The sequence below is a fragment of the Ochotona princeps genome, chromosome 4 (assembly GCF_030435755.1).
Source record: "Ochotona princeps isolate mOchPri1 chromosome 4, mOchPri1.hap1, whole genome shotgun sequence".
Classification (NCBI taxonomy): domain Eukaryota; kingdom Metazoa; phylum Chordata; class Mammalia; order Lagomorpha; family Ochotonidae; genus Ochotona; species Ochotona princeps.
In genome coordinates, this window is record NC_080835.1 from 55,765,315 (window position 1) to 56,052,167 (window position 286,853).

At 47.0% G+C, this 286,853-nt stretch overlaps 5 protein-coding genes across 9 annotated transcripts in view; all 5 read left to right on the top strand.

Moving 5' to 3' along the window:
- Nucleotides 1-19,887: 19,887 nt before the first annotated feature.
- ACER3 (alkaline ceramidase 3) lies at nt 19,888-159,973 on the top strand. Its single transcript, XM_004589864.3, has 11 exons — nt 19,888-20,114; nt 61,708-61,818; nt 89,266-89,318; nt 109,833-109,885; nt 124,385-124,466; nt 128,090-128,125; nt 134,166-134,224; nt 154,392-154,493; nt 155,878-155,982; nt 159,241-159,286; nt 159,792-159,973. The coding sequence occupies exons 1-11, from the start codon at nt 20,012-20,014 to the stop codon at nt 159,843-159,845; spliced, it is 804 nt and encodes a 267-aa protein (XP_004589921.1). The 5' UTR covers nt 19,888-20,011; the 3' UTR covers nt 159,846-159,973.
- Nucleotides 159,974-172,407: 12,434 nt separating this feature from the next.
- Nucleotides 172,408-178,645, top strand: B3GNT6 (UDP-GlcNAc:betaGal beta-1,3-N-acetylglucosaminyltransferase 6). Its single transcript, XM_058663639.1, has 2 exons — nt 172,408-172,926; nt 176,816-178,645. The coding sequence occupies exon 2, from the start codon at nt 176,816-176,818 to the stop codon at nt 177,941-177,943; it is 1,128 nt and encodes a 375-aa protein (XP_058519622.1). The 5' UTR covers nt 172,408-172,926; the 3' UTR covers nt 177,944-178,645.
- Nucleotides 178,646-189,191: 10,546 nt separating this feature from the next.
- Nucleotides 189,192-243,017, top strand: CAPN5 (calpain 5). 4 transcript variants are annotated; one of them, XM_058663630.1, is made up of 13 exons: nt 189,192-189,350; nt 212,213-212,412; nt 219,635-219,766; nt 232,889-233,097; nt 235,057-235,249; nt 235,864-236,057; nt 236,485-236,562; nt 236,708-236,903; nt 237,443-237,565; nt 237,944-238,140; nt 239,464-239,579; nt 240,049-240,185; nt 241,327-243,017. In XM_058663630.1, the coding sequence occupies exons 2-13, from the start codon at nt 212,248-212,250 to the stop codon at nt 241,507-241,509; spliced, it is 1,923 nt and encodes a 640-aa protein (XP_058519613.1). In that variant the 5' UTR covers nt 189,192-189,350; nt 212,213-212,247; the 3' UTR covers nt 241,510-243,017. The 4 variants fall into 4 exon arrangements, with proteins under 4 accessions (XP_058519613.1, XP_058519615.1, XP_058519616.1 ...); XM_058663632.1 differs by lacking the exon at nt 189,192-189,350 and adding an exon at nt 211,530-211,684; XM_058663633.1 differs by lacking the exon at nt 189,192-189,350 and adding an exon at nt 211,771-211,872.
- Nucleotides 222,756-223,731, top strand: OMP (olfactory marker protein). The gene has a single exon (XM_004589862.2). The coding sequence runs from the start codon at nt 223,211-223,213 to the stop codon at nt 223,700-223,702; it is 492 nt and encodes a 163-aa protein (XP_004589919.2). The 5' UTR covers nt 222,756-223,210; the 3' UTR covers nt 223,703-223,731.
- A 5,270-nt stretch (nt 243,018-248,287) lies between the features above and the next one.
- Nucleotides 248,288-286,853, top strand: part of MYO7A (myosin VIIA) — a 60,938-nt gene continuing 22,372 nt past the window's right edge. For both annotated transcript variants that reach the window (XM_058663641.1, XM_058663642.1), the window contains exons 1-20: nt 248,288-248,406; nt 257,508-257,621; nt 261,511-261,663; nt 267,635-267,819; nt 268,217-268,338; nt 268,424-268,566; nt 268,861-268,974; nt 269,944-270,097; nt 270,991-271,067; nt 271,540-271,659; nt 272,016-272,158; nt 272,871-273,081; nt 273,731-273,866; nt 276,067-276,173; nt 281,395-281,532; nt 282,922-283,080; nt 283,421-283,513; nt 285,237-285,331; nt 286,238-286,322; nt 286,851-286,853. The exon at nt 286,851-286,853 is cut by the window's right edge and continues 216 nt beyond it. In XM_058663641.1, the coding sequence (XP_058519624.1) occupies nt 248,389-248,406; nt 257,508-257,621; nt 261,511-261,663; nt 267,635-267,819; nt 268,217-268,338; nt 268,424-268,566; nt 268,861-268,974; nt 269,944-270,097; nt 270,991-271,067; nt 271,540-271,659; nt 272,016-272,158; nt 272,871-273,081; nt 273,731-273,866; nt 276,067-276,173; nt 281,395-281,532; nt 282,922-283,080; nt 283,421-283,513; nt 285,237-285,331; nt 286,238-286,322; nt 286,851-286,853 (2,370 nt within the window). In that variant the 5' untranslated portion in view covers nt 248,288-248,388. The remainder of the gene's footprint in view (nt 248,407-257,507; nt 257,622-261,510; nt 261,664-267,634; nt 267,820-268,216; nt 268,339-268,423; nt 268,567-268,860; nt 268,975-269,943; nt 270,098-270,990; nt 271,068-271,539; nt 271,660-272,015; nt 272,159-272,870; nt 273,082-273,730; nt 273,867-276,066; nt 276,174-281,394; nt 281,533-282,921; nt 283,081-283,420; nt 283,514-285,236; nt 285,332-286,237; nt 286,323-286,850) is intronic.

Below are 286,853 nucleotides of genomic sequence, written 5' to 3' on the forward strand. Positions count from 1 at the left end.
GGCACGCATTGGAACAGCCAAAAGATGGCCATAGCGGCCCCGTTGGAGAGGGGTGGATATACTTATGCAGCTCCGCCTGTGTTTCCGGGTGCTGAGAATTTATTTCAGAGAGCGTTTACCCTTGTGAATGACTTGGTAAGCCTGGGTGTAAACACTTGCTATAAACTTGTAAAGCATTTCGACTAGATCGCCTAGTCCTGGCTTAGGCTTCTTCACAGCCTCAAAGCCTCCTTGAGCCTTGGAGGGCTGCACAGACCCACAGTGCTGTGTGTGAGCAAGGAACAAAACGGAAGCCACAGAATAAGGACAGATACAAACCAGTGGGCTCCTTCAGTCCAGCTCACTCCCTCTCACATGCTGTGTGACCAGAAAAAGTACTTTGCCTCTCTGGGCTACTTCCCCATCCATTGGATGAACAGATATTCTGGACTCCCTATGTGTGTCCCTTTGAAATTCCTGTGTTGAACTCCTAAGCCCTCAAGATGATGGAGCTAAGAGGTGGGGTCTTTGGGAGAGGGGACAGGCCGTGGGATTGGGGCCTTCCTGAATGGGATGAGTGAGTACCCTTATCAAAGCTGCACCTGGGGGCTCTCTTTCTGTCTTTCCTCCTGGAGAGGATGCAGAAGAAGGCAATCAGTGAGGAGGAGGAGGCCCTGAGCAAACCCCCTGGTCTCTGACCCCCAGCCTCTAGGGGGGTCTTGGTAACTGTCTCTGGTGTATAAGCACCAGGCCCAAGGCAACTGATGAAGGCACACACAGCACACAGGTCTTCAAGACCTGTCCTGGTGCCATGGAGGAAAAGCGGAAAGACAAGCTGTCCTCAGGAGGTTACAGCCTGACTAGCAGTAGGACAGGCTCACAGCCCCACAGCCCTCGGAGGGAGGGAGGGTGACTTTCCTTTTCTTGAGTACCAGCTGTGTCCAGGCTCTTACTAGCCAAGATCTACATTAATACCTCCTCTAAGGGAGGTCCCATTACTCCTGTTTTATGACTGTGAATCTGGGCTCAAGAGAATCAGGGGTTTATGTACAGCCACGGAGCTAGCAAGCTGCAGAGCTGCAGTGGAGTCTTTCTGGTCCTAGGGATCAAGAGGCTCATGTTCAATCGGAGGCATCTCTAACTGCAAAAAAATTTTTTAAACGATTAATTCAGAATTAATAATAATTTCTTAGAGCTGATTTTTAAAATCCTTTTAAGTTAACCTTTTCTGACTCAGGAGGTGGGTAATGTTTTAGACTGTGTATTATAAAAAGCCAAAAGATGACTCATTCATTCATTCAACAAATACTGGGGGTGTCAACTGTGCACTGAACATGCACTATTATAGGTACTGGATATATCATAATGAACCAAAGGCAGGCAAGGCCTCTGCATTCACGGAATTCATATTGAATGAGAAGACAAAACAAACGTTTGATCAACTGAGTTAGACAATTTCAGTGTTTACAACAAGTTCTGAGAGAAATGCAACCTGGGAGAAGTGACACAGTATGGTAGCTGGTATCATGGTGCAGCTGGCTAGGCCACAAGCGGTGATGGTCAAATCTTGGATACTCTACCTCCAACCCAGCTCCCTGCTAATATGTCTGGTAAGGCAGTAGAAGACAGCCCAAATACATGCATCCATGTACTCACCTGGGAGTTCCTGGCTCTGGCCTGGCCCAGCCAGTGTGGTCATTTGGGGAATGAACCGGATGCAGTTGGTAGATCTCTTTCTCTATCTCTGCTCTTTCTGTCACTCTGCCTTTCAAGTAAATAAAATGATTGATTTTTAAATGGGCTCCTTGGGGAGATAAGGGCTTGAGCTGAAATCAGAAAGTTGAGATCCAGGACTTAGTCACCGCATAATCTAGAGTGAATGCTTCTTAAACAATAGCAACAGGGGATACCAAGGCCCTATGGTACAAACCAGTTTGACTATTTGAGGTATAGAAAGGAGGCCAGTGTGACTGGTGTATATTAAAGGTAGGATAAGAGCCAGAAAATGCTGTGGAAGAGCTTAGAAATCAGGAGTCATGTGGACACAGTAGTGATATGCAGCCTGATAGAAGACAGAACTCTCACTTCGGTCCAGCAATACAGACCTGTCCAGAAACTCACAAAGCCAGTGAGTTGGAAACATTGGAACCTCCTAGCTTTCCAGGGTGTTAAAACAGAACTGTCAGCAGAACCAGTAACACCTGGCAGTGCTGTGACTACCTGGCTCCATGTCTTTCTCTAGACCAATTGCACCGTCCTTCACTGGTCTGTCTCCCACTCCTTCCTACCATTGCTGTCATCAGTTGACTGTCCCCACCAAGGCCCATGTTGAAATTTGCTCCTCACTCATATTAAGAAATGGAATCAAGTGGAGCCTTTACGGGTGACCAGGACATTGAGGCTAATGGGCTGACAGCTGAGTCTGCTACCAAGGCCAGCATAAGTCTGCTGTTTCCATATGCCCTTCTTACCTGTGATGCCCTTGGCTGCCCCAGGGAAGCTGAAGAACACGCCCACCAGTGAGAAGGCCTCATCAGATGCAGCCCTCTAACCCTGCACTTCCCAACTTCCAGAGCTGTGTGCAGAATGAACAGATTCTTTATTAATTATTCAGACTGCTCTATCTAACAACTGACCATGGACTAAGACACCTTCCCCAGGTTAGCTGACTACACAACAGGTAGAATGATCATGTTAAAATCCAAACTGGATCATGTCTCTCCACCAAGTTCCTATTTCCTGGCTCTGACCTGAGAGCAGATCCCTGCCCTAAATATCCTTGGATCCTCTATGTACTGAATATAGAATTGGACACCTAAAACAAGCTCAGTGACTACTCAGATGAACAGATAGATGTGGCTAGAAAATCCTGCAAAAAACCATTTACATCTAAGTGACAGATTCCTTATTATTTGTGGAAAGGGCACTGGTTAAGAGCATGGGCTAGAGTCGGACTGCCACAGTGGCGGGCCCCGCCTCTCCACCTACAGAGGTTTGCCTTCAGGTAGGACACTGAGCCTCTGCATCTCAGTTCCTCATCTACCCGATGGGGAGAACAGTAGTAGCTAAAACACAGCTTTGTTGTAAACATTAGACTAGGCAGCATACGTGGAGTACCTGGAACAATCAATATCTCTCAGCTATTGGTCATAGATATTATTAATCAACTCTACATACTTAGTGAGGACAATGAAAACCAGGATGATCAGAATGGTTTTCAGGGACTCCTGGTATGTAAGACAAAACTATGTCTTGAGGCGGCAGGGGGTGGTGGTGGCGAGTTTAGCCAACTAGTGTGACCTTGGATCTTCTCATAGTCTGTTTCCCTGTATGATGAATGAGATAACCCTACCTCATCCACTGTAACTTTGAGAAGAAAATCAGATCATGCATGCCATTTCTGGGCCTTAATCCAAAGGGGCTTAATCCAAATGGGTGCTTTCTTCCTCCATTTGCCAGCTGTGCCCAAATCTACCCACACTCTCAGCATGCAGCACAAAGCTCGCGAACAATGAATGCCTGTAGACATCTTTCTCGGAGCTCCTCCCATTGCATTCTTTCTACCACAACATCATCATCTTTCACTGCAGTGGTGCCAACAGCCACCTACTGGTGTCCTGGATCAGGGAAGACCATGTCTCCTCGAGCAGCACTGAACAGAACATGACCATGCCTGCACCTCCTGTGCCTGACTCCGAAGCTTCTGTGATGCTGCTTGACTGATTCATACCACCCCTGCACCATGGCTGCCGTTTAAGCCTCAGCACTCTCTGCCCTTGGCATTTCTAGTCATGTCTTTCTCTGTCCCCTGTAGCCCTCTGCCCTTCCACTGACACACAACTGCTTGGGCTTGACATCACTGCACCTGTTCCCCTGCCTCAGATGGTCCCCCCAGAGCATCCCACACCTCATGTTCCCAGGTTCTTCCTGTTTCTTGGTGCCCACAGTGTCCCCCTTCCTGTAGTGCTCCATGCACTGCTGCCACTTGCAGCCTTGCCCTGTATTGATCTGTGGACACAGGCCAAGTGCACACCAGGTCACCAGGGAGGAAGGGGCATGCTGGTCACTCCGCATGAGTCTGTCTCTGCACCACTCCCCTCCTGTGTACCTGTATGTTTTTGTCTATACATACTTAATACATGAATCACCTGTACTGATCAATACAACTGGTTTGAATTAGCCTCCTGTTCCCCAGTCTGCTGCCAGCACTGCTCCAAGCCAGATCACGTCACCTCATCCTTGCTCTGTGACAACAGCCTCGCCTCCTCTGTCTGAGCCCCACTCAGCAACCAAAGGAATCTTTCTGAACTGAACCTCTGACCCAACCTTTCCTCTGCTGAAAACTTTCACAAGCTCCCCATTGGCACATAGTCAAGCCTGCCTGCCCTCCTCCTGCGCCTGCTCATTTCCTATCTCCAGCCCACGCCTCCTTGCACAGATCCTGAGCCACTTACAGGGCCAGGCAGCCCTGCACTGTTGCAGACATCTGTGGTTTGGCACATACTGTGCCCTCTTTTCTGAGTGACATTCGTCCCACCTCAACTTCCTGCCCCAACTCTGCTGTCTGATAAACCTTACAACCCACTTTTGAGGAAAGCGTGGGAGCAGATGGCTGGCCTCAAGAACACTCCCCATTACACACCCCCACCCCACCTACATTCACCTTGCAGATGGTACTGGGCCTCCCTGAGGTGCCAAGCATTTTGTCTAGGCAGTGATATATAGCTGGGTTCCTATGCCTGGGGCAATCAGCCTGTGTGGATGTGGGCAATGGTCAGCTTCCATCTTCTGCTCGCCTGAGTCCAGCACATGCTCGCGATACACTGAGCCAGGAAGGGAATGAGGTCAAACCGGGTCTGGAGACAATGAGGATGAGGACCCCAGCGCAGGCTGACTCCTGCATCTTATTTAGCATCCTGCTGACAGATAGCAAAAGATGCCTCTGCATCAGCTGCCCCAGGTCTCCTGTTCAGACTTCCACTGAGTGGTTCTCAGTGGCAAAGTCCTGTGGAAATTTCCCACAACCCCTAAAATGCTGGATTGAGCAACAGGTTACCCAGGAACAGTGCTTTGTGGCATGAAACTAGTACATTCTGGCCCTGGCTTCAACTGTTCAAATCCTCAATGTGGCCATTCTTGTCTTGAGTGAAGTTTTGCCAGCACCTTTGTGCATGGCCCTGGGACCAAAGAGATAAACTGGAATCTGTGCCTACCCTGGGCAAGGGCCCCCATCTAGGGAAGCAGGCCATTGCTGGAGATACCTCCCTGAGTGGATAAACCACCCCATAGCTAAGCCCCAAAGGGTATGCTTTTCTTTTGGCAATATAAATGTACAGACATTTTCTTTGGGGGAGGGGGATGGATTGAAGAGTTTTTAGAGATCGCTATATTTGTTTTAGTGACCAGTTTCTATGGCAGTCTGAGGGTCTCCAAAAATTTCCTGGAGGTGGATATTACGGGGAAAAAAAAACCAACTATTCATGGGTTTTGAAACCTCTTGCCCAACACAAACTCATCTTTTACTTCTGTTTTCCATGAACTTTTGGAAATACTCTTGTATTTTCAAGGAACGTTCACTTTGTGGCCTCTCTCCCCACTGCGTTGGGGAGCTTACTGAGCACAGTCTTCTTTAGGGATATCCTAAAATTTCAGCTCCCCAGAAGCCAACAGCAGTTACAATACTCGGTGAAATGTATGCAGCACTTTCAGACCCATGTGATCCGTCCAAGTACTCAGTGCTGTGGGTATCAATAAGTCCCACCTAGCAGGGAAAAAATAAAACAAAACAAAATAAAACAAACAAAAAAATGCACTCTGGTCCACAAAGAAAGTTTTCAAATCACCTGCTCTAATTACAAGAGCCCATGTTTTCCTCTGACAGTAGCCACATTTTCCAGTAGGATTTGGCACTATGGCATGGTGTAGCAGGAAAAGGTGCCAGCCTGGGCAAATTAGCCTCTGAGTTTTAGCTCCTTCACTCAGTCACCGCATGCCTTTCATCAAGTCACTAATTTCTCTATTCTTGAGAGCATCATCTGTCCATGGGACAATCATACCTACTTCAAAAGATGATGCAGAGTCAACCAAAAAGAGACGCCTATTCACAGTCTGACCTATTGTCAGGCTCTGTAAATGCCAATCTTGTACCTGGTGCCACCATGCCTCTCCCGGTCCCCAGTGCCTAGGATACTGATGCAGAAGTTTCAGATCCTGCACCCTAAAGCCAAGTATCAGTCTCTCGCGCCAGGAGCTGCTCTCCTGGAGGAGACAGGTACACAGACTGGGGTGAGAGGAAGGAAAGTATTTTAACTTCCTAACTCCTGGATCCAGCTCTTGATCTTTCCTGGGGTTGGGTGGTGGCTTGGTTCTTCTGAGACCTTTGAGCACATATCTACTTGTTTGTCCACAGCCTATGTGGCCCGTTTCAGCCATACAGCTTCATTTCAGTTCTTTTTCCATCCTGGACACTTCACCTCAACCACAGCTTATTAAGCTATAAAGAAATTTGTGATTCCTTGAAGCCCATATACCTTTCCAGAGAATTTCTGCATACTTAGCTTTTCATCTCAGAAAGTGCCTCCTGCTAAAATAAATGGAAGATCAAATGGTCTAACGAACGTTTCTGAAGATGACGTGTCAGTTGATGTGTCACACACCAGTAAGAATTACTATAACGATTGCAGCTGGCGTTTATAAGTGCACAACTGCACTAAGTGCTTCATACACATTAATTATCTCCACAATAAAATGTGGGGAAGGGATTATTGCCTCCACTTAAATTTCTTTAAAAAAATTTATTTGAAAGGGAGAAAAAGAGAGAGATCTTCCCATCTATTGATTCATTCTCCCCAAATGTCTGCAAGAGTGAGGCTCAAGTGAACTTAAGCCAGATGGGCACCGGTTCTAATCCCGGCAGCCCCGCTTCCCATCCAGTTCCCTGCTTGTGGCCTGGGAAAGCAGTCAAGGATGGCCCAAAGCCTTGGGACCCTGCACCGGCTTGGGAGACCTGGAAAAAAGTTCCTGGCTCCTGGCTTTGGACTGGTGCAACACTGGCCATCGTGTTCACTTGGGGAGTGAATCATCGGATGGAAGACCCTCCTCTCTGTCTCTCCTCCTCTCTGTACATCTGACTTTTCAATAAAATAAATAAATCTTTAAAAAAAAAGAAATGCTGAGATGAGTTATTTTTCTGCTGCAATTTATGGGGTCTGTGCAACCTCTGGTATTTTCTAGCGTGCCCACAGTCCCACAAAGCTTTATAATAGAGAGGTGGAGGTTGCAGCAGCTCCCTGCATGGCATGCAGGTCATGATTGGAGCTGGGCAGGGCAACTGGACCAATTTTTCTGGCCTGGTCTGGCTCTAGGAGAGAGGATCGTTGGACTAACCAGGAGCTCAGTAGCCTGGACCAGCAGGCACCCCCGCTGGGGGAAAGTTGCAGACTTGGTCACCCATGTGCCGAGGGCTTGCTAGACTCAGACTGGAGTTGTCTATTGACACAAGTGCTGCAAAAAGGAGGTCCCCAGATGCCAGGAGATTTCAGGTGTCAAGGATGGCTGTGAAATGGCCCATGGGGACTTAGACTATTTCTGAAGCCAAAGTCCCTCTTCAATAAATTCTTAGTGAAGTCTTTAAAAGTATTAACTAGACAGTATATGCATAAAAATAGAACATAGAATTAATCTATGCATCCCTTATCCAACTTTGTCATTTCTTAGGATTCTCCTATACAGTTAGAGTATCCCTAATCTGAAAACCCCAATTCCGAACTTTCTGAGCCCTGACATAGTGCCTCGAGTGGGAAATTCCATATCTGATGTCATAACGCAGGTGTCCTACAAATATTATAAAACCTGCCTTCAGGCTAGGTGTACGTGAAACATAATTTCATGTTTAGACTTGGGTCTTATCCCCAAGATAGCTTATTATACATGTGAAAAATTCCAAAATCCAAACTGTGAAACACTTCTGGTTTTAACCATTAAGAAAAATTCAGCCTGTGTTAGCTTCAGTTCTTTTGTACTTTAGAAAATACAGATGACTGTATTCCTGATTCCTCTCACTTCTCTCCTTATTGGCTACCGTCATCTTGAGTCCAGAGTTTATAGAATTTATGTGTGTTTTTATATGTACATATGTATGTATCCACAAAAAATGTATCCACAAAAAATGAATGGCTTGTTGGAGGGAGCAAGGGAGGGAGAAGGGGAATATCATTATATCCTTAGAATTGTATCTAGGACCTACAAAACTGTATCATGGAAAATAATACAAAAATTATATCTAGGAACTAAATTGGATTTGTTAAAAATAATTAGGATTAGAAAAATTTAAATCTTTAAAACGCAAAACATAAAAAAAATGTATCTTGTCAGATTAAAAAGCTTCTGAATCACCTTTGGAAGACAACGGGTTATATTGTATAAGAAAATGCCAACAGGCAACTAAAAAGAATAAGACTAAGCAAAAGGGAACAGGCATTTGGCCACTTGTATAAGATGCTGGCTAGTTTCTCATCCAGCACCTGCTGATGTGCACTCTGGAGACAGCAGGTGATGTCTCCAGTCCTTGAATCCCTGCCTTTTACACAGGAGACTTGGATGGAGTTCCAGGCTCCTGACTTCATCCTGACCCAGCCCTGGCTGGAGAATTTGGGGAATGGGCCAGTAGATGGAATCTCTCTCACTCTCTTTCTCACTATCTCTCTTCCTTTTGCTCTGCCGTTCAATTAAACCATTAATTATGTTTTTAAAATGCTTTCACAGTGGAAGGCTTAGTGATGCTAGCAGGTGTTATTTTTATCATTTTAAAAATTATTTATTTTTTCTTTGGAAAGTCAGATTTACAGAGTGAAGGAAAGATAGAAAAATCTACCACTCACAGTTCACTCCCCAAGTGACCACAACAGCCAGAGTTGAGCCAATCCGAAGCTAGGAGCTTTTTGTGTCTCTCATGTGGGTGCAGGGTCCTAAGGCTTTAGGCCATCTACTGCTGATTTCCCAGGTCATATCATGGAGCTGATGAGAAGTGGAGCAGCCAGGACACAAACAAGTGCCCATAGGGGAATGCCTGTGCTTGGAGGTAGAGGATTAGCCAGTTGAGCCAAAGCGCCAGATCCAGATAAAAAAAAAATGAAAAGATGACTTGCTTTGTATGTTCCAAGTTTATATATATATATATATATATATATATATATATATATATATATATATATATATATCACTCTACTATGACAACTGTGTAATTTCCTTTCCCTCAGTAAACTATATACTGTTTTCTTAGGTGATTATATCCCAGGTCATCTCAATATCCTTCTGCTACATACCCATACAGTGAAATTTTGGTATGCTTTTCCTCATACTGAGGTATGAGAATTTTCTAGGCTAAATCCTTAAGAGCATGCTTGTTATACCATGGAGTATGCACATCTCCATCTTTGTTAGACCTGGCTCTCCAAAGTGATTGCACATCCCTTTACCTTTCCACCAGCAGTGTATGAAAGTTCATATTTTTTTACCTGTTGCCAAACTTGATTTATATTTAACAAAGCCATAAAATATTTTAAAATTAAGTTCAAACTTTCTCCCTTCCAGCATTCTCTTTGATTTACCTTAAATGGATTACTTTCCTCATCTGAGCTTTGGTTTCTTGTTTACAAAGTGAAGGTAGTGATATTTGTCTTGCTAGGTGACTAGAAGAAGTATATGAAATGTTTGTAAGAGCATTTACTCAAATGTCTAGCTGAGAAAACCAATGTTTAGCCCAGCAGTTAACATACCTGTGTCCCACATCACAGAGCCTGGGTTTGATTTCTGTGCTCTGACCCCCGGACTCCAGCTTCTTCCTGATACAGACCTTGGGAGGCAGCAGTGATGGCTCAAGTAACTGAGTTCCCACCAGCTAGGTGTAAGAGCTGAATCACACTCTGGTCACTGTCTCTAGCTCTAGCCCAGCTGTGGCTGTTGCAGATGAACCAGCAGATGAGAATCTCCCTCCTCTCTCTCTCTCACATAATTAAAACATCTTTTAAACGCCTAGCTGGAATTTAACAGGCCCTCCATAAGTGGTAGCAGTAGGCAATGGAGCAGATGCAGTAGTAATGAATGACAAATGTGTGTACTGTGTTTTTGTTGTTGCAGGTGTTGTCCAAAGTATTTTCGGCACTCATTGTCTCATTCCTCTTCCTAGCAGCCTTACGAGGTTAACAGTATTAAGCCTAATTTTTTCATTTGAGGGAGTCAAGGTGTATAAAATTCAGGCAAACTGCTCAAAGTCTTAGATAAAGGATACTGCTGGATTAAAATCCCAGGTCTATCAGAGAAATTGGACTTGACACTGTGGCCAATGGAGAATCATCCAAAGAGATGAATTGATTTACCTGCTATCAAAGTCTGTATCACCCCATACTTCATATTCATGACTATATATGGATGAGGCAATGCAGAGGAGAGGAAGGGAAATGGCCTGGAAGTTAGGACAGGTGGCCCATTTTATGCCTGGGCTTGTGGTGTTAGGAACAAAGCACAGACCAAGACTTTCCTTGCCCTGGGGTTGCCCGAAGGCTAATTCAGTGTTTCTCAAAATGAGATTCCAGGACTATCTTATCTGCTGTAAGGTTACCCAAGCTGCTTGCTCAACCTGCAGACTGCTAACTCTGGGAGATTCTGATCCTTTAGATTTTGGTAGAAACTTAGCAAGCAGTGATTCTGAGGTCCTCTCAGGTTTGGGAGTCACTTCTCGCTCTGAGGGGGAAAAGGAAGAGATTATATGGTACTGGCAGGTGGTAAGATTTACAGTGAAAGATAGCGCAGACCTAAAATAACTGAAATAGTGAACTACCTACCAGGCAGAAAGGGAAAGGGAGATTCACACTGAAGGGCAAATGTTCACAAGAGCTCAGGAGTGAGACAGGCGGCTCTTTTCGGAATGGGAAGTATTCTAGGATTGAAGCAACAAGGTCTAAGAGGTGGGCAGGGACCAGGTCACACGCACCTTGTTATTCATGTTAGGAAGTTTGAATTTTATCCTACAGATAGTGCAAAATGACTGAAAGTTGTTACTGTGAGGATGTTGATGGTTTGAAGTTTAAAGAGTCCTTAGACATGTGGCCTAGTGGTTAAGGTGCCGATTACTGCACCAAAACCCACCCGCATGAGGGTATCAGGGTTCAGTTCCTGGCTCTGGCTCCTGACTGCTGACGGTTTCCTGCTATGCACACCCTGGAGAGTTAGCAGGTATTGACTTAAGTACTTGAATCCCTCTCATCCACACTTCCACACTGGAGAGTTGGACTGAATTCTCAGCTCCTGGCTTCAGCCCAGCCCAGTTCTGACCCTTGCAGGTATTCGGGCAGTAAACCATGGATGGGAGTTTGTTCTCTCTCTCTCTCTCTCTCTCTCTCTCTCTCTCTCTCTCTCTCTCTGCTCTCCTTCCCTCCATCAAAAACACATAAATTAAAAGAAAGGAAGGCATGTATTGTAGTATATGAAGTTAAGTCATTGCTTGAGACGTACCTGAGTTGGAGTCCTGGTTCTGTTTCCCATCCTGCTAATGTTCCTGTGCCTGACTTTTGTCTGGTCCAGCCTCAAGGGATATGGTCATTTGTGACTTATAAGCCAGTGCTTATAAGAGCTCTCTCTCTCTCTCTGTCTCTCTCTCTCTCTCTCTCTCTGTCATTCTGCTTTTCAAATAAATACACACATGAATAAACAAATAACTATGAAAGGAGGAAAGGAAGGGAGGAAGGGAGGAAAGAAGGAAGGAAGGATGGATGGAAGGCAGGAGCAAACTCTTCGGCAGCCACACATAAAAAAAATTGCTCATGAGCTTGAAACAGGGCAATGTCTTCTTCGCCTTCCTCAAGGCTATCAGCTAGGGCACAAGCACTGCTGATCTGGACTGAAACAATGGCCATGGGGAAGCGAGGAAGGTGTGTAGAAAGATGAACCCGTAAGGTCTGGTAGCTGACGGGACAGGACTCAGGAGACTAGGGAAGAGCGAAGGCCTTCTTTCTTTAGCAAACTGGGTCAATGGTTGTGAATTTCATTGTAGTAAAGACACTTCTGGAAGAGGAGCAGTGAGGAGTGGACATGAGAAGATGGCTTTAGAACACACTGAACTTGACATCTTTATGAAATATCCAAGTAGAGCTGTCTGGAAGAGAGGCAGGTCTTGGGGAGATCCTGTCAACTGCTCACTCAGTAAGTATCCTTCCCCCTTACTTCTTGCCTAACAGAAACCAATTTCATTTGGGACAATGATGTGCCCAGCTAAAATATCCACTCTCTCAGACTTTTTGCTCGTTCCTAGACGCTCTATGGCTTGTCATGAGACTCTCCACATTCTTCACCCCTAATCCCCTGTTCTGACTAAAGAGCTCTAAGATATCACAGGGTGTAGGTTCTGAAAAGACTGTTTTCCTGATACCAATGGACAGACTTAGCTGACTTATTCTGCCTTTTACCCTTGACTTTCTACTTATACAGAGTAGGGATGCTTGGATGAGCAATAGTCACCTTTGCACTACGAGGATGAAAGTTATCTGCTAAGTGAGGCAGGGAAGAAAGACAGAAGAAGGATTTTGGCATTATAGAGCTGTAGTAGGCCCTGGGCTATCCACCACATGAGAAAAATTAAATCTTTATCTGGTTCAAACACTAGAACTAATTTTCTGTCAACCAGGCAAGACATAATCTTAATTCATTCAAGGTCCAAGGCTCTAGAGGCAGATCTGGGTGAGACAGAGATTCCGGTCAGCACCCAGATAGTAACTAATATTGTTAGAGTGGATGCAAGAAAACCAGACACCTGAATATACACAGATGTAAATGACTCTTATGTGTTAGAAGACCTCTGAGAGCTTGGTTTACAACCAATGTTGAAAGAAGGAATTCCTATCCACAGGTTAAATGTCTTTAGGTTATTTTTTGATTATTGATAGTTTCAATTAAGCCAAGCTATCAACTTAGGACTATGCAATTTTTTGAAGACTTATATATTTGAAGGTAGAGAGAATAAAAGAAGAAGAAGAAGAAGAGAGAAAGATCTTTGGTTTACTTCCCAAATGATCCCAATCTCCAGGGCTGGGCCAGGCTGAAACAGGGAACCAGGAACTCTATCTGGATCTCTTATATGGTGGCAGGGATTCACATGCTGCCTTCCCACGCACAAGAACAGAGAGCTGGATCAGAAATGGAATAGCTGGGACTTGAACAGGCACTCTGATGTGAAATATTGGTGTTGCAAAATAGTGGCTTATTCTGCTGCCCCACAAAACCAGCCCAATTCAACTGATTCTCTAACAACTTACAAGGTCCATACCTACAATGTCAGGATACACTTAAATAACAGAATGACGGACTTATGAATGTTTTTTGAAGGATGATGCTATTGTAATAATATAGGGGAAATCAGGGGGTGGGCGATGGAGGAGAGATTTGGGGAGGGGTGGAGGGGAAATCCCAGAGCCTATGGAATTGTATCCTAAAATAAAAACAAATAAATACAAAGAAAAGAGAAAGGAAGGAAGGAAAGGAGAAAGAAAGAAAGAAAGAAAGAAAGAAAGAAAGAAAGAAAGAAAGAAAGAAAGAAAGGAAGGAAGGAAAAGGAGAGAAAGGGCTGGGGGCTCTGGTTCTATGAGTGGTAATTTCTTTCCCTGGGCTCAGGAACTGACTTGGTAGACCTAAGCTTTGCGTTTTTCATGAAGCAATGGGCCCTGGAATGTCCTCTGGGAAGACCAGTGCCAGGACTGCCTAGGACTTGTGCTAGAATTCAACCTGACCGTTTTATTTTTTGCAGATGGTATTAGTCCTAGCTCCTGGTTGGTTTTTCCCCACTCCTCACTTCTCCCCACTGGACCCCACTTATAAAACAATCTGAAAACCTACTGCCTTTCTCCCTCCATCCCTAACACACATTCCTGCCCCAGTTCCTGAGGGCCCTCCCCTCCCCCGGCCCTGCTCTCCACTTGGCGTTCAGTCTGTTGGCTTTGCTCTTGCCCTGTCAAGCCCTTGCAGGCTGTTTGCTTGCCCACAAATGCTTTCTCCGCCTCCTGCTCTGACCTATTGCCTCCAGCCACCCATTGCTATCACAATGATTCTCTGGTCTCCCCAGCAGCTACGAATGCTTAGAACCACACCTCCTCTTCTTCTGGTCTCTCCCCTTAACCTTTGTCCAAAAACTGTTGATGCTACCTGCAAGACATCTGTAAATTCACCCCTACCATCTCAGCTTCTACAGTGCCACAGTGTCTTTGGGAGTTTCCACGTCTTCTGTCTTTTGCGATTCAGCTAATCTGATGTCCTTTCTTCCAATTCACCCTCTGCTGTGTCTTGCTTCAAACCCTTAGACTGCAGATGGTACTTCACTGCAGATCTCCCAAACCTCATTCCTACATTCCCAGTGTAGGGAAAGCCATCACAGTTCTGCCCTTAAGCGACCCACAGTTCTCTGTCCAGTACAGACCCTTCTTCTGGGCTGCTGCCTGGCCAGTTTGACACAACAGATAAGAACGCAGCCTCTGGCACTAGGCTGCTTGGATTCCAGCCTCATGTTGGCTGCTGACTATCTGAGTGTCCTTGGGTGAAATATCTAACCTCAGGATGACAGTGGCATCATCTGTAGATGAGGGTTCAGTGGAGTACTCAAAGAATGGTTGGATTTAATAAGATAATCCTGAAGAGTACCCAGAAGAGGATGATGCAAGGGCTGGTGATTGTAATTATCCTTAACACCCATTATAGTCCCTGGGATATTTGCCCTTCCCTGTTGCTTAAAGTTGTGGTTGATGCGTAGGAGGGGTTCATTAAATATTTATTGGGAAATGAATTTACTAACTTGGTTGCTTAGTGTGTTATGTCATTCCACCAGTTAAATTACTGCCAGATTCAGAAAACAGGAGCTACACTATTCTTCTCCGTGCTCCCAACACAGAAGCTAAGTCTGAGTTTATCCTAGATGTGCAATTCATTTTTGCTGTTTCCAAGTCGAGACACAAAGTTTCACGCTGCAGTTAGGAGAATAAATGTGGGGATGGAAGACCTCTCTCTCTGTAAATATTCTTAAATACACACAAGCAAATCATTAAAAAGAAAGGAAATAGGTTTTATGAGAAAAACCCAACTATTCTCAATTTTCCCTTTGCTTGTTGGCAGCATATCCTCTACTCCCCTGAGGAAGCTTTCTTCTTCTTCAAAGTAATGAAGTCATTGAATTCATCTTATTCTGTGTCCACAGTAGTGTATTTTGCATCTCTCTTTCTCACTGTTTTTGCTTGTTTTGTTTTGCAATTAATTCAGAGCTGGCACAGGGTTCAATGGGTTAACCTGCCACCTGTAAGTGCCAGGATCCCTTATGGGTGCTGTTTCATGCCCTGACTGCTTCACTTTTGATTCTGCTCCCTGCTTGTGGCCTGGGAAAGCAGCAGAGGATGGCCCAGGTCCTTATGACCCTGCCTCCATGTCAGAGATCTGGAATAAGCTCCTGGCATCTGGCTTTGGCTCAATTTAGCCATGGTCACTGGAACCATTTGGGGAGTGAACCACCGGATGGAAGATCTTTCTGTCTCTCTTTATCTCTGTAAATCTGTTTTTCCAATAAAAACAAAAAAAATCTTTAAAAAGTTAATTCAAACATGAAGACACTGAAGCTTAGCAGGGTTAACAGGCCAAAGTGACAGCTTATTAAGAGGTGAGATTGGAAAACAAAATAATGTTTGTCCCTTTCTAGAACTGATAACACTTAGCCATGTTGCCTGATTGCTTCATTAAAAAGGCTTGGTTACTTAATCTGAGAAACATTTACAGATTTGTTTACATGCCAGGCTAATGCTGGGCAGCAGGAACATAGAGACTTGTGGGTGACCCTTTCTCTAATAGCTTAAGCTGCATTGTGTGTAGAAAATAGTCACTGGGCAGTGTGGCAAGTACAGAGTGTTAGGGGGCAAGGGGCAGAGCTGCAGCATCCATCAGCCAGTATGTGGACTGGGTCTTGGTCCAAGCCAGGCTGGACTAGGCTGCCACATCTGCTGGCAAGTTCCAGCATTGGGTGCGAGTCATGCCAGACTAGACTGCAGTAGCTTCTGGCAGGTACAAGATCTGGGGCTGGGAACAGTCCTGGTAGGGGAACTGTGGACACCCCCTGCTGTGCTGCAGCTCCTGCTGGTGAGCAAGAGAGCCAGAGCTGGGAGTGGGCTGGGCTGAACAAAGTGATGCACCCACTGGCATACTTGTGAGCAAGTTATGCCGAGCTAAGCTACAGCACCCATGGGTGTGCACAAAAGCACCAAAGTCATTTTGTCTTTTAATTCCACCTACCCACAATTTTTTTCCACAATTTTTAAGGTATTCACATAAGCACTATATTAGTCTATTCATGTAACATTCAAAAATATGCAAAGTGTATGTTCAGTTACACATTCAAGTGATAAAAGTGTATGGAAGAGTAAAGAAATGATAAAAACAAAATTCAAGCAAGTGTTTGATCGGGCGTAATAAGATTAGAGAAGTATCCCCAGAGTTCAAGGAGTCAGCTAAGTTCTGTTTCTTACTGAGTGATGGCTATGTCAAGATTTATCTCATTCTGGATATTACACATGTGTTGTACACATTATATTTACATATTTCTTAATAAAATATTTTTATCTGTTCTTTTAATTTTTTCATAACAATCAAGCATTATTTGCTTTATTAAACAGGAGGATGTGAATAATAAATGAATGTCATTTTTAGCATTCTCATTCTTTGATACTTTTCCTGGCCCTTGCCTTTGTATATCAGTCACCACAGCATATTTGTTGAGGACTTAGTCTGAACCAAGTTTTCTTGGGGAGACATTGGTGAGATATGGTCAGGACTGGGCTAGGACAAAGTCAAGAGCCAGGGCCTTGTGCTGAATCTCACACTGGAGTGACAAGGACCTAACTGCCTGAGCCATCACCTGCTACCCCTCAAGGTGCCCATCCTTGAACAGGAAACTGGAACCAGGAGAGGAGCTAGGACTTGAACCTGGGTCTTTGGATATGAGATGCAAGCATCCCAAATGACATCTTAACTTCTAAACCAAACTCCTGCCTCATGTTGGTGGCAATAGGAGTGATTTCCTTTTTAGAAGCTTTCAAACTAAGAATGTATGTTTTAAAAACCAGCTTCATTAAGATATAATTTACATATCTCATGGTTTAACCATAGGGGAAATCCCAGAGTCTATGAAATAGCACCATAAAAGTAAAATAGAAGAGAAAAAAAGTGTATAACTCAATGGGACAGTTTTGCATATTCAAAGAGTTATACAGTCATCAACACAGTCTAATTTTAGAGTATTTTCCTCTTTGTCAAAAGGGATCTTGTACCCATAAGCAGTTATATTGTGTTCCTGTTCTGTCTCTCAACCCTATGCAGCAGCTAGTTTAGGTTCTGTCTCTACAGATTTGCATATTCTGGATGTTTCATACAGATGGAATACAGTGTGCGCTCTTTTGTGTCTGGATTCTTTGCTATAGCATACAATATTTTCAATATCCATCTATGTCATAGTATGTATCACTATTTCATTCCTTTTTATTATCAAATAGTATTTTATCATACAGACATACCATGTTTTTCTTTTTCAATATTTTATTTTTTATTTTTCTTTGAAAGGCAGAGTTATAGAAGGAAACAGAGGAAGACAGAGAGAGAGAGAGAGAGAGAGAGAGAGAGAGATGTTTCATCTGCTGGTTCACTTCTCAAATGGCCTCAATGGCCGGAACTGAGCTAATCTGAAGCTAGGAGCCAGGAGTTTCCTCTGGGTCTCCTACATGGGTGCAGGATCCCAAGGACTTGGGCCATCCTCTGCTGCTTTCCCAGGCCATAAGTAGGGAGCTGGATGGGAAGTGGAATAGCTGGGACTCTACCAGTGCCCATATGGTACGCCAGCACCCACAGTCAGAGGCTTAGTCTACTATGCCATGTCACAGCCCCCTTACCATATTTTATTAATCTGTTCATCAACTGATGGACATTTGTTTTTTCCACTTTCTGGCTGTTTAGATAATGCTGCTAAAAACATCATTGAAAACTTTTTTTTCTGTGTTTGACATATTTTCAATTCTCCTGGTATATACCTGGGAGTAGGATTGCTACGTCATATGATAACTCTGTCTAGCATTTTGAGGAAGTGCCAAATGTTTTCCTCACTGATGTACCATTTGAAATATCGACAATATATGAAGGCTCCAATTCCTTTACATCCTTTCCAACACTTGTTATTATTGGTTTATTATTATTATTATTATTATTATTACAGTCACCACAGAATATGTGAGGTAGCATTTCCCCATACCTCAACTCTCCCCACCATTATATACACTCTTCTCAATTATGTAAACATCATTGAAAATAAAACAAATTTATAAATAAGGAAAAATTTTAGATAGCTTACTATTTCTAGAAAACTCTCTGCCTTTGTTTCTGGAAAACCCTACAGGAAAAGTTTCTGCATCTGTCATCTTCTAGGATCACTTTGCTAAGAAGTTGTAGGTGCCTTGTTTCTCCTTGTCTTTTTTATCTTGACTACACCTCATTTGACTTATTGCTTTGAAAACCAGCAGTAGTATCATCCTTAATCTATATTCTTCCATTTTTACTGTGTGGTTTGACAGAGTCCTGGATGCTAAGATTAGGAATGGAGAGGCTGATATTGTGGCACACTGGCTTAGATTAGGCTGTCACCTGTGAAGCCAGCATTCCAAGCAGGCACAGATATTTCACTTCTGCTTCTCCTTGTTCTACTTCCAATCCAGCTCCCAGCCAATGCGCCTGGGAAAAGCAGTGGAAGTTGGCCTGACCCCTTGGGCCCAGGCCACCCACGTGAGAGAATTGACTGGAGGTCCAGGCCGCTGGCTTTGGCCTGGCTGTTGCCATCTTTTGGAGAATGAACCCACAGTTGGAAGTTCATTCTCCTGTCACGCTCACCCCATATCTCTCTGCCTTTGGAATCAGTCAATCAATGGATCAATCAATTCGTATTTTTTTAAAGGTAAGAAAAAGCAAGATGCAAAATTACTATAGTATCACAGTAGGATGTGAGCAGTGGTCAAAGGAACTCTTAGGTGTGAAAGAGGGGGTTTTAAAGGATTTTAAAGGACAAAGTGAAGAGTTAGCCAGGCAAAGAGAAGCAGGCCAGCCCAGCCGAACTTGGACAGTAAAAGCAGACACAGACGCAGTGACCCAGCGCACTCCTAGCTAGCCCAACACAAGGCCAGGGAGGCTGCATCGTGTTTTTGCAGGATCACTCTGGCAGCTGGATGGGGTGTTAGATTGAACATGCCACAGGGGGCGGCTCTAGGTGGCCCGGAGGGCAGGGCGCAGCCAGAGGGCAGAAAGCCCTGGATTTGGCTTCAGTGCTCTGTCAAGCTGCACTCTCTCTTTTTTTTTCTTTCGTCCGGGCTTGCAACCCTTTCCCTTTGACCGCAAAACACACACCTTTATCAGCTTATTTCCTGGGAATCGCGAGAGTTGATTGTGGGGTGATTGTGGTGTGATCCCGGGCTCCTTTTGAGGCCTGGGGACAATGGAAGACATTGAGGCGCATCGCTGCACAAGTTTAATCAAGTAGGGGTTGGAAAGAAGCCTTCCTCCACCCCCGTCCCAATTAAATCCGCGCGCGCGCGCGCACACACACACACACACACACACACACACACACACGGAGGCTGAGACTCATGCTGACAGAAGAGAGCCCCGAGGACACGAGGATCCCCCGACCTCCTGCCAAGGGCGTGTCTAGGCGGGCCCGCCCAGGTCCCCACTCCTTCCTGGATCACGCCCCTGTCCCGCCTACGGAGGGAGGGAGCCTGCGGCCACTCCGCGCCCTGCGGACCAGCCCGGGCGCTCGGCGGCGCCAGTGGGCGTGGCCTCCCCGCCCGCCGCCTCAGTGACGGCGCGGGCCACGCCCCTCGGGCGTGAGGAGAGCTGGGCCCGAGCCGGCCTGGGATCCCGCCGAGCCGAGCGCAGCGAGCGGAGCGCCTGGGTGGCGGCGGCGGCGGCGGGCGGCGCGATGGCTCCGGCGGTGGACCGCGAGGGCTACTGGGGCTCCACGACCTCTACGCTGGACTGGTGCGAGGAGAATTACGCCGTGACCTGGTACATCGCCGAGTTCTGTGAGTGTGACCCGAGGCGGGGAGGGAGGACGCGGGTCTGAGGGGAGCCGCCGTGTGAAGGAGGCAAAGGGCGAACCTGGCCGAGGGGAGGCAGGCCTGGCCGGCGGGCGGTGGTACGGAGCCCTAGGCTGCGGGCAGCCGAGGGAAGGCGACGCGGAGGGGAGTCCTGTGTGTCGGGTGGGGTGAGGTGGGGAGGAGGGCGAAGAGAAGTGGGGAGCCCTCAGCTGGACCTCAGAGGAGAAAAAGCCTGAGGAGCAGGACTGGGAATTCTCCAGGGGCAGTTGTGGGGACAGGCTGGCGGACGCAGCCCAAGATGAGGTTGGGAGAGGCGAGGACTCAGCTCATTGGATGAGGGCCCAGGACACCTGCTCCGCTGTTGCTACCACCACCTTAGCTCGAAGGGCACGGGCAAGGGGACAGTTCCTAGTTTCTGCAACGAAATATGAAACAACTCTGAAGTCTTTCCCTTCCTCTTTTTTTTTTTTTTTTTTTCTGTTCTTATCAGACCTCTTCATTCATCTCCAGGGGACAGTTTTAACAGTCAGACTCCCTCCCCCTCCACCGCGCACACACGCACAGGCACACACTCCCACCCAGCGCATCTTCGCGTTACAGCCCCCCGAGTATGGGATTCTTCCACTGTCGTGGGGCACTAGAAGTCGCAGGCAGAGCACCTCATCTAGGTGCTGCTGGGCCAGGCTCCCCTGAGTGCAGGGGACCTAGTCCCTGCTCTGCGCTGCCTCCTGTTGGACTTCCTGGGGTTAGGGCTCCTCTGAGGACAGGACTTTATTGTCTGCACCTACTGAGAATTTGAGGAATCCTTTCACTGGTGCCCTGATAGGCACCGCTGGCTGGATTGGTGGTGGTGATGGTGGTTGTTTTCCTCGATGATTATTCCTGGCAGGCTAGGAGAAATCTGCCACTTCTTTTCAACTTTTGGGCGCACGATGTTTGATCTTTCTTTCAGGTACCTGCTTCAGGCAAGGTGCAAAGAATATTCTTCAGCTAACCATTACTGCTTTCTTTACATTGGGTCCAAGTATCTTAGGGATATGAAGCGAAATTGCTTCTTAACTAACCTTCCCATTGTTGAGTCCTTCTGCCTGACATTTGTGTTTGGCTTTGTAGCAAAGAGGAGGATTTTGTGCCAGATGCCTCTGTTCCAGTAATTGGCTAAGTTAAAACAAAACAAAACAAACAAACAAACAAACAAACAAAAAAGAAGAAGGAAAATAGAGCTATTTTCCATTTTCAGAACTTAAATTTTTCATTCCCTGAAGACCATGGTTTATGCTGAGAGTCACTTCCACCGTTTAAAGGAGTAACTTTTAGATAATAGTGGCGCTGTATGAGCAAAGGGGTCACTTGTAATTATTTCACAACCGAAATGCTGACAAAGGAAGCAGTTTACCAATTTATTGTTCAATTACTTTGCAAGCTCATGCTTGGTTCAGAGAACTGTGACTATGAGGGGAAGGACTTGAAAACCATGCTTTGTGAACTGGAAATGTGTAATATGGAAAAAAGAAATCAAGGCTTTTTAAATATTGAGCGAGCTTTCACTAACAACAATTAACTTTAGGCATTTCTCCAGAATATGGAATTAAGGAAGATGAGTCGAAAACAACTGTACAGGAGTTTTGTTTTGGCTAAAGAAAATATTTCTAACCAGATGTATAGTCATAGAGTAGTTTGGTGGAGGGTAGAGGGCATTCTGTCACTGAAAGTGTTAAAACAGTCATTGCTGGACCAACTCTTGTGAATATTTTAGGAGGAATGAATTCTTTAGTAGCGAAAAGGAGCTGGCCTTAGGTGGCTTTAGATCCCTTGCAGTCTTACGGGTCCACAGATAGTAATGACTTAGTTTAGGACCAAGATTTTTGGATTCGAATCAAAAGAGAAAACTGGCAGTTAAGTCATGTGGACCATGAGAGAGCAAGATACTAATGTTCTGGCAGATAGCTCTGAGAAATGGGAAATGGCAAATGGCTTTAGTTCTCAAGGTCCTCAAAAGAGACTCTGAGCTTAAATGAAGTTTTGACTTGGGAATTAGAGGGGTTACAAGAAGAGGATGAGTGAGAACAGTTGGCATCTTTTGTGTGTTTGCCTTGAGTGAAAATTATCTGAAGGCAGTTGAGGTCAAGTCTTCTGACCGTAGCAAGTGGTGAATGTCTCATATCTTGGAGTAAGAAAATTTATTTTTGGGACCGGTGAAATGACTTAGCAAGCTAATCCTCCACCTGCAGCATTGGCATCTAACATGGCTGTTGATTCATGTCCTAGCTACTCCACTTTAATCTAACTCCCTGCATATAGCCTTGGAAAGCAGTGGAAGATGACCCAGTTTCTCGGGACCTTATACCCATGTGGGAGACCTGGAGCAAGCTCTGGGATCCTGGTTTTGGATCGGCTCAGCTTCAACTGTTGCAGCGATTTGGGAAGTGGACCTGCAGATGGAAGATCTTTCGCTCCTTCTTTCTCTGACCTTCTATCTGTAACTCTTCCTTTGAAATAAAAATAAACAATCCTGGACCCGGCACAGTGCCCCAGCAGCTAAAAGTCCTTACCTTGAATGTGCCAGGATCCCATATGGGTACCAGTTCTAATCCTGGCAGCCCTTCTTCCCATCCAACTCCTTGCTTGTGACCTGGAAAAGCAGTGGAGGACAACCCAAAGCCTTGGGACCCTGCACCTGTGTGGGAGACCCAGAAGAGCTCCTGGCTCCTGGCTTTGGATTGGTGCAGCTCTGGCCATTGTGGTCACTTGGGGAGTGAATCATTGGATGGAAGATCTTTCTCTCTGTCTCTCCTCCTCTCTCTATATATCTGACTTTCCAATAAAAATAAATAAAAAATTTTTAAAAAACAAACAGTCCTTTTTTTAAAAAAAAGAAAATTGAGCTTTAAAAAATATGCTGACTAGCAATATGCTTAAAATAATAAATGTGCAAAGCAAATGTCTTATGATATTTTTATCACTGGTAAGTAATATGATGAGTTTGAAGAATTGCATATTTAGATATGGCATGTTTAGATTGGTTTTTAGCCATTATCAGTACCTGAAAATTTTTTTTCTACAACATCACTCCAAAGCAGCTTAAGTCCTTTTTCTTTGAGCAGGTTATAAGTATTAGGGGAAATGTTACACGCTCTTTCTTTAGTTATGAATAATAAGCTTCTTGATGTGTCTGAAATTGTAGATATACAAAAAAATTCTCATTTTACATAATAGTGTAGGACTATACAAATGACCATGCCAGTTAAAACCAAGCAAAGCAAAATCAATTATCACTGGGAAACATTACCTTTGGTCTGTGACCTTTAAAAGTTTTTCTCCAGGGGCCAGCATTAAGGTGCAGTGGGTTCAATGTCAGAGAGCTAGTTCAAGTCTTGCCTACTCTGCTTTTGATCCAGCTCCCTGTTATTGCCCTTGGGAAGGCAGCAGTAATGGTTGGTACTTGGATCCTTGCCCTCATGTGGGCACAGGGTTGGAGTTTCTGGCTTCTGGCTTTGACCTACTCTAGCCCTCACTGTTACAGCCATTTGGACAGCAGGTGGAAGATCTCTATGTCTCTTTGCCTTTCGATGAATAAATAAATCTGAAGGAAAGTTTTTTAGTTAAGCATTATAAACATTCTTAGTGTTGTTTGCAAATATATAGGGAAATAAAAAAAGTAAAATTAAATTTTATTTTGTTCACTGTAACTTGAAACATCAATTTTAAACAAAGCCATTGTGAGTTAAAGTGTTTCGTTTCTTTGTAAAATAACAAGAGAAGTTTCAACAGTGTTTGCCTTCTCATCAACTTTCATGGAATCTTTTTTGTGCCTTGGTTGATCCTTTCTAAGTTTGTATCAGCTTTTAATAGTTTATCATTTGCACTTTCACTATTGTGAAAAATCTCTGAGAGTTCCTATAATGCAACTTTTTTTTTTTTGCAGTTTCACTCCTTGGACATTTATCTTTTTTACCACAACTTCTTTGTTCATTTGTCTTGATAAGCTTGCATTTGCTAAGTTTCCCAAGCAGCATACTGTAGAGTCTCTTAAATTATAGCAGTGTCAACAATTTCACAGTCATCCATTTCATCTATAATGCTGTTTATGTTTAATTAGATCTCACTTTTGGCTATATAACTTTTTGTTTCTCTGCTGTCCTTTCATCATTATTAGCCAGAATCCTCTTACTCATTTTTGTAAATTTTACAGAGATTTGTTCTTAGAGATGAGGAGGCAACTTCAGGAGCTACATGCTTGGCCATCTGTACATGAAATGAATAACTGAGATGAATAGTTTGATGACCAACAACTTTCAAAAAAACTGACTTGGTTGGTGATCATGATGTTCCTCTATTTATGAAACAATTTATGTACTAAAAAATTAGCAACAAAGTTTGTTCTGTACTCGGTTAAGATCCGGTGATAACTGAACTTTGAACTTTTAAAAAAAAATTGAAAATATCTCATTCTGCTTTTTGGGGGGCTCTCATCAGTCTTAGGAGAGGCAACCTGGTTGGTAAAACTTTCATGGATGGGGAGAATGAATAGTAATTTATTGACTATCTAGTCATCTCCCTTTTATTCTTGGGCTAGGATGACTCAAGCTAAATATGGTTCTTTTGCATGGGATACTGTTCTTCTATTCAGGAAAACTGAGCAGAAGGAAAGCAGGACGACCTTTAATCTTTATATATTTATTCCTTTGAGTTTCACTTTTGTGAGGAAAAAGGTTTTCCTTTCTTTGCCTCAGCAGCACAAAACAACAGCAGCTTAACCAGCTGCCTCTGGCATACTCATAGACCACAAAAGGCATTGGGCTGCTGGTAGCTCTTTGCTGTCTTTCTTCTTTCCTTTTTCAAGCCCCTTCCTTGTGTTTTCCCCAAATAGTAAGAGACTCTACTAGTGGACCACAAATCAGACTTCTTTTGGTCTTGAGATACCGTGTGCTGGCAGAGGTGATACTCCTGCTACATTAAGGAATGTCATTCTTTCTCTGAGGGTCACTAACAGTCTAGCAATGCTGCCTAAGTCAATTAAAGAACAGAGGCCAAATGAAAGACCAATACTGTGTTCAAAGGATTTAGATTTCATGTATATAAAATCAAAGACCTGCTAGTAAAGTTGTTTTAGGTGTAGTTACAGACATAAAAAATACGCAGATCATTTGAATAAAAGGAAAGGGAACATGCATTCTAAATAGGTTCATAAAAGCTTTAAAGTATTAATGCTGTAGGAGTCACTGAACTAGGTATTTATTTGTTGTGGAAAAACATAAAATGGTTCATATTAACCTTTTGGAAATGTAATTACCATTCAGTAGTGTTAAGTACATACACATTGTTGTGCAATCTACAGAACTCTTCCTTTTGCAAAACTGAAACTATGCCCATGAACCCCCTTCTCTCCTCCACCCAGCTCTATCAACCATCTTCTACTTTATGTCTCTCTGAATTGGACCTTAGGTACCTTATATAAGTGAAGTCATACAGTACATGTATTTTTGAGGCTGTCTTATGTCCTCAAGGCTCATCCATGTTATAACATGTTATCAGAATTTCTTTTCTTTTTAGTTTATGTGCTGCTGAGTGGAGTACAAAATTGCCTTCCTTTTTTTTTTTTTTTTAAAGATTTATTTTTATTACAAAGTCAGATATACAGAGAGAGGAGGAGAGACAGAGAGGAAGATCTTCCGTCCGATGATTCACTCCCCAAGTGAGCCGCAACGGGCCGATGCACGCCGATCCGATGCCAGGAACCAGGAACCTCTTCCAGGTCTCCCACGCAGGTACAGTGTCCCAAAGCATTGGGCCGTCCTCGACTGCTTTCCCATGCCACAAGCAGGGAGCTGGATGGGAAGTGGAGCTGCCGGGATTAGAACTGGCGCCCATATGGGATCCCCGGGGCGTTCGAGGCGAGGACTTTAGCCGCTAGGCCACGCCGCCGGGCCCGAAATTGCCTTCCTTTTAAAAACTACACTGTTCTGTTGCGCACACATACACCCCCCCCCCCACATTTTCTTGTCCATGCACACATGAGTTGCTTCCAGCTCTTTCTTATTGTAAATAGTGCTGCTATGACTGTGGATAGCCACATAACTCTTTAAATTCCAGAAGTCGAGGACCTGGATCAAATGGTAACACAGCAGCTATTTTACCTTGTCATCAAAAGGAAGCCTTTTATTATTTTTTCCTGTGTCCCATGAATTTATTACTCCTACATAAATTGTAATTGTTAATGAAGTTATCCTTGTTTTAATTAATCAAAAGCACATGTAATTATCAAATGATCTATGGTCACTGTTATACTTTATTGATCCATGAGATTATTTGCTTTAATGATATAATTCTAATCCAAAGAAAAAGCATAATGTTGTGACTATAATCTTCTTGTGAATAAATCTAGTTTTTTAAATAATTAAAAATAGTGGATTAAAGTAAAAATAGTTAACATCAAAGGGATTTACTGTACAAAATTTGTCTATATATTATCTGATAGGAATGTTTACTTTAATTCTTACAACTTCCTAAAGTGACTTTTTAAGTTTTAGTATCACTTTATAAATCTGATAATTTAGGGCAGAGAGGGGTTAAATCATTTATCTGAAGTTTCCAGTTTGCAGACGGCAAAATGAGGATTTGAACTCATATAGGCTAACTTCAGAGTACGTTATTTCTCTTTCTTGTTCTTTTAAAATGAAATTTTTTGAGGTAAGGTATAATCTGCTTTCAAAGTGTATAGCTTGAAAAATTTCAACAGGTATGTATACCTGTGTGACCACCAATTCAATCACGATGTAATCTGCTTGTATTGTCTTGAAAAAGTTACCTAGTAAAACATTCATTTTTAACCATACTCTTTTACTGCTTAATCTTCAGCGCAGGTATTATTATAATACTAATTTTACAGTTGAAGATATTGAAGTTTAGGTAGGTTGAGTAACTTGGCCAAGATCACACACTATTAAGTGCCAGAGCTGTACTGACTCCAATGTAGTTAGCCATTAAACTGCCGGTTTTTTTCTCTCACTGTCTTTTTAGGCTCCATTGATTTCAGGGACCTCAAGTTGGAACATAATGATCTATCCTCATTTTAAAAATTAGGAAAAAGATTTGAGAAGTGAAGTCATCTTCCCAAAGTTAGGTTGCAGATCAGCAATGAAGCCTAGACCAGAATCTATGTTCATTACTATCTCAGCCTGTGAAATGGTGAGCTGAGGGAGATGATGTCAGTGTTGTTGATGTCATACTGTTAATGAGTTAGCAGATCACAAGACTATCTGGGAACAAAAAGAGCCTCTAATGAATTATTATGGCAAAGATGGCTGACATCCACCAAGTACTTTATACCAGTGCTCCTCGGACTTTAATGTGCCTGGGAATCAGTGGATGAGCTTGTTAAAGCACATATTCTGGTTTAGTAGGTCTGGAATGTGCCCACAGAATCTGAGTTTCTTACAAGGTATGAGACTATGCCGATGCTGCTGACCTAGGCACTGCACTTGGAAAGCAAGGCTTTATGGGTCACAAAGCACTTTCATGTATTTTTTTTTTCCTTGTGAGATGGAGGTGTTATTCCTGTTTGTGTGTAAGAAAACCAAATTCTGATGGATAAGCAACTTGTGCAGAGGGCTTGGTACTAGAAGCTAAAATTCTGACTGTAAAAATCAAGCTGGGTATTAATATCTTTGCACACTAACAGCAGACTGAAAGCATTGTATTTGAAAAAAATTTTAAAAATGGTCTTCCCTAGCTAATTAGCTAAGTTGAACTTCCTCTTTTTTGACCAATTTTCATTTTTATTGCCAAGTTCATACATACCAAGCCACCTTTTAAATTTAAGTTTGTAACATTTAGAGCTGTCTAAATACTTGAAATCTATGTCTGTTTTGAGCTATACGTTTTTCCTTAATATATACCCATACTTGTCATTTGATAGTACATGTTGGAAGAAATTATTACTTATTTTACTTTTTTTTTTTTAATTTTAGAAGAAATGGGAGGGAGGCAGGGGGAGAGAGAAGAAAGTGCTCCTTCACCTGCGGTCCATGTGTTTCTTCTCTAACGTCCACAACAGCTGGGCTAGACCTGGCTGAAGCTGGAAGCCAGGAATTCAGTCCAGGTCCCCTATGTACTTGGCAGAACCCTAAGTATCTGAACCTTTGCCTGCTGCCTCCTATGGTGTATATTAGTGGGAAAAATGGATATGAAAGCAGGGCTAGGGCTGAAACCTGGTGCTTGGATATGGGCTGCTAGCATCCCAAGAGCATGTTAGCCACCAGGACAAACCCCTGCTTAAATTGCATACTTTTCAAATTGACTTTTGCTAATACCATCCATGTTCCTAAGAATTGTTTATGCTGATATATGCTGTAGGTTTGAACATCTCCTCTAAAACCCATGGTGAAATTTAATTGGCATTGCAAAATTATTAAGAGGTGGGACCTTTAAGAAGTGGTTAAGTCAAGAGGATTCTGCCTTCAGCAGTGGGTTTATGTCATGATTTTGGTACTGAGTTCCTAATAAAAGGAATGAATTCAGCCTGATTTTTTTTTTTTAATGTTGCATGCTTGCTCACTCTTCCGCCTTTGGTGGGCTTAGCACAGCATAAAAGCCTTCATCCAGTTGCTGGCAGTATGCCTTTGGATTTCCCAGCTTCCAGAACTGAACCATAGTAATCTCTGTTCTTTATAAATCACTTAGTTTCAGGTGTTCAGAAAATAGACTGAGACAGTGAGTGGACATATAATTCATTTTTAAAAAATCATTGTTTAACATTCCACTGTAGTAATGTACTTGATGTATTCATGCTTCAAATTTTGCAGATTTTGTTGTTTTTAGGTTTTTTGCTATTACTAATAATGCTGTTGTGAGCATGCCTATATAGCTTCTTGGATATGCAAATAGATGATTTTCTCTTTGTACTTGGGAGTATAATTTTTACAATGTAGGAAATGTATGTATTCAACCTTAACAAGATCAGAAGATCTCAAACATCTTTGTCTTATGACCCCTTTCTACTTTCAAACATAATTGAGGAGCTCTGTTAGTTGAATGTTAGTATTTACTATGTTAAAGTTAAAATTGAAAGGAAGTTAAATCTTTATTAATCCATTTAAGATTCATGCTAGTGGTCCCAGCGTGGTAGCCAAGCAGCTAAAAGTCCTCGCTTTGCACGTGCTGGGATCCCATATGGGCGCCATTTCTAGTCCTGGTGGCTCTGCTTCCCATCCAGCTCCCTGCTTGTGGCCTTGGAAAGCAGTTGAGGCCGGCTCAAAACTTTGGGCCCCTGCACCTGCATGGTAGACCAGGAGGAAGCTCCTGGTTTCGGATGGATGCAGTTCCAGCCATTGCAGTTGCTTGGGGAGTGAATCAGCAGACAGAGGATCTTCCTCTGTGTTTGCTCCTCTCTGTATATCTGCCTTTCTAGTAAAAAACAAGTAAATCTTAAAAAAAAAAAAAATTCATGCTGGTGAGAAATGAAATTTATCTGTGTTGTTTCTGTGGTATAGTCCGTTTTATTGCTGAGTATTCTGTTGTGTGAATATACCATAAATTGTTTATTCATTCTCCTCTTTTTTTTTTTTTTTTTTTTAAAGATTTATTCATTTTATTACAGCCAGATATACACAGAGGAGGAGAGACAGAGAGGAAGATCTTCCGTCCGATGATTCACTCCCCAAGTGAGCCGCAACGGGCCGATGCGCGCCGATCCGATGCCGGGAACCTGGAACCTCTTCCGGGTCTCCCACGCGGGTGCAGTGTCCCAAAGCATTGGGCCGTCCTCAACTGCTTTCCCAGGCCACAAGCAGGGAGCTGGATGGGAAGTGGAGCTGCCGGGATTAGAACCGGCGCCCATATGGGATCCCGGGGCTTTCAAGGCGAGGACTTTAGCCGCTAGACCACGCCGCCGGGCCCTCATTCTCCTCTTGATACTGTACTTGAGCTGTTTTCAGTTTTTGGCAATTATGAATAAAGCTGCTGTGTATATTCTTATCCAAGTCTATTTGTACACATATACTTTCATTTTTCTTGGCTAAACACTTAGGCATGGACTTGCTAGGTTGCATAATTTACTTATGCTTAGCTCTATAATAGGCTATAGACATTTTCCCCCCAAAATGTGCGTAACATTTTCATTCTTGTCATTTCATGTCTTGAAATTGTGGATGTTCCACATTCTTAACAACATTTGGTGTTTACATTCTTAATTTTATCGATTCTGGAGTTTGTATAGTAGTTTTACATTTTAGTTTTAATTAGCATACCTGATAATAATGTTGAGTACATATTCATGTAGTTTTTTTTGCCATTCTTGTATCTTCTTTTACAAAACGATTTTTGCCATTATTATTGAATTATAGAGCTCCCTTACGTATTTTGGATATAAGTATTTTTGTCAGGTAGATATTTTATGATTGTTTCCTCCCTGTCTGTAGATTAGCCTGTTTAGCTGCGTAAAGCTTTTTTTTTTTTTGAAAAAAATATTCTTTATTTTTATTGGAAAGTCAGATATATAGCGGAAACGAGACAGAGAGGAAGATCTTCTGTCCACTGACCCACCCCGCAAGTGGCCGTAATGGCCAGAGCTGAGACGATCTGAAGCCAGGAGCCAGGAGCCTCTTCCAGGTCTCCCATGCAGGTGCAGGGTCCCAGGGCTTGGGACTGGCCTCGATTGCTTTCCCAGGCCACAAGGCAGGAAGCTAGATGGGAAGTGGGACCATTTGGACAAGAACCGGCACCCTACTGGGATCCTGACGTGTGCAAGGTGAGGGCTCAAGCTACTAGGCTACCACACCGGGGCCCTAAAACTGACTTTTGATGAGTTTTTTTTGACTTTTTGTTTTAATTTTTAAAGTGGCATTCTGCTTCTTTCGAATTGCCTCTTTAAAAGTTTAATTTTTTAAAATTGATACATAATTGCACATATTTATGGGCTGATACTTCTATATACTGTGCAATGATCAAATCAGGACAATTAGTGTAGCCAAAAAAGTCTTAAATTTTAATGGAGTGTAAGTCATATCTATTTTTAAAATATGATTGTTGCTTCTTATATCTTACCTGAAGCGTTTATCTGCACTTAGATTGTGAAGATGTTCTCCCATGTTCTCTTCTAGAAGCTTTGTCATTAATAGTTGTATATTTAACCGTGTATATGTGTGGAAGAAAACAGTTTCTCCTGAAATTTTACATCACTGAATGTGTTGTGAACTAAATGTGTGAGGTCCCTCTGCCGTACACACACGCCAAACAAGTGATCACTTCTGTGGCATATACTGGCTGAGTGTCCTGAAATTCAGTTCAGTTCTCCGTTCAGATAGTATAAGATCCCATAGGTTGAGGGCTGAGTTAAGAGACTACCCCAACCCATTACTAATCACCCCAGACTCTTTCACCTGTGTTTCTGACCAACTGGCTGCAATTTGGTGTTCGCATGACTCCCCTCCTCAGGTTCTATTAATTTACTATAGTAGCTCACAGAACTCAAGAAAGCATTTTAATTACATTCACTGGCTTGTTATAAAGGATACACATCTGAATAGCAGTATAGTTCAAGGCATTTGGGAAGGGGCACAAAGATAAACTTTGTTCCAAGCACCTCCACGTATTCAGCTCTGGAAAATCCCCTAGCCCAGCGCTTTTGGTTTTTTTGTGGAAGCTTCATACAATAGCTGTGATTGATCAAATCATTTGGCACAGGTGATAATTTGGTCTTTAGCTGTCCTCCTCTCTCTGACGACTGGGGAGTGGACTGACTGCCCCAACCATGACCTTCCAGCCCCTATCCTGAAGCCATGAAGGATGACTAGCTATCACTCAACTTATTGGCAAACAGAAAGGCACATCACTTTGAAATTCCAAGTATTTTTAGGTGCTATATGCTGGGAAATGAAGAGGAGGAGCAAGTATATATTTCACAATATTGCAACCCATCTCAAATTGAGTGTCACATACATATGAGGCAGTGGTTGAAATTGCTTTTTTCATATGCATATTGAATTACTGCAGCATCATTCAATGCAAAAATTTTCTTGGGGTTACTTTTTTAAAACCTTTGTCAATAATTAATGAATTGTACATGTGGGTTTATTTCTAGGCTATTTTTTTTTTTTTTTGCCTATGCTTTGCCATTACCACAGTCTTAATAGATATTAGTAAGCCTTGAAGCCAACTACTGTGTCTTTCAACTTGATTTTTTCTAAAGATTGATTTGGATAGGCTAGGACTTAAACATTTTTATATAAATTTTAGATCCACTTTTCATTTGCTGTTGCTTTAAAAGATGTGCACAAATCCTTTGCTATTTCTCTGTTCAAAAGGTGGAAATTACTTTTTCTGTTCTTGAATATGGACCAAAGGTAGTGACTTTCTTCTAGTGAAATTAAATAGACATTATAGATTGAGAACCTGGATACAGAATTATAAAAAGCATCGTTGCTTTCTTCTTGGCCTGTTTCTTGGATCATTCACTGTCAGGGAAAGCCAGCTCTCCTGTCAGGAAAAGAGGCCGAGGTGGCAAAAGAACAGAGGCCTCAGAAAAACAGGTGTGTGAACTGCAAATTAGCTGTCTTGGAAGCAGATCCTGCTGCTCCTCACAGACCTTTAGGTGATTGCAGACTTGGCCAACATTTGGACTGTGTACTGATGAGAGATCTTGAGTCAAAACTGCTTCCCTATTCCTGACACATAGAATATATGTGAGATAACAAATACTTGATGTTTTAACCCAAGTTTTTTTTTTTTTTTAATTACAAAGTCAGATATACTGAGAAGAGGAGAGATAGAGAGGAAGTGGAGCTGCCAGGATTAGAACCAGCAGCCATATGGGATCAAGGCGAGGACCTTAGCCACTAGGCCACACTGCCGAGCCCTAAGTTTTTTTTTTTTTTTTTTTTTTTAAGATTTATTTATTTTATTGGAAGGGCACATGTACAGAGAGGAGGAGACAGAAAGGAAGATCTTCTGTGTGATGATTCACTCCCCAAGTGGCCACAACAGCCAGTGCTGTGCTGAAGCCAGGAGCCAGGAACCTCTTTCCGGGTCTCCCATACGGGTGCAGGGTCCCAAAGCTTTGGGCCGTCCTCGACTGCTTTCCCAGGGCACAAGCAGGGAGCTGGATGGGAAGTGGAGCTGCCAGGATTAGAACCGGCACCCATATGGGATCCCGGGTGCATTCAAGGTGAGGACCTTAACCATTACACTGTTGCACTGGGCCCACAAATGTTTGATGTTTTAAACTCCTAAGTTGTAATGTAGTTTATGCATTAACAAATTACATTCAAATGAATGCATCCATTTTTATCACAGTAGCCTCTAGGGATTAATATTGGGATTGTGTTATATCAATTCATCAGTTTGAGGGGAACAGATATCTTTAAACTGTGAGTCTTGTAGCCGGCCATGGTGCATTTCCACATTTATTTAGGTCTCCTTTAATTTTTCTCAGCAGTTTTACAATTTTCAGTGTAGAGATAAAAAAATCACTAAATTTATTTGAAGGCATTTAATATTCTTGGATTCTCTTACAAGTTATATTTTTAAATTTCATTTTCAAGCTATATGTTAATCACATACAACTAAATTCACTTGCTAGATATTTTTGGTTAAAACAGGTTGTCTCCAAATAGAAATCTCTATTTATTCTTTTCAGTTTTTGTGCATTTTACTTTGTTTTCTTGCAACTGTATTGTCTAATACCCATGCTGCAGTATTGAATGGAGCTGGTATGAGTGGACATCCTTGACTTTTCTTGGCATAAGAAAAAAAGTACCCAGTATTTCATTTTAGACTTAATGTTAGTTACTCCTTTTGTAGATATGATTGAGGAAGTTCTTTTTTTTTTTTTTGAAGAAACATTACTAGCATACCAAGAAGTGAAGATACATTGCAATATGCATCTCTATACCCAAATTAAAGAAAGACTCCCATTAAAGCTGTTAAATGTATCTTGACAGTAAGATGCTGAACTTTTCTACCATTGTCATACCCACAATGTCATGATACTCTTAAACAGCAGGATAATGGGCTTGTGATTGGTGCTGAAGGATTATACTATTATAATAATATGGGAGGGGGAAAAAGAAGAGGGTGGGAAGGGAATTGGGGAGGGTGGTAGAAGGGGAAATCCCTGAGCCTATGGAACTGTATCATGAAAAATTAAAATTGTAAAAAAAAAAAAAAAAGAAACATTTTTTGGTCTGGGCACGGTGGCTTAACGGCTAAAGTCCTCACCTTGAATGCTCCAGGCTCCCCACTTCCCATCCAGCTCCCTGCTTGTGACCTGGGAAAGCAATCGAGACCAGCCCAAAGCCTTGGGACCCTGCACCCACGTGGGAAACCTGGAAGAGGTTCCTGGTTCCTGGCTTCAGATCGGCGCAGCTCTGGCCATTACGCCTACTTGGGGAGTGAATCATTGGATGGAAAAATCTTCCTCTCTGTCTCACCTCCTTTCTAAATATCTGACTTTTCAATAAAAATAAATAAATCTTTAAAAAAAGAAACATTATTGATTTATTAGAGATACATAGACATTTTGAAAGAAAGAAGAAGAGAAAATAATGCCCCAATATCTGCAGCAGCCAGTGCCTGAAAACAGGAGCTGGAAATGCACTTTCAGTCTCCCATATGGGTCTCAGGAACCCAATTCCTTGAGCCGTTGCTGGCTACTTCCCAGGGTCTGCGTGACAGGGAGCAGCTAGACCTGGAAATCAAGCTTAGATCTCCAATATGGGTTGGGAGTGTCTTAACTACTTGGAAAAACACCCACTCAGGGTGTTCTTTTCTGACCTTGCTTACAGGTGTTGAATTCTGTCAAATATTATTCTGTATCTACTGAAATAATCATGTAATTTTTATCCCTTCTGTTAATTAACTTGAATGATTTTTTAAAAATACACCAGCTTTCATGTTTTCCCTTAGATTCTTAAAAATAATTGTAATAACTGATGTAAAATACTCACCATTTTCATCATCACTGTTATTTCTTCATTGCTTCTTTTGATAGAGTTTTCTTTTTTTCTTTTTGGATTGTTCAGTAATTTTTGTTTGGATTCCAGACATTGTAGCATTAGATTGCTGAATGATTCAATCTTGCTTTTTTTTTTTTTAAGTTTTAAACTTTATTTTGGCTAGCCATTAAATTTCTGGTCAACTGCTTCTTTCAAGACTTGTTTTAAAGCGTATATTGGGGGGTAAATTTGTGTTTACTTTTTTGCTAAGTTTACTTCATTACTAAAACATGACCTTTCTGCAACTGCTGCTGAATCTTGTAATTGTTCAGCATGATTTTCATTCTGTCTGTTCACAACTTGAAGTTCTCTGTGCTAATGTGCTACAATATTTGCTCAATTTACAGCTCTCTGTGGTAGTTATATTTTTCTCCAGTAATTCTTTTCTCAGTCCAATGTAATCTCTATTCCTGTGCAATCCAGCTTTCAGCAATAGACTCAGAGAATTCCTTTTAAATGTTTGAAGTTCATTCTCTACATAGCTTCATCCTTTGATATTCTGTTCTGTAAATCTTAACTGTCTTGGTCTATAATCTCTGCGACTAACTGAAACTGCTATTGTGCACTCACATTCCTTCTGCACACCAAGATCTGGAAAGTGCTTCCTATGGAAAACTGAGGTAATCGTAGGATTTATTTTTTTCCCTTTCCTCAGGGATTGTAGTTTCTGTATTTCCTAGTTGTTTAATGTCTGAAAAGAGTTTTCTCATAAATATTGTTCTCTTTTGTACTTGTTAATAAGCAGGACAAGCAAAGTCCAATCCCAGTTATTATGTCATGGTTGTTAGAAGTAGAAGCTCTTAAAATCACTGTAGTGTTGTGATGTCTATTAGTTCTGATATCTGTGGATTGTGATGTTAGTCTTCTGTAAACTTAATGATGTAGGATGCGAGGAGAGCTTGGAAAAGTTGCTTTATAATAGGGGATTGGCCTCTCTCCCTCTCTCCCTCCCTCCCTCTCTCCTTCCCTCCTTCCTTGCTTTCTTCCCTCCTTACCTTCCTCCCTCTCTCCCTTCCCTTCCTTCCTTCCTTCTTTCCTTTCTTTTTGAAAGAGGGAGAAGTAGAACTTCTATCTGCCGGTTCGCTCCCTAAATAGCCATTAATAGCCATAATGGCTTGGGCTGAGTCAGGATGAGGCCAAGCCAGGAGCTTCTTTCAGGAGTCCCACATGGGTACAGGGGCCCAAGGATGTGGGCTGTCTTCTACTGCTTTCACATGCACATTAGCAAGAAGCTGTATTGAAAGTGCGGCAATAGGAACTCAAACTCAGATCCATATGGGAAGACAGCATTGCAGGCAGTGGTTTAGGCTGTTGAACCACATTAGTAGCCTGGCCTTGAGGATGGCATTTTAGGTGAAAATCCAGTAGAGTAGGCCTTCATGGCTCGGGTACCATAATCTTTTAAATGTGAGACCTTGCCAGGGCCAGTGTTTGTTATAGTATTTTGGATGCTCCTTGGGACACACTCATATTGGAGTGGTTTTGTTTGAGTTCTGGCTCTGATCCTGATTCTAGATTTCTGCTGATACATACACTGGGAAGCAATAATGATCAGGTCCCTAACACCCATGTAGAAGAACTAGATTGAGTTTTTAACCCCTGGATTTTGCTTGCTCCTGCACCCTTTGTAGTGAGAATCTGAGGAGCAAAAGACAGATGAGAAATTAACCCCTTTGTTTCTCTACCTTTAAAATCAATAGAATAACTAGTTTTTTAAAAGAATTTGTCATCAAAAACAATATATAGGTAAAATTTTAATGTTAAGAATGGCAAAAGTGAGTGAAAATAAGAAAGGACATATGAAATAGTTACAAAGAACAGAGCAGAGTTTTGTGCTCAGTGTTTTGAGAAAGTATTTTAAATAAGAAGTTGGAGATTAAGGCTGTATTGGTTTTAAGGAGTAAAGGGGTAGGCATTCTGGTTGGTACAGCAAGTCAAGCCATCACCTACAAGGCTAGCTTCCCATCTAATGGAGTCCAGAGAGTTGGCTGCCCCCCTTCAGATCCAGCACTCTGCCAATATGCCTTGGAGAACAGTGGAAGATGGTTCCTGCCACCCTTGTGAGAGACCCAGATGGAGTTCCTGGGTCCTGGCTTTGGTTTGGTCTGGCTCCAACTTTGGCGAATGAACCAGTGGATGGAAGATCTCTTTCCCTGTCTATCTGCCCCTTTCCCTTTGTCTCCCTATCACTGTGCCTTTCAAATAGATAAAATGAATCTAAAACAAAAAAAGGGAGTGAAGGTTATGAGTGGGTAATGAGAAAATAAAGGAAAACTCAAAGTGATTGCTTAATGTAGATTTAGACGCCTTGGATTAGGTAAAGAGAATCATCTTCACAAAGTCAAATTGGTAGCTAGAATATTACAACTTTAAATATTTTGCAAGCAAATTGTCAATGTGTGCTCTTGTCAGTTTCTTAGAATTAAATTTTACCTCAATAAAGGGAACAAAAATAATTTTTTAAGGATATTAATGGCTACAAATGCTTTAGATTAAGTCTTTTAAAAAGAATATGTATGCAGTATCTTAAAGTTGAAAACAACAATAAGTAATGATATAGTAATAAGTACAGAATAAGTATTACTCATGTGAAATGTTTTCTTTCTGTCCTGTCACAGCAGATTTTCAAGGACTCAAGCACTTTGATTAATTTCACATCTTAAAAATAGAATTATTAGTGGGCTTTAAAGTTGCTTGTTAAGCAATCTAAAACTTGTTATTCGTCAAAAAATTTTCATGAAGAAAAGAGAGAGGCACTAAAGTAGAAGCGAGGGAGCTTCTGTGATCTGAAATCACTTCTCTTGAGTTTTTCTATTAAGTGCATTTTTTAAAGTTGAAAAAGACCTTATATTTGCAGTTGACACAGTTCTCTACTTAGGAGAACCAAAAGACTCAGTCAGGAGACTATTGGAACTCATAAGGGATTTTGGCAAGGTAGCAGGATACAAAATTAATGAACACAAATCGATGACACTAGTGTACACAAATATTTCCATGGCTGAGAAAGAAATTGTAAGTACAGTCCCCTTTAAAATAGTGAAGAGGAATCTTAAATATATAGGGACTAAACTAGCTAAATATGTGGAAGACCTCTAAGATAAAAACTATAAAACATTAAAAAGAAAATAGAAGAAGACATTGAAAAATGAAGAAATTTACCATGTTCCTGAATTTGCAGAATCAGTATCATTAAAATGTTCATATTACCAAAAGCAATATACAGATTCAATGCAATCCCAATCAAAATCCCAAAAACATTCTTCTCAAAAATAGAAGATACAAAAGTTCATTTGGAATACAAGAGACCACAAATATCTAAAACTATCCTGAAAAATAAAAATCAAACTGGAGGAATCACATTTCCAGACCTCAATACATACTATAGGGCAATGGTCATCAAAACAGTCTTTTTTAAAAATTTTTTTTATTATTTATTATTTTTAATTCATTAATTACATTGTATTATGTGACACAGTTTCATAGGTACTTGGGTTCTCCCCACCCCTCCCCAAACCCTCCCACCATGGTGGATTCCTCCACCTTGTTGCATAACCACAGCTCAAGCATCAAAACAGTCTTATACTGGTACAGAAGCAGAGATCAATGGAACAGAATAGAAACACCAGAAGGGAGCCCACACATGTATAGTCAACTAATCTTTGACAAGAGAACTGAAAACAGTCCAGGCAAAAATCCTGGTCTATTCAACAAATGCTATTGGGACAATTGGATAGCAGCTTGCAGAATTAAGAAGCAAGACCTGCACCTGTCACATTATATAAAAAATCAGCTGTAAATGAATCGTGGACCTAAATCTATACCCAGAAACCATCAAACTATTAAAAACCATAGGAAGTACTCTCCAAAATATAGGAAGGGGGAAAGACTTCTTGGAAAATACACAAAAAGCACAGGCAGTCAAAGCCAAAATAAATAAATGGGAGTACATCAAACTAAAAAGCTTCTGTACAGCAAAGGAAACAAAATGAAAAAGCAACCAACAGAATGGGAGAAAATCTTTGCAAACTACACAACTGATAGGCGACTAATATCCAGAATTTACAAAGAGCTTCAGAAATTCAGGGACAGCAAAAAACAAACCAGCAAACCAACCAAAAACCCTGTGAAGAAATGGGCGAAGGAAATGAACAGACGTTTTTCGAAAGACATGGAAACAACCCAGATGCCCATCCAAAGAGTAGTGGCTGAAGAAACTGTGGTACATCTACTCGATTAAATGTTATTCAGCCACTAAAAAGAATGAAATTATACAATTTGCAACTAGATGGTCCCAGCTAGAGATCATTATGCTCAGTGAAATAAGTCAATCCTGAAAGCACAAATGCCACATGTTCTGATATATAAGGTAGCCCTGATGCAAATTATAAGATCAGTAACCCTTTCCATACTGTTTTTGCTGTATCCCATGTGTTTTGATGTTTTTATTTCCATTTCTTTGAAATAGTTTTTTTCTCTTGTGAAATTCATCATTGGCTCATGGATCAAACAGTGGCATCATTTTACCCAAGAATCTTTTGCATTTTCTTCTTCATTTCTTCACCCATGCATTGGTTATTCAGTGGTGCATTTTTCGACTTCATGGTGCTATAAATTTTTTGCTTCAACTTCATACCTGTTGTTGACTTGTTTTGTGGCTTCTCATTTAAGGGAATATATAGTGATGGCATAATAGAGACTATCATATCCAGATGTGAAGATGCAAAGTAGTATGCATCTCTACTTCCAAATCAAAGATGGACTCCCAATGAAATTGTTGGACATATCTAGACAATAGGATGCTGGCCTGTTTGGCATTGACTGTACCAACAATGTCAGGGCAAATTAAATAACAGACTGATGGACTTATGACTGCTTATGCTTATGAAGGACTATACTATTGTAATAATATGGGGAAAATCAGTTGGGAGTGGGAGCTTGGGGAGGGAGTAATGAAATCCCAGGTCATGTGGAATTGTACCATAAAATTCAAAATAATAATAATAAAAATCCTTAAGAAAAAAAACCAAGACACTATAGAGGTCAGTGTTGTGGAATAGTAAGTAAAGCTGCCACCTGAGATGCTCTCATCCCATAAAGGTGCCATTTTGTATTCCAGCTGCTCCACTTCCAGTCTAGCTCTGTTATGGTCTTGGAAAAGCAGTAGGAGATGAGCCAAGTGCTTGGGACCCTACCCCCCATGTGGGAGACCTGAAAGAATCTGGTTCTTGGGCCTGGCCCCACCCTGGCAATTGTGACCATCTGTGGAGTGAATGGAAGATCTCTGTCTCTCTTCTTTCTCTGCAATTCTTTCAAAATAAAATTTTAAAATCTTAAAAAGAAGTTGTTATAAATAAAATATCTGCCCTATCTGTGCCTGTGTAGCATAATTGTAAAGGGCTAATGAGAAGAGAAATACCTTATTTTTGTGATTCTCATACATGTGCATGTTTTAGTTGCAGGGTGACTCCTCTTGCATGTCAAGCATTACCATCACTAGTTGAAGTTACTTTGGGCCCTGTGACTGTTAATTAGTATAAGAAATATTTTAAAGTGTTTAAAAAAATTACAAATAGAAAGTAGTGACAAATTTCAGTAAAAATAAACCATTGACTTCTCTTGAAAATGAAAAAAATACTTCATGTATGTCATATGTCATTATCAGTTGATTGGGAAAGTATATATTAGCTTTAATATAAATATGTTTTCTATATTAAACATTAATGTAGGGATTCTTACTGTATTTTTACAGTAAAAATGTTACTGGTATTGCATCCTAAAATGTATCTGCAACCATTTGAAACTTTCAGGATCTTTGGAGTTTATCTGTGAGGGAGCTGTGGTACATGCAGGTAAAGCAGTTTCCTCCGGTCACATGGTGGGGACCCGTTCCAAGTCACAGGATACTCTGTACCAAGGACAGTGCTGTGCTCTGGTGGCGTAAGGAAGTTGGAGAGAGTCTACTGTCAGAAAGCTGAAGTCTGACAGGAAAACACAAACAGGCATTATTCATAAAGCATTGTGACTCAGTGAATGATAGTGTGAACAAAATCACCAGAAAGTAGAAAAAGAGAAATTTATTTTTAGCATTATGGAAATCTTCATTGAGAATGTGTGACTATTGAGCTGAGCTTGACAATCAGTTGAATTTTCTAAGAGAGCACAGGTATTGTATAAAGGGTCTTCAAAGAGTTCTCAGAAAATGTGTATAATGAAAGAACTCTGCGTGTATTTCAAAATTTGGACTGAAACAAGCTTTTTAAAAATATTCATTTTGCTTGGTAAAGCAGAATTACAGACAAAAGGAGATTCAGAGAGAGAGAGCGATTATAAGCCAGAAACTTTTTCTGGGTCTCCTACACAGGTGCAGGGTCTCAAGGCTTTGAACCATCCTCTGTTGCGTTCTCAAGCCTCAAGCAAGGAGCTGGATGGGAAATGGAGTGGTCAGGACGTGAACCAGCAACCATATGGGATGCCAGCACATACAAGACGAAGGTCCAGCCACTGGGCCATCGCGCCGGACCCATAAAATTATTTTTAATTTCATTTTTCATGTATTTTTAAAAATTTATTCATTATTTAAAAGGCAAAATTGCAGACACACACACAAAGAAATGCAGAGAGAGAGAGAGCTTTCACTCACTGATTTACTCCCCAAGTGACTGCTATAGCCAGAGCTGGCCCAAGCCAAGGACAGGAGCCAGGAGTTTCATCCAGATCCCCTATATGACTGACAGGGGTTCAAGTACTTAGGCCTCTTCCACTGTTTTCCTAGGTGCATTCAGATAAAACTGCTATGCCAAAACACTGTCCATCTCTAAGCTTTTGCTTTTAAAGATTTATTTATAGGAAAGGCAAATTTACAGAGAGAAGGCGAGACAAAGATCTTCCATCTGCTGGTTCAGTCTTCAAATGACCACAGTGGGCAGAGCTGAGCTGATCCAAAGCCAGGAGCCAGGAGCTTCTTTTCAGTCTCCCATGCTGGTGCAGGGTCCTAAGGCTTTGGGATTTCCCACAAGCAGGGAGCTGCTTTCCCATGCCAGAAGCAGGGAGCTGAATGGGAATTGGAGCAGCTGGGGCATGAACCGGCTTCCATATGGGATCCTGGCACTTGCAGGTGGCAGGTTAGCCAGTTGGGCCATTGTATTGGGCCCACCATAAACTTTTGAAAGTATCTTGGTATACATTAAGAACAAAGACAAAACTCATTGAAAATAGAAGTTGAATGAATTAATCTTTTAAAATTTATTTCTATCATCTGCTAGTTCACTTTCCAGGTGAGCGCAGTGGCTTTAGTTAGGCCTATCTGAAGTGGGAATCAGGAACTGCTTTTGGATCTCCTATGTGGGTACAGGGGACCCAAGGATTTAGGCCAGCTTCTGCTAATTTCCCAGGCCTTTCCTGGGGAGCTGGATGGGAAGCAGGGCTGCCGGGACTTGAACTGGCACCAAGATGGGGAGCTAGCACACACAGGCAGAAGCTTGGCTTGCTGTTGCCACTGTGCTGGCCCTGAGTGAATTCATCTTAAATAGCAGAATCTGATTGCCTAGTCTTTTTCAGAACCTAATTCTGCTATCAGTCTAGTCAGTCTGATTATGAATATGCTGCATAGGGTTCTCTTTAGTTTCAAAGGTTAACTGAAGAGGCTGTTCTTTAGTAAGACTCACAAGTGGTTTTATGTGGTTACTTTCACACATCCCACTCCCTTCCCCACATACACACACATTGGTTCAGTTACTCATGTTCTACCGTAACTGTCTAGAGACCCGGATTAAATATTGCTTGCTCCTGGAAACTTCCCCCAGTTCTTCCAGGTGGACTTGCTCTTTCCTCTGGGATCTCTCAGTTCTTCATATATATTGTTACATGTTCTTCAGTTCTTATTTTTTTATATCCACGTTTTACCTCTAGGCTAAGTTTTTCAAAGCCCTAATGATCTTTGTATCATCTTGTATCAGCAGTACTTCACACACAGCAGAAAATCAATAAATACTCACTAGATGATTAGATTATATTTGTGCATGTATTAAATATTATTTAGGTACAGTAAATATTAAATAGGTACAGTAATACCTATTTAAAGTATATAGGTTTGGGCCCGGCACGATAGTGTAGTAAGGTCCTCGCCTTGCATGCGCCAGGATCCCATATGGGCACCAGTTCTAATCCCAGTGGCCCCACTTCCCATCCAGCTCCCTGCTTGTGGCTTGGAGAAGCAGTCGAGGACAACCCAAAGCTTTGGGACCGTGCACCAGTGTGGGAGACCCAGAAGATCTCCTGGGTCCTGGCTTCGGATCGGCTCAGCTCCAGTCGTTGTGCCGCTTGGGGAGTGAACCATCGGACGGAACTTCCTCTCTGTCTCTCCTCCTCTATATCTGCCTTTCCAATAAAAAATAAATATTTAAAAAATGAAATAAAGTATGTAGGCTTGGAGGCCAGAATCATGTAGTGGATTAAGATCACTGACTGGGCCGACAAGTTTTTGCTTTTAGATTCTGGAATATGTGGCTCCATTTTCTTCTGGCCTGTAGAGATTCCTGTGCGAGATCTCCTGTGAGTTTAATTGGCATTCCTTTATATGTCAATTGATTTTTTTACATGTGCATGGTTAAGGATCTTTTCCTTATATTCAATTGAAGAGAGCTTGATAATCATGTGTTGTGGTGAAGATCGCTTTTGATCAAGCCTGTTGGGAGTTCTGTGCCCCTCCAGGATGTTGTTTCTCAATTTGTTCTCCAGATTAAGGAAGTTTTCCCATATTATTTCATTACATACATCTGTAAACCTAACTTCTCTTTCTGTACCTTCTGGGACTCCCATAACTCTTATATTTGGCCTCTTAATAGTGTCTTTCAATTCTTGAATACTTTTTTTTTTTTTTTTTTTTTTTTTTGGCCTGATCCAGCTCTGCTTCCAGCTTTTTGTTTCCCTCTGGTAACAGCAAATATTTTCCAATTCTGAGATTCTTTCTAATGTCTCCTTCATCCTATTTTGGAGACTCTCCACTGAACTTTTAATTTGCTCCACCATATTCTTCATTTCTGATATATCAGCTTTCATTTGACTCATTTCCAATGTGACATATTCCTTAAATTCCTTGAACTCCGATATTGTCTGCTTCTCGTTGTTGATAAGAAGTTTTATAATAAGTGTTTTTTTTTTTAAGATTTATTCATTTTATTACAGCCAGATATACACAGAGGAGGAGAGACAGAGAGGAAGATCTTCCATCCGATGATTCACTCCCCAAGTGAGCAGCAACGGGCCGATGCACGCCGATCCAAAGCCAGGAACCTGGAACCTCTTCCGGGTCTCCCACGTGGGTGCAGTGTCCCAATGCATTGGGCCGTCCTCAACTGCCTTCCCAGGCCACAAGCAGGGAGCTGGATGGGAAGTGGAGCTGCCAGGATTAGAACCGGCGCCCATATGGGATCCCGGGGCGTTCAAGGCGAGGACTTTAGCTGCTAGGCCACGCCGCCGGGCCCTATAATAAGTGTTTTCTGAATTCTGTGTCCCCTGTTTTCTCAATGTCTTCCTCAGTTAATTCTGAAGTTGGCAGAGAGTTTTGCTCCTTTGCAGGGAAGTTTTCAGTAATATTCATTGTGCTTTTGTCTCTTCTTTTGCTCTTGGTCATTGTACTTCTGGTTAGCATAGTCTTCTCCTTGGGGTAGGTTTCCAAGCTGTGTCACCCACAGGTCTACAGTTCAATTTTACTGATTGCAGTTGGCACCCTGGTCTTTGTTTGCAGTTACTGTGCCACTCCCTCCAGCAAGTTTCCAGTCTGGGTTCTTATGTTAGTTTTCCACGATGGTCTCCATAGCCCCAGCTCCTGGCTCACCAGTCTCCACCTCCTGTGATACTGTGCTGAGGCTGCACAGTTGTCTGTACAACCTTTCTCCCACTTTGTTTGAGCAGGTCCCAGGATTAGGGAGATACCAGCTGTCCTATATAGCAAGGTTGTTGTTGATGGTGATCTTGTCGAAACCTGCTGGACGTTAGGTCTGGGTGCCACACGGACCTATTTTTACCTGTATGATGCCACAGTTGATATTATTTTCCTGTGGGACCAGTGCAATGCAATGAGCTCAGTGAGTTTTCACCAAGCTCAACACATGCGCAGTTCACTGCTGTCCCCTGCAGTCTTAAAGCTTTTGCCACAGTGTACTGAATGTCACCTAATGTGCCACTACTAGAGTTCTTGATCTGCTGGCCGTCAGGTCTGAGGGCTACCTGGACCTATCTTGGGTAGAACCTATAGGATGCGATGTTGTTGCAGTTCACTGAGGTAGAAATGAATTCACTCCTGGCTCAGTGTGCTTGCAGTACTGTCCCATAGCCTTTGCCTTCCTATACAAAATGACGCCCAAATCGACTATAGGGGGTAAACTGGCTGTGAAATCCACCGTGTTCTCATACCGCCTGTCTGGGATCTGCTACTCTGTCTCTGCTCCTGGTCAAATGAAACAGACCAGCAGGATGGGAAGTTCTTTGTCTAGGTTCACCTCCTGAGCTCCTCGTGAATGCTCCTTCCCACCTGGATGCTGGTGTAGTTTTGGCTGCCAGTGCAGATCGGATCACCACTCACTGAATGCCGCTGGGGTATCAGTCATTGCAATACCACACCGTTGTGTCCGCTGCTTTCCTGTGTCTGTCAGACTCCAGGTACCCCTCTGCTGTCATTCTGGTTTTTTCCTATTTTCTGGAATGTGCCCTCTCTGCTTCGTACTGGTTAATGTTTCCCCATCTGTTTAAACGTGTTCTTACCCTAATCTGCCATCTTGAGTTTTTTTAAAGATTTCTATTTTTTTGAAATACAGATTTACAGAGAGAAAGATCTTCTATCCACTAGTTTACTCCCCAAGTGGCTTCAATGGCTGTAGCTGAGCTGGAACTGAGCCACTGTAAAGCCACGAGCCAAGAGCTCTTTCAGGACTTCCACATGCTGATTTGAATCCCAGCTACTCTACTTCCAATCTAGCTCCTTGTTCATATGCCTGGGAAAGCAGCAGCGGATGGCTCATGTGGTTAGCAGCAAAATACAGGTCTGACCTACACAGGGGAGGGAGTTATACAAGGGTGTGGATTCCAGAAGTGAGCATTGTAAGGACCATAGCCAAATGTGTTACCTACCCTGTTGTTACATTCCCAAGTGAGGTGATTGTTGTTTTCATTGTTTTATTTATTTATATTACCAGCTCAATATAGACAGGCTTACTTATTTTTCTGTGCTTCTAAGTAGACAGCCTCACAGCACCTCAGCTCTATGCAGGTGATGTCACATCTCACAGATTCTCTTTGTGTAGGAGCCAGTGCCCATCCCGTGGGAATGTTGGAACAGCCTCCTGTGGTACTGACAGTTCGTCACTGCCTTCCGTCTTGCTCTCTGTAGGGTACTCACAACCCAGTTACTGTATTAGTGTTCCATCTCCTCTTATTTTCTCTGAGGAAGACAGTTTTTGAAGGTCAGCTATACATTTTAAATTATAGTTATTAAAGTTTCTAGTTTATCCAGGTATTTGTGATGAAAGAATTGGAAAGTTATCTGCTGTATTGCTCAATAGTTATTTTTCACTTTTTCTTACCCAAGGATTTATGTACTTGAAACTCGAAATGCTGTTTACTATGTGTATTCACAGACATATAAGATAAAAGCTTCAGATAATCAAGACAGCATGCATGGAGGATAGAGTTGAGTGCTGTACCATATGAAGACTTTCTAATCTCTTGCCTTCTAAGCACCTGCACTTCATATGGTGCTGCATTTATTTTCCCAAGTACAGAATACAGCGTCACGGTTTCTTGCATGCATATCCTTTTAGTCTGAAGTGCCTTGCTATGACCCTCCCATCACTCTTCATTTGGTTAATCCAGTCCTGCTTTTTAAATTCTAAATTTACTTTTTCTCTATAATATTTTAATGTTATTCATTTTCAGAAGTTCTTTTTTTAAACAAGTCTAATTTTTTGAATGACACTTTTTACTAAATATATAATTCTAAGTTGACTTTTTTCCCCCTTTAAGTATTTTATGTATATTTTAAAATGTTTACTTATTTTTATTTGAAATGTGAAAAGGAGAGACAGAGGGAAGGTCTTCCATCTGCTGGTTCACTTTCCAAGTGACTGAAACAGTCAGAGCAGAGCTGATCAGAAACCAGGGCCAGGAGCTTAATCCAGATCTCCCATATAAGTTCAGGGGCATAAGGACTTGGGCCATCCTCCACTGCTTTCTCAGGCTATAAGCAGAGAGCTGGATCAGAAGTAGGGCAGTCAGGACATGAATCAGTGCCGATAGGGGATGCCAGCACTACAGGGAAGAGGATTAGCCTATTGTGCCATCACATGTGGGGAGGCATTTCTAGAAATTCTGTTTGCTTCTTTTTCTTTTAAAAAAGATATATTTTATCTATTTGAAAGGCAGAGCTACACAGAGAAAGGGGCAGAAAAAGAGAGTAATTTTCTGTCTTCTGGTTCAGTCCACAAATACTAATGGCTGGGGCTGGGCCAGGCTGAAGCTGGGAACCAAGAGCTTCTTCTGTGTTTCCCAAGTGGATGCAGAGGTCCAGGGCCATTCTCTGCTGCTTTCTCAGGCACATTAGCAGGGAGCTGGATTGGAAGTGGAGCAGATGGGACTCAAACCCGTGCCCATACGGAATGCTGACACTGCAGGTGACAACTTAACATCCACCATGCTACAGCTCCGTCCTCTATTTGCTTTTTATTCAAGTGTGTTTTGATAGTTTTTATTCCTTCATTTTTTGTTGTTATCTTTTATTTCTTTAACCATTTCAGAAATACTTTTGAAATATTTTATATCAGTTATTTTAGTTATCTAATTTTAGTTATCTTCCATTTCTGCTTCTCTAATTAATTCCATTGCTTATCATTTTGTTGATTCTTTAATATTTTTTAATGGAAAGGCAAATTTGCAGAGAGAAGGAGATACAGAGAAAGAAATCTTCGATTCGCTGGTTCACTCCACAAGTGGCTGTGGTAACTGGAGTTGAGCTTACCCAAACCCAGGAGCCAGGAGATTCTTCCAGGTCTCCCACATGGGTGCAGGGTCCCAAAGCTTTGGGCCATCCTCGACTGCTTTCCCAGGGCACAAGCAGGGAGCTGGATGGGAAGTGGAACAGTCAGGGTATGAACCAGCTCTCACATAGGATCCCGGTGCATGCAAGGAGAGGATTTAGCCACTGAACCTTCATGCCAAGCCCTTGCTGATTCTTGTGGTCACTTATTTCCTCATGTGATATGATATTGTTTTGACCTGGAATACATTTTTTGTTGTTGTTCATTTGGAGATTTAGGAAATCTTTGAGACTGTTTTGACTTTAATGTGAGAGTAGCGGGCTTTTGTCTTGTTCATTGCTGTATCCCAATACTTGTTTCAGTGTTTAGTATAAACATTTATTGAGTGAATGCTATACCTCTACTTTTCATAAACTATTGTAATTATACCCATGTATATTTTCTCCACATGTTGATAGCACATGAAATTAAAGAATTTTTAAGCTTTGGCTTTGTACCTCCAGTATTTAGTACTTCCAGTATTGCAGCTTGGTGGGAAAGACTGTGGAAATGTCTGATTATATGTGTGGGGGTGCTTAACAACACTGCTGTTGTGGTTGGATTATAGAGACCCTCTGTTTGGTGCTGTGGCTCTTTTGTCTTGGTTGACCTTTCCCATTTTCTCTGTTTTTTTTTTTTTTTAAGCAGTTTCTGGTCCCCTGCCCCCCATCTCCTTCCATGCCACATCCAAACTTGTAAGAGCTCACAGTCAGTAAATACCCTGGAAAAACGTGTTTTTCCTTTGGCCCAAAGGATTCTTGTAGAACTAGTATAATTGATTTGAGATTTGTGAATTTAAAGCAAATTTAAAACTTGGGTTTCATAATTTATTTTGTCATTACTAGTTAGGAATTAGACTTAAATTCATCACTGTTTAAGAACTGAAGTTAGGGCTCAGCACAATAGCCTAGTGGCTAAATCCCTTGCATGCGCCGGGATCCCAAATGGGTGCCAGTTTGTGTCCTGACTGCTCAACTTCCTATCCAGCTCCCTACTTGTGGCCTGGGGAAGCAATAGAGGACAGCTCAAAGCCTTGAGACCCTACACGTGCGTGAGAAACCTGAAGAAGCTCCTGGCTGCTGGCTTTGGGTGAGCTTAGTACTGGTCATAGCAGCATCCTGGGGAGTGAACCAATGGATAGATCTTTCTCTCTGTTTCTCCTCTCTGTATATCTGCCTTTCCAATAAAAAAATAACTTAAATTATTTTTCATTCTTCAAAGGATTAATATTCACAATATATAAGGAAGTAATAAAAACCTCAATGACAAAAATGTAAATGAATAATCTTACATACCTCTGATTCTCATATATTTATATGTATGCACACACATACATATATAGCCACAAATATATTAAAAGTGCTCAACATCACTGATCATCACGACAAAAATCAAAACCTCAATGAGATGCCATCTCATTTTACTGAGAATAGCTAAAATACAAAAAAAAAAAGGCAGATGCTGGTGATGATAGGCAGAAAGGGAAACTCTCAGACACTGTTGGTAGGAATGTAAATTACAGTCATTATGGAAAAACAGTAAGGAGGTTACTTTAAATAGAACTGTCATATGATAAGCTAACTCATATATAACCTAAGAAATTGAAATCAGTATCTCAAGAGAAACCTTCACCTTCATGTTTATTGCAACACTATTTACAATAATCAAGATACAGATTCAATCAAGGTGTCTATACTGAAAGATGAATGAGTAAAGAAAATATGGCATACAAATACAACAGGATATTATTCATCCATAAATGGACTGAAATCACTGCATGTACTGTAGCATAGTGGGGCAAAATTGTTGCCTTTGGGCACCAATTCATGCCCAGCTGCTCCCTGCTATTGGCTGGGAAAGTGGCAGAAATTGGCCCAAGAGTTTAGCCCCTGCCACCCCTGCCACCCCTGCCACCCCTGCGGGAGACCTGGATCATGCTCCTGGCTTTGTGACTTTTGTGGTCTCCTGGGGAGTTAACTAGTGGATGGAATATCTCTCTCTCTCTCTCTCTCTCTCTCTCTCTGTCTGTCTTCCTCTCTCTGTAGCTCTTTCAAATAAGTAAGTGAATCTTTAAGAAAGAGAGATAATGAAATAATGTCATTTGTGGCAAAATGAAAAATATTATATTAAATGAAATAAGCCAGACACTTAGAGATAAATCCTGCACGTTCTCCCTCATACGTGAAAGGTGAGTAGGTAGTTAATTTAATGTATGTAGAGTTTAGAATGGTGGTCATTAAGCACCAGGAAGGATTGTGAGAGAAGGGACAGAGAGAGATCAGATATTGGTACGAAAATACAGTTACTGGCTCACTCTTTCAAGTAAGTAAATCATTAACAGAGAAATAAGTGATACGTCCCACAGCACAGTAGGGTGACTTAAGTTTAAAATATTTATTATATATTTTATTTTAAAAACTAGATAACAGGAATTTGAAACTTTGCTAGAAATCCTAATTATTGAAAGTGAACTTATGTTGCAGTGACTACTCCTGAGTAAAGGTAGGATTTCCAATGAAATATATTTGTATAGTATGATACTAGATTTTCTTCCTTTGCTTATACCTACCATGCCATAATACATTTAAATAGCAGAAACTTAATATTATTAATGGTTACTACGGGACAATGCTATTGTGATAATTTGGGGGAAAATGGCAGGAGGGGAAAATAGGAAAGGAGGAAGGAGAGGGGGGAGAGAATACCTCTATACCTACCAAACTGTATTGTGGTAAATAGTATGTATACTTGAATGATAATAAAAAAAGAAAGTTCATCTAAAACAAACAAAAGAAATGCCTATTCTGATCATTTGATCATGTGTGCATATACTGTGTTATCACATAAATGATACAATTCTGAAAACTTAGGAGTTTAAATTCATAAACCTAATTTTATTGGATATATCTTATTTTAAAGGATTAATTTACTTATTTGAAAGGCAGAGTACAGTGGAGAGGGAGAGGCAAAGATATTTTCATCAGCTGAGTCACTCTCCAAATCACTATACCACTCAGGGTTAGGCCATGCTAAAACCAGGAGCTAGTAATTCCACCCACGTCTCCCATAGGGGCTGCAGGGGCTGAGGAACTTGTGCCATCATCTGCTGTTTCCAGGGGAGACTAGCAGCAAGCTGAATCAGAAGCAGAGTAAGTAGGACTCAAACTGGCACTAACATGGGATGAAGGTGATAAGACATGCAGGCATTCCAAGTGGTAGCTTAATCCCTGCACCACAATGTCCATCCCAATATATTGTTTTTTATTTTCAAGGTTTATTTATTTCTATTGAAAAGGCAGATCATAATAAGAAGGAGACACAGAGAGAAAGATCCTCCATTCGCTGGTCCATTCCCCAAGTGGCCACAACAGCTGAAGCCAAGCCGATCTGAAGCCAGGAGCCAAGAGCCTCCTCTGGGTCTCACACACAGGTGCAGGGGCCCAAGATGGGCCATCCTTGACTACTTTCCCAGGCCACAAACAGGGAGCTGGATGGTAAGTGGGGCAGTTGGGACCCGAACCGGCTCCAACATGAGATCCCGGCACAAACAAGGCAAAGACTTTTAACTACGAAGGTACCATGCCAAGCCCTTTCCCAATATATTCTTTTAGGATTATTCTTGTTGCTTGCACCATTGAAGAATAAGATACTACTAGACATACATTGCACCGGGCCCACAATCCAATTAATTTTTAAGAAACATTTATAGCCAACTAGAAAGAGAATAAAGTCACCACTAAGACATAGGCTCCAGAATTTGCCTTCATTTGGTCTTCATTTGTTCCTTCTAAGATAGTGTTCAAGCTTTTTGCTGTCTGATAGAGGGGTCACAAACATGTTTTCCATGTTTGTCTTACTTCCAGTTTATCTTGTAGCTCTATCTTCTTACATAGTTTGCTCAAAGACACAAAGTAAGGTATTTATGGTTTCCCAGGCACGCGATGCTCTTTCATGCTTTTGCATGTGTGTATTTTATCTTTGCCCTAATACTGTTCCACATTTGTCTAACTTCAGTCACCCTGTAAGGCACACTAAAGTCTGTGGAAACAAGGATTAATTGTATCATTTCGTAGTAACCTCAATTATGGTGTGTTGCATTTTTTAACTGATCTTATATTCACATAGATTTCCTTTGTTAATAAACAATCTTTATTTTTTGTTAGAACGTAATTGCAATCCACATGTAGAGCATTTTTTGATTACTCAACAAGTCAGATAATTGATTCTGATTACCTTCACTGTGCCAGGCACAGTGTTCAGTCTGTGGCAAATGGGTGACATCTTCATGGGAGCTTATAGTTTTAACTCTGACAAGTATTTAAACACTTCAGCTCTTCAACGTGTTGTGAAGGAAAAATACAGAAATTATAAAAAAGTGAAAGTCACATCGATTGTTCTTATTATTCCTTCACAAAATGAGATTGATAAATATGAGACCTGTCTTGAGCAGATCCAAGAGGCACAACTAAACGGTGTTTGTGTAAATGTATCGGAGGAAATGTAAACGAGGATGTTCATTGCAGTATTGTTTAATATAAAACCTAGAATGCTCGTGGATATAGTAATGGATAAATAAAAAGTGGTGTCTACTCCCATAACAGAATTACTATACAGAATGCAAGGCTTGCTGTTTAGTATTAAATGATCACTTAATCATAATTTCAACTGATAAAACAAAAACCACAAAAACAAAATGCATGTTTGTACACATATTTATATAAAATAATTTTTAAACGAATGGCAACAATATAGACTGTCTAAGTCTATTCTGTGTTGCTGTAACAGAACATCGGGTGCTGGCCACTTTGTAATGAGGAGAGGTTCACTTAGCTCACCGTCTTGGAGGCTGACAGGTAAGATCAAGTGGTCCCATCTGTTCAGCTTCTGCTGAGGGCTCTGTCACAGCATGGCAGAGAAGCAGAAACTGCTGCATGCCAAAGAGGCCACAACAGGCTGCTCTGAGAACTAACTCCCTCGCAGAGACCAGCATTAATCCCCTCAGCCCAGTCAGGCCCTGAGTCTTTGAAGGTTAGACCGCCTCCACACTGCCACTTTGTACACCAAACTTCCAAAACATGAAGCTTTAGAGAACTCTGTAGTCAGCCTTTCATTACTCTAACTAAAATACCTCAGAGAAGCCCTTGGAAGGAAAATATTTATTTTGGCTTAAAGAATGAAATCAGTTCAGGATCAGGTATTCCTGTTAATCTGGCATCTGATAGGGGCTCACGGTAGCAGAAAAAGTGCAGAGGAACAATCCCATGGAGAGCCAGAAAGCTGAGCCGGAAGCTAGGGCAAACCCAGCTTGCATTGTCAACCCTTCGGGAGAACTCCCCCAGGAGCCAAAGACCTCCCGCCAATCCTGCCTGTCAGGTACCATCAAAAAGTCCCCACCCCTAACCCACCCGTAGTTAACCTAAAACTTCAGCGTTTAAATGTCTGCCTGAGTTTGGGGGCACGTCCTCCTGTTCAGTCCCAAGCAGGGACAAACCACATCTCACCTTAGGACATCCTGAAGTAACGCTGTGTGTTGTCTCTGGAACTACATGAAGGAGAAGTGGACTGAAAGATGGCTGATTTTGGCTTTATCAGCAATAATTTATTCCCCTTACTAAAATGGCAAGCTTGATGCAAAAATGATGTAAATATAAGCAATGACCAGTTATGAGTGGTGAATACATTTGTTGCATTTTTTTGAATTTTACAATTTTTCAGATTTAAGCAAACATGCTATATAGCATCTGGTACAAAGTAGACATTAAAAGATTCAGTTTTTTCCCTTTTTTTGTTTGTTTGGCTTGTTTGTTTTGTTCTTCCCTCTAGAAGAAGTGAATCAGTAACTGGTCTAAGAATTCTCAATACCTCAGTTTCTTAAAATTCCTCTCATTACATATCTTTTCATTCAATTTTCCACAAACTTTTTGAAATATTCTTATAAGTAAGTCATAGTGGTGAGTCTTAAAGTCCAGTGAGTGGTACCCTTGTCAGAAGAAAATACATACACACACAGAGAAAGAGAGACAGAGAGAGAGAGAGAGCGAGGCTGGATGAAGAGAAGTAGAGACTGAAATGTTCTATCACAAAGGAATGGCTAAGATTTCTGGTAATCGTCTGAAGGTCAAAGAGAAGTGTGAGACAAGGTTTCCCTCAGAGGAAACCAACCCTTCTGACGTCCTGATTTGGGGTTTGTGGCCTCATGGACTGTGAGAAAATTAATTGTTTTTCAGAAACATTGATTTTTGTGCTCATTTTTTATGGCAGTCCTGGGAAACTTAATGTGGATGTCCATTCAGTGTAAAAATCTGAAAATTACGTAACTGTCCACAAATACAGGTTTGATTTCACAAAGTATAATAATTGCACACCATGTAATACTATATGATCATTCTTTAAAATGATAAACCTGTTTAAGAGTTAAAGATGTCAGAGCAGGGATTTAGGCTACTGGTTAAGCTGTCTTCCTACACTGTGGTTTGATACTCAGTTCCAGCTCCTTCTCCAGTTTCCTGTTCTTGTAGACCCTGGAAAGAGGTGGGCATGGCTCAGGTTTATTAGATTCCTGCTACACATGTAGCAGACTTGAATTACATTCCAAGTCCTGGCTGTTTGGGTATTTAGGGGTGAACCAATAAATGGAAACTTTTTCTCTGGACTGCTGTTTATCTGTTAAGTAAGTGGAAAATTACTTAATGATACATTGTTTTTTGTTGTTGTTTTGTTTTGATTTTTTTTTTTTATTGGAAAGGCGGCGGAGGAGAGACAGAGAGGAAGATCTTTCCAATTGACTGCAACGGCTGGTGCTGTGCTGATCCAAAGCCAGGAGCCAGGAACTTCCTCTAGGTCTCCCATGTGGGTGCAGGGTCCCAAGGCTTTGGGCCATTTTAGACTGACAAGCAGGGAGCTGGCTGGGAAGCAGGGACCGCAGGGATTAGAACTGGCGCCCTTATGGGATCCAGGCACATGCAAGGGGAGGACTTTAACCACTACGCTATCCTGCCGGCCTCCATTGTTTTGTTTTTAAAGAAGTTACAGACCCAGAGGTTACAGACCCACATCAGTCATCTGTGGGTATTCCTGAGGCTGAACAGAGTAAGGTGGAGGCAGTGTGGGAATTCAGAAGGGAAAACCGTTTTCCTCTTGTGTTCGCACAAGAAAAAGCTATTTGTAAAACTTATTTCATATTTTATGGCGATTTAGGAAATCTTTACGGCATTGTACGAATTTAATGAAAATAAGTAAAAAAGGTGGAAGATGCTGTTGATGAGATTTTAATAGTAGTGGTGGATTTTTTCTCTTTCTGGCGGCGCTGGGAGGAGGGGATGGGCCGCGCCGGGGTTGGGCTCCCACGAGAGTCGGTGGGGGACGCGGCATTGCTGCGGCCTGCCAGAGCCCAACAGAAAATTTCAAAAATGTTTCAAATACCAGTGGAAAATCTTGACAGCATTAGAAAGGTGCGAAAGAAGGTCAAAGGCTTTCTCATGGATATTGGACTTGATAGCTGCAAGGAGCTGCTGAAGGACCTGAAAGACTTTGATACTCAAGAAAAGTACTTGCATAACATATCCTAGGGTGATGTTTCTCTCTGGGAGCCTTCTGGAAAGAAAGTGATTGACTTATTTGAAAGGCAGTGCATCAGAGAGAGAAAGAGATCTTCCATCTGCTGGGTCACTCCAAAATGGCCGACACTGGAACACAAGTTGAGTCCTGGCCGCTTGGCTCTGATCCAGCTCCCTGCTAAAGCCACAGAGAATGACCCAAGTGCTTGGACCCCTGCACCCTCATGGAAGGCCTGGGTAGAATTCTGGGCAGCTGGCTTTCACTGCAACCATGGGAGCGCTTTCTGTTTCTGTCTCTTTTGCTCTGCCTTTCAAATAAATAAATTCATCTTAAAAAAAAAAAAGAAAAAAAGAAGAAGAAATGAAGGGGCCCTGGCGCCTGGCAGCCACAGTCCTCGCTTTGCACATGCTGGGATCCCACAGGGGTGCCGGTTTGTGTCCTGGCAGCCCCTGCTTCTGGCCTGAGAAGGCAGTGGAGGATGGTCCAAGGCCTTGGGACTACTCTGCACCTGCAGAGACCCAGAGGAAGCTCCGGGCTCCTGGTTTTGGATCAGCGCAGCTCCGGCCGTTGTGGCCGCTTGAGGAATGAATTGATGGACAGAGGATCTTCCTTTCTGTCTCTTCTCGTCTCTGTATATCTGACTTTCCAATAAAAATAAAACGAATCTTAAACAAAAAATAACGCAACTTCACAAATAGTAGTTGTGAATTTGATAGTAACAATCTGTTTTTATTCGTTAAAGTTAATTTTGTTTATAACTTAAAATGCAGCTTAAAGGATTTATACATTGATGAATTTCCACTCACATTTTAAAACAAAGTGAATAAAGTAATATTCATAAATTTACAAATTTTAGCTACTGTATTCTCCCCAAAGAAATTAGGATACTTCTTATATTAATAGTGAAAAAATTTTTCTGTTTCTTTCCATCATTCAAGTCATTGCTCAGGAGTCACTATCTTATTGACTTGAATTTCCTCCACTCCAAGTTTGTGCTTAAGGTCCTGTCATTCTCCCTTGCTGGTGGTTCACGTTAGTTTTACACATACTTTTTCAGGGTAGTAATCAGTAATCACTTTTCTTTTCAGCTGCTAACTCAGGATCTTGCCCAAAGAAGATACTTAATGGATGTTTGTCAAACTGAATTGAATTTGTGTCTAATACTATTTAAAGGAGATATACTTAAAAAAAAAAAAGGAGATATACTTACATTAGTTTTCTGTTTTTATTCTGATAGATATCTTAATTAAAAACCCATGTAAGAAATACCTCGTATGATAACATCCTTTTTTTAAAAAAAATTTATTTATTTTTATTGGAAAGTCAGATATGCAGAGAAAGGAGGAGAGACAGAGAGGATCTTCCATCCGGTGATTCACTTTCCAAGAGGCTGCAATGGCCAGAGCTGCACTGATCTGAGACTAGGAGTCTCTTCTGGGTCTCCCGTGCGTGCAGGTACAGGATCCCACTGCTTTGGGCTGTCCTCCACTGCTCTCCCAGGCCACAAGCAGGGAGCTGGATGGGAAGCACGGCCACTTAGATACCAACCGGCACCCATATGGGACTCTGGCGTGTGTGAGGCAAGGAACTTAGCCACTAGGCTACCGCACCAGGCCTATTTGTTTGTTTTTAAATATTGCTGGTCTGAAGTAGAAGGCAATTGCCAGGTGGTACCTAAAGCTCAGCATAGCAAGACTATGACATTTCCTTTATAATATTCAGTGGACCTTTCTCATATCAGAAATGGTATATATGTGTCTTATTTGTTCATATTTTATTCCTACTTAATTACTGAGATAATTTAAGTGTAATCGCTTTCCTCATTTTGCAGATCAGGAAATTAAGTAACATAAATTAGTTTGCAAAAGTTCACACAGCTAGAAAGTAAGAGTAGACATGAACAAAATGGTATCTAGTATAATTGGGATGATAAATTAGGCGACCTCCCAAATGCTTAGCCTTCCAACTCTGAAGTCTCTGATGTTCTGAGAATGTTTTACATTATTTAGACATAATCGGTAGCTTATTTCCTCAGATGAACTTACTATGGGGGAGAGTGCTGCATGGCTTTCACCTAGCTGGCTTGCTGACTCTGCAGGAAGTCCCTTACAATGGCACTGAAGCAGGACAGATCACTCTTCTGGCTTCCCCAGGCTTTAATGCCTCTGCTTTCTCCTTAGCTTTGGGTGATGGTTATACAACTATGAAGACAATGGAGTTACAAACTTTCTCTGATCTCTTCAGGGCTCTGCATACTGCCAAATGTTGAAGAACTCCTCAGACTCTTGGGCACACTGATTCCACCTGCTGTCCGGCTAAGGCAAATGTCTTCTGCTTTCAGAGTTTGCAAGTTTATCCTGTTGTGCATTGCTCTTTTCTCCTGATTATTCTTTCCAATACCTTAGCATTTGAGTGTTTCCTGTCCTTTGCTCAAAGATGACATTAAGAAATTTTAAAATCACTGGAGTGCTTTCCACCTTGCCTATAATTTGTATTATATAAGGAGACTATGTGGAGGGTGGTGATGATGGTGGTAGAAAAGTAGCATGATATTCGATGTTTTCAATCTCTTAAATCTATATTTAAACAGGGTTGCCCTCTAGAAGAAAAAGAAACTTTTAAATGTTATGAAATAATACCCTGTGAGGATTAAATGGGTCTCTAGCTTTTATTCCAGAAAAGAAAATGTTTTGAGTTTTGTGAGCCGTTAATCCCAAATCGAGTTAAACTCTTAGCAGTAGTAAGTAGGCCCTAATTTATCACTTGTCCTCTAGGCACTTTAATTTTAAGTTATAAAAACAGTATAACCACATTATAGGAAATTTGGAGGAAAGAAGAAAACTCATTTCTCTATTTTAGAAACCCATCTGGTTGGTGAAGGGACTGTTGGCCACCCATAGTTTTTGCTCAGTGAGTTGCACTTGTTGTCCGTTTATCAACTCTCAGCTCCGGGGCCGTCTGGGCCTGGCTTGTTTTCATGTTGTGCTGGTCTCTACTGGCTCTGGACTTTGGGTGTGATCTGGCACTGTGGCATAGTTGGCCACAGAGCTGCTCAAATTTCAGACAGTACAACAGATAATGACCTTCTTGACAAAAAGAAAGACCTTGTGCAAAAACCCAGGGCTGGTACTTCCACAGTGAGGCCCAGAGCCAGCTGGAATTCCATGGTACTGGCCACAGGCCGGTGGTTGCCCTCTACTCTGCTCTCAGGAAGAGGCTGACAGGAAATGTTATCATCCTGGTTCATTCTGAAAAACGCATACACTTGTGATGGAGCGCTCTCTGGTGCTGAAACAATGACAATACACCAACGGCAGAGCGAGCAGGCCTTCACTGGGCTGTCTTGGAAGGCTGAGCTTGGGAAGTCACCACAGGTTCAGAGCACGGAAGCAGTGTGCATAGGGCTTCTGGAAGGTAAGCACAGTAACGAGAAAATAATAAAACTTGAACTTTCAAAGTCCAGATGATGTCAAATATCAATGAGCACTAAAATTTCTCAGGGAACTATGTATGACCTTAATTAACACATGAAATTAAATCAGAAATTGATCATAGCAATTGATATAGGCAAATTCTTAGATGCAGAATTAAAAATAAATCTTTCTGTTTTTTATTATACTTTTGACAATCTTTACATAGTTAATTAGGGTAAAAAAGGTTCAAGGGCTACAGGAAAGTGGTTAAGACTGTTATTTCCATATTGTTTCCTTCATGTATCTGAGGTAAAGGAGGATTTTAAGGGAGAAGCCCAACCCAGTCTCCCATCCTCCCCAGGTCCCTGATGTGGGGCATGCTCCGAGGTTCTTGCTCAGGTGGTTTTGATGCGTCAACAGTCATGAATTGCTGCCAATATTTCCACTCCAAACACGATGAGGTCATTGAAGAATCCACTGATTGACATAGTCCATCTGAGAGTCTCCATTTGCCCCGTATTTCGCTGCCAACATAGAGTTGAGGTGGTTGACTTGTTCTGTCCTGTCTTTTCATGGTTAGGGTTCTAAGTCCGGCAATTCGATTGGGGGGATCCCCAAAGAAACTTTGTCTGAGGTGTTCTCAGACCAGATTCTTGTACGTACTAGCAAGTACAGGGCCTGGCACAGTCCATCGCCCTGATCAGCTGGTGGTTGCAATTGCTGGGTCGGTTCTGTTTTCAGCCTCGAATTCCACTGGAACCAATGGGTGTTGCAGACCAGCCTGGCTCCGCCCGGCACATACTCGGCCCTCACATTAACCAGTGGGAGCTGCAGCCTAGTCAGAGCGACCCACAATAACCCCCACCAGACCTGCCCCCTTCCCTGGTTTGCCAGTATGTGCAGCGGACTAGTCCAGTCTGTCCCGTATCCCATTCGGCTCTCGTACATGTCAATGGGTATTAAAGCTTAGTTCCATCTAACCAGCTGAACTATCCAGCCCTCACTGATGTTGTTGGGTGTCTCTGTCTAGCCACCCCAGCCCCTGTCCTAGTTTTTGTGCCCTTCCGTGGGAGAGGTAACCCAAAAGGGAGGAGCCCACTTTTTCCCTCCCAGGGCACTCCCACTGCCAGATTATGCATTCTCCAGGTGGTTCTGTGGTTTAACTTGACAGAATTAGCCCCCAGTGCCAGCTTCTACCAGCTGATGCTGCAGCAAAGCCCAAACAACCCTCACCCACTCTAATTGTAGTTTGCACCAGTAGGAACAATCAGCCCAGCCTGGCTTTTCCCTGATCTAGTCCACATGAGGCCCACAGGTGTTGTAGCCCTGCCTACATTTATTTAATGGAGACAAAAGTACTTCACAGAGTCATTATGAGAGCAACTAAGCACACGTAAAATGTGAAAGTCAAGTACCTTGTACTTAATAGCCTTAGGTCTTTCTTTATAGGGTCTTAGCTCAAATCTTATTACATCTGTGAAACTACCTGTAACTATTTTATTCTACTTTATTTTTTCCCCTAAATGGTTTGTAAATTTTCATTTTATTAGGATAGTACATTTAAAATTAGACAAAAATCCAAATAGTGTTATAAGAGCCCTAGCTAAGTTAGACTAGAACCCCAGGTACAAGGAACCCAGTTCCCAGCACCTGACCCTTCTAGGTGCATTAGTGTTGAGCTGAAACAGAAGCGTGCAGTAGCTGATAGACATTCTATCCCACTAGTCCTAATACTGCCACCCTAGGGGCTGGCTATATATCCGACATATGAACCCTAGAGGATAAACCACATTCACACTGTGGCAACATGCAAAATAAAAAACCTCAGTTTGTTGCTTTTGCTTTTTAACTCCAAAGTTAATTCCATAGATTTTTAATACTGTATGCATGGACTCAGTAGTATAGGCATAGGCTACTCCAGTTCTTTGTGTGTGTGTGTGTGTGTGTACACGCGCATTTTCTGAGGTTCTTTCTGAGATCCTTTTTTTCTACTTGCTGCCAGAATTTATAATTGTCTTTCATGAATATGCTGTGGAAAAATCTTAGTTTGATTTATCTTTATCTTACTTGTATGCTTGTAAGACTTTTTGTTGTTGAGTACAGAATCACTTCCTATAGCAGCTTGAAAATATCTTCCCACCATCTTTCTGAGAACTCACTTGTTTAACTGTTGTTTGCGGCAAGGTGAATGTATCTTCATTTAAAATGTCATTGATTGGCCCCAACATGATAGCCTAGTGGCTAAATCCTCGCTTTGCATACCTGGAATCCCATATGGATGCCAATTTGTGTCCAGGCTGCTTCACTTCCCTTCCAGCTTCCTGCTTGTGGCTTGGAAAAGCAATAGAGGATGCCCCAAAGTCCTGGGACCCTGCTCTGGCATGGGAGACAGGGAGGAAGCTCCTGGCTCCTGGCTTCGGATTGTAGACAGATCTATCTTTCTGTTTCTCCTTCTGTCTGTATATCTGCCTTTCCAATAAAAATAAATAAATCTTAAAAAATAAAATGTCATTGATTATTTAAGTACCTTTTTTGTGTTTCTCTTCTGCAGGGAATACAGTGAGTAACTTGATTATGATCATACCTCCAATTTTTGGTGCAATTCAGAGTGCTAGAGATGGACTGGAAAAGCGGTACATTGCTTCGTATCTAGCACTAACAGGTATGTAACACTTTATCTGAAGAAAACAATGTGCACTCAACATGTGGACTCTTTCACTTATTTATTAATTTTGATTCTCAGTATTGCTTATTACGCATCTTTGTGTACAATGTTTGTGAAGTCTGTTAGTGTGTAATAATATTCAAGGCTTTCCCATTGACTCACTGTTCACTTACTGATGTGCAGAACAGGTTACTTTCCTGTAGACTCTAAACACAAATACTTAGCATTCTGTTATTCTTGCCCATAGTACTCAGTATAGTAACATGCTATAGTCTGGAAGCAATAGATCATATAAAATAGCCCAGGTATATGTCAGGCTGTGCCATATAGGTTAGTATAAATTCACTCTGTGATCTTTGCACAACAATGAAATTCCTTAAAAACATGTTTTTCAGAGTATATCTCTATCACTAAGCAATATGTAACTTTATTATGAATTTTTAATTATTTTAAAATAAGAAATAAATCCCAGGGCTGACATTATGGTAACAGACAAAGCCGCTGCCTGTAACACTGACATCCCGTATGGATGCTGATCTGAGTTCTGACTGCTGCGCTTCTCATTCAGCTCCCTTCTAATGAACCTGGAAATGCAGTGGAGGCAAGCTCAGGTGCTTGAGCCCCTGCATCCATGTAGGAGACCCAGAAGGAGCACCTAGCTCCTGACTTTAGTCAGGCCCAGATCTGGTTGTTATGGTCATTTAGGGAGTGAATCCTACATGGAAGATCTCTATCTCTGCTTCGCTCTCTGTAACTCTTTAAAAACATAATAGAGAGAGACAGAGAGACAGAGAGACAGAGAAAGAGAGAGAGAGATAATAGATATTTTATTTTTTAATGATGTTTACATAGTTGAGAATGATGCATGCCCATCTGAACCACTGATTAAGGTGGGAAGGGTCACGGAATAGATGAAAGTGAGTGAGATAATTATTTCCAATTTTCTTTTTCTTCTTCCCTTCCTGCAGAAGGGAGAATAGGGGAAAAGTCACACCCAGCATCCCGACTGCATCAATACCTGGTGACAGGGGGATGGGGAGCGGCTACCCAGTGTCATCCCAGGATCCCTGATGTGAAGCATGCTCTGAGGGGACTGCTCAAGTGGTTTCAGTAGTTCTGAAATGCTGTTGGTTTCATTGCTCCAAGGATGAGGAAATCCTTCCAAGGCCCATTGGCTGACATGGTCCACTTAGAGTTTTCTTTTGCCCAAATGCTTGCTGTCAGTGCTTGGCTGGGGTAGTTGTCCAATTTGTTCTGCCTTCTATCCTCTGCTGTGGTACTAGATATCCTCTGCGGGCCCCAGTGGACTGCCATATCCTCCATGTGCATCTGGGCATGCCATCCACTGCATTGCCTTCAGTAACTGAGGAGGCCCAGTTCTGACACATGTGCTCCACGATAAAATCACAGATCGTATGATTTTTCCCATGATTAGAGTTCTGAGTTCAGTGGTTCAGTTTGGAATGTCCCCAAAGAAACCTCATCTGAAGTGACCCCAGACCTGACTCCAGTGTGTGCCAGCCAGCCCAGGGTCTGGTTTAGTCCATCACACACATCAGCCTACACTCACACTGGTGGTTGCAGTTGCTGGGTCAGTTCTATGTCCAGCCCCATCTTTTACACAAATCAATGAATGCTGTGGCCCAGCCCAACCCTGCCCACCACACTTTCCCTCATGCACACCAATGGGAACTGCAACCCAATTGGAGCAACCCCAAATCACTCCCACCATGGTCCACCCCCAGCCCTGGTTCCTGTGGATAACAGTGTGTGTGTAGCAGACTGGTCCATTCTATCCTGCATCCCATTCAGCTATGGTGCACACCAATGGGTGCTACAGGCTAGCCCAACCCAAGTGACTCCACCATCAAACTCAACTTATACTGGCAATTGCTACCACCTGTCCAACCAGGTCCATCCTCCAGCCACCTCTCACTAGTGGGAGCCGCAGCCCATCAGGAATGTTCCCACAGTTCTCCTCTAGTCCTACACCCAGCCCCAAATCTTGCACTTTCCAGGTGATTCTACAGTCTAGCCTGACAGGACTTGCCCCCATTCCTAGCTCTTCCCAGCGAATGCATTGACAAAGCCCAACCAGCTTGCACTTACTCTGGCTCATGCATGCACCAGTGGAAATGGTTGTTTAGCCCAGCCTGGCTCTCCCCCTAACCCACCTCACATGCAGGCCAATGGGTGTTGTACTCTGCCCAGCCTGCTCTACCCCTGGTCCCAGTTCTCACGCTCATCAACCAGAGCAGTGGCCCAGTAGGGGAGCCCACGCTACCCCCCTAGTGGACTTGCCTCCCCACACTGAGCATTATGTATGATGTAGCCCAATATGGCATGACCTACCTCACCTTGGCATTTTGCAGGTGGATGCTACAACCCGGCCTGTTCTGGTCTGCCCCCAGTTCATCTCATGGTGCTTGGTGCTACAGCCTAGCACAGCCTGCATTGTCCCTAATCCTGACCCTAATGTGAACTAGCTGGTGTTGTGGCCCAACCTGGCCTGTTCTGCACCCCGTCCTGGGTCTCACATCTGCCAATGGGTGGTATGAACTGGCTCAGCCTGGCCTACCCCCAGACCTGACCCACATGTATATGTAATTTGGCCTGGTCTGGGCTTCTCCTAGCTTTGGTTCTTGCACTCATCTGCAGGGATTGTGTCCTGACAGAAGTTCCCTGAGCTCCTCTATCAGGTCACCTCTCAGTGGCAGATTTCACATATAATGGTGGGTGCTTGGCCCACCTCCAGACGTGGCAGATGCAGTGGCCTTGCCTGACTATCCCACTCCCATTTTGGCACTACAGCCCAGCCATGCCTGGTTCACCCCCACACTCAGCAAGTGCCGAGACCTAGGCCAGCCTGTCCTACACCTTCTCTGGCCCTTGCGAGCACCAGCAGGTACTGGAGTCCAGCCCAATTCATAGCCCCCATTCCGGCTCTCATGCTCACTAGTGGGAACTTCAACCCAGCTGAACATCCCCTTAGCTCTCCAACTAGGCCTGCTCCCAGCCACAGATATTATGTGTGCTGGTAGTTGCTCTGACCCAGCCTGGCATAGCCCATCCCCTGTCTTGGCCTTTGCCATCAGATTCTGCAGTCTGACGTGGCCCAGCCCAGCTCCAGTCCCAACTCTTGTTGACGGGTACTGCAGCCCAGCCCTGCCCAGTTTTCCCCATCCTTGGCTTTCATGCAAACCAGAGGTGTGATAGCTTAGCCTAGCATGGCCCACATTCCATCCAGTCTTCTCACATGTCCGTGTGCTAAGGTTTGCCCTGCCCCTTCCCGGTCCACTGCCATCCCTCCGCCCCACTCTGGTCTGGCCTGGTCTGACTTGACCAACACGCAGCCCTAACTCACCTGCTCACCAGCGTGAGTTATAGCCCACCATGGGAGTTCCCTCACCAGGCACACTCCCAGACCCAGATCTCATGTGTGCCAGTGAGTGCTAGGTCCTTACACAGCACTGTCTATCCCCACTTTCTCAGCCTTTATGTGTGCTGGTGGGTATTGCGGCCCAGTCCACCCCACACTCTATTCCCGTGTGTGCCACGGGTGCTGCAGCCTAGACCAGCCCAGCCTGTTCCCAACTCCAGCACCCGTGAGTGTCTGGGGGTTCCATGGTCATGCTCAGATCAGTCCATCACCCTCTTAGCTCTTGAGCAAACCATCTGTTACGGCAGTCCCACAGGGGTGAGCCCACAAATCACCCCACAGAATTTGCTCCCAGATATGGTTCTCTTGCATGCTGGTTAATGTTATGGCCCAGGCTAACATTACCTGTACTATGATCTAGACCTTCCAAGTAGATCCCTGACCCTCGATTTAGCGTGGGTGATGGTGGTGGTGGGATGATGGTGGATGGTGGGATGTCGGTCAGTAGTGGTCATGCTAGCTAGCTAGCCTAGCTCAGGTCTCCCAAGTGGGTGGGTGCATCTGTCTGACCCAGAAAGGTTCTCTAGCTTCCCTCGTCCAAACCCCTTAGCTTTAGCCTCCCACCATCACTTACCTGCAAGTACAGTGGCCATATCAATGGAAGTCCCCCCAGAAGGTCATTCCTCACCTGTAAAGTATTCCTTTTATGGTCCTCCCTCTCACGCATACTATACCTCCTTCCCTGAACAACCCACAGCCCCATGAGCACATGGGTTCCCCAGCCTGGTCTTCTGATGAGCTAATGTGCTGACTTAAAGTCTTGCTTGCCCACCTAGGACTCCAGATCCAATTCTCAAGCACATGAAACAGCTTGGGACGCTACCCCTCCTCTATCTGGGACTCAAACACACTAACAAATACCCAAGCCCCGTCCTCCAGCATACTATGTCAGCATGCCAGCCCGGGGCCCTAACACTCCACTACCCCTGCCTTGGACCCAGATACACATGGGAGTTCCCAGGCCCGCTCAGCTCTGCCAGCCCCAGCTCAAGCTCCAGACCTCTGGAGAATGGGTAGGCACCTGGCAAGAGTGAGGCGCCTCTCAATAAGATAAATTTTAAAAATAAATGAGGTGTGGGTCTCAGGACAGGGCGTCTCATGCCTGGATCCCAGACGCCAGCCACTGCATGCACGTGGTGAGCTGTCCCCGGGCCTGCCTGGACTCCAGGGGCTGCTCCCTTTGGGAACCAGGCTGGTCTGCAACACCCATTGGTTCCAGTGGAATTCGAGGCTGAAAACAGAACCAACCCAGCAATTGCAACCACCAGCTGATCAGGGTGATGGACTGTGCCAGGCCCTGTACTTGCTAGTACGTACAAGAATCTGGTCTGAGAACACCTCAGACAAAGTTTCTTTGGAGATCTCCCCAATCGAAATGCTGGACTCAGAACCCTAACCATGAAAAGACAGGACAGAACAAGTCAACCACCTCAACTCTATGTTGGCAGCGAAATACGGGGCAAATGGAGACTCTCAGATGGACTATGTCAATCAGTGGATTCTTCAATGACCTCATCGTGTTTGGAGTGGAAATATTGGCAGCAATTCATGACTGTTGACGCATCAAAACCACCTGAGCAAGAACCTCGGAGCATGCCCCACATCAGGGACCTGGGGAGGGTGACTGGGAAATTGGGTGGGCCTTCTCCCTTAATACCCCCCTTTAAACATGAAGGAAACAATATGGAAATAATAGTCTTACCCACTTCCCTATAGCCCTTGAGCTTTTTTTACCCTAATTAACTATGTAAAGATTGTTAAAAATATAATTAAAAAAAAGAAGAAAAAAAAAGAAAAAAAATTTAAAAAATAATAATAAATGAATACCAGACTCTGGTTTTCAGACATGGGGTATGGACTAGGGCTTGAAAAACTGTATTGAAAAGAGGAGAGAGAAGTCAGGAACCCAAGTCTGACAAAACGTCAAAAAGAAAACCCCCCAATAATTCCCAAACCTCTGAAAACATCCTAAAATCTGACTGAAGGTCACTGCAGGGAGGGTCACAGCATCGACTGAAGGTAAAGGACTAGGAAGTGGGCAAGACATGAGGCAGCCATTTGGGAAAGCCGTCATTCTAAATAGAAAGGGAGAGATACCCTTTGGTTGGAGAGATGTTAGTGAATGAAACAAGAAAGTTAGAAGTGGAAATTAAGATCCTATTAAAACAAAAGAATTACAAAGTATATCAACCCCTTCTCTGTTCCTCCATCCCATTTCTGTCTTCTGAAAAAATAAAATTAAGCGATAAGTTTATTTTTGCACAAAACAATTGAAATCCACAAATCATTTTTCCATAAAATATACTTTCCATGAAATTTTTGGATTCCCCTCATTTTAATTCCATTTTTTTCATGGACTTTTTGAAGTATGCTCGATGGGGTATGCTTCATTATTCTGACAGAAGGGGGCAGTATTGAGATAGGAGTCATGTAAGCCACCTAAAACCTTAACTACAGAAAAAAATCGTAACTACATAAACAATATGCTATCTTATACCTGCTTAAAAATTACTGTAAAAACAAAGCAGAAGGGCCCAATGCGATAGCCTAGTGGCTGAAGTCCTTATGTTGCATGCACCGGAATCCTATATGGGTGCCAGTTCATATCCTAGCTGCTCCACTTCCCTTCCAGCCCCCTGACTGTGGCCTGGGAAAACAGTAGAGGATTGCCCAAAGCCTTGGGACCCTGCACCCTTGCATGGGGGACCTGGAAGAAGCTCCTGGCTCCTGGCTTCGGATGAGCTCAGCTGCGGCTGTTTTGGCCACTTGAGAAATGAACCAGCGGATGGAAGATCTTTCTCTCTGTCTCTCCTCCTCTCTGCCTTTCCAATAAAAATAAATCTTTCAAAAAAAAAAAAAAGCAGAAAATAAGCATCAAAATCACCTTTGGCTAATACAAGCTCCCTCCCACAAGTAACTCTAAAGCTGAAGGAGACTATAGCACAACACTTCTAACTGTATTAGGTAACCTCAAGCAAAGAAATAGATTAAAATTTTTGAAAATAGAACACATGAAAGTTGATGTCAGCATGATGTTTAACTAGGAGGTCAGCCCCTGACCCCTGTCCAGCAGTCTGTTTTCGAGCCGGGGTACTCAGGTACTTGGAAACTCCAATGGAACCCAAGACACAGGAGAGTTGAGGCTGCAGAGCCACATGCAGGTGGCGGACTTGTCACTGAGTGCTTCTTGATTCAAACCCGGATATATAGCTTTGTACTCCAAAGGGCATGACAACAGCCTGGTTTGGCCCTTAGCCAGCAGTCAAGACCATCTTCCCAGAAGTCTAGGAGGAACCAGACACACAAATGTCTTGATACAGAAGTTTGTTTGTTCGCTAACATTGACCTTGTTAGTACATTTGAAAACTCGTTATTCTGTGGCTCCACAGCAACCTTCTTCAGCTGTAGTTCTGGCATAGTCCTCAAAGGAAGACTTTCCTGTATCTTATTATCGGACCTCCTATGCCATGGCAGATTCTGAGGGGGCCCAGTTACCTCTCCAGCCCCTCTTGCGACAGTCAGGTACTGTCCTGCTTTTGTGGAAATTGCTGGAGTATTTATGCCTATATGGGCCACAGGGACAGACTTACTAGCCTCCATCCTACAGTAGATGCTGAGAAGGGCCAATTTTGGCACCAGCCCTTTAATGGCACTTGGGGAATATTCCACCTGTGCAGGGAACTGTTGGGAGATTTAACCATCTGGGTCATTCAGATAGATTTCTGACTTCAGTGACTGGCCAGCTTCCCCACACAGCCTGGGTAACCTCCCTGGAGACAAAGGCACCACATCAACTTTTTTTTGTTTTGTTTTTTCAAAGCAAGATTTGCAGCAAATTTGGGCCTAGGACACCCCCCTTTGGTGAAATATTTGCAGTGCTTACTGACATAGGAAACAAATCCGGTGGTGTCAATAAAATAGGATGAATACAACAAAGCCAGAAAGGGAAGACTAGAGTAAACATCTAACATGAGAAGACGTGGACACGTGTCTGTGAGCATTGGGAACAAGCCAGGAAATGTTACTTCACCATGTGGGCAAAAATAAGGTGCCAATCATGAACCCCAACGGCGTGGAGATATGTGATCCATCAAAGAATTCAAAATAACTATTTTAAGGAAATGCAGTAAAACTTGAGAAAGCATATGGAAACAGTTTAGAGAGATGTATTAGAAACTTCACAGAGAATTTTAAATGATAATTAAAAAAATTAAACAACTCTGGAGCTGAAAAATATAGTACAATGAAAGAAATTCAGCTCATTAGAATGTATGAATGGCAGACTTGATTAAGCAAAGAAACCATGAACTTTAAAGACAAGCTATTTTAATTTATATAGTGAGAGGAGATGAAAGGAATGAAGAGAACTTAAAAATTTTGTGGGATAATATCAAAACAGCAACATACAGGTTATTGCATTCAAAAGGGAGCAGAGAAGGGATTGTTGTAGCCTGGTGAGTTAACAAGGAATAGAGAAAGTAGATTAAAGGAATTTCAGTGGAAGGGCTGCACCATGGCCCATGGCTCAAAAGGTTAATCCTCCACCTTCTAGTGCCAGCATCACATATGGGCACCAGTGCATGTCCCAGACACTCCAATTCTGCTCTGATTCCCTGCTTATGGCCTGGGAAAGCACCCGAGGATGGCCCAAGTCCTTGGAACCTTGCACACTCATGTAGGAGGCCTGAAAGAGATGCCTGGCTCCTAGCTTTTGATCAGCTCAGCTCTGGCTGTTGCAGCCACTTGGGAAGTGAACCAGCAGACGAATCTTTCTCTCTGTCTCTCCTCCTCACTATAAATCTGCCCTTCTAATAAAATAAATGTTCTTTTAGAAAGAAGTCATGATAGAAAACTTTCCAGACCTGGAGAAAGACACAAATATCCAGGTACAGCAAGATCACAGGTTATCAATCAGATTCAGTCCAAGACTACCTAACAAAAGACTTAAATAGTCAAATTTGTAAAAAATCAAAAACAAACAGTACCTTGAAGGCAGTAGGAAAAAAGAAGCAAATAACACACGAGGGGCATTCAGAATGCTTAGCAGCTGACTTCTCAGCAGAAACCTCCCACACTCAGACAAAGGGTGATAATCTGTTCAAAGTGCTGATAGAAAAAGAAAAATAATCTGCCAATCAAGAATACCGAATCAAAAAAAAAAAAAAAAAAAAAAGAATACTGAATCCAGCAAATGTGTCTGTCAGAAATGAAGGGATAAAATATTTTCCAGACAAAAGTTGAGAGTGTTTATCACTGTAAGGGCCAGTTTGCAGTAAATACTAAAGTCATTGTATTGAGATGAAGGAAATAGACTTCAGTGAGCAATATGAAAACAAGTGAAGGTATAAAACTTACTGCTAAAAGTAAATGTATAATTGGGCCCGGCGGCGTGGCCTAGCGGCTAAAGTCCTCGCCTTGAAAGCCCCGGGATCCCATATGGGCGCCGGTTCTGGTCCCAGCAGCTCCACTTCCCATCCAGCTCCCTGCTTGTGGCCTGGGAAGGCAGTTGAGGACGGCCCAATGCATTGGGACCCTGCACCCGCGTGGGAGACCTGGGGGAGGTTCCAGGTTCCCGGCTTTGGATCGGCGCGCATCGGCCCGTTGCGGCTCACTTGGGGAGTGGATCATCGGACGGAGGATCTTCCTCTCTGTCTCTCCTCCTCTGTGTATATCTGGCTGTAATAAAAATGAATAAATCTTTAAAAAAAAAAAAAGTAAATGTATAATCAAATGAAATTCAGAATACTTTAATAATGTAATGGTGGGGTACAAACCACTTAATCCTTCGTATGAACAGTGAAAGATGAAAGTATTAAAAACAATAATATAATTTTAATGGGTAGTTGATAGTGGGGTATAAACCACTTATATCCTTAAAATGAAGAAGAAAAGACAAAAGTATTAAAATAATAATATAATTGTAATGGATATATAATGTACAATAGTACAAATTCAAAATACAGAGGTGGGGGTGTTTAAGTATACACTTGTGTTAGTTGCTTAATATAAGTGGTTAACCTATAACAATACTCTAAAAATAAAAAGCAATGAATCAAAACATGAATACTAAAGAATTGTTGAAGGGAAAATCACCAAGGAAAACATTAAGAAGAAAGAATATGCAAAATAACTAGAAAATATTACAAAATACAATGGTACATCTTTACCTATCAATAATTACCATGAATATAATTGATTAAATTTTCCAAAACTAAAAGACACACTATGGCCAAGTGGATGAATATCCAAACTCCTAGGGCAGATGTTGTGGCACAACAGATTAAACCACCACTTGTTAGGCCTACATTCCAAATTGGAGTTACTGGTTCAAGACCTGGTTCCTCTGTGTTTCCAATCCACCTTCTTGCTAATGTGCCTAGAAGGCGGCAGATGATGGCCTGAGCCTTTGGGTCTCTGCCATCCTTGTGAGCTACCCACATGGAGTTCTTGGCTGTAGCTTTGGCCTGGCTCAACCCTGACTCTTTTTTTTTTTTTTTTAAAAGATTTATTCCATTTTTATTACAAAGTCAGATATACTGAGAGGAGGAGAGACAGAGAGGAAGTGGAGCTGCCGGGATCAGAACCAGCGGCCATATGGGATCAAGGCGAGGACCTCAGCCACTAGGCCACACTGCCGAGCCCTCAACCCTGACTCTTGCAGGCATTTTGGGAGTGAACCAGCTGAAAAAGATGTCTCTGTTTCTCCCCCTTCTCTTTCTCTTCTCCCCCTCCCCACCTCTGTCTGCCTCTCTGTGACTTACCCCAACCTTCATCTCTCTGCCTTTCAGATAAATAAAAATCTTTAAAATATAATACAAACTCTGACTATCTGCTTCCTCCAAGAGACTCACTTTACCTGTAAGGACATACACAGTAGTGTTAGGTTGGAATTCAAGGTATCAACATGATTTTTTATTAAGTTGTTTTCAAATGGTCTGTCCTCTGGAAGAAACAGTAAGAAACAACCCTATAGTAGCAGCGAATGCATTTGCTGCCCAGACCTTGGTTTCTAAAACAAGGAAACAAAAATTTTTGGAAAAGTAATTTCTGGGCTGAGTCATGGAAAATACATGATGAGTCAGTCTGGAACATCTTGTCATGCCAGAAAGTAAGAACAGGCGCAGAAAATAGACTGATCATGTCAGTGTGACATAAAAGGTACTTTTGCCAAATAAGATAACCTGAACTTCAAAGTGAAAAATGAATGTAATGGTTTATAACACACAGTATAAAAAAATCCACTGGGTTATATGATTCTAAAAACTGGACAACTGGGGTGAGGATGGAAACCCTTTTTCTTAAACAGTAGGGTGCCAACTAATAAATTTAAATGCTGAGATTATTGGGTGAAAATGTTCTATGACATTATAATTGCAACCTCAGATTACCTCTTAACAAGTTACTTATTATTTGTAGAAGGGAAAACAAACCAGGACCAGATAGTACCTTTCAAGTAACAGAAGTTAACATCGTTAGCAATGGTACAAAAAGCAGTTTTTTCCTGATGTGATGCAATGTAAAGGAAACAGGAGTGTTACAGCCAAAAGTGTGTAAATGAAGTGCAGTCAAATGGAGAAAATAGTGATCAGAAAAACAAAAAAACAATAAGGGACGTTTTTAAAAACAGCTGTACTGGGACAGGCATATGTCACAGTAGTTAGATTGCCTCTTGATATACCTGTATCCCATATCAGAGTACTTGGTTCAAATTCAGGGATAATATTTGGTAAATCAGCAGAACTTGAATGAGAACTGTAGAATGCATAATAATACTGTGCTAGTAATTTTCCTGAATTTGATTGTTGCAGTACGATCACAATGAGAAGAGTGATCAGCTGACAGAGGATCTTAAAAAAAAAAAAAAAAGAGTGTGACTGCTTAGTCATCCATTGGTGTCTGTGGAGAATTGATTTTTGGCCATCCAAATCTGTCCACATGCAAGATCCTGGATGGCATAGCATTTGCATATGATCTATCCACATCACCATGTATATTTTGTCATCTATGGAGAATTGAAATACCTAACAATGTAAATGTTCTTTGGTGTTGTTTTACTGTATTGCTTAGGGAATCATTTCAAGAAAAAGCTCTGTGTAAAAACCAACACAGTTGATGCAGTTTTTCTTTCTCACAAATTTTTCATCTGTGGAAATGAAATGCAAGCATATGGGGGCAGCTATATTTTCTGGACTGTTTAAGGATATGAGTCAGGTGTCTGTAACTTACTCTTAAATGGTTCTGAAAATAACAATAATATGTCTATTGCTTTGTTTTAAATATATATTTTTCTTTATAGGGTAGTAAAAAGGAAATGGCATAAAGGTTAAGGATACATGAGAGTATATGTAAACTCTGTACTATTTCAAGTGTCTGTTCCATCTGTAAGACTAAGCTTCCTGAAAGTGAGACTGAGTCATCGTCTGTATTCCTAAAATTCAAAAAATACCAGATACAAGTTGAAAAGTACATTAATGGATGAGTACTTTAAATGCCTCTAAATAACAATCTTACTAAAACCTGTTTATATTCTTTGAATTTTGATTAAGTCTCCCCATCATATTTGTTTGTACAAATTCTAATTATACCTGTATGCATATGGGAATATATATGTATATTTTAATTTTCTAAAAGGCAAAAGGAGACAGACAGGGATTCCTTTTCGATGATGTGTTCCCCAAATGCTCACAGTTTCTGGAGGTAGGACCATGCTGAACCTGGGAGCTGGGAATATTCAGTCCAGGTCTCCCACGTGAATGACAGGAACCCAACTACTTGAACATTACTTTCTTCCCAGGATCTGCTAGAACCAGGGGCGGGGTTGAGATTTGAGCCCAGGCACTCAGATATGTGATGTGAGTGTTCCAGTCTGTAGCTTAGCAAGCAGAAAACATGTACTTCCTGTGTATGTGTCTATTTTCTTAATGGAGAGAGGGGAGAGAAATACCAAATACCAAATCAGGAAAGAGATTTGATTTTCAAATCAAGAGCATTCATCACATAACAGAATGATTTACAGTATTTTATCACCAAAAACCCATACTGTTTTACTAATTTACACTTACTTTTTGGAGTTGAGGGAGATTTTGCTGAAAGTATTAGGAATTTTGGCTTTATGGGAAAATATTTTAGAAATAGATTATTAGAAATTTATAAGACAAATATTTACTGAGAATCTATTACATGCTAGGTATATACCTCACAATATTGTTCATTGGAACTTATAATCTAGTAGGATAGACAAACATTAACCAAGTGATTTCCCAAATGAATATGTACTTAACAATTGTGGTTAAATGCTGTAAAGAATAGATAGAAGGTCAGTATGGGCAAATTGAGGAACCTAACATTAAAAGCATTCATAATATTTTTTCCAATCTGTGTCCCTAAGCAAGTGCCAGATCTTTTGGTGAGCTTGGCTTCAGTTTGACTTGCCATCCTAGTTAAAGCTGCCCTTGGGATCTGTTCCTTTGTCACATATCTTCGTGTTTCTCTTGGTTTGTTTTTCTGCAGTATTAAATCACAAATACACATATTTATGAAAGAAGTCCTACCTGGATCAATAGAATCAATGCTGTGTCCACCAGTTATTTTCCTAATAGTTGTGTTAGTAAATAAGCTGCTGTGTTTTAAATTGTAGGGGAAATGATGTCAATGTTTATTTTAAGTAAACTTTTTCAGAATCATTAAATTATATAGAGAGAAGAAAACATTTTATTTTTTAATTGATTTACTTATTTGAAAGACAGAGTTACAGGGGGGGCAGGAGGAAAGAGCAAGAGAGAAAGCGCTTGCACCTGCTGGATCATTCTCCAAATCGCCACAGCAGTCAGGACTGAGCCAGGTTGAAGCTAGAGGCTCCATTTAGATCTTTCATCTGGGTCGCCTATGTCGGTGGCAGAAGCCCAAGTCTTGGGCTAGCCTCTCCTGCCCTTCCATGCACATAAGGAAGGGAGCTGGATTGGCCAGGACATGAAGCAACACCCATATGACATGCCACTGTTGCAGGCAGAGGCTTAAATGTGTTACACCACAATGTTGGCTCCAGAAAAATCATTTTAAATGCTCTTAACATTGTAATTCATAAGAAAGAGAACCTAAGTGGATGCTTTAGAATACGGCAAACTAGACAAATAGTCTTAAAAAAAAAGATTCATTTTTATTGGAAAGACAAACCAGATTTACAGAGAGGAGAGACAGAAAGATCCTCCACTCACTGGTTCACTCCCCAAATGGCCGCAACAGCTAGAGCTGAGCCAATCTGAAGCCAGGAACCAGGAGCTTCTTCTGGGTTTCCCACGTGGGTACAGGGTCCCACAAGGCATCGGGCCATCCTCTACTGCCTTTCCTGTCCACGAGCAGGGAGCTGGATGGCAAGTGGAGCATCCACATGGGCTCCTGGAACTTGCAAGGCAAGGATTCAGCCGCTGGGCCATCCTGTGAGCTAGACAGATAACCTTTTAAATTGTAGCAGTTACACTTAGTGATGAAGCAACATAAAATCAGTTTGCCATGGAAAGAACTTTCAGAAATCAGTTTGCCATGGAAAGAACTTTCAGAAATCACTTTCTGGTTTGCTTACTATGTTATTTATTTCTCTTTAGTCCATTCTCAAAAACTATTAATGATAACAATGAATGCAAATAACATCCCAGTAAAAATAACAACAGAAGACTACATCAATGAACAACCCATTGCTAAAATGATGGGACCAAATTGCCACCACTTGTATTAGCTCTGAATGTCAATGTCTTAAACTCATCAATCAAACATCATAGATTAGTAGACTGGATAAAAAAAAAACAAAATCCATCTATTTGTTGCCTACAGGAGACACATTTCACCAACAAAGATCAGCAGAAACTACATCTCATGGATTTTGATTGTTTTTGTTAGTTTCACCTCTTCAAAACGCTTCTCATTAAATTCTTCAATGACTCATAGATCATACAGTAGCATCATTTTCTCAAGAAGCTCCTTGATTCTCTTTTTCATTTCTTCAGCGACACATTAGTCATTCAGTAGTATGTTATTTAACTTCACGGTGTTTTTAATTTCTTTTTTTCTTCCTGTTGTTGATTTTGTTTTATACCTTTTCATTTGGGGGGGGATGTATCGTAACTGTGTAATAGAGAGTATCCTATCTAGCAATATGTTATTTAACTTCATGGCATTGTAAATATCTATTTTTCTTCCTGTTGTTGATTTTGTATTGTGGCTTTTCATTTAAGGGGAAGTAAAGTAACTGTGTAATCTAGACTGTCATATCCAGATGTGAGGATACGATGCAATATGCCATCTCTACTCCCAGACAAAGATGGACTCCCAATGAAACTGTTTACAATATCTTAAGAGTAGGATGCTGGACTCTCTGCCATTGTCCATGCCCGCAATGATGGACATATGACTGTGTATGAAGAACTGTACTATGGTAATGATATATGGGAACTTAGTAAGGGTGGGAGGAGTTAGGGAGGGGATAAGGGAATTCCCAGGGCCTATGGAACTGTATCATAAAGTGATAATAATAAAAAGAAGTGTAATAATAAAAAAAACTGTCACAGACTTGATGACTTATACCTTAGAATTCTGATACAGGTCTCACTAGGCAAAGGTCAGGTAACAGCAGGGACAGCTCCTTTCCGGAGTCACTAGAGCGCAGTCAGTTTCTGAGCCTTTCCAGTTTCTCCGCTGCCACATTTCCTTGATTTACTGCTGCCTTCCTCCATATTCAAACCTAATAACGCTCTGACCACTTTACATCAGCATGTTACCCTCTGACTCCGACTTCAGGTAAGATAGTTTTTTTTGTTGTTTTTATTGTTTTTTGATACAGTTTAGTTGGCGCTGGGTTGCCCTTTCTCCTCCCTGAAGTTCCGTCTCCAGCCCAGTGTTTTCTCCTCCAGTCTCACAATTGAGGACCTAGTTGATTAGAGACCCTAATTTTCATCGTAATTTTCTCAGCTGAAGGTCCTTAATCACATTTGAAAGATGATGTGTGCCATTTAAGTTAACATGCTATTTTATGTTACCACATAGACATGTTGGAGGTCCTTTACTCTGTCTATGACAGTAATGATTTCATACTATTACAGCCCGGTGGTTACTGAGTTAGTCTGTCAGCCCATCTGCTGTGAGTGTAGCACCATCTTTGTGGCCAGTAAGAAGGGAGAGAGTAACCCAGAGTACATTGATGAGGCTAATATAGGATATTATGGCTGTGTGTGTATATGTAAGTTACTATAGTAAGGTTATATGATATGATTTCAAAAAGTTCATGGAGGGGCCAGTGCAGTAGCCTAGTGGCTAAAATCTTTGCTTTGAACGTGCTGAGATCCCATATGAGCTCCAGTTCTAATCCAGGCAGTCCCACTTCCCATCCAGCTCCCTGCTTGTGACCTGGGAAAGCAGTTGAGGATGGCCCAAAGATTTGGGATCCTGCACCCACGTGGGAGACCAGGAAGAAGTTCCTGGCTTCTGGCTTCGGATCTGTGTAGCTGCAGCCATTACGGCCACTTGGAGAGTGAATCATCAGATGGAAGATCTTCCTCTCTGTCTAGCTTTATCTAGCTTTGTAATAAAAATACATAAATCTTTTTTTTTAAAAAAGTTCATGGAAATGGAAGTACAAGGTAACAATAAATTACATAAATTTTATTTCTTAATATAAGCTCCATGAAGATGAAGATACTTTCATAAAAGGTAACACCCATCATTTCAATCATATCCAAGGAATCCAAGGTCCTAGCAATTTAAGCGTGTTAATATAGCCATTACATAATTAACTAAAGAAAGTGGGTGCCCTTTAGAGATCTTTTAAGATTAGGAAACAGGGCCCAACATTGAGATGTAGTGGATAAAGTCACTGCCTGCAATGTTGGTTCATGTCCTGGTTGCTGTACATTGATGCTGCCGTTGCTAATGGCTAGGGAAGAAGCAGAAGGCGATTGTGGGCCCCTGCCACCCACATAGGAGACCCGGATGAAGCTCCTGGATGCTGACTTCACCCTGGCTCAGCCCTAACTTTTGCAGCTATGTGGGAGTGAACCAGCAGGTTTCTCTCTCCTTCTCTCTCTCCCTTTGTCTCTATAAATCTGCCTTTGTCAAAAGGAGCCGAGTAAGGATTAGAAGGTGGATACCTACAGGCTATGTGTCAGAACTCCTAGAAAAATGTGCTCGTGTTTGGGGCAGAAACAGCAAAGTGCTGAAGGATTTCCTGGTGAAGATTCCTAGTAGTCATTTCTCTGAAATTTTGGCTTACTTTCTCAAAACACTTTCCTAATAGGCAGCTGTCGTTCTTTGTCCCTGCAGAAAAATCAACTGCAGCATATCCAAAGCATCCCCAGAAAAGCTGTTGCATGGCTCTTTCCCTTGGCTGTTTTTGCTTGGGCTGGCCCCCTTCCACCTCCAGGAAGCCGTTGCTTTGTTTATGCTTTGTCCTCTGGATTGTAATGGTAAAGCTGCATTTCATCTCCTATTAGAATTCTTGGAAGAAATTCTTTCAGGATCTGGATCTCAGTTGTTCAAAGTATCAGTTGAAACCTCTGTTATTGTCTGCAGCTAATCTGGAAGCAACATTTTTGGCACTCATTGTATAGAAAGTTTATTCCACTTGAATTGTTCAGTCAGCATTATATAAGCTGAATCAATTAGATGCCTGTGATGTTGACTAATATTTCTCCTGCTAATCATTGTTTTTCAGTTAAGACACATTCAAGGTTATTTTTCTCCTAACTTCATACATAACAATAAGTTTCATTTCTACTATAATGCTGACTTTACCTGGAAGTAGGAATTGGCATTGTTTTGACACCATCAGTTTTCACTAAAAACTAAGAATATAAACATTTTAAAATATTTACGTACTAAGCTGTTAATGCTGTTCACACTTTACAGGCACATGAACTGCTTATGCCATTTATGGGGTACTTCAAAACATGGAAATTCATGTTATGGAAAACTTATGCAATGATTTGTCAGCTTTGCACAATATGAATAAAAAATAAAATTTTAAATAAATAAAATAAAAAATAAATTTTTTTAACTTATGTTCTAGGTCCTTGGTAAAAACCATGTTGTGATTTTTAAAGAACTCAGAGTACTTCTTTGGCTTTTATTTCTCTATCATGGTAAATAACTAAATTGTTCTTTTCATAATTTGAGTTAGGCACTAGAAAATAGAATTTGTTAATTAACAAATTTGTTAATTTGTTGTGAGCCAGGTACCTGCTAAACAATCCTCACAGCAACAACATTTCATGACAAACAATACAGCTGAGGCAACTGAATCTCAAGGAATTTAAATAACCTTTTTTGGTAAGATTCATTTGTTTATTTTTAAAAATTTATTTATTTTTAATGGAAAGGCAGATCAGATTAATGGAGAGAAGGAAAGACAGAGAGAAAAATCTTCCATCCTTTAGTCCACTCCCTAAATGGCCACAGTGGTCAGAGCTGGGCTGATCTGAAACCAGGAACCAGAAGCCTCTTTTGGGTCTCCCATGCAGGTGAAGAGTCCCAAAGCTTTGGAACATCCTCTACTGCTTTCCCAGGCCACAGGCAGGGAGCTGGATGGGAAGCGGAACAGCTGGGACAGGCCCTGTTTTATTTACTTGAAAAGCGGAGTTAGAGAGAAGGAAAGAAAGGAAAAGAAAAGAAAGAAATGTGTCTTCCATCCATTGGTTCACTCACCAATGACTGTGATGGCTGGCACTGGGCTAGGCTAAAGCTAGGATCCAGGAGCTTTTACTGAGTCTCCCAGGTTGGTGCAGGTGCCCAAGCACTTAGGCCATCCTCCACTGCCTTCCTAGGTACATTAACAGGGAGTTGGATTGGAGATGAAGCAACCAGGACTCAACTAGCACTCAGATGGGTTGCTGGTGCTACAGGTGGACTGCCTTACTTGCTATTCAAAATACCAGCTGCTAAACAACTGTGTAAAGTTGATAATAAATGAGACATCTGGTATTCCAATTTAGAGCTGAACTCAGAATTCTGTTGTGATGTGTCCGATACAATCAGATGAGTCCAAATAAATCTATGTGAGCACATATCTGCGTTCCGTTATAACCTTGAAAACTTTTAGGTTGCCCAAATATTTGAATCAAGAGATTCCAACTGAGTGAAATTCTGTTATATGCTTGAGACGCTCTTTCAATTGTAAAGTGTTGTGAATATGCACATCTAATTAAGGATGCAGAGGATACCTTGACCTCCTTATTTCAATTCCATTACCATGTTGATTGTATCAGTCTTCATTTTGGACATGACCAGATAGGGAACTTGTCCCTGGATATTCTACACAAATAGAGATTTTATATTTACTTTGACATCTTAAACAAACCAAATAAAACTCTTCAAGTGAAACACCATGACAACTCTGATGCTAACAAAATATTTTATTCTCTGTATGAAAGAATCTATTTGCAAGAAGAGGTAAGTAAAAATTATTTTTGAAGTTATCACTAGGTTTCTACTTTTCATAAATAAGCAACCCATAAATACTATTTTGTTTTCACATACTTTTTCCATTGGCTTAAATCACTTCGTGTGTGGCTTTTTGTTTTTTAAAGATTTGTTGCTTTTTTTAAATTTAAAAGATTTACAGAGAGAAGGAAAGACAGAGATCTTCCATTCACTGGTTCACTCCCCAAATGGCTGCAACAACCAGAACTGAGCCAATTTGAAGCCGAGAATGCAGAGTTTCTTCTGGTCTTCCATGTGGGTACAGAGGTCCAAGGCTTTTAGCCGTCCTCCTCTGCCTTCCCACATCATATGCAGGGAGCTGGACTGGAAGTGGAAAAGCTTAGACATGAACAGGTGTCCATATAGGATTCTGACATTAGTAGGTGGAGGATTAACCTATTGAGTCACCATACTGGCTCCTCAAATAACTTGTTTATAATTGAATTTCCTATTTGTGATGATTTTGATAATTTTCTAGAAAATGATGAACCTCTTGATAAACTTATAGTATGCTAATAGTATCAAATATTCAGATATACTATATGAGATTTTACTTGTATTCTCCAGTCATGCCTGAATCTTTCAAACTAGCCATTTTCTCTTCAGGTGAAATAACCTATTTGAATATTCACTGTTCCTTGGTATGTTGGTCCTAATCTGGACTGTCAGCTTCATCTTGCACAGCTCTCTCACATGTGCCTTGTACTTTAGCTGTATCAGACTGCTTGCTAGTTTTGTTTCCATAGGTATTCTCACATCTCTACCTTTAACCTCTGATCTAGTAAACACATGTCTGTCATTCAGATGTGTGCTTCCTCTGGAAAACCTTTCTTTAAACTTTTCTTGATCTCTTGATAGGAGAAGATGACTTTTCTGTGCTGCCGTTAGATACAGTGCTTTATCACAGTTTGCAGGATGCTTATTATAATCGCTTATGAGCTTTCTGACTTTCCCCTACTATGCCTTAATAGTCAAGGAGAAAAATATGAGTATCAGATCAGAGAGATTCACATGAGGGCCAAACTACACAAGACAATTTCACAGGCCAGAGCAAAAAGTCGGACTATTATTATAAGAACAGTACAAAGTCAATGGAAAATGACATTACCCTGTTTGTATTTCTGAAAGATAGCCCAGGTTATCTTGTAAAGAACAGAATTATGAACAATAAGAGTACAATATAGAAAACCAGTTAATAGAGACTGTTGTAATGGTCCAGTAGGAAATGATAGTAATTTAATTTGGATGCCACATGGGGCGACTATAGAGAATTAGATGACTCAAGATATATTCTGGAGGGAGTGCCTAAAAAATGCATTCATTAATTATGTGTGGATGTTGAAAGATTTTCAAAGATGACTTTCAGGTTTCTAGTTTAACCAAGTGTGTAAGCAGAGATTTCATTAACCAAGAAAAACGAGACTGAGGAAGAGATTTGGAGAGAAGATCTGGTATTGTTTTGATTCTGTGAAGTTTGAAATCTTCAGGTGACATTAAGCAAAGATTCACACAGGTATTTGTTGTACAAATTAGAATTCATAGGTGAGGGTTAGGTATCATTTAACACTGGAATTTAGTCATTTTTTTAAATATTTATTTTTATTTTTATTGCAATGTCAGATATACATAGAGGAGGAGAGACAGGAAGATCTTCCGTCCAGTGATTCACTCCCCAAGTGATTGCAACGGCCAATGCTGATCCAATCCAAAGCCGGGAGCCAGGAGCTCTTCTGGGTCTCCCATACGGGTGCAGAGAGCCAAGGCTTTGGGCCGTCCTTGACTGCTTTTCCAAGCCACAAGCAAGGAGCTGGATGGGAAGTGGAGCTGCCGGGATAAGAACTGGCGCCCATATGGGATCCCGGGGCGTTCAAGGCGAGGACTTTAGCTACTAGGCCATTGCGCCAGGCCCCAAATTTAGTCATTTAAATTAATGAGAACAGTGAGAGGGTGAATATAGAGAAAAGACGGTCAAAGATAGATATAAATGTTACTAATTCATCACCCAAAAGCAGAATATGGAATGCAGTCTTATTTTAATGGGCTCATATTTAAAATTTAGTTGTGTTTTAATTATTTGAAAATTGGAGAATTCACATAAGAATCTAGATCTCTAGCTTCTTTGAATGATTAGAGTATTCAACATTAGTAAGCATTTACAGATGATCTTTGAGAAGTTAGTAGAAAATAAATATTTTAAGAGAATCAAGATGGCAGAAAAGGGTAAGGACATGTTTGAATGGATGGAGAAACATTTGGTCAGGATGAAACAGAACACATTCCAGAAAATAGGAGAGGATAGAACAACAGCAGAGGGGTACCTAGAGACTGAGAGACACAGGAAAGCAGTGGACACTACGGTGTGGTGTTGCAGTGACTGATATCCCAGCGGCATGCAGTGAGTGGCGATTCGATTTGCACTGGCAGCCAAAACTACACCAGCGACAAGGTGGGAAGGGACTTTCACTGGGAGCTTGGGCGGTGAACCCAGACAAAGAACTGTCCGTCCTGCTGGACTGTTTGATTTGACCAGGAGCAGAGACAGAGCAGCAGATCCCAGATGCACAATGCGAGAACAGGGTGGATTTCACAGCCCACTCAGTCCCCTAAAACTGAATTGGGTGCCATTTTGCATAAGGAGGCAAAGGCAAGGAAAACAACTGAGCATAAACTGATCTGGGAGTGAACTCATTTCTACCTCAGTGAACTGCATCAACGTGGCATTCTACAGGTTCCACCCAAGATAGGTCCAGGTAGCCCTCAGACCTGACAGCCAGCAGATCAAGAACTCTAGTAGTGGCACGTTAGGTGACATTCAGTACACTGTGGCAAAAGCTTTAAGACTGCAGGGGACAGCAGCGAACTGCGCATGTGCTGAGCTCGCAAGAACTCACTGAGTTCAGTAATTGCACTGGTCCCACAGAAAAATAATACCAACTGTGGCATCATACAGGTAAAAATAGGTCCGTGTGGCACCCAGACCTAACGTCCAACAGGTTTTGACAAGATCACCATCAACAACAACCTTGCTATATAGGACAGCTGGTATCTCCCTAATCCTGGGACCTGCTCAAACAAAGTGGGAGAAAGGTTGTACAACACAGTATCACAGGAGGTGGAGACTGGTGAGCCAGGAGCTGGGGCTATGGAGACCATGGTGGAAAACTAACATAAGAACTAAGACTTGGAACTTGCTGGAGGGAGTGACACAAGTGACTGCAAACAAAGACCAGCGTGCCAACTGCAATCAGTAAAATTGAACTGTAGACCTGTGGGTGACACAGCTTGGAAACCTGCCCCAAGGAGAAGACTATGCTAACCAGAAGTACAATGACCAAGAGCAAAAGAAGAGACAAAGGCACAATGAATATTACTGAAGACTCCACTGCAAAGGAACAAAACCCTCTGCCAACCTCAGAATTAACTGAGGAAGACATTGAGAAAACCTGGGACACAGAATTCAGAAAACTCATTTTAAAGCTTCTAATCAACAATGAGAAGCACATACAAGAGTTCAAAGAATTTAAGGAATGTTTTACACAAGCAATAGCAGCAATAAAGCAAATCAAGGCTGATACATCAGAAATTAAGAACACTGTAGAGCAAATTTAAAGTACAGTAGAGATTCTCCAAAATAGAATGAAGCAAGCAGAAGAAAGAATCTCAGAATTGGAAGGTATTTCCTGTCATCAGGGGGAAACAAACAAAAAGCTGGAAGCAGAACTGGATCAGGCCAACAAAAGTATTCAAGAATTGAAAGACACTATTAAGAAGCCTAATATAAGAGTTAAGGGAGTCCCAAAAGGTGCAGAAAGAGAAGCTGAGTTTACAAATGTATTTAATGAAATAATAAGGGAAAATTTCCCTAATCTAGAGAAAGAATTGGGAAACAAGATCCAGGAGGGACACAGAACTCCCAACAGACTTGATCAAAAGTGATCTTCACCAAGATACATGATCATCAAGCTCTCTTCAATTGAATGTAAGGAAAATATCCTTAAATGTGCACATAAAAAAAAATCAATTGACATAAAGGAATGCCAATTAAACTTACAGGAGACCTCTCACAGTAAACTCTACAGGCCAGAAGAGAATGGAGTGATACATTACAGAATCTAAAAGCAAAAAATTGTCGGCCTAGGATAATATATCCAGAAGGCTTTCCTTTTTTCTTTGACAATGAAATAAAATGCTTCCACAGTAAAGAAAAGTTAAAAGAATATGCCTCTTCCAAACCTGCCCTACAAATGATATTTCAAGATGTTCTCTTTACAGAGAAGAGGAATAACACCTAACAAAGCCAAAGGCAAATGAGAATAACATCCCAATAAAATGACAACAGAAGACTAAACCAATGAACAACCCATTGCTAAAATGACAGGACCAAAGTACCACCCAGACATATTAACCCTGAAAATAAATGGCTTACGCACAAACGTCATAGAATAGTAGACTGGATTAAAAAACAAAACTCATCTATTTATTGTCTAGAAGAGACACATTTCACCAACAAAGATCAGCAGAAACTGTATTTCATAGGTTTTGATGTTTTCTGCTAGTTTTATCTCTTCAAAACACTTTCTTCTGGTTAAATTCTTCAGTGACTCCTAGATCATACAGTAGCATCATTTTCTGCAAGAAGGTTCTTGATTTTCATTTCTTCAGCTACACATTAGTCATTCAGTAGCATGTTATTTAACTTCATGGTGTTGTTAATTTCTTTTTTCTCCCTGATGTTGATTTTGTTTTGTACCTTTTCATTTAAGGTGATATATAGTAGCTGTGTAATGGAGACAGCCATATCTAGTAACATGTTATTTAACTTCATGGCATTGTAAATTTCTACTTTTCTTTTTTTGAGTTTGTATTATGACTTTTCATTTGAGGGGATGTATAGTAGCTGTGAAATGGAGACTCATATCCAGATGTGAGGATACAATGTAGTATGCATTTGTACTTCCAGAAAAAGATGGACTTAGAATGAAACAGTTTACTATATCTTGAGAGTAGGATGCTGGACTCTCTGCCATTGTCCATGCTCGCAATGATGGACATATGACTGTGTATGAAGAATTATACTTTAGTAATGAGATAGAGGAACTAGGTGGTGGGGGAGGGGGATTGGGGCTGGAATAAAGGAAATACCAGGAGCCTATGGAATTGTATCATAAAATGATAGTAAAAAAATATTTAAAAATTAAAAAATAAATATTTTTAAAAGTATGCATGTTTTTGGTGCAAAGTTATCTTTTAATTTTATGTTTTCAGAAACTTTTTAAAGTACTCTTGTATTTCTTCATAGTAACAACCAGCCTGCACTTTTTTTATAGTATTATCTGTCCAATTGATCACAAACCCAATACTCCTTTTGTACTCCAATACCTCCCTTTTTTAAAAAAAAAAAAACTTTCATTTAGCCTGTTTTATTCAAATGCCTCTCTGTGCTTTTGAATTTAGACATCAAGAACAGAACCTATCAAAGAGAATCGAGTGTTACAAAAGGCTAAACAGCAAATGTTTCAGCTATTACACGCTGCTGTGAAATTGAGTGAAAGGAAGACAGAGCTAATTCAGTGACATGAATAGTTTTGAAGCAAGGACATGACAAAGTTGAGGCCGTTTTTTTTGAGACCTCAGGAAACTGAAGAGGCACTGATGAATAAAGGGATGGGGGGTGGACTTCGGAGATATGAGAGAATATGTAGATAATGCATTCAAGAGGTCAAAATTGGTGACTCAGGAAAGAACAGCTATCATCAAGTGAAGTTCTTGACCTGTGCTGGGTGGCGGCATTGGACCTTGGGAAAGGATAGAAGGAAAGCATTGGTCCTGATGTAGTGACAACACTGAGAATTAACAGATAGAGATGGGAATCACAGGGTTCTCTCAGAATCAGAGAATTATTTTAAACTAAATACTTTGGCTGTTGGCATTTTCTTTTCAACATTTTAGTGTCTGCAGGTACTAGAGCTAATCACTAATTACAAAGGAAGCCCTCAAAAGGCTCCCTAGCTCTCCGTTGATGACTTGTAAAGCATGGAAATGTGTTTGCATTCCACCTGGTTCACTTTAGGAAACTGATTTTAGGCATCCACGTTTATTTCACCCAGTTCTCTTTGCATACCATTTCCTGCGCCGCAGGTTTCTTAGATCCTAGTTGCAAAAATCACATCTTTCTTTTTGACAAATCCTCTTCCTCCTCCTCCTCACTGGATTCCCATATTCACTTATTCTCCAAGTGCTTAGGTTCTGTCTTTGTAATCTCTAGAATCTGCCGCTTCTCCTTTTTAGTGTCATCACTAATTGAGACCAATAATTGAGACCACTGTGTCTTTCTTAGCTGAACTTCTTTCTGACTTCATAGTGGCTTGAAATATAGAGTATTTTCCTTAGTAAAAAGTTTTGGTTTTGGATACCTGCCTCCCTACAACTTTATCAAAATTCTGATACTTCTGTTCATTGCTTCCAGGGGCAGGTATATAGAAAGACTTTAGGGTCAGACAGGCTTTGTTTCTGAGCCAGGCCACGTACTAGTCATGTGGTCTTGGTTAACTTCTTACATTTTTTAAACACTGCTTCTTCTAGCACATGATGGGAATAATTATGGCTGCCTTGTAGGGGTGTGTGTGTGTGTGTGTGTGTGTGTGTGTGTGTCTTGGAAAAAGAGTACCCATCATTTCTCCAATGCCTTGTATGGTGAACTTAATTGTAAAGGGAGCAAAGGAATATTTAATGTAGGAGATTCAGGGATATAAATTGAAGCAAAAATGTAAAAGGAATGATATATCATACTCATAAATAATTCACAAAAACTATTTAAGTATGTATATATATATTCCAAAAGAAACATTTTAGAGGGATGAAGAACATAAAAACGTCAAATTAATCTAGAGATTGCAAAAGATTTCAATAAGCAGAGAATTAGACTGCGGTGGGAAAGATGATATGATGGAGGGAATAAACAAGCATTCTAGGCAGACAGGACAGGTAAGCTCAGAGTGAATGAAGCAAAGCAGACAGGAGTTAAGAGTTTGAGATCAGAGAGCAGAGGCAGGTGTTATAATGAGAAGAAGTGGAGTCAGATTATGAAGCCACAGGTAGCCCTTGTAAGGGGTTTATTCTTTGTCATTTAAATAACCAAGTATGATGTTCCCGTATCAGGGCATCACAAAACTGATCTGTTGAGATGCAAAAAGAAAACTCTACTGTTTGTGCATGTTTCTTCTTTACATTTTTCTAAAATTCAACTGTGTGTGTTTTAAAATGTTATCTTAGCACTACAGCATGTATACTTCATAAATAAATGGAGCATATGAGGTTCCATAACAATATTCTTGCTCTCATAGTTAGGGACTGCTCCTTTAAATATCATTTGCCGTATGATCAGAGTGATATATATTTTTAACCTTTTTTACATTATTATTTTATTCTGATAATCTTTACATAGTTGATTATGGCACAAAAAGTCAAGGGCTACAGGAAAGTGGGTAAGATCATTGTTTCCACATTCTCTCTTTTTCCTCAGTGATATATTTTAAAATGTAAAACATATGCCAATTCCAGTTTATACAGTTTTTCAAAAGCTTTATTTTGCCCTTAGGGTTAAATCCAAATCTGAATCAGACTTTCTTTTTAGATGTAGCTCCTTATTTGCAAGGCCAAGTAACAGGGAGGGAACACACACACACACACACACACAGAGAGAGAGAGAAAGAGAGAGAGAAGAAATTGCTCTTACTTCCACTGGTTCAGAGAGATTGAGATAGATGAGAGAGAGAGATTGTTCTTACAACCACTGGTTTAGTCCCCAAACAGTCACAAGTGCCAGATCAGGACCTAACCAAAGGCAGAAGCCAGAAAGTCTATTTGGGTCTAACATATGGGTATTAGGTATTCAAACAGGCCATCTTCCACTGACTTCTGTGGAGCATTAACAGGAAGCTGGATCTAAAGCAGGGAAGCTGGGACTTGAACTGGCACTCCAGTGTGGGATGTCTATATCACAAATGACTGCCTTTCTTAAGCTTTAGAGATGCATCACTCAAACCTAATTTAACAGCAGTTGTTCTTAGCAACTCACTTTTATGAAACTGTTGTAGCATCTTAAATGGTTTTTATAGAAATAGCAGCTCTCTTTTTTGTAGTCATATTCCTGGTAACTAAATTCAGTGGCAGCAACATGACTGGGAGCAAGCAGAACTGACAGTCTCTTCGTAAGCATATAGCACAACTGCTATAATGCTGTGCTTCCGAAGAGCAAGGGTTCAACAATGAGTAGCTAACCAGTATAAGCATTAAATTTACCTGTTAGATAATGTGTTCTTGAAGTAGTAGAGTATTATTGTAATATCACTTAGTGCAAAAAAGTTGAAATATTAATATTATGTTTGTTTTATCAGTTATAGAGCTTAGCTGTATCTTGCCACAAGATTTTATAAATTTTATTTTCTTTAAAATCAATGCTTTGAAATGTATTATTGTCTTCTCAAGTCATCTGGTAATCCCAAAGAATTGTATGCTAATTTTAAAATTTGTTTTAATTTCAGTGGTAGGAATGGGATCCTGGTGCTTCCACATGACTCTGAAATACGAAATGCAGGTTAGTAATGATAAAGTTGATTAAATGCTTTGTTCTGTTAATCCAGAGACTCCAGACATACTTCGAATTTGAGAAAAAAGCTTAACTAAAGAGTGGTTGACAGATGAGAATCTTAGGGGCAAGTGGCCTAACCATCGAGATAATTCAAATCCCATATCAGAGTGCCAGGATTCAACAACCACTCCAGGCTCCTGATTCCAGGTTCCTGCTAGTGACCACCCTGATTTGCAGAAATAGTAGATTAAATAGTTGAGTCCCTGTCTCCAATAGGAGACCTGGATGTGAGTTCCCGGCTCTCCGCTTCCCAGCAAGGCTGGCCCTTGCTGCCTTGGCTAATTGGGGGAATGAACCAATGTATGAAAGCTTGTCTTTTCTATCACTCATTCTCCCTTTCATCTCCTTGCTTTTCAAATAAAATCAAATGTAAAAATAAATAACATTCTCTAGGGTTATTTTCCAGTCAAAGGATTCAAATCAACACAGTGAAGTTAAGGATGGAGCAGTTAAGTTTTCCAAAAGGGAACAAGTCAAAGCAGTGGAGCCTTTTGACTGCCTCTTTGCCAGCATGTGTGCTTTTAGAACAGCGTTAGAAAGTAGACTCACATGGGACTAGCATTGTGGTACAGCAGGTTAGCATTGTGGTACTGCTACTTTGAGTGCCAATATTTCATATTGGAATGCTGATTTTTATCTTGACTGCTTCACTTCTGATCAGTTCCCTGATAATGGTCTTGGGAAAGCAGCAGCAGATGATCCAAGTGCTTGAGCTCCTGCCATTCATGTGAGAAACCCCCAGAAGGAATTCTAAGCTTCTAGCTTCAGCCTGGCCAAGCTCAAGCTATTTTGAGCATTTAGGCAGAGAACCAGTGGATGGAAAGCCTCACTCTACCTTCCCTCTCTCTTTGTTGCTTTGGATTTCAAATATACAAATAAATAAACCTTAAAATTATTTTTAAAAAAATCATAGGGAAACATCTTTAAAAGACTTAATCAGTTCACTGGGGCAACGCATTCTTATTCTTAGATGCATACAGTTTTTCATTTCTTTATAGCACCTACTTAAATAATCTAGTCCTACTACCTGGTAAGGTGTGTTAGAACTGTGCAAAGATTTGTAGTTCTTTTTCTTGGTCTAAGGATACCAGCTGTCTAATCTTCAAACAGTTGACCCCTTGGTTTCTCATAGTAAACCCAGAACTTTCTAAAACAATACTTTTTTTTAATTTAGAAATAACATGTGAGCTACGTGTATAATTTAAAATATTCTGGGGTTGGTATGGCACAGTTGCACACAACATCAACATCCCATATCAGAGTACTAAGTCCCAGCTACTCTATTTCCGTGCCAGCTCCCTGCTAATGCACATTGGAAAGCAGCAGAGGATGGCCCAAGTGTTTAGGCCCCTGCACCCATGTAGGAGACCCAGAAGAAGCCTTGGGCTCCTGACTTCAGGCTGGCATCCTTGCAGCCATTTTGCGAGTGAACCAGCAGGTAGAAATTTTCTCTCTCTCTTCTTCTCTTTCTCTCTCTGTGAATCTGCCTTTCAAATAAATAAATGTCTTTAATTTTTAAAATTTAAACATGTTCTAGTAGCTACATTGAGATAAGTAAAAGAAATAGAGGAAATTAATATTTTTATCTAACCTGGTATATCTAAAGTATTACTTCAACCTATAAATATAATCAATATAAAATTAATTGATGAGGTATTTCACATTCTGAAACATGTTTTTTTTTACAATGGAAATATTTATTAGGTTTATTTTGGTGTTCCTTAGTCATGTTGGAGCGGCTACTAGCTACTGTATTAGGCATTGACATTCTGAAAAGATCTGCATATGCAAAAATCTGGATGTTTGATTACAGCTATATTATGTGTATATAATTAATTATTAGGATAGATCCCAATAGACTGCTTGAGTTGGAGAATTTACAAATGGATAAAGTACTGATGTGGCCTTAATACAGCATAGAGCATACGTATTCCTAGATTTTCTGAGTGGAAAAGCAGTCCTATAAACAGTAATAAACCATGAAAATTATTTTTAAGGAAGTAGTAGGAATAAGCTCTGGCAATACAGCATGGTTGGGAAGAATCTAGCAGAATTTGAAGGCATTTAAACAAAATCTGAAAGAATTAGTTGGAAACTTTTAGGTGAAAAAGGATGAAATGACACACTAGATATACCCTATGATAGAAGCAGAAGCAGGGCATCATTAAAATGTTCAGTATATTTGACAACAGTTGTGCAGTGTGTTGGAAGAAATGGTGGTGGTTAGTATGTTTAACAACTGAGCAAAGGTATTCTGGCACAGCAGGTGAAATCTACTTGGAATAACCGAATCCGGTATTGAAGTTCCACCTTTTCCTGCAAACTGACTTCTTGCTAATGCACCTGAGAGGTAGCAGATACTGGCTACCTCATGTAGGAGCCCCAGATGGAGTTCCTAGCTTCTGACTTTGACTGTCCTACTCACTGAAATGTTGGGCATTTGGAGGGTAAATTAAAAAGCAGATTTTTCTGTCTCTCTGCCTTCCTCTTTCTCTGTCATTTTGCCTTTCAATAAATAAAACTTCTTAAGACAAATATTTAATGACTCTATGAAAAGTATGAACTATCATTATAAGCAAACCAGTGATCAACAACTAAATAATAACTCTGAAAATAAAGCTTTGCATGTTAATGTGTCAAGAAAGAATACAATTTGCCTAGCTCTACCAGTCACCAAATGCTGTCTAATTAAAAATATGAAAACAGCTTTCATATAGTTATTACTTGTGTTTTTAAGAATCCTAGTACTGGAACTAGAAAAGGTTAAATTATTTGACCAAAATCACCTACAGGTTATAAACATACCCCAAATTCAGTTTAGCTAATTTCAAATCCTGCAGTCTTATCCGCGGATTGATCTCCCTTGTCCTTTGACACTGTGAGAGACATGAACTGAGGCCGGCACTGTGGTATAGCCACCTGGGACACTGGCATCCCTTATGGGCACTAGTTCAAGTCCTGGCTGCTCCACTTTCAATCCAACTTCCTGCTAATATGCCTAGGAGAGCAACAGAAGAGGGCCCAAGCTTTTGAGGCTCATGTGGGAGACTCAGAAGAAGCTCCTGGTTCCTGGCTTCAAGCCACCCCAACTCTGGCAGTTATAGCATTTGAGGAGTGAAACAACAGATGGAAGATCTCTCTCTGTCTATCTCACTCACTCTGTAACTCTGCCTTTCAAATAAATAAATAATTCTGGTTGATTTTTAATGAGAGACATGAACTTTCTAGGGGGCATGTAGTCAACATTATCAGAAGCTTTAAAAATGAGAGAGGGATGTTCTGGCTCAGCCTATGATATTGAAGCCTTTCCTCAAAGGAGAATTTCCACATGAGAGAGTGGCCCAGCATGGAAAATCAAACCTGAGTGGGACATACAGAATATCCATTTGGCATGGGGGTCATGGAGTGCAATACCAGGAGACTCCTAATGTAAGTTGGAAAGGTTTTTTGTTTGTTTTGGGGTAGTTGTACTCTGATTGGAGTGGGGAGACTGCCTCATAGTGGACACAGTTTGGTTTTGGTGTCAGTGCCCAGAAAGGTTGGCCCCAGTGCCGGATACCCTAATGACTAATGACATTGAACATCTTTTCATATGTTTATTGGTCTTTTGTATGTCTTCTTGGAAGAAACAGCTGTTTAGAGGCTTTGTGCGTTTTTAAAATACTTTATATATTCAGGATATTGGGGTAATCAATTATATGGCACGTGTTATTTTTTGAGTTGTCTTTTCACTTTCTCAATGAATCTTGAAACAAAGTTTTTAGTTATGGTGAATTCATATTTTATTTATTTATTTTTTTGGATGCTTGTGCTTGTTGTAAGAAGCCATTGCCTAAACCAGTCTCTCACAACAATTGGATGCATTTTCATTTTTCTTACTTGCTCTAGATAGAACTTCCAATGCATTGGAGAATAACAGAATTGGAAGGAGCATACTTTTTTTTTAAGATGGATTTTGTTTCAAAGTGTTGTTACAAAGAGAAAGGGAGAAACACACACATACACAAAGATTTTTAATATGCTGGTTCACACCTAGGTGACCATCACAGCCAGGACTAAGCCAGGTCTGGTTAAAGCCAGGAGCCAAGAGCTTCATCTGCATCTCCAATGTGGGTGTCATGGATCCAAGTATTTGGATCATCTTCTGCTGCTTTTCCCAGACCATTAGCAGAGAGCTGAATAAGAAGTGGAGCAGCTGGGACACAAACCAATGCCCATATGGGGTACTAGCATTGCAGATAGTAGCTTTACCTGCTGTGCCATGACACCACTCCATGAGCAGGCATTCTTATCTTATTCTTGATCTTAAGGAACGACGAGATGAAAATTGACATTTTAAGTCTTCTGAGGTATTTGGTACAGCAGTTAAGATCCCTGTTGGGACTCCAACATTCTTTGAAGTACCTTGGTCTAGTTAACCAGTTCTGCTTCTGATTCCATCTTCCTGCAAATGCTGGAAGGTAGTGGTCCAGATACTTGGGTCCCTGTCACCCATATGGTGGATGGATGGAGTTCCCAGCTTTTGGCTTTAACCTGGCCTATTGCCAGCTGTTTGGGGCATTGAAGAGGGAACCAACAGGTGGGAGATATCTCTGTTGATCTCTATCTCTGTCTGTGTTTCACTCTATTTCTTTAATCTTTTCCCCATCTCTAAAATAAACACATAAAATTTTTACAATGTATGTTGTCTTCCAATCCATGAATGGGGGTGATGTCTGTTTATCTATATCTTTAATTTTTTTCAATGATATTTTTATTTTTAGTATGCAAGTCTTCGTTTGTTAAATTACCTGCTAAGTATTCTAATCTTTTTGATGCCATTGTAGGTATAATTGTTCTCCTGAACTCATTTTTTGGTTTTTCATGTCTACAAAAATACCAATGATATTTACATTCCGATCTTGTATTCTGATATTCAGTCTTGTGAATTTACTGCCTTTAATAGGTGCGCTTCTATGTGCTCCTTAGGGCTTTCTGTGAAGAAGGTCATGTTATCTTCAAATATAGTTTTAGTTCCTCCTTAGCAAATATTTGTTTAACAACTGCAAATAGAGAGAGTTTTACTTGGCCTTTTATTTCTTTTACTTACCCGATTGTCTTGACCAGAATTTCCAGTACACTGTTGAACAAAAGTGGAAAAAGTAAACATCCTTGTTTTATTCTTAATTCCAGTTATAATGTTAGCTATGGGTTTTTGCAGATGCATTTGACTAGATTACCAAAGTCTGACTCCGCTCCCCAGCCCTTTATTCTTGGTTTATTTAATATTTTAATCATAAGAAGGTGTTGGAATTTTCAAGTGTTTATTTTCTGTATTTTGAGGGTTGATCATTTGATTTTTCACCATTATTAACATAGCTGATTATATTGGTTGATTTTCATATGTAGAATCAACCTTTAGTTTCTGAGATAAATCCCATTTGATCAAGGCATTCTTTTGTTTTTGGCTTTTTCCCAGTTATATATCTGTGTATATACAGATACATATTTCCAAGCTTGTATTTGATATTAGAAAAAATAAACAACAATAGAGAAGAAATGTATCCATCTAATACTCATAAATAAAAATATGTTTTCCTAGGAAACAATATGAAGAAAAATGTTTTCTCATCATACTTTTTGTAATGCAAAGACAAGCGTAACTTAAATGTTAAGTAAAAATATAAGATAAATTGGAGTTTATAATATAAATAATAGATGTTTGGGATGTTATTTATTTATACAAATGTTGTTCTTCATTCTCCTTTGCTCCTATTTCAATGAATGGAACCACCTATATTCAAAGCTGAAGTCCCAAACCTGAAATTCATCTTTAGTGTCTCGCTTTCTTATTTATACAACACTGAAACATCTTAATTCAACTTCTCTTGTGATTCATAAACCGATCTATTTCCAGCTATCTCCATTGCCACTATCTTAATTTATCATCTCTACCACCATCTCGAACCTAGTACTGTTAGTACGTCTTCCAACCCCAACCATTCATCACACTAGCACAGACATCTTTTTCTTACACACAACTGTTTTCATTCTCTGGCATTGTTTGCTAGACCATAGACAAATGCGGCGGATGGAATGAATCTTCAAAAGTCCATACTCGGCAGATGTCGTATTACCTTTAAAACCTCTTTACTATTTCTTACAGTTCAAGCTTATAAATTCAAACCACAAAGTTTGTAATCTAGACACTGTTAACCCTCCATACCCATCTTTATACTCATTCCAGAACTCTGCTGTTCTATCAGTCATAATTTGCTAATTATTGTCTTTATTTTTTTTTTTTAAGATTTATTTACTTGAAAGGCAGAGTTACAAGGAGGGAAACAGAGAGTGGGATCTTCCACCTGCGACTTCACACCTCAAATGGCAGCAACTGTCCAGACTGGTCCAGTTGGAAGCCGGGAGCTCCTTTGGAGTCTCCCATGTGAGTTCAGGGGACCAAGCTTGAGGACTATCCAGTATTGCTTTCCCAGGTCGTTAGCAGAGAGCTGCACTGGAAGTGGAGCAGCCAGGACTCCAACCTATGCTTGTATAGGATGTCAGTGTTGTAGAAGGCAGCTTACTTTGTTATGCTGCAACCCTGGCCCTATTTTTTTTTTTAATTTTTGAAAGATTTATTTTATTTGAAAGGCAGAGTCACAGAGAGGCAGATCTTCTAACCACCAGTTGATTCCCCCAAATGGCCACATTAACCAGGATTGTACTAGGCTAAAGCCAAGAGCCTGGAGTCCTGTCGAGGTATTCCACATCAGTGGCAGGGGTTCAACAACACTTGGGCTCTCAGCTTTCCCAGGTGTGTTAGCAAAGAGTTGAATTGGAAGTGAGGTGACTGGGACTCAAACTGATACTTTTATGGAATACTGGCATTGCAGACAGAAACTGAATCCTTTTCACAACAGTGGCCCCTGGTTATGGTTTTAAAATGAGACTTTTTATTTCTATCCCTCAGATTTTTAAGTCTATGATCTTTAATATATTCAGTTCAATGTAGTCCCTTTTCAAAAAGCAAGCAGCCCGTATCTGGAGTCTGGATCTTTCTCCAGCGCTATAGATGGATACTTCCAGTTACCTGGGTGACACTTCAATTTGACTGTTTTGCAGATACTCCGAATTCTGAATGTTGAGAACTGGTTTTAGAATTGTCTCCTTTTTTTTTTAATTGTTTTTTTTTATTAATTACATTGTAATATATGACATAGTTTCATAGGTACTGGGATTCTCCCCACCCCTCCCCAAACCCTCCCACCATGGTGGATTCCTCCACCTTGTTGCGTAACCATAGTTCAAGTTCAGTTGAGATTCCCCCATTGCAAGCATATACCAAACATAGGGTCCAGCATCTTATTGTCCAGTCAAGTTCAACGGCTTCTTAGGGAGACCCCCTCTGGTTTGAAGATAGAGCCAGCAGAGTATCATCCCGATCAATTAAAAGCTCCAACATACCATCAACAAAAATTACATCATTATGGAATTAATTGACATAGTAATGAGTAACCAATATGTTAAAAATAAATGAGAGTTCTTAACCACATTCTGTGACCACCTCATTGACATTTCACTTTTAGTTTATACACAACATATAACATGCATAACATAACATGTTATACATAACATCATATCATCTTAAATTAAGGCAAACATGTGGTATTTAACCTTTTGGGATTGGCTCATTTCCCTTAGCATTATGGTTTCCAGTTTGGCCCGAATTGTCTCCTTTTTCACAATCTCATTGAACTGCCTATGCTATTGTCTGCAGGTTTGTTTAGGTCAGAAACCTAAAATTGGTTTTTGTGGGTTTTTTCTCCCTCTCTTCCATATCAAATTGATCACAATCCCTAATTGTTTTACTTCCTAAATATTTTGCTTTTTTAAGATTTATTTATTTTTATTAGAGAGGAGGAGAGACAGAGAGGAAGATCTTCCGTCCGATGTTTCACTCCCCAAGTGACTGCAATGGCCAGTGCTGTGCCAATCCGGAGCCAGGAGCCAGGAACTTCCTCCAGGTCTCCCACATGGGTGCAGGGTCCCAAAGCTTTGGACCATCCTCGACTGCTTTCCCAGGCCACAAGCAGGGAGCTGGATGGGAAGCGGAGCTGCTGGGATCAGAACTGGAGCCCATATGGGATCCCAGTACGTTCGAGGCGAGGACTTTAGCTGCTAGGCCACGCCGCCGGGCCCACTTTCTAAATATTTCTTTTTTTTTTTTTTTAATTATTTATTATTTAACTTCATTAATTACATTGTATTATGTGACACAGTTACATAGATACTTGGGTTCTCCCCACCCCTCCCCAAACCCTCCCACCATGGTGGATTCCTCCACCTTGTTGCATAACCACAGCTCAAGTTCAGTTGAGATTCCCCCATTGCAAGCGTATACCAAACATAGAGTCCAGCATCTTATTGTCCAGTCAAGTTCAATGGCTTCTTAGGTATACCCTCTCTGGTCTGAAGACAGAGCCAGCAGAGTATCATCCCAGTCAATTGAAAGCTCCAACATACCATCAGCAAAAATTTACATCACTATGGAATTAATTGACATAGTAATGAGTAACCAATATGTTAAAAGTAAATGCGAGTACCCAGCCACCTTCTGTGACCACCTCACCTATACTTCAATTTTAGTTTATACACAACATATAACATTCAAAACATAACATGTTATACATAACATCATATCATCTTAAATTAAGGCAAACGTGGTATTTAACCTTTTGGGATTGGCTCATTTCCCTTAGCATTATGGTTTCCAGTTTGGCCCATTTGGCCACAAAGAACTGCATTTTGTTTTTTTTAATAGCTGAGTAGTATTCCATGGAGTAGATGAACCATAGCTTTCTTATCCAATCCTCTGTTGATGGGCATTTTGGTTGCTTCCATGTTTTTGCAATTACTGATTGTGCTGCTATGAGCATAGGAATGCATGTTGGTTTCTCATAAAACAAGTGTTCTGGATATATTCCTAGGAGTGCTATTGCTGGATCATACGGTATGTTGAATTTGAGTTGTTTGAATATTCTCCATACTGATTTCCATAGAGGCTGTACCAGCCTGCAGCCCCACCAGCAGTGGAGTAGGGATCCCTTTTCCCCGCAACCTCGCCAACAAGTGTTGTTGGTGCTTTTATTCATGTGGGCCAGTCTTACTGGCGTTAGGTGGTACCTCATTGATGTTTTAATTTGGATTTCCCTTATTGCCAGGGAACTTGAGCATTTTTTCATATGTTTATTTGCCATTTGGGTTTGTTCCTTTGTGAAGTGTTTGCCCATTTCCCGTGCCCATTTCTTGAGTGGCTTGTTTGTTTTGACATTTTGGTTGTTTTGTAGCTCTTTGTATATTCTGGAGATCAGCGCTCTACCACCTATGTCGTGTGCGAAGATCTTCTCCCATTCTGTGGGTTGCCTTTTTTCTTTGTTGATTGTTTCTCTAGCTGTACAGAAGCTTCTTAGTTTGATGAGGTCCCAATTGTTTATTTTGGTCTTGATTTCTACTGCATTTGGAGTTTTTTTAGGAAGTGAGGGCCTACCCCTAAGTGTTCCAGTGTGTTTCCAATATTTTCTTCCAAAAGTTTGAAGGTTTCTGGATGTAGGTTTAGATCTGTTATCCATTTAGATCTGATCTTAGTGTATGGTGATAGATGTGGATCTATTTTTTTGTTTCTGCAGGGTATTAACCAGTTGTCCCAACAGCATTTATTGAACAGACCTTCCCATTTGCCTGGATTGTCGTTTGTCTTTTTGTCAAAGATTATTTGGCTGTATCTGTGTGGGTTTCCTTCTGGTGTTTCTATTCTGCTCCATTGATCTTCCTCTCTATCTTTGTGCCAGTACCACGCTGTTTTGATAACCACTGCCCTATAGTATGTACAGAGGTCCGGAACTGTGATTCCCCCTGCTAACTTCCTGTTCTTCAGGATGGTTCTAGCTATCCGTGGTTTTTTGTGCTTCCAGATGAACCTTTGGATCATTGTTTCCAGTTCCATGAAGAATGTTTTGGGCAATTTGATTGGGATTGCATTGAATGTATATATTGCTTTTGGCAGTATAGACATTTTAATGATATTGATTTTACCTATCCAGGAGCATGGGATGTTACTCCATCTTTTGAGGTCTTGTTCAATTTCTTTTTTAAGTAGTTTGTAGTTTTCTTCAAATAAGTCTCCTACATTTTTGGTTAGATTTATTCCCAGATATTTCATACTTTTCTCTGTTATTTTGAATGGTATCTTGCTGGTTAAGTCTTTTTCCATCTTGGGGCTGTTCGCATACACTATGGCTGTTGATTTTTGTTCATTAATTTTGTACCCTGCCACTCTACCAAACTCTCGTACAAGTTCTAGCAGTCTCTGTATTGAGTCTCTTGGCTCTTCTACATAAAGAATCATATCATCTGCATATAGTGAGAGTTTGACTTCTTCGTTTCCCATTTGGATTCCTCTGATTTCTTTTTCTTGTCTTATGGCCTCAGCGAGTACCTCTAGGACTATGTTGAATAGTAATGGAGAAAGTGGACATCCCTGTCTTGTTCCAGATCTCAGTGGGAAGGGTTCCAGCTTTTCTCCATTCAGTATGATGCTGGCGTTGGGTTTTTCATATATGGCTTTAATTATGTTGTGGAGTTTTCCATCTATGCCTACCTTGGTTAGGGTTTTTAGTAGGAAGTGGTGTTGGATTTTGTCGAAAGCTTTTTCTGCATCTATTGATACTATCATGTGATTCTTGTTTTTCAGTTTTTGGATGTGGTGTATCACATTTATGGATTTGCGAATGTTGAATCATCCCTGCATTCCAGGGATGAATCCAACTTGATCTGGATGAACGATCTGTCTGATGTGTTTTTGAATTCTGTTGGCTAGGATTTTGTTGAGAATCTTAGCATCAATGTTCATCAAAGAGATAGGTCTGTAGTTTTCCTTCTCTGTTAGTTCTCTGTCTGGTTTTGGGATTAAGGTAATGTTGGCTTCATAGAATGAGTTTGGAAGGGTTGCCTCTTTTTCTATTGTTTTGAAGAGTTTGTAGAGGATTGGGGTCAGTTCTGTTCGGAATGTTTTGTAGAATTCTGTAGTGAAGCCGTCTGGGCCTGGGCTTTTCTTTGTTGGGAGGTCTTTAATCACTGATTCAATCTCTACTTCAGTTATGGGTTTGTTCAGGTCGTTTGTTGCCTCTGGGCTAAGTTTTGGCAGGTGGTAGAAGTCTAAGAACTTTTCCATTTCTTGGTGATCTTCTGATTTGTTGGAGTACAGTGCTTTGTAGTAATTTCTAATTATGGCCTTAATGGATGCGGTGTCTGTTGTTATGTTGCCTTTTTCATCTTTGATGCTGTTAATTCTTGCCTTCTCTTGTTTTTTCTTTGTCAGTCGGGCCAGTGGGGTGTCTATCTTGTTTATCTTCTCAAAAAACCAGCTTTTTGATTCATTGATTTTGTGTATGGTTTTTTTATTTCTATCTGGTTGATTTCCTCCCTTGTTTTGATGATTTCTTGTTTCCTATTGTGTGTGGGGCTCTTCTGCTGTTGTTTTTCCAATTCCTGGAGGTGTGTGTTTAGTTCCTGTATTTGGCGCCTGTCTTGGGCCTTGACATGAGCTCCAATTGCGATGAGTTTACCCCGTAGCACTGCTTTGGCAGTGTCCCACAAATTTTGGAATGTTGTGTCAGAGTTTTCATTGGTTTCCATAAATTTTTTGATCTCATCTTTAATTTCTTCTCTGATCCATTGTTTGTTTAATAGCATATTGTTCAGCCTCCAAGAGTTTCTGTATTTCCTGGGACATTTTGAATTGCTGATTTCCAGCTTCATTCCGTGGTGGTCTGAGAGGGTACATGGTATGATTCCTATCTTTTTGAAGTTATTTAGGTTTGCTTTGTGTCCTATCATGTGGTCAATCCTGGAGAAGGTGCCATGCACTGCTGAAAAAAATGTATAATCTGTGGCCTTAGGGTAAAAAATTCTATAAATGTCAACCAAGTTCAGTTGTTCTATTGTTTGTATGAGCTCTGTTGTTTCTTTGTTGAGTTTTTGTTTTGTTGATCTGTCTATTGTTGTTAGTGGGGTGTTAAGATCACCCACTATTATTGTGTGCATATCTATGTCTCCCCTTAAGTCCGTGAGTAATTGCTTCACGTAGCTAGGTGCGTTTGAATTTGGTGCATATATGTTCACAATGGTAATTACTTCCTGATGGATCAGTCCCTTCACCAATATATAATGTCCTTCCCTGTCCTTTTTGATGTGTGTCAGATTGAAGTCCACATCATCTGAAATTAAGACAGCTACCCCAGCCTTTTTTTCTCGTCCATTGGCATGAAATATCTGTTTCCAACCTTTCACTTTCAGCTTCTTCGAATCTCTTCTGGTTAGATGTGTCTCTTGTAGGCAACAGATAGTTGGGTGCTGTTTGATAATCCATTCTGTTAATCTATGCCTTTTGATTGGTGAGTTCAGGCCATTTGTGTTAAGAGTTAAAATTGAGAGATTGTGATTTTGCCCTGCCATACTTGTTTTTGTGGGTGTTGATATCTGTGTAATTGCCCTTCCTTGTGTGGACTTTAGTGGGGAGACCTTCCTGTTTGCCATCTTTGCTTATGATTCACCTCCTTTTTTTCTGGATTTAGTGCATTTCTAAGGAGATTTTGTAGAGCTGGTTTTGTGCTGGCATATTCTTCTAATTTCTCTCTGCTGTGAAAGTATTTGATTTCGTTCTCAAATACGAATGAGAGCTTTGCTGGGTACAATATTCTTGGTTGACAGTTGTTCTGATTCAGGATTTGGAAGATCTTTGTCCATTCTCTTCTTGCTTGTAAGGTCTCTTCAGAAAAGTCAGCAGTGATCCTGATTGGTTTTCCCTGGTATGTGATCTTTTCTCTGCTTCGTACTTGTCTTAGGATTCTTTCTTTGTCTTCGTTGGAGTGGAACTTGAGCACCATATGTCTGGGTGAAGATCGCTTTGGGTCATATCTGCTGGGAGTCCTCTGACCGTCCTGGATTTGGGCTGGGTTCATGTTCCAAGTGTTTTGAAAGTTTTCCTGTATAATTTCGTCGAGCACCATTTGCATTCCTGACTCTTTTTCCGCTCCTTCAGGAAGGCCAATAATCCTAATATTCGATTTTCTGAGGTTGTCTTTCATTTCTTGTATGGTCTTATTGGCTTTGTTCAGACTTGTCTCCAGCTGTTTAATGAACTGGGTATGTTCGTTTTGTGTGTCTTCCGTTTTAGAGATCCTCTCTTCTGCTGTATTTGTTCTGTTGGTTAGGCTGTCAATTTTGTGCTCTAAGTCAAGGATTTTAGTTTTCATTTGTTGTATTTCTGAGGCTATGTGGTTCTTGAATTCCTTGAAGTCCTCCCAATTCTTCTCATTGTCTCTGACATATTTTAACATTATTTTTTTGAATTCCTTGTCTGGTAGATCTTCTATGTCTTCATCTCACATCTCCGAAATAGACATTGGCTTTTGATCCTTTATTGGTAGGGTGTTGGCACTCTCATCTGGATCATTACCTTTTCTGGTATTTCTTCCCATTGTGTTAGTGTTTCTTTTTTGAGAGACCTAGGCACCAGTGTGCTGAGGGGTCTCCAAGCACTATCCTCTAGAGATTGGAGTCTGCAGGCGTGGAGTAGCAGGGTGTGGGAATTTTCAAGGCACTTTTGGTGCGTCTCCAGAACACTGGACCTCAGGGCGCCACTTCCAGGGCCCAGTGGATTCAAAGCGCACTCTCAGCTCGTCCCCTACAGGTATGCTACCACAGGGCGTGGGGGAGTGAAGGCACTCTCTGTGCGCGCCCCCTGTGCGCGGGATCACAGGGCTCAGAGGATTCTAGGTGCTTTCTCGGTGTGTCCCCAGTGCCAGGGACTGCAGGGCGTGGAGGTTCCAGGTGCTCTCTGGGAACGCCTCCTGCACGCGGGTCCGCAGTGCTCTCCTGGTTCGTCTCCCAAGCATGGGACTATAGGGCATGGGGTGTTCCAGGTGCTCTCTGGAAGCGCCTCCTGTGCAGGCCCGCCCACCCCAGTGCTTGCAGGGGACCAACCGCCCCAGCGCTAGCACGGGACTGCCCAGCCCAGAGGCGTGCTTGGGTTCCTGTGGGATAGCACCGCCCAGCTGAGTGCCAGACTGCAAAGGCACGGGGGAGTATTCAGTGTGCCTTTTGCCTTTCTCCCAGACACAGTTTTGGCAGTTTCAATGCACTCGCCAGGTGTGTCTAGACGTTGGAGTCTCGGGGGGGGGGGGAGAGTGGGGAGACGAGCACCAATTGTGTTCAGGCTCTGTGCATGCCCCTGGGGGGCCAACTCCCGAAGCCTCCAACCCACCACTGTCCCCACCCAACTCACTCAAACCTCAGGTTCTTGCAGTCTGCCTCTTCCTCTGGTGGGAACCCTTGCTGCGGGTTCGTCTCCCTGCTACTGCGTCCGTTGCTGGTCCCGGCGGGTGTAGGCGGATGGAACCTGGAGGCTGCGGTGGTCCCGGCGGGGCTTGGCGACCAGGGTGGGCGTATGCCGGCGCTTCCCGGTGACTCAGGGTCCTGGTGTCCGCAGCGGGCGCAGGTCCTGGCGGGTCCTGGTGACCAGGGTGAGCAGATGCTAGCAGGTCCCAATCACCGCCGGTCCTCACGGCCACAGCGTCTGCGGGTCGGTCTGCGGGTCGGTCTGCAGCTTTCAGCGTCTGCACTCAAAGGTGACTCAGCAGGTCAGGAGCGGAAAGTCGTCTTCCCTGCCCTTTGTTTTGTTTTTCCCTGGTTGCTCTTCCGAGTTGTGTGGATTTTTTTGGTTCCACACTGTCCAGGGAACTTCACGTTCTTCTCCCTGTAGTTCTATGCTGCTCCACTTACGCTTTTGTTGCGTTCTAGCCCTCTCTGTCTGTGAGCTCTCTCACAGTCTTCCTCCTATGTCGGCCATCTTGCGAGTCTCCCCTAAATATTTCTTAAACCAGCTCCCCTGAATCCACTCCTAGTTCTGCTACCTTATCCAAATAGCAACTTCTTTAGCCTTGACTTAAAACCCTTGTGATCTTGGTCCTCTGTAGTTCACTGCACTTACTTTTTTTCATTTTTTTGTTTTAAATATTTAATGTTGATTACATAGTTGAGAGTGATGCATACCCACATGGACCTCTGATTAGAGTGGGGAGGTTTAAGGTGTGGAGGAAGATGGGTAGGATAAATGTTTCTGGGGTTTTTTTTTCCTCCTGTGTCTGCAGGAGGGGAAGGGTTTGGGGGCTACTCCTTGATGTTAAACTGTATCAGCACTTGAGGATGGAGAACAGTCATTTGATAATTCCTTAGTGACACTGATGTGAGGAAAAATATTGTGAGACTGTCACTTGAGTCATTTTGATGATTCTGAGATGTTGTCAGCTTCATTAAGAAAAACTTTGCAACATATTAGCTAACCATGTCACTTCAGTGCATCCACAGACCCAGGCACTTGCTGCAAAGCTTAGCCAGTAGAGTTGTGCAGCCTGTTCTGCTTTTCATCCTCTGAGAAAGCACTCGATGTCCTCTGCTAGTGTAGATGAGCTGGCTGTCATGTTCCCTGTGTGCATTGGGCATGCTGTCCATCATATGTGCATCAGCAACTGGGAAGGCCCAGTCTCAATACATGCACTTTAAGATTGGACAACATATATTGTGATTTTCCCTGAGGACGGGATTTTAGTCCAGTAGTCTAGCCACGGTGTCCTCCTAGTAACCCCACCTGAGATGCCTTCAGACTTTTGTGTGCACCAGTTATTGTAAGGTCAGAATTGTTCTATGTCCCACACCAGCCAATGCATATACCAGTGGATGTAGCTACCTGGTCAGTCCCACCCTCAGTCCCATCTCACACAAACTAGTGGTACTGCGGCCTAGCCTGGGCAACCATGAAAAACCTCACCAGGCCCACCACCAGACCCAACCCTGACTCATGTAAACTGATGAGTGGTACATCTGGGCCAGCCCCACTCATACCCTGTTTGACGATTACACATGCCCACCCCAACCCGCCTGTAATCCCGGCTCTACTTGCAGGTGGTACTACCTAGCCCAGCCTGGCCCGTCCTCAACCTCCGGCTCCACATGAACTGGGAGGTACCATGACACAGTCAGGCTTGGTTCAAACTCTGTCCCAGCTGTTGCATGCCCCAGATCCAGCCCATACACATGTTAACAGGTGCTGCAGCCTTGTCTAGCCTGGCCCACACCCAGTCCCATCTCTTGCACTCACCAGTGGGAGTTGCGGCCAAGCAGCAAAGCATGTGATTATAATTAAATACTTATTTAGGCAGGTGTTTGTCACAGATGTTAAGCTGATGCTTGGGACTTACCTGCTTCCTTATAGGAGTGCCTGATTCAAGTCCTGGCTGCTACACTTTCCATGCAGCTTGCTGTTAACACATACCCTGGTAGACAGTAGATGATGACTCTAGTACTTGGGTCCCTGCCAACTATAAGGGAGACCAGGATTCCAGACTCCTGGCTTCAGCATGGCCAGCTGAAGAGCAAATTGATGGATGAGTTTCTGTCACTCAGTTATTTTCATTCTTTGCCATCTCCTTCCCTGCCTTGCCCCTTGTCTGCTAACTAAAAATGAAAGTGCATCGCATGCTTCACTGTCTCTGTTGCCTGCTACATTGTATAGCACCATGAAAGCAAGGACTATTTTGTCTTTAGATATAAGTCCTAAGCACATAGTGAATATTTAATAAATATTAGTTGAATCAATGAATTAAAGAGTGATAGCATTTATTTCCATTGCCATTCAAAGACTGTGGATAGCTCTATGAGACAGTTTTTCTGTGCTGTCTAGATTTTAGATAGGTAGGCCCTCAGCTATCAGTAAATTGTGAAAATGTAAAATGGCTACACTAATATTTTACTAACACATGAAAACCAGAAAATTAGAATAAAGAAGGCAAAAGTATAATAGATGGTTAGTGTAAAATAGATCCTTCTGCAAATCATAAAACTTGGTCAGTACAGCTGTAGCATATCATGATCCAGTGCCAGTTCATGTTTGTTATTTTTGTTTGTTTTTGTTCTACTTCTAAAAATTATTCAAGTGACACATTTTGGACACAGTATAAGTACAGGTATGTTCTAAGTCATATCAAAATCTAGTTTTGTTACTTATTACCTTTATGTGATATCAAACAAGCAATGTAAGCCATCTAAACTTCAGAATTCTCATCTTAAAATGGAAGCAATAGAATATTTAGAAATGTAGAAATTAAATGAGACAATGACTATAACATGCTTAATCATAAGACCTTGGTAACATCTGTATTTCCATTCTCATCTATTCTAATGATTTATCAAGATTTTGCTAATTTACTCATCTAATAATTTACCATCATTTACTTTGCATAGACTTTCTTCCTATTTCCTAAAATGTATCTCCATCAACACTTTTCATTTCCTGCCATTACCTTCTCAGTACGCCCCATCTTTTAAAAAGATTTATTTATTTTCATTGGAAAGGCAGAGCAGATTTATGGAGGGAAGGAGATACAGAGAAAGATCTTCTGTCCACTGCTTCTTTCCCCAAGTGGCTGCAAAGGCCCTAGCTGAGCTGATCTGAAGCCAGGAACCAGGAGCTTTTTCCAGGTACAGGGTCCCAAAGCTTTGGGCTGTCCTCAACTGCTTTCCCAGGCCATAAGCAGGAATATAGATGGGAAGTGAAGCAGCTGGGACAGGAAGCAGTGCCCAAGTGGGATCCCAGCCCTTACAAGCTGAGAATTAGCCATTGCACCAGGCCCACCCCATTTGTTTTTAATCATGTTCATCATTTCCTTTATTTTTTTAGACTGTGTCTTGTTTATTGTTGTTTCCTCAGCTTCTAACATATTGCCTGGCACATACAAATGTAATATTAAGGAATTAATTATGCAGCCAGTAACAAATAAACTCAGTAGAATTGATTTGAAGTTTAGAAATAACGTATCAGTAGCACCCAGACTGCTTTCCAACATGCAGTTTAATACATAATGGCTTTTGAAAAAAGAAAGGGTTTGTCCATGTATATAATCACATGGAAACAGTGGTAACACCCAAATCTATCTCCCCAGTTGGAGACCCAGGGAAAATTGTATGGATTGGTTAGGAAAGACTTGCATACAGAAACTCTAGCAAGGCAAGTTCTAATTGGAGGGGCTTGGAATCAGGTCATTATGGTAAAGTAAGATGGGATTCCAGACCAAATTTTTTGTATAATGGACTCTTTGTGTTTAAGTTCTGGTTATGCTCCCGTTTCTTTGGTTCCACAGGTTAGGGTTTTCCTTCTACACATGCCCAGATCCTTCTGACCTACAGCCCTCCAAACCTTTATAGCCTGAAATTATTGTTAAACCATAGGCTAGAATGGCATTTTGCCTAGAGGTCGAGATGCTCACATCCATCCAATTACCTGGGATCAATACCTGACTCCAGCTTCCTGCAGATGCAGATCCTGAGAGATAGTCATGGTGGGTCAACAACTGGATTCCTGCTACCCACATGGGAGACCTGGATTGAGTTCCTGAGGATGGCTGCCAGCCTAACCCTGGCATTGAGTGGACCAGGGAATGGGAGTGCACACACTCTCTCCCTCCTTCCCTCTCTGCTTTTGCTGCTGGTCAAATAATGAAGAAAATGTTTTGTTTTGTTTTGTTTTTTACAAAAGCTTAGCATGGAAACGAATGAAGGCACAGCAGCAGACATCTGAGTTTTAAGGATGTCAGAAGGAAACTCAGTTATGGAACAATTCAGTTTCATTATTATTGCTAATAATAAGTTTTTTAGGGGCATAGATTGCCCGGATTAGTAAGTAATTTGCTTGGTTGCTTTTACTTGTTTTTATATATGTTAATATGCATGTTATTATCCACTTAAAGTGTGTCAAGGGAAAAAAAATTAAGGCTTTCTTTTCTTTTTTTTATTATATATATTTTTTTATTAATTATTTAGCATTATGTGACAGTTTCATAGGCTCTGGGAGTCCCCCCATCCTTCCCCCTCCCCTCCCCCCTGGTGGATTCCTCCACCTTGATGCAGTATTACAGTTCAAATTCAATCAAGATTCTTTCTTTGCAAACATATACCAAGCATAGAGTCCAGCTACTTATTGTCCAGATGGGTTGAACAGTTTCTTGGGGAGACCATTTCTGGTCTGAAGTTAGAGCTGGTAGAATATCATCACAGTCGATTAAGAGTCCCAATATAACATCAACAGCACTTTGCAATATTATGGAATTGACATGGTTTTGAGTAACCAGTATGTTAAAAAAACAAACAAACAAACAAAAAAGCAGAAACAAAAACAAAGACAAAACAAAACAAAACAAAAAAAAACAAGTCCTAACCACAACCTATGGTTAGCTTATTGACATTTCACTTTTAGTTTATATACAGGACCGGCTGCTATATACCTTAAAATGGCTATAAGGTACCATTCAGCTGTTTCGTGTCTATTTCATTTTAGTATTTAAGGCTTTATTTTCTATAGTGGAAGTATTCTAATGGGATTAGGCAGTGTGATAGTGGGCTAATTAAGCCACCACGTGGGAAACCTTGCATCCCATCTCTGTGATGGTCCAACTCCATGAGTGCCTGCCAGCTATATGGGAGTTTGGGATGAAGTTTCTGGTCCTGGCCATTACCTGGCCCAGTATCAACTTCTGCAAGTGTTTGGGGGAATGAATCAATGCATGAAAGATAATCTCTCTATTTCACTGCATCCTTCCCTCCCACTTTCTCACTTTATTCCCCATTTTAGACAAATTTAAAAAGTATTCTAATGAACTGAGCTGAGCAAGTTGGTTTTATAAACAGGAAAAGCCCAAAGAAAGCATAAGCAAAAAACAATAGAAAAATAACAGGTTTTTTCAGTTTACTTTTTGTGTGAGAATTAAGGCAGAAAACCTTCATTGTCATACAAATTGAAACAATCCCCTTTGGAAAATTTGGCTATTATCTCTTTAATCTTGATTTCTGAGAAGGTCAGATAAACAGATCAGTTTTAGTTTGGTAAGGAATGGTTATATTTATATTTTTATTTTTATTTTTAGCCTTGTCTGTGGGGGCTCACTGCAAGCACTTTAGTTCACATAGATGGTCTGCTGCAGTGTTTGCTTAACCAATGCTATAGGAAGAAGGAAAGTACAAAACAATACTGAAAAATACCTACAGATTGTAGACGGCATTCTTTCATGAAAGTATGATATCCTAGTTTGTATTACAATGATATGAGCAGCACAATTATAAGGCTACAGGCCAGGAATGGGGAATCATGTATCTCATAGAGGTGTGTGCATTAAGACAGATGGGTGGATAAGTTTGTTCATAAACAGTGAACCATACGTTCTCAGGTTCTCAGGGTGATTAAATGATAACAATCACATTAAAAATAGCCAAATAAGGTGGCAGTGTTAGTCATTCTGATATTTTATTGTGATCTGTGTAATAGTTTCAGTTCAGTGATATTCAAGCCTGGTATCTGTCTTTTTTTTTTTATAGTTGTTGGATGAGCTTCCAATGATTTATAGCTGTTGCATATTTGTGTACTGCATGTAAGTACTTATATTTAAAATTCAATTGCTTAATGTGTTTTAAATCTCGTTTGTCTTATAATGAATTACTGTAACAATCCAGTTACATTGCTAGAAAAGTATAATCATGTAGATTATAAATTTTATCCTGTTAAAGCAGAATGTAAATTGTGGAGAGTCATAATAATGCTGTTGTGATCTCAAAAGCCTGTCACCAATCTAGATAGCATCTTAATTTGACTTACACTGCATAATTTGTGTTTGGTCTCCTCTCTTTTGGGAGGCCCCATTATGTGGATAGGACCCCAAGTTGGATGCTTTATGCATTAATATGACAAAGCCAATGCTGAAGTCAAAGCTGAGCCCCAGAAGCAAAAGCTTTATTTGGTGGCAAAGGAATGGACAAGTGGGAGCCTAACTCACAAATCATCATCTCCACTGCTGGGAGCTGAGGAGTCCTAGATGCAGAGCAATGGGAATGAGGGGAGGAACATGCGATACATGGGAAGAATGTTAATGTATTTTCTGAGAAAGATGCATAATTCTTGGAACCAGGAGCTACCTATGTATCATTTCATGGTCTCTTCTTGTGTATCATAGTGATTATCAACTGTCATGGCACTGGTAGGAGTGTTACTTAGAAAAAGAGCTAGTTTATAAGGAAATTTGGTCTTCTGAAGGTTACTTAGGCAGCCATATTGCCTCTCCGGTTCTGCTGGTGTAATTCCAACAGAAACTGTTATCTGCAAAGTATCCTAGTCTCAAAGAGAAAGTGTTGTGATGGACTGTCAGACATTGCCCTTAATAATAAACCCCTCTTTTCTTATTTTCATTCTTCATATGTTTTTCATTCCTCATTCTTGAGAAATACTGGGGGACACAGGTTATCTTCCATAACTTCTTCAAGCTGAACTTGAGAACTGGCAGGAGACCTAGGAGAGGATTCAAAGTTCTCTCTAGCTAACCCTCAATAAGTCTGAATATCATCTGGCTGAAGACTTAGCTGTTCATACTCCTGAATAATAAATTTTATAGCCTTTACTTGTTTGGACACGGATGAGACATTTTAAGAGATGCAAAAATCAAGAAAAATAAGACAGCAAAAGGCCCAGGAAGAGCAAATGACTGATATGCCTCACTGCTACACCATATTTTCTTTCATACAGTTGTCCTTTACTTGGCTAACTCTATTTTCTTTCTTAATCTGTATATCCTAGATACAAGTAAGGTATTTTAACCCCCAACTGGTATCTGCCACTCTTTAAATCATCCCTTCACATCTATAGGAAGCCTTTACTTTTTTTCCCATGTTTTTATTCCTTGTTTCTTTGCCCTGGAGAATCATGCTGCCCTATCTTCTGTGTCCCTCTCTCTGCAGTTATTTGGCCACTAAATCTCTGTTGTTTCCCTTCCTTATTTCAATGCACCCCTTTTTGGTGGACTTACCAGTGTATTACAGCCAATTTTAGGCTTTTTGATAACCTTCAAAAGATGAAAGGTTTCGAAACTATTTTTGACCCATTTATTTTCAGAGGTTAACATGTAGCTCCATGTGCTTGTAGGATGGAATGTGAATGTGTAGAATCAATAGCATTTTAAAGGCTGCTTGTTCACCCAACTCCAGTGTCCTGAACAGAGCAATTAACTCAGTTTTTTTGTTGATGAAAGTGCCAAGCTTTCACTTAGGAGGACTAACTTGTGTTTCCCCTATTTTCCTTCTTGTCAGTAACTATTGAAGTTCAGCATTTGATGTTTGCTTTTGAGTTCTGGTCTACTGGAACATATTCTTTTAGTATTTCTAGACAGCTTTGGGACACTTAGCCATCATTAGCAGGAAGACGAATTGTAAAATTTAGGATGTGGTGGTATACTCTGAAAGTTACACTGGGGTTATAAATATTACTTATAGTTCAAGAGGTCTGCCAGAGACAGCTACTCTTCCTCCTTCCATTTCTTTTTTCAAAGGTTAGGTATGATGAGGCATCCAAACAGTTAGGAGCTGCCAAAAACTTAGTTTTTCCACATCTTTTTTTTTTAAAGATTTATTCATTTTATTACAAAGTCAGATATACAGAGAGGAGGAGAGACAGAGAGGAAGATCTTCCATCCGATGATTCACTCCCCAAGTGAGCCGCAACGGGCCGATGTGCGCCGATCCGATGCCAGGAACCTGGAACCTCTTCCAGGTCTCCCACGCGGGTGCAGGGTCCCAATGCATTGGGCCGTCCTCAACTGCTTTCCCAGGCCACAAGCAGGGAGCTGGATGGGAAGTGGAGCTGCCAGGATTAGAACCGGCGCCCATATGGGATCCCGGTGCGTTCAAGGTGAGGACTTTAACTGCTAGGCCACGCTGCTGGGCCCCTTTCCACATCTTTTAAAAGAAGGGCAATAACAGCCAATGAGCAGAGGCAGGGTGGCCATTCAGTAGACACTGGATTCAGTCATTCAGAGAAATGGGCTACTACTTGTGTAAGCAAACTCAGCTTTTGAGTTAGCACTCCAAGGGCCACACTGTTCTCTTATGGTGCAAACATAGAAGAGTTTCTTCAGGTGAAGCAGACCAAGTGTTGGGGTGCTCATGAACTGAACGTTAAACTCATTAATGTCTTAGAATGCCCGGATACTTTCTGAATTCCATCCAAATGGAACCCTTTCCTTTTACCTGTTTACACAGAAGTCAAGTCATGGGTAACTTAGAGACCTACTTCCAACAAAATCCAGCCATTCCCAGCAAGCCTCAGAATTTGAAACTGATATATCATTTCTTTGTTTCCTTTTTCCAAAAGAAGCCTTACATTTCTTATCTGTCCACATGAAATTTGAGCTTTCTTGTGTGAGACTTTGTAGCCTCTTTCAGCTAGGAGATTAGGAACTGCCCTTGTGTTCTAAACTGATAATTCCCTGGTGGGACTGACAATGTGGATGTACATGTTGGAGTAGAGTCCCTCATTCAACGGCAAAGATCTCTTCTAGGACTTCCCCAAATGTGGTACCTGGATTTTGTGGAATGCTTGGGGAAAGACTGTCCACACAATTGGATATGTAAGGGAACTCTGAGAATTATGCCATTTAAAAACAAAGAGGTATGGGGATTTTGAAGTTAAAGACATATAGAAGACAGTATCTTTTAAGTCCAGGAAAGAGTACTATATCCTGTCTGGCAGAAGGGTAGAAAGTAAGGGGTTTGGATTAGGGACCACCTATCCTCTGTGGCCACCCTCATTTATCACCCTCAGGGCTTATATCAGAGGAAGCTTACCAGTGGGCTTTATTTACAGAAAGATGTATTACAAAGGAGTTATCACAACTGGAGCAACTCCTGTTTTAACAATTCATCAATGGCAGGTGTGATCCTTATTAAGCCCTTCTGCTTAAAGGGAATATTGTTTTTATTGAGACAAATATGTCTTTGTTTTTACTTAACTTGGAGAAGGCTCTTCTGACTCTCCTCACCTTGTCTTTTGTCCAGACCTGGGAATGGCCTCTTGGTAACTTTACTGGTGAATGAATTTTTCCAGGACTGAGGTATGGAAGTCTTGAACCAAGAGAGGATCTTTTCTTCAGTTTTAAAGTTTTCAATTTTACAAGTTTTATCTGCTAAATACATAGTTATTCCTAATATATAGAAAAGATCTCACCTTAATAGGAGTATAGGGCACTCAGGCATATTTAAAGTGTGGACCAATACCTGTCCATCTAGGTCATACTCTGAGTGCACTAAGAAAGACCTGTTATTGCTGACTTTTCCTCCATTCCCATAGTGGCACAATTGTCTTGGATTATGCCATCCTTCTGACTGTTTCAAGACTGAGTAGAAGACCCATGTGGACTTAAAGATCAACTTCTCCCCGTCTGTGCTCTGCTCCCATGTGGTCAGCGGTAACTTTTAAGGACTTGTAAGGAGCCTCTTGGCCTCTTCAGTCTTCTCTTTCCGGTAATTGTGCCATCTGCCAGGGTGAGTCAGACCCTTATGTACCATCTGGCTGCCTCTGAAAGTGTGGGAGATATTCTCCTTTCCAGTGACCCTCTTCCTTATAGTGTGTGAACTTGTTGTTCCCTGGTCTTCTGGTATTTCCTGGATCCTCCTAATCTGGAGTTTGAGTGACCTGGAGTTTCAGAACCTCTTTTGGAGAGTCCCTGTTGTTCCCTGGGCCCAGGCTAACCTGAAGGGTGAAGGCCAATGGATTGACCATTTTCTTGTGCTTTCATCTTTTCCTCAGTCTCTGGATATCACTTATTGAAAACCCAAAAAGTCAGTTCCACCAGCCTGTAACTGTGACTTCTATAGCTTCCTCTGAATAGGAGGGGCATTTTGAGGTGTAAAATGGGATCAGAGGATCATCAAACCCTTAGCTGAAATCAGGGTCTTTATTTGCAAAAATGCTCAGAGCCTTGCTGTGAAGGTGGAGGGATTTTTTTGGAGGGTCTGTGGATGAGCCCCTGGATTTTGTTTCAAAGTGTGGGCTTTTTTCCCCTGCTGCTTGTATCTATTTAAAGATCTTGGTTCTAAAATGGGTCAGATGACTTGTATCTCTTTCATCCCAATAGCCCCCATCTGGTCTAGACACCATTTCCAGCAGGGATACTCTGTGACCAGCACTATACTTATTTTCTTTTTCTCTAGCCTTTGGGTGACTAAGGCCTTCTCAGCTCCTCTAAGGAAGACATTTGAGACAATCTGGACATCTGTCCTGGTGGGTTGGTCGGGTTTGGAGATCTCTTTTATCAGTTTAAGGAATCCCTCTGGGGTCCTCCATCAAGCCCATTGAAAAATCCTTCCACTTACAAAGATTGGAGTAGGTAAATGGTATGTACATGGTAGCCAGGTTGTCCTCATTTCTGATAGGCACCTCCCTAATGAGAGAGTCCCAGCTTACCCCCAGGCTAACAACTCAGTTCAGTGCAGGTGCTGGCAGGACTAGGACCAGATACTAGGACTGGAGATGAAGTTTTCAAGTGGTAAGCAGAAGTGCCACAGAGATTGGGAGCCCCAGACCTAGAATAGAAAGCTACAAGGAACAGCATCTGAGGCAGTATCACCAGCTATGACGTCTGATATTGGTGAGAGAAGTCATGTGTGCCAGCCAGGGGACACCATGACTACCCATGTGCGCACACACCTGTCACCCAGCTGGTGACATATCAGCACACAGCACCCATTTCAGAGCCTGGCTCCAAGAAGACTGGGACTGGGTTTCAGGGATAGATATTCCATTGCTTGGGAAAAGTCGGCAGAGACTAGAGAGAAATAAGAAGATTCAGGCAGAGGAAATGAGATTAGCCAAGAAAGATTGTAAAGGATGATAGCAGAATGCAAAAGGCAGACTGATCATAGTAGAGAAAAAGCTTTTTGTATGTAGGGAAATTCAAAGAAAAATGTGTATAAGTTAAGAAAACAAGTCATGGGAGCTATTAAATGAAACAGCAGAGGAGTGTATTTTTAGAGAAGCAGTTACCCTCCTTAGGAAACACAAGAGAGTAAAAAATGAAATTTCAGAATAAAAGGCAAGGAGGAATCAGGACAGACAAGAAGATTGTGATACAGATGTCCACTGAAGCATAGACTGTGCACATAAACAACCACCCATCCTACAGAATGCTCCATAGCCCAGGTGATGGATGTGGTCCCTCTGCCAACTCTTAATGGTTCCAGGATGGAATCCCTAGTACAGATGGCACCAGTGAGCCTCCTCTGCCCTTTTCCAAGATTTTAAAAACCCAGACTCCACACTTGGGATGCGACTGATAACCTTGTGCCAGATGTCTCTGTGCTTGGCCCTGGCTTTGGACAGATGTCTTCAATCTGCTTATCCCTGGGAGTTCTTTCCTCACCACTTACTCTTGGAGCTACCCCAAATCTGATCCTTTCTTGGCTGTTGAATACAACTCAGTCTATACCAGAGTGACATTTTGCAGTCCTTCAGCATCCAGACAGGAGCACAACTTAGTTTCCCCAGAGCAAGAGGTGATTAGTCCATTAATCCTTCCCAATTTGTTACCCCCATTATGTGAATAGAGAGCCCCAAAATATGGTCCTTTGTGCATTCAGTATCATAAAGCCAGTGATGAAACCGAAACTGAGGGTCAATAGCACAAGCTTTATTCAGTAGCCAAACAGTAGGGAAGCACAAGCCTTGACCACATATGAACCTCTGCAGCCGAGTTTGGAACACGAGAAGCGTGCATGCAATAGGTGTAGAGAGAAAAAAATGGACCACTACAATTTCAGGATCGTAATGGACCATGCAAGGAAGCTGTCCCCTTTATTTATACAGAAGCAGTCACAAACTCTGGCACAGACCTTTTACGTTATGGTGCTGCATCCACTCGACCGCAAAACGCGGGCCCCGAGCAGTACAATTACAAAGTTTTCTTTAGGGTCAGTTTGACATAGCTTCAAGCAGGGCACAATTTATAACAGGTGAGTGAGGAAGGATTACGCATTCCTTGCTTATCTCAGCTTGCCAGCCCGTGCCTGCTCTCCTCAGTTCTGGACTCTGACCTTGGCGCTACCTGCGACAACCAGACCCCGATCTTGAATTATCTATGGGTTAATAAGTCTGGGGCCTTGGTTTATGGAGATTGGGGCCATTGGCACTAGTTGGCTATTAGGCCTGCAAGCTCACACAGGTCCAGGACAACAGGAATCAGGGAGCAACATGCCAATATGTGGGAAGAACACTTATGGATTTTCTGGGAAAGGAGCAATGTAATTCTCAGAAGAGGAGCCACCTTCTTTGTCTCCTTTGAAAGTCTCATGGTTTTCATGGTGATTGCCAACCATCATGGTGCTGGTGTGTTATTTAACATAGAATTGAGTTTAAAATGAAGTTTGAATCTACTGGTCCCAGCAAGGAGAAACTATTGTCTGCAAAGTATCCTGTCCTCAAAGGGAAATAATGTTGTGATGTGGACAGAAATTTAACTAGGTGGTGCAGAACAGGAAAGGCTGCCTGATACTCTGGTATCCTTTGTTTCAAGGAGGTCAAGTCTAACTCAAAGAAGAGCCAAAAGTGTGAGCAGCAAGCATTATGTTGAGAAAGGGAAGATACATACTCCACAGAGAGGCCTACAAAAAGGGGTGTAGCCCCATCTCTGAGCTGTGGTTAATATTTTATAGGTCATTTATTGAGAAGAGAGACACATTCTTTTTTTTTTAATTTATTTTATTGTATTGTTGTTGACAATGTTTACATAGTTAATTACGGTTAAAAAAAAAAAGGTTCGGGGGTATAGAGAAGTAGGTAATACTATTATGTCCATATTGTTTCCATCATGTATCCGAGGTAAAGGAGGATATTGAGGGAGAAGCCCCACCCGGTTTCCCACCTGGTTTCCCGCCCACCCCAAGTCCCGGATGTGGGGCATGCTCTGAGATATTTGCTCAAGTGGTTTTAATAGTTCTCCAGTTATGAATCGCTGCCAGTTTCACTCGATGAGGTCATCCACTGATTGATATGGTCCATCATAAAGTCTCCATTTGCCCCATATTTCGCTGCCAACATATAGCTGAGATGAATGATTGACCTGTTCTGTCTTCTGTCTTTTCTTGGTTAGAGTTCTGAGTCCAGCAGTTCGATTGGGGAGATCTCCAAAGAAACTGTCTGAGGTGTTCCCAGACTAGATTCTTGTATGTTCTAGCAAGCACAGGGCCCGGCACAGTCCATCACCCTGATCAGCTGTGGTTTCAATTGCTGGGTTGGTTCTGTTTTCAGCCCCGAGTTGCACTGGAACCAATGGGTGCTGCAGTCCAGTCTGGTTCTGCCCAGCACATACTCGGCCCTTACATCAACCAGTGGGAGCTGCAGTCTAGTCGGGGCAACCCACAATAACCACCACCAGGCCCGCCCCCTACCCTGGTTTGCCAGTATGTGTAGCAGTAGACCAGTCTGTCCCCCATCCCATTTGGCTCTTGTATTTGTCAATGGGTATTAGTTCCATCTAACCAACTCAACCATCCAGCCCTCACGGATGTTGTTGAGTGCCTCTTTCTAGCCATCCCAGCCCCCGTCCTAGTTTTCATGCCCTCCCGCGGGAATAGTGGCCCAAGAAGGGGGAACCCACTTTTTCCCTCCCAGGTCTCTCTCAGTCCCGGTTTATGCACTCTTTATGTGGTTCTGTGATTTGACTTGACAGAATTAGTCCCCAATGCCAGCTGCTACCAGCTGATGCTGCGGCTAAGCCCAAACATCCCTCACCCACTCTAATTTATGCTTGCACTTGCAGGAATAATCAGCCCAGCCTGGCTTTTTCCTGATCTAGTCACATGCAGCGCACAGGTGTTGCAGCCTTGCTTAGTCTGGTCTGTCCCCATCCCAGCCCACGCTCTCCAGTGGGAGTAGCTGTCCAGCGAGGGAACCAGCCCCTTGATCCCCCTGCCAGCTCTGCCCCTCCCTTGCTGGATCTCACGTGTGCTGGTTGGGTGCTGCAGTCAAATCCAGTACAGGCAACCACGCCCTGACATTCCATAATGTGTACTGGTTTTGTCGCAACCAAACCCGACTCAACCCACACTCTGTTCTGGTGATCGGATTTGCCAGTGGATGACATGAACTGATTCAGCCTGGTCTGCCCCTGACCCATGCCGAATGCGTGCCAGTGGGAAACTTTCCATGGCCTATTCTGGGCTGTTTCCCATCATGCTTCTTGCACTTACCTGCAGGGACTGTGTCCTGCCAGAGGAGTTGCCCAGGCTCCTCCATCTGAACCCCTCCCAATGCCAGATTTTGTGCATACCAGGGGGTCCTTGAGCCAACCCTACTCAGTTCACCTCCTGTCCTAGCAGGAACAGTGGCTTTTCCTGGCTGGCTTTCACCCCATTCTGGTTCTTGTTGTTGGATGTTTCAGCCCAACCATGGCTCGTCCATACCCACATACAGCTCACACATGGCTTAGTAGGGGGTTGAGACGCAGCCTAGTCAGTCCTACGTCTACCCTGGTTCTCCATGACACCAGACAGTGTTGGGGTCTGAACTGGCCTGGTGCATCCAATCCCAGCCCACACTAGTGCCTCGGGTGACTACAACTGTTTCCTAGATAGAACGCAGCCCCCATTCCAGCACACACGCCCCTTGGTGGGAACCTCAACCCAGTTAGGGTGTCCCCTTACCTCCCCAATTGGGCCTGTTCCTAGCCGTAAATCACGCACCTACCCGTGGTTGCTCTGAGGACCAGTAGGTGCAAGAGCCTAGCTCAGTATGACCTGTGCTCCATGCTGGTTTCTAGTTTTGCTTGTAGGCTAAGGTTTGCTCAGTCCTGCTCAGTACATTCTGTTCCATTAACAATTTCACAGCTCAGCATTGTTAAGTGATTAGAAGTTCTTCAAAGGAAGAGTTACTGGCATTGGAAATCTTTGGGATTGACTCAGATCCCAGAAACAGTGGGGTCAGCCTAGAGCTATCTAAGCAGCAATTCAGACAACCAATACCCCAGAGCTCCCTGGCCGGGAGGCTAGCAGGTGGAGCCTGGCGCCAAAAGGAGACTTCCCCCCTGGCCCAAGGTTGCGCCCAACCCCAATCCTGTCCACCGCCCAATGAGGGCGGTGGGTGGGCCCTGGACCCACCCAGTCCAGGAGACTCCCCCTCGGTGTACTCACCCGAAAGGAAGCAGCCCTCGAATCCAGGTGGGCCCAGGCCCAGCTCACCATGAGCACATGGTGGCTGGGATCGGGATCCGAGCAAGACGCTCCCTCCTGCAGCCCCCAGCAGCTTCCTGGCTGCTGAAGTTTAAGCCCGCAGGCCCAAGGTTGTGCCCCACCCCAATCCCGTCCACCGCCCAATGAGGGCGGTGGGAGACACATTCTAATAAGGGTGAGGAATATTAATGATTTTCATGGGATGTAGATGGAGATTTCTTGACTCTAACTTCTAGCTCTTTACTCCTTATATGGTTCAGTGTTTCCTGTAGCTGACAGAGTATCATTCAGCTCACTAGTGTGTTACAATGAGTGTATAATGAGCTATGGATCAGTATAAGTCAGCTCGGTCCCATCTAACTGGCATGAGCCTGGCCCTGGTAGGGGGTATACTTATCTTCACAGCCAGGGAAACCAAACCCATATCCTGTGTGTCTTGAGATAACAGGAACCATTATTTTCAGGTGGCTTGGCACTTTTCTCCACCTCCCTATGTCATGGACATTACCCTAGGAAACATTTCCTTGAGTAATGGCTATGTATAAATATGAACAAATATTTTGTAATTATGCCATAAATTTTTAGATAAAGTTTCTTTGTTAATAGAAGCTATTCTGAAAAGAGAAGTATGTTCCTAGTTGTATAGTGAGTGCGTCATCTTACTCTGCTCTTGGCTTTGAAGTTGTATACTAAATAAACATTTGTTTTACATAAACTCTAATTCTAAATCAAAATAAGTGCTTTCAAGACTATGATTATTTTGATTAACTATTCACAAAGATGGAAGAGAACAATGAAAAAGCTTACAAACTAGTCTAGTCCAAGGTTTCCTTCTTGGATCATTTTCCATTTATTTCAACATCAAGCTAATTTTCTGTTCTTGAATGTTAGGGAAAAAAAAAATCAGTCTTGAAAAATAAGTGGTTAGGGCTGGCATTGTTGGTTAGGGGGTTAAGCTACTGCCTACAATATTGGCATCCCATGTGTCAATTCAGTTCTGATCCAGCTCCCTGCTAATGCATCTAGGAAAGCAGTAGAAGATGGCTCAAGTGCATGGGCCCCTGTACCAGTGTGTGAAAACTGGCAGAGGCTCCTGGTTCCTGACTTTGGTCAGCCCCGCCCTAGCCACTGTAGCTATTTAGGGAGTGATGGATGGAAGATGTCTCTCAGTCTCTCCCTCCCTTACTATAAATGCTGACTTTCAAATATATACAGCTTTTATATATATATATATACATATATATATATATATATATATATACACACACACACACACATATATATATGTGCATGGGAATATTTATTGACTTGGTACTGTGTTATAACTTCTCTAGTTTTTAATGCTTGTACAGAATAAATGGATATTATACCATTTTATAGACAAAATGAAGCTGTAACTTGCTGTAAGAATGTTGCCAGATAAAATTAAGCCTGGGCTGCTTGATGCTGTACTGGCAATTCACCAAAGGAGTTGATATTAGGAAGCAGATTTATTCAAGAAATTGCCATTGTTGGGGAAAGGCAGGTTTATTTTTATTTTTATTTTTATTTTTGTTTTTAGTAAACTGTAAGACACCACATCATTGTTGGCTCTTACTTTTAATTACTAAGACAAATTTTTATCTGGAAATAATAAAAGGAAGATTACATGGCATTAAAGCTCTATTTCAAGGTTTAGTAACAACAAGATCTAGAACAGGATCTACCTAACTTCTAAAGAGTCAAAGAATAAATATTTTAGGCTTTGCAATACAAGGGTTACAGTTCTTTTGTAATGTGGAAGCAGTTGTTAATTATATGTAAATAAATGAATATAACTTTGTGCCAGTACAGTTTCACTTACAACAGATTCAGCCTGAGAAATTGGCCCTTGCTATATAGTTTTCTTTCCCCAATTTTAAAAAAATAGTTTCAGATATGCTCTATGTATTTACTGATTTTTAGAGATAAAAAAATGCTTATTTACTTGAAAGAATTACAGAAAGTGAGAGTAAGGCAGAGAGAGAAAGACAAAGGGAGAGAGATGTTCCATGTGGTGTTTTACTCCCTAATTAGATGGCTGCAATGGCCAGGACTGAGCAGGGGCCTAAGCACTCAGACCATCTTCCACTGCTTTTGCAGGCCGTTAGCAGGGAGTTGAATTGAAAATGGAACAGCCAGGACTCAAACCAGCATTCACGTGGAATACCACTGTTAGAGGCAGGGGCTCACCCTATTTAACACCACAACACTGGCTCTAGATTAGCTCTTTTTCATAACACAGTAAAATCTATTCTGACATTTGTATATCTTAAAAGGAGATATTCCTAAACTAGCAAGGATGAACAGGTTGAAAAGAACCAGACATTCATTATGTACTTGGTTCAGAGCATTCCTGTGTTTATTGTGCCAAGTGCTAAGGAACATTGAGTATTGATGTGGGTGATGAATACATTAATTTCCAGTCTAGAGTTTTGTCTCCTGTAGTGGATCTTTGTATGGAGATTTGTGTCATGTGCAAATAGGAACAGAATTTATTTAACAGTGAGGAAAGAAAGCATATTCATGCATGAGTATGAGCTCTCTTCCATAGAGAAATATCCATCATGAGTGAATCAAAGGATTAACTGTGAGCAATAGGGAAAATTAGAGCAGCACCTCCAAATGAAAATGAAAGTGGCACATCTAGACATGTCTGTCCCTGCTTTTCTAACTCTTTATAAGAACATGGATTGTACTCCGATCAAGCATACACATGGGATACACATGCATCCTTAGAAGGTGGGCTTATCAAACTAACAGATAGATAGCATCACTTTGCAGAAATTCAAGATTTTCATCTCACCTAAAATCTTACTAACTGCCTGGTTACACTATGTCAGGTATCATTTAGATGATAGGAATGCTAAACTGCTAGTTCCATTTCTAGCTTCATATTTACTAACTTGATATCTTCATGTTACTCATTTAATTTTTCTATTTCTTCTTTTGTAAAACTAGAGGTTACTATCAGTTCTCGTGGAGATGAAATTAAGCTGCTTATTTGTTTATAAAACACTTTTGCATATTATTTATGCATCAGGCACTGTGATGGACATTAGAAATTTGAAAATTATATAAGAAGTAGTCTTTTACTTCAACACATTTGTGGTCTAGTAAAGAACACAGAACCAGAAATAAGCAGCCTCCATGCGATATGATCAAAATTAGACACATACAAAGTTCAGTAGAGTAGGAAAGGATAGAGCTTGCCATAATATGAAAATGCAGCCATAGTATCTTTACTCTCATTGTCCGGGAAAGGAGAACAAGTTTTGGGGTTTCTGCCACCTCTCTTTCTTTCCCTGCTAATGAGCCTAGGAACGCAGTGGAAGATGTCCAAAGTGTTTGGGCCGCTGCACCAACCTGGGAGTCCCAGTGAAGCTCCTGGCTTTGGTTTGGTTCAGCCCTGACCATTGCAGTCTTCAAAAGTTGGATACTTGGTAATATCCAGTTATTTTCTCATCTTCTGTTGTCAAGCACTATCCTGGTGACTAAATATTTTGATATTTTTCAAGCCTACATATAGGAACTTACAGTCAAGTTTGACTGGCTAAAGATAAGGAAAAAAAACAATTATAATAAAATAGTTTTGTAATAGTGCTTTTTTAAATTTTGTTTTTATTTGAAATACAGAATTACAGAGAGAAGGAGAGACAGAGGGTGAGAGAGTGAGAATCTTCCATCCATACTGGTTCACTACAAATGGCCATAGTGGAGCTGAGCCGATCCAAATCCAGGAGCCAAGAACTTCTTCCAGATCTCACATGGGTGCAGGTCCCCATCCTCAGCTGCTTTCCCAGGCCATGAGTCCCTACTGGATCAAAAGTGGAACAGCTGGAGCATGAACTGGCATCCAAATGGGATGCTGATGCTGCAGGAGGAGGATTAATTTGCTCGGCCACCATGCCAGTCCCTGTAGTAGTGTTCTTTAATTAGGGATCATTAGTCACAAGATATATAAACCCTCTCCAGCTAGCCAGAGTTAAGAAATAACTTTTTTGAAAGAACATGAGAAATTTATAAAGAGCCCAGTAGCAGAAAGTACAGCCTTCTCTCACCAGAGCTGGAAAAGCTGGCTGTTCCCTCCCTCTTCCACCTTTCCTCTCCACTTGACTTCCTATGTTTGATTTCTCTTTCATTTTTCTTTCCTTGAAAATCACTCCTCTGTTTATTCCCTCACTTGTTCACTCACGTTCACTGTCCCCAAACAGAAACCTGAGTTTCACCTGCATCTCTACTTTGATTGTATGCTGGGTTCTTGCCTCACAGAGGTAATAATCCATGTGAAAACATTTACATAGGTGTGCAAATAGAAACACAATTTATTTAACAGTGAGGGAGAAGGCATACATTCATGTGTGACAGTGAGCCACCACATTCAGAGAAACATAGCCCTTCTGAGTGGGCCAGAGAGTTGCACCTAGCCAGGCAGGAATTCTGAGTAGCACCCCATCAAGGTCCACTTCTGAAAGGGAGTGCTCTCACCCATTCCCCGTCTGCTTTATGAGGCAAGGGTGGTGCTTTATCATGCTTGAAACCATCTGGGATGCTTATGACCCCTCTGTAATGTTCACATGAGGCTTTGTTTTCATACATCCTTTGGCTTCTCCTCCTTCTTGGTTCCAGATGAAACACAGGGGCATCTTAGAAAGGTGGCTGATGTTGATTTGACAGATAAAGACATTACACTCTGGGGCTTAGAGGAACTTCCAGCTCACTCAGACCCAAGCTAACTACCTAGTTACTCTACCTCAGGAAGAAATTAAGAATTTAATTAGATCACAGAGTTACATAAGCAAGTGGTACATAACATTCTATTTATTTCTAGCAATATATTCTAAAAAAATTTTCTCTCTTTTTTAAAGGTTTGAATGTTTCAAGAGCAAGAACTCAGTAAACTACCATCTGATTTCTGCCTTAGTTCTGTTCAGTTTAATAGTAACCACAGTAAGTCATATTTTGTTTCTCACAAATCAAGTATATGTGAAATGACCATTTGTGGAGTTTGGTGCATTCTACTCCCACTGTTGACCCCATCCTGCTCAAACTGAAATGTTCATGCACAAAACTGGAATACCTCACAGAGATACTCCTTTGTTTCCTGTTCAAGTGTTGTTTACAGTTTTTCACTATAAGACTAAAGTTAAAAATTTGTTCCTGTAAAAGTAGTACCAATACAAGAAAATTAGCTCTCATCGTGGATGGGCATATTACTTCCTATTTGCCAAAATAAGAGATTGGTTCTGCTCTATCATGCCTAGTGTGGCTGTTTTAGTAGTTAATCCCTTTCTATTAAATTGTGCTAGGCAGTCACTTCTAATCTTACCCAGGTGCTTTTTTCCTCAAGTAAACTGCATTTTTTTAAATTAAGAAATATGTTCATGTCAGCAAACATTAAACGTCTCCATGACACACACTAGAAATAAAATGATGACTAATAAAATAATGACTAAGAAGTAGTTGCTCTCCATGAGGGATTCATTCCATTCTATTAGAGAACTAAGACATGTTGGCAAAGAATTGCATCTCAAGGTGACAACTAGGATACTGGAGATAAGAACTAGTCACAGAAAAACAGATAAAACCTGTTTCAGAAGTCAAGGAAAGTTTTATAAAGAAGGAAGTTAAGCTGGGTTTTAACTGATGATTAGTGTTTCAGGTCCCTGGGCAAGTATATGGTGAACCATTTCTAGAATATTGTGTGTCCATAGACAAAGAGCCTTGGAACAACCTGTTAAATTATTACTAATTTAATTACCACCTATATGCCAGATGTTATACTGAGTACTTGACCTTCATTGCCTCGTTAAACAGAGATTTTTATGTGAGTAGAACATATGCAAGTGGAGAGCAGTGATGAATCTAGTTAATCAAATACCAAATTACAATGACCCTTCCTGATATGCCCTATTTATGAGTTTGATTTTTATCCTCAATGCAGTGTAGAACCACTAACAAGTTTAAAGTAGAGGAAGAACATAATCATAGACTTTTAGGAAGATTACTCTGTGGAGGATGGATTAGGGACTAGAGGGTAGACCAAGGACTTTTGCATTTGATCTGCAAGATAGTAGACTCAGACTAAAGAAATATGGCTGTGGGAATGAAGAAAAGCTAATTAGAGCACAAGTGGAGTAAGAAAGGAGTTGTCTGGAATGACTGACTCCTCAGTCAGGATATACGGTATGGATACGCTGCTTTTTCAGGAAAGATAATGAGTAGGTTTTTGTCATAAGTTAAGTTCAGCTTGGAATATGTAGATACTAATAATATCTGAGGCTTGACAGCTTGAGCTGAAGATGTAGATTTGGGAGTTGTCAAGGTATTGGGTAGTGCTAGCATTGTGGTAATGAACTGGCACAGATTGTATAGACCACCAAGATGACTATAATCTTATGATACTTAGGAATACTGGCACTTGAAGACCAAATATTTTGGGGAAAAAAAATGGAACCTTTGAAAGAGACTAAGTTAACAGGAGATGTTGACAGCTACAAGAACTTGATGTCACATAGTCAAAGATTTCTAGAAATAAAAAGTATGTAGCATTATTTGTCTCTGAACAAATGAGTGAAATGAAGATTGAGGGCTAACTGATAGAAATTTTTAAATTGAAGGCCTGGTAGCCTTAACAAGGATATCGTCAGCAGTTGGAGGCAGAAGCTGATTTTCAGTTAGTTGAGATGTTAAAGTAGGGGATTGGAAGAGCATGTACATGTACACTATTTTTCTAAGTTTCTACATTCCTTTGTCTAAACTATGTACTGACAAATAGTGAGAGAATCCCTGAATTCCAGAGAGGAAAAGAAAGTCATATAGTTATAAATATATAAAAGAAAGAGCACAAAGTCCACAGAGTGTCAATGATTTGCCTAGCCTACCAAATTTATATAGAAAGAATTGGTAGCAGAATCAAGAATAGATCCCTTTGTAGGTAAAGAGATTATGTAGTTAGAAACATGCTTTGGAGTCTGTCAGATCTGAGTTTGGATCCAACAATGTTAATGAGTAACTATGGAAACATGGGTAAGTTATAATTCCCATTCAGCTTTCATTTTCATTGTATATAAAATGAAGATAGTATTAGTATATTTTTCATATTAGTTATGAAACCTAACACCTGGAAAATAGTAAACACTCCACAGTCTTTTGCCTTAAAATAAATAAGATACACAACCTCTTGCATTTCTTTTATTAATAAAGTCATGATTTGATAGCATTATCTGTCTAAAAAGAAATTAGTATTTTGAAAAAAGGATTTCAGATTAAAATCATTCTCCCCTACTGAATTTAGAGTTGTAGATATATAATATCTCATACACAATATATTTTCAAAAGTCTATGGGTGCCTAAAGGAAGTAATCTGGACTTTTGGCAGTAATAATAGATACTTTCTCCAAAAACAAGAACTTAGTATAGCCAAAATGCAAAATTATGTAACATTTTATGAGGATACAAATAGATTGAACGTCAGTTGTTATCTTCAAAAAGATGATTATCTTAATATGGGGAAAGGCAACAAAAAGATGCCAAGTTTGTATCTGGACAGTAATAATAGGAGAACGAGCAGTTGCTTCTGCTATATGGAAAAGGGATCAGAAAAGCTTCAAGAGAGAGGTGTAGTTAGAATTGGCTCTTGAAAGATGAATATTTTCAAATGAGGAGTATTTCTGAACAAAGAACAACATATTTAAAGATACAGAAGAAACATATTTGAAGAAACATAGTACTTTCTGGGACCTAGGATTAGAAAGAAACAAGAATTCAACAGAGAGGACCAACAAAAATAGGAGCCATGAAAGATTTTTAATGTCAGGCTGAGACATTTGAATTTTGTCTTGTAAATGATACGGATCATGACATAGTTATGATTTAAGTTATGATCAATTCCTCTATGCCATGTCACTTAAATATTTCTATGCTAAATCTTAAGTAAGTATTAATTTAATCAGCCACATGTCATTGGCACCTGAAATTAGGGTTTGTGTAATTGGGAATACGAGTGAGTGAGTTGGCAAATTCTGGAAGCAGAGGTGAGCACAAGAAATTGGTTTTATGTCTTCTCTAATAGTATCCACTATTGTGGTAGGCAGTTACACCTATTTCAGTTTATCTTTCTTCACTATCATTATTCTTCATTATCTAAATATGGAAAAAAGTGAATCTTTAGGTTAAATACGCTCAAGACATGTAATAAGCAGGTAAGTTGAAATTCAGCTGTTGTCTCCAATTCCATTCATCTCCTGTAGATCTACTACAGAAATTCTCAACATAATTGCTCTTCATTTTTTGGTAGAATCCATGTTTCCTTGTCTTCTTTGGTGCTGATGCAAAAATGAGGAGGTCAGAGGAATGCATAACAGATTGAAGCACTTTGTTGCCTGTGGCAAGGCTAGCATTTGGCTAGCGCCATCCACCCTAATCTGATTAGATTTATAGGGTTAAAGTCAGCCCTAAATAGCATAAGGGAAGCAACAGAGATATGGGACTTGCAGCATTATTGAAATAGATTTGTATCCCTTCTCCATTGTGCATCTCATTTACATCTGTTTCATCTAATGTTTTTGCAGGTTTACCTTAAAGTGAAAGAGCCTATATTCCATCAGGTAATTTAAATTATCATAATGTGATTGCTTAATAACACATGTCTACTTTGTGTTTTCCCATTCTAAGAAATTATATGCAGATTTTGAAAAATTTTGAAAATAAATTAGCAGATTTTGAAAAATAAAATAGCAGTTTCAGTGTGTAAAACCACAGTTGCCAATTCAAGAACCAGTAGGAGGTTACAGGAATGTACCTTTGACAGCCACTGCCACTCTTCAGATCCATCTGGTTCTTGGTGTTCAGTAATGCAAGTTCAGCTTTGTTCTTACAGGCAAAAAGAACCAGAAAGCATATCTACTTTCTCTCTCTCTCTCTCTCTCTCTCTCTCTCTCTCTCTCTCTCTCTCTCAAAGAAAGTGTGTGTGTGTGGCTTACTTCAGATGGTCATAACAGCTGGGGCTAGGCCAGGCTGGAGCCAGGAACTTCATCCGGGTTTCCCATAAGGCCCAAGCATTTGGACTGTCCTTTGCTGCTTTCTCAGATGTAATAGGGAGCTGGATGGGAACTGGAGCAACTGGGACTTGAGCCAGTGGGTACTACAGGCAGCAACTTAACTTGCTGCCACAATTTCGGCCCCAATTATTCTTTAAATGTTTTTAATGAGCATAATTTCCCTGTATTTTGTGCTTTCAGTTGCAATAATCTCCCATTTTAGTATTCAGATTATCTGTTTCAGCCTTGATGTTTTGCAGCAACTAATGGATAGGAAAGACAATTTTCTTTTTTTTTTTTTTTTTTTTTTTTTTTTTATAATCCATTTTATTGTATTGTTGTTGACAATCTTTACATAGTTAACTATAGTTGAAGGAAAAACAAGAAAGAGAAAAAAAAAAAAAGGTTCAGGGGGATAGGGAGGTGGGCAATGCTATTATGTCCATATTGTTTCCATCATGTATCTGAGGTAAAAGGGGATATTGAGGGAGAAGCCCCACCCGGTTTCCCGCCCACCCCAAGTCCCGGATGTGGGGCATGCTCTGAGATATGTGCTCAAGTGGAGTTAATAGTTCTCCAGTTATGAGTCACTGCCAGTTTCGCTCGATGAGGTGGTCCACTGATTGATATGGTCCATCATAAAGTCTCCATTTGTCCCATATTTCGCTGCCAACATGTAGCTGAGATGAATGATTGTCCTATTCTGTCTTCTGTCTTTTCTTGGTTAGAATTCTGAGTCTAGCAGTTCAAGTGGGGAGATCTCCAAAGATACTTTGAGGTATTCCCAGATTAGTTTCTTGTGTGTTCTAGCAAGCACAGGGCCCGTGCAGCTCCCACTGGTTGATGTAAGGGCCGAACCAGACTGGACTGCAACACCCATTGGTTCCAGTGCAACTCGGGACTGAAAACAGAACCAACACAGCAATTGCAACCACCAGCTGATTAGGAAAGACAATTTTCATCCAGTTTTCTAAAGTGAATTTCACATCTATAGTAGCCCAAACCTTGAAGATTATAATAATATAAAATGATGTGACAGTTTAGAGTCCATCTGGTTAAAAACTTCAAAATGGAATTGGAACTAGTATTTTAGGCTGCAAAATACTCACTTGGTATATTTCTTATTATTTACTTTGGTATTGATAAGGTTAGGGAAAGTGGCTCACTGTTATACTTTATTTTCTCACTACTATAGAAAGTTTTAGTTGAAGATGCCTTTGTCTCAAATGTCTAATCCAGAATATTTTATTGCTGATCTGTTACATAATTAGCATTGATACCGTATATGTATGACTTTAACAAAAACCCTGATCAGTTCTTTTTGTACATTAAGAGAACTGCTTTTTCTGAGACTCTTGTATTTGTCCAAGTTTTGAGTGTTGCTCCCCACTCCTTATGTAACTCTTGACATTCTTACAGATAGAAACTTAGAAAAATTGTTTTGCAATTTGTAAATGACAAGATTTAAAATAGCTTTCAGTGGCAAAACAATAGAAGAGCACACAGCATTGTCTAACCTAAACGAGCGATGGCTTCATAGTTGGAACCTTGACCCCATGCTCCTGGGCCAATGTCTCGCTCTCTCTACTTCTTCATTTCCTCACCTGAAAAGTGTCCCACACAGATTTTATTCACAGATATAATTTAGAAGTAACTAATACAAGATAGTTCAAGGCACAGGCAATAAATAATAATGCAATGTAATAAAGATACATATGAAGATATCAAGTGACAGAGAAATCATGAAATGTTCCTTAAAGGAAGCATTTGAGTTGAGCCTAGGGAGATTCATAGTAAGATAAAATTTAGAATTGAAAGGGCTAATACTCTAAAAAATGTTTGCTACATCCTGGATTATATGTCTTGAATATCAGATAAGCTTCTCTGAGGAAGAAAATACTGATATCAGTTCCTCACTATATTAAATCCAAGGTGATCAGATGAGAACTAAATGCCATTTATTTAATTTGACCCTATAAAGGACAATGTCCAGAGTATAAAGCTCGCACATTGAATAGGAATACCATTATATCTTAAGTAAGATAAAAAGGAAAGCATCCATAAAACAAATTAAAAAGAATGTTTAAGAAGTTAATGGACCCTCTTTAAGCAGCTGATTGAACAAATCAATAATTGAATATGTCAGATAAGATCTCATCTGATGTCTCCAGAAACATTGTTGCCAGAATCTTGCCGACATAGAGGTCTTCTAAAGATGATTGTTTTAAAAAGATTTCTAGACATGACACAGCAGTATATCAATGCTTCTCCCTTCTCATTTGACCCTGAGTTTGTGATAAGGAGCATACTATTTAAACTGGAAAAAAAATTAATAACAGATTTGTTTACATTTTATTGTTTCATTTATGCCACCTTATTATCAACTAGCGAGATAAGGAAACTACTAAGATAAACATATTTTAAAAAGATGGAAAGTAAAAATTTTTAGCATTATATCTAGTCTGAGCCAAATATTATATGTCTACTCTAGCATATCTATTCACATTGCTTATATAGTTTGACTTATCTTATTTTATTAAAAATAAAATCTGAATAGGATTTGTCATCTTCGTTTTATAGGTAAGACAACTAAGAGTCAGGAGTGTTGAATAATTAATTTGCACAATGCTTCTCCCCTAGATTCTGGTGGGGTACTCTCTGCCTTACTAATAAATAAAATGTGTAATTAAAAAAAAACCTCCAGAACAAATTATATATTCAAAATAGTGACCAGGCAACTAAAGAATGGGAAAAGCATTTTCATACCTTATACATAAGAGATTATTGAAAATCTACTGAAAGCAAAGACTCAGAAAATTAATTGCCAACCCATATTTCCATCAACCACCCACAACAGCAGCAGCAGTAGAAATAGCCCAGATATCTTCTGGTGGCTGAATGGATAAACAAAGCGTGCTTGTGTCACATAGAGTGGGATATCATTGAGCCTCAAAAAGGAAGAGACTCTGTCCTGTGCCACAACATGCAGGGGAATCTTGAGGACATTATGGTACGGGAGATCAGCCGATCAAAAAGGAAAACATTGTTTGATTCCATCTCTAGAAGGTATCTAAAGTAGTCGAATTCAAAAAGACAGAAAATGGAATGGTGGGTTACTAGGGGATAGATGAGAAGGAAGCTGAAAGTGAACAATTCTAAGAATCTCTTCCACAACATTGTGAAAATGCCTAAAACTACTAAACTGTACACTGAAAAATTAAGATGGTAAAATGTATTGGGTTTTTGCCACCAAAAATGTCTTAAAAGTTTAGTGTAATATGATAAACAAGTTTACACCAATAAGCTTTAAAATTTATTTTTTTTTTATTTTCTAAAGTGAACAAATTCCTTAAAAATAAACCACCTATGGAAACATAATAAGCAAGGCAGCAGTGGCAGCTGGTGGTGTTGATTCATGGACAGGTGACATGAAGGAGGAGCTCATTTTCCTCAAAGCGATTGACGCAACTGAGATACTTCAGAATCCTGCATGTGCTTCTGGGGCATCAGGAGCGGCAGAAAAATAGGCAGAGGATGAACAGGAACCATCGGAGGTCTTCGTGGAGGTTTTGACCTACACTGGCTGTTTCAGTCATTTCAGAAAAAGACCACTGTGGCCCAGTACAATAGTCTAGTGCCTAAATCCTTGCCTTGCACATGCCGGGATCCCACAAGGGTGCCAGTCTGGGTCCCCAGCTCCTCCACTTCCCATCCAGCTCCCTGCTTGTGGCCTGGGAGAGTAATGGAGGACGGCCCAAAGCCTTGGGACCCTGCACCTGCATGGGAGACCTGGAAGAAGCTCCTTGCTCCTGCTTTTGGATTGGTTCGGCTCCAGCTGTTGCAACCACTTGGGGAGTAAACCACTGGAGGAAAGATATTCTGTCTCTCCTTCTCTCTGTAAGTCTGACTTCTATATATATATGTAAAGCTTTAAAACGAGAGAGAGAAACCACCAAGGAGTCCGAGGTCCTGCTGCCAAGCTTGGAGGGGCTATATGAAAATGAGAGCTACAGATGCTTGATGATACCCAAAGCCATGTTAATCTGCAGACTTCTCTAGAGAATGTGTCCACCCTCCCTGGGGCTGGGGCTGCCTTGCCCAGAAATGTTAATTCTGTTTCCTCTGGAGGGTATAGGCCAGCTTGATGTTGGTTTGGGTTGCTGTTTTGAAACATGATGTTAGAAGAGCTCGAGCACAGAACCTTTTAGTGGCCTTCCGGTGGCTGAGTCTTCCTGAGCAAGGAAAGCGAGTGCAGGTGAGATGTAGACTGTTGACTGCCTCATGCTATGGTTTTGAACTCCCATGTCACTTTTTTTATTCCTGATGTTTCACATTTTACTGAGAAAGAAATACTCATACACATTGATTGGAATATAAATAGATGTAACCACTTCAGAAAATAGTTTGGTGTTTTAGTCATTTTGATAATATCAGTATATATATTTTCCCTAATCCTATAATTGAATACATAAGAGCATACCCTAGAGAAACTTATGTTTCTACTGTAATGTGAATAAGGGTGTCCATTGGGATGCAAACTGGAAACTGAATGTTCATCAGCAAAAAAATGGGTAAACAAGTCATGGAATTCTTATCCAGTTAACTGGTATGTAGCATCAAAAATGAATAAACCATGGATATCTACAATATAGCAGTCATAAAGGGAAAAATTCAATTATAAAATTACATAAAAATAATTTAAGATCATTTAATGTAATATCACAATTTAAGATTTAATTAAAATCCTATTATAATTCAGAAACAAATAGCATTTTAGGATTGTATGGTTAGGTAACCAGTATAAGTTAGTAAATACACTTTAAAAAGAAGAAAAGGTAGGCTTATTATAAAAGGAAAGTGGTTTTCTTAAGGGAGGCAGTTGCACTGACAAGAGACATAGCATCCCTGAGTTATGAACAGATCATTCTCTTTTCCTGAGTGGTGCTTTTCCAGCTGTTGACTTTGTAAATATTTGTAAACTATACTTTGTACTCTGTACAAATTTTTTGCATGTAATCTTTCACATTAGGGAAAATTAAATGTTTCCACTAGGTTTACTTTTCCATGTAGTAATAGACAGACATTCAGTCCTGAATGTAGAAGAGAAAGAAGTCTAGGAATGTGTGGGAGCTTATATAGTACAAAGCACAGAACAGCATGACCTGGGTCAACAAGTAGTTACTTCTTATTTTTGGAGACTGCCAATGGGAGAAGGAACACAAACGAGGATGCCTGTGCAGGCAGAAACACAATTATTTGCTGAAAATGAAGCTCCAGAGGAGGGAGGGAGTTATGAAGATTGGAACAAAATTGTATCATTTGTTTAGATTTCTGCAAATAGTCAAAACTTCATGTAACCATTCAGAATTGATATTATACTTCTGATATTATTTATTTATAAATAAGGTCTTAATTTTTCCCTAGAAGTTAAAATTACTCAATTATATAATCAAACATTTTTTTAATTTTGTTCTTTAAAATGTAAGGAGAGATAATAAATGTATTCGTTGAATTTGGAGGACTCTTCTAGTAGACAAAATAAACTTACTTTGGCAAAAAAAAAAAAAAATAAGTGATTGTGCTAACTTGTTTTTCTTTTCCAAATCAGGTCATGTATGGGATGTTGGTTTTCACATTAGTCCTACGATCAATTTATATTGTTACGTGGTAAGTTGTTTGGACCATCAACACTGTAAATAAGGTATATTTAGTCTTATAAACCTATAGCCTAAATTAAAGAACACACCAAAGCCGACTCCAGCAGAGATGTTGACAGAAAATTGTAAGCCAACAGTCATTATGGTAAAGTATAAGGGAGCGGGCAATTTAAATTCATGTGAGAGTTCCAAATTCAAAGAAACCTGAAAAAAGTTGTATATCATGATCTCCTTTTGAAAATTTGTAATGTTTATGGTATAATAAAGAACTTGAAAAATTCTACAGTTAAAAAACTATATTTTTCTCCAATCTGCCCAACTAGAGAACATCTTAAAGGAAAGCCATTATTAACCTCACAAGGAATTCTTATCCTAGGGAAGATCATTTGGAAAGTGGGCATAATCTTTAGCAGTTAAGGAACATTAAGAACTAACATTTATGGGAGTATGTATCTTAAACATGACCTTGCTGTTTAGCAGGTGCTTAATAAATACATGGAATGATACATAAATCTGTTTATCTCTTAATTAAACTTTTAACCTTGATATATTATAGATAATTATATTGGAAGAAATAATAGAGATCCCCTGTATCCTTTACCAATTTCCTAAGTGGTAATGTCTTGGAAAAACTGTAGTATGTTGCACAACCAGAATTTGTTAATGAGACAATGAAGATTCAACACACTTCCATCACAGGGATCCCCGTGTTGTTCCTTTATAGCCACACCTAATTCACTCCCAACTCTACCTCACTCCACATTCCTGATTTAACCTGTAGTAATCTCTAACCTGCCCTCCATTTCCATAATTTTGTCATTTCAAGAATATTATATAAATTGAGTCATATACTGTATAATCTTTGGGATTAGCTTTAAATCCAACATACTTTTCTGGAGATTAAACAAAGTTGTTGAATGTTTTTAGAGTTCATTCCTTTCTACTGCTGAGTAATATCCCATGATATAGAGTACTCCCATAGTTTCATTCATCTGTTGAATAATAACCTGGATTAGTTCATTTTTTTTTAATAGGAATAAATCCAAGGACATGGATTGTAAGTGAAGCCGCTTGGACATGAGCCAGTGCCCAAATAGGATGTCAGTGTTGCGGGGGGGAAGCTTAACACACTGCACCACAGTGCTGGGCCCTAGTTTTCCATATTTTGCATTCCCATTATAAATGTGGGTAGTGATCTAATTTCCCTACTTCCTCACCAACATTTGGTCTTACCAGTGTTTTTAATTTGGCCATTCTAATAGTTGTATTGGTATTTTACACTGTTAATTTGTGTTTCCTTAGTAGCTAATGATGTTGAATATACTTTCATATGCTTTTTTGCCATCTATATATCATCTTTGGATAAGTATTCATGTTTCTGCTTGTTTTTTCTTGTTTTAGAACAATTTTTAAAAAGAAACAACAAGACATAATATATTTGACAACTTTTTGTTGCTATAACAAAATATCTGAGACAGGCTGCTTATAAACAAAAGGACCTAATTTTAGCTTAGGATTCTGAAGTTTTGAAGTCCAAACAGTATGATTCAGCCTTTGAGTCCTTTTTGAGCACATTATATCCTGGTAGGAGCAGCTGTGCTTACAGTTTCTCTCCTCCTTCTAAAGCCACCAAGATTCAGTCATGAAGGCCCACTCTAATGGCCTAATTTAATTCATTCACTTTCCCAAAGGTCTACCTCTAAGCATGATAATCAGGTTTGGTTCCTCCCTTCTTAATAGTATCAACATAAAACTCTAGGGATTAAACTCTTCCATTAGCATGGAAAGACAAGTCATTATTCAAATCATAGCAGATATAATTTCTCTTGCTTCTGAAGTTGGGTTTTGAGACTTTAATTCTTTGTCAATTTGTGATTTACAAATATTTTCTTCCAATCTGTAACTAATGACTAAAAACAAACTTGATGAAGTCAAATTAACCAATTCTTCCCGATATGGATTATGCTTTTAGAGTCAAATCTAAGAATTCTGTATCTAGCCATTGATCCCAAAGATTTCCTCCTGTTTTCCTAAAAGATTACTTAGTTTTACATTTTCCACTTAAGTATGTGATTTGTTCTGAGTTAATTTTGTATGTGATATGACAGGGACCAACACTGTGGTGCAGCCGGTTAAGCTGCTGCCACCTGTGATGCTAATATCCCATATGAGTGCCAGTTTAGATTCTGGCTGCTACACTTCTTACCCAGCTCCCTTCTGGGAGATCAGAAGAGGATAGCCTAAGTGCTTTGGGCCCCTACACCATTAGGAAACCCAAATGGAGTTCCAGGTTCCTGGGTTTGGCCCAGCCCAGCCCTGACCATTGTGACCATTTGGGGAACGAATTAGTGGATGGACGATCTTTTAGTCAGTCTCCTCTCTCCCTGTATTTCTGCCTTTCAAAATGAATAATAGTTTAGAGAGAGATAGAGAAACCAAGATGTAACATGTAGCATGTGTTTCTGTCTTTTTTTTTTTTTTTTTTTTTTTTTTTTTTTTTTTTTTGTGTTTCTGTCTTTTAACATAATGATATCTGCCTGCTCCAGGACCACTATAGAGACTATCTCTTCTCCCTTCAGTTCCTGCATTTAAAATGGTTAAAAGTGTTAAAATAATCTGGGTTTATTTGTTTTGGGCTATTTTTAATGTCTATTCTGTTGACCAATGTGTCTGTTCCTCCACAAATAATCACATAATCTTCATTACTATAGATTTATAATGTCTTCAAAGCATATACACTGATTAGTCCCATTCATTCTTGCTTTCAAAAATTATTTTAGTTGTTCAAGTACCTATCTGTTTCCATATATGTTTTTAGAATAATATCTTTATTCAAATTTTTGTTGATATTTGTTACATTAAACACCATTCACTATGTTGTATCACCTAAATCATGGCATCATTTGTATCTCCATTTATTTATTTATTTTTTTTTAACGATTTTATTGTTATTGGAAAACCGGATATACAGAGAGGAGGAGAGACAGAGAGGAAGATCATCCATCCGATGTTTCACTCCCCAAGTGAGCCACAACGGGCCGGTACGCGCCAATCCGATGCCGGGAACCAGGAACCTCTTCCGGGTCTCCCACGCGGGTGCAGGGTCCCAAAGCTTTGGGCCATCCTCGACTGCTTTCCCAGGCCACAAGCAGGGAGCTGGATGGGAAGTGGAGCTGCCGGGATTAGAACCGGCGCCCATATGGGATCCTGGTGCATTCAAGGCAAGGACTTTAGCCGCTAGGCCACGCCGCCGGGCCCCATTTATTTTTTTTTTAAAGATTTATTTATTTTATTACAAATTCAGATATACAGAGAGAGGAGGAGAGACAGAGAGGAAGATCTTCCGTCCGATGATTCACTCCCCAAGTGAGCCGCAACGGCAGGTGCGCGCCAATCCGAAGCTGGGAACCAGGAACCTCCTCCGGGTCTCCCACATGGGTGCAGGGTCCCAATGCATTGGGCCGTCCTCAACTGTGCTTTCCCAGGCCACAAGCAGGGAGCTGGATGGGAAGTGGAGCTGCCGGGATTAGAACTGGAGCCCATATGGGATCCCGGGGCGTTCAAGGGGAGGACTTTAGCCACTAGGCCACGCTGCCGGGCCCTCTATCTCCATTTATTTAGATACCCTTTTCTCTAATAGTTACTTACTATTTGGAAAATAGTGACACAGAGAGAGGGAATGACAGAGAAACAGATATCTTTCATCTACAGGTTCACTTCCCAGATCTCTAATAGTCAAGGCTAGAATAGGCCAAAGCCAGGAGCAAGTTCATCCAGGTCTCCACATGGGTAATAGGAGTCAAGTATTTGAGCCATCATCTGCTGCCTCCAACTATTTTATCAGAAAGCTGCATCAGAAGTGTGGAGTAGGGGGGATTTGAACCAGGCACTACAGTGAGAGATGCATTTTAACCTGCTGTAGCAATATACACCCCTTGATATTTTCTTCGATTTCTTTCAACAGCATTTTTTGTCTTAGCAATTGTAAATGTATTTTATTTTTAAATTTTAATGAGGTATTTATTTGAAAGCACTTGGAATGGGAAGGGGAGGCAAGGAAAAGAGAGGGGGAGAGGGAGACAAGAGACAAGGAGAGGTTTGGGATCTCTGTTATCCATCGGCTCATGTGCCAATGGACACAACATCCGAGCCTAGGCCAGGCTGAAGCCAGCAACGCTATCCAGGTCTCCCACATTGGTGGCAGAGGCACAAATACTTGGGCCACCATCATCTGCCTTTCCAAGCAGATTAGCAGGTGGTTGGATTAGAAGTGTAGCAGCCAGGATTTTAACCAGCTTTCTAATGTAGGATGCTAGTATTGCAAGCAGTGGTTTAATCTACCGACCCACAATCCTGACCTATCATTTTAGATTTTGGTGTTCACATGTCCATTGCCATTATATAGCAATATAGTTAACTTTATGTTTAGCTTGTATTTGACCACCTTGATAAAGTCTATAGTTTTGGGACAATTTATTACAGATTTCTTGAAATTTGCAAAAGATATGGATACTTTACATTCTTTCTGAGATAATTTTTTTAAATGACTAGTAACATTTGTGCCTATTTATGGGATTCAGCATAATAATCTGGTACACAAAATATTATGTAATGAACAATTAGAATTGCAGAGCAATTAGAATTTCCATCCCCTCAAAGATTTATTATTTCTGTTGTTGGAATCTTCACGCTCTCCTGGTTATTTTGAAACATTTTTTAAAAATTACTTTAGATTTGAGTTACTTTTATGTCTTATAGAACACTAGAACTAATCGTTTCTAGTTTGATATCTGTGACTAACGTCTTTCTGTCGTTCCTCGTGCCTGCCCTGCCCTTTCTGATTTTCAGTGACAGCTATTCTATCCCCTTCTAGAGAATTGTTTCTTCAGCTTCTAAAATGAATGAGAACATTCAGTATTTGTCTTTCTGTGCCTGAATTATTCCACCAGGTAATTGCTTGGTCTAGTCTGTTATTGAACATCTCACTTGTATTTTTTTATTTCATTAATTATATTCTTCAGCTATGAGATTTGTTTGGCTCATTTGGGAATGTCTATCTTTATTGAGTTTCTCAATCTGTTTTCCTCCCTTTATTGAATTCTGTACCTGTATTCTCTTGCATCTCATTGTTTCCTTAGAATAATTATTTTGAATAATTTTTCTAGCTTTTTGTAGATTTCCTCTATATCAGGGTCTCTTTGGAGGATTCTGTGAAGAATTATTTTGTGCCTTTGGAAGTGCCATGCTTCTTTGCTTTTTCATGCTTCCTGTATCTCTACATTGATGTCTGTGCATGTAGTAATAATCAACTCTTCCAATTTTGTGGAGTAGCTTTCCCATGGTAAACTTTCATTTTAAATGGATTGTTGATTATTGAATGGGTAGGTGCTTTGGGTTTGGTTTGAGAGTAGACACAGAAGAATAACCACTTGTTCAGCTGCAGTGAAAGTGCTTCTGTTGTCTAGACTGAATGTTCCCATGGAAATAGCACCGAATCTTTGCAGTGACTATGGTCCCCCTAGAGGCAAGTACTACTGGTAGTGATGGCAGCTAAATGCCGGCAATATAGACTCAGAGGTTTGTCTTCAGGCCCCATGAGGCAATTGCTAATGGCACTGGAGTCTTTGGAAGTGGCAGGTATACTGTCAGAGTTACAGGATATGAAGGGGTGTGTCCTCCAGTCTCCCAATGGCAGCAGAACCTCTGAAGGTGGCAGCCAGAAATCCAGGACCGCAGGCTATGCGGGTGGGGGTCCAGAAAGAGTGTTGATGGCTGTGTTGGCAGCCAAAGTACAGTGTCAGAGAGGTGGTGGGAAATGAGTCCTCAAACCCCAGATAATAAGTTCCCTTGGTCGTAGGAGCAGCCCCCATACTCTGTTGGTCCACCTTTTTCCTGGTATTCAGGGCACTTTTTGGGATTGGGTGATTACATCTCAGCTGCACAGCTGGGTCTAGTTGGGTATGTGAGGTTGTACCCTTTCCTGTGAGGTATGGTCAAATATTTGTGAGAGATGCAATGGCTATTTGTCCCCTGGAGCAGGATGGACTTTTGTAGTGGTTCCCTACTCACTCCAGCTTCCTGCTAATGCAGACTCCAGGAGACAACAGTGATAACTCAAAGAATCGGGTTCCTGCCACCCATGTGGGAATCCGGAGTGAGTTCCAGCTTTGGCTCTTCCCCAGTCCCAGCCATCAAGGGTTTGTGAAATAAATTCACCTCTCAAATTAAAAAAAAAAAAAGTGTAATTATCTTAAATGTTTTCTCTATATGTATTTAGAACCACATCAGACAATATTATGATTTTGCCTAAATTGGAATGCATACTTTAGAAGACTACAGAGGAGAAAATTATTTATTTTCCTGTATTTTTCTCTTTGCATCATCCTTTATCCTCACTATTGTTCATCTATGACTTTTTTCATTTTTTCCCTTTCTCCTTAGTGAACTCCATACCTGCTTTTATTTTTATTTGAATTGGTTTTACAGATAAGGGGTTGCTTATCTTAAATTTTTCAAGTTTTTCTGTGTCTTTAGTTTCAGAAGTTTGGATATAGCATTTTTCAATGTGATTATCTTTGGGTTTAACGTTGTTTAATGTCGACTCAACTTTGTAAATGCATTATTTATACTTTCCTTCCTTTTTCTGAAGTTGTTGGTTTTTGGTTTTGTTTTGTCAAATTTAGAAATTTTTAGACAATATTTCATCCAGTACTTTTTAAGCCAGGCCCTCTTACTCCTCTTCTTCTGAAACACAAGTAACATGAAACTTAGATCTTCTGTTATAGTTCAGCAGGTCCCTGAGTGCCACCTCATTGCTGCCAGATATTAGTAGAAGCCAAAGCTCCTCCTGAACATCTTCTAGTAACATAACAAAGGAGTAGGGTCATCCTTAGCCTCAGGGCTGAGATGGAGTTCTGTCCCACTCTACTAGGCCTTTCTGACTAAGCAGGGCAGGAATGCCTGTCTCTTACCATGTGATCTCCATTAACATTAACATCGCAGAGGTATAGTCTTGTTAGAACTCACCTGTAACTGAAGTTCCAACTTACCAGTAGAGCTCATCTGACACCATCCGAGAAGATAAGGAAAAGAGTGCCCTGTTATTTCCACATGAAGATGGAGACTGAGGCTACTCACATAGCCACCACCAAATCTTCAAGGAATACACAGCTTACTAATGCTCATTATTAGTGGGGAAATTAAGTCCCAGGTCCTCTCTGCTTGGCTTTCTGACCATTTTCCATTGAACCTTTTTAGCACAGGCAGTGGGCAATGGCTTAAACACTTGGGTGCCTACATTTGAGGAGTGAATCAGCAAGGGCAAGATCTCTTGTCTCGGCCTTAATCATTCTCCACGTTTCAAAAAAAAAAAAGTTTAATGAAAAGAGAAAAAATTAAAATGAGACTTAAAAAAAAGGAACTTCTGACTAAAATAAAACCACTGAAAGGGAAAAGCTGTTTATAAGTCAAAAAGCAAATCAATATAGCTAAAAAGAGGATATACTGAAAAATAAATTAAAGAAATAAGCGAACAAGGTTAGTGTTACAGCATTGTGGTTAAACCACTGCTTCAAACACCAGCATCTCATAAGAAAGGTGCAAATTTGAGTCTCAGCTGCCCCACTTTTGATCTAGCTTCCTGATAATGTGCCTGGAAAGGCAGCTGAAGATGGCCAAAGCACTTAGTCCCCTGCCACCTATGTAGGAGACCTCTTAAATGGAATTCTTTGCTCCTGCCTTCAGCAAGGTCCAGATCTGGCTCGTGTAGTCATTTGGAGAGTGAACCAGTAGATGTAAGTGTCCTCTCTCGCTGTTTCTTTTTCTCTACCCCATCACTCTACCTTTCAAAAAATAAAGTTCAAAAAAGGAAAAGCAGGAAATACTTTTCAGAAATAGCATGTGTCTAATCACTGTTGCAAAATTAGAGAATAGCAAAATTGGGTAAACAAGAAGTTTTCAAAAAATAATAGGTGAAAATTTCCTAGAATTAACAAATGACATGACTTCTCAGCTTCAAGGAAAACATCAAGTACAGGCAGTATTAATAAAAAGAAATCTTTCTTAGCTGTGGTAGATTTGATAAATTAGCTCACTTCCTCCAAGTATACCTTCCTACATTATCAAGGTAAAGAACCTTTTTTCTGCTAAGGGCCATTTGGATATTCATAACATCATTTGTGGGACAGAAGAAATCACCAACTTAAAAAATAGGCCTGCTATTGCCTGTGGCTGCCTTGGCAAAGCCAGACCAAATGATTTCGTAGACCTCAGGCACCCTTCTGCTGGACATTCCCCCACCCTCGTGTAGATTCTTTTAAAAGTCACATTTCCTACACTGCCTTCCCAGGTAAGGTTCTAGATAGCATTCAGGTTCTGCCAACCATATGTATCACCTAAAGCTTGAATTCAGAACCAAACTGAGGAATAGAAGTTGACTATGCCAAGGTCTCATTCCTAGTTTGGATCTAGGGTGTGCATCATGACTCTGGAGCAAACAGGTGTAATGCCAGCTTTCTGAAGGTAATGGGATGATGGATGTAGCAGTTGATCCAGAAGCTTCCCAATTCTTTAGTTTCCTAGTTAAAAAGAGGAAAAAATCCTTTGGCAAATTTTCTGTGATGTTCATGAACCTTTCCTGGAGAGCCTATTATCTTGCTTATCTGGCATGTCCACCGAAATTTAAAGCATAACATTATTTCTAGCATGTATACTTCAGCAGTTTCTCTTATCTGTAATTGCATCTAGGTCAGTGCTTATAAAAAATATATAAAAGTTGCTGAAATCCAAGGAGAAAGATGTTAGCATGTGGAGGTAAAAAGAGATTACTAATAAAGGTGTGAAATCAACTTATCAACAGCAATGCTGGAAGCCAAAACAATGGGCTGTTATCTTCAAAGCACTAAGAGAAAAACTAACCATCAATTTAGAATTCTATATCGATATTTCTTAAGAACTGGAGTTAGGTAAAGATGTTTAGAAACAAATAAAAATAGAGTTTGCCAGTAAAACAGTCCCTAGCACATTAGCTGTGGTTTACTTTTTAAGGAAGTTTTTTTTTTTTTTAAGCTTATTCATTGTTTTCATTGGAAAGGCATATCTACAGAGAGAAATATCCTCTGAGCCGATCAGAAGCTTTCTCTGGGTCTCCGACAAGGGTGCAGGTCCCAAGGCTTTGGGCCATTCTCCACTGCTTTCCCAGGCTACAAGCAGGGAGCTGGAAGGGAAGTGGAGCAGCCAGGATATAAACCAGTGTCCATATGAGATCCCAGTGCATGCATAGCGAGGACTTTAGCCACTAGGCTACTGTGCTGGGTCCAGTTTTGCTTTTTAGTTTTAGATATCCCCAGTCATCCATGGTCTAAAACTATAACATGAAAAATTCTAGAGATACACACTTGTAAGTTTTTAATTATACATCATCTGAGTAATATGATAGAATCTTGTGCTATCCAGCATCCAGTTCTAGCTTAGCCAGGATATAAATCATCCCTTTCTCTACATATCCATGTTGGATAATTTATCCACTCATTAGTCACTTATTGTCTGGCTAGGCTAATAGATCAGATAGTCTGGTGTGACAGTGCTTGTGTTTCAGTAGCTCTTTTTTATTGAATAATCACCCCAAAGCACCAGAGTAGTGATGCTGGCCTTCAGATATAGTTTTCTTTTTTCTTTTTTTTTTTTTAAGATTTATTTATTTTTATTACAAAGCCAGATATACAGAGAGGAGGAGAGACAGAGAGGAAGATCTTCTGTCCGGTGATTCACTCCCCAAGTAAGCACAGTGGCCGGTTCTGTGCTGCTCCAAAGCCGGGAACCAGGAACCTCCTCCAGGTCTCCCATACGGGTGCAGGAACCCAATGCATTGGGCCATCCTCGACTGCTTTCCCAGGCCACAGGCAGGGAGCTGGATGGGAAGTGGAGCTGCCGGGATTAGAACCAGCGACCATATGGGATCCTGGGGCTTTCAAGGCGAGGACTTTAGCCACCAGGCAATGCCGCCGGGCCTCAGATATAGTTTTCAAAAGAAAACCATAAAGTGATTCCACAAAGTTTAAATACTCTCAGGAGTTAAAGAAAAAAATACAAAGCTCTCTCAAGCATGCATGCAGTAATTATCAAAGATATCCACTAGCTTTAGAGCAGAGCTCAGCATACTTTAAAGAATTTGGTATCATGAACACATTTTCTCTATTAGTTTAAACAAAATAAATATAGCCCACATTTTTTTAGAAATTTAAAACTATACTTCTACTTACCTGTGAGTAAAAAAGAGAACTCATAATGGGAAATTTTAAAACACTTAGAATGTAATTATAATGAAAACAGTACAAATCAAGTAGGGAGTAGCTAATGTAATCGGGGAAAATTTATGCTCTTGGATGTTTGCATTAGAAACAAACTATGTATGAGTCTTTGGCCTTAACAACACTGGTTGGGATGCCCCTACTATCTCATATCACTGTGCCTAGTTTCAAATCCCAGCTCTGCTCTTGACCTGGTTTTCAACTTGCACACTCTCTAGGAGCCAGAGTAATGCTGACTGGTATATCTGGGTCTCTACCACCTGTGTTGGAGACCTAGATCAGTTTCTAGCTCTTAACTTCAGCTTGGCCTAGCCCCAGTCCCAACCATTACAGACAATTAGGGAGTGAGCCAATGATGGGAGTGCCCTTCTTCCCTCCTTCTCTTTCTTGCTCCATTCCTTGCTCCCTCCTTCCCTCTGCATCCTCCCCCCCCACTTGCTCCATGTGTCTCTCAGATAAACAAAGAAATTTGCAAAAATTGAAACCAGAAAAATAACAAACTGAACATACAACTTCAAAAATTAGAAATCCAATCAGTAGAGTAAATCCGAAGAGAGAAGAATGGAAAGAATAAAAGACAACAATTAATGAATGAGAAAAAAGACACACAATATTAAAGATTGCCAGGTGTCTGATTTTGTTCCCTTCTGAAGCCCTACTAAGACTACAACAAAGGAATTTATTTAAAGCCTAAACCACAGACAACTCAATTAAAATTTAAACCTGGACTACTGCTGACTTAACCACTCAAGAAAGCCAGATCTTAAGCCAGAAACCTTCAGTTTACATCGCAGAATTTTCTCAAGTATCAGGAAGTAGCAACACCAGGCAATTTGGAAAAGAGGATAGAGAAGAAGTCTAGAGGAGGATTGGTTTAAAACTGTTTAAGAAGCTGATAATATCCACAGATCCCTTCACCCACTCCTTAACACTGAGCAACTACAGATCTTTGAAGGTTTTTCTTTGGAAAGTCTAAACAACGTGTCTGGACTGTATTTCCCAGACACAGTTGTGTAAATACCATCCTGAAACCAGAAAATTGGAATATCATGTACATTCTGAATGGTGACTGCAAGATTTCCAAGCATCTAATCAAGACTTCTGTTAGTAAATAACATCAGCCTGAAAGACCTGAAATACTGACACAGCAAAATAACCCCACTATGAATAAAGGTTGATACACCAAGACCTCAATAATATGCTCAAAGCTTGTATTCACTTTTCTTAGCCTTTTAAAATGAGGGAATAGCAGATGTATGATGAATTCACCCAATGTGAAAGGTGGAAAGCAAAATAAATGATAAGAGGAAAGAAAAACCAACCTGAGAAACCAACTTACGTGGGAAGAATGAAATTCAAAAACAACAAGTATCATTAACTCATTGATTTTTCTAGAGACATAGTATACCTATGAATTAAGAATAGGATGCTATTTTAAGAAGGAAGTTTAAAGAATTCCTTAAATATTTTAAAATTTTAAAAATACAATGAAAGGAAAGCCTAAGAGTTTGAGTGATACAGTTGAAGAATCCACACTAGTACAGGACAAAAAGAAATGAACAACAGAAGAGACACCCTAGGAATATTACTAGATCAATCATGTTGAGCCAAAATAGAATAACCAACATAAAAAGGGAAAGAAGGGAACAGAAAAGAGAAGGGAGGAAATCATCAGAATCATTTGGGGAAATATTCTATGATGGAAGAACTTAAACTATTAAATTGAAAAAAAATTATACCCAGCACAATGGATGGAAATAGATCCATGTGATTTCTGGATTCCACAGTTCACAGAATCGGGTGGCAGCTAGACATACAAAGGGTCATGGCTCAGAACTGCTTTGGATTTTCCCAATGCTATAAACTAGAAGACATCAGATAAATACCTCCAAATTTCTAAACAAAAGAGACTCCTATAATATTCTGTGTTCAGCAAAACCATCAGTAAAAAAAAAATGAAGAAAATGTATTTTTATACCTTCAAATTTTAAGAAGCAAAAAGCTTATATCCTATAAGCTACTGCTGAAGAACACATCCATCCCATTAAAGGATGTGTTTCATCAAAGTGAGACAGGCATGGGATACAAGACAGGAGATCCAACACAAGACGGAGGTGAAGGTAAAAGGAAGAGATACCCACACACCAGACAGGTCGAGAATGAAGCAGAGATTATTTTTGAGGACTTGCTATATTATGCATTCTCATACCTAGTCACACAGCAGGTAGGATGTCCCCAGTCTTATCTATACTTAGCTTGCATGGACCGTGTGCTGATGATCTTACTCTCTCCTCCATGCTCTGCTACCTGGATAACCAAAGACATTCATTTCACCCCACAGAAGTTTTGCTTTGACCTTGTTCTAAAAGCTGAAGATTGGCCATGGTAAGTAAGTCTAGTGGCAGAAAACAGCAGTACTTTCCTCCCATCTCAGCACCTGGCCCACATTACTTCCTCCAGATGCCTTCACAGTGTTGAGCCTTATGTTTTCTGGGACTTACTCTTGTCTTCACCAAATGGAAATTGTGATAAACACTGAAAAACTGAAACCAGACTACTACACTCTTCAGATTTTCTTTTGAGGATTTTTATTAGACAGTGCATTAGTGCTTTTTACGTATATGTTGCCAGGTTTGTGCTTTCCTGGTAATTTTTAAATTAATTGCCTCTTATTTATTTGTGCTTAAAATAACAAAATATTCCTTAAAAACTATTGTTGCGATTTATCATATTTTTAAAACATAGAAAGAAACTACATAGTGATAGTAGATTTAAAGAAAGCATTCTGTAGAATTCAACATTTCTTATCTTGAAAATAAATTAGTAAAGTCAAAATCTGTGGGGCCAGCATTGTTGTGTCATGAGTAAAGCCACTGCCTAGGAAACTGGCATCCTATATGGGTGCCAGTTCAAATCCTGGCTGCTTCATTTCCAGTCCAGCTTTCCTGCTAATGGTCTGCTGAAAGCAACAGAAAATGGCTCAAGTGCTTGGACCCCTGTCACTCACCTGGAAGACCCAGAAGAAGCTCCTGGATCCTGACTTTGGCCTGGTCCAGCCCTAGATGCTGCAACAATGTGGGAAGTGAACCACAGAATGGGAAGCTTCTTTTCTTTCTCCACTCTCTCTCTCCCTCTTTTCCCCTCTACCACTCTCCCTTCCTTCCTCCTTCCCTCCCTCTGCGTGTAACCCCGACTTTCAAATAAATAAGTAAATCTTTTAAAAATCAAAATCATTTACAAACTACTAGCACTAAAGAACTTAAAACTTTTTTCTCATGAATCTGTTTGGGAGGCAGGGATAGACTGATAGACCAAGAGCTCCCATCAATTATTTCCCCCAATACCTGCAATGCCTGAAACCATGTAGGACCAGGAGCCTTGAAAACAATCCCTCACCCCACCTGGGAGGTAGGATCCTAATGACCTAAGCCATCACCATTGCCTCCCGTGGTTTGCTTTATCAGAAAGCTGGAGTAAAGAGTCAGAACCAAGTACCAAATACAGCTGCTCTGATATAAGAGGGAAGCATTTTAACTGCTGGGTTAAACCCCTTCTCCTGAAGCAAAGCATTCTTTACCTACAAACTCTTCAAAATATAATGTGCTTAGTCATAGTATTTTTTAAATGTTTACTTATTTATTTGAAAGGTAGAGTTACAGGAGAGGGGAAGAAACAGATCAGTATTCCACCCACTGGCTCAAATGGCCACTATAGCCAAGACTGGACCAAGCAGAAGAGAGTTTCTTCCAGGTCTTCCATATGGGTAGAAGGGCCCAAGCACTTGGCCCATCTTCCACTGCTTTCCAGGGTACATTAGCAAGGACAGCAACAGGTTGTGGAACAACCAGGTCTTGAACTGATGCTCATGTGGATTCCAACATCACAGGCAGCAGCTTCACATGCTTTGCCACCAGCCCCATGATACTTTTTTAAAATTCCTTTAAAAGCAAGAATGAACAAGGCTTTATACTATTACCATTTCTATTCAACATTTTATAATTGAAGTCTCTCCAATGTGGTATTAGTAGATGATAACATAAACAAAAAAATAGGATAGAAGATGTACAGGGGAAAAAACCAGAAGCAATGACAGGATCACAGAATTCTAGGTATTATTCAAAATCATTCCTATAGACTATCAGTGAACAATTGAAACAAATTTATAAAAACATAATTTACAGTAACATCAAAAACAGCAAATAACTGGGCCTGGTGAGGTGGCCTGGCGGCTGAGGTCCTTGCCTTGAACACGCCAGGATCCCACATGGGCGCTGGTTCTAACCCTGGCAGCCCTGCTTCCCATCCAGCTCCCTGTTTGTGGCCTGGGAAAGCAGTCGAGGATGGCACAAAGCCTTTGGGTTCCTGCACCCGCGTGGGAGACCTGAAGGAAGTTCCTGGCTCCCAGCTTCGGATCAGCACAGCACCAGCCGTTGCAGTCACTTGGGGAGTGATCATTGGATGGAGGGTCTTTCACTCTGTCTCTCCTCCTCTCTTTGTGTCTGACTTTGCAATAAAAATAAATAAATCCTTAAAAAAAACAGCAAATATTTAGGGATTACATTAACAAATATATACAACAAGATTTGTACATGGAAAACTACAATATAGCTTTTGCTGAGAGGAAGCAAAGCTCTAAATGGATGGAGAGATATACCATATTATGAATTATAAATCTCAATATTATTTATTAAATTGTCAGTTCTCACAAATTGATCTGTAAATTCCATACAATCACAAACAAAATCTTAGCAGGTGTTTTGGCAAAAAATGAGAAACTTTTTTGTTTTAAAGATTTATTTTATTTTTATTACAAAGTCAGATATACTGAGAGGAGGAGAGAGAGAGAGGAAGTGGAGCTGCCGGGATAAGAACCAGCAGCCATATGGGATCAAGGCGAGGACCTTAGCCACTAGGCCACGCTGCCGAGCCCTAGAAGCTGTTTTTGACACCAATGTGGCAATGCAAAAAATCTAGAATAGCCAAAATAGTTTTGGATACTCTATGCTTCACCGATAAAGAAAATGTGTTGGTAATGAATAGGAAATTTAGAACATTTAAAATTAAACCCTACACCCATACTGACCTAATTTTTAATAAATACATCAAGGTAATCCAGTGAGGAAAGGATCATTTTTTTAGAATATTGTGTTGAAACTGGATAGTCTCATGAAAAAAAATTAACTTCAGCCTAATGACATTATAAAACTTTAACAAGAGTGGATTATAACCCCCAAGTATAAGTGCTAAAATTATGACACTTCAAGAAAAAAAAATTAAAATTAGATTAGATAGGCAGAGAGCAACAAGGAAAGCTTAGAACCAGACAGGAAACAGTCAGCGTCGATTCACATATACCTGTTACCAAGTAGGACACAAAGATTAGTTACTCCTCACTAAGGTAGTGAAGATTTCTCTGCACACCCCTCCTAAAACAGTTCTACAACTCAACTGTTGACATATGCCTTGCTAGAGTTATAAGCCAGTTTAGACTATCCTAAAATTTGCCAAGTTCAGTAAAAATTATGCTTCAACACTGTAGACTGCTAAATATAAAAATGAAAATAGACACATGACAGCTGAATAGTACCCTATAACCATTTTAAGATGTATAGAAGCTGGTTGTATAAAAACTAAAATCGAAATGTCAATGAAGTAGTCACAAGATGTGGTTAAGAACTTGTATTTTCTAACATACTGGCCACTCAGTACCATGTCAATTAACTTCATAATGTTGTAAATTGTTGTTGATGTTATGTTGTGGCTTTTCATTGGAGGGGATGATATTCTGCCAGTTCTACTTTCAGACCAGGTATAGTGTCCCAAGGAAATGGTTGAAATTATCTGGACAAGGAGAGGCTGGATTCTATGCATGGTTCATGCTTGCAATGAAAGAACTGTATCATAAAACAAATTAAAAAAAAGTACTTGTTCCAATGAAAACTTCATACCTCAATAAATCCTCTTTTTTTTTAGTTATGTGAAAATTCACTAATTAGGACACAGATACACAAAAACAAACTGTAAAGTGTTAAATTGAGCTTCATCAAAATTATAAACATTTTTTCTTCAAAAGACTATGTTGATAAAATGAAAGACAAGTCAATGACTTGGAGAAAATATTTGCAGTATGTATGTATATAACAAAGTATTTATATATTCAGTACACAAAGAAATCTTATAACTCAATAATAAGGCAGATAATACTATTGAAAAAAGTATGTGATGGCAAACAAGTACATGAAAAGATGTTCAACAATAGTAATCATTAGGTGCACATTAAAATCACATGAAATACTGCTATATATACACTAGAACAGCTAAAATGAAAAGGACTAACATCATACCAAATTTGGCAAAGATGGAGGACAAATGGAACACTCATATGCTGGTAGTAATATGAAATGGTACATTGTTGTAGGAAAATAATTTCACAATTATCTTAAAAGGGTAAACATTTACCTGCTGTACAACCTGCTGTACAACTTACAACCACTTCACAAAAGAAGTGAAACCATATGTTCATGCAAAGTATTATTAATATTCATAGCTGCTCTACTCTATTTGTAAATAAATACTCCAAAATTGGAAACAATGCCACCAGGATTTGAATAGATAAACCAATTGTGCTATATCCTCAACAATAAAAGGAAAGGAAGTGTTGCTACACCTAGCATGGGCGAATCTCAAACTCCTTGTCAGACGAAAGAAGTCATGCAGGAAAGAATATATGTATGGTATGATTGTATTTATTCCAATCTAAAAAAATGCAAACTACATTTTTGAAAGTAGTGGATGTGTGTTGTCACTTTAGTGGTAGTTCTGTGAATGTATATAGATACACACTTTAGTCTATGCAGTTTAATATAAGTCTATTATGCTTCATTAAAACTATAAAAATATGTGTAAGCTACTTTCATTATTTTGAGTCACTAAATAAACTTCAACTTTTTCTTCAACTAAGCAGAAAGAATATTATCTACTTGAAGAGTTTCAGGGTGTGTTGTGTGAGTGTGCACACGTGTGTATTCACACCCCATCTAAATACCTCCATATCCTTCTCCCATTCCCAAGTCTTGTTTTTCTTCAAAGCATTCATAACCAGTTATATAGTTGTTGGTTACTTTCCCCAACTATATAATTCCTTGGGAGCAAATTACTTTCTCTTTATTCACTGCTACTTTCCCAAGTGCTTAGAACAGTGTTTGGTAAAGAATTTTCAGTATATACAAAGATACAATAAGAAATTCATGGAAATGAAACTAAAACATAAGTTCAGGAGTAGGCATTTGGCCAAGCAGTTATGCCTCCAATTAGAATGTCCCAGATAGGAGTACCTAGAATCAGTCAGGACATTGGCCCTTGACTTCAGTTTTCCTACTAGAAGTAGACCCCAGGAGGTAGCAATGAGGACTCAAGTAATAAGTTCCTGCCAGCCACATGGGAAGCCTGGGTTGAGTTTCCATCTCCTGGCTCCCAGTCATGACCGTTGCAGGTATTGGAGGTCAGGGGGTCAGCAAGCAGATTCCAGCTCCTCCTCATCATCTCTTTTGTTTTCTCTGTCTCAGATGAACATTTTAAAAAATAATACAAGTTGTTTTAGTGGTTTTAGTGTTTAAAAATTTGAAACCAACAGTTTTTTCAATTAATAATATGTGTTTTCCATGAATTTTCTGAATTGCTCTAGATTATTGATTTTGTGTGTGTGTGTGTGTGTGTTAACTAGAGTATTTGACATTAGAGTATGTAACTCAGCCTGTGTTGATTCAAATTTACCACCCATGGATAAGAAAGCTGTGGTTCATTTATCCCATGGAATACTACTCAGCTATTTAGAAAAAACAAAATGCAGTTCTTTGTGGCCAAATGGGCCCAATTGGAAACCATTATGCTAAGGGAAATGAGCCAATCCCAAAAGGTTAAATACCACGTTTGCCTTAATTTAAGATGAAATGATGTCAATCTAAGAATAGTACCTGTAAATTGTAGTATTATTTCAACCTCAAACAGCCTGTATCACATGCAGTGATATTGTAATGTAACCAGGAACCAACAATCAATGTGAGTCAGACTGCTTATGACCTACATCAAAGGATTGTAATTATACTTTAAGACCCTATGCTACTCGGAAATGAGGCAGGAGGGAAGAGAGGTCTTCCATCTCCTTAGAATATGTGAGGATGATGTGAAGTATAACCTATCAAGAACATAACAGGTAACTCATAGACAACGGACTCGAATCAGCTTTAGACAGTAGTAAAACTACAAAGATATATAGGGGGAATCAAGAGCGATCCTGACAACCTCTTAACAGGAGGTCATATGCACAGAGCAGGGGAGGAGGGGACCCCAGAGTAGAGCAGGTGGACAGGAGGAGGCTTATATCCCAACCCTAGAGACCCCTGGATCCTCACCAAGGACTATCAGTACGGGCACCAAGGACTGCATCCCAACGGCCAAGGAGACCACTGGGAATTGGAGAGCCTTCAGAGGCCAAGAACTCTGAGGTCATCCACCCACACTTGGATCTACCACATGGGATGGAAGAAGTGCAAATCCTTCCTTGCAGGATCCAAGGTCATCAGAACAACAGCCAGGAACCCTGAGCAGTTCATAGAAACAGAAGAACAGTAAACTTCCTTCAGGACTAGGGAGAGGAGCTTTCTCTGGTCCTTATTTAGTTCCAACTTTGGATCACCATCCTCTCTTGCAATGACCATCAGGGTCGCTCCGCAGCACCGCCCCCCCCAAACACTAACAAACAAACAAACAAAATTAGATTAGATAGGCAGAGAACAACAAGGAAAGCTTAGAACCAGACAGGAAACAGTCAGCGTCGATTCACATATACCTGTTACCAAGTAGGACACAAAGATTAGTTACTCCTCACTAAGGTAGTGAGGATTTCTCTGCACAGCCCTCCTAAAACAGTTCTACAACTCAACTGTTGACATATGCCTTGCTAGAGTTATAAGCCAGTTTAGACTATCCTAAAATTTGCCAAGTTCAGTAAAAATTATGCTTCAACGCTGTAGACTGCTAAAAACTAAAGAGAGGAGAGACACGAGACAGCTGAATAGTACGCTTTAACCATTTTAAGATGTATAGCAGCCGGTTGTGTATAAAAACTAAAATCAAAATGTCAATGAAGTAGTCACAAGATGTGGTTAAGAACTTGCATTTTCTAACATACTGGCCACTCAGTACCATGTCAATTAACTCCATAATGTTGTAAATTGTTGCTGATGTTATGTTGTGGCTTTTCATTGGAGGGGATGATATTCTGCCAGTTCTACCTTCAGACCAGAGATGGTCTCCCAAAGAAACCGTTGAATGTATCTGGACAATAAGATGCTGGACTCTTTGCTTGGTATATGCTTGCATTGAAAGAATCTCAACTGAATTTGATCTGTAATACTGCAACAAGGTGGAGGAATCCACCATGGGGGGAAGGTAAGGGGAGGGGTTGGGGGAATCCCAGAGCCTATGAAACTGTGTCACATAATGCAATGTAATAAATATGAATAAATAAATAAATAAATGCAAATTAAATAAAAAGCTTCAGTATATTTAACAAACAAACAAGCAAAAAACAAATTTACCATCTACCACATCTCCTCTTTGACACTGAAAAAAGTTGTTGGACAGTTTCAGTTGCCTTTGTTACATACTTAGCAAAGTCTTGGAGGTCTGTTCTTTGTCAGTGCCTTTTAATGAGTAAATACAATAGGCATATTTATTAAAGAATTTAAAGGATAGGCTTAATTTTAATACTAATGGAAACTTTCCTTTTCATAAAGGTGTTAACTTCAAGCTTTGACTGTGACATGACCTAAGAAAAGTTTCCCTTTGTTTTTCTTTTTCCCTCCGCAGGGTTTATCCATGGCTTAGAGGACTGGGTTATACCTCCTTAGGTGTATTTTTATTTGGATTTTTATTATGGAATATAGATAACATATTTTGTGTTTCACTGAGGTAAGACAAAACTTTCCATTCCTTGAGAAATATGTTTAGAAAAATTTTGATGACCAGAGAGTTTCATGGGCCTATAGAAATAATAGTGATCTGAAATGGATTTTTACCATTGTTGACATTTAAAAGATGGATGCACCCCAATAACATTCTGGGAATACCTATTTAACATACCTGAAAGTTTGGAGAAAACCTCATAATGTCTGTAGGGGCCATCACAGAACTTTTGCAGCTCATCATATTTTAAATGTATTTTTGGAACCCACTTCATCTTTTTTCTTGAATAATTAGGAATGATTTGTAATAAAATAATAGAATATATTGGATTTGCTTCAAAGTCACGTGGAAGGGAGAAATAGATGAGAGTTTAGATGCCACAGATTGACAATAAGCTGGTAAGTTGTTGAAGTAGTGTAATCAGTACATTTCATTTTATCTACTTTTGTGTTGTTTGAAATTCTTTATGGCAAAGAGTTAAACAGGTAATTGTAGACATTCAGTGAGGACATACAAGCCACATGTCATGCTTAGAAAATGGAGATCTAGATGATGGCTTCTGAATGAGGAAGGAGCACACCCCACAGAGCTTTTCATCTGCTGAGGGAGACAGCATCGCCCCCGGGAAAGAACCACTAAGAAATAATGTAGGCTCCTGGAGATAGGAATCGTCTCAAAAGTCTCAAGTAAATAGTAATGCAGTGATATGCATTGAATCAGAAGATCTAGACTTTGGGACTCAGCTGTCCCACTAGCTAAATGACTTGGGCAACTCATTTAAAAGTTTCTGAATTTTAAATTCCTACTCTATAAAGTAAAACTAATAGCCTCCCCAAATAATCACTGACTATGAAGTGAAATGACATCTATAAAAGGACTCTGTACTCTGTGTTGTACTGTAAGAGGTGACATTTGTTTGTAGTATAAAAGAAAAATATGTATCCAGGTAAGTCTGTAGCTGATTAGAGTCTCGTTTGCCAAAATGTGTTCCAGAAACACGTGTTCCACAAAGTATTAATAAGAATTAACTGAAGAATATTCCATAGATTCTTCAGTTATCTGAAGAGAAAGGAAAGATAAACTATGTTATTTACAGTAGGACTTTTCAAAGGCTTTAATCTGTAAATATGTATTAAAAATCTCTAAGACAGTGACTAATTATATGATGTTTCTCATATTTCTTTTACCTCAAGAATTATTTCTCAAGAAATTTTTGCCAGGAATATTATTTTTCAAAATACATTGTGGAAAACAACATGGTGGACTATAGCAGACTTAAGGAAATTAAATAATAACCATGTGTGAGAATGTTATTTCAGAGTGTTCCAAGACTACCAGCATTAGTTACTAAATATTTTTAAGTTTTAATGTGATTTTCCCTTCTACCCAGGAACTTTAGAAAGAAGGTGCCACCTATCATAGGTGTCACCACCCAGTTTCATGCATGGTGGCATATTTTAACTGGCCTTGGTTCTTATCTTCACATCCTTTTCAGGTAGGAAACAGAGAATTTTTAAGCCCAGTATTGAAGTAGCTTGTGTTTTGTTCTGTTCTGTTTTGTTTCCTTTACTCATTGGCTAGGATAGTGTATATATGAAATGTTAGGAGACAAAATCATCAGGAAGCTGAGAGATCTTCCATGTAGAAATTCAGAAGTGGAACAGCCAGGGCTTGATCCAGTGGCTGTGTGGGATGCCAGCATGCCAGGTGGTAGCTTTAACACACTATACACTACAACACCAGTCCCAATGTTCACATTTGTAAAATCCAGATATTATATTCCCAGGAATTTGTCCCAAATAAATAATCCATAAAATTGAATGTATGTAAACAAAAATGTTAATCACAATGTTATTTAATTTAGCAAAAACAACAATACAATAGAGTGATCCAAAAGTTAGGACAGAATCATAAAGTAACTTTTACAATGCCCTTTTTTCAACCATTTGACATTGTAAATATGAAAAATTTATAGCAGCATAAAAGATACCATAATTTTTAAGTCAACTAAATAAAAATCTTTATTAAATCAATGAAAAATTAATTTGCATATGAGGGGGGAAAAAAAGGCCAGCACTATGGCACAGTGCATTCTGCCACCACCCACAACATGAGAATCCTGTATGGATGCCAATTCAATTCCCAGGGACTCAACTTCTGATCCAGCTCCCTGCCAAAGTGCCTGGGAAAGTGCTAAAGATACAGATGGAGTTTCAAGCTCCTGGCTTCAGCCTTGCCCAGCCCTGCTGCTGCAACCATTCAGGGAGCGAACCAGCAGATGGAAGATTTCTCTCCCTCTATCTCTTCCCCTCTCTCTCTAACTCTGCCTTTCAAATAAATAAATAAATATTTTTTTAAAAAAATAAAGAAGAGTAGCACAAGGAAACTCAATATTGATGAACATGTTTATTACTTTGTTGTGACAGGTGTGTATGCATATGTCCAAACTCATGAAATTATGAAATTATGAAATTTTTATATCAATTGTGAAAAAAATGGATTTAGAACTGAGGTGTAGTAACTCAACTATCATACATAGTACAACTAAGTAGCAAGAAAAGCCTAGATAACCAGTGTCAGCAGTTAAGCAAGCCTAACTATAAATGCTATAATAAAGAGAAAGATAATTTTAACAACTTTATGTGATGAATAGTTCTGTATGTCTTAAACTTTCCATAGAAACAGTTTGACTTTTAACACATAGCCTCATTTAGGCTGAGGACTTTATTTATTTACATCTATGTTTATTTCCTCCTTTAGTCTGCATAAAGGTCCCCTAAAGTGATCGTTTTATTCCTGGAGAAGGACAGTCAAAGGGGGAAGTACTTCACACGTGATCTTATGGCCAATTAGTGTTATTACCTGGATTTGAGCCCAGAATTTTCTGTCTTCCTAAACCAAGGGTGAGGAATCTTTCCTCCACTAAGGGCCATTGGATATTTATAGCATCATTCATGGGCCAGTTATCAGCTTAAAAATTAGCCTGCCATTGATTTATTAAATGTTGATTCCTGCCTGCCTTTGCCTTGGCAGGGCCAGACTAGATTTTTCAAGAGTTTTCTACATCCCTGCACCAATCTTAGAAACCTTCCTTCAGTTGATGAAGGAAGCTGGAGCCTAAAGAGAAGTGACTTGCCCAGAGTCTACTTAACAGTCAGCTACCCAAAACCTGTATTCAGACCCTGCTTCTGCCCCTTACTAGCTGTGGTAACTTAAAATAAATAGCTTACCTTTCTTGGACCATTTCTTATATGCAAAGTGAGATGATTAACACCCATCTAGTAGGTAGTTTAAGAGTAAAATATATATAAAGCTCTTGGTCAAGTACCACTCCTTGCATTATAGGTACTTAATAAACAGTGGAATCCTAGAATCACAGAATGCAGGGCTTCTCTGCCCCCAGTTCAGGATTCTTTCCTAAAGAGAAGCAAAAACAATAGCAAGTTTATTTTAGAAATTGGCATCTGAAACATACTATTAAGGTTGTATTTCAAACAGGAGGCAATTTCCTATTGTTATTTTTAATTCAATCTTTTTGAAAGCCAGACTGAGGGAGAGACAGAAATTTTGCATTCATTGGCTCATACCCCAGTGCTCATAAAAGCCAGGTGGGATCAGGCCAGAACTATGATGCTGGAACTCCATCAGGGTCTCCCACATAGGTGGCAGGAACCTAAGTACTCAAGCCATCATCTGCTGTTACCCCGATTGCATCTGTAAGAAGCTGGAGCAGAAGCTGAGGAGCTGGGACTTGAACAGGCAATGTGACAGGAGACACAGTTGTCTTCTAAATGGAAGCTTAATCAGCTGCACCATGACACCCACCCTGACAGTTCTTAACAAAATAGTATTTGAGGGCAGCTGTTTAGCCTAGCTGTTGAAACACTGCTAAGTATACCTACGTCCTATATTGGAGTGCCTGGGTTCAATTCCTAGCTCTGACTCCTGACTCCACCTTTCTACTCATGAGGATCCTTGGAAGTATCAGTAATAGCTCAGGTGATTGGGTTCTTGAGTCCCTGCTCCTCATTCAGGAAAACTTGAATCGAGATCCTGACTTCTGTCTCCCGGCTTCAGCTGTCAAAGTCTCTGCCATTGTGGCCATTTGGGAAATAAACTAGCAGATGGGAGCATATCTCTCTCTCTCCCTCTTCCTCCTTCCCTCCTTCCTTTCCCATTACCTTCTCCCTTCCTCCCCTCCTCCTTCTCCCTCTCCCTTACAATAAAATGATAAATATAACTAAATCATGTGCCAGATACTTTGTAACACTACTTTTAGACTTTGATCTAACTTCCAGAGGTGACTCACTTAAAGGGTGCTATGAAGAAGACTCTCTGTTACCTTTCTGGTTATCCTCTGTACATGCATTTAACCCTCCAAACTACAATACCAACCCTTATACCTGTATTTAACCCATGTAGAGCTGACAGACTGATTTCCAAAATACCCGAAGAAACTCTACCTTAATCCTTATACCCCAAAACTGAAGGATTCACTAATTTCAGTTGGAATCAGATCAAGCATTTAGTGGATCACTCACTGCTAAGCTATTGGCATCCTTCCATCTATGAGCCGATCATTTCTGTCTTCCTTAGCATCTTGCCAAATGTTCTGCATAGTAAATGAACATAAAAGAAATATGCCCATGTTATTTTTTCCTTTGTGTATACGGAGGCACTCTGGTTAAACTGGTCAGTTTGCATGGATTAAAGATTAGTCTGAAGAACTTTCCCTCTCTCCCTTTTCTTTCAGTTTATATACAAGAACACTTTACCTAAGATACAGACCAAAAGTGAAGGTGAGTCCACAAGAGCTGTGTGCGTGTGTGTTGGGGGGAAGGAGAGACTTTGGCAGAATGGGATGAAGGGGGAAGAAGACAGAAGGAAATAGAGAGCCAATGGGGGGAGCAGAGGCCTCGGAGCCAGAAGGCATTGAATCTTCCATTTACTACTACTAACGATCCTAGAAAAGTCTCTCCTCCTTAAGCCTTGAAGCAACTTACTTCAACAGTAAGAGGGAGCTGTTAACAGCTACATTGCAGAGTTGTTTTTAGGATCATGGAGGATTTACATGCCCAGCTCCATGCTTGAAAAAGTAGATCGCTTAATCCATTTAAATATATTAAGTGAAAACAGTTTCTGAGATGGGATGCAACTCTGGAAGGAGTACAGGCCTCTAATGTCAGGACAATCACTAGCAAACCAACCAAGCATTGTCTTAGCCTATGGATTTATTCTTATGCTGAGAGATGGCATGCCACAATTTGAACTACTCTCATTTTGCCCTAACTTATTTCCAAACAGTTTCTCTTCGGAATCTGGCCAGTGATCATGTTTGAGCCTCTCAGGAACCACTGATGAATTATTCTACCAAGAACTAAAATATACCTACCATAGGCCTCGCAAAAGGAATAAGGAAATCCTTAGAGATCTTCATGTTCAAATATATCATGTCCATCGCAATAAAGGAGGCCTTTTCTGGTTAACGCTGCCAGCCACACAGAGCATGAGGAATGGGACCTGCTGGGTGCTTAGCTCATGGCTTTATCTCATCCTAAAATGTTTATGAAGAAAGAGAGAATGATATGTATGTACATGCTTGAATGCTGGGGTAATTGAGCTTTTCTTAACATATTAACAGTTTGTACTGGATATAGGAAGTTAACTATTTTTTTTTTACAAAAGTTGTATGTAAATTATAAATTTTAATATTCGATTAATAATGAAAACAATGATCTAAGGGTGAACCTCTTGGATCATTTTCCAAGATAGGAAAAAAAAAGCCAACTGCAGGATTCTGGGGAGTTCTTCCCCGTGTCCCAGTGCTGGCCTGAGTGTTGTAGACAGCTCGGCCTTGTCACCAAGTTTCATGCTTGTCACTTCCCAGATTGCCATGGACTCTGGATGGCCATGTGTGCTCACAGTTGGCACAAACAGGTCCTCTTGGTACCTTTCTGAGGCCCATGGCACCTGCAGGAGCTCTGCCATTTCAAGGTGGTGGCTGTGTTCCCTTAGATCTTTGTAGATCTTTAGGTTGCCGCTGTTCTTAGGACTAAAAAAACATGACTGGTGATGTGGACTATCTGTACTCCACCTCAGTAGCATAATTTGCTGAAATTATCAGGGAATAACAGAAAACTGACCTTCAAGATTTTGCAGTATTTTCCCCCTCTCTGAAAAAGCTCTGGTTATGCCCAGGGAAGTGTAACAGGGTAACTAGTAAAGGATACTGTTTACATAAAGCTTATTAAAAGATTTATTCCTTTAGTTCTGGGAGGGAATAGATAAAGAGTTGAGGGCAGCTCTAACTTGTAACTTGAGGAGTACCTAAACAGGAGGTGCTAAGAAATGGTAGTAAAAGCTCATTGTTAAGGCAGCTAGTTTTAATTCAGATTTAAAGATACACCAAATTGATCATTTTTCACAAACGGAAAAAAAGAAGGTTCAGATACTTAAAATATAATGATGAAATCCTGATTATCTGCTTAGAAGGAAAATAATGGTTTTTTTCTGATGCAAAGGTAGTAGATACTTCTTTGAGTTTTTCATTATTCGCTAAGTAGCACGGGGCAAATTTAAAACCAAGAACTATTCCCTTGTCCTACTTGCCTTGCTATGAGCCTGTCCCTTAGCACACCAACATGCCACCAGCCAAATGCTTCCATCTTTGGGATCCCCTGGCCAGAGAAACACTGGCACACGTATACCTGGGAAACTTGGATCATGACATAAAACAACCATTTCAGTGTACAGTCCAAATGACTTCTTTCTTGTTTCTCAAAGTTGACTTCCAGCCATATTTCAACTCCAATTACCTGGACTACCAGTCATTGAACTCTTGAATTTATTAACCGGTTTCCTACTGTTACTTTTCATCCAGGCTTAATCCTTCATAGCGAACCCACGGGTGGAAACAGACACTCCATGACCGTGCTGCCAGACCTTGTCAAGCACTGGCAGACAGAGATTCTGCAGTAACTGAGGTCAGCAGAGTGGTTTGCTGAGTGAGAGATTCAGCTGCCATCATTCTTTGTAGCTTCTTGAATAAAGTTGTCCAGTACCTTATTGGAAAGGCACCTGTACCCCTGGATGACCTGTAAGACTGTGGCCAATCCTTCAGTGATGCTAGTTTCTAATGTAGAACATTCAGCATGAAAGCTCAGCATATAACATCTTAGATGTGTTGAGCATACAAAAGCCAGTTTCTTCATTTTCCACATCAGCTTGTTTCTCACACAGTGGCTCTTGATAGCAACTGCAGTAAATACTCCGGGTTTTATATCTATATAACTGCTGACCTATGGGATATTGCTAAACTACCTTTATTTCAGTGGTTTTCTTTTTACCTACTAGGATTCTGGGTGCATTGCTCCCCATCCCTTCACTCTGTCTGCTTGAAAATCCTCCTGTTAACTAAAGTACACAGAAACCCTGTTTCCTACTGAACATGTCTCTTGAAATGAAAAGTGCTCCTCCCTGAGCCCTATTGCAAAGTCTCTTTAAAGCATCTGCTTTATAAGGGCGTAAGAGAAGCAGTTTGCTTATACATTTCAATATTCCTCTTGTACTGCCATCTATTTATTTCACTAAGGGAAACCTAAGTAATGTTACGTTTATTTTTCAGGAAACTCTAGGTGAAAGGTGCTGGTGGTTGTGCTTTTCCTCTCTTGCCACCCCTTCCTCCTGTGGAGCTTTTATGAGGCCTCACCCCCGAAGCAGTCTCATTTTTCCTTGTGATAATGATTTGCTTTTGAATAATCTGCAAATGAGAATCCAAGTAACAGAAGTAGACAAATACTGTGATTTAATCATAATGTAAAACTTCAGTAACTCTGAATTTTGTATATGCAAAGAGGAATTTTCTTATGCTAAAAAGAGGAGGTGTAAGTCAAAATCAAGAAACCAATAACTTTCTGCATATAGTACATGAAAATCTTTTGAATGTCTCTAATAGGTTCTGTTATAAAACAAATGTCCCTAACAGTATGTGACAATTTGAACACTTTTTTTGGAGTTACATGAATCCCCTAATATTTTGTCCTTGAAAGCAATTACTTATTGCTTGACAGTTTTAGCTCCCACTCCACATTTACATGATAGGAAGTTCTTTTGGCCCCATAGCTTATCATGTACCACTGGACAAGCATTTCTATAAAACTGATATTCCAGAAAGAATCAGTCACTGGAAATTGCAACTGTGGCTTTTTGCAGATCTACCTCTGTTTAAATTCTTTACCCTATCAATGCTATAATACAGTTGGATCACATTGTCTTGTTTTTTTTTAATGTCTAAAATTATGTTTTAATTGCTATGCTCTAACCATTTGGAAATAAGGATTAAAATGTAGTTAAAAGTTGGGCAAGCATTCGGCCCAGTAGTTGAGAAGCCTGTACCCTTCCTCCAAGTACCTGCATTTGCTAGCCGGTCTGGGAAACAGTGATACCAGCTCAAGGAGCTGCGTTCCCACTACCCACACGGGAAATCCAAATTGTGTTCCCAGCTGTCCGCTTTGGTTACTGGCCATTTGGGACATTTGGGAAGTAAACCAGTGGATGAGCATGCTTGTTCATTCTCTTTCTGCCTCTCAAAGAAATGAACTTTTTTCAAATAGTTACACCCTCTTATGGAGGAACTATAAAACAGAAAAGGAAGCATGTCACAGTAATCCAGCTGACAAATCCCAGTGCTGTTTTTAAACTGCTGCCCTTCCTTCAAGAACCAGGAGAAACTTTCTTGCCTAATGTCTAGCTGTCATTGTGGGGCTCAGGGAGGGGTCATTTCTATATTGCCAAAAGTCTGTATGGACATACCACTGGACTTACCCATTTCTTCAAGATCGCAAGCCCACCCAGCTTTTCTCTACTCAGAAAAAGAGTCATCTGAAATTCAAACCAAAGATAAAATTCTGACTTTGCCCAATAAACTTTTAAACATTGACAGTAACACGTAAATGACAATAACATTTCACCAAGGCATCGACCTTTCTCTGATGGGCAGCTAGAAGAGAAGAAACCACTGAAGAATTCAAGCAAGGTCTTCAGAATCTACTGCTGCCGATTCACACTCAGCCATCATGTCTACCACTGCCGCCCGAGTCTTCATTTTTTAGCAAACCCAGCAAGTTACTACCTGCTTTGAATGGCAGGAGTATAAAGAAAAAAAAAGTGGACCACAAGAGTATTTCCCACTAGAAACCCAGAATATCCAAATTAACAAACTCAATTACAGGTCTGCAGGTGACCTAAAGTTCCCCAGCCATTTATCTGAGCAGCTATCAGTATTACTCCATCAACCACATTTATCACATATGCTGCAATTGTCCATGTTTCTTTTCCACTGTTACTAATGACTCACTTCAGTGCTTTAAAGAACACAACATGGTAGTTAAACTGTATCTAGTCACTGGTTCCTTAAATGCCTAGAGTAGGAGCCCGCATATGACATGTTTCCCAGCTCTGACTCCTGATTCTGTTTCCTGCTAATGCAGACGCTGAGGGGCAACAGTGATTGGGTTCCTGCTTCCAATGGGAAAACCTGGATTGAGATCCGAGTGGCCTTCAGCTGCCAAGCCTGTGGCAGCTTTTGGGAAATAAATCAGTGGCTGGAAGCTCCTCCTCCCCACCACCCTCTCCTTTCTGCCTCTCAAAAAAATATTTAAAAAAATTTAATTCAAGAAATGTCAGAAAGCTTCTGAAACCTTCCCAGCATTTCCTAGACAGATCTGCCAGTCATCACTTTTAAATGAGGATCTCAGAATTATCTCTTAAGATTATATCAGGGCACACTTACTACATCTTTTTTAGCATATAAATATGAGTCCCTAATACTTCTCATTTAGAGACCACCTGTACCTAAAGCAGAATGATTAAAAAAACTGGAATGTTAGAGGGCTGCCACCCACCAGCCAGATCCATTCTGCAGCTGTGTGGCCTAAAGGGGAAGAGTGGTTAGTACATTTTAAAGGCATGGTTTAAAGCAACAGGAAGGCAGACAGAATATGTGACAGAAAACTTCTGTGGCCTGAAACCCTAAAATAAGTTTGCCTTCCTGTGGCTGTAGGAGTGCCTCCCCTGCCACAGACCATATGCAAAGCAGCATTGCCCAGATGCCCTTCTTTGTGAAATGATTTTGGAGAGTGTCAGACCAAAACTATATGTCTCAGCTCTTTGTTGAATGAAATCATAGGATTTGTTTTTAAGATTTACATTATTATTGTTCAACATCTGATTTACTGGTTGGCAGCAGCCTCCAGCATAATGCCTAGAATATTCAGAAAATAGGAAAAGCTCATAATTTTGTTTTCATGATAAATTCCATTCTACACTATAAAATCCAGAATTGCTAGTTGTATTCAGCTTTTGAGTTGACTTCCAGAAAGTTGAGATCTTTTGACCGTCTTTCCCACGTCTTAAAAAATATGCCACATGGTCATTATTTAAGACCTATAAACTATTGTGATCCATGTATACTTTTTTTTTAACTTTTTTAAAGGAAGTGTTAAAAGCCCTTTCCACAGTTAGCATTGGTTTCTTTCTGGCTCTTTTTAGAATTAAGTTATTTATACAAATGAATACATGAATCTGTTTAAGAAACAGACTATTGGGTCCAGTATTCTGGTACAGCAAGCTGAGCCCCACTGCTTGTGATGTCAGTCTCCCAAATATGAGCACAGTGTGAATCCCAGCTGCTCTGCTTCTGATCAGCTCTCTGCTAATGTACTCACTGAGGAGTTAGTGCAGGATGGAGCTTCTAGGGCCCCTGCCACCTACACAGGTGGACAGAATGCAGTTCTTTGCTCCTGGCTTTGTCCTGGCCCAGACCTGGCTGTTGTAGCCATTTGGGGAGTGAACCAGCATATGGAAGATCCCCCTCTCTGACACTTTGCCTTTCAAATACATAAATCTTTAAAACAATAATAAGAAGATGATTTACCAAAATCTGTTTAGTATACTGATTGGGCATTGCTTACTATGGAGCATTTCTATGCTTTTAATGTTTCTAAGTGAACGGTGTGACCAACAGATAATCCGTTTCAGCTAATATCACATTTACTAGGATCACATTTGTCTGCAAATGTTTATTCTACTAGAACTTATCTAATAAAAATATAAATAGTCCTGAGTCTTTACAAGGAACTCACCATTTACAGGTAATCTCTAATATATGCTGACTCATATTTTCTGTTTGATTTACCACAGTCATTTTTCTAGAACATCATAGAATAATGTATTTTTATCTAAACTGCTGAATATTTGAGTATTCATGACTGATTTTTAGGTTAAAGTACTAAGTGGTAGTGTTTTAATGAGACTTCTGGTAACATTTAACCACTGGTTTCTAAGCTGCCGAATATTTGAGTACTCATGACCGATTTTTAGGTTAAAGTACTAAGTGATAGTGTTTTGAATGAGACTTCAGGTAATGTTTAACCCCTGGTTTACATTTAAAATATCTACATGATTGTTTAAATGTGGGGCCACCTTTCAGGAGTGCACAGCTGCTCACTGTCTATGGGCACCGTTGAAGGAGGAAGTTGAGCAGGGCTAAAATCCAGCTCCATTCAGCCTGCCAGGTAGGTGGGGCTGCATCTCAGAGGACAAGCCTTTCTCTAATTTGTTCAAGGAAGCTGTTTAGGCCATGGCAAGGCCGTACAAAGGAAGGATGTTCAGTAATTACGTTGGGCTTGTCATTACATTCCTAACATATGCTGTGGTGCCTTTCTACTCCACACCTGAGTAAGCTACAAAGCTAAAATTAAAAATTTTTCAATTGAACTTTTTGTTTTGAAGGATGAGTTACACAGAAGAAGAGAGAGAGAAATCCTCAATCCACTGATTCACTCCCCACATGGTTGCAGTAGCCAGAGTTGGGCTGGTCAGGAGCTTCCTCCAGTTTCCCATGTGGGCACAGGAACCCAACATATGGGCCATCCTCCCTTGCTTTTCCAAGGAACACTATCACGGAGGTAAATTGGAAACAGAGCATCCAGGACTTGAACTGGCGCTAACATCACAGGTAGAGGCTCAGTCTACTACTCCACAGTGCTGGCCCCAAACCACACCTTTCAAATATTAACTCTCCTAGTTAAGCCTCCTCCTGGAATAGGCAGTTAAGTCACTGCTGACCATATGGTTGATTCTTCAACTAGTTCCTCCTCTGTGTATTAGGGAGAGGCAGCCTTCCCTAGGTCTACAGTTGGGTGTGAACAGGAAAGATGTGAACCAGGAGCCCTTGCTGACAGGCAGCACTGTTTCAGCTGGCTTTGTGAAGGGGAAGAACAAAAGAAACTGGGATTACTTTAAATTCCACTTCTGAATAATATACACCGTTTTTGGTTTTCTATTTGTAGTATTGTTCACCCAGTTGAGAGGAATGCACGCCCATGTGCCTCCAATTAGGGTGGGGTGGGTCAAGTACGGAGGAAGGTGGGTGGGACAAATGTTTCGGTTTTTGTTTTCTCTGCAGGGTAGGAGAGGAAGGGGCCACTCCTTACCATCACACTACATCAGCACCCAGGAATGGGGGACAGTCATTTGATGACACTTTAGAGACCCCCAATAGGAAGAAGAGTGTTCCACAGGTGTCACTTGTGTGGTTTTGATAGTTCTAAGAAGTTATTGGTTTCATTGCTGCAGGGTTGAAAAAAATCTTTCCAAGGTCTATTGGTTGACAAAAGCCACGCTAGTGCATCCACAGACCCAGGAATGTGTTGCAAAGATTGGCCAGAAGAATTGTCCAGCCTGTCCTGCTTTTCCATCCTCTGACAAGCCAGCAGATGTCCACTGCTGACCCAGAGTACTGGCTGTCATTTTCTCCATGTGCATCTGGGTATACTATCCACTGCACAAGAATCAGCAACTGAGGAAGCCCAGCCCCTATATGTGCATTCCAAGGTCTCTCCACATATATTGGAATGTTCTCTATGGCCAGGGTCTGAGCCCAGCCATCTAGTTGAGGAGTCCCCCAAGAAACCTTGCCCCAAATTTGACTCTTGTGTGCAACAGCTAGTGCAGGGTCAGATTTGGTCTGTCACTTGCACCAACAAGTGTGCCTACCAGTGGATGCAAGCTGCCTGGTCAGTTCTGCCACAGATCCAGTCCTCATGCATACCAGTGGGTACTGCGGCCTAGTCAGGGAAACCCCCAGTAACCCACCAGGCTTGCCCCCAGCCTCAATTTTTATACATGTCAGCCTCTGCTGTGGCCTAGCCTGGCTCAGCCCACATCCCATCTGGCTCTTATACACACCCATGAGTGTTGCAGCTTAGCTCAACCCAACTCACTCCTAGGTTCAGCCTGACATGACTTGCACCCATTCCTAGCACTTGCCAGCTGGTGCAGCAGCCTGGCCCAGCCTGGCAAGCCCCCAGTCCTAGCTTTCACACCTGTGGAATCAGCAGCCCAGCAGGGAAGACACAAAAGTTCCTTTGTTAGGCCCACTCCCAGCCCTGGGCCTTGTGCATGCCAGCAGGTATTGCAGCCCAGTCTGAGATGGCCTGCCCTGCCCTCAAACCTGGCTCACATGGATGCCAACGTGTGCTGTACCCCAACCTAATCTGGCCTGCTCCCAACCCCAGCTCTTGAGTTCACCAGTGGGAGCTATACCTAGCAGGGGAGTTCCTCAAGTTCCCCTACCAGGCCCACTCCCAGCAATGGATCTCATGTGTCTGGTGGGTGCTGCTGCCCAGACTAACATGGCCAGTCCCCAGTCCTGACACACTGGCAGATACTGTGGCCTAGCCCTACCCATTCCAGCTCTCACTGATGGGTCCCACAGCCTAGCCCAGCCTGTCCCACACCCATGCTGGCTGTTGTGAGTGCTAGCAGTGCTGGAGCCTAGCCTAGTCTGGCCTGCCCCCAAACTCAGTTCATATACATGTCAGTGAGTGTTGCAGCTTTGTCTATCCTGGTCCACCCCAGCCACAGCTCCTACACTCACCAATGGGAACTGCAGCCCGGCAGAGGAGTCCCCAAGGTCCCCTATCAGGTCTGTTCCCAGTCTCTGGTCTTATACATACTGGAAGGTACTTCAACCTAGCCTTGCATGACTCTCACGCAGTCTCACCTCTTACTGATAGGTGTTGCAGCCTAGCCCAGTCAGTCACAGGCCATACCCCGTCTTGGATCTTCTGCATGCCAGCAGGTGCTGTGGCCTGGTTCACAGCCTATCCCCAGACCTGGCCGCACAAATGCTGACAAGTGCTGCAGCCTTGCCAGGCCTGGCCCTGCCCGAGCCCAGTTCTTGTGCTCCCCAGCAGAAGCTGCCACCTAGTAGGGGAGTTCCCCAAGTTTCCCTACAAGGATTGCTCCCAGCCCCAGCTCCTACAAGTGTCTGGTGGGCTCCTGTCAAATGAGTTCTGTGGTCCAGCCTGGTTCAACTTGTCATTACCCCCAAGAATTCTATAAACCAACAGCTAATGCAGTCCCACAGAGGTGAACCCACAAGTTCCCTAAAGAATATGCCTCCAGACCCAGTTCTCTATGTTCTGATGGGTGCTATAGCCCAGCCTGAGGGGACCCACCCCATGCTCCAACACTCACTGGTAGGTGCTGCAGACTAGCACAGCCAGGCATGCTCCCAGCTCCAACTTTTGCATGGGCCAGCAGGTGGTGGGCGATTCTGTTTAGCCCAGCCCGGCTTTCCCACCTGGATAGGTACCTTGGCCTGACCCAGACATATCCTCCAGTTTCCTCTCTCTAAGCCACTTTGTCTCAGCTCCCCCGCCTACCTGTGAATTAAAAGGCCCACTCTGTGGAAGTCTCCAGAAGTCATTCCTTCCCTGTCAAACATGCCCTCAGATGCTCCCACTCCAACACATCCCTAAACCCCTTTCACCAGGCAACCCTCTTGCCTGAAGGCTGGGGTGACATGTCCTGCTTTCCCCACATATCTTTAAGAAAAGAGAAACTATACTGATACAGTGGTATAATAAACACAAATTTGGCATTAACCAGGCCTAGAATGCCTGCAACTACTGGCTGCTTTTCTCCCAACAGTGTAACACTTGCCTGGGTACAAGGCCTACAGCTGGTGAAGTATGCACCTTTCTAAACTTTCTCTCTCTCCCCCCCCCCCTTTCTTTCACACACACACACACACCACATTACAGATAGTGGTAGCTAGCAAATCAACTCAGAATGATTTGGAAAGAAGTTTGGGGGTTAACATGCAGTAAGTGTGGGTCTCCTGAGTTTGTGTGAGACATCCTGGCCCAACTCTAAAGGACAAGAAAGGTGGATCTGGGGCTGAACTCCAATCTCCCCAGAGGTCAGGCTGAAAGTATCAACTTAAAAACTGACCATACATAATAGAAGGTTTGGAAGTGGAGGAGAGCATGGGGGATAAGATTCTCAGACAAATCCTAGAAGCCAAACTATGAATTACATGGAGAACTTTTGAAGGACAAGGTTACTTCAAACCAAAGAGAATCCCAGGGACTTGGAAAGGAAGTCTTAGACGTGGGCCTGACTACTAGATCCCCAGGTCTGTAGATATCAAGGTCATTAGCAGAGCTAGCCAGGCAGGCTGATGGGTAAGGGCAGTAACACCAACAACACACTGCTGGGGCAGCAGATGAGGGGAAGCTCACTGGCAAGGGCACAATTTCCTATCAGAGACAATGTGTCATTGTTGGGTGTCTGAAGACCTAGGTTAGGCCCTGGTCCTCCACTGAAGCTGTGTGATTGTGGCCAAGCCACTTAACTTTAAATGTTGAATCCTACCTCTGTAAAATGTAACATTGTTTTAGAGTTAGCATCATAAGGTGGCATGAATGTAAATTTCAACAGATTCCTTCCCTCCACAAGAGTGGCAGGCCTGGGCCTTCCATGGGTACTTCAAAGTTTCTGGACAAAGGGGAGGAGGAGCCAGTAACTCTTGCTCATTCATCTCTCACTGGCCAGTACAACCAAAAACAAGGAACTGTCCAACTTCCCTTCTCTTCCTGGTCATTACATGCCAGCTTTTGGGCACAGAGCCTGTTTGTCTTAGAAGCATGAACAATGCCTTGCTTTATCCAACCTTCCTTTGTCCAAATTACAGTGTAGCAGAATAGGAGATTTTTACATCACTCACCATAAAAGGGGGCTGCAAGGGAGCTGGGATTCTGCAGCTGAACAGCACCCATCCTGCTGAAGCCACGCTCCCTCCGTGCCCAGCTCAATGCCTCCTAGGGCTTGGCCTTTGGACACTCCCTAGAGAAGGCCCAGCTGACTGCTAAATTCTTCATTTGACTGCTTAATTTCACCTCCATCTCACTTTCCCCCCACTTCAGATCTGCCCCCCAAAGACGTTTCTGCTCAAGAGATGGGATGAGATGGGATTTTGGTGGTGGTATTGGGGGAGGGTTGTGGGGAAGGATGAGAGGGGGCCTAAAGAAAATGAATTTCTAAAATGCAGTCACTCTATCAGCCTTGAGACGCCTGCCTGTGCCAGGCCCTGACTCTGAGAGGCGAGTGGGCTCCCAATCTGGGGAGGGGCAAGCTTGTCTTGCCCTGGCTGCTCTTCAGGCCCTCCCAGTCCTTGTATAACCTCCATGGATGTGGCAGGAAGTCTTTTGGATTCCCCGGTTCTCTAGGTACTGCTCCCTAGCCCCTTCGAGGCCTCTGTCTGCACCTGCCCTTCTTTCCCACACACTTCTCCCTCTTCCTTGCCCCTGCAAGGCCCCCTAGGCCAGTAAAACACACAAGGAGCCTGAGGAATGAACATCCTCACAGAATATCCAATACATCACCTAGCTATGTGGATGCCTGTCCCTGCCAGTCAGACCTGGGCCTCACTCCTCTGGACCATGAACCACTTTCCACTGGGTCCCCTGTCTTATTCTCCCCAGCACACAAACCAGCATGCGGGCTCTTATAATGAGCCCTTGAAATTAGACTCTTGGAAGAACTTTTAAGGATCAAGTTAAAACTTCAGGTATGGTATGCCAGGCCCATTTCTCAGAGTTCCCCAACCCATCTTTGAACCATCACTCCCATTAGTTACTGCTCCTCACACCCAACCTTGCATGCTGCCCAGACATGTGCTTCTTCCCACCTAGAGCTTGCCTGCTGGGAAGCTCCTTATTACCTTCAAAACTCTTGAGACAGGTCAAGAATGACTACAAGTTTTTGGAACTCCTTCCTACCTCTTGCATCTGGGGTAGTCATACAAGGTTTCAGGCAACAAAATGTGGTGGAAGCGAATCAGAGCGAGTGTGGAAACCAGATCTCCTCCAAAGTCACGTTGGAATCGGACATGGTCATGGCACAAGGCGGCCAGGAGGAAAGCAGCTGGGAGAAAGGAGACCTGATCCCAGCCGAGCCCAGGCCCAGCTTTCCATTGGCAGAATATGGCCACAAGCCCACCCAGGTGAGTCCAGCACAAGACCCTCCTGTCAATCTACAGAATCCTAAGATGCAACCATTGGTGTTCATTTTAGGCCACCAAGTTATGGGAAGATTTACAGCAAGAGCCACCTGATAAAATGTGGTTCTTTGCTTGAGAGTATTTTTTTTAATTATTAAGTTTTTATTTATTTGCAAAGCAGAAAGAGACAGAATCAGAGATCTCCCAGATGCCCAGCCAGTAATTTGATCTGCGTCTCCCACGTGATTGGCAGAGACTCAAATACATGAGCCACCAATTGATGCTTCTTGGGATTCTGGCTCTGAGGTGCAGGGGCTGGGTCTCCAGGCACACAGACAGGGAATGCGGGTGGCCCACACAGGAGCTTAACTGGCACCAAATGCAGCCCCTATCACACAGTTCTGAAGCCTTCCCTGACGCACACACATTCCCTGCCCCAAGCCCATGCTTGGTACACATCACGTCATTTTACAATATTGTCAGATCTGGCTCACCTCTTCCAATAAATGACTAATTCTGTAAGGACCAGGGCTTAGCTGATTCATGGCAATATACCCATGCCTTGTGGTTTGATAAGGCTTGAAAACCTTACCTTCTGCCAAATTCACATCCATAGGTGTCACTCCCATGATTAGAAAGCCCTGCTCTGTTTTACATGCAGCCTTCTGTTTTATGTGCAGCTTACCAAACAAAGAAACATGTGCTGTATGCCCAGAACACCCTGCTGACCCCTGCCCTGCAGCTGCTTTCCAGCCTGCAGCACAGGCTGACCCTGCGGTGTCTCATCGGAGACCCATCTGCCTTCCTAAAGGGCACAGGGTAGCCAGTGGGTGGAGCGGTCAAGAGGCTCTCAGGAGAAACCTTTGGGTGTAATCCTGAAGAGTGAGCCGAGAGGAAGCCTGCAGCTCCCCTCCCCTCAGCATCCTACCCCCAAGGAGGTGGAGGAGGAGGAGGGGTGATGTCATGGATTGGTCAAACGCAGGAACACTGGACCTGGGGGTGGGGACTTCAGAGTAAAAAAACAGGGGGTTAAAGGTTGGTTCCAATCTGGAGCGGCTCCTGTCACCTCTTCCCTCTCAGACACACAAGGTAAGACAGGCGCTTGGGCTTCCCCCTCCTGGGAATGAGGTGCCTTTATCCCCTCTCCTTCAAGCACCTGAGATCCAGACGGAGGCCCAGAGGAAAGGGAGCAGGATACTAGCTCCTGTCCGGGCAGACCCCAGGGCAGGAGCCACCCCTCTGGGGTCTGAGACTGAAGCCCTCACAGGTAAGAAGGCTCTTGTGCCATCTGCTGTGCACATCCCACTCCCCGGGAATACCCTGGGGATGCAGGCAGCCAACAGGAGACCCAGGACCAGCCAGCCAGGCATCAAACCAGGAAAGAAGCAAAAAGAGAAAAGAATGGGGCGTTCTAAGCAGACTAAAACAAGTGAGCAGTGTGGAGCAGTGAGCACCCTGGGCTGCGGCTGCGGCAGGAGGGGTACACAGATGCTTGTGTTCTGCCAGGTGGGCTGAGAAGCCGGACTCACCCACACAGTCTGCTCCACAAAAAGTCCTAAGGGTCCAGGCTGGGGACCAGCAGAGGCCAGGACACTAAGGTGCAAGCTCTGGGGCTCCTAGAGGGGTACTCTGAGGAAGACGGGATCCAGCAAAGAGCTGGGGGTGACACCCAGAGCTGCCCAGCTGGCACAGCAGCCAGAAACAGAGTAAAGCCTCAGGAAAAGGGTCTGGCCCCACATGCCTTTTCTGAAAGTTGTCTGATCCAGGTGCCTGGAGCAGTTTTATCAAGGTAAAAAAAAAAAATGCAAGTTTCTTTGGCTTATGAAGGCAGAGATCATTTTTTTCTCCCTTCTAGAAGTTGTTTGGACGGCAGGGGAAGGGAAGAGGGGGAAGAAGGCTTTTACTTGGCACACTGGTGCTCACGGCATTCTCTTCCTATTCTCCTGAGTGTTAACTTCCTCGTCTCAATGAAACTCAGGGGGTTTACTTCCTCATGAATGGAGCTAGATTCAAGCCCAGTAACTCAGAGCCTGAATCCTAAGTTCTTATTCTTTCTTTCATTGGAAAACCCAAAGTACTGCCTGCCCCAAGTGAACCAGGCATGGGACTGTGCCCCAGGTACAGAGCACAGTCAAAGGGGCCCTGTTCCCCAACTCCCACTCCTCCCAGGACACCACACCCCAAAACACAGCACGTGAAAAGAAAGTCAAATTTATCTGATCTTTCTAGCAGGTACGCAGTGATGGCACTGGCTTCTGCAAGGTTCTCCCACTTGTTTTATTTGTTAGCGAGGCACAGACAGATATTTGAACCTTGGCCTGCTGTTTCCTGGGTGTGCATTAGCAGGAAGCTGAAGGCAGAAGCTGGGCCCAGACTCAAACCTACGCACCCAGATCTGGGATGCAGGTGTCCCGAGTGGCATCTTAACTCTGCATCCAACACCCACCCTGCTGCCTGCCTTTTTCTTGTCTTCTCACAAGCACTAACCATCCCTCAGGTCAGGGATCACCTGTATTTGTGGTTCATGTTCCTAATGCCTCCTTTGTGCCCAACCTGTCCCTGTATGGTACCACACAGCACTAGAGGAAAGTTCATCAAAATTAACACTTTCTGGGCATAAGCTGCTCCATCTAGAAATGTTTATGGAGCACAGACGCAAGAAATGCAGCCATCCAGCAACCATGTAGTAGCACCCTGATCACCATAATATCAAAGCTTACAATGAGGACAATGCGAAATTCTTTTTATATCTGATAGCATTTAGTTTTCAGAGAACCCCTAAGCGCATGTATCAAAAAGCTTAAATCAACTTGCTCAAGAGGTGGAAACAACCTGGGCACTCAGCATTTCCGACCACCACTGCAGGACCCTGGGAAGAGGACGGTGGCCAGCACAGGAGCAATCCCCGTCCCCCGAGTACTGTCTATCACAGACAACTGGTCCCGTTGAGTCCCAAGAAAGCTTTCCCAAGAATGTGCCTTTTCAGGTGGCCCCAGGGGGTGAATAGACAAAGAGGGCAGGTGGGTGTTAAACTCAACAGTTTGGGCACCGCTTAGGCCACGTGCATCCTACCTGAGTGCCTGATTCAGATTCCGGCTCCTCCACTTCCAATCCAGTCTTTGGCTATGTACCTCCTGGGAAGCATACATGAGGGCTCAAGAACACGGGCCCCTGCCACTCCTGTGGGAGACTGGCTGGTAGATATTGAGGAGTGAGCCAATGGGAGAGCTCTCTATCACTCTTTCTCTGTGTCTTGCTGCTTTTCAAATAAAGTGAAAAAATAAAAAATAATTTTTAACAGGTTTGTGGAACACAGAATTTAAAGTTTGGCTTTTTTGTTTAAGAGGAAGAAGGATGTTTCTGCAGGCAGAGGAATACGCAGTGGAAAGTTCCAGGCTAGGAAGAAGTCTGGCAGCACAGGGCTGTGACCTGGCGGATGGCCAGGCTGGGTTGGTCACAGGGAAGCTAAGGAGAAGAGCACATGATGTTGCATTGCAATTCACACAGTCCAGAGCCTTCTAGCAGAAGGCTGGGCTGAGAGCAGCACGGCAGGCAGCTGCTTCATCTGCTCAGTCTGCTGGTAAAGGGCACAGGGTGATGAAATATTTGCAAGTCAGAACTGGCCAATCTGGGGTAGGCATGTGACTTAACGCTGGACCTCAGGACACTGGCATCCTACGCCAACATGCCCATCTGAGTCTCAGCTGTCTCCTTCCAATCCAGTTCCCTCTTCCTGTGCCTGGGAAGGCAGCAGAAGATGGTCTGACGAGTAGGAGACTTGCCATTCATGTAGGAGACCCGAACAGAGTTCCTGGCTCCGACCTTTAGCCTTGCCCAATGCTGGCTGCCTTGCACACATAAGGGGGAGTGAATCAGCAGAGGGAAGATGTGTGTGCACAAGTGTGTGTGTGTGCACGCGTGTGTGAGTGAGAGAGAGAGATGAATAAAAGAAGTAAACATTAAAAAAAAAAAAAAGATCATTCTAAAATCTCAGGTTGCCGAAAGAGAACAAAAAAGAAACAGAGGTGGGGTCAGGAAGGAGAGCAAAGGGCAGGGGCCCCTGCATGCTGGCTTCCTGGCCAGTTGATAAAGGCCTGGTTGGCTGGTGACACAGGCACATCATAAATCTAGCCCTCTGATCATGGTGACCAGGGGTGGCCCAGATTACTTTACACCTCAGCATGCCTCTTCAAGTCCTATTTCTGGGATCCTCAAAAAAAAAAATTATCTGCAAAGTTAAAGATAAGTCAGCTTAGTTAAAGTCAGAAGTTAAGGTTTGGTTAAGCAAAACAGAGGATGCCAGGTCATGGGTGTCACCTGCTGGTGGGCCACAGGACTGGCACACACCAGTCCCACAAGGCAGGTACTGCCCCTAGTCCTAGCTGAGAACATGCAGAGGTCTCACTGATGCGCTGTGAGGTGCAGTTTTAAGTGGTGAGGCCAGGATTCCAAGGGGTCACGGCCATACCCTGGCCTTGTACTTGCATCACAGGGCAACCTGGAAAGGATCCGGGTTGGTCAGGGATGGGGAAGAGGGAATAAACAGTAGGAAGTGATGCTGGAGCAACAGGAGGGGAGTGGATCCAACTAAGGTGGGTGGCAGAAAGGGGCGCAGGGTTTCCAGAGGTGTATCTGGTGGATGTTGGTACCATGGTGGGGTTCGGGGTTCCTGGACCCACAAGCAGTTGGAGACTCGGGCTTTGCACATGCTAAGCCTGCCCATCCTGGGTACCAAGGCGTAGGGGACGGCAGGAGGCAGCGAGACACTCAGACCTGAAGGGCGGAAGGTTGCTTCCAGACTCCAGAAGACCTGGGATACTTCGGCGACTGCTCCCATTTTTTTCTGTCTTGTCTTACCTCAGGACAGCAGAGTCGAGAAGGTACTGGGGCTAGAGCTAGGGCAGAGTTGAAGGGGCAAGGGTGGTCACGAAGGTCAAAGACAACTCCAAGCTTACCGGGGACTCGGTTTCCCCTGCAGATGGCTTTGCTCTGCCGCAGGTACACCACACTTCAGATGCTAGCCTGCGTTCTGCTCGGCCTGGGGTTCCTGGTGCTGCACCTATCGCTCCAGCAAGCCTCGAGGACCCAGCCAGAGGACCCCACAGATGGCACTCCTGCCGCCGCTGTGCAGCTGCAGGCACCCCACGAGGGGGCCTCCTGTGTGGCCAACGCCTCTGCAAACACCATCACCGACTTCCAGCAGCTGCCGGCACGGATCCAAGACTTCCTGCTCTACCGGCACTGCCGCCACTTCTCGTTGCTGTGGGACGCACCGGCCAAGTGCACTGGCCGCCGGGGCGTCTTCTTGCTGCTGGCCGTCAAGTCGTCGCCCGCCAACTACGAGCGACGCGAGCTCATCCGGCGCACGTGGGGACAGGAGCGCAGCTACGGAGGTCGGCAGGTGCGCCGCCTCTTCCTGCTGGGCACGCCGCCGCCCGAGGCCGGAGAGAGCGCAGCTCAGCTAGCAGAGCTGGTGGCGCTGGAGGCGCAGGAGCACGGCGACCTGCTGCAGTGGAACTTCACCGACACCTTCCTGAACCTCACGCTCAAGCACGTGCGCCTGCTCGACTGGCTGGAGGAGCGCTGCACGCAGGCACAATTCGTGCTCAGCGGCGACGACGACGTCTTTGTGCACACAGCCAACGTGCTGCGCTTTCTGGAGTCGCAGGCGGCGGACCGCCACCTCTTCATCGGGCAGCTCATGGACGGCTCCGTGCCCATCCGCGACAGCAGAAGCAAGTACTTTGTGCCCCCGCAGCTCTTTGCAGAGCGTGCCTACCCGGTGTATTGCAGCGGCGGCGGCTTCCTGCTGTCCAGGCATACTGCCCAGGCCCTGCGTGCCGCCGCCCGTGACACCCCACTCATCCCGATTGATGATGCCTACATGGGCATGTGCCTGCAGCGTGCCGGCTTGGCCCCCAGTGGCCACGATGGCATCCGCCCCTTTGGGGTGCAGCTGCCTGGCACCCACCATCCCTCCTTTGACCCCTGCATTTACCGCGAGCTGTTGATCGTACACCGCTTTGCGCCCTACCAGATGCTGCTCATGTGGAAGGCGCTTCACAGCTCTGCACTGAGCTGCAGCCGCGGACACCGGCTGTCCTGAAGCCACCGGGGCGCTGCGCTGGGCCCCCAGCTTCCCTGCCTCCATACCCGGGAGGGAATTTTTCCGTGCTGAGAGCGTGTCTGACCTGCAGTCTGCGATTTGGACTCTCGGTACGGGCATCTGAACCTCGGGTGCACGTTGAATGACCTGGGGACAGGGAGACAGGGCGGAAAATAACTCCGCCCTGGCCCTGTCTTCAGAGTCTCTGACGTTATTGGCCCCGGGGTGGCCCCAGACAGGTAGGTGGTTTTAATTTAAGTTCCTTGGAGAATCTAATACGTTGCTAGATTTAGGCACTGCGAAGCTAAGAGAGCTCGTTCATTCTTGCAGCGCAGTTCCAGGGCTCCTTTCACGGGCCTTCCTGGCGCCTGACTCCCAAGCTCACTGATCATAGGCAACCGAGCAAGGAAAGTATAATGCCCGGGATCCGTGTCACCTGCCAAGTGCCGTTCCCATCCTTGCCTTCTCCCATGCGAACCCAAGACCCCCTTAGGGCAGTAACCCACCAGGGAACCTACGGTCACCACCAGGTAGCATGCCTGCTGTGGTCACCTGCACACTCACCCTGACCAGAGCTAGCTACCTGTGCCCACCAACACTCACTCGTGAAGGGCCGAGACTGGCTCCTCTCCAGCGCCAGGACCTCAAGGCCACTCAGTCTGGGAGGTCCAAGGTGGGTGTGGGGAAATTGTAGGGGGTGTGGCAGAGTCCACGGGAGGCTAGGGAGGGAGGACAGTGTGTGGAATGTGTTGGGAGCTGGGGTCCTAGGGAGTGTGCAGGTGGAGCTGGAGCGCAAGTGCAGGACCAGGATTGGCAGGTTGGGAGGGCCATAACTGGGGCCTGCAGGACCAGTGTGGGCCTGACCCCCAGCAACCGCCAGTCACTGTAGCCAAGTAGAAGTCCAGGAAACAGCAAAAGAGCAAGGCAGCAGTCCCAGCTCTGTCACGTGGATAAGAGGAACTCAGCCTGGACAGGAAGTTAGGAGACTGACCAAGTGCCCTCACCTACCTCTGGGCAAAGCTCAGACTGCATAGCCCAGCACTGATGCCCCCAGCTGCTGCTCACCTCCCATTGTCCTCCTGTGGGACTCTGGCCAGGCAAGGTCAGGCTCTCTGCCTTTGGGCTCTCACTCCAAGATCAGCCACTAGCACTGTCCGCGTCTCCTGTATCAGGGAGGCTGCTAGCCAGCCACTACATCCCTGCACCGCCCCGGGGAACACACCTGCCTGTCTTTGCCCACATCTCCCCACAGATAGGGGTGCCCATCAGCAGATGCAAAGGACTGTATGGGGAGCACACTCCGGTCCCCTCCCCCCTAGTCACCAGTGTCACTCCCAGATCATGACACCCATAAATCTCCCATCAGGGCTTGCCAAATGGTGCCCTGGTGGGCACACACCCCCAGACAGGACCCATGGCATAAGGCAAGGCAGGAAACCAAGAGGCTTGCAGAGTGTCTCCCCCCCCCCCCCCCCCACCGCAGCTGTGCTGCCCTGGGCACTGGGGCTGGGATTTTCAGCTCAGCCTTCCCTGGGGGTTTGCCCACGCTCTGTGTCCACAGCCTTGGCCTCCTGGTGCTTGGTCAGACTCAAGACCGCCAGGGACTAGATAGCCGACGAGCAAGACTTTCTAGTACTGGAGGCTGGAAGTCGACGGTCACTCAGTACCTGCTATGGGCCGCTCCTTTTTGTCTCCAGTGTCCTCCCATGGTGGAAGGGGACGGAGCAGGGGCTGCTCTCATAAGGGCTCGAATGTTGCGTGTGAGGGCCCTACCCTCCTCCTAACTCCCCCAAGGGTTGGGGGTTCCACACACAAGCCGTGGGGGAACATAAATGTCTAGACCATCACACTGAATAACCCAATGTGTATTGTTTCCATGAGACACACAGAGACAGATTGGGGCCGGGCCGAAGCCACCAAAACTCAATCAGATTCTCTCAAGTGAATGGCAGGGCCCCAGTGACAGACCTTGCCTCCTAGGGTCTGTGTTGGCAGGTGTTCTGACGGTGAGACATGGGTGTCCTTATCAGCCTGCCCCTAATGTGACCCCTCTGATCTCGGTTTCTTCCCAACTAGCCAGACTGTTCTCAGAGGGATGAATCCTGCCTAGTTGTCAACCAGCATCTTGACCCTGAGGGAACCCATGCAAACCGATGCCATCGCTGCCTCAACCCTCTGGGAATGTGAGGTCCTTTCAACGCTCAGTCACCAGGGGACACACCCCGCACACTATGCCCCAGGCAGCCGGCGGTGCACGGGTCTGGCGTGATCTCCCACCTGACCTTACCCTGCACGGGCGATTTCGGGGTGAGCGCACTTGGGAAGGTTGGCCATGAGCAGCCGAAGAGGCCCGCGCCCGCCAGAGAGAGCTCCCAGTCCCCTTTGGAAGGCCAGTGCCACTCTGACCACACTCGACCCGACAAAATAAGCTCATCAGGAAGGCTCAGGTCTCCAGGAAACGGTCCCAGAAACCCCGGAAAGGCGTGGCGAGGAGGACTAGCGCCGAGAAATGGAGACACTTTGCCCGTTACACCAAGAACAGACGCGACGCTCTGGGACGGGTCCTTTATTGAATGGGACACCAAGTTCCTTAGCGATTTCCAAATAGCCCAGTAGGGGGCGGTCTTCCTCTTCCAGAATTAACAATCTACTTGGAAAAACCCAGGGACCCTGGAGATGAGTGAGAGAAAACAAAGAGCCCATCCTTTCAGAAAACCCATGTGCAACCCCGGCTTCCCAGCACAGGACGGGAACCTCCCAAGCACGACCTTAGCTGCTACACCAAACATCCTTCCCAATTTAATTCCTATACAAGCAATCAGAAAGAATATGAAGCTAGATAGGAAATCATCTTAAAAGTTACAATATATTTTGGGGCACAATGGACATCCCATATGAGCACTGGTTCCACTCCCAGCTGCTCTACTTCCAATCCTGCTCCCTGTTGATGTGCCTGGAAAAACAGCAGAAGATAGCCCTTGCTTGGACCCCTGCATCCATGTGAGAGACCCAGATGAAGCTCCTGGCTCCTGGCTTCAGCCTGGCTGGGCTCTGACTGTTGGAACCATTTGTGGAGTTAATCACTGGATGGGAAATTCTCTCTTTCTCTCTCTCTCTTTCTAATTTTGCCTTCCATGTAACTTTTTTGGGGAAAAAAGTTAAAATAAAAAATGTTTTGAAACACACACATTAACATGGACATAAGATGTTCTACAGTGCCTCTAAGCCCTTGGGTTCTCCAGGTCCTCACCCAGAAAACAGCCAGAAAACAGGGAGCGTCATCTCCATTTGACAGGTAGGGAGACTGAGACCCAAGGAGGGAGGCACCTGCCCAAAGTCACCAGGAACAGAGAGTTCAGGCATCCTGTGTACCTTTCCTGGGTACTACCCGCTTCCCCCACCACCACACCTACCATCCACCCCGGCCTGGGGTTCAAAGGCCACAACTTGGCTACATAGCCACAAGGGCACTCGTGGGCATTGTGTCTCCCATTGGATCCCAGTGTCCACACTTCAACAACAACAACATGCTAGAAAGACAAGACACACCCAGGACAAAGCCACCAGAGAGCTGGAGCCCTTGGAGACCGGAGGTGATGCGCCAGGCAGGATGGAGGGCAAAGTTTAAAGGGGAAATCCTGCCTCAGTTTCCCCCAGTCCAGTGTCCCACCCACCACTCCACCCAAGTCCTGAAGGAAGAGATGTCTCCCCCTCCCCAGAAGAAAGAGGGCCCAGATTGGTGCAGAGGTCAGTCCAGCAACATGTGGTGTGTGGGACGCAGAGCTAGGAGCCCGGGGAACTGCCAGTCGGACTGCAGCCCCAGGGCAGGGTTTGAATCTCAAGAATCCTGCGATGGCTCATATGGCAGCAGAAGTTCCTGGAATAGAGCTGCTTGTCTTTGCACAAGAAGGAATACAGGTATGAGGCAGGAAGCAGGGGTAGGAGAGGGAGCAAGGTCACCAGGGGTCGGTTGGCATCTGTCAGAATGAATGGGCACCCTGTGGACAGAACCCGAGAGTGAGCATGCCCCCTCAGTTCCAACTGGGGAGGGCAGGGTTCCATGGTCTAATGTCCGGCAGGTCAGGTGGGTGACTCGGGTGACTGCTGAGAGCTGAGTGCAGTTTGTGTCCAGCCTGGGGCCCACAAGGGAGCAGAGCAGGTTCTTCCCGAAGCTCCTCCCCCTGCCCTCTTCCCCTGGACAAGGGGAAACAGGTGCAGCTCCTCCTCCCATTGTCATCAGACTGGGGAGCACAGGGCAAAGAGACTCCCTCTAGGGCACCTTCCTTGGGGACAGGCTGGACTGTCCTGTAACATTATTGAGGGGTCCAGGCAGGACTTGCAGCCTCCAAGGCTGCCAGAAGCTGCTGTGTTCCTTTATCACGGGTGTTTTGTTTTCCTTAGGCACCTCCCACAGCACAGGCTCATTTCCAACTTTCTGCCCACACCAACACCTGCCTTGGTTTGCAGGGGCTCCATCCCTTGTGCAAGGTGCACTCAGGACACATGTGGTGGGGTTGAGGGATGTGGGTTCTGGGCGTGAGAGGGCAGACCAGCACCCTCAAACTGAGTGGCTGCCTCTGGTTCACAGAATCTCTGAGTTGTCTGGGTGAAAGGCGCTGGGCCATTAGCAGCCCAGCACAGCCTTTGCATAACAAAGAGCTCCATGGGTGTGGCCTAACCTAGGGCTGGGCCACCTTCCCTGCTCGATGAATTCTGACTCTCCCGGCCCTCAGCTCTCTAGTGAGCGTCATCCTCCAGGCCCTTGGGGTGCAGCAGGCAAGGCCACTGGGCACTGGGGTGATGGGGTCTGAGGGGCAGTAGGTGGTGGGTAAGAGTGGAACAGGTGCACAGCCTGGCAGAAGCAGAAGTGGAGGGGAAGAGAAGTAAAGTGAGGGAGGAGCTGAGTGGACAGGGCGGGGTGAATTGGATGGCAGGGAGGGGCAGCAGAGGGGATGGAAGGGAACAGGAAGTGGCCTTGGCCCTCAGGGGGTGCTGGGCCCGTTCCTCAAGGGGATGGGGGTGAGCAGGGATGGGGCCCTCCTGGAGGAAGAAGGCTGGAATCTTTACAGTCAATTCAAAGAGATCTTTCTCTCTGGCAGTTGCTTAGCACCCCCTAGTGCTCTAGCTCACTCAGCTGCTCCTCCAAGTAGCAAGAAGCAGTATGTCAATCGTTACCAGCCTTTTGCAATTAAGAAACTGCCTGACGGGCAGGCACAGTGGTGAGAGCCCCAGTTAGGACACCTGAATCCCACATCAGATGCTCAGGTGTGATTTCTGGCTCTGGGCTCCTGGCTTTAACTTCTTGCTGGTCAGACCCTGAGAGGCAGGGTGATGGCCTAGGCAGTGCGGGCCTGCCAGCCACGTGGGAAACCTGGGGATGGAGGTTCTGGGTCCTGGCTCCAAATCTCAGGCCAAAGTCAACAGATTCTCTCTCTATCTCTCTTGCTCTCTCTCCCACACTCTCATAGATGATAAACAGTTTTAAAATGTTCAGTGAAAACCTTCTACATCTGTAGTTTCATCTCCATGTTGCTGGCGGTACATCAAGGTAGACTCCTGGAGGTGGACTGTGGGTGAAGGTGCAGGTGCATGTGCAGCCTTGTTGGGGCTGTGTGCGCCTGCCTGCTAGCGGCTTGTGTGTGTGTGTGTGTGTGTGTGCGCGCGCGCGTGTCTGCTTCACCCCAGCGTTGCCAGCAGAAAGTACCACAATTCTCTTCCTTTCTGCCCACCTGGTGAGAAACATCATCTCTATGTTGTACTTTGCCTTGTTTCAATTTCTTGAACTTTCCCCCATGCGTTTGATGCGTTCTGTTCTTCCACTTCATGTTATTATTGGATTTGTGGGTTAGTCCCTCAGTTTGTTTTTTTTTTTTTTTTAATGTACCTCTTTATTTGAAACACAGAATTAGAGAGAGAGCTCTTCCATTTGCTGGTTCATTCCTCAAATGGCTGCAATGGCCGGAACTAAGTCAATCTGAAGCCAAGAGTCAAAAGCTTCTTCTGAGTCTGCCATGTGGGTGCAGGTCCCAAGGCCTTGGCCCATCCTCTGCTGCCTTCCCAGGCCATAAACACAGAGCTGGATGGGAAGGGAAGCAGCTGGGACACCAAGCAGCACCCACATGGGTTGCTGGTGCTATACCCACTACAGTACCAGTCCTGTCCTTCAATCTTTTAAGATTCACTTATAGATTAGGCATTGTTGGACAGGATGTTTCCTGGCCCCTCAACTTCATGCTTTGAAATCTAATCCCAAATGCGCTGGTGTTTGGAGATGGGGCCTTTGGTGGCTGGCCCCTAGTAATTGCCCGCTTAGCAGTGAGGCCACAGAGCTCGCTTGCTCTCATCCATCAGGTGAGGATATGGTTAGAAGTCACCATCTGCAACCTGGAAGGGAACCTTCACCTGAGCCCAAACTCGACCCTGGACTTCTAGCCCCTAGAACCGGGAGGAGTGAGGCCTCCTGCTTACAGTACTGTGTCACAGTAGCCTGAACTAAGATACATGGTCTCAGGTTTTCACTTGGACCCCTAATTCATGCAGTTTGTTCTTTGGGCTGCAACCTGGGGGTCTAATTTTATCTTTTTCCCAAACAGCTAACCAGTCATTCCAGTACCAATGCCAAAAACATCTGTCTTCGGGGTTAGCAAAGGTGGCGTCTCGAGTCTCTGGGGTAGGGATGAACTGGGCCTAATTCTGAATCTTCTGGGTTATTCCAATTGGTCTTGTCCTGCACCAGTGCTTCCCCTTTTGAATTCTACCTTTTCTCTGCTGAATGCCTGCTGGGCCAGCCCCCTCTCCTTGCTTTTCTTTTCCAGTGTTTTCTTGCCTATTTTCCCACATAAATCTTAGTATCGACTTACATAGTTTCAGAAAACAGCTTACGCTTTGTTTTGTTTTTTTTAACTCAGGTTGTCTATAATTTAGAAATGAACACATAGAGAACTGACCTATTTATTGGGTTGACATAACCCACCCAGCACAGGAAGGGGTGGGGGCTGTTTCCCATTTGTTTTTCTCTCCTGTCTCTGAAGAATTCTTTTTTAACTGCCTTTTATTGGATTTACATACCTCTCACTACTATTTAATCTTTTTTTGTTCTTGCTGTAAATGGGATTGTCTCTTCCTTTATGACCTGTGGTTATTGCTTATAGATGTAAATGCTATTGAATTTTATCCTGCTGTACCACTGAACTCCTTATCTGAATTAGTCCTGGGATTTTTCAGACATAATAGCATATCCATCTGAAAGTAGTTCTATATCTCCTGTACCCATTCTTTTAATTTTTATTTAGTTGAAAGAGGGAGCTTCCGTCCGCTGGCCCACTCGCTAAATGCCTGCTATAATTGTCAGGACCTTTGGTGAGGCATAGCAACCTAAGTACTTGTGCGCCACCAGCTGTTGCCCAGCAGGAGGCACACTAACAGGAAGCTGGAGCTGCAAGCAGAACCAGTCTCCGACCCAGGCACTCTGATAGGGGTGGGGGATCTCAGTCAGCAGGTTACTGGACCTCCACTTGAATGCCCTTGTCTGATGGCAGTGACCAAGCCCTCAGCACGTGGTGCAGCAGCAGGGGGAGGGAGTGGCATGCTGCCTTGTTCTTGACCTTGGTGGAAATGCCCCCAGAGCTTCTTGATTACCTAAGACACTGGCCTTAGCTTGGGCCTTTGTCCTGTTGAGAAAGTTTTGCCAGTCCCTTCTTACTGTTTGGGTTGGAAGTATTGGGATGGTTAGAACTGGACATGGCTCCCCAAACTCAGGCAAACATCCAAGCCCCCAGGTCTTAGGTTAATGCTTAACAAATTAACAGACAAAAGATATAGTGTTTATGTGGTCCCGGCAGCAGATGGGGCAGCCCCATGGGAGGTCTTTGGGCCCATGGGAGCCGGGCCCCAGGGGGCAGCCCCAGACAGAGGCTGGTTCTGGAGGCAGAAGTGCTTTCTGCCTAGCTCTCAGATTCTGAGCCTCCACCCTACAAGCCAGTTCCTGAATGGCTTCTCGTGGGAATTTCAGCTAAAGGAATAAAAAGTTGCCTAATACGGTACTGGATTTCTGTAAAGGCTTTACAGAGGGCATTAACTGAAGATGACTTCATCAGTGTGGGCTTTAATTCAGTGTGACTGATATCAAGGAGGGCTGTGAGGGCCTGGTATGGTAGCCTAGTGGCCTTGCACGTGCCAGGATACTATATGGGTACCGGTTCATATGCCAGCTGCTCCACTTTCCTTCCAGCTCCCTGCTTGTAGCCTGGGAAAGCAATAGAGGACAGCCCAAAGCTTTGGGACCCTGACTCCACATGGGAGATCCAGAAGAAGCTCCTGGCTCGTGGCTTCTAAGCAGCTCACTTGGGGAGTGAACTAGCGGATGGAAGATCTTTCTCTTTCTCTTTCCTCTCTGTAAATTTGACCTTTCAGTAAAAATAAATAAATCTTTATATGAAAAAAATAAAAACCGGACTGAGAGACACAGGGACATGCCACGAGGAGATGAAGGCAGGGACTGGGTGATGCCTCTGTCACCCAGGGGCCCATAGAGGACCTGAAGTCCCCAGAAGCTGGTGGGTGGACATGGATCAGATGCTGCTGATGCCTGTAGGCCAGGAAGCCTGGGGGGACTTGGTCTCGGCAGCATGGAAGCCAGCAGGGCTGTATTCACGGGCTGCTGAGCCTACACCAAGCTTGCATGCCTGGAACAAGCCCCATACCACTAAGCTGGTCTTCCACGCAGTGTGATAACAAACACAAGCAGTGCTGCGGGACAGGGTCGGGCTGAGGGCCACTCCAAGGCCTCTACCTGGTGCCCAGTGCGGAGACCTTCCCTTTGCCCTGCCACTCAAGGCCATGCTCTTGTGTCTGAGGACTCCTCGCCTGCCCCCTCCTGCCCCTGCACTGCAGCCTTGACCCAGTCTGTGCAGACTGGCAGGGAGGAAGGCGGAGGAAGGACCTGGGACAGGGAGATAGATTCTTTAATTATTCCGCCTCCAGGCCTCCAGCTGCCACTCATCGTCACTCCCCATGCCAAGGCGCAGCTTCCTGGAGGTTCTCAAACAACAGCTTGCCAGTTAGCTCTGTTGGGATCTGGGAAGATACTATTTATTGTGGGTGTCACCTGGGAATCCTGTTAGCCTCAGCAGCAGGGGAATAGGGGGTTTCCGGTGGGAGCCGACAAAATTCTGTCTCCAGGCTCTGGGAGGTATGTGGGGCAGGGGGCAGGTGCAAAGTCCTCCAGTGTCAGAAAGAGAAGGGTGATAAGACTCCCCCAAGTGGAGGACAAAGAGCGTCCAGGGAGCCCAGCCGAGGGCACCAGCAGGGAAGGACCAGGGCGGAGAGGGCGCTGGGGAGGGCACAGAGTGTGGTCAGGGTTGGTCCGGTCTCAGGTCTGTCCTTTGCTGTGTCACCCGGGGGCATGTCATCTGCAAAATTGGGCTCCCGTGGGCGGGTGGTCAGGACACCTCCACTGGACAGGCACCTCCACGTCCTGCCCCCTCGTGGCTCCATTAGATGACTCAGCCTGTGAAAACCAGGCACAAGGTCCTGAGGCCACAATGTTGTCAGGGCCCATCCCTCCTGCTCACGCTGGTTGGTCTCCCCTGGCCTTTCCGGGCCTCTCTAACTCTCTCCTCCCTCTCTAGGTTGGCTGCTCCAGACTGGTCACTCGTCTCTCCAGGCCTCCTCCTCCCCTGTGGGAGAAGCAGAGGAAGTCGCTGCAGTCCTACCATTCTGGAGGGTGGGTGCTGGGCCTCCAGGGAGCCTGGTTCTTTCTCCCAGAATTCACAAGGAAGAGATCAATGAGAAATGGCAGCTGTTGACACACGCTGAGTACCTGTTCCCAGCTAAGGGGCCCTGCCAGGGCTCCACCGGGAGGGACCCACCCACAGGAGCTCCGGGCTGGTTGCAGGGGTGAGGGGGCAAGGGCTCATCGAGGTTGAGTCACTGGCTCAAGGTCACACAAGCCTAGGCAGAACGCATGCTTGCTGCCACACACGGGACACCTGTCTTGGGGCTGCAGCACTGGGGCACAGAAGGGGACCTGAGCATCCTCTACACCCCACTGTTCTGTGGGCTCCACCCCGAGACAAGTCAGACTCTCTCAATCCAGCCTGATGTGGCCTTTATAGAGCTCTATCACATACTTCCACTACAAAGCCCATTTTACAGATAGGCAAAATGAGGCTCTGAAAGGCTAGACTTGTCTGGGTACCAGGACAAGACTTCAGGACTTGAGCCCAGATCTTCTTGGCTCTTCAAGTGCTGCCATCTTCTGCCTCGCTGACCAGGAAGGGGTCAGCATGGAGGGCAGCCTGGAGGAGGGTGGATGCTGAAGATGGGGCCTGCCTGCTGTGCTGCTTTGGGGAGCAGGTGGTGTTACAGCTGAGGCCAGCTGAGCAGAGCCCTGCCAAGGGGAAGGGAAGAGCCTTACAGCCTGCCAGTGAGCAGTGGTACCCTGCCTGGGAGGGGTGTGGAGCAGCTGCTGGCAGCTGGCTGGGATCCGGGGTGGGGTAGGGGTCCAGTCTGGACTGAAAGGCTGCTTGGTGGGTGGAGTCACTGAGCCTTCCTGGGCTGAGGACCGCAGCTGCACTGGGTGGACACTTGGGCGGCCTGAGGGAGAGGCTGGGCAAGGCAGGGTGACTGAGAGGTCCATGAGCTCACTCATGGAGACTGGGAGGAGGGGAGGTGTGTGCCCACACGAGCCCTGGATGACAGAGATGCAGCTGATGCTTGAGGCCCTACTGTGTGCCAGCATGGCTCATCCCTGAAGCTCCACCCCCAGAACGCAGGGAGACACAGCCTCCACTGCACAGGCTGGCTCAGCGCCTTTCCAGGACGTTCTAGGAGTTGGTCACACAATCCTACAGGAGCCCTCCGTCCAGGTCCCATCACAGCCCAGGGTCACCCACGGTGACAGGAGCCAGCGTTCCCAAGAGTCAGGACCCCGCACCTTGAGGATGGGCGGGCAGGCGGGAGGCAGCCTTTCCCACAGCCAACCGCTGCCTGGAGAGCTCAAGGGAGGCTCTCCCAGGACAGAGCTGGAGCTGGGAAGCATGGAGAGCTGGCCGCCGACAGGGTAGGGCAGGGACCGCGGCCCCGCGCGGGGCCCTCGGCTGCAACCCCTCCTCCGCCCCAGACCCCAGCGGCCGCTCCACGCTGCGGCGCCAATCCGCATGCGCGCCGCCCGGGCCGGTCCGCCCCACCGAGGCCACGCCCCTGGCCCCAAATGGGCGGAGGCCCCGGGGCCGGGGCGGGGCCGAGGCGGCGGAACACGGGGAGTCCGAGCCGGAGCCCCCGCCCCGGGCCGGCCCCGGAGGCATCTCGGGCCGGAGCCACGGGCGGCTGCGCGGCCGGTCCAGCCTCCGCTCCAGCGCGCCGTGCACGGCACCCGAGGTCCGGCTCGGCCGCGGCGGCGCGGCAGGTAGGAGGCGCGGCGCGCAGGGAGGCGTGTGCGGGCGCGCGTGCGGCGCGCCTTTCAGGGGTGTGTGCGGGGCGCGCGGCCACGCGGAGCGCGGAGCCGAGAGGGGGGCTGCGCGTCCCGCGCGCCGGGGGCCAGGGAGGTGAGCGCCGGCCTGGGGTCGCGGGGGTTGGGCTTCTGTCGTCCTCACCCCGCCCCCCGCGGCCAGGGTCTCTCCCCACGTGCCCCTGGGGGTTCCGGAGTCGTTTCCCCCAGTGTAGACGCCGGGGTAAGCTTGACACCTAGGGATGGCCTGCTTTCTCCCTCCTCCCCACAAGCCCCCCTTCCAGTTCCCCTGTCCCCTGCATCCGTTCAGTTCCCCAGTCGCGTCTGGAGACCCTCGGGGCACCAAGGCTTGGGGAAGAGGGTGCAGGCCCAGGCCCCTGCTGTCAGGGCTGGTTCACCTTGTTGGCATTCTTTGCAGGCTGCCTAGGGGAAGAGGGGCGTTCTCGCAGGGCCTGGGGCCGCACCCCTGTGTGAGGATGAATCTTGGCTGAACCCCTCAAGGGTCCACCTGCGCACCTCAGGGCCAGGGGTCCAGGGGTCCAAGGCTGTGCCACCAGGGGGCCCAGAGGTGAAGCGGGTCGGACGGAGGATGGTTAACACTTGCCAGTTCTCTCTTGGCTTGCTTCCCTAGGGTAGGATTCTCAGAGAGGGGCCCAGGAGCTGCCCTCTCAGGGCTCATGCTGAGGCCAACTCTGGAACGAGGCACACCTAGCTGCAGCCGGAGCATACTTCTGCCGTGGCTGCAGGAGGCAGTGCAGAGGGCATCCCATACCCAGAGAGGTGTGCCAGAGGGACCCCAGCTCCTGTGCCCAGAGCAAGGCCAGGGGTGTGGTTGTGAGTGCCTGGCTGCCCAGAGGAGTGGGTAGAACAGGGCCGACCCCTGCCTTCCAGGCCGGCTGTGTGGCCTAAGAAGGGCTCAGGGGGGCTCTGCTTTCCGAGGAGTGAGCCACTCTTTCTGCCACAGACGTGCGCACAGGGCCGTGGCCGTGACACCTGCAGACACCTCAGTGCAGGGGCTCCACAGGAAGTTCCCCAAGCAGCAGAGCAAGGATGGCTCCTTGGAATACAGGGCATAGCCCAGGTGGGCGACTGAGGCTTGGAGGGGTGACCATGAGTGTGGGTCCTGCAGTGGGGGGTTGCACGGGTCAGGAGCAGCTCTGAGAAGGGGGTCGATGGTTGTTGGAGTCGGGGAGCCATTCTCCAGGCAGTGGCAGAGGGGGCCGCTGTGGGGAGAGATCTCCTTGCCACTCCTCTCCCAGTTCCCCACCTGGGGTTTGGCTTAGCAGGGGAGGTGGCATGGGGTTGATGGTGAGGGCTGCCAGGGCTCCTGTGCTGGGCAAGGGTAGCTGGGAGTGCCTCTGAGATGGGGACCACTGATAGGACTGGAGCAAACCTTGAAGGAAGTTGGACATAGCCTGCAGGCTTTGGGTGTGGGTGCGGGGGCATCTGGAACCTTGCTCCAGGCTGGGAACTTTTCCAAACTATGCCCCTTCTTTCCCTGTGGGCCCTCAGGATGGCCTGGAAGTCCTGGTCCCCAAAATGAAGGCTCCCTAGGGCACAGACAGGCCCCTCTCTACCACCCTTCCTCCCTGCAGGACCCAACTTTTTCCTTAGCACTGGCTCCGTCCCTCTCTGTACCCTATCACCCTCTATTCTAGACCCCAAGGTGGGGGACTTCCCTGTTGTCCAGTTTCCTGGAGTGTGGAATGGAGGATCTGTCTCCGGGCTTTGAGGGACGATGTGGCTAAGTGAGATCTGATGACTGAGTAGATCTTGTCAGCATTTGGCAGTCATTATTATTAGTGTAATTATTATTGGTGTAGTGGTGAACCCTGAATAACACCCAGTTCCTGTCCCAGGAGTCAGCCAAAGTAGCTAGTCCTGGGAGAAGGCTGAGTGGAAACGGGCCCTTTCCCCTTGACACGGAAGCCCCTGTTGGCTTTGGTGGGTGAATGAACTACTGACACCCCTGGCCTGGGGGTCACCTAGGCAGAGGCAGGACCTCAGCAGAACCTATGGTCAGCAACATGCCCTGGCTCCTTCAGCTAGAGGGCAGGCTCTGCAAACCCCTTGTCATGCTGCCCCGCCGCGTGCCACTCTGCGACCTCCAGCTTGTGGTGGGTGCCTGTCTGCAGCCAGTCTTCTGTCCTCACTCCCGGCCTGTCTCTGCCCTCATCTGCCCGAGCAAGGGCCTCTTCCAGCGTACTTAGCTTGTGGACCCTGTGGCCTTGGCCGTCAAGGCCCTCAGCCCTGCAGCCTCCTTGCTGGGGAGCCGGTGCTGCCTGCCTGGGGATTGCCTCACCCCAGTGCAGGCTGAGCTGCTGCCTTACCTTTAGCCTTAGGCTCTGCCTTTTGCTGCTCACTGAAGGCAAAATGGACCAGGTCCCTTTGGGCTCCTACTTCAAGATGCTTTACAAAGCCACCTTGGCTTGCCTATAATGGCCGGCGCCACTCCTTGCCCAGCCAATGTTTCTGAGGCCCCTCACTGGAATGTGGGGTTACCCGTGGCTGAGGCTTAGCTGGCCTGTGTGGCTTGAGGTTTTCTGCCATGGGGCATGTGATCAGGGTGGCCCTCAGCCCAGGAATTGGGACTTAGCCACACATCTGCCTGGAAACAGTAGACAAAAGGCTGGGAGTCCCCCGGCCCAATCTGTTTGCATACCTGTGCCCGGCCACTGTGTGCCAGTCTGGGTGTGGTGAGAGCCAGTGCTTGTTGCTGATGATACGGGCTGACGTGGGGTGACCGGCAGAGTGGGGCAGCTCACTGTTGGGGCTTCATGTCCCTTTCCCAGCTTCCCTGAGCGAGGAAGGTTGGACCCTACCACTCCTCCACTGCGGCTATCCACTCTGTCTACAAGGGTGGTGGTGGCTTCCTGTCACCTCGGTAACAAGCCAAGGCATACTCAGTGTTCTGAAACAGCTTGGTGCTTTCTCCATTCAGCCCTGGAGGTCAGAAGTGCAGCCTGAGTCCCAGGGGCCCGAGCCTGGGCTGCTCCCTTCTGGAGGCTCCAGGGGACAATCAGTTCCTTGTCTGTCCCAGCTCCTGAGCCTGTGCCATCATCTCCTTCCTTCCTCTGCAGCCCAACCAGTACCCCCTACTCCCTGTCCCCTCTGTCAAGGACTGCTGGGATTCCCTTTTGGCCCCTTAGGTCCTGCAGTGTGACCCCCCCATCTCCAGGCCCCTACTCCCACCTGCAGAGTCCCCCGGCACAGGACAAGGGGCTGGCCACAGCTTCTGAGGGCTTGGCCATGGATCTCTGTGTGGACCATTATTCTGCGCATCACAGGAGCTAGTTGTGATGGACACTGTGGGCTGCAGGCCCAGCCCCTGGCCCTCCCTACATGCCTGCAGCTGCTGGCTTCCCAATGAGGTCACTCTCAGTGTCGCCCACACACTCCTCCCCCAGCCGGAGAACCTAGTGGTCAGGGCCTAAGCCTGCTGCCCACCAGCCTCAGTACACTGCTGGTGCTGCTGGTGGCCAGAGCTGGGCATGTTTGGAAGCAGGGGGCATGCTGGCATGTCCCCTGACCCCCCATGACTATGTCCTGCACTTGAGTGGACTGGGACCTCAGAGTGGATCCTAGTTTATTTTAGGTGTTCACTCCATAAACCCAGCACTGGGCAGGGTCCCTGAAGCCTCTCTGTTGGGAGGGAGGGTAAGATTGGGCACGGGGGACACTTTGCCCTGTGAGCATACCACAGTCTATGGAGGCCAGGTCCTGCCTGCCAGGGGGAACTGGGGAAAGGGGCAGCTTGCACCAGTGGGGACAAGCTGGGGCTCTGATCAACCCCCTGTTGAGTGTGGGGGGCATTAGAACACAGGGCCACCATGGCAGGGTCAGGACTGAGAACAGTGCCCAGGGCCCGAGAGGGCTGCCAGCATGCCAGCCATCGAGGGATGATCCCTCAGTAGTTGTGGCCTGCGTGTTGTAGGCCTGGCCTGGCCAGGGTCTGCCTGTGTCTCTGTACCAGAGCCCTGCATCCCTGCAGCCTGGCCTCCATGCCCGTCTGTGTACCAGGGCCCTGTGTCCCTGCAGCCTGGCCTCCATGCCTGTGTCGCCATCTCTTTTGCCCTGTGACCTGGACACTCATCATGTCTCCCTGCCCTCGGCGTTCATCGCTGGTTCTCAGGGCCTGCCAGGCCGTGGTGCCCTTCCTGAACCAGCTCCACTTCCTGCTCCATCTCCTTGGACCCTGACCTCCAGCCTACCCTGAGTGACTCAGTCTCCCCTCGTGTCTCTTCCACCCCTACACCTTGCACTTTATTCTTACAACCTGGGTCCACCCTCTGAGATCCCGCCTCGAGCCATCTCCTCCATGCAGCGTTCCCAGCCTGGTCCAAAGGTGTCACTCCCTTCTCAGGGCAGATCTCGGCCTCGTGTTGGGGTTCCTGTGTCTCTGGGGCAGAGTCTCACCTCACCTCCTTGCTGCCCCCTTGGCTAGGCATACAGCAATGTAGGTGAGGGGCTGGGGGTGCACTGCGCAGCCTCTTGGGGCCCTTGCACGAAAGAGGGGCTGGTAGGCCAGGCAGAGCCACTCTTGCCTCTTCCTGCTTGAGTTCCTGTCCCTATGTGTGCAATGACAGCAGCGTAGCTCCTCGCTGAGGCTGTGCAGAAGTGCCAGCCAGAGAATGGAACCTCAGTTTGCCCCTCTGGGAAACAGATACTATCTCGCCAGGTTTCAAACCTGGAGGTGCCAGGGGTGTGGACTGCAAGTGGGTGTCTCTGGTGAGAGACCGCAGGTGCCACTGGCCTCTCCCCATAGCGGGGTCTGGAGCTGGGCCAGGAGCCCCGCCAGGGTCTCGGCTTCCTCCTGTCCTGGCCCTTGGCCCTCAGGAACCCCCAGCCGGAAAACCCTGCCAAGGCTCCTGTCCTGCTGCCCAGCCTCCTCCGCAGCAGACACCTGGGCCCGATCCAACTCCCAAATGAGGAGCAGCTGTGGGTCAGGCCCTGTGACTCAGGGCCACCCAGAGGCAGGCCTGGGGGCAGGTCTGTCTTCACACTTGGGCCAACACCAGAGCTCCTCAACCACCATCTCTGCAGACCAGCAGGCGATCCTGTGTCTCTTGGCCCTGCCCTCAGCCTTCTCTATCCTCTGTCAAGACAGCCATGGGACTGGATTTATGTGTTAGCAAGATCTCTCTGGGGCTGGGCGGAGGGCAGACTGGACACAGACAGAAAAGATAAGGGAGGGAAGGGAGAAGAAAGACAGGATTTCCCAGCCCCAGTGCCAGCCTGCCCGGCGTGGGCTCCCGTGACTCACTGGGTTTGGCTGCCTCTGCCCTGGAGTTGGAGCCCAGGAGGCCTGGTGGCCCAGGAGCTGGAGTCAGAGGTGGGACCTAGTCCAATTCTGTCCCATCCTGCCATCCGTCCTTAGCACAGGAATGTGGGGGGTCAGAGTTCACCCACAGTGGGACTTGGAACCATAGGCTAAGAATATTAAAGTGGAAGATAATGGAGCAGGTGCAGTGTGCCTGTGGGGTATGGGATAAAGGAGATAAATAGTGTGACCCTGTGTCCCCAGCATGAGCAGACCCCTGGTACCTCCACCCTGGGTCCTGCCCCTTTCCCTGCCAACTCCAGCCCTTCCCAGTGTCCTTTGCTTCCCCTGCTCCCTCCCTCCACCTGCCCTGCAGGTGACCTTCTTGCCCCTTGCTGATTAGGAAAGTTGGAGAGTCTAGCTCATGGCTGCATGGCTCAGTGGGTGTTCACAGTGGCCATGCCCTGCTTGAGAGCCTCTCTCCTATGCCCCTCTTAACCTAGGACTGCCTGGAGGGTCTGGTGCCCACCTTGCCAGCTGGCTCAGAGCCAACCCACTGTGGTGTCCTTGCAGATGTGGGGCTGGCCTGGGCAGGGTTCTCTGAGTGAAGGCATGACTGTCCAGCCCCTCACCTCCCCCTAGCAAAGGGTGATGTGGCAGTAGGTGGTTGGTGGAGAACACAGGGCAGAGTAGGGGAGGTGGGGGGGACAGGGTTTTGGTCGCTGAGCTATGAGCCCCTGCAGCTGGTGCTGGGTGATGGCCACTCTGCCAGCTTAGGCTGTGTTGGTTGGATCCTGGAGTAGCAGGGGGTGGGGGAGGGAATGCATTTTCCCTTCTGTCTCCCCTTGCCTCCCTCAAGGCTCCAGAGCCCACCCCTCTACAGCCCCACAAGAGTCTCAAGTTCTGTGGTTGTCCTTGTTATGTCATTTCCCCATGGCATGACAGCCATGAGGACTCTTTCCAAGACAGCCAAGACACAGCTCCCCGACCTGCCCTGGGCAGCTGCTGCACCCTGAGGTGCAGGCCCATTTCTGTACTCTGCCCCTGTGGCCTCTTTCTCCATCCTGGCTCCGTTCTGGGTCAGCTCCATGGCTCCTGAGAAGGGGTTCCTGCTCTGTACCCCTCGGCTGTGTGTGTGTGCACGTGCATGCTTGCTTGGCATGGGGACACCACACCACACTTGTGACGGTTCTGGACTTGAGTGCCCCAGGAGTCCTGAGTTAGAGGAGCTGAGAATCTGAGACACTCAAGGACTTCACAGGCCGTCCCAAGACCAGGCCGGGATTGCTGCACCAACCCAGCCTGCAGCCCTTCCCTGCTCAGTGCCTGCCTGTCCTGGGGCGGGGAGCTGGGTCCTGAGCCACAGGCAGCCTCCTCCACAGGGCTCTGAGCTGGCTTTTATTGTTTACATTCTTACTGAAGCAAAACTGGTCTGAAAAAAGCCTAACTCATGCGTGCCTGGTTCAATGGGTTTTTGTGTTGGCCATGCCCAGATTGAAAAAAAATGTTGCCAGGGCAGGCTCTATGGCCCAGCTATCGCCTGCAACACTGCATCCTATTTGGGCACTAGTTCATGTCCCAGTTGCTCCACTTCTGATCTGTCTCCCTACACCTGGAAAAGCAGCAGATGATGGCCCAAGTGCTTGGGTCGCTACCGTCCATGTGGGAGATGTAGCGGAAGCTCCTGGCTTCAGCCTGGCCTGGTCCAGCCCTGGCCAGTGTGGCCATTTGGAGAGTGAACCAGCAAAAGTCCCCTCGTGCCCTCTATTCGCCATGGGTGACTTAGCCCTTCTTCTCTTTTTAAAAACTGGTTTTAATTTACAAATTGTGTGTGTTTGGGCAAAGCAGGAAGTCTTGGAATATGTGTACATTGTGGAGTGGCTAAGTTTAGCTACTTAACATGCATTCCCTTGCATGCTTCCCACTTCCTATGACAAGAACATGCCAAGTCACCCAGCCGGCTTCTAGATCACGCTGCATCACTCCAAAGCGCAGTCACCATGATGTCTGACAGGGCCCTGACCAGCATCTCCCCAGCCAGTCCCCCTCTGCTTCTTAAGTCAAATTGTCTTAGGGACCACCTGTGCTGTTGTGCAGTGCTTATCTTTCTGGCCCTGGCTTATCTCACTTACTGTAATGTCCCTGGCGCTCATCCGTGTTCTCCCGGAGGACAGAGTCGAGTGGTGTTGCATGGAGTGTGCACCTTACTTTCCTGGTCCATTCATCCATGGACACTTGGGTGATTCTGCATCTTGGCTGCAGGGAGTGTGGGAGTTCTTGCATTTCTCACCATGCTGCTTGCATTCTTTGGGTGTGTCCCCCACAGTGGGCTTGCTGGATCACGTGCCAGCTCTGGTGCATCCTACATGCAGCACTGCACAAAGCCTGCACTCATTTATAGTCTCATTAGTGGTGTGTATAGGTTTCCTTCCCTCAGCCCCCTTCTAGCCAACACTACCTTGGTAGCAGCCTTGCTAGCAGGTGTAAGATAACCTGTCATTGTGGTTTTCTTTTTCTTTTTAAGATTTATTTTATTTAAAAAAAAAGATTTATTTTATTTTCATTACAAAGTAAGATATACAGAGAGGAGGAAAAATAGGAAGATCTTCCATCCTATGATTCACTCCCCAAGTGACCACAATGGCCAGTGCTGTGCTGATCTGAAGCCAGGAGCCAGGAACTTTCTTCAGGTCTCCCACATGGGTACAGGGTCCCAAGGCTTTGGGCCGTCCTCAACTGCTTTCCCAGGCCACAAGCAGGGAGCTGGATGGGAAGCGGAGCTGCCGGGACATGAACCGGCGTCCATATGGGATCCCAGCACATTCAAGGTGAGGACTTTTACCACTAGGCTACCGTGCCAGGCCCCATTGTGGTTTTCGTTAGCATTTATCTGATGGTTGCTAATGTCTAGCATTTTTTTTCAAGTCTGTTTTGACCATTTGCATGTCTCCTGAGAAATGTCTGTTGGGTCCCCTTTATTTAAAATATATATATATATATATTTTAATTTGAAAGGCAGTTACAGAGAGAGGTGGGGAGAAGAGAAAGAACATGGAGAGTTCTTCCATCTTCTAGTTCAAGCCGTTCCACCCTCTCCCCCACCCTCCCCACAGTGTATCAACAGCCAGGATGCGGCCGGGGTGAAACCAGGAGCCTGGGATTTCATCCTAGTCTCTCATTTGAGTGACAAGGGCCCAAGCACTTGGTTCATCTTCTCCAAAATCCCGAGGACATGAGCAGGAAACTGGATTGGAAGTAGGGCAGCCAAGAGTTAACGGTGCCCTGTGGAATGCTGGGATTGCAGGCAGTGGCTTTACCCGCAGCACCACAAAGCCACTTCCCCAGACCTGTTCTCAAATTTGGTTGCTTCGTTGCTGTTGAGTTGTTGGAGTTCCTCGTTTGTTTGAATATTAACATCCCTTATCAGATGTATGGTTTGTAAATATTTTCTCCTGTTCAGTCAGTTGTCTCTTTACTGATTAGTCATTGCTTTGGTTGTGCAAAGCGTCTTAGTTTGTCATAATCCTATTGGGCTCTTTTTTCACAGAGAGCATAAACAGTGCTGGTCTGGAGCTTTCCCTGTGTTCTCTGCTGCTAGTTTCAAAGCTTTGAGTCTCTCTCTCCTTCCATTTTTGATTAAAACATTTTTAAAGCATTATTTGAAACTAGAGTGATATGCACATTCTGTCTCTCTCACTCACTCGCTCAGAGAGATCTGAGAGTGATCTTGTATTCTCTGATTCACTTCTCAAATGCCTGCTAGCAATCAGGGTGAGGCCAGGCCAAAGCCAGCAGCCAGCAGCCAGGAACTCCATCCTGATGTCCCATGTGGGTAGCAGGGGCCCAAGAGGCTGGACCATCTTATGTTGTTTTCATGGGTGCCATTAGTGAGAAGCTGGATTGGAAACCAAGGTAGGTTTCAGTATCAGTCACTTTGGATGGGATGTAGACATCCCAAATGGCCACTTAGCCTGCCCACAGCACCCCCTTTTGGGCCTTACCTTTGGATCTTTAGCTCATTTAGAGTCCATTTTTTCCGAGATCAGATGAGAATGGGCACGTTCAGGGTGGTATGGCCGTAGACTAGAATCCATTTTTTTAAAATTATTTTTGATCCCAGTGCTATTTTTGATCCTAGTAGCTAAACTCCTTGCCTTGCATGTGCTGGGATCCCATATGGGTCCTGGTTTGTGTCCTGCCTGCTCCACTTCCCATCCAGCTCCCTGCTTGTGACCTGGGAAAGCAGTAGAGGATGGCCCAAAGCCTTATGGGACCCTGTACCTGCATGCGAGACCTGAAAGAAGCTCCTGGCTTCAGATTGGCTCAGCTCTGGCTGTTGTGGCCACTTCGGGAGTGAACCAGTGGATGAAAGATCTTTCTCTCTGTCTCTCCTGTAAATCTTACTTTCCAATAAAAATAAATAAATCTTAAAAACAAAGTTTCCATTTGTTTGTTGTTTGTCTGTCTGGGTGCTGCGACAGCTCAGTGTGCCCTTTCCCCAGCCCCAGACCTCACGCATGCTGACAGGTACCGCTGCGCTGTCCAGACTGTCCTGGTTCCAGACTGTACCCTCTGTCCTGGTTCTTGTGCTCATCAGCACTAGGTACAGCCTAGAAAGGGAAGGCCTACAATTCCCCTACCAGGCGTGCTGCCAGCCCTAGATCTTATGCCTGCCAGGGGTACTGTGGTCCAGCGTGTTGTGACTTGCACCTAGTCCTGATCCACCCCCTAGTCCCAGCTCTCGTGTCCACCAGTGAAAAGAGCAGCCCACCAGGGGAGTCCCAGAGGCTCACCTACTAGGCCTGCTTCTAGTTCTGGGTCTTGTATGTGCCAGCAGGTGCTATGCCCTCGTCAGATGCTCTTCCCTAATCTCAGCATTCAGCAGCAGGTGCTGCAGCCTGGCTCAGGGCCAGATGCCTCCACACACCCACCTGCCCCTAGTCCAGCTCTCACCAGCACTACAGCAGCCTAGCCCAGCCTGGACCTTGAGTCCATTTTTTAATATTGCCTGAGATAAGAGCCTTTGTTCGTTCTGCCTGTCGCTCTCCAGTTGTCCCAACATGACTGATGAGAATGTCTTTCTCCATTGCCTGTTCTTGGCAGAGGTTGGCTATGCATGCATGAATTTCTGGGTTCCCTGTTCTGTTCCACTGTTCTATGTATCTGTTTTTATGCCAATACCATGCTGGTGTTTTGAGAGCAGGAGTAAGAAAGAAAAGAAGAAGCTCTGAACAGTATAATTGGCGGGGCTGGTCAGAGGCAAGACCAAGCCCCTGAGGTCTTATGTCTCGAGTGTTTTTTTTTTAAAGATTTAATTATTTTTTATTGCAAAGTCAAATATACAGAGAGGAAGATCTTCTGTGTACTGATTCACTCCCCAAATGGCCACAATGGCCAGAGCTGAGCTGATCCAAAGCCAGGAACCTGGAGCTTCCTCCAGGTCTCCCATGTAGGTGCAGGGTCCCAAGACTTTGGGCTGGCCTTGACTGCTTTCCCAGGCCACAAGCAGGGAGCTGGATGGGAAGCGGGGCTGCCAGGACCCATATGGAATCCTGACCTGTGCAAGGTGAGGACTTTAGGCACGAGGCTACCGTGCCAGGCCCTCAAGTAATTTATGTTTTAACACAATATAACTAAGGGGCAAGGGAAGTGGTGATAAAATAGTTAAGATGTATATAGTGGTTGTTTAGGATGCATGTACTGACCAGGAGCTGTGGGAGGGCATTACTGTGGCCCGATTGGAGTCCTGGGCTCCCTCAATCCCCCTCTGCCTATGGAAGTCCTGGCTGCTGGCAAGGGTAGGGCAATGACTGCTTGGCTTTCTCAGACTGAGTGGGGGTGAAGTAGGGGCAGGACTCCAGAAGGAGGTGGCCTGTCCAGGGGGCCTTGGTACCGACGTACAGGTGCTGTCTGCATCCAAGGTCCCCTCTCCATGACCCTCTAGATTTTTATTACTTGAGCCTGGGAGAGACACATCTAACAATGAATAGGTGGTCTGCTTCATGTCTCAAGCCTTAAAGGATTTTGCCTGGTGGGCCAAAGTAGACTGGTCACCTGCCCTACAAATGATACTTACAGATGTTCTCTTGACAGAAAAGGAATAGCACCCACCAAAACCAAAGGCAAATGTGAAGAACATCCCAGTAAAATAACAACAGAAGACTAAATCAAACAACATACAACTCATTGTCAAAATGACAGGACCAAATTATCCTATCCCTATTAAACCTGAATGTAAATGGCTTAAAGTCATCAGTCAAACATAAATTAGTGGACTGGATCAAAAACAAAACCCATCTATGTATCGCCTGTAGGGGACACATCTTACCAACGAAGATCACCAGAAACTGTATCTCTTGGATTTCAGTGTTTTTGTTTTTACTTTCATTTCTTCAAAGCAGTTTTTTTTCCCTCATATTAAATTCTTCACTGACTCATGGGTCATATGGTTAGCAACATTTTTTTTAAGGAAGTTCTTGATTTTCTTTTTCATTTCTTTAGCAACACATTAGTCATTCAGTAGCATGTTATTTAACTTTATGGCATTGTAAATTTCTATTTTTCTTCCTGTTGTTGATTTTGTTTTGTGGCTTTTCATTTAAGGGGCTATATAGTAACTGTGTAATGAAGACTGTCATATTCAGATGTGAGGATACAATGCAGTATGCATCTATACTTCCAATGAAACTGTAAAATATATCTGGACACTAGGATGCTGGACTCTGCCATTGTCTATGCCTGCAATATCAAGATACACTTAAATAGCAGGATGATGAACTTATCACTGTTTATGAAGAACTATAATATTGTTTTAATATAGGGGAAATCAGTGGGGGATGGGGAGAGGACTTGGAGAGAGGGTAAGGGAAATCCCAGAGCCTATGAATTGTATCATAAAATGAAATAAAATGAAAAAAGAAAAAGGAAGATATACAGAGAAGAGGAGAGACAGGAAGATCTTCTGTTGGATGGTTCACTCCCCAAGCAGCTGCAAAGCGGAAGATGTGCCTATCTGAAGCCAGGAGCTGCTTCCAGGTCTCCCATACAGGTGATGATCCCAAGGCTTTGGGCTGTCCTTGACTGCTTTCCCAGGCCACAAGCAGGGAGCTGGATGGGAGTGGAGAACCGGAGCCCATATAGGATCCCGGCGCTCTTAAGGTGAGGACTTTAGCTGTTAGGCCACGGCGCTGGACCCAAGGTGACCAGCTTTATTGTCACCAACAACCACGCATCCCACCCACCCACCCAGGCAGGCTGGGGCTCAGCCCTCTAGCTGACTTCACTCCATCTGTAGCTGTTATGTCCGGAGGCGGCTTCCGTCCTGCGGGGAGACGCAGGGAAGTGGTCAGGGCAGCCGGGGCTGTAGCTGTTCCGGCCTGGGTTTCACGCCCCCGCACCAGGCAGCGGGGTGGCGGGGGGAGAGGGTTGAGCTGAAACCCTGGTGGCTGTAGGCGCCAGTCTCACCCGCGGCCATGGTCAGGGTGGTTTTTCAGGTGGCGCCGCAATGATGTGCATTTCTTCAGTCTCTCTTAAATGTCTTAAGAAGAGAGAGGGTTTGTTCATTGCCCCATATCTGTCAGGACTGCTTCACACAAAGAAAGTCAGTGTAAGGAACCTCAACCCGCTCGGGCCATGTGGGGGTGCAACAAGATGAGGCATTTTTCTTTAATCCTGGGGTTCAAAGGAACCCAGGGTCTGTGCTTGTCAAACCAGTAAGCACAGGGAGGGATCGGTTCCTTTTACCAGGAGTGTGCTGGAACTGGGTCTGTGCCTGGTCAGATAAATACTGTCAGTCTGCTCCCTTACACAAGGAGAAACTATTGTATCCCTCTCGGGTCCTGCCTCCTGGTCAGGTGGTGGGTGATAAGCTTCCCTGGGCACATGGACTACATGGGAAGGGCCTGACAGAGGTGGACCTGAAAGAGAGGGAGAGCCTAAAAAGAAAGGAAGGGGACGCCAGTTCTAATCCCGGCAGCTCCACTTCCCATCCAGCTCCCTGCCTGTGGCCTGGGAAAGCAGTCGAGGACGGCCCAAAGCCTTGGGACCCTGCACCTGCGTGGGAGACCAGGAAGAGCTCCTGGCTCCTGGCTCCTGGCTCCTGGCTTCGGATCGGCACAGCACTGGCTGTTGTGGCCACTTGAGGAGAGAACTAGCACATGAAAGGTCTTTCTCTGTCTTTTCTTTTCTCTGTAAAGATGACTTTCCAGTAAAAAATTTTAAAAAATGATTATTTTTTTTAAAGGGAAGGGGACACTAGAGAACATGCTAGAAGGAGCCTAGTGGACACACTGGAAGACCTGTCTCCACAAGTTCGGGGAGCCTAGTGGAAAAGCCACCTGTCAATTAAAATTACCTTTTTCTGATTTTAAATAGCCAAAGAGGATGAGTGTAACTCATTAGGCCTGCAAGCGCAAGCGCAGGCGCAGGCGCTGACAAATGTTAACAACTCTGAAAATATCTTTATTCCTTGAAAAAGCAAGCTTAAAGCAAATCATTGAAGATCCACATAATGCTTGGTATGTGGATGAATACAATGTTTCTGGACCAATCCATTGTATCATTCTGATGTAACAACACAAAAGCTTATATATTACAAAATTGGGTTTGTTTTCCCAGGACAGCTCCAGCTGGAAACAGTGACACAAAGCATGAGACAGTGATCATCTTAAATCCCAAAGGGAGAAGTCACAAAAACCCAATATCCAATCATAGCTGAGCAGAGTTAGCCCCACAGGCATCCCTGGGACATTGTGGTGTGTGAGATCCTTACACATCCCAGTTTTAGAGAGGGGGAGATAACACCCTAAACCAACTTGAAAGTAGAGGAAAAGGTTTAAACAGCCATCTTTTCCGAAGGCTGCAGCTGAGGTGGACTTGGGAAGAGGGGTTCAACCTTTTAGGCCCTTATGCTAGCACAGCAGAAGTTCAGCTGGGTAACCTGAGAATAGGCAATGTATTGGCAAGGCATCTTCCCCCATACACCGCATCCACCAGGACCTATCCTGGTTCCAGTCCCCTATACCGATGTGGCCCTATTCCTCCCTACCTGTAGATACCTGGGGCTTCATGTTTACTGAGTGGCCATACGCCCTTGTGTTTGGAGCATTTTGAAATTACATGCCCACCCACCGCTTCAAGGCTTCAGGGGCTGGGCAGCATCTGGACGCCAAGGGAGAGTGCTGCTCTCCTGCCTGTGCAGAGAGCTCACTCAGCCCCAAGAAGGCCTGAGACATAAGGTCAGAGACCTGCTGGGCAAAGGCATAGGAAATCTTGCAGAAGCAGGGTTGTAGGAGGTCATGGTGGTTCTCAGCAACTCCAGGGAGCCTGGACATTTCACCCTCCCTCCACGGAGGAGAGGTGGCTTGTTTGAAATGACAGTGAGGGAGGCTGGTCAGCACTCCACCTTTGGGCCAGTTGGTGCCTGAAACCCAGGGGCAAAATTACACAACAGGAGGGGCTATGGTCACCTGATAAAACTCCCCTCCCCCTGGAATCAAAGGCCAGTTAATCAAATACAAGCCATACAGGGACTCTGGTGGCTTGTGAAAGAAGAAATAGAGACCCAGGACACTGGACTTCTGAAAAGAAATGAATGTCTGTCGGAGTGGATGCAGGGAAATGCAGGTGAGAGACTGTGACACAGAATCCCGAGCCAGCTCTCTCCGGGAGTATAGAGAGGATCTTCCAAAGATCCATGTGCAAGTCACGCCACAGCAGAAACCACAAGGAGGATCCTTGAGGGGACCCTGGAAGTCAGACTTCTCCTTCACTGGGGAGAGTTGTTCACTCAGAAATGCAAGGATGGGGAAGTCAGCGCTTTAACACCCACACAGGTGATCAGTGTTTGGAATTTGGGGAGTTCAGATTACACGCAGGAGCAGCCTCAGTCAGAGACCCCTGGTCCTCTACCAGGTGACCTCCAGCCGCACACATCCATGGGAACATTCTGGAAAGGAAAATGGAGGCGATGAACAAGAATGAGCAGGAACAACAGGCTGTTGGTGGTCTCAGGAAACCCCAGGCAAGCTCCCCATAATGTGGCAGGAAAACTGGTGAGTCTGGCTTGTGTGCTGGTCGCAGTGACAATTTACAAGCCCAGACATGATGGTGTGAGTAGACTGAAGTTGTGTTTAAATAAGAGAAAGAGAAGCTCCACACAATTTTATGGATTGGAGGGACTGGTAGGCAGAGACCAAGCCTGTGCCATGCTGTTTTCATAACTGTACCTTTGTAGAGTATTTTGCAGTCAGGGAGTAGAATACTTCCAACTTTGTTCTTTTGGCTCAAGACTGCTTTGGCTATTTGGGGTCTTTCCATATGATTTTTTTTCTATTTCTGTGAAAAATGTTATTGGAATTTTGATAGTGACTGAATTAAATTTGTGCATTATGGATATTTTGTTTTTTAAGAGTTGCTTGAAAACTAGAGAGATAGAGAGAAAGATAGAGAGGGAGGGAGAAATACCTTCCATCTGGTAGATCACTCCCCAAATGGCTACAGTGGCTGATACTAGGTCAAACCCAAGCCAGGAACTCCATCTTGGTCTCCCACATGGGTGACAGGTGCCCAAGGGCTGGGTTCATCTTTCATTACTTTCCCAGGTGGAACAGCAGGGAGCCAGATCAGAAACAGAGCAGCAGGGACTTGAACTCGTCTCCAATAGAGGATGCTAGCATTGTAAGTGATAACTTAATGCACTGTGGCACAACCATAGCCCATGGATATCTTAATGTTAATTCTTCTGATGTGTGTGTGTATGCAGGATAGCTTTTCTTGTTAAAAATTTCTTCCGTCAGTGTTTATGTTTTCAATACATAACTCTTTCACCTTCTTGTTCAAATACATTTTTTAATATTTTTGTTTTATGGTAGCTATTTTAAATAGGGTTGCTTTCTTGTTTTCTCTTAGATGGTTGTTAGAGTGTAGAAGTGCTATGACTTGTGTATCTCGAGTTTTGTACCTGGTTTGTTGAGAGTATTTATCTTGAAAAGCTGCTAAATATAGTCAAAGGCTTTTTCTACCTCTACTGCGGTGATCATCTGGTGCTAATATGGCGTGCCACACTGACTGGCACGTGTTGAACCATCTTTGCGCTTCAGGGTAAATCCCTACCCAATTAGAACAAATGATCCCTTCAGCTTGCTGGTATTCTGTGAAGGATTTTTGTTTCTGTGTTCATCAGGGAGACTGACCTCTGGTTTTCTTACGTCTTTGGTACCAAAGTAGTGCTGACTGTGCTTTTCAGTTCTGTATCAGTGGAATCACAATATTGTACCTTCCTTCTTCTGATTCATTTATAGGGTTGCATGCAGCAGTAGATACATTTTCATAATTGTTTGGCATCCCATTATATGCAAACACAGTATAACCTCTTATGCCGGTGGACATTTGGGTTGTCTCTGGTTTTTACCTATAACAAATTCTCCTGTAGCAAACATTCATGTCTATGTTTTTGGTGATTCTGTGCAAGCATTTCTGTTGAACATAGCCTGAGCAATGAGCTTACTGGGTCTAGTATGCATGTGTTCAACTTTAGTAGTTATATCTAAGAATTTTACAAAGTAACATACCAGGACTGGCCCTGTGGCACAGCAGGTAATGCTGCCTCCTGAAGTCCACATCCCATAAGGGTCCAGTTTGAGTCCCAGCTATTTCACTTAGCATCCACCTCCCTGCTAATGTGCCTGGAAGGCAGCAGAGGATGGCTCGTGTTCTCGGGCCCCCACACACACATGGGAGACCTGGAAGAACTCCTGGCTCCTGGCTTTAAATCAGCTCAGCTCCAACTGTTTCAGCCATTTAAGGAGCAAACCAGCAGATGGGAGATCTGTCTCTCTCTCTCTCTCTCTCTCTCTCTCTCTCTCTCTCTAACTTTGCCTTTCAAATAAAATAAATGAATCCTTTCAGAAGGTGATTGTACCGACGAATGTCCTCAGCACCCATACATAGGCGCCTTCTGGGCTGTGGGTGTGCCTTTGTGTGTTTTTCACTGTGGCTGTAACAGCGGGGCATAGTGGCATCTCACTGTGGTTTTGTTTTGTGTTTTGGTTTGTCGGCCATTTGGACCTGCTCCTTTTCTCATTCTAAAGGCCTCATGTGCTTCCCTTGAGTCAGAAGTGTATCTGTCTGGAATCAGTTTTTGTGTACAGTGGGAGGTAGGGATCGGGACTGGTATTTCCCTGGGAAGAGCCTGGGGCCAGCACTGGTTATTGAAAAAGCCACTTCTTTCCCAGGGTTCAGTCATGGCTCAGCTGCCCCTACTCTGGACTTTGTATTTTTAACATTTTTTTTTGTTTATTCATTTTACGTTAAAGTCAGTTACAGTGAAAAGAAGAGACACAGAGAGAAGTCTTCCATTTGCTGGCTCACTCCCCCAAATGGCTGCAACAGCCAGCCAGAGGTGGGTCAGTCTGAAGCTGAGAGCCGGGAACCAGGAGCTTCTTTTGGGTCAGCCACATAGGTGTAGCGGCCTAAAGGTTTGGGCCATCTTCTGGTGTTTTCCCAGGCCACAAGCAGGAAGCTGAATGGGAAGTGGAGCAGCCAGGACAAATTGGTGCTCATAGGAGAAGCTGGCACGGTAAGCAGTTAGCCAGCTATGCTGCCACACTGTCCCCTCAGTTTTTAACTCTTAAAATGAACTTGTTTTCATTCTTTATTTGAGCGTGGAACAACTGAGGGACAGGCAGAGATCTCCCATCTGCTGCTTTACTCTCCAGATGCTCACAATAGCCAGGGCTGGGCCAGGTTGAAGCCAAGAGCCTGGAGCTCAATTTGAATCTCACAAATGGGTAGCAGGGCTCCAGGTACTTGAGCCTGTGCCCGCTGCTTCCCAGGGTGCACGTTAGCAGGGAGTTGGATTGAAAGTGGAGGACCTAGGTCTTGAACCAGGCACTCTGATATGGGATTTAGGGTATCCCACGTGCTATCTTAACAGCTGTGCTGCACGCCTGCCCATGGGCTTGGTGTTCTGTCCCACTATGCTGTTTGTCTCACTGCACCACTCACTCCCAGTGACCCGACCTCTGTACTGGGCCTTGCTGCTGGCAGCAGTGGCCTCTGGCTAGTTCCTTCAGTTGGCCCCAGCAGTCACAATGTCCTGGCCCTGAGGCCCTGCGGCTGCTCACGGCCTCCAGTCCCTGTGATGCCCCTGAGGTTGGTGCTGGGTCCATTACACCAGCATCCTGATGTTTGGGGAGGCCAGGACCATCCCTGGCCAGGACTGCAGGCTTGGCCCCTGCCTGCTGTGGGAACATGTCCCCCTCCAACACCATTAGGAACTCAGTATTTTTCTTAAATATGTAGTTATTGAAAGAGTTAGAGGGTGAGACATGGGTCTTCCATCCTTTGATTTGCTCCCCAAATGGCTACAGGAGCCAGGTCTGGGCCATACAGAAGCCATAAACCAGGAATTTTTACCATGTGTCCCACATGGGTGCAGGGATCCAGGCACTTGGAATATCCTCTACTGCGTTCCCAGGCACATTAGCAGGGAGCTGGATCGAAAGTGGACCAGCTGGAGTAGGAACTGGTGCCCATGTGGAATGCCAGCGCCACAGATGGTGGGTATATGTGTGGCCTATGTCACAGTACCAGCCCTGACTCAATGTTTTTTTAAATCCCTAATACTTCTAGAGTTAAATATTCTACATACTGTAAGTGGGATGTCATTTTGACTTTCCATAAATATAAGGTAATGGGAAAAACTGAAAAATACCAAGTAAAAGTATGGGGGGGAAATGCCATTGCTTAAGAGAGCTCTCAGGTGGCTACAGTCCTCACCTTGAATGCACTGGGATCCCATATGGGTTCCAGTTCTAATCCCGGCGGTCCCACTTCCCATCCAGCTCCCTGCTTGTGGCCTGGGAAAGCAGTCGAGGACGGCCCAAAGCCTTGGGACCCTGCACCTGTGTGGGAGACCTGGAAGAGATTCCAGGCTCCTGGCGTTGGATTGGATCAGCATTGGCCGTTGCGGCCACTTGAGGAGTGAATCAGTGGACAGAAGATCTTCCTCTCAGTCTCTCCTCCTCTCTGTATGTCTGACTTTTCAATAAAAATAAATAAATCTTTAAAAAGAGAGAGAGAGCTCTCAGCTTACACCTGCTTGTTTCTTATTAAGTTGGAGACAGGTAAGGGTCACAAGGGGTCAAAGGCATGGTGGACCTAACTACGTTCTCCTTGAAAGAGAACAGGACGGGGGAGGTGCTTGTGCTTACCAACTTTCTTGCTCGCCTTGTACGGTGTCCCTAACATCAGCACACATAACCCAGGCCCTGCCTTACCAAGCCCGGATGGAACACCCTGGGAAGCTCATGGGTGCCAGCTCCTTGCTCTGCAGCTATGCAGTGCACTCTTAGGGCAACCCCAAGGGCAGAGGCCGCATCAGGGGACACTTGCTGATTGAAAGCTTCCTCTTCAAGGCGCAACCTCCAATCAGCCTGATTTGCAAGCTTTCCCAGCCCCCTCACTCTGACTTTGCTTAACACCTTCACTCTCAGACTACCAGGACCTCCACTGTCAGGCCCTGCTGTGCACACTCCCCTATACCTCTCTGGGCCTTTGCTCACCTGTCCCCTGGCTTGGAAAGACCTTTCTCATCTAAAGAACAATCGGACACCCTTCCGTTTCTCCTGGTGGGACCCTTCTGGTGGCATTTCTGGGGCACAGGAGCCCAGAGCGTGGGAACCTGTGTACCTGGTGGGATCTGGAAGCATCATAGCAAGCTCCAGGTTGCTACCTGCCTGGTGGTTGCTCCAGGTTGCTGCCTGCCTGGTGGTGCCGGCCCTGGAGCACAGAACCAAGACTTTGCTATTCCTGGAATCACGGGTTTCCTGAGGGCGCAGAGAGGGGGCGTGAGCTGGCTGAGATCACACAGCCAGGCTGGTAGAGATGGAGGATTCTGGCGCTCCCTAGGGTTGGGAGGGCGGTCTGCTGCCCTGTGCCCTCTGTGCAGCTGGTGTGTTTCCTGGGTCCTGACTGAGGCTCAGTCCTGTAGCTCTTCCTTCCAATTCAGAATGGAGCTGCTCAGGTTCTTACCTGTGGAGCGGAAGCTGAGGCCCAGACAGGGGCAGAACAGGACCAGGCTGTCCCCTGGTGTTGTGCCCAGATTTTGCAATCCCCAGAAAATCATCAGGAGTGAGAAGTCGATGTAAAAGGGCAGTTTATTCAAACTAGGCTCCCAGCTGCAGCAGAAGGGGCAAAGAAGAAGCGAGCAAGGTTCAACAGCACAGGCTTTTTATACATTTCAGGCCAATTCTGTGTTATTATACCATCATGACTGGTCAGTTTATTTGTTAAGTTTTAAAAAGAGCAAGTTGGCAGGCTTCCATTGGTGGGTTTGAAGCAAGCAACTTTCAAATAGTACAAACTGGTGGGCTCTAGGGCAGTGAGCCACTTACCTAACAAGCACACCAGGGCTCTCCTTCCTGAGGAGCGCTCTGCCTTTGTGACCTGCCAGGTGACCTGCCGGGTGTCACATTCAGGCGGTCAGGCCTGGGGTTCACACAGCCCCCAGCCAAACAAACAAGGCAGAAATCACAAAGGCAGAAAACACCTAGGTTCTTCACTAGCCCTCTCAGTGGGATGTGGGTGGCAGCTGGCACCCAGGTTTCAGGAGCAGGGAGGGAGCCTGAGGTCTAGCCTCATGGGAGGAAGCAGGCCTGCCTGTAGCCGACAGGGTGCTGTGTTGTAGAAAGCTGATCCAGCCCCAGAGACCCTAACTGCTTGGCAGGACTTGCTCCTGCACTCACCCTCATGGATGCACTAGGCACCTCTGCCCCTCACCTAGACCCTGGGGTTCCAGAGAGGAGCTGCACAGGGAACCTGCTCGGGAGGGCGTGGGCTGGGCCAGTGAGGACTGGAGAGTACAGAGACCGGGCACTGTGTGATGGCCAAGGCAGAGACATCTTGTGGGAGGATGTTTGTGCAAAGGCCCTGGGGTATGCAGCTTTAGGGAAATTGCCAGGAGCTTGTAGCCACAGGACCCTGGGCCCAGAGTGGAGGAAGCCAGCTGAGGTTGGCAGGACAGTAGGGAGCTCCATGTCCTGGACACCTCCCAGGGTTTTTGCTCAACCTAAACTTGAGGTGAAAAAGCAAAAAAAACAAAACAAAACAAAAATGAAAACAAAAAAACAAAACCAAAACAAAACAAAAATGTAAAAACAGAGAGGGCCACACCCAAAACACCAGGTCACAGAAAGGGGACTCGGTGCTTCTAGAGTCAGGCTTGGCTTGCTGTTTCCTGGCCTGTCTGGGGTGCCAGCCTCATGAGCCAGAGGGTATAGCGGGTTGTGCCTGGGTAAGGGCTGGCCAGTGGCCAGGTGAGGCTCGCAGGCCCCCCAGGCATGTTGACCCGTGGGAGCAACCAGAGTCCTCTATCTCCTCTAGTCTGGCTGTGTGATCTCAGCCAGCTTGCTCTCCCTCTCTAGGCCCTGGGGGCTCCGAATTCCTGGAATTGCCAACCCTGGCTCCTGCTCTCAGCGTCTCTGATCTAATTCTCACAGCTTAAATTGCTTCCTGAGCTGACCCAGCCAGGACCGGTGCTGCTAATGACTTTTCAGTAAATGTGTACCAGGAACTGGCTCTGCAGCCTTCACCACTTTCTCAGGCCTCCCAGGCTGGGGGTGGGGCGCAGGACTGTTGGTCTCCCTGAGCAGAGGGGCAGCCAGAGGGGTCAAGTGGTCAGCCTGGGGTCACATAGTGAGACACTGGGACAGATGATCAGGCCCTGGTGGGTATGGGGGTGGGAGATACAGCAGCAACAGGTGCAGTAGGGACTCAGCCATGTGGCTGCCCCACCCTGCTACCTGTCCAGATTCTGAGAGGAGGCTCCGCTGAGTGACTGGCCTGGGTCACGCAGCGGGTAAGAACACAGCTGGGAGTGGCACCCGTATCAGACTTGCTCTCAACTCGCTCTGGAAGCCAGTTTGCTAGACTCCACTTTTCCTCAGATCCATACCTGGATGGGACTCGAGTGCCATCCTTTGCAGACCCTCAGGGAGCAGATCTGAGGGTGCTGAACTCCACAACGGCCCAGGTGGGTGGAATCTGAGGGACTAGGGCGTGGCCAGGGTATGGGTTTCCTCACCAGAGCCCTTCCCCATCTGGGTTGCCTGGTTCAGGGAGTTCAGGGAGCCTGGCTGGGTTCCTGTGGATCCCCAGGGAGGAAAGGAAGGCCCAGGAGCCGGAAACTGCTCCCTTGAACCTGAGGTGTTGGTTGCAGAGGTGTGTGAAGGATGGTAGGGGCCATGAGCTGTGCCCACGCTGGGCCGCCAGGTGGTGCTTGGCCTGGCGCTGCTTTCCTGCCGCCAGCTGGGAGCAGCAGGAATCGGTCTCTCTTCTGATTCAGCCAGGGCTGTCACAGGGGAGCAGGTTGTACAAGGCAGGGAGGCAGGTGAGGGGCTCAGAACCAGGTGATGGGCCGCTCCCTTCCCCACTCTGCCCCAGGGGCAGCTGTGTGACTGAGACACACCGTGCCTGCCCGGTGGCAGGGTGGGGGCACTCGGGGCTGGGTGTGCCTGGGACCACAGTGTGTGATGTCCCACTCCTGCCTCCCTTCCCACAGGTGTCCCTGGGGCCTGGCCTGAGGCAGCAGCCACCATGTTCTCTTGCGTGAAGGCCTACGAGGAGCAGGACTATGCGGCCCTGAAGCGGAGCTGCCAGCGCAAGAAGGTGCTCTTTGAGGACCCCCACTTTCCTGCCACTGATGACTCACTCTACTACAAGGCCACCCCAGGGCCTGCCGTCCAGTGGAAGCGGCCCAAGGTCAGTGCTGGGTTCGGGACTTAGAGGGCGGAGAGACAGGGACACCCAAGGACCCCTGACCATGAGGAAGCTCCCCCCTCCTCCAAGTCCCTTCCACAATCTCTCCCGCCCCGGTTGCTGGCGAGATTGGGCAAGGAGCACCATGGCCCACACCACCCAGCCAGGCCCACATGCCCGCCACTTTCCCTTGGGTCATTTCTGGGATCAGAATAAGCTGATATGGGTGTGACTTTTTTTCTGAGTAAGAAATAGAGTGAAGTTCAAGTGTGTGGGAGCTACTTCCTGATTATTACTGTAATGGTTTTGGAGTAGTCACTGGCTGTGTGAATAAGGAGCATTTACGATGCTGATTGATCAATAATAATTATAGTAAAAAATAATAGCGCCTGCCCTCAAACTGTTGTTGTGAGGATTAAAAGAGAGGAAGTGCAGAGGAGCTTGGCCTGAGGCCCAGTACTCATCCAAAAGCCATTAGGAGGAATATTGGTGAGGTTGAGTGAGGCGGCCCTGGCCTCGGGCATTGGCCTTGCCAGGTGAGTTTCTCTTCTCTTCCTCTGTAACTCTGAGAGGCAGACAGAAGCAGAGAGAAATTCCACCAGCTGGTTCACTCCCCAGATCCCGTAGCCGCTGGGCTGAGGCTAGGCTTCACCGGCCTAAAGCCTGGAGACAGCAGCTCAATTAAGGTCTCCTATGTGGTTGGCAGGGACTGGGTTGTTTGTGTGTTTTTTTTTCTTTTTTAAGATTTATTTATTTTTATTGCAAAGTCAGATATACAGAGAGGAGGAGAGACAGAAAGATCTTCTGTTCGATGATTCACTCCCCAAGTGACCACAACGGCCAGTACTGCGCTGATCCGAAGCCAGGAGCCAGGAGCTCTTCTGGGTCTCCCACGCGGGTGCAGGATCTCAAGGCTTTTGGCCGTCCTTGACTGCTTTCCCAGGCCACAGGCAGGGAGCTGGATGGGAAGTGGAGCCGCCAAGATTAGAACCAGCGACCATATGGGATCCCGGTGTGTGCAAGGCGAGGACCTTAGCCATTAGGCCAACGTGCCAGGCCTGGTTGGTTTGTTTTTAACAATTTATTTGTTTATTTATTTATTTATTTATTTATTTATTTATTTTTAATTCATTAATTACATTGCATTATGTGACACAGTTTCATAGGTACTTGGATTCTCCCCACCCCTCCCCAAACCCTCCCACCATGGTGGATTCCTCCACCTTGTTGCATAACCACAGCTCAAGTTCAGTTGAGATTCCCCCATTGCAAGCATATACCAAACATAGAGTCCATCATCTTATTGTCCAAACAATTTATTTTTATATCTCTGAAAAAAATGACAGAGAAGGGAGACAGACAGAAGACAGAATTTTTGCTGGTTCATCACCCAAACAGCTTCAACAGCCAGAGTAGGGCCAGGTTAAAGTCAGAAGCCTGGAACTTCATCTCAGTCTCCCACATGGGTGCAGGGGACCAGGTACCCGGGCCATCTTGCACTGCCTTCCCAGGCTGTTAGCAGGGAGCCAGATCAGAAGTAGAGCAGCCAGGACACGAACCAGCACTCTGTCAGGGAATGTCGATATTGCAGGTGGTAGCTGAAGCTGTTATACCACAGTGCTGCCCCTTAGGAACCCAGTTACTTAAGCTATCACTCCTGCCTCCCAGGCCTGCACTGGCAGGAAGCTTAGAGTCAGTGAAGACCCCCAGGCCCAGGCCCCCCTGCTCTCTCAGGCAGTGGCAGTGCAGCTGGGACCTGGGGCACTCAGCTCCTGTCTGAGGGTAGTGGGGACCATTGAAAGACAGGCTGTTAGCCTGTGTGACGGCTTTGGCTTTGCATGGGCCAAAGCTCCCCAGCCCCAGGCTTCCTGGAAAAGGCAGTGAGTAGGGGACTCAGTGGAGATGCATGCCTGGGATCACCCCATGGACATGCCTGAGACCGTCCCACAGGTGACCAGCAGAGGCTGGTCCTAGCTGCTGGTCCTGACTCCAGGACAAGGGCTGGATGCCTGTGACCTCAGCCAGCTGAGCCGCAGCCATAGAATCTTTGACCCTAGTGTCACGTGTCTGGATCCCCCAGGGAACCTCCAGCCGGACTCCCACGCCTTCCTCTCCCTGCTTTGTCAAGTGGGTGGGGTAGGCAGCCAGCCTCAAAGGGCCCTTTGTGAGGCTGTAGGCCTTCAGCTCTAGGTCCCTAGCTAGAACTCAATCTAGCCCTTAGCTGCCCTGTCCCACCCTCCTGCCCTGCAGCTGTCACCTGGATGTTTCAGATCTGTGGCTCAGGAAGATGACTAGTGAGGCCAGGCCATGACAGGGGAAACTCAGGCCTGCTGTGTGTCCTCATGGAATCACCTGCCCTCTCTAAGTCTCTCTTCCTGCGGAGCCCAGGGTTCTGCCATACACATCCACCTCTTCTCCTTTGCTGCCATTCCTGCTGGGGGCCTCTGTAGACAGGGCCACAGAACAGGAGGGGAGCAGGGGCAGGGTGCGGGGTTGGAGCAAAGGGGTGTCTCAGTGGGGCCCAAGAGGGGCCGAGCAGGACGTCAGGTCTGTCTTGCTCAGGGATGGGACAGGGCTACCCGAAGGTGCCTGTTGACTCACAGCTGCTTGCCTCTGGCCTGAGTCCCACCTGCAAACAGAGCTGAGAGCCAGCGTTTCCACTCCCTAGCATCCAGCTTCTCTTGGCGATCAACCTGGTGTCAGGCACCCAGGGCCAGTCCTCCTAGGATGTTCATCTATTACTGACCCTGCAGGTGGGTCCAGGCTGCCACCTGGAGCACCTACGTGCCTTAAGTCCTTGCCCCATTTGCTTGCAGGCCTATTGTTTGTTCCTCCCAGGACAGTAAACATCTTTTGGCTTCCCTCCCAGGCCTGGCAAGGAAGTAAGAGAAGAAAATGGATAGTCAGCGAGGCCTGGGGGTTCCCAGGGCTTTGGACAGGAGCCACCTGCCTCCTCCCCCTGACCCAGAGGTCCCTTGTCATCCTGTAGGGCCCCACCCCCATACCTGGACATTGGCCCAGGGGGTTCATGGGGGAACACTGGTTGGGGGCCTGGAGTCGCATCAGTCCTAAGCTCTCCCAAGGCAGTCTGGTGGCTGGCAGCTCTGTCCCTGGGCCTTGTCCTGGTGAAGGCTCTGCTCCTCACCACGTGCTTATTACTATGCAGCAGGTGATTGGCTCTGGGGCCTGGCAGCTAGGGGCACACTCAGCCCATCTGAGCCTCTGAGGTGGGCTAGCCGGGGGAGGGTGTGTTGCAGGGGACGAGCATTGCTACCAGTACAACTCCCGAGACACTGCCTTTCTTTCCCGTGCCAAGCAGAGGGTCCCACTTCCGTGATCTGAGAGTCTAGCAGGAAGGTATGGGGGTAAAGGTGGACGTCCAGGACAGAGCGGGGGCAGGGTCAGCGAGCCTCTGCAGGTGCAGCACAGGTGGCTGGCTGCACGCAGCATTCCTGTTGGTACACAGGGGCCGGCACCGGTTTCCTCTTGTGCACAGAGGGTGTGGGTTAGGCTGTGGCCTGCCGTCTGGTGGAGCTGGTCTGACGGGCTGGGAGGGTGGGGCCGGGAGAGGAGCTGACTGCAGTTGCAGAAGGCTGTGTCCTAGAGGCGTGTTGACCAGGAGGCTCACCTTCTAGGACCCATTCCTGTGGCCAGTGTGCAGATGGTGGCCCAGGGCAGTAGAATCACGCATGTTGGCCCTGAGCCCAACTCACTGGTCCTGTGCTGGTAGCAGTGAAGGATTGTACTTCTCCCGCCCCTTCCTAAAGCTTGCATGGCAACATGCTCTGGGCTGTTGCTGGGGACAGGTGGAGGAAGGAGGAAGGGTGGTGACATAGAGGGCCTGGAGTGAGACTGGCCGAGCTTGTGTCTTGGTCGCCTCTTCCTGCATAGCTTGGGCAGGTGATGTGACCTCTCTGTTCCTGGATTTTCTCACCTGTGAGGAGATGCTGGCGGCAGTTGTCTTTCAGGGCAATTTTACACGGTGCCCAGTTTGCCACAGGTGCCTGGTTCTCATGAGCCTTTAGAGATGTGCTTCAGGGCCTCGGGACTCTGGGGAGGTCCCAGCTGGCACCAAGATGGAGCTGGTGAGCCCCAGCCTCTGTGTGGTGGGAGCCCCAGGCCATACCTCCTCGGCAGCCTGGCATCCCAGCTCCCGGCCCTGCCACAGTGAGTCCACAGTGGACTCTGCTAACCTGATTCCCAGGCTTGGTCCCTCTTCGCAGGGATAGAGAAGCACCCAGGGCTACAACTCTGTGCTGGGCACAGGGCCTCACCATGATAGTGAGCTCTGGCCCTGGCTGGGCTGTTCAGTGAGGTATTCTGCCGTCTTGTCTGTCCGGCCACTGCCTTGCTTCTTCTTCTTTGTTTTTTTTTTTAAAAGATTTATTTATTTTATTACAAAGTCAGATATACAGAGAGGAGGAGAGACAGAGAGGAAGATCCTCCATACGGTGGTTCACTCCCCAAGCGAGCCACAATGGCCGGTGCTGCGCCGATCCGAAGCCGGGAACCAGGAATCTCTTCCGGGTCTCCCACGCAGGTTCAGGGTCCCAAGGCTTTGGGCCGTCCTCGACTGCCCTCCTAGGCCACAAGCAGGGAGCTGGATGGGAAGTGGAGCTGCCGGGATTAGAACCGGCGCTCACATGGGATCCCAGGGCGTTCAAGGCGAGGACTTTAGCCATTAGGCCACGCTGCCGGGCCCCACTGCCTTGCTTCTTGACCTTGAATGTCACCACTCCTCCTTCGTATAGTGGGGCCATAGTATCTGCATCCCAGGGCAATGGCTGGGAGTACTGAAAGGTGAGGGTACTCTGAAGACAGCTTCCCCCATGTCTACAGAGCTGGGGCTGCCAAGCAGGGGCCTTCTCTTCCATGGCCCGGGGTGTCTAGGGTTCTCCACATAGAGGCACGTGAGGCCCTCTGCCGCCCCACCTGGCCTGCCTCCCTGGCGTCGCAGGCATATGCTTAGTTCCAGCTGCCGGAGCCCAGAGGCTGGGCTGGGTGTGGCCAGGCCTGCGAGACAAGATAGGCAGCAGACTTGGCCTTGGGTCAAGATGCTTCTTGCGATGTCTCCATATCAGTGTGCAGACCCGTGCCCTGGAGAAGCCACCCTGCAGCCTGGCCCTGGCTCACTCTGGCATCAAAACTGGCAGGAGTGGTCAGGAGCCACTTATGCCCTCAGGGGACTTGGAGTCCTTGCTCTAGCTCTGGGCATAGGGGTCCCAAACATCTGAGTGGGTACGCAGGGCCCTTCTTCCCATTTCCACTGCTGCATGTCCCATGTCTGTGGTCTGTGGAGAAGCATTTGTTCAACCCTGAAGGGGTAAGAGTCCTGCTGGGGCCATGGAAGCACAGGAGAGGTGGAGCCACAGGTCCGGAGTTACGCAGCCTGCAGGTGGGGAGCAGGACTCTGCTGGCCTCTGCTGGCCTCTGCTGGCCTCTGCTGGCCTCTGCTGGCCTCTGCTGACTGCCTGAAGTAGGATGTTGGTCTGTCTTGCACTTGAATTGGTCCAGGAGCATCTGCTGAAGTGGAGACAGGCAGAGGCCTGCCTCATCCTTTCCCGGCTGCGTGACAAGGCGTGTGATGCAACCTCTCACCTGTAGAATTGTCTTACTGTCCCCTCCCGGACCATGGGGAGTCTTTTCATAGCACCTGGCACATGGGAGGCCATACCAAGGAGAGCTCCATGCAGGGAGGATGCTGAGAGGAGTGGGCCTGTGGGCTTGTGTGGCCACTGCAGGCCCAGGAAGAGCCCTGCTTGCCCAGGGAAAGGGGAAAAATTCTGTTCATCCATGGTTCTATAGAGCCTGGCCGTTGGTCCCACATCAGACAAGTAGGGGCTCAGGGGTCTGTGTTGGTGACCTGGGGCCAGGCTGGGAGCCAAGCTGGGTGCTCCTGCAGGGATCTGCCAGCTGCTCAGCTTGGCCTGTGGTGGGATGCCAAGGGCCATGAGGGTCACCAATCCAGATGAAATCATGACTTCCAGCATCTGAAAGTGTAAACAGAGACCCACTGGCTAGGCACTAGGCGAGGTACTTTTCTCCAGGGGGATTGGTCAGTGTGGATGATGCATGACTCCAGGTGAGGAAGCTGGGCCTCAGAGGGGCTGCTGGGCTTCCTCCTCCCCCCAACTGGAGCCAGGGCCTGGCTCCTGGGGGGTGTAAAGAAAGAAGCCCCCACCCCCCCAGCACAAAGAGGTGGGAAGCCCAGGCCCCAGCACTGTGGGTGGGATCAGGTCCAGAGAGCAGTAAATCCCAGAGCCCGCCATGGCAGGCAGAGCCAAAGCTTTGGGAACTAGGAAGGGGTGGCCCGAGGCCTGTTGGTTGGCATGACTCATTGCCCTCCCCTGACTGCCAGACCATGTTCTGGGCTCACTGCCTTGGGCCATACCTGTTGATCTCTGTGGAAAACCACAAGAAGGACTTTGTGGCCACAGGTCCTGCTGCAGGGGTTAAAGCATCCTTCAGGGTGCCTGCATCCCTTATCTGAGTCCTCGGCACCAAGTCCTGGCTCCACTGCCAATTCCAGCTAACTGCTGATGCTCAGCCCTGAAGGCAGATGGAGATGGCCTGAGCACTTGGGTGCCTGCTACCCATGTGGGAGGCTCAGACTAAGTTCCCGGCTTCCAGTTCAACCTAGGGCAGCCCCAATCATTGTGAACACTTGGAGAGTGAACCAAAAAATGGGCAATATCTCTGTCTTTTTCTCTTCTTGGATCTCTTTGCCTGCTGTCAAGTGACTAAATTGAACAATGTTTTTAAATGACTTTCTGCTGCATTGGGCATCTGCTTGCTGCATGCCTTTGTCAAGTCCTTGTACTCCCTGTGGACAGTGGCAGCTCCTCTTCCTGGGATGGCCTGAGACTAGGGGAGACTACAGGGCAGGGAGTGCTACCCAGGGTCCCAACTCCTGGCTCCTGAATTCCTTCGCTTTATGGTTATCACCTGAATTCCTGGTACCCCACCCTGCTTTTTCCTGACTGAGGCTCTGCTGGCTGGCCAGTGGGGAAGGCAGTCTGGCGCCAGATCCAGCATCCTGGCACCCTCCTGCAGTTCCCAGTCACTGGCAGTTGCTCAACTGGAAAACGTCCTCTGGTCATGCACAGACTCTGCAGCAGGACCAGGGAAAGGTGGGTTTGGGGGAGCGGGTGGGTCACACTGACCACAAGCCTCCTTTCTACTAGGGGTGGCCGGTGTCCCTCATGGTCTCCTCTCACCACTGTAGGACATCTGTGAGGACCCACGCCTCTTTGTGGATGGCATCAGCTCCCATGACCTGCACCAGGGCCAGGTGGGCAACTGCTGGTTCGTAGCGGCCTGCTCGTCTCTTGCCTCCCGCGAGTCCCTGTGGCAGAAGGTGAGTCAAGGAGTAGGGGAGGGGAATGCGGGCTAGTGCTGTACAGGTGAGCCTGTCTGAGCATGGCAGGTGTGCAGGAGATGGCTAGGGAAGGACCCTGGATCTCCAGTACCAGACAGGTGTCACTGTCTTCCCTTACCCATCAGCCGGACCCAGGTGCAGGTTCCAGGAGTCTGTGTGACCCCTTCCCCTCAGCAAGGTGGTTCTATCATGTCCCCACCGCAGTTGAGTAGCCCTGGAGCCCCTTGGCAGGAGACATACCTGTGCAATAGGGATGTTGGCAGTGGGACCCAAGAGCCTCGCAGGCTGGGGTTTGAGCCTTAGCTTCCCCCACTTGGTGGCTCTGATGCTGGCTTCCACTTGCTCAGTCTGCAAAACTCGGGCCTCACAGGCAGGTGCAAGGATACAATGGGTTCTTGTCCATCAGGCCCCGTGCACGGCATAAGGTCTCGTTCCCGAGGCTGCCCTGGCTAGTGCTCAGGTCCTAGCACCTGCACGCCAGGGACTCCCTGCAAAGCAGATGTGAGCTTCTCCTGGGTCTCTGAGGTGTCCCTCAGCCGTCAGAGGGTGCTGTGCCCTGGACCCAGACTGCCTCTGGGTGGTGCCCTGTTCTCTCATCCTGTGCACAGCGGATGGTGCTGTCTCTCAAAGCCCCTTGGCGGGGGCGGAGGGGAGAGGCCATCCACAGAGTTAGGCCCCTGCTGTCCCTGTGCAGGTTGGGCAGCTGCCAGCTTTGGGTCCCAGGCACCTCAGCAGAGACCATGGCTGTGCCTTGGTCGCTGAGCTGGGAGTAGGGAGGATCCTTGGACACATCTGGGATCCTTTCACTTGAGGGGTGCAAGGGCCTGCAGCTCTCTCTGGTGGGTGGGGGGGCTGCCTCCACTCCCCAGCCTTTAGCCTGCTCTTGCATGTGGGGCTTGGTCTGGGTCTGGAGGGGAATTCTGTTGGGCCAGCCTGCACTACCCAGCCTAGCCTGTAATCACCTGTTTTCCTGCTTTCTTCCCTCTCGGGGTAAGCTCCCTGCAGGCCAGCCTGGCCCAGCTTGCTCTGCCTGCTGAACCCAGCAAGGCACCAGCATGGGAGAGTTAACCCATGCGGTCAGGGCCAGTGTGGGCCAGCAACCCCTGCTAGAGGCCTGCTCCTTGGAGCCCCAACTTGCTGTGGACCCTGCTCTGGCCTGGAGGGAGGCAGAGGCTACAGGCTACAGGCTGATGCTGGGTGACCTTTAGCCAGGCTGCTGGTTCCTCCTGCGCGTTGCTGGGGCCCCCAGGCTGGGCCTTCTCTCAGGAGCAGGGGCAGGGCTGGGTGCTGTTAGCTAATTACACTCTACCTCCGGGTGCTGTTGCTGTGAGGGGCCCTGGGGACTGGAGGGAGGCCCTGGGGTGCTCATTACGGAGCCTTTTGCCCCCGCTGCCCCTGATGACCCACCCTGTTTGTTGTCACCCCTCCCTTCTTGGGCCTGTTGCTGTGCAGGGCCTCCCCTGCCTGGCCTGGTTTCTTCCTGGAGTGGGTGGGGATTGCTCAGCCTGCCCTGCAGCCCTGCTCCCCCACCTGGACACACATGTCCCCTTCTCCAGGAAGGCAAAGAAAGAGGAAGAGAAAGGGAGAACAGATCTTCCAGCTACAGTTCACTCCCCAAATGACTGCAACAGCCAGAGAGTTGGGCTAGTCTGAAGTCAGGAACCTAGAGCCTCTTCTGGGTCTCCCACATGGGGGTGGAAGGTTGAGCCATGCTCTGCTGCTTTCCCAGGCCATAAGCAGGGAGCTGGATTGGAAGCAGAGCAGCTGGGACTCCAACCAGTGCTCATATGGGATGGTGGTGCCACAGGCTGTGTTAGCTCACTGTGCTGCAACACTACTGCCCCCTTTCTCTGTTATGTGACAGGGGTCTCCCTCTTCTCTGGGCTCTTTGGGGGGGGCCTCCTGTGCTTGACTGCTCCCCGAGTCAGGGCAGTGGACTTGTGCTGAGCCAGGATGTGAGTGGTTGGTTGAGCATCTGCCATGGGGCCTGGCCTGCCCTGGCCTGGCCTGAGCCAGACAGAAGGACCCTGGGAGCATGCTTGCCCTGGACACACAGACAGGCTCCTGGGTGGAGAGGACTGTCCCTGTCCTTCCATGGCTTCATAACTCACTGTGAGGCTGAAAGACAAAACCAGTGCTCAGATCCAAGGCAAACCTGAATGTAGGCGAGAGTGGGAACAGTTCCCAGGTGAGATCCTTGGCCTGCCCCTCCAGCCAAGAGCAGACGGTTTGGAGGGTCATGTGGTGCCTCATCTCGCCAGGGGTGGGCCTCTCCACCTGGAGCAGGGGCCACATCGGCCCCAGGAGTGCCCCTGGGGCTGCAGGTGTTTTTATGGGCCCCAGGCTCTGTCTTGGGAGATCCTGACAGTCACTTCAGCCACATCTAGCCGTGTATGGTCTGTGTTTGTGGTTCACTAGAGCCTTCAGATCATTCTCTATTGCTCCACCTGGGCCTGTCTTCCGTTTGTTTGCCGTGTGTGTCTGCCTGGCACGCCCACATACCCAGCCACTCTCACATGTCCTTGCGCTGCCTTGCACCTTCACAGAACAGCTGTGCTCCTGATGCCATCTCAGGCTCTGGCGAGATGGTCGTCTTACGGATTCTTCGTTGGCCTCCATCCCTTGGAGGTGGGGGTGCAGGGTCTCTGCATAGGTGGAGCAAGCTGAGGGGTCCTAGTCTTGGCAGAGCCCACTTGTGGCAACCAGAGGGCAGAGTTGAGGTAGGGCCAGCAGCTGGAGGTTGTCTGGAAGGGTTGTAAGGAATGAGCGTTCCGAGGCTTGGTCAGAGACCTGTCCATCTGCAAGCTGAGTTTGCAGTTCCGCAGGTGCCTCTGAATGCTCAGGAAAGCCTGAGAGCCACAACCTGCTGGTGGACCGGGGCCTGGCAGAGGGCATGGGAGAGGGCAGTGGTAAGCTCAGGGCTGTGGGGGGTAGTGACTCCTGGGTGTGGCGTGGCCACCTCAGTCAGGTGTATCCACTGGACCCCATCCTGGGGGAAGGGTGTATGTGACCTGTTTCTCCCATGCCCTCTGCCCCCACTTGCTACCCAGAAGCAAGTGCTCACTTCTGCACAAACAAGCCAGCTCCCAGCCCATCGCGGTAGTCAGGGCTGTTGCCACAGCAGTTGCCAACAGCGGCCTGGTCCCTAAGGAACTGTGGCCCTGCTGCCTGCCTGCAGTGCCGGCTTTGCCACTGCTGAGGCGAGGAGAGCAGGGGCAGATCGGAGGACGCCCACTCTGCGCACGCTGCATTTGTGAGACCTGGGAGGTGTGCTGGGCGGGCCAGTGGAAAAGAGGAGTGGGTGGAAGGGGAGGCGGGGCTTCTGGGGCAGCCTGTTCTCCTGGTGGCCCTGGGTGCCCTGGCCCCACTTGGCTGCTGGGCGTTGGCGAGTGAGGGAGCAACAGCAGCAGCCGTGCCTGGGCCATGGCGGAGGATGCGCCACAGCGGCCGCAGCTGGACATGCCGCTGGTCCTGGACAAAGATCTGACCAGGCAGATGCGTCTGCGCGTGGAGAGCCTGAAGCAACGCGGGGAGAAGCGTCAGGATGGCGAGAAGCTGCTGCGGCCTGCCGAGTCCGTGTACCGCCTGGACTTCGTCCAGCAGCACAAGCTGCAGTTCGAGCGCTGGAATGTGGAGCTGGACAAGCCTGGCAAGGTCACCATCACGGGCACCTCCCAGAACTGGACGCCCGACCTCACCAACCTCATGACGCGCCAGCTGCTCGACCCCACCGCCATCTTCTGGCGCAAGGAGGACTCAGACGCCATGGATTGGAATGAGGCCGATGCCCTGGAGTTCGGTGAGCGCCTGTCGGACCTGGCCAAGATCCGCAAGGTCATGTACTTCCTCATCACTTTCGGCGAGGGGCTCGAGCCCACCAACCTCAAGGCCTCCGTGGTCTTTAACCAGCTCTGACACTGACTCCTCACTGCCATCCCTCCTCCTGCCTGACCAGCTACCCACTGCCCTGCCGCTGTCTCCTTCCACCCCCGGGGTATTTGGGGATGATGCTCTTCCAACAGTTGTGCTCCTCAGGGTCGGCTGAGTTCCCCATCCCCAGTGCTCTCGTCTCCTTCATGCAGCTCCCAGGAAGGAGAGTGTGAGGCTGTTAGCTTAGAAGCTGCTGCTGTAGCCGGTGGAGACCTCGGCAGTGCTCGTATGGTCAGGGCAATGGTGACGGCCCCTCTCTCCCCCTACTCGATCATGGAGAAGAATGAGAGAGAGAGAGAGAGAGAGGGAGAGAGAGAAGTGGCGGAGATCCAGTGAGACACATCAGAAGATCTGGAACACCAGCCAGGACCAACGGGACAGGGAAGTGGCTCCGAGGACTCCAGCAAGCAGGAGGTCGCTGCTCCCCCCATCCCACATCTGGAGGCGCAAGGACCCAGGAAGGCACTGCTGCTGTCACAATCTGGTGTGACCCCATGCAGCCCTGGGGATCCTCAGCATGTGCCCTGAAGTGGTGGTGCTTGGTCAGTGGGTGTGGCTGGGCCAGGAGACCCAGCACTGGCCGTTTGTTGGAGTGGGGAGGGCAGCAGGATGGAGCTGTAGATTCAGGCGGACACTTGGGAAGTCATGTGCAGAACTCGTCTTTGGAAATGAGCACAGCCTGAGAGCAGGCAGCAGCCATGTGGACAGAATCTGGGGGGCTGTGCCCGCCGTGCAGGTTTGGCATCAGGGGTCTTCAGAGGGGCTTCTGGAGTGGGGCCCAAGACCTCAGGTGTCTGCCTTGCTGAGCTAGGCTTTGGTCACTCACTGCTTGGCACCACCCCAGGTTTCATCCGACTGTCACTGTGTTGATATTTCTGGAGTTTATTGACTGGTGTCGGAAGAGGAGGTGAAAGGTGTTGGGTGGAGCAGGATGTGTGCATTAACAGTGACTGGCTGTGGGCAACAGCAGTGCTGAACTCAGACTCCACAGCCCCAAACAGCTGGGGAAACTGAGGCCTGGGGATCGGCAACTTCTGCTCTGGGCCCTGTTTCTGTTCACGTTACATAGGCCCAGAGCGGGAGGCCTGACCTGCTGCCCTGGTGGGTGGCAGCCAAGGACACCCCAGCAAGAACCCCAGTGCCCTGTCCCAAGGGCAGCCCTGTGGGGTCCCTGGCCAGCCAGACACTTGCTGATGCGGCAACTGAGGATCCTGGGAACAGGCACCAAGCACTCTCCCCCACAGTAGAGCTGCCAGGGGGACAAGCCCCACCCTCCGCCATCAGAAGGGGCACACACTAATCGGGGTCATGGTCAGGGTCCTATGGGGCAGCTTGCCGAGGTTCCCATTGCTGCCTCTTCTCTGCAACTCTCTGGCTACTGATCTGACCCCGCTTTATAGCCACGGGGGGCCTGTTGTCCTGGGCTGTCTGTCCCCTGCCCTGTGCCACCTCCTCTAGTGCCACTGCCATGCCTGCTGCTGCTTGTCCCCAATAAAGCCTGTGTCCTTGTCCTGGAACTTTGCAGTTTCTCACCGTGAGTGTCCTGTCCTTCAGCAGCAGCCCCACCCCATGCCCAGGGCTCCTCCCTGCTTCCCTTCCTGCTCCCACCATCCCTGCCAACTGGGCTTGGAGAGATACCTGCTGCCCTGCATGGGTGCGGGGACCAGCCCAAAGCTTCTGCCTCCCCCAGGATGGCGGGGGGAAGGTCTCCGAGCCAGGCTGGCCAGGGTCTCCCTCCCTTGCAGGATGGGGCTGGCAGAGACAGACGGACAGGGGAGTGGCCTAGGGGTAGGGTGGGTGCTTTGGCTGGAGTTGAGTGTCTGCCACTGTTTGCTGTGTGTCCTCAGACAGCCCCTGGTCCTTTCCCAGTCTCAGAACTGCCAGAGGTTCCGTCATCTTCTGGATCCCCTCAGCCCTCCTTATGGGGTTATTAAACTCCTGATCCCATGAGAGGACTTGAAGCACTGATGTGGCCACACCTGCCCCACCAGGCCGCTTATCATAGCTGTGAGTTGGGACAAAGAGAAGTGGGACACAGAGGCCTGGGCTGAGTCTGGGTGTGGATAGACCAGATTTTGGGCGTATGGACCTTGGACCCATGACACTGGCCGTCTGGGGTGGGCTGGCACCAGGGTCCGGGCTCAGGTCTCTAGCTGGGCTGCCTTCCTCCCGTAGATGGGGGTCCGTCCTTATGGATTTGTCTGGGAGGGACCCCACTTCTGCCTGACTGCTGACAGGCCTCACAGGCCCTTGGCTGTTCCACAGCACACCCTTGCTGGGCAGCCCCAACCACTCCCTGTCCTCCTTGCCACAACCAGGGTATCCCAACTGCCCACTCACATAGCACCCAGGGAGCTCTTCCCTCCCCCATCCTGCACTTCTCTCATCTCTCAAGATGAGCCCCCACTGCTCAGCTCTCAGGAGTTTCTGACTCCCCTGACCTTGGCCCTGACCTTGGCCTGCAGGTGCCTCTAGGGGTGGAAGAGACCAGGATGGAGGTGCCTACCTGACCCTCACAATAGCCAAGGCAGAGCAAAGGGGCTCTGGGGCCACTTTCCAGGACATTTGCTGTGCCCTGGGTAGAGTAGTGAGGGTCCTGTCCCACCTGCCCTGGCATGGGTGAATGACTCTAAGTGGCCCCTCGGGGGAGTGACCCATCCTGTGTTCCCATGTCTCCACTGCCCCAGGCATGGTAGGGACCTGATGTTACTCACTTCATTTACTCTGTAAGGAAGGCAATAGGAAAACCTGTTTACTGAGGAGAGTCACAGAGATGTCACAAGGGTCAGAAAGGTGAAATGAATTGCCTTGTGACACAGGGTGACACCGCAGGATGGTGTGGGGTGGAGAGGAGGGATGGCAGGTGCCTGGGCTGCCCCTGAGGTCTGAGTCAGTCATCCCTGGCCGAGGGACCCTGTGGCCTGCTCACTACAGCTGGCCTGGGGCTGGGGATTTTGCTCAAGCCTCTTGACTCTTCACCCTCAACCCAATCTCTGGGTGATGGATGTGCCCCCTCCGCTCCACCCTAGTGCTGCTGGTTGCCCAGGGAAGCAGGGGGCGGCAATCAGCCTTCCTGGGCCGTGCCCATCATGACATCTACTGTAGGGGTCAGAAGCTAGAAACCAAGGAATCTCATGTTCAGCTCGGGGGCCCATAACATTTGAGGACCTAGAAGGGCCCGTGCCTACCTCCCCCAAAGCTTGTGCAACAGGAAAGTCTGCTTTAACCTTGGCCAGCAGCCCTGGCTGCATTCTTCTGTGGGTCCCAGGCAGACATGCACACCTGTGTGCCTGGATCTCACATGTATACGTACACACACACGGACACATGGACACATGGATACACGGTTCCAGCCCCCACCCCCTACCTGCCAGCTCCTGATGGCACCACAGCCAGCTGTGTCGCTGTGAGGAGCCAGGCCAGGGTCTGCTGCAGAGGCTGGATCTGCTGCTGCCCCAGCGGAAGTTGACCCCAGCCATATGGTTCTAGGAGGGCATCCTCAGGGAAAAACCCAGGGTATTTGTGGGCACTGCCATGCAAGGGATGGCTGAAGAGCTCCCCTCCCCCATCATCCTGCATCGTCCTCACTGCACTGCAGGGTCAGGCCATGGAGGAGCCGCCCCCACACCCCGGTTTCCCATCTACACAGAAAACACATGTTGAAGCTTGTTTCTTCTTTTGGGGAGGCTGGCTTCGTCCACTTGCAAGGTATCCAGGTGGTCGTGTAGATGCACACACATGTAGGTCACCCATGCACCCCAAGAGTGACTCCTGCTGCTTGCCCAGCTGTGCGATTTAAGAGATATCCCAGGCCAGCAGCTGTCCTTCTGCCGGTAGTCCTGGAGGTGGCATGGAGGGACAGGGATGCAAAGGTCGCTGCCACCCTCGACCGCTGGTCATCCATGTGCTGCTCAGGGCCACACTATGACCAGCCCTGGGGCCCGGGAGCAGGGCCAGCCAGTTGGGGGCACCAGAGGGAGGGGCTACCTGTGCTGGATGCCCAGCACTCTCGGCAAAGCCTTGCAGGGAGCCACAGCTGCAGGGTGAGGCCATGAGGCTCAGCAGAGCCAACCCACAGTGTGTCTGCTGCCAGGACATGGTGACAATGAACGGCAGCTGTACACATTGCAGGAGCTGCAGTAAGCATGGCCTGGTGCCTCCTGGTGCCCGTCTCTCCTACTCTGGTCTGAAAGCTGATGGCTCATTGCCCAGGCTGATAACCTAACCATGTGCAGGCATTAGGTCTAGGCGTGAAGTTGCCTGCATCCCATGTTGGACTGTCTGGGTTGGGTTCCTGCCAGTGAGACACAGGGCAGTGGCAGTGCTAGCCCAATCACAGGGTTCTGGCCACCCGCAGGGAGCCAAGGGCTGACTGGGCATCTGTGGAGGGAACCAGTACATGGGAATGTTCTCTGCCTTCTCTTTCTCTGCTTTTCTCTCTTTGCTTTTCTATCTCGCTGCCTCTCACAAATAAGTAAATAAATAACCACAATAGCAATATGCAATAAATATTTTCATTTTCTTCTTTATTTTAAGATTTGTTTTATTTTTATTGGCAGTTCAGATATACTGAGAGGAGGAGAGACAGAGAGGAAGATCTTCTGTCTGCTGATTTACCCCCCAAGTGGCAGCAATGGCTGGGGCTGAACCAATCTAAAGCCAGGAGCCAGGAGACCCAAGACTTTGGGCCATCCTCGACTGCTTTCCCAGGCCACAAGCAGGGAGCTGGATGGGAAACAGGGCAACCAGGATTAGAACCGGCGCCCATATGGGATCCCGCCATGTTCAAGGCAAGGACTTTAGCTGCTAGGCTACCATGCTGGGCCCACAGTAAATATTTTTAAAGGAATTCTCTGATATTGTCAAGTCCCCAATTTTTTAATTTGTGCCATAGATATGCATTTTTAAAGAATTTGTTGGGCCCAGTGTGTTGGCCTAGTGGCTAAATCCTTGCCTTGTATGTATCGGGATCCCATTTGAGCACCAGTTCATGTTCCAGCTGCTCCACTTCCCATCCAGCTGCCTGCTTGTGGCCTGGGAAAGCAGTAGGGAACGGCCCAAAACCTTGGGACCTTGGACCTGCATGGGAGACCCAGAAGAAGCTCCTGGCTTTGGATCAGCTCAGCTCTGGACATTGTGGCGCCTTGCAGAGTAAACCAGTGGATGGAAGATGTTTCTCTCTGTCTCTCCTTCTCTCTGTAAATCTGCCTTTCAGTAAAACTAAATAAATCTTTAAAAAAGGGATAAAAAGTAAAAAATTAAAAATGAGTTCTTCAAAAAAAAGATTTATTTTTATTCTGAAGGGTAGAGTTACTTATAGAGAGAAGGAAGAGAGAGCTCTTCTATACACTGATTCACCCTCTTGATGGCCTCAACGACCACAGCTGACCCAGTCCGAAGCCAGGAGCTTCTTCAGGGTCTCTCATGTGGATGCAGGGGCCTAAGAACTTGAGCCATCCTCCGCTGCTTTCCTAAGCCACAAGCAGGGAGCTAGATGGGAAGCGGAATAGCCAGGACTTGAACCAAAACCACAGGCACTGTAGGCAGAAGCTTAGCGTGTTAGGTCACAGCTCTATTCCTGACACACATGTTTCATAGTCTGTTTAATTGAATGGACTCTAAGCAAAAGCCTATATTTTCAATTGGTTAATTACTCTTCCAGTTTTTTTTCCAAGTTGTTTTATAGGACATGTCATGCATGAGCGTGCATCAAAAAAGTTCATGGAACAGGAAATTAAGGAGTTTATTCCATTTTAAAGTTTTATTTATTCATTTGAAAGAGTTACAGAGAGAGAAGGAGAGAGATTGGGGAAGATCTCTGTTTCTCCCTCCAACTTTTACTCTGCCTTTCAAATAAATGATTCTTTTAAAATAATGCTTTTTGAGGCGTGAACGTGTAGTATGGTGGCTGAGATGCCGCTCGGGATGACTGATCCCATATCGAAGTCTGATCCAGTGTTCTGCAGATGCAATCGCTGGGCGGCAGCAGGAATGGCTCCTTGCCACCCAGGTGGGACACCCCTGGGAGTTTCAACACCTGGGATACACACGCTGGGAGTGATCCAGTGATGGAAGAATCTCTGTCCTCCTCTGCCATTATGCAAGTCAAATGAAAATTAATAGCAGAAAAAACAGTTTTTTAAAAATCCATGAATATATCCTGACTGTTCAAATAATTCATGGAGGTTTGTGTTATGAAAAACTGCACAGATGTTAAGGTTATTTTTTAGACAAAGAAGCTCATCTCTTTTTTTTCAAAGATTTAACTATTTTTGTCTGAAAGGCAGATTTGCAGAAAGAAGGAAAAATGGAAAGATCTTCCATCCACTCACTGGTTCACTTCCCAAGTGGCCACAGCAGCTGGAGCTGAGCCTATGTAAAGCCAGGAGCCAGGAGCTTCTGGGTCTCCTACATGGGTGAAGTGTCGCAAGGCTTTGGACCATCTTCCCCTCTTTTCCCAGGCCATAAGCAGGGAGCCAGATGGGAAGTGGAACAGCTGGGACATGAAACAGCGCCCATATGGGATCTCAGCACATGCAAGGCAAGGATTTAGCCATTGATCCATTGTGTTGGTCCCAAAGCTCATCTCTTCATTCCATTTTCCATAAATTCTCTGAAGCCCGCTTGTCCAACTGGCTGTCTTCTGGTGATGGTAGAAGCTATTGGTCCCCGTCTCGGGCTCCATTTCCACTTAGTGACCACTGAACAGTGGCAGACTCTTGCCACTGTCTCTTCATCTGGTGTCCGCTGCAGCTCTGTGCCCGATGGGGCCATCCCTTCACCAAGTTAGGCTGCCCTGGGGTGAGCCCAGGCTGGTCTCTCTCTTCATGAGAAGCCTGGGCTAGTCCTCTATTCTTCCTCCTGTGGCTGTTAGTGTCGGCGTCTGGGATCCCTCGTGTGTGTGTGTGTGTGTGTGTGTGTGTGTGAGTGATGCCCTGCTGTCCCTGTCCATCCCCTGGGATTGGCCCACCCATGACCATCAGGGGCCTTAGTTATTGGATCCTGTGCTGTGGCCCAAGGGGACTTGGGTGGCTTCTTTGGTCCCCAGTGTGGCTGAATGTGCGTGGGGCAGCGTTCAATGTGCATTCCTGGGATCCCTGCCCCTGCCCAGACCCTCTTCTCCCACCTGCATGGTCCCGGCTGACAGCAGAGGGACTGAGAGACCATCCCGTGCCAGGTCCAGGGGCAGGGAATCCGAGAGGGTGGTAAAGGTCCCATGGGAATCCCTTGCCCTGGATCTCCAGGCCCTGGGGCATCATTAGCGCTGCCTGAGCCACAGAGGGCTGGGGAACAATCCCTGAGTCAGGCTAATTATCCTCACGGGTGACAGCAGTGCCTGCCAGCAGCCCCCAGGGGTCCTCCTGCTGCTGCCCATGCAGTCCAGTCCACCCACGGCAGAGCCAGAGGGGAGGCAGGCATGGCAGGAGCCATAGGCTGGGCCTGAGTTCTCGGTTTCGGTCTCCCCATTGTGCTGTGCCTTCTGTGCCTTTGGGTTGCTCCCTGCTTCTCTAGGGACATCAGTCTTCCCATCTGTGAAAAGGGTGTGGTTACCCCTCACTGCTCATGAGAGCCTTGGTAAAGCCAGAGCACGGAGGGCAGAGGCTGGATGGGAGTTTTTATTAGAAAGGACCCGGGGTTGACTGACAAGGGGGACAAGGAACTGGGGAGGGGATGAGGACTGAGCCTCTGCCAGCTCGGAAGCCCCAGGTGGGTGCTGTCTGCCTCACCTGTCCATCTTCAGGGGCAGCCTTCCTCTGGCAACTCCCTGTGTTGCCCTCAGAGCCTGTAGGGAGGGGTGGCAGGGAGCAGCCTGGCACTCTAGGAGGCCATGTTCATGGCAGGGCCACCTCTCGCTGCCCTTGGCATATTCCTGTGCTTCCTGCCAGAGAATGCCTCTGTTTGCCACCTGCTGCTGCTGGTGCAGAGAGGCAGGGAAGCTCCTGTGGCCTCGGTGTGGGGGTGTGGTGACTTGGCACAGACCCCGGCCCATCTCCCCATACTAGGCCTCCTAGGCCAGCTCCTGCTGCCCAGCCTGGGAGCTGCTCACCCTGATTTGGCAGAGGGAGGGGTTCTCACTTCCCTGCATCACTCCCCATGCCCACATTGCATGTGTCCTCAGCTGCCAGGAGGTGCCCCCCTGCCAGGGTGGGGCCTGCTGCTCCCTGCTCCTGCCAATACAGCCAGCCTGGCAGCCTCCTATGGGCATCTTCAGTGCCTGTCACGGGACTGTGCAGAGCACTTTCTCCTGTGTGAGTAGACTCCTGGGCCAGCCAAAGAACAATGTGTTTCCCAGCTGTGTAACCCTGGAGCCTCTCCAAGCCTGGGTTTTCTCACCTGCAAGCGGGGATGGATAGCAGTCTGTCTCCGCATGGGGCTCTTTGCTCGCCAGTTAGCACAGGGCTTGACCTTCCTAAGATGCTGTATGGATGGCAGGAGTCGGTTCCTTATCATGCCTGTGGGTCATTCATCTTCACCAGGCCCACTCTCTGGGCCAGGGGCTGGGTGTGCTGTAGTTGCTTCAGAGAACTGACATTCCAGTGAGAAGGTGAGATGTCATGCAGTGACTCAATTATAGAGGTCAGTGTCTCAGAGAAGTACCTGGAACAGTGGAACCCATTGAGGCAGGGAGGGCTCCCTGGAGGAGGAGGCGGGTGGAAGTCAGCTGGGCATGAGGAGGAGGAGAGAAAGAGCAGATGTGGTGCTCCTGAGCAGAGGAAGAGCTGAGCGGGAGCTGGGGTGGCAGTGCCCTGGGGTGTGCAGTGTGGCTGCAAAATGGCGCAGAGTACAGTATGGGTGTGGGTCCTATTTTCTGGGGGACTAATCACTGCTGTGTGGGGCGTGTTCAGGTGTAGCTGCGAGGGCTGGTATGGTGTCCCTGGGCGATGTCAGCGTGGTGGCTGCAGGAGATAATTGGGGTTGGGGTGGGCCTGACCTGGTGGAGAAAGGGAGAGAGGAGGCTTCTGACTTGGGTGGGCCTGGGTGGCTGTTGGGGACAGGGTGCAAGGAGAGGCATGGGGAGAGGGGAGGTCAGACGCTGGGAAGAACCTCAAAGAGGCTCCGCTTTGGTTCACAGCTGGCCCCTGGCTGGCTGGGCCAGCATGGCTGCTCCTCCCTGCTGAGACTAGCATGCCTCCCCACCCCCACCACATCCTGGTCTCTCTCTCCATCCAGGTCATCCCAGACTGGAAGGAGCAGGAATGGGATCCTGAGAAGCCCGAGGCCTACGCGGGAATCTTCCACTTCCACTTCTGGCGCTTCGGCGAGTGGGTGGATGTGGTCATTGATGACCGGCTGCCCACCGTCAACAACCAGCTCATCTACTGCCACTCCAACTCCCGTCGCGAGTTCTGGTGTGCGCTGGTGGAGAAGGCCTATGCCAAGTAGGTGCTGCTGGCGGGGGTGGGGGCAGAAATGGAGGGGTGCTCCAGGCATAGAGTGGGTAGGAGCTGGTGTGAGTCCCAGGGCACGGCCAGCTGGTCCTGCGCTGGGGGGAGGGGATAGAGGCTCAGGCCCTGTGATGGGGAGGAATGGCCTCTCCTCTCACAGCAGGTGGCCAGGTGGCCAGGGCAGGCCAGCACCCACACTCAGCTCTTTTGCAAAGGCCTATGCGTGTTGGCGAGTGTGAGGCCCCTTGCGAATGTGGCAGGAAGGCCAGCGCCAGCCTTCTCTGCTCACTGCCCTGTCTCCATCTCTACCCACCACCCTGCCTGTTCTGGCCCAGCATCAGCCTACCCCATTTAGCTTTCTGAGGAACTGCTGGTTTTCCAATGACTGAATCGTCTTTTGCTTGCTTGTTTTATTACATTAATTTGTTTTTTTTTTTTTTAAATCATGTATTTTCATGCAAAAATTGGAGCTCTTCCTTACTTTGGTTTATTCCTCAAAGGCTTGTACCAGCCAGGGCTGGGCCTGGCCCAAACCAGGAGCCCAGAGATCCGTCTGGGACTGCTGGCCGCCAGGATATGCATTAATGGGAAGATGAACTTGCAGGGGCGGTGGCTTGAACCAGGCATTCCCATGTGGGATGCAGACATCCCAAGCAGTGTTTTAACTGCTGCTTCAAAATACCCGCCCCTCACAGAGAATGCATACCTGTGTGTAGTAAATCCAGCAAGGGAGCCTGTGATGAAGGCCCAAGTCTCCTGTGCCCCTGGATGTCCTTCCAGCTGCTGCATTCCCATCCCCTGTTGGATGTCCCTGTTGGGGACATCCGCTGTATCTGGCTCCTCTTTGCTCATATATAACATCCCAAGGGCACCGGCAGCAGTGCCAGATCCTTCCCAGCTGCGTCTCCATTCACCCTCCTCCACCGGCCCTGGGTGCTCAGCACTCCCACCCCACCCCCCACCCACCAGGAGCGCTGGATGCAAGGGGTGTGTTTCTGTTTGTAGCTGACCTTGGGGAACCTCTGTGACTTTTGTGGCACAGATTATTGGTGTTGCCCCTCACGCTTGCATTTAGCATGGGGATGTCCTAGGCATCTGTTATGTTGCAGTTAGCAGTATATGCACCAGGTACTTTAAAAAGCTTTGTAGGAAGTGGAATGCAACAGTGTTGCTTTTTCCAGCATAACAGGAAACTCCAGCTGGGTCCCTGTGGCAGGAATTCTTTTGGGGCTTTTCTGTCTGTTCCATGGGTGTGGGTGCAGTGTTAGCATTCAAAGCCAGTTTCCTGTCTGATTAGGTTATTTCTCATCATCCATCATGATAAATCACGTTCCCTGTCCACACTGTACAGTGAGCTTCTCATCCTTGGAAAAGAGTTGCTACACTTTTGCACAAAATTTTTTTTAAAGACTTATTTGAAAAGCAGAGTTACCGAGAAAGAGGGAGTGACACAGAGCTTCTATTCCCACATGGCCGCAATGGCCATAGCTAGGCCAGTCTGAAGCCAGGAGCTGATTCTGAGTCTCCCAAGGGGTACAGGGACCCCAGCACTTGGGCCAGTCTCCTCTGCTTTCCCAGGTACATTAGCTGGGAGCTGGATCAGAAGTGGAGCAGCTGGGACATGAACTGGCTCCCAGAGGGAATGTTGGCCCTGCAGGTGACAGCTCCACCTGCTATAGCGCATTGCTGGGACCCCTGCCCCTGCCTGGCTGACTTTTAAAAGACAGAGTTTGGTGCTGTGGGATAAAGACCTGCCTGGGACAACTCTAGCCTCTAGCCCTGTCCCTGCTATGGCCTCCTGTGTGACCTTTGCAGCTCATGTGACCTCTCTGAATTTCAAAACACTCCCCCCTCCCCAACCCCCAAAAAACAACCCTCCCCTCACATGGTGAGGGATTTAGACTGGCCAGGGAACTTGAGTGGTGGGGGAATTCTTTCCATCTTTCATCCCAGGCTAGCAGGCTGCTACCAGGCGCTAGATGGAGGCAACACGGCCGATGCGCTGGTGGACTTCACCGGCGGTGTCTCCGAGCCCATCGACCTGATGGAGGGTGACTTCGCCAATGATGAGGCCAAGAGGAACCAGCTGTTCGACCGCATGTTGAAGGTGCACTCCCGGGGCGGCCTCATCAGCACCTCCATCAAGGTGAGAGCCTAGCACAAGCTGCCACTGAGTGCTCCACAGCCTCCACTTCCTGCGCTGGCGCCAGCACCTCTGTCTGGCCTTCTTGTACATCCAGGTGTTAGGCTGGCTCTTTCAGTTGCTTATAGTGTGGGAGCCCAGGCTGGCTGCCCCAGGAAGATCACCTGGTTTCATCCATGATTTGTGATGTGTCTGAGAAAGTGGGGGCACAGAGGAGGGGGGATTTGAATGCAGGTTTAGCTAGCCTTAAACAGGCTCTAGAAAGGTCATAAGCCCCAGTTGACAGCATTCACTGATTTCCACACTCTGAATTCTCTCCTGCGGTTGGTTTCCAGCTGCCAGTGGTTTTAGAAACCCATTCTCCAAAGTCCTAACTGTTTGCCTATCAGCTGAGCCAGTCCTAGCTGGCCCCCACATACCCCAGGCTGACCTGATGCTGGCCCCTTGGGATCTGGAAAGCTCTAAGCGGGTGGTGGGGTGGTGGTGGTTTTGTGTGTGTGTGTGTGTGTGTGTGTGTGTATGTTGCAGTTCCCATCCCATAAACCTTCCCGGTTCCAGCTCCAGTGCCAGAGTCTCATCCAGATTCAACCCCTCTGAGTAACCCTGTCCTCCCACAGGCCGTGACGGCAGCAGACATGGAGGCACGCCTGGCGTGCGGCCTGGTGAAGGGCCATGCGTATGCTGTCACTGATGTGCGCAAGGTGCGCCTGGGCCATGGCTTGCTGGCCTTCTTCAAGTCAGAGAAGCTGGACATGATTCGCCTGCGCAACCCCTGGGGCGAGCGCGAGTGGAACGGGCCATGGAGTGACACGTGAGGCCTGGGGCAGGGATGGGAAAGGGTTCAGGGATCAAGCTAGTCCTCTGGGCCATGTGGGGTGACCTATTCAGTGTGGGCAGAGGCCGAGTGAGCTGGCCTGCAGGGATGCAGAGGCCAAACTGGCAGGTGGGTGGGGAGGAGAGCAAGGAGCGGGTGCGTGGGGGTGAGAATGTGGCGCGGTGGGTCTAGGAGCTGTGATTGACCCCCACCTGCAGCTGTTCTTGAAGGGTCCCAGCCAAAGCATGGTGACAGTGCACAGACCTCTGGGAGAGTGGGCAGCAGGGCCCAGCAGGGGCCTCAACTGTGGGTGCCCAAGGGAGGTACAACACTGAACTGTAGGCACTTTGCACCAGCAGGGAGGGTGGTTCAGTGCGACCCCTCCTCTCACACTGCTCCCCCTTTCCGTCCTGCGTCATCTCAGCTCCGAGGAGTGGCAGAAAGTGAGCAAGAGCGAGCGGGAGAAGATGGGCGTGACCGTGCAGGATGACGGCGAGTTCTGGTCAGTGCCAAGTCCCTGCAGTTGGCTGGCAGGGAACATGACAGGTGGGAGGCCGTGGCTGGGGACCCAGGCCTCCCGAGGAAAGTGTGTCGGGTAGGAAGGGGCCCTCCCATGCCCACGGTCCTATGGCCTGCCCCATGCCCAGGATGACCTTCGAGGACGTGTGCCGCTACTTCACGGACATCATCAAGTGCCGTGTGCTCAACACGTCCTATCTGAGCATCCACAAGACATGGGAGGAGGCCCGGCTGCGAGGCGCCTGGACCCGGCATGAGGACCCGAGGCTGAACCGCAGTGGGGGCTGCATCAACCACAAGGACACCTTCTTCCAGAACCCACAGGTGGGCCCTGGCACCCTCCCCTGCCTGCACCGGCAGCCCCTTCTCCCCAGAACTCCTGCGTGACCCCAGGCACATGCCATGCTTCCCCTGGGGCTGCAGCATCGGCTCTCTGGGAAGCTGGATGAGAGGTACCTGGGTCCTGCTGAGGCTTGTATAGCCCAGCCTCACCCTCCAACCTGCCAAGGCAAATGTGAGGCAACTGCAGCCCTGAACAACTACTGGCGAGGCTCACAGGGACACCCGGGGACCAGGCTGGAACCTCCCACCACCCCTGTAGCACAGTTCCGCCCCTTCCTGGGGGATTGGGGCCCACCCTGACTCCTCCACAGGGAGCTCAGTGAGGCAGCTACTCGGTCCTCATGCTTGATGAGACTTCATTGGGCACTAGCTGTGTACATCTGTTTCCTGCAGGGGAGGATCAAGGCCCATAGTGGTGATGGGGATGGGAGTTCTGGGCCCCACGTGAGCTAGGCGCGGCTGGAGCCCAGCCTCCTGCGGACCTCATGGCAACGTCTTTCTCTCCTTGGTCACATGTGCAGTACCTCTTTGATGTCAAGAAGCCAGAAGACGAGGTACTCATCTGTATCCAGCAGCGACCGAAGCGCTCCACCCGCCGGGAGGGCAAGGGCGAGAACCTGGCCATTGGCTTTGACATCTACAAGGTGAGGCCTGTTGCTGGGACACCCTTGCTGCCATTGGCTGAGGTCACCAGCCTGGGGACATCCCTAGAGGGATGGCCTCACAGGGGGAGTGCTTGGCCTGAGCTCTTGCTGCCTTTGGCTACATGGTGGATGAAGAAAGGAAAGGCTGGTGGGCAGTGGACTGACCTCTGGGAGTCCCTGGGTAGCAGCTGGGGCCCTAGCTGTGTGCCTTGGGCAGCTGCTGGGTCTTGCTAGGGCAGAGCCTGGCTGGGTACAGCAGGATTCACCCCTGGCCTGGAAACTGATGCCTTCCCCGAATTAGGATGCCCAGTGTGTGGTGCCCGGCCTTCTGCTGGCACAGGTGCAGTCCCACCCCTCACCCTGCCTGTCTGCCTGCAGGTGGAAGAGAATCGTGAGTACCGCATGCACAGCCTACAGCAGAAGGCCGCCAGCTCCATCTACATCAACTCGCGCAGCGTCTTCCTGCGCACCGAGCAGCCCGAGGGCCGCTACGTCATCATCCCCACCACGTTCGAGCCGGGCCACACCGGCGAGTTCTTGCTCCGTGTCTTCACAGATGTGCCCGCCAACTGCAGGTGTGCAGGGGCTGGCCGGGCGGGGAGCACAGGGGCTGGCTGGAGCTGGGGGGTCGGGGGCACAGGGGCTGGGGGTGTGGGATGCAGGGGCTGTCAGGGACCGGGGGCTGTGCCCACTTAGGGCTGACTGGGAGCCTGTGGCCCAAGGTGCTTGGTTTTTGCATGCCCAGGCTTCTGGCTGCCTGGGATTGCCACCAGGGCCATCTCATTCCTCTCCAACGCCCTGCTCCTCTGGGCCAACTCTCATGATCACTACTGGGAAGGGTCCCTCCTCAGGCCCCACGCTTCCTCCCTTACAAAAGGCTTTTTGCTCATCTCATTGGAGGCCCCTCAGTACCCCATTTCATAGAGAACAGAGGGTCGAGAGTAGAGAGCTGTGCAAGGCCAAGTGGGTGATGGAGTTGGGTGGAGCAGCTCAGCTTGACTCCGGAGTTGGGGTCCAGTTCCCTGGGGGTGCCCCCTGTGGACCCAGTGGATGCCTGCAAACCATTCCCATTCCAGAAGGGCCCAGCCCTGTTTGTCCCACACTGCCCTCCCTCTTGGATGCAGCCCAAACTCGGTGTCCCCAGAAGGGGAAGCAGTCTGTGGTGAGACAGATGGCCATGGGTCCCACAAGCCCAGCCTCCACCACATCCTGCTGGTGGGCCAGGCCCCTCCGCAAGGGGAGGGCCCAGAACTTCCTTCTCTGTAAGAAACTCACCAGTCTTTCAGGGTTATGAGGATTGCCCCAGCAGAGGGTTTGGCACACAGCAGGTGTGCAGGTGCTCAGGTCACGGCTTTTGCCTTGGAAGGAGGCTGGAGCCCCCTTGGGTAGGAAAGCCTGTGGGGGTCACAGATAGTCAGGGACTGCCCCAAGGCTTTGTCCAAGACTAAAGGAAATAATGGAGCCCCCGTCTCTGCCCACTGTGTTTTGTTTGTTTTTAAAGAGAGTTGGCTGGAGGTTTTATTTATTTGTTTTTATATGAAAGGCAGAGAGGGCACATCCAGCCATCTCTTCCATCTGCTGGCCTACTCCCCAGATGCCTGCGACAGACAGCTGGGGCTGGGCCAGGCCAGAGCCGGGAACCAGGATTTCCATCCGGCTCTCCCACATGGGTGGTGTCAGGGACCCCAGTATTTGAGCTGTCACCTGTTGCCTCCCGTGTTAGCCGGAAGCTGGAAGCGAGGGCGGAACCAGGACCCTGATGTGGGATACGGGCATTCTAGGCAGGATCACCATTGCACACAATGCCCGCCCCGCCTTCCCCACTTCCTGCACCCCCTCTTTTCCTTCTGTCCTCCTGGCTGCCTCCCTTATCCCCCTCTCTCCCTGCCCTATATTAGGGAGCTGCGCCTGGATGAGCCCCCCCGCACCTGCTGGAGCTCCCTATGTGGCTACCCTCAGCAGGTGACCCAGGTGCATGTCCTGGGGGCTGCAGGCCTCAAGGACTCCCCAACAGGTGAGCTCTCTCAGGGCCAAGCACCCTGCCCCTCCCGCCCACTACCCCACCAGTGGAGACCCTACCTATCCCCAGGGCTGCCCTGCTGTCACTCAGTAAATCAGTGGCAGACCTTTCCCAGTGCCCCCCCAGGGGTCCCGCCATGCCTGGGTGATGCCTGGCAGGAAGAAGGGAACGGGTCTGCCTCGTGCTATCAGGAGCTTCTCATGTGTGGGGGCTCAAGGAAGCCTCCCTAGAGGAGGTGGCTTTGTGTTGGGCCACAGAGCTACTAAGGTAGGAAGCCTGGGAAAAGGGGTAGGGGAGCAGCACGGTGAAGGCCTGGAGGCAGGCATGGGCCTGCCAGCCTGCCCATCTGGAAGCTCTGCAATGGGCCAGGCTCCAGTCTCAACCTCTGCTCAGACTTGAGCACAGGCCAGGCTGTGGCCCCCCACCCCAGCGGCCTCAGTCCCTGGCCACTCCCTCTCCCCAGGGGCTAACTCTTACGTGATCATCAAGTGCGAGGGGGACGCCGTGCGCTCGGCCGTGCAGAAGGGCACCTCGGCTCCGCAGTATGACGTAAAGGGCGTCTTCTACCACAAGAAGCCAGGCCAGCCCGTCACTGTCCAGGTGAGCCTGCTCCCGCAAGGGCCCTGCCTGCAGCTGGAGCCTTTGCCTGGGTCCCAGGTGTGCTAGCCGCAGCCCTCGCTGTGGCTTCAGTGACCCTCTGCAGGTGGACCACAGGACTAGCTGGTGTGACTCTGGCTGGTGGCTGGGCACAGAGGGCATTCCCCCACAGCCTCAGCCAATGCCTCAGTGACTGTCCTTTGGTTCCCACCCAAACGGAGGTAGGGACAGCGTTCCTGTGGCACGGGGCAGGGGCTGTTGCCTAGGAGCCTTGGGCAGGGGTGACCTTGGACACGGGCATCCTTTTACTTTCATCCAGGGTGCAAGGATGCTGAGCTCATTATTAGCAGGAAGCTGTGTGTCCCCTGGGCCCCGGGCCAGCATTTCCCTGGGCGAGAAACCAGCTGTAAACAAACAGCCAGCACCCCTGGGAACCCACGCAGATTTTCCACATCCTTTTACCCCTGAGTCCCACTGGATCATACCACAGACCCATAGATATCAGGGTTGCAGGGGGCCCTGGCACACTGAAGCTGGGGAAGGGGCTGGCATTAGGGCACAGCAGGTTCAGCCATCACTTACGTCTCTACCTTCCATATTGGAATTCAGTTTGAGTCCTGGGTGCTCTGTTCCCTGCTGATGCGGCTGTGAAGGTGACACAGGAGGACCCAAGTGCTTGGGCCCCTGCCACCTATGTGGGAGAGCCAAACAGAGTTCCTGACTCCTGGCTTTAGCTTGGCCCATCCATTAGGGAGTTGAGGACATCTAGGAAGATCTTGCTCTGTCCCTCTCTCTTTTGAATAAATACATTAATAATAATGATGATGAAGATGGAAAACTGCAGGGTGGGCTGTGGTACAGCAGGTTAAGTTGCTGCAGGAACTGGACAGGAAGCACAGTGGCCAGGGACTCAAACCCTTATAGGATGCCGGCATCATGGGCTGTGGCTTAACCATGCTTCCTGGCCCCTGGAAGGGATCTACCTGTGGAACCAGAGGCCTCTTGAGGTTCATGGTGAAGCCGACCATCCGGGGGTCTTACCCGTTAGCCAGGCTTAGGGCCTTGCTGATTGTGCTAGCACACCAACCCTCCTGTGATCCCTGTCTGGGCGGAGGCCTCTCCCACACAGTCTCCTGTCTCCTAGATCTGGAACCACCGAGTCCTGAAGGATGAGTTCCTGGGCCAGGTGCAGCTGAAGACCGAACCGGACAATCTGCAGGCCCTACACACCCTGCACCTCCGAGACCGCAGCAGCCGGCGACCCAGCGACCTGCCGGGCACCGTGGTTGTGCGCATCCTCAGCAGCACCTCCCTCACTGCTGTCTGACACCTGCCCACCTGCCCAGCCCCAGCAGCTCTCCCCATCACCTGCACGTCTTTTTTCCAGCCTGGGACCAGCCTGCGGGCCAGACACAAGGAGCCCACTGATTTGCTGGGTGCCCCTGGGACATCTGTGGCTCTCTCTGAGCCTCCTGTCCTCAGGACCCCAAGTACTCTCCTCTCAGGTGGAAATATTCTTGCCTGAGGTTCCAAGCAGCCCTTCACAGCCCACCTGTTAGCACTACTCAGGCACACCTGTTAGCCTGGCTTCCCCAGGGCCCTGCTATCTGCAGAGGAATGCTGGGACGACCTTACTTGTTTACACACCAGCTGCCGCATCCTCAAGGCAGGAGCTTGCTGCACCGGCCCCTTGGCTGCTGCCAGGCTCCTGCTCAGACTGGGGAAATGTGCAGGTGGCCCTTGTTACTTCTCTGCTCCCATCCTGCTGCCCATCCACCCACTTGCTTATGCTGGGATTTGCCTGATGGAGGCAGGCTGGGGCCTGGCAGATGGATCACTCCATCGTCATCGTCAACAAGATGGGCTGAAAGCCTGGAGCTCGTTTCCTTCTGCGACTCCATTCTGGCTGACTCTGGTTTTGCTCGGGCCCCGCCTGGCCAGGGCTGGAGGAGCCGTAGTAGAGGGTGAGGAAGAGGAGGTTTTGTGACAGGCATCCCAGGAGCCCTGGCTGAGCTGCCGGACCAGAGCCGTCTGAGCTGGCCCACTCTGGACCTCCGAGTCAAATATAGCTGCCCTACACCCAACCCCTCAACATGGGAAAGTCTTTGAGAAACCTGAAGATCCTGCTCCAGCTCCCAGGGCGTCTGGCTAGAGGGGCCTCACACCGGCCGCCTAACTCTATGACCGCCTGGCCCCTGGTTCCCTCAACCACAGTGAAGGCCGGAGATGGAAACATGCGGGGACAAGAGGAGCCTCTCTCAGAAGCCCCATGTCCCCGTCCCCAAGGAGCGTGGACCTGGACCCAGGACACAGCGGCGAGTCCCCTTCTGCACACTGGGGCCTGTGCCTGCTGCTGCCCAAATGTTCCATGCACGTCCCAGACACACACACACACAGCCACCACCCTCTTCCCAGTGTCTGAAATGAGGGGCAGGGAAACAAGCACTGGGCCTGGGCCCCTGTGGCCAGTACCTGCTACCTTGCTTGGCCACGCCCCCTGGCATATGTCAGCAGGGGACAGGGGATGCCAGATCTGGATGGGTTTCCGCCTAGGGGCTGGCCACTGCCTCCCACCCGCTCTTGCTTCCTGCCCCTCCAGGTGGGCCAGGCTGGCTCCTGGCTGTGCAGAGGTCTGTCCCAAGGAGGCCCTGGGGACTGGGTAGGTGAGGCTAGAGAGTGGGTCAGGGGAGCAATTGTTTTATGTCCTTGGTGTCCCCATGTGTGGTGGCCATCGCCTGTGGCCTCTACCACATAGGCCTCAAGCTCCACCACAAAGTGAAGGGACAGGGGAGGGGGCCTGATCGAATCTCACAATAAATGTTAACCACAGTTCCACGAAGGCTTCCTGTGTGTCTGTCTGCCAGCCTAGAGGAAGGGACAGGGCAGCTGGCCTCTGGTCATTGGGGTCACTCCAGCAGGCCCTGTGTCAAACCCTGAGCTTCAGACCAATGGTCCCAGCCCTGGGCTGCCTGCCCGCTGGTGGGGAGGATCAGTCACACCTGCTCTCCGGGACACACGTGGGGCTCATCCAGGGCTCATTAGCCTGTTAGAGTCTGAAAGGCTTTCGTCTTAAAGGACCAGAAAAGCGGACGGTCTTGGGGACTGCAAGAGGGTAGGGGGCAACCAGAACAGAATGGTCAGGGCAAGGCAACCAGGGGTTGTGGTGTGGAGGAATGGGGTCAGACTGAGGGAAAAAATGATTTGAGCCACAGAGAGAAGGGAGAAAGATCTTTCATCCACTGGTCCACTCCCCAAATGAGTCAGGAGCTAGAAGCTTCCTCTGGGTCTCCCAAGTGGGCGTAGGGGTCCAAGAACGTCAACCATCCTCTGCTGTCTTCCCAGGTATGTTAACAGGGAGCAGGATCCAAAGTGGAGCAGCTGGGTCTCAAATAGACACCTATATTGGATGCTGGCTTAGCAGACAGAGGCTTAACCTGTTGTGACCCCAAGTTTCTTTGTTTTAAAAATTTGTGTTGGAAAGGCAGATTTATAGAGAGAGAAATCTTCGTCCACTGATTCACTCCCCTAGTGGCCGCAATAGCCAGAGCTGAGCTGAGCTGAAGCCAGGAGCCAGGAGCTTCTTCCAGGTTTCTTACAGGGATTTAAGGTCCCAAAGCTTTGGGCCATGCTCCCCTGCTTTGCCAGGTCAGAAGCAAGAAGCTGGATGGGAAGTAGAGCAGCCATGACACAAGTCTGCACTGGCCCTTTAAATTCCTTCTGGAGAGGGAAGGGTGAGTATGGTGCGAGTCAAAGTGAACCAAGACTAACTGCTATGATGTGGTCATTGTATGTCCCCTTAAGTTTCAGGTACTAGAAGCTCTCAGTGCAGCAGGATTAAGGGGGTTATATCCCTTTAAGAGGTGGGGCCTGGTGGGCACGGTGCGGTCACAGGATAAAAGCCGGGGGAGCAGGCCGCTTGGCCTCCGGAGCACAGCACACAGGCCGTCTGCTACTTCTGCCAGGTCTCCGTGTGACGCCAGTCACTGCCACAGCACAGCAGGAGGCTCTCGCTAGATGTGGCTGCCCGAGCTTATATATTTCAGCCTCCAAAAGTGTAAGCAAAAGATATCTTTTTTTTTTTCCTATAAAGTACTCAACCCTCAGGTGTTTCACTAAAAACACACAGAGACACATGTCGTGTCGCCTGCTTAGCAAAGCGCCTGGTTGCAGTGGGTGGTGGGGGAAGGGGTCGGTGGGGACATACCATCCCTGTCCTTAGCAGTTCCCACTTGTGTCCTGCGTTAGCCGTCAGCAAAGGGCGCACGTGCTCCCACCTGGGGCTCATTGCCCCACCTGGGCAGGCTGGGCCTGTTTGTGAGGCCGGGAGAGCGGCCGTTTGCGGAGCGAAGGTGCTGAGTATTGGAAGCGGGAGAGAGGGAGCCCTTTCAAAAAATTAGCAGGGCTGGCATTGCACCACCATGGGTTAAGCTGTTGCTTGCGATGCCAGCATCCCATATGAGCGCTGGTTCAAGTCCTAGCTGCTCCACTTCCAATCCAGCTCCCTGCTAATGCAGGAGGGAAGGCTGAAGATGGACTTGGTCTCCTGCTCCCATGTGGGAAACGCCTTTGAAATTTGAAGCTCCTGTTCAGTCTGGCCCAGCCCTGCCTGTTGCAACCATTTGGGTAAATAGCAGATGGAGTCACCTGCACCCTCTTTCTCTGTGTCTACTTTTCAAAAATATTTTTTAAAAAAATTTTTAAAAAAATTTTTTTAAAAGATTTATTCATTTTATTACAGCCAGATATACACAGAGGAGGAGAGACAGAGAGGAAGATCTTCGTGCGATGATTCACTCCCCAAGTGAGCCGCAACGGGCCAATGCGGGCCGATCCGAAGCCGAGAACCAGGAACCTCTTCCGGGTCTCCCACGCGGGTGCAGGATCCCAATGCACTGGGCCGTCCTCGACTGCTTTCCCAGGCCACAAGCAGGGAGCTGGATGGGAAGTGGAGCTGCGGGATTAGAACCGGCGCTCACATGGGATCCCGGGGCGTTCAAGGCGAGGACTTTAGCCGCTAGGCCACGCTGCCGGGCCCTAAATTAAAATTTAAAGCCTGCAGTTCAAAGAGAAAGAAATCACATCCTCTTGTTTGCGCCCCAAATGGCTGCAACAGCTGTGGCTAGGCTAGAGCAGGGAATGCTCCCACGTGGCTGGCAGAAGCCCAAGAACTTGAACCACCTCCAGCTGCTTCTCAAGGTGTGTATTAGCAGGAAGCAAGAAAGAAGATCAGAGCGGGGACTTGCCCCCAGAAACTCCTGTCAGAGCTGCAGCATAGTTCCCCCTCCTCCATCCCCCAGGAACGCATGAAGTGGCTGCAGCATTCAGGGATTTTTGCCTGGTGGAGAGGTCTGGGAGGGCCCCGGCTTTGACCGCCGGACAGGCTGTGTCCAGCAGGCGGCGCTGCGGAGCCGCGGGTCCTCTCCACACTTCCATCCTCCTGTCCTTTACCCCCTCACCACCCCTAAGGGCGGGATTGCTGCAGGCACACCCCAGTTCCAGCGCTGAGGAATTCCAAGGTGCCCTTCCTGCTGTGGGGCCCAGCACTGCCCCTGGAGAGGTGCCCCAAGAGGGCAGCTGTCAGGTGTGGCTACAGGCAAAGGACGAATGCGAGCAAGCACCAGGACTGGGGTCCCCAGTTGCAGCCATAGGTTTTGTGAGACAACATAGGTTTTGTGAGGCATTTGTCCCTGTCTCTTGCAGGATTCTGGTGATTCTAGAATAATACAAGCTGTAGGGGACGTCTGTGTGTGTGTGGTGGCAGGAACCTTTGGAAGTACGCCGGTGTGTGGCAATGGGGAAGCTGTGAGAACACGGTCAGTACCTCCTGCCATGACCCCTCCTCTCCCTCCCCTGGATCTTTCCAATCCTGGTCCACAGTGGCCACACTAGGAAGGAGACAGTGGCTGTGGGTGACAGGTAGGGGCTGGAACTGCAGCCAATCTGGGATCAAGCCCAATTTTCCTGGCCAGATGCTAACACTCCAGGTAGTGGTGTTGCCAATGGCAGATCCATCTAAGACCAGGAAGGGGTGACCCAGACCCTGCCCCAATGCTGGCCAGCAGCACAGCCAGAGAGAGAGACCAACCCAGCGCCCTGGCCTCCACACCCAGCCCAGGGAAGTGTCTGGACATCAGCCCGCCTCCTGGCTGATGTCACCACACTGGACCTTGGAGGCCCCCTGTGGCTCCGCCTCCTGAGAGAAGACTGGAGTGGGGAGGGCAGGGCGACAGTGTCGGTTGGACAGTCACCCTGGCTAGGAGAGGACACAGAGACATCCAGGGTGAGCCACGGAGCAGGACACGGGAATGGGGCGGGCAGCGGCTCTGCAGCCACGGCCGGACCTGTGACCTCAGCTTCCAGAGGCTTCTGTGCAGGGGAGCTGCAGCCAGGCTGGTGGGTTATTGGGACTCAGTGAGGATGGGGAGGATGGGCCCCTGGATGCCCTGGGCAGGGGAGAGTTTGCTGGCCTGAGAGGAGCCATGGACGTGGCCCGCCTCTGGGACCTCTATCCCCACAGCCACCTGATGCTGGGCTTGTGCTTTGCTGTCACCCTTGGGTGCTCAGCCACGGCAGCCCTTGAGTGGCATCGTCCTGAGCCTCAGACGATGGAGGGGGAGCCAGTGGCACGGTGCCCTTGGAACTGTCTCTGAGCTGAGGCTGAGGCTGCATATCCTGAGGCCAGGCAGCAGTCATGTGAGGGGAGAGAGCGAGAGAGAGAGCGAGAGCGAGAGAGAGAGAGAGACCGACCTCTTTCTCTGTTCCTTGGCCTCCTCTGTACTCTCTCCTGAGATAAGTGACTTCTTCCTGTGTGCCTCCAACTTGCCATCTGTGAAATGGGAGCATGAAGCCTCAGTAGCAGGGTTGTGGAAATATAAGGTGAAATCGGGCATGGGGTTAATGATACAGGTAAAGAATCGGTGTTCTTTGTTGCCGGTTTGAACTGCATGTGCCTGCATGGAGTCTAGCTTTAGTTTCAGGAGTGCAATGTGTATCTCTCAATTTCTGCTACTGTTTGGTCCCCATTGCCTCCCAGCTCCAAAGCCCTAAATCCACCACAAAGTCCTGGTCTGTCACCGGCTCCTGCGGCTCACGTTGGCGTGTGGGAGGGCAGCCCAGCAACTGGGTATACATAATTCCCCAGAGCAGCTGCCTCCTGGCCTGGCCTTATCAAGTCTGCTTCCCCACCAGACAGCCAGGTCCCTGGAGGCACTGCAGGCCTGCCTGTCCACTGTATCCCAGTGTTTGGGGCAGGGGTCAGGGCTCGGGTATCCAACAGTGTCATGGGAAGAGGATCAAATGCCCAGTGCCTCTGAATGAGCCTTATGAAAAATTGATGCTCACTCTGGGGGCAGATCTGGGGCCAGAGTGGCCCTGTGCCAGGGTTATGGCTTGGGTACCCCTTTCATAGCCACGCTCAGCAGCACTAGGCCTTCCTGGGTTGTAATTAGGCCTGGCTCCAGGCAGAACTTCAGGCAGAAGTCAGCATATGCACAGGTCCAGGGGTGCTCACAGAGCTGGGGGATTGCAGTAGTGAGCTCCTCCCCCACCAATCCTTGGATGATGCAAACACAGGGGTGAGCAGAGAACAGGCTGACACGGTGTCACCTTGGTGTTACCAGTCCCCCAACACACTGTGGGAATTCAGGGTGGGCTGGCAGTGAGGGTAGGGGGTTGGTGCAGCAGCCAAGGAGTGCACAGACCAGGTTGTGCTCAGCCCCTGCTTTGCTGTGCAGTCTGGGCTGTCCATTGCCGACTCTCCTGGGCAGCCCTGGGATAGAAGGCTGGACACATTTTCCTAGACCCAGTTCGCTCTGCCATGCTGTGTGACGCTGGGCAAGCCTTGGTCCCTCTCTGGGCCCCTTTGCCTGCACATTCAGCCTGGGGCTGGACTTGCGACTCTCTAGGAGCCCTTGGGGAATTTCTAAATGACAGGGGCTGGGAGAAGTGCTCAGCCACTCTGGGCAGCCGAACTGGTGACCATGGCCGAGGCTCAGGTCACGCGGGTTGGGGTTGGGCTGTGGCCAGAGGGAGAAGAGCCAGGGAGGATTCCCTCGGGGAGGAGGGGCTTGGGGCCTGGGGAGGAGCCCGGCTGACCCCAGGCAGGAGGCTGCCTGCTAGCACTGTCTGCTCCCAGGCCTGATATGGTCTCTCTCTGCAGAGGTGCACCTGTCTGGGCAGTAACAGCAGGAGCGGCTGACGCGTGACCATGGTGATCCTTCAGCAGGTGGGTGCCCCCGTCCCCTGGGAGTCCTCTGCTGCTGCCCTCAGATCCAGCGTGAGCTACTTAGGGGTGTCTGTGCTGTAACCTCTCCTGAGGCTGCCAGCTAGGGCGGGACTCATGCTCCACATCTCTGCCGGGGCTTCTTTCTCCAGCTGACCCATCCTCCTGGACAGAAGCACCTGCTTTTCCATATGTCTCTGGATCTGGGTATTGGAGATTGCAAGTGCAAAGGCTCAGGTGTTGGAGGGCCTTGGGGAAAGGGACGGAGAAGGTGAGACACAGCAAGAGAGTGAGTGGGGGGTCCCATGGCCTGAACACAGCTCCTGAGGCTTCATGGAAAGGCACAGAGGTGTGCCCCCTCCCTAGCTGAGTCCTCCACCAGCAGCCCCCCTTCCTGGCCAGGGCCACAATGGCCTCTGATCCTCAGTCCTTCCCCGTGATCAGCCTGAACCCTAATGAGCTCTTCAGAAGAGGAAACAAGGAATGTGGGCACCGGGCCAGGTGGGCCTGGCACGAGGCCCGAGGACCTGCAGGGGTGGGCACTAGGAGAGCTCAGCCAGCAGCTGCCCATCCTCCAGGGTCACTGGAGGCAAAGTACCAGCTTTGTCCTGCAGTCTGCAGGCCACCTGGAGGGGTGTGTGTGTGAGAGAGAGGGAGGGAGAGAGAGGGGAGCTTTGGGGCAGCACGGGAACCAACTCTAATGTTAAGAACTGGCATGGACCTATTCAAAGACTCTTCAGGGATGGCTGGGATCTTAAAGGCACAACCACTTAGTATTTGCTGGCGCCCAGGACCTGGTGTGGCTCTCAAGGCTGTTATCAGGACATCCGTGGGGCAGCCCTTTCCTCCAGGAAGCCTTCCCTGCTTGACTCACACATGGTCTGCCTCTTGCCTTGCCTCCTCCAGGCCTCCCACTCAGTTCTACAAGTGATGGGTAGCCTCTGTTCACTCCCCACTGTGTACTTGGCTGCAGGTCTCACCCCTAAGAGATGGGGCTTGGGTTTGAAGGACTGACTTGCTATCATTTGGCCCAAGGGGTGGAGTAGAAGCACTCACTCTGCCACTTTCTAGCTACGTGCCTGTAGGTAAATTGTTGAACTCATTTCTCTCATCTGTAAGGGCTGGTTGTGGTGCCCACCGCACAGGGTTGTCTGAGACTCAACAGCAAATGCATATAAAATGCTTTCACCTTGCACACAGCTGCCAGGGCTGTTGGTGATAAAGGGTTACCCAGTGTGTTCCTGAGGGTGAGATTCCCTATGCTTTACTGCCGTCCACTTTTAAGAGCTCCCAAAGGGTCAGATGATTTTTTCTTTATGTGGAGAGGTTCCCCCATGTGGGACATGTCAGTGACAGAGATTCCTCCATCTGTCCTCCCTCCCTCCATCTGTCCATCACCAATCATCCATCTGTCCATTCATCATCTATCTATCCATTCAACCATCATCTGTCTGCCCAGTATCCATTGTTTATACAACCATCTGTCCCTCCATCATTCATTTACTCAAACATCAACCCTACCGTCCATCCATCCCTCATCCCTCCCATTTATCCACCCATCTATCTGCCCACCCATCTACCCACCCACCCATCCATTCATCTACTCATTCACCTACCCATCCACCCATATACCCACCCACTCACCAATCTACTTATCCACCCACCCCTATCCAGCCACTCATCCATTCATCCACCTACCCATCTATCCACCCATTCATCCACCTACCCACCCACCATCCATCCATCCAGTCAGCCATCACCCGTACATTTACCCACCCACACACTCATCTGTTCATCCAGCATACATCCATCTTTCCAGCTCTTCTGGGCCCCCACAGAATACCAGACACGTGAGGTAGCTTCAGAAGACTGGCCTAAGAACCCATCCCTCTTCATTCATGAAACCAATTTATTTTGAAGGTTCCAGTTCCCTCATGGTGATCATCCTTAATGCTAGACACTCGCTGCATGAACTCATCTCATCCCCAAGACCTGGGGAGCAGGACAGAGGTTAGGTAGGCTGATGGGCTGGGGGTGCCCCAGGATACCTTGTGTGTCCTCCAGCCACATTCTCACCCAGAAGAGGGCCACAGGTTGAATACACAGGATGCACAGAGAAAGTGACTGCTCCCTGCCCTGCAGGGGCTCCCCCAGGAGACCTCTGGAAATCTGGCAAGGGTGACAGCCAGAGTCCCTCGACAAGATGGAGAAAGGGGGAGGCTTCTGCCCTGGTTGGCAGTGGGGTCCCACAAAGGCTGTGAGCTTGGTAAGGGGCCCAATGACCCTGGGATGCCATGCCAGTGTTGCCAGGGTCGGAACAGGAGTCTGGGAGCTCCATGGCATCATGACTCCATGACCCTCTGAGGCAGGGTCAGCCTTGGGACTTCCTGTACTTGACCCAGATTTGTGGGCAGAGGAGGTCTCTAGATAACTCTGAGCTGCTGAAGATGCTGGGATGGACACTTTCAGATAGAGTGTTCTTTGTTGTCCCTTGTAACAGTTTCTGATTTAGAGTCTGTTTTGCCTGACATGAGTACAGACAGCCTGGCTCTCCTTTGCCTGCCATTTGCATGGAATCCTTCCACTCTGAACCGATTTGTGTCTTTGGATCCAAAATGGATCTCTTGTAGGCAACATATGGCTTTCTTCATTTTAAATATTTTAAAAGAGTTTTTATTTGAAAGATATATTTTACAGAGAGAAGGAGAGATAGAGAAGGTCTTCCATCCATTGATTCACTCTCCAAATGGTCGTAATGGTTAGAGGTCAACCAATCTGAAGTCAGGAGCCAGCAGCATTTTCTGGGTCTCCCACATGGATGCAGGTGCCCAAGGACTTGGGTCATCTTCCACTGCCTTCCCAGGCCATAAGCAGGGTGCTGGATTGGAAGTGGAACAGCCAGGACACAAACTGGCATCCCTGTGGGTGGCGGCTCCACCTACTGCACCACACAGTGCTGGGCCCTCCATCTAGTTGTTTTTTAAAAAAATAATTACTGATAAGAAAAAAAAATCCTGTTTTCCTATTGTTTTTCATATGTTTCCCCTTCGATTCCTCTATAACTGTCATCTTTGGGGTGTGTGTGTTTCTGATGTACTGGTTTAATTTCCTCTTCTGTATGCATTTTTCCTTAATAGTCACTTTGTTTATAATTGTTTTAATATTACAGTAGTATGATTTAATACGGTTAACTTCAATAGTATTTGAAGGTGATGCCCCGTCCCACCCCTCTCCCTGTATGTTATTGTCACCAATTACATCTTTATACATAGTGATGAATTATTTTGTGTGTTTGTCTTTTAAATCATTTAGGAAAGAAAAATGAAAACACACGGACATGAACACACTAGCTTTTCTATTCACCTTAGCCTATTTGCCTTCATCAGTGTTGCTTTTCTTCTTTGAGTAGTTCAACTACCTTTTTTTTTTTCATGTTTTTGCTACAAGATGCATATCACAAAATGTCACAGGCCAGGGGCATAACCTCCATTCTGTTGCTACCCCTGTCTCTCTCTTTTCACCTTGGCAACTCAAAACCCAACCTACTAAACAGTCGCTGCCCCTGTCCCAGGGCCCTGGCACCCTCCATCCTGCCTGCTGCCCAGGTAACTTGACCCCCTTTGGGTCCCTCCTACAGTGCAGTCTCAGGGGCTTTGTGGTCCTCTGCACAACTCGCTGTGGCAGCTGACAACAGGATGCACCTCCATTCCGTGGCAAGCACCTGCACTTGGTCATGTGATAAGTTTGTGGGCACTTGGGGGCGTCTGTGTTTCAGCAGTTGGGGATGATCTCGGGTCTCTAAAAGTCCCCTTTCCATTCTGTTGAACATTTTCCCAGCATTGGGATTGCCAGATCACATGCCGATGCAGGGTTAGCTTCTCCATGTCTTCCCCAAGGCTTATCTCCTGCAGCCACTGGTTGCTGTGTGTGGGATCACCTTTGCTCTACAGAGCCTGGTCTCAGCTCTCAGGACGACATCCTGACAGCGTCAAGTGAAGGAGCTGGGCGGGAACCTCCTGTGTGAAGGCTGAGCTGGGATTGAACCTAAGCCCTCTGAAGCTGTCTGGCTCCGAGTTCAGGCTCTCAGTACCAGGCTGGGCTGGTGCTTATCTGGGGCTTCCGCCCTTATCTGCATCTGGGTCTGCCAACCCCATGGGCTGGGACTAGAAGGGCGGTTCTGAGAAAGAATGCCCGGATATCCACTTCAGCAGGTGCTTCCTGGGTGCCAGGCTCTGGACCCCAGGGGATTCCAGTGAGCAGTGACAAGTGACTTGACTGGAGGGAAGGATCTCTCCTGAGAGGAGGGTCCCCAAGAGTGTGGCAGAGTGAACAGGTGGGAAACACTGCAGCCAGCTCACCCCACCCCTGGTGGTCAGGACGAGCAGCTCTGGGGTCTCCATCCTCCCCCACTCCTCCTTCCTACCCCATTGTTTATTTGCTGGGGGAGGGGGGTTGAGAGGAGACAGCTTCCAGGATCCCAGGACAATGCTGAGGGACAAGAATGGAGTCCTGGAGGCCCTGAAGAGATAAGAGGGGAGGAGGACTCAGATAGCAGAGAGAGGGAAACAGCCCGGGGGTGGGAGGAGAGTGGCAGGCCTGGGCCTGCCCAGTAGCCTCAGGCTCCCAGACCAGCAGGGACTGGAACCTGGTACCTAGGCCGCAGCAGGCCTGGCTGCTGCAGGGTGCTGCCCTGGGCGATCCTCAAGCTCCTGGCAAGCCTTCTGGCCTCTGCTGCCCACCACACATCCCATGCAGGGGTGGCCTGCCGGCTGTGCAGGGTTTTCCCCCAAAGCAGGGTTTCACTGCCCAGCCAGCCCAGCCCACGCTCCGGCAGCCAGCCAGCAAGATCTCTGGTCCATTTTCCCTTTTGTCTTAAAATTATTTTTTCCCGGTGTATTTTCCTCCCACGAAGTATGCTGGCTTTCTTTCAAGCTGCAGGCAAGGTCAAAAGCAGGACCCTGTAATCCTGCGACTTCCATCAGGGTGCCCGCTGTCGGGGGTCCCGCCGCTCGTGCCCCCTCCCCGTCTGCCTGCCCAGCGTCATCTAAGCCGCCGTTGCCATGGGCCCGCAGCAGATGGCCCGGTTTAGGGTTCCCCGGCGGGCGGTGCACGCACGGATTAGGTGAATCAGGGAGCCCAAGCCTAGAGCCACCGCCAGACCCTTCGAGCGCCATGGAGACCCCCGACGCATCCGCGGACGCCACCGACCCCGGCGCCACCCCTGCAGCCGCAGAAGAGCGCGCCCAGCAGCCCGGCAAGTGGGCGCTGGTGCGCAGCCTCAACCAGGCCTTCAAGAGCTTTGCGGTGCTGCCGGTGAGGCCTGGATCCCACTGGGGGCGGGGGTACTGTGGACTCCCTTGCCTCAGTTTTCCTGTTCGTTAGGAGCCGCACAGGGTTTCACCGCCCCTGTGTGCAGGCCATAGGAGCCGCACAGGGTCCCTCCGCCCCTGTGTGCAGGCCAAACAGGCCCTAAAATGCTGCCTGTCATCTCTGACCCTGCGCGTGAACTTGGCTTCATGGATGAGAGGCTTTGCATCCAGGCACTCTGCATTTGGAGGGACCTGCCTGCTTTCAGGAGCTGTCTTTGCAGCTGATGCTGGGGTCCTGAGCAAAGAGCCGCTGCAGGTGCACACAGGGCTGGGCGCTGGGAGGAGGAGAAGGGGGCCAGGGCCCCTCCACCATCCACAGGCCAGCAATTACCCACTGCTTCTGGGTCAAACGCTTGTCTGGCATCCACCTGGTCTACCTTTCCCTCCTGGGAAAATAGAGACCAGTGTCCCACAGTGATTAGGAGAAGGAAGGGTGTCATCCTGCACCTGGCTCCTTTTTGTTCCACCAATAAGGAGTCCCAGGCTAGGTCCCAGGCTAGGTCCCAGGCTAGGTCCCAGGGCAGACTGGCTGCTGGGAGAAGGGGGCAGACAGCAAGGCCGGCGAGCACATCCCTCTCTCCTTTTTTAGGGCTATGGAGAACTGCAGTCCAGAGAGACTGAATGACTTGCCTGAAGTCACACTGGGATCAGAACCCAGATCTCCTTTGCTTTTATTTTTAAGATTTTATTTATTTGAAAATCAGAGATCTTTCATTTGTTGATTTGTTCCCCAGATGGCTACAATGGTCAGGGCTGGACTAGCTTGAAGCCAGGAGCTTCATCCCGGTCTCCCGTGTGGGTGATAAGGGTCCCAAGGACTTAGGCTATCCTTCGTTACTGTCCTAGGTGCATTAGCAGGGAGCTGGGTCAGATGTGCCATGAGGCAGGACTTGAATCAGTGCTCATGTGGGCTGGCAGTTACCGCAGACAGTGGTTTAACGTGCCATTGGCCCCAAGAACCCAGGTCTCTGCATGTGTGTACTGTGCCTGTGTTTACTGGGGCTGGGAGATGGTATCCTCTGACCACCCACTGGGCAGCCACGAAACTCACTATGGCTCATGCCAGGTGGCTGAAGGGGTCTGATAGGATACAGGGCAGAGCATCCCCCAGGGTGTATATGGTGCTGTTGCCGAGTCCTCCCTGGGTCTTGGTGATTGAATTATGGCCTGAGGTAGTTGTGGCAGCCTGGGGACTCGCCTCAGAGAGTGGGAAGGGAGGGCTTGGAGGATTAAAGCTGGACCCCAGTGCCCCACTCCTCTCCTTGTAGGCCCCAGCGCAGCTGCGGCGTTCACACCTTCTTTCCCCTCTCCTTTCCCTCATCCACCAGTGACTCCTGGACCACCACCCACTTTTGGATTCCAACTTCACCCTCCAGATGCCCGCAGCTGACTTAGCCACTGCCTGGGCCAGTGACTGTGGCAAGCACCTTTCTGGCTTTGGACCTCAGTGTCGTATCTGTGCCAGGACCCCTTACTCCTGGCCTGCATTCTACTCTACAAGGCCTGGCCCTAGGCCTTCGCTCGGGGCTTCCCAGGCCCCTGGACGATCCCTGGACCACTCAGCTGCCTGGTGGAGTACTGTCCTCAAAGTGCAACCTGAGGGTGGGGGTGGGTGTTAGGCCCACAGTTCTGAGAGACAGCCACTGCTGCTCGCTGGGCGCCCCTGCCTCCCAGCCCAGTGTCTGAGCCCGCACACCTGCTCACATGACATCTTGGTGGAGTTATTTGTTCTCCCAGAGACCGCTTGCCTTGCAGGCCTGTGAGCCACGCAGGCCTGGGAATCTCACCGTGCTGCTTGTTTTGCATATTGCACTGTCTCTGGGGCTGAGCCCAGGGACTCTCAGGAAAGAGCCCTGGGCCTGGAGAGTGTGGGCCTGGGTGTCAGCCCATGTTTCCCCAAAGCCCTGGCCTCTGGAGTGCGTGTGTGTCTGTGTAAGGGCATTTAATTCCTCCCTGATAAATTCTGTTCCTGTTTGAGTTAGTCCATGCCCTGTGAAATGACCACAGCCTGGGCCTACTGGCCTGCCTTTGGTTCTCTGCCTTCTAGCGTGTCCCACCTTCAGTCAGAGTGGCAGGGCTGTAGCCGGTGCAACACACACAGGGCCAAAGGAAGGAATCAATTTTGAGGGGCCGAGGAAGGAGGAGGTTGATGCTTGCTCCAGGTCTGTACTTGGGGCATTGTCATGGTGAAAAGAAGGGAGAGGGCAGGTGGTCAGCTGTGCAGGGTGGGCAAGGCATGCTGGACCTGGGCTCAGGCTATGGAAGCAGCCCACGAAGCCCAAGGCCACAGGGAAAGTTCAGGAAGCCCCAGTTCTTCCCCTGCCCCCCTCGCCTGTCCAGTGTGTTATTCACTGGAGGAAGGAATGGGCAGAGCCTGGCCTGTGTCTGACAGGCTGACGTCCTGATTCTGTGAGACAAGGGCCCAGGGAGGCTGCCAGGGCTTTGCAGGGTTAGTTCCGATGGGAGCCAGAGGCCGAAAGAGTGATGAGTGGGCCTGAGTCTCACCAAGTGCACTGCTCTCGCCTTGCTGAGGCGTGAGGAGATGAGAGTCCAAGAGCTCAGCAAGTCACCACTGCACGCAGGGCCTGGGCCCTGGGCCGCCCCGCAGCTGCACTTCTTGGTGATTCCTTTTTGTCAGCCATTGAGTTTCTCATTGCTCCTTAATGTGAAATGTTAGTATTAGAAAGTCTGTGATCTCTCATCCTCCTGGGGAGCTTAAGAAACATCTCAAAGTAAGATTTTTGTAAGACTCAAGGAAGCCTCAGTTGTTTGCCTTAAGGCTGCCAAGGGGGTCTGTGTTTTGACCCTGCTCTTCTCTCTGTCGGTTCAGCGTGCCGCCCAGGTGACCTGCGCTGCCTTGCCCCTGCCAGATTGGCTGCCCTTACCATTCCAGAGATGTCTTCCAGAGAGCAGCTTTGTTGCCTGCCGAGCCCAAGATTGGCTGCCTCTGGTTTAGGGTACCTGTTCCCCGTCCCCAGCACACACCCATGTCCTTCAGCATCAGCTGGGGCTGGGGCTGATCTGTCGTCTCCTGCTAGGGTGTAGACTCTGGTCCCGCCTCGACTCCCCACGGGAGCTTGCTCTGCCTTGGACCTAGTCAGTGCTCAGTGCCCGCTCGTAGAGTGTGATCATGTAGAATGGGATTGTTCTGGGGCCATGTCTTAGATACCAATGCTGGGGAGTCTTGGGTGTGTCACAAAAACCACGCCCTGGGCCAGATGCTGCAGGGGCCACATAGGTGATGCCCTGCCCATCGAGGTAGGGGCTCTTGCCACATGCCAGGTGACAGTATGATTCAGCATAGAGTGTGTCACCGTGCGGAACCTATCACTTTGATGATGACACTTGACCCTGGGTGTCCTCTGGTATCGCTGTCTCGAGGGCAGAGAAAACATGGTTTGGGTGGTTCAGAGTTTCTGCCTAAACCCCAGAGTGTTGGAGAAATACAGGGTGCAGAGCCAGGCCTTGCATGGGCCTGGGTTTGAGGCGGCGCTGCTCTATGAGCCTCTACTTCCTCATCTGTCAAATGGGGAGAAAAGTGGCTGCTACAGTGGAGATTAGAGATCTGTGGAAGTACCCAGCCCTGGGCCTGGCACCAGAAGATTCCCCACAGCTGGGAGTTTGGCACCAGGTTGCTGGAGGGTGTGGAGTGGGCAGAGGCGGATGGAGGACTGCCTGAGAAGAGAACCGGCTCCCCCTTGCCTCTCACCTGGCCTGAGACTCTCTTGCCCACAGGGGGACTACGTGTGGATGGACCTGAGATCCGGACAGGAGTTTGACGTTCCCATCGGGGCCGTGGTGAAACTCTGTGACTCGGGGCAGATTCAGGTGGTGGATGATGAAGGCAATGTGAGTAGGCCCCTCCCATGCCCTGTGCCCCCTCCCCCTTGCCATTCCTACCCTGGGGAGAGCTCAAGCTGACAGGTGTACCAGGCCAGGGCATCCTGTCCCAGTGCCTGTGCCCCCTTCTGCCTCTCAGGCAAATCCCTGCCCTGACACTTTCCCCTGTACCCCACCAAGGCAGAGTCTCCCCTTGTGGCCCAGCCCTGTGCTCCATTTCCCAGCACACACCCCAGCTGGGTGTGCTCAGGGGGTGACATCAGCTGGGGGCTGCTCATGCATAGGGATGCCGTATGGTTACACAGACTGCAGCCTGATCCCAACCTGCCCTTTTACTGGCTATGCCACCTTGGCCAGATCTCTGTCCCTTCCAAGCCTCAGTTTCCTGTGCTGAAGAATGGGACCATTTGTGGCTATGTTACAGAGCTCTGATCTTCGAGTGACATCACACATGTAGAGTACCTCATCAGGGCAATGGTCCACAAGCTTAAGTTAGTCTTGCTCTATAGGGTTATGATGTCACCTGTGTTCATTGGCCATTGAGACATGGCCCTAGTAGCCAGTCTCAACCTCTTCTCATGGCCTAGAAAGGAAGGAAGTGCAGATTTGATGGACAGTGATGGGGAAGGGCAGAGGGGAGATGGGAAATGAAGGGAAGGAGGGTTCAGAGAAGGCCCAGGGCCTCTGAGCATGCATGCATGTGGGAGGCATGGGAGCGAGTGGCAGCATGGATGTGAAGGCACACAGTGCAGCCTAATGGGGACACAAAGGTCCCAGCAAGATTTGTGCTGCAGCACGACTTGGCTTGTACCACTGTTGTGTCGAGCACTAGGGAGCTGGGGATAAAAGGGAGCCCTGTTTTTTCCTCTGAGTGGACAGTGACTTGGAACCACAGGCTCTGCTGGGCCTCAGGGGAGGGCTCAGGACCCTGGTGGCCTGGATTTAGATGGGCTGTGGCAGGCACACTGAGGGTAGCTCAGTAGCCCTCAGAACTTGCAAACCATTCGATCCAGGTTCTGTCTTCGATTTTCATGGCATCTGTGAGAGGCAGGGAGGATAGTAATTGTTATCCTAAGGGGAAACTGAGGTACACTGGGGTGATCACATGGCCTGCCCACAGCTATTAACTGGAGGAGCTGGAATTGGAAGCTCTAGCCTCTTTGCTTGAGTTTCCTTGAAACCCTTTCAGTGGTGACTGTGGGGCCGAATATGCTGTGTGCTTGAAGCTCCAGGGAAGGTCCCTTGGGGCAGCCACCTTGTGGTTACAGTCACAGGTGGGGTCAGGCACCCAGAGATACCCATGCACTGGTCTGGGCATCCCCTCCTCCTCCATACGGAAGAGAGCTGGGACTACGCCTGCAGCTTGAGTTTCTCCTGGGTCATGTTGCAGTCAGATGGTGAATTGTAACTCCATGTCACCTGATCCCGAGAGGGCCCTCCCCAGCAACCCCGTCCCAGGCCCTGGGAGTGGGGGCTGCCTGAGCAGAAGGGGCCTGGCTGCTGGGGGCTCAGGGCTCCCATCCTCCACAAGCCATCGCCCTTGGCCCCTGCATCCTCCCACAGGCACCCAGCTGCCTAAAAGCAGGCACCATGCCAGTCCCATGTGACTGCCCAGAGCTCCATGAGGGGATGTGCTGGCAGAAGCTCTTGGGAAAGGTGTGCAGCATGAATGCATGAATGAGGGGCTGTGGCTCAGACCTCCAAGGGCTTCTCAGGCTTTGATTGTACAAGCCGTGGCCATCCACAGCGCTCTCCCTTTCTTGACACAATGAGTTGTCCCCGTCCTGCCCAGCTCAGCCCTTTTCCCAGCATGTCCCAGGCCCTGGCATAGGCTGTTAGCCCAGGTGACCCCTGGCTGCCTCTCTTCCCCACCATCCCTTCAACTCCACACTTCACCCGCGACCCTGGTCACACTATGGCCAGTGCCACCTTAACCAAGGGTATGACCTTAGGGAAGTCACTGTGTACAAGACAGGGTGGCAGTGGCACAGCCCCGCCCCTGAGGGGCAGGCCTCTTCACCCCTCTGGTGTGACTGGCCCCTGTAAATGGGTCAACAATTCTGTTAAACAAAGGAGAACACCTGTCTTCTTTTATTTAAAAAATTGTTTAGTGTTTGACAAAGTGATGGGGATGAGAGATCAATCTTTTTAAAAACTATTTATGTATTTTTATTTGAAAGGCAGATTGACAGAGAGCTGGGGAGAGCTCTTCCATTCATTGGTTTACTTTGCAAATGGTCACAATGGCTGGAGCTGGGCTGGTCTAAAGCCAGGAGCCTGGAGCTTTCTCCAGCTCTCCCCCATGGGTGCAGGTCCCAAGAGCTTAGACCATCCTGCACTGCTTTCCCAGGCCACAGGAAGGGAGCTGGATGGGAAGTGGAGCAGCCAGGACATGAACCAGTGCCCATATATGATGCTGGCACCACAAGCAGAAGCATAACTTATATACTACAGCACTGACCTCGAGTCAATCTTCTGCCTCCTGACTTGGTCCCCAAAAGGCCACAACAGCCTGTACAGGGCCAGGCTCATGCCAAGAACCTGGAACTGTATCTGGGTCTCCCGTGTGGGTGCCAGAAGCCCAAGTACTTGGGCCATCTTTCACTGCTTTTTCAGATACGCTAGCAGGGAATAGAATTGGAAATAAAGCAGCCGCAATCTGTGGCTTCACGTGCTGTGCCATAGCACCAGCCGCATATCCAGATTTGTGAAATGGAACACAGCAGGATACCAACCCCAACATTGGCTGAGCATCTGCTAGTGCTATGTAGGCCTGGCAGCAGAGAGCTGTAAGTCAGGCTTGGCCACTGCATGTGTCAGTACCCGCCAAATTCACTCTCTCATAGACTAGGGCTTGGTGGCTCAGGAAGGTAGAGGGACATGCCCTGGGGGTCCAGGGCCCTGTGGTTGCTGGGCTGCAAGAGGACACACTGGGAAGTAGATGTTAATTTCTGGTAGGGAAGGTAGACAGGCTGCCCAATGGCCCTGTCCTCTCTGACCCACAGGTGGAAGTGCTGGTGCTAAGGGGAGGCTAAGCCTGAGTAAAGGAGGGAATTTTCCAATGGGATTTTTTTTATCAAGAAGCAGGTACCCAGGAGGAAGGAATGTTCCACATTTGACTGGAAAGGCCAGGCGGGTTCTCTGACCTCACCACTTAGCACCTTCATGCGTGTGAGGACCTGACCTGCATGGAAATGCACCCGGGCCAGGAGGTGCTTGGAAGCTGCCAGGGCCACTGAGCGAAGGGCCTTGGGCCTCAGGCAGGCTGCGCCCCCCGTTTCATGTTTCCTCTCCTGTGAAGTGCAGCCAGAGCTAAGGGTGTGGCACTGTGCTGCTGGCTCACCCCTGGGCCCCAGCAGTTGCCAGCCAGTTGGCTATCATCAGTGCTTCCTGGCATGCCAATGGTGTCTGGCCTCGGATGAAACACCTGCCGAAGGAGGTGGGATACCCAGGTGGACTTGGGTGGGTGGCCTTCATCCCTGGGCGATGTCAGAGCTCAGCCTCTACAACCGAGCAGAGGTAGAGAACAGTGCTTGCAGTCACAGCAGAGTCTGCAGAATGGAGGGCCTTCTCCGACCTGACACTGGGATCTGGAGGGCCAAGGGGCTGCACCTGGCTTTGGCACTTGGGCTGTGGTGGGGAGGGGAAGCTCCCAGAGTGGGAAAAAACCAAGGTTCTATAAGTTTGTTGAGCCAGTGGCCTTCCCATGTGCTTTCCCAGCTGCTACCACAACCACAGGGAATGATGCTGGAGGCAGTTGGAGGAGCTGGAAAGGCTGGCAGTCCTGGACTTCCTTTCTGCCTCAGCCTTTGACCACTCCTGCTGTCTCCCATCCTGAGGCCCTGGCAGCCTGGGCCCCAGGGAGAACAAACTAACTCGAACACCTGACACTTTGCAGGAGCACTGGATCTCCCCGCAGAGTGCCACGCACATCAAGCCCATGCACCCCACATCTGTGCATGGTGTGGAGGACATGATCCGCCTGGGCGACCTCAATGAGGCAGGAATCCTGCGCAACCTGCTCATCCGCTACCGGGACCACCTCATCTATGTGAGTGCAGCCCTGGTCCCACCCGCTGATGCAGCCCCGGCCACGACCTCGACATTGGCCATGGCTGCAGGCACCACTTCCTGAGGCCTGGTCCCGCCTCCTGAGGCCTGGCCCTTCCTGCAGCTGGCACTAGGGGTTCGGGGTCTCTGTGATGCAGCCACCAGGCCCTGGGGCTCATTCTCCATGGTTTTGGGGGGTTTGTGCAGAAGAGGGGTGGTCCATGGGATGGGATTCTGTGCCTTTGTTGACCCTGAAACCTCCCGGAGACCACAGTGAGCTTAGCGCTTAGGCCAGGAGTGGAGCCACTGTCTCATGGGTGTTTGCTGGGGTTGAGACTGGTCACTGGTCCTGAGGGTTCAGGGAGGGCAAATAAGGAGCTGGGATCCTTGTGAAGGGCCCAGAGCAGGGAGATGCTCTTGTACAACTCAAGCCACTCACACTGCCCGCTGTGCCTTCCACCCCGTCTCACTCAGCTGGGGCAGTGACCCCCAGGAGGGTGACTTGGAGAACGTCAGGGCCCAGGGAGACTACTGACCCTGCAGGTGGTCAGGCCTCTGGTCACAGCAACCCTTTATGCGCCTCAGAATTGTCGAATTGTTGAGGATTCCAAAGGAGTTTGTGTGGGTTTAATCTACTGATACCCATTTTATTAAAAATTAAAACTGAGACCTTTAAAAATATTCAGATTATGTAAATAACATTTTATGAAAAACAACCATATTTGCCACAATAAGGAATAGTCAGAGGATGAGCCTTGTCTGGCAGGTTCCCATGTCTGCCATGTTGTGTTTGATAGCACACAACTGGCTCGTGGTATCTGCTTCCTGGGCAATGTTGGGTAGAGTGGGGTGAGGAACCCCGGCTCCAGACGTCCTGAGAGACTCTAGGGGTCCCTCAGGGGTCTCTGGTCCCTACCTGAGAACTGCTGTGTTAGTCCACTAGCCGCATGGCTCAAACCCGGCCCCACCCCCCAGCAGCCCAGAGGGGGGAGGAAGGCAAGGACACGCAAGGAGTTGGGAACAGAAAGGCAGGAAGGAGCTCTGTATGGCAGCCAGGGCTGGGCTGTCTGGACAAAGCAGGCCTGTGTGGGTCCATTCTGAGGGAGGTGTGGGATGTGTCAGTGAGAGACATGCAGAGTGGGCTCTGGGACTTGGGAGTTTGGAGAGGCATGGGAGAAGTGGGGGGCAGGTCTCTGGAACTGGGAGAGGATGGTTGATTGAGATGGTATTCTAGGGGAGTGATGTGTTACGAGTGGGCAAGAGGCCAGACCTGGCCAGGACAGCGAGCCCCACAGTGTCACTCGGGTTGAAGCAGCACTTGACATGTGGAGCTTGAAGAGCCAGGAGCTCTTGTGTCCCTGAGACATGGTGGGGTGTCCCTGCCCATGTTATGGTTGTGGCTGCAAGTCCCTGGCTGGAGGTGCCACCTCTCAACAGGAGTGGGGGATAAGGCAGTGAGGGGGAGGTGTGCTGATGGGCCCCCTGGAGAACCCCTTGCTGTGCCTACACTGTGGACAGCATGGGCCGGGCACACCTCTCCTTGGGAGCCCCATGCTGCAGGGTGGGGAGGGTGGCAGATGGCCTCTCCAGCAGGCAATGGGGTCCTGGTTCCAGGGCTTGGGGAAGACTGACTCCCAGTGTTCCTGGCTGTGATTGCTCAGAGGCACACAGCACCAGAATGGACATTTTAAAATTTATTTATTCGTTTAGCTATTTATTTAGGAGGCAGAGAGAAAGAGAGGTCTCCCCTCCACTGGTTCACTCCCCAAATGCCCACAGTGACCGTGTCTGGGCCAAGCCTAGCTGGGAGCTGGGGATTCAGTCAAGGTCTCTTGTAGGAATGACAGAAACCTGAGTGTTTGAGCTGTTACTGCTGTTCCCTGGGGTCTACAGTAGCAGGAAGCTGGCATCAGGTTCTCCCATAAATGACATGGCCATTTCTTTTTATTTGTTTATTTTCCATGATACAGTTTTATAAAAGGGGGCTCTCCTCTCTTCCTCCCCATTTTCCTCTTCCACTATTTGTCCCTATTTCATTATGAATGCATAGTAACTCAGTTCATGGTTACAAGCCTAACTTTCTGATATTTAAATGCACCACACATAGAGAAAAAGGTAAAAGACATAGTATCATAGTGTAAAGTCCTAAGTATCAATGGGAGCCCTACTGTTACTTGAGAGTGGACACACATGCTGTATAGTACCTTGACTTGCAAGTATGGTAATCTCCATAATTTGCATATTAGCTGTCTTAGAATATATGGTATTTATCCTTCTGGAACTGTAGATTCCAGCTGTGATCATTTTGTTGTAAACAGTAAGATTTTATTTTTTTATGGCTAAGTAGTGTTCTACAGAGCAAATGTATCACCGTTTATTCCTCTGTTGTTGGGCTTCTGGATTCTTTTAACTGAGTTGTGCTGCTATGAACATGAGGTTGCAGAGAGTGGTCTCCAGAGCCTGGGTCGCATGGTAGACCTGCTTTCAGCTGTCTGAGGACTCTCCGTGCTGACCTCCACAGTGGTCCCACCAACAGTGAGCCAGGGAGCCTCTTCCCCGTCCGTTCAGCAGTTGTTACTTGTTGATGTTTGGATGTAAGCCGTTCTTCCTGTGGTTAGGTGGAACCTCAGTGAGGTTTCATCCCTGCATTTCCCTGATATCTAGGGAACCTGAGCATCTTTTCATGTGTCTATTGGCCATTTGAATTTCATCTTTTGAAAAATGTCTGCTCATTCCCTTCACGAGTTTCTTGGTTTTTTTTTTTTTTTTTCTGCTCTTGTTGAGTTTCTGAAGCTCTTTGTAGATCCTGGAATGGGTGTACTGTATGTTGTGTGGTTTGTGAAGCTTCTCTTCACTTTATCGGCCCTTTCCCTTGCAGTGCAGAAGCTTCTTAGCTTCATGTAGTCCCACTTGGCTATCTTTGCTTTAACTGCCTGGGCTTTGGTGACTTTTCTAGGGTCTTTGCCCATGCCCCTGTCTTTCAGGGTGCTCCAAATGCTTTCCTCTAGTAATTCTAATGGCTCTAGGTGCAGATTTGGGTCCTTGACCCATTTAAAGCTGATTTTTGTATAAGATGAAAAGACTCCCGTCTTTTTTCTTTTCTGCAAGCATATATCCATTTTTTTCCAGCACCATTTGTTAAAGAGATTATCCTTTCTCCCTAGGTTGATTTCCATTTGCTTGTCAAAAATCAGCTGGCTCTAGATGTGTGGGTTCACTTCTCGGATTTCTATTCTGTTCCATTGATTCTTTGGCTTTGTGACACTATCAGAACATCTTAATTGCCACTGCACTGTATTGCATCTTGAAGTCTGGCACTGTGAGGCCTCCAGCTTCAGGGTTTCTTGTCTTTCCATATGAGTTTTGGAGGGACATGGCCATTGAACATCTGCTAGGCTGAATGACTATCTTTATGCTTATTTTTTTATTTCATTTTTCCACACACTCTTTGAAATCCCTTCACAGGTGAGCATGGAGGCTGCCATCCATGCTGACGCCCTGTCATTGTCCCTGTGTCTGAACTCAAAGCCCACTCTTGCTGGAAGAGCTGAGGGTCCCTTTCACAGGGAAGACACTTCCTGAGTTGGGAGTTTCTCCCCTGGGGACCTTGTAGCTGTTGTCTGGGAGCCCACAGGAGGTGGGAGGCAGGGCTCAGCATTTCTACAGGCAGGTGGTTCTTTGTAGGGTTTCTGGGCTCATCAAGGCACAGGGACACATGCAGATTGGAAGGGGGAGGGGAAAATGATTTTCATAAGGAGATAAGGCTGTGTAGTGCTGGTCAACTGTGGTGAGCTGGGATCGCCCTTTCTTTGGAGTGGGGGACCAAAGACCCAGAGCTTTGGGGGACCAAACCCAGAAGCTTCTGGGTTCTCTAAAAGCCCTCAAATCTGTACCGTGTGCCTTGCCTGCTCCCTGGAGCCCTTGCTGTGGGGATAGAGTGTGGGGTGAGCCCACAGGAGCTGTTGGTTTCTCAGGGACTTCTTGCTGGGGACCATGCCAACGACACAGATACACGATCCACCCTCACAGGCTCAAAGAGGTGCCCGGGGCCTGCTGAGCCCATGATGCTGTCACTTGCTGATGGTGGATGAGGTAGGGTGAGAGCAAGGCTTTGAAGGAGTCCCCAGGCTGCTATTAGCCCCACCCCAAGAAACCAGCCCATGCCTCACCATGGCAACCCTTGTCACTCTATGGGTCAGGTTTCCTTGGGCACAGCCTCATGTGCCCACGATGTCTTCACATTACCAGGGCTGCCCGCAGCCCAAGACAGTGTCCACCCACAAGGTTCCTCCCGGCACCTCTCAGGAACAGCTCCACCTCACTCTGACCCCTCCTGTGGGCTGACACAGTGCCCTGCCTCCAGCCTCTGGGACACTGCCCTTTCTCTTCCCCGGACTGTCGGGTGACCTTTCCCTGGCAGACCTCCCAAATGTCGTGTCCTTTCATGTCTCCGTGCTCTCTGCTACCACCCCCAGCTCGAGCTGAACTCTCAGCCCCCTGTATTGAGGCAAGGTCGCAGGTACCTCTGTGGTCTCAACCACCTGCAACTGCTCCTTACAGGCTGCATGGCTAAGCCTCACCCTCTGGATGGAGGATGCTGCTGCCGCCCCTCCATAGGGATGTAGGCTGGGTGTGTGTCCTTTAATCCTGCAACAGCCATGGGTGGTGAATGTCCATCATCCCCCATGACAGACAGACAGACAGCACTCCTTGTGGTTGATTTCCCAGCTGGTGTGAGTTCCTTCTTTCTCAGGGACTGTCTTGCAGCTTGCTCCCATCCAGGCAGGGGCCAGCAAGTCCTTAGCTGCGAGTTAGGGAGCCCTGGGTGATGTGGGGCAGTGGTGGTGGACTGGTACTGCCCCTCCCCCGTCCACTCACAGACTCCCTTTCCTCTTGCCAACCTTTGACACCCCAGACCAACTGGAGGGTGGGTGAGTGTGCTGTGGGCAGCACCTGATTGTTTGCTTGGCCTGGCTGCTCCCCTGCAGCCCCCAACCTACCCTAGCACTTCCTGCTTGGATTCGGTGGCACCAGCAGTCACGGGCCCAGGGAGTGTCAGCTGCTGCTGGCTGTGGTCACTTGGAGAAGGAGGCTTGTGGGAGCCTGACATCTTCCTGGACCCAGAGAGGGGAGGGCCTTGTCAGATCTCTGGCTAAAGACTGCGCTGCAAAGCCCCAGGCCCAGGATGGCTGTCTCTTAGAATGTAGCCCCTGTAGCCTCGCTTTGCCTGCATGGTTGCCCTGGGCTCAGGCTGCTGGAGCACAGCTGTGGCTTGGGAAGGGTGTGGTGCATGGGACCCTGAGTGGGAGGGAACAGAACCCCTGTCACCTCCCCTGTGTGGACACATTTTTCTCCCACGTGTCAGTGCATCCATGCCGATTACAGACTGGACCTGACCTTTTCAAGCTTAGGCTGCAAGGGGGCAGAGGGGACAGGGATGGAGGAGTAGCCCGTGAGTGCCTCAACCTGTCCTGGTGGCAGCCTTGGGGTTGCCGTGTGTGCAGGACCCAGGCTCCCAGCAGGTCTCTCCCTGCATAGCCCCTCTGCTCTGACAGAGAAGCCCAAGGGAAGAACCCCCAGGAAGCTTTATGAGAGTGTCTGGCACTGTTGCTGCCAGCTTGTCCTCCCTGGCAGCCCGTTAAGCTCCTTAGGGCTCAACTCACACCTACTCCCCCATCAGCCCAGCCTGCTGGGTCTAAATTTTCTTCCATAATTTGGGGTGCATGGGTTAGAGGCAGAGGTTAGAGCCAAGGTCAGGGTCCCTGGTGTGCTGTGGCTTTTGTGGTATAGCGCCTCCCCTGAGCTCTGGAGAGTTCTGTTGCACCCATTTTACGGCCTTCTGCATATGCCACTGAACACTGAGCCCAGCTGGTAAGCAGGCAGGATCTGACCCTGAGTCTCTGCTAGAGGGACGCCATTGGACCCGGCCTCTGGCATACAAATGATGAGCTTGCCTTCCGTGTTGCCTGCAGACATACACAGGCTCCATCCTGGTGGCGGTGAACCCCTACCAGCTGCTGTCCATCTACTCGCCAGAGCACATCCGCCAGTACACCAACAAGAAGATCGGTGAGATGCCCCCGCACATCTTTGCCATCGCTGACAACTGCTACTTCAACATGCAGCGCAATAGCCGTGACCAGTGCTGCATCATCAGGTGGGCTGCTCGGGTGGGCTGTGCTGCCAGGAGGATCCTGGAGGGCCCACGAGCCATATGCTGTCGTGATGTGGAGAGTCACTTCCTGTTTCCCGGGTCTCTAATCTCATTCCCTGTCAGCTGCTTCTAAGTTACGGTCTGTCCACGTCTTGGATACCTGTTTCCTTGTGGGCAGAGGTTTGGCTGAGTGCCAGGCTCTGCAGCAGATACAGGTGAAGGAGTGCATGTTTGGAAGCTGGGGACAGAGTAACCTCTGCGTGTGGGTGAAGCAGCACTCTGGGCTCCTTGAGTCCTCCCCTCAACCCCAAAGGCCCAGATTGTCAGCCCAGCTAGAGATAGGAGTGGGTTACAGGTGCACGGTGGGCTGTGTCAGCCCTGGGGCTCCCTCCTTCCACAGTGGGGAGTCCGGTGCAGGGAAGACGGAGAGCACCAAGCTAATGCTGCAGTTCCTGGCGGCTATCAGTGGGCAGCATTCATGGATCGAGCAGCAAGTGCTGGAGGCCACTCCGATCCTGGAGGGTAAGGACCGGGGCCCTGAGGGCAGGGCTGGGCAGCTTGGGGAGGGGGACCACCCTTGCCCATGACCTTCTCTGTGCACCTGCAGCATTTGGGAACGCCAAGACCATTCGTAATGACAACTCAAGCCGCTTTGGAAAGTACATCGACATCCACTTTAACAAGCGGGGGGCCATCGAGGGTGCCAAGATCGAGCAGTACCTGCTGGAGAAGTCCCGTGTCTGTCGCCAGGTGGGCCTGAGCCCCAGGTGCACGGCAGGAGCAATGTGACCCTTCCCTGGGAGCAGAGCTGCATCTGTTCCAGCCCCAGCCTTGAGTTGAACTCACACTAGCTGCGTGGCCCTCGTGGGCCAGTGCCTGCCCTTGCTGCTGCCTGCTGGCTTCCATACCTGAAGTCTCACCATGCAGGCTGCCCTTGGGCTTCTGGGAGACTGTAAGAGGCCTGAGCCACGCTCATTCGTCTTTGCCGTGTGGACCTTTCCTGATGGCCTCTCTCCTTCCCCCTGTCCCCTGCTCTGCTCCCAGGCCCCTGATGAACGCAACTATCACGTGTTCTACTGCATGTTGGAGGGCATGAGCGAGGCTCAGAAGAAGAAGCTGGGGCTGGGCCATGCTGCCGACTACAATTACCTGGCCATGGTGAGGCTCCAGGAGGGCAGCCTGGGGAGTGGACAGCCGTCCCTGGTGGGCTGTGGGCACATCCAGGTCACATCCCTCCCCCAGCTCCTGGTAGTGGGAACATGGCTGTGGGCTTTGTCCTGTCCACCACCTGCCCAGCCCACCCTGGGCTTGCTTGGCCCTCAGAGCTGTTCTTGTAGTTGGCCACTTGCACATGCATCTAGATGGATCTTTGTCAAAGACACACACGTTCTAAACGTGTAGAGATAAACATACACGGACCTGTGTCCACATGTGCTGTATGGGTTTAAGTCTTTGAAGGCTTGAAGACTAGGACCTCCACCAGACAATGTAGGATAGGGCTGTGATGCCAGCCTCCTGCTGCTGTTTGGGCATCTAGAAGTGGGCGCTGGGCCCCTGCTGCCACCACTATGTAGCATCATCTCCCTGGCCCTGGGAAGAGCTGTTGCGTAGGGCAGGGCTGGACCAGGCCACATGGACACAGGTATAGGCTAGGATACCTAAGGGGTGTGTGTGTCTGTATGTGTGTAAAGAGTGACTCCCCTTTGATTGCTGCCTGCTGGCACACTTGGGCATACACACATGTATACACACACACACACACACACACACACACACACAGGTCTCAGACACATGCAGAGCAGGGCAGACCCCCATCATTGCGCTGCCTGTCTGCAGCTGCCCCTCTTCCATCCCCACCAGGCTGCCCCTGATTGTGGGTACCTGGAAGAATGAGCGAGACATGAAGCCCCCTGAGCTGTGTGACTGCCAGGCAGGTGGGCAGAGCACAGTGACCTGGCTCCTGTCACTCATGGATATGGACACTGTGCTCCCGGGAGGCCCGGGCAGGGACCCTCTGGAGGAAGCATTGCTTTTTGCTGGTGTGACCAGTCCCTGAGCACTGCCCCTTCCCTTGTGCCCACGTTCCCCTCCCACCCTCCTGTTTTCCATCTCCTGCCCTGTCCACAGGGTAACTGCATTACCTGTGAGGGCCGGGTGGACAGCCAGGAGTACGCCAACATCCGCTCGGCCATGAAGGTGCTCATGTTCACCGACACTGAGAACTGGGAGATCTCAAAGCTGCTTGCTGCCATCCTGCACCTGGGCAACCTGCAGTATGAGGGTGAGGCCATGCAGCACGTGCCCTGGCGGGGACAGGGGGTGGTGGCAGCACAGTTCCTGCCCTGCTACATGTACCTTCTTTGGGAGGGAAGCTCAGGAGAAGCTTGCTGTGGGTAGATTTGTGGAGGTCTGCTGGTCTGACTCAGCCCCAGGGGTGGCCTCACTGGGCTGCAGCGCCATCCTAGGCATAGGCAGCTGAATCATGCTGGGAGTCGGCTAAGGGGCTCAGAAGACCTCTAGATTTGATTTCTTCTTCTTAGTCAGGCATTGTAGAGTGAGGGTGTACCTTTGAACTTCTTTGCTCTAAGATGGGATTGACCGTAGTGGGGGAGGTTGGGGAAGGGCATGTGTGTGCTCATCTGGCATCCTGTCGACACAGACTGTGTGCCAGGCCCAGAGGGTCCCATCTGGTCATACGTGAGCCCTGGGCAGGGTGGAGTGAACTCCATGGGTTAGTGAGTCATGAAAGACAAGGATGGAGAAAAAAGGCACAGGGGAGGATTGTGCCGAGGTCCTGTGGTCTGCGAGAGGAGGCTCAGGCGGGTGGAGGGCAGGTGCGCCTGGTCTGTCTTATGGGAGTGCGTGGGAGGTTGGTGCGTGGAGGGGCTGCTGCTGCCACCCAGGGCTCGGAGAGTGTGGACTGGAGAAGGAGGGAGAGACAGGTGTGGCTGCCAGTGGAAGCTTGCATGCAGCACTCAGGCTCCTGATCCTCACGGTTGCTGTAGAGGCCCGGTGAGAACAGCAGTTCTGTGGAGCCACATCTGTGGAGCCAGAGGAGCAGTTAGTCATAGTGCACATGTGCTGTGTGGACAAGGTGGGTTCCAAGAGCGGCCAGAGCTCTTGGCCCTCCTAGGACTGGGCCCACCATGACACTATGTCCCTCACTGCCTACAGCCCGCACGTTTGAAAACCTGGATGCCTGTGAGGTCCTCTTCTCCCCATCACTGGCCACGGCTGCATCCTTGCTGGAGGTCAGTGCCCTGCCCACTCCCTGCACTGCTGCTTCTGCCCCTTGGCGAGCTCAGTGGGGCTGGGAAGCACCTGCAAAGGACCCCTGCCTGGGAGGGCTCTGTGCAGGGCTGCAGGGGCAGGCTTTGCTGGACACAGCTCCCTGAGCCTTAGGGCACAGGACTGGGAGCCTCAGTGGTCTGTCCTGCCTTGGGGTTTGGGGGGCCCTGGGTCAGTCATTCCTTCCTACACTCTGGGCCTCAGTCTCCTAAGTTGAGGCAAGGATACATGTTGTCCATGCATCAGACACCTGAGCCTGCCAGTTTTCAGCCAATGCTTACCCTGGTTTGGTGGACGCATAGAGTCAGAACTGACCTTGACTGGGAGAGGCAGCCTGCTGGGGGAGACAAGGGGCTGTTGGCTGGGGCAGCGCCTGTGCACTATGTTGGGGTATGGGTCCTGGGGGTGGGCTGCAGTGTGCTGTCCCCCTACCAGGTGAACCCCCCGGACCTAATGAGCTGCCTGACAAGCCGTACCCTCATCACCCGTGGGGAGACTGTGTCCACCCCGCTGAGCAGGGAGCAGGCGCTGGATGTGCGCGACGCCTTTGTCAAGGTGGGCTGGCCAGGGATGGGCAGGTACCATGGAGAGTGCAGGCCTGAGTGGGCCATCTGGGCATCATATCCCACCTGCCTTGGACCTGGGCTGGCTCTGGGTACCCATGCGTCTCCCTGTGAGCCTCAGGAGACACTGTGCCCCTCCCAGGGACCTTGCCAGCTCTGTCCTCACAAGCCCTCACCCCTCAGCCTGTCTCCATTAGGCAGCAGTGTGAGGGCATCATCAGGCAGGAAGGGGCACATGTGGGCCAAGGCTTAGGCAGTTGTGAGCAGCTCGTGGCTCCCGGGATGGGGCTGCAGTGGGGCCACCAAGGGTCTGGTGGTTGGACCCGTGACTCTAGCAGCCGCTTTCAGGGAATCTACGGGCGGCTGTTCGTGTGGATCGTGGAGAAGATCAATGCGGCCATTCACAAGCCAGCCTCCCAGGAGACGAAGAGTTCGCGCCGGTCCATTGGCCTCCTGGACATTTTTGGGTTCGAGAACTTTGCCGTGAACAGGTACCACATGGGGCTGTGTCCTGTGGGATGGTTTTTCCTCATCAGGACACCATATCCTTGCCTTAGGCCATGTGGAGCTGGTTCAGGCAGGTCCTGCCAGGCCAGCAGACATTTACCTTCGGTCATTCAGAGTGGGCAAGGCTTTGGTACTGTCCCAGATGCTTGAGGAGGTCACCTCTGGTCTCCAAGCCCCACAGGCTTCTGCTGCCCACCCAGAGGTGAGGCCAGGCCTGAGTCATGCCTGAGCATGCTGGCCATGGCTACTCCTGAGAGATGGAGCAGGCATGCTGGGTCCTGGCCCCCATGTCTGTCTAGGAGACTCCTACAGCTCACTTCCATCATGTCCTGATTGGCTGTCATGGAGTCTGCTCCCATGGAAACACATTGAGTGTGCAAGGCTACAGTCCAGACCCCACTTGCCAAAGTCCTGTGCTACATTAGGGCTTAGGGCACCTGCCTGCCAACACGCCAGCCCTGCCTGCAGACCTGGTCATGTAAGAGCAGGCAGGGCCCTGGACTGGGGGTCCTAAGTTCTGACTTAAAGCCTCAACTCCCCTGTTTTAAAGTTTTTTATTTATCAGGCCTGATGCTGTAGCTTAGTGGTATATGCCAGGCTCCCATGTGGGTGCCAGTTTGTATTCCAGAGCTGGGTGCCAGAGGGCAGCCAAGGGGCCTGACCAGCTTCCTCCCTCACCCTGTGTTGCCCCTCCAGCTTTGAGCAGCTCTGCATCAACTTTGCCAACGAGCACCTACAGCAGTTCTTTGTGCGGCACGTGTTCAAGCTGGAGCAGGAGGAGTACGACCTGGAGAGCATCGACTGGCTGCACATCGAGTTCACCGACAACCAGGATGCGCTGGACATGATCGCAAACAAGCCCATGAACATCATCTCCCTCATTGACGAGGAGAGCAAGTTCCCCAAGGTGAATGCTCAGCGGGCCGCCCGCAGGCTGGGGGGTGGGCAGGACCCCTCCCTACTGCAAGCCTCAGCTTCCCTCTTTGCCAAATGGGAAGAACAGCACCTGCCTCTTGGTGGGCAGGAGTCAGGGGTTGGCAGTCCGTCTCGGTGTGCCTCTCCCACATGCAGGCCACGGGGCTTGCACCTACAGGTCTCAGCATGCAGTCAGAGGCAAATTAGATGCTTAAGGGTCAGAACATGTCTGGGAAATAGAGGAGGCACTTCCAAGATTTTAATCATGGGAAATTGATTTTTCTAGATGAAAATGGATTTTCAAGGTTGTATGTCCAATTTATATGCTTAGTGAATGAGGAAATTGCTTCTGTGTGGGTTATAAAGGGGCTGGGTTCTTTTTTCTTTTAAAGATTTATTTTTTTTTATTACAAAGTCAGATATACAGAGAGGAGGAAAGACAGAGAGGAAGATCTTCCGTCCGATGATTCACCCCCCAAGTGACTGCAACGGCCGGAGCTGAGCCAATCCGGAGTCAGGAGCCAGGAACTTAGGGGTTGGGTTCTTGAAGGGGCTGGGGGACAGAATGTAAAGACAAACAGGAAAGGCTGGGAGTCTTAGCAGGAGGAGTGAGGGTGACAGTGGCTGCTGGGTCCCTGCAGGGCACAGATGCCACCATGCTGCATAAGCTGAACTCGCAGCACAAGCTCAACACCAACTACATTCCACCCAAGAATGCCCACGAGACCCAGTTTGGCATCAACCACTTTGCAGGCGTGGTTTACTATGAGACTCAAGGTACAGAGGGGCTCCTGGCGCTGTGTTCCCTGTCTGTGCCCCCACTTCCTCCTCCCCAGCCCGGGAGGGAGAGCTCAGGGTCTGGGATACAAGGGGAGGGGGGCAGAGGGCACATGGGGCTCAAGCCCTTCACTGATTTTCAAGGTGATGTAAATGGCATAGGTCTACCATTCAAACCCCTTTAAAGGTACTTATTTGTTTAAAAGGTAGAGACAGAGGGCTCTTCCAGCTGTTTGGCCTACTCTCCAGATGCCCACACAAGCAAGGGCTGGGCCAGGCTAAAGCTGGGATCTGGGAACTCCATCCAGGTCTCCCACATGAGCCACTGAAACCCAAGTCGGCGGCCATAACCTACTGCCTCCCAGGAGCACCAGCTGGAAGCTGGATCAGAAGCAGAGGCAGGACTTGAACTCAGGCCATCTGATATGGAGTGAGAGCGTTCCAAGCAGTAACATAACCCACTGTATCACCTGCCTGCACCCACTGTAACCCTTTTTTAAAAATTATTTTAAATATTATTTTATTTATTTGAAAATCAAAGTTACAGAGAGAGGAGAGACAGAAAGAGGTCTCCCATCCTCTGGTTCACTTCCTAGATGGTTGCAATAGTTGGGGCTGGGCTGGGCCAAATCTAGGAACCAGGAGTTTCATCCATGTCTCCCACATGGGTGCAGGGGCCCAAGCTCTTGGGCTATTCTCTTCTGCTTTTCCCAGGCCATAAGGAGGGAGCTGGACTGGAAGCGGAGTAGCCAGTACTCAAACAGACCCCCAAATGGGATACCGGGATTGCAGGCAGCATCTTAACCTGATACACCACAGCACTGGCCCCAATTTTAACCCTTGCTAAGGGAACAATTTATGGTCATTAGGGACAGGCATGTGTCAAGCCTTCACCAGCCACTTGCATAGCCTCTTCTCACCATGGACAAAGGTTCCAGACCCACCCAGTAATGCCTCCTTGTCCTTCCCTGCTCCTCAAAGCCTCCATCCTACTTTCTAACTTTATGAGCGTGACCGTTCCAGGCACCTGATCTCTGCAGATGTGTGCAGGGTTTGACCTTTTATGTCTGACATGGCCAGACCTTAGCAGCAGGTCTTTGGGGCCCAACCCTGCCCAGGCCCCTGCCTTCCCTCTTCCTCTCGTGGCTGAGGTCTGTTCCAGTATGTGGTCCCTCCCCGTGTTGTTGCCCTGGCCCTGCTGCCAGGCTAACCCTGCCTGACGGTGTGGGCAGTACGTGCACGTGTGCCTCCAAGTCCCTGCTTTCCATTCTTCTGAGTTGGATCAGTGCTGTTTGGCACCTGTGGGGAAAGTGAGGATTTGGTGTTTGAAGTCCTTACAAGGCATGACGTTGCCTGCTGGGCAAAGCCAGGTATAGAAGCAGCCCTCTTACCCACTGCCACGTTCAACGGTAAGGTCAAGGCTGAGCCGTGCAGAGGAAGGTTTGTGTCTCCCCAGGAACCCCATGGTCAGCTCACTATGAGGCTGGAAGAAGAGGGTCCTAGGCCAGGTCTACATCACTCAACATCCCCGTGGGGTCTAAGGAAGGCAGCAGGCCCCGAGCCCTCTCCCTGCAGTGTGAAGAGCTGGCCTGACCTTGGCCTCGGCCATGAGGGTATCTGTACTGATCTCCCACCTGCTGGCCTTCCAGGGACCCACCTTAGTACAAAGCCGATGACATTCACAGCAAGCCTGGAGCCATCTGCGCATCACAATACTGTTGAACTGGCTTGGAAGTTGGCAGTGCCGGGAGGGAGGCCATTGTCATCCCATCCCACAGATGTGCAGGGGAATGGGGTGTTGGGTACATTGTGGAACATGGAGGCCTGGGATTGAGTGAGCTCCTGAGTCTGAGCTGGCTTCCATGGTCACCGTCCTCTGCTGGGCAATGCCCTGACTCAGCAAGGTGACTCCCCGCACCTGTTTTAAGGTGCGTGGTGGCTTGGACAGGCTCATGAAGGTAGTCTTGCTGCCTGCGGGTGCACTCCTGGCTTCCTGCAATCAGGGTGGGGGGCTGTGCGCACTGGGGAGTCCACTCTGCACCGCCCTCCCCACACCTGGTGTTCCCTGCGCTGAACTGCATGAGGCTGCAGTGGGGGAGACTGGGGAAGGTTGGGTCCTCCCAGCTGAGACGTGGCTGACGTGGGAAGGTCTGGAACTGCCAGCTGGGGTGACAGGAGACCCCTTTTGGCTACTGCCTAGGCTTTCTGGAAAAGAACCGGGACACTCTGCATGGTGACATCATCCAGCTGGTCCACTCCTCCAGGAACAAGTTCATCAAACAGATCTTCCAGGCCGATGTCGCCATGGTGAGGCTGGTGTGCGTGTGGCAGTGGAGGAGGAGGATGGTCCACGGAAAGGCAGGGTGGGCAGGGACCCTGCCTTGGTCCAGCAGCTTCCGCCAGCCCCAGGAGGGGCCTGTAGGCAACCCTGTCTGGGCTTCCTGCTGTGCTGCCATGGCAGGTGCTGTGGGCCGAGAGCGGACAGTCATGGAGTGGAGCCCCAGCAGGCGACTGGTTACCCATGCAGGTCCATGCCCAGGAGCTCCAGCAAAGGGGGTATAAGATGGGTGTGACTTTGAGACCCTGACACAGGGGGCTGTGTGCTGACCCTGGGCCTCACAGATGGTGGTGGGAGCTGTGTGCTCCCTCTGCCTGCCCCATAGTCCCAGGAGGTTGCGTCAGGGGCCTGATTCCTAATGTTGTAGTTCAGGCTTGATCCCAGTCCCTGTGGCTTCCTGGCCAGCCCCTGGGGAGGACAGAGCCCTGCCCTTGGGGCCTCCCCCAGGGGCTCCAGCCGCCCCACTTGACTGATGTCTCACCTGCACTGTGGTTCCCCTCGTAGTTTCTCTGTGGGTACTCATCGGGCACTCTCCGCCAGCCAGCAGCTTCGGCCAAGGTAAAGGACCCAGGACCCAGGCGAGGCCTCTGTGGTCCCCCTCCTGGGAGGGCAGGGCCTCGCGCTCGGCCTCTGGCCCCACCGCCACACTGAGGCCTGGGGCAAGGCCTGTGCGTTTTTGTCTTTCTTGGAGTGTCTCTGTGTTTCTGTGGAGTGTCTTCTGGAGTGGTGTTCAGTTTGGAATTTTGAGTTGTGTGTGCCGTCAGTGTCTCAGTTTCTCAAAGGGGGAAACTGAGTTCTGAAGGGTAAGGCTGGCCCAGGCTGTACCAGGGCATGTACCCAGGGGCAGAGCAGGGCCCTAGGTGGGCTTGTCTGCACCTGCTGCTAAGGAGGTGAGGCTGTCCCAGGGTGTGCTGTGCCTGGGTGTGGAGCAGGGCCCTAGGCGGACTTGTCTGCACTTGTTGCTGAGGGGCTAAGGCTCTGCAGGGCTGTGTAGAGCTGGGCCTGCCAGGGCCTGGAGTAACATAACCATGTCCAGACCTCCCCTCACCCTACTGCTCCCAGCTGTGGCTCCAAAGGTGACCCCTACCTCAGCGACAGCCCGGCACTGCTGTCCCCATGGACTCTCTTGTCCCTGCACAGCCTTGACTTCTCTCTACCTAATGCTGTCACCACAGCTGTCCCACATCTGGCCTCCTGAGCACACCCTGCTGAGCACACACCTGCTGGCTCACAGAGCAAGGACGTTTGTCCTGGGGCTGGGCCGCAGTACCTGTATTGCCACCCACTGAATGCACATGCAGGCCAGTGCTGAGGCCTGGCAGGGTGATAGGTACACGTAGGCCATCCTCAGAGAGAGAGGGGGGTAGGGGTCCCAGGCACTCGGGGCTCCTGCACCCAAGGAGGCCTCCAAGACTACAGCATAGCTGAGGCAGGTGCACTCCACCCTTCCTTCTTCTGTCTCCACCCAGAAACCCTGCCCATCACTGGCTGCAGCACTGTGCCCAAGCCCTGCCTTCTGCTCCCTGCCCCACTCCTCTCTCCCAGGACCTCCTGGAGGCCTCCCCATAGGGTGTCTTGGTCTAAGAACTCTTGTCCTGATGTGGAGGGGTCCAAGTGCAGGAGCCCGGGGTCTCTGGACGTGATCCACACGGGAGGGAGTTTTAGCGCAGAGACTGGGATGCAGCAGGGACACATATGATGGGGTCACATCCCCCAGGCCCCTCTTCTGAGTCAGGAACTAAGCTCTGGAGTTTGTCACTTCATTCACTCTCACAGCCACCCGTGGGTACTTACCATGACTCAAGGTCACACAGAAGGGACTGCAACTTGGATCTGTCTCCAGGATATCCTGGCACCTGCCCAAGATCCTACACAAATGAGGGCTCAAGCCAACTGTCCCAGTACCTGGCAGTGGGTGTTTAAAGCCTGGGCTATTACTGTAGGTATCGCGTTTAGGAGATACCTGCTCACTGTGTCAATGGGGCAGGAAGTCCCCTTGATTGACGGTGAAACATTGGGAGGTGGTCACTGGGGGGCAGTGTTCTGGCTGCAAAGGGAAGCCCACCTTGCCACCTTGAGACTCCTCCCACTCCTTGCAGCTGCCCAACCCCTCCGTGTTTTTCTCTCTATCTATCTCTTTCTCTGTCTCTGTCTCTCTCTCCTTTTTAATGTATTTATTTGAAAGGCACCATTACAACAGAGACAGGGAAAGGCATAGAGAAATCTTTCATCTGCTGATTCACTCCCCAAATGGTTGCATTGGCTGGAGCTGGGCTGTTCTGAAGCCAGAAGCCAAGAGCTTCTTCCAGGTCTCTGACTTGGGCCACACTCTGCTGCCTTAGGCCATCAGCAGGCAACTGGATTCAAGGCAGAGCAGCCAGGACTCGAACTGCCCATGTGGGATGCCAGTGCCATAGGCAGGTGTGGTTTTGTCTGTTCCACCACTGCCCCCATCCCCCTCCTTACACTCTTGTGTCTGCCTCCTGGGGCAGCACTGATGAAGGGGCTGGGGATCCGTGAGCAGGACAGTTCTCCCTGGCAGCCAGAAGCCCCTGGCTCACTTTAGCCCCAGCCACGCATCCAGCCCCAGGCTCTCACAGGATGTCTCCTCTCCATGCTGGTGGCCTACTGCCACCCACGCCCCCCCCCCCCCCCGGGTCTCCCCTTTGATCCTCGTAGAGTCATTTAACCTCCCTTAGCCTTTGGAGTTCCCACTGTCGTCTGCAGCCCCACCTGGCTGTTGGGAAAGTCACCTGCCCTCCAAGAGCGAGTCAGAGACTGGAGGACTGGAGTGGGAGAACAGACTGTGCCTACAGCTCTGTGGGTTCATTCATGTGTTCATTCCCTCTGCAAAGCCTTGCCTAGGCCTTCCCTGGCTGACGCTGCTCTAGCTTCCAGGCAGCAGCAGTGACCAGACAGGAAAACCTCTCTCCTTGTGGAATTTGTGTTCTAGCAGATGGGAAACCCATCAGCGCTCCCTCCATCGTGTTGCATGTTGGTAGGAGGTGGGGGGAAGATCAGGGAGGAGGATGGAGGGGACAGGGGCAGGGGTATGATTTCGAGTAGAAGTCAGGAGAGGTCTTGTCAAGGTGCTGGCAAGGAGGGAGAGACGAATACCTGCCTTTTGGAGGAAGCACTTTTGCAAGGCCGAGGGCAGCATGTGCAAAAGGCCTGTGGTGTGCAATAGCCCAAGTTGACCTGATGCATCCTAGGCAGGGTTGAGAGGCTGCAGAGGCTGTGGGCGGGCGGGGGGGCAGGTAGAGGGAGCTGCAGGGAGCCTGAAGTGGACCATTGCCGAGGGAACTGCACAGGAGTGGGAGTGCAGGAAGGCTGCTGTGTTGGTGTGGTGTGGAAGTGGGAGGGAAGATTGGAGAGAGCAAGGATGGGTGCTTGGCCAGGATCAGGTGCGTGGAGGGAGAGCCAGTGGGATGTGCAGCTACAGCTATGTAAAGGAGAGCCAATGAGGGCAGCCTGCAGACTTTGGAGCAGAGTATCTGTGAGCCCCCAGCTGACGCCAGGGAGCAGGGGGTCTGGGTGCTGTAGCGGCTGCTGCCTGCCGCAGGCCCTGGCAGCCTGGCTAGCAATAAGACTTAATGGGATAGGCTGGGCACAGATGGGAGGGAGCCACAAAACCACAGAAAGGGAGGAGTTTGCTCATGTGTATGGTATGTGTATGCTGTCATGTGTGCATGCTTTGCTACATCTGATGTATATGGTGTGTTCCTGTGTGTACACATAGGTGTGAGTGATCTGAGTATATGTGTAGTATGTGTGTACTGTGGTGTGTGCTCTGTGTGTGAGCATGGGCGTAATTGTGTGTGCATATTGTATGTACATGTATGATGCATGTTGTATACACAGGTTGTGTGTGTAGTATATGCTATAGTGTTTTATCTGTATGTTTGATGTGCAGGTTGGGTGTGTTTTATATGCAGTGTTGCGTGTGTTTGTTGTGTAGCCTGAGTGTGTTATGTGTGATGTGTATGGTATGAGTTGCATGTGCAAAAGAGCATGTGTTTTTGATGTGAGTGTGTACTATATGTGTGCTGTGGTGTGTGTTATCTGCAGTGTGTGGATTGTGACATGTAATGTGTGTGGCAAAGGGTCCCCCGGGGCTGCCGTGGGATCAGGTGTAGGGGCAACCTTGGGGACCACACATCTGGCCATTATCCCCGTCCTACTGAAAATATCCATGGCCTCCTGGACAAGCTCCTAGAACACACTCCATATGCAGTGACGAGAGAAACCACGCCTCTTTCTGGCGAGCCGCCCTTGGCTGCCTCCAAGCAGGTCCCACCACCATGGGTGGCAGATTGTTTGAACTTGGTATAGAGTCAAGCACTTGTGTTCCTGGCCGTCTGTCCATGGACATCCCTGGCGTTTGTTGCTGTAAGATATCAGGTGAAATTGCGACTCTCAAAATCCAAAATTTGTAATAATCATCTAATTCACTGAGAAAAAAATTCATTTGAGAATGCCCAGGAAGACAGGGACATGAGTAGACACTGAAGCAGAAGCAGCACCCTTTCCTGGGCCCGAGACCCTTCCCTTCCTGTGCGGGGGCTCATAGGTCTTCCCCAGGAGCAGGACTCTGCAGGGAGGGGCCTGGGCCAGCGCTGGACCCTTGGGAGCCAGGGCAGTCAGTTCCTGTGTGTAAGGAGGATTATCTGTCCCAGCCCCCGTGGCTGCAGCTGCGGTTCAGCTCATCGGCTCATCGCACAGGTGGGGCAGGGGACAGGCCCAGTCAGCTGCTGTTCGCGGACACTTCTCCTGACCTCGGCTCTGGTCACTGGGGAAAATAAGGCTCAGCCCAGTTTAAGGACCTGCTCCAGGTCCTGAGCTATCCTATGACACAGGGAGGTGGGCAGGGTTCAGAGAGGGGCTGTGCCTTGCCCAGGATCCTCCCAAGCAGGCAGGAACCGGGCTTCAGACAGCCCTCCTGCCTAGCTGTTTCCTCCTGGATTGCAGATCTCAGCAGGTCCTGGGAGGCTTCCTGGAGGGGGCATCCAGGGGCCACAAACTCCAGCCCAAGCTCAGAGGGGTTACCGGAAAGCTCTTAGTGCCTGGCCTGTCTGTCAGGCTCTCCCTGCTGCTGCCCTCCCTTCCACTTCCCTCTGGGGCAGCTGCTGGAGGGGGGGGTGAGGGGGGCAGCGTAGCCCCTCCCACCGCAGCTGCCTGCTGTCCTCCCAGGGCGCCGAGACCAGGAAGCGCTCGCCCACACTCAGCAGCCAGTTCAAGCGCTCGCTGGAGCTGCTGATGCGCACACTGGGTGCCTGCCAGCCCTTCTTCGTGCGCTGCATCAAGCCCAATGAGTTCAAGAAGCCCATGGTGAGTGGCTATCTGGGGCCAGAGGTGCCAGGCCCAAGCTGGGATGGGGGAGTGGGTGATGGGAGACTGGCAGGCCCTGAATGGGTGCATGACACAAAGTGTGCAGTTGGCAGTAGGGTGGGAGGAGCAGCAGGTGCATCAGAGATCCCCAACTCCGCAGGTGGCCTTGTGCAGGTTCAGGTCCCAGCCAGGTAACAGTGCCCTGCCTCCCTGGGGTGTGTTGTGTAACCGCACCCACAGGCTGCCCAACACCTCAGGAATACTCAGTACAAGGCTGTCCAGACTGTCGTGGTTCTGGCTGAGGCCCTCCAACCACTGCCTCCTCCGGGGAGCCACCTCTGATTGCTCTGACTGCTCGGGCATGCCCCGGTTTGTTGAGCCTTTGCTGTATTATTGGTCCAAGCTAGATTGTCCACACGCCACTGCAACAGAGGGACCATGGTTAGGACCACAGTTTGGAGAGCCTACATGGGGTGGAGGACTGGGGTCCTGAGGGGGACTGAAGGGGCCCGTCTGGTTCCTGCATTCCGAGCTTAGGCTCTCAGAGGCCAGCAGGGTGCCCTGGGGCGGGTGGTGGGGAGGGAAGGAAGGAAGACAGGCAGGCTGGGGAAAGTGGAGCACTGGGAAAGGAAGCGAGGGCTGCGGAAGCCAAGCGGCCATACACGCCTCCCCACTCGCTATCCCTGCCAGGAAAACCTTCCCCAGAGTGGGGGAGGCTGGCCTGCCTCGGCCTCAGAGCCCTCTGTCCTATTGGACGGATGTAGGCTGAGGCTAGGGTTCTGGGAGCCATCTGCCCAGCCCTGAAATTGCTCTGGAACCCTCTCTTGGCCCAGACCTCTGGGCCTTGGGGGTGGAATCTTCTCCAGGCTCCAGTTGCCCCACCCTTTGGCCCCTCCAAGCCCCACCCTCTTCTCCACAGGGGTGACATCCTTCTCAGCTGTGACTGACCTGGTCTCTTCCTGACCCACACCTTGCCCTGAGCCTGTCCTCCCTCAGCTATAGCTCCTTACCTGTCCCCCAAAGCACCCACAGCCTGGCACATGCACCCCAATCCCTACATGCACCCTGGAAGCTGGCTCTGCTCTGCAAAAAGTCCCCTCATGCGTCTTGCACTGTCAGACTCCTGCTCCTTGCTGCAGGCTTGCCCCGTCAACTTGGAAGATGCCTATCTTCAGGTTCAGGGCAAGATGCCTCCTCCATGAAGCCCTTTGGGGTATCCCCAAAGGAGGGGAGCTGACCTGTGGCACCGCTGAGCTCCTAACACAGCTCTGCCACATGCCGTCATGCTGCAGTGTGGCTTTGGCCTCTTTGGACATGTGGGGGCCCCACCAGCACAGAGCAAGCAGGAGGGAGCTAGGGTCCTGATGTGCTGACCTCTGGGTCCGGCAGCTGTTTGACAGGCACCTGTGCGTGCGCCAGCTGCGCTACTCGGGCATGATGGAGACCATCCGCATCCGCCGGGCTGGCTACCCCATCCGCTACAGCTTTGTGGAGTTCGTGGAGCGTTACCGGGTGCTGCTGCCTGGCGTAAAGCCAGCTTACAAGCAGGTACCTGCTGGGTGTGCTGATGACATCAGGGCAGGGAGGGGACCAGCCCCTGCTTACTGGGTAGTGGAGTGGGCAAAGACACCTCTCTGCCTCCCGGGCACAGCCTGGGAGACTGGGGGCCATGCAGCTGGGTGGCTCCTGTTGGCAGAGAGGTTGGAGAGGAGGGGGAGGACTCATCTTGCTGAACCAAGCACAGAGCTGGGGCTCAGCGGGGGGAGGACTCACCACGGTCACTCAGTGAGGCAAGAGCAGAGGTGGAGGACAGTCCCACCTTGGCTCTGGAGGGACACTTGGGGGGGCTTGCTATGGATGAGGTTGCCTGTACCCTGTGTCCCTGCAGGGTGACCTCCGGGGGACGTGCCAGCGCATGGCTGAGGCTGTGCTGGGCACACACGATGACTGGCAGATTGGCAAGACCAAGATCTTCCTGAAGGTGAGCACAGCCCCTGTCCCCACCTGCCAGGGCCATGGGACATGACTGCAGTGGGTACTGGTGTAGCAAAGAGCTTGGGGCTGGACCTTCAGGACCCTTCCTGCCAGGTCTCTGAGGGTGAGACCACCTCCAGGGGAGGGAAAGTGGACACTGGAACATTGGAAATCATCTTGAGCCAGGGAGGGGTCATAGCATTGACAGTAGGTTAGAGATGGAAGGTCAGGGTAGGCTGGCTTTGCATGGAGGCCTGATTGAAAACCTGGAGCTCCTGCCCCATGTGATGGGCAGGCTGCTGGCCCTTGCTGGGCCTGGGACAGCGTCAAGTCTGTCCACTCCCTTCCTGGGACTTCCTGCCAGGCAGCAATCAGCAAGGTCCCGGCCAGCCTGAGCCACCACCATGTGGAGTCCTGGCGCTTGGGAGCTTACTGGAATCTGGGCGGGCCAGGCAGCTGCACTGGGGACACCGTGGACTTCCCTGTTTCCATTTCTGTTGTGCTAGATTTCTTGCTGTGGGATGGGGGTAGGACAGGGTTCCTGCCTGTGGTGTATGTGTGGAGCAGGGGCGGGGGGGCACAGTTGGAAAGGGATAAGTGGAGGACCCAGCCCCCCAACTGGATGGTGACTGGGGTCCGGGATCCAGCCTGTCTCCTCTCAGCCTCTGGACCAGTCTCCATGAGCCCTGCTTTCTCTGGAAAAAGCTGAGCTTGGCCTGTCTGTGCATATGCGGCTGCCATGAGCACCACTCCTCCACTCCAACCCCTGGCTTGAGGTTGTAAATGCTGTGTGTGCCCTGCCCAGGCTATGGGTAAGGGCACTGAAGCAGAGCAGAGCTTTGAGCATGGGCAGGAGGCAGGAAGGCAGTGGGTATCAGGATGCTTGGGTGGGGCTTTATCCGTGTCCTCCCTGTCTGGGCTCTTCAAAAATGGACACTGATTTCAAGGTGCAAAAGGTCCCATGTTCAATTGCTCACTCTTCGTTCATTCATTCATTCAGAAAGCCTGGTCTGAGCCAGCTAGGCCCCTGTGTATTGTCACTGGCAGGTGTGACTCCTTCCACCATGAAGGCTTCAGTCCCTCTCCCTCCCCCCACCTCACACAGGGCTGCCTGTGACCCTGCCCTTGGCCTGGAGCCTGGCGCTGGGCCCTGGGCATGTGTCACTCACGTGCGCTGAGTGAGCCGGGGAGGTCCTGTCCCTCTGGAGTGAGACTTAGGGCTTTGGGTGCACTGGGGAAGCCTGTGGGTGGGACCTGCATCACTCAGGGCTTTGAGCGCCAGTATAAGCAGCACAAGTTAGACCAGAAACCCATGGCGTGTGGCCGCAGGTGGCCACAGGGGGCTCGAGTGGAGGCTGGGGCTCAGCAGGCTGCCCGTGAGGCTCTGGATAGAAATGACAATGGCTTGGCTCAGGTCGGAGCTGATGGGACACGGGCCTGGGTAGAGCCAGTGGCTGCAGCTAGGATCTCCCACACAGGGCTGTGGTCCCACCCACTGGAGTTAAACTCCTCCACTTTCTCCATCCAGGCCTCTGGAAAACAGCTGCATCCACCCACCCTCCTCACCTGGGTCTGTCCTGGTGGCTGGGGGAGGGGTGTCCTGGTGTCCTGGGACCTCCCCTATGCCTGGATACAGGAGGAGAGGCTCGGGCTAGGCTGAGTGAGGTTGGGTGCAGGAGCCCGGGTGGAGAACCCCCCGGGGGACACTGCACAAGAGCTCTGCCTTCCAGGACCACCACGACATGCTGCTGGAGGTGGAGAGGGACAAGGCCATCACCGACAGAGTCATCCTCCTCCAGAAGGTGATCCGGGGCTTCAAGGACAGGTAGGATGCCTGGGCAGCCCCGCCCACCTATACCCATGGCGTATGTGAGCATGTGCTCGCCGGGCGCCCCTCTGTCCCACAAGGAGAGCGCAGGAGAACAGGCATCCTTGACTGACTCAGATGCACACAGGGGCCCCCACTGCATCTCAGCATGGTGGGTTTCCTGGAGAAGAAATGGAAGGCCTTGCCAATCATAGTTGGTTCTGTACTGTATGGAAGGGGCCTGTGTACACCTGTGATGATTCATCAATAGGAAGACCCTGGAGTGTGATGCATCAGTGCCAGCCCCATGGGCAGCTCATATGGTGCCCTCCACCTCCCTGCCATCCCCGTGGCTAAGGTGTGCATGCCTGGCAGCCATTGGCATTTTACCCACATCCCAGAGTGTCCAACCTTCACATCCACCTTACTTTGCCTTGCTAGCGACAGATCCCAGCTGTGTGATATGTGGTGTAGAAGGCTGTGTGATATGTGGTGTAGAAGGCACCTGTGACCCCAAGAAGCAGCCTACTGTGTGCAGAGACATGGCACTGACCTCACTGTGTGCTCATCAGGGCTCCCATCCCAATATCAGCAAGTCTCCTTTTCCTGCCCCATAAAATGAGAAAGTCAGCAGCGTGCAGATTTCCGCTGTGACGTCACCAATGTCCCTGCACACACATGTGTGCATTCACCAGGCACCTTTTGAACGTGTCCCTTGATGGGCTCCATGGCATAGTTCAACATCAGGAATTTGTTTGCCCATCTTATAGGTGGAGAAACTGGGGCACGGGCAGGTTGTGCACCTTTCAAAGCCAAGGCAGGCAGCCTGGCCATCGAGTTGAGACTTAACATGCTTGTTTGGCCCCAAGCCTGCCCGCACCCCTGAAGGCACCAGTCTGCTCCACATCCCCTCCACTGTTTCAGATCCAACTTCCTGAAGCTCAAGAGTGCAGCTACGGTCATCCAGAGGCACTGGAGGGGGCACACCTGCCGGAGGAACTACGGGCTGGTGAGCCGTGTCCTGGGAGGCCCTTCAGCACACCAGGCCTTTGGACCCCATCTCGTTGTCATAACAGCAGCCATCCCTGGCCCCAGGAGCAGCATGGTCTGGGGCCTGGTTGGCCTCCTGCCACTGCCCTAGCCAGTCCCTGCCTGCCTGCCTGTCTTCCTCCCGCCCAAAGTCCAACTCCTGTGGCTTGCAAGGCTGCTTGCTGTGCTACGGGGATATTAGGGTGGGTCCCAAGGGAGCTCAGGGAGGGCCTGAGTAGCTGGCTCCTCTGGGCCTCTGTGGAGCAACTGGGCTACCACGTAAACAGAGGGTGGCGAGAGCTGGCACAGGAGACCAGTTGATTGTGGCTCCTGGTCATGCCTTTGGAAATGTTCTACCCTTGAGAAGACAGAGCTGAACTGTAGGATGTGTGTGAGCAGAGTATTGAAGGGAGATTGCAGTGTGCCTTGGGGGTTGCCAGCACTGGAGACCCTGCTGGTGGGATGTGTCTGCTGGGTGGGCTCTGAGCGTGGGCTGCTGTACCTGCAGATG

Bases quoted from the DNA above. Each gene is read 5' to 3' on its own strand.
- ACER3 (XM_004589864.3), top strand. From the start codon at position 20,012: ATGGCTCCGGCGGTGGACCGCGAGGGCTACTGGGGCTCCACGACCTCT. The intron at 61,819-89,265 runs GTATGTAACACT...TTTTAATTTCAG, and splicing joins TTCGTATCTAGCACTAACAG to TGGTAGGAATGGGATCCTGG. The intron at 109,886-124,384 runs GTAAGTACTTAT...TCTTTTTTAAAG, and splicing joins TGCATATTTGTGTACTGCAT to GTTTGAATGTTTCAAGAGCA.
- B3GNT6 (XM_058663639.1), top strand. From the start codon at position 176,816: ATGGCTTTGCTCTGCCGCAGGTACACCACACTTCAGATGCTAGCCTGC.
- CAPN5 (XM_058663630.1), top strand. From the start codon at position 212,248: ATGTTCTCTTGCGTGAAGGCCTACGAGGAGCAGGACTATGCGGCCCTG. The intron at 212,413-219,634 runs GTCAGTGCTGGG...TCACCACTGTAG, and splicing joins TCCAGTGGAAGCGGCCCAAG to GACATCTGTGAGGACCCACG. The intron at 238,141-239,463 runs GTGTGCAGGGGC...GCCCTATATTAG, and splicing joins GATGTGCCCGCCAACTGCAG to GGAGCTGCGCCTGGATGAGC.
- OMP (XM_004589862.2), top strand. From the start codon at position 223,211: ATGGCGGAGGATGCGCCACAGCGGCCGCAGCTGGACATGCCGCTGGTC.